The sequence below is a fragment of the Enhydra lutris genome, unplaced genomic scaffold, assembly GCF_002288905.1.
Source record: "Enhydra lutris kenyoni isolate GAN:26980312 unplaced genomic scaffold, ASM228890v2 scaffoldscaffold2, whole genome shotgun sequence".
Taxonomy (NCBI): Eukaryota; Metazoa; Chordata; class Mammalia; order Carnivora; family Mustelidae; genus Enhydra; species Enhydra lutris.
The window spans coordinates 89,449,046-89,714,985 of record NW_019154086.1 but is presented as its reverse complement, the minus strand read 5'-3'; the positions used below and the strand labels follow the sequence as shown (position 1 = coordinate 89,714,985).

The 265,940-nt window shown below is 36.1% G+C and overlaps 2 protein-coding genes across 2 annotated transcripts; one reads left to right on the top strand and one right to left on the bottom strand.

Annotated features, from left to right (window-relative positions):
• The first annotated feature begins 24,929 nt into the window (after positions 1 to 24,929).
• LOC111146811 (transmembrane protease, serine 15) lies at positions 24,930 to 140,233 on the top strand. The gene is made up of 26 exons (XM_022502508.1): positions 24,930 to 25,074; positions 27,909 to 28,039; positions 28,316 to 28,383; positions 36,095 to 36,246; positions 38,901 to 38,942; positions 40,645 to 40,683; positions 47,735 to 47,866; positions 54,616 to 54,724; positions 59,835 to 59,941; positions 62,668 to 62,808; positions 63,751 to 63,900; positions 72,267 to 72,372; positions 72,673 to 72,823; positions 75,776 to 75,911; positions 83,934 to 84,023; positions 85,571 to 85,696; positions 87,877 to 88,017; positions 99,157 to 99,267; positions 100,818 to 100,950; positions 115,133 to 115,228; positions 118,533 to 118,582; positions 118,744 to 118,918; positions 130,461 to 130,642; positions 131,885 to 131,980; positions 135,110 to 135,249; positions 140,078 to 140,233. The coding sequence occupies exons 1-26, from the start codon at positions 24,930 to 24,932 to the stop codon at positions 140,231 to 140,233; spliced, it is 3,105 nt and encodes a 1,034-aa protein (XP_022358216.1).
• A 2,420-nt stretch (positions 140,234 to 142,653) lies between these two features.
• LOC111150666 (chondrolectin) lies at positions 142,654 to 170,207 on the bottom strand. Its single transcript, XM_022508186.1, has 6 exons — positions 170,129 to 170,207; positions 160,249 to 160,558; positions 159,780 to 159,937; positions 149,311 to 149,397; positions 147,157 to 147,259; positions 142,654 to 144,052 (listed from the first exon to the last, which is right to left on the bottom strand). The coding sequence occupies exons 1-6, from the start codon at positions 170,205 to 170,207 to the stop codon at positions 143,968 to 143,970; spliced, it is 822 nt and encodes a 273-aa protein (XP_022363894.1). The 3' UTR covers positions 142,654 to 143,967.
• Between the last annotated feature and the right edge of the window lie 95,733 nt (positions 170,208 to 265,940).

Below are 265,940 nucleotides of genomic sequence, written 5' to 3'. Positions count from 1 at the left end.
AAAAAAAAAAAAAAAAAAAAAAAAGAATTTCCTTTTCTGTTTTATCTGGAACTAAATGTTTTGAACAAAGACCAACACCTTCTCTGAAAGAAACTATTTCAACAACTATCAATATCAGAATAATAATAACCTTTCAAGCAAATAGAAGAAAAGAGTCACTAATTGGGGCATATGATATTATTCACTAGCATGAATATATATCTAACAGGTGCCTTTACTTGTGACCCCAAATTTTCTTGCTTCTTTTTTCTTTTAATTTATTAAGCACTGCAGTTTTACAGTGACTAATACTAATGCTGTATGAAGTTGATAGGTGTTAAGACACATCAATCACTAACAGTAAACATAATGCAATGATGTCTATGCTGGAAATACATACCTCCATTCAGACATACTTTTAATTACTTGAATGCACACTCTGATGAACTAAAACCCCATCTAGGTCAATAAATGATTTGACCAAAAAATTCTCTTTAAAATTCTTAATGAATGTGAGAGATCTCAATGTGTTTAATGATAGTAAAGTATATTTGATTTTAGGAACAAAACTAGTGAAGCTATAAGTGCCATCCAAGTAACCTCAACTTATCAAAACTAGAGTTGGACACATGGTTCATCTAAGTAGGACTTTAAGTAGGACATCTAAGTTAAGGACTTTAACTACATGCCAGTTATTCAAAAGCAAACAGAAGACTGTTAGAGCTGAAGAATCAATACAAATTTCCCCACAAATACAAATTGCATGTTCACCTCTTGTATGCGATACAAGGAGAAAATATTCTCAATAGATTTAAAAAATGAAATGCCCACTCTCCTTGACTAGTGACAGTGGTCTTGGATTCATATTGACAAGACTCATGACACACAAGAAATGTCACCTGGTACCAAGTTGACTGACCTTTAAGAATGGATACAGGGCAGTCCACACGGCATGTACAGTGACAGTTAGGGGAGGTTGTGTGATTCCCAGGCACAGAGTAATATATCTCTAAATCACTCTGCATCCAGGACATGAGGACGCTAGTAAGAGAAAAGACTGACTGACTGGGCGCCAGAGCCTCACAAAGAGATTGTCAGCTCTGGAAACCCTTCAGTCTTTTTACCTAGTTACAGAGCTTCCTTGGGCTTTCTGGTACTACTCTCTAGCAGGGCTGTACCTCATCAACTGCCAGCTACTCATTGCTTATAAATATCTTAATGCGAATTTTGATAACACAGTACAGACACTGAATTGGCTAAAAGTATATTCTGCAGGGTTTTCCCCACAGTTTATTTTGATCCTGTAAACCTTCCCTTTCAATGTCGTAAGAGGAATTTGCCCAGAGAAAATATCACAGATCAAATGGTAATCTTTCTTTCCACAGAAATAGTTACATTTTTTCAGCTTTATTATATTATATTCAGCTGGATTAAATGAAAGAGAAAACTTTGAGACAATTAAAAATTGTTGTCAGATGGGTAATATGAGTCCTGAATTGGAAAATTCAAAGTTTATTGAACACTGAAGAAATATAAATCAAGGACGTAGTACAGCCAACAGAAGACATTGAGAATTCAGAGACAAATGCTTATGTGTGTGTGTGTGTGTGTGTGTGTGTGTGTGTGTGTACATATAAATACTTATGTATGCTTATGTATGAATACTTATTAAATATTGTGCATATGATAATACATTGAAATTTAAGAGGTATGGATAATAAATCCAGCAATCTCCCTACATGCAAATTGGGAATTCTAAAAGGAATTATATGGAAGAAAAAGGAATAATTAAATACATAATAGAAGAACATGCTCCTGATTTGAAGAAAGATTTGAGCAACCACATTAGACAAACTCATGATAAAATATAAATCCCTAACACATTTCAGTGAAACCTTTTTTTTTTTTTTTTTTTTAAATAAGCTCTGTGCCCAATGTGGGGCTTGAACTCATGACCCTGACATCAAGAGCTCCATGCTCTACCAACTGAGCCAGCCAGGCACCCCTTAGTGAAACTTTTTTGAATTTTAAGGATCTGGGAGAAAAGGATGTCACAAAAGAACAATAGTAAAAGAAAGGCAAATGTGCTATAAAGTGCTGTTATCTTGAATGTTGCCAAAATCTGCTCTTCTATAAGACAAAGCTGTTAAATCAAGAGCAGTTGAAACCCTACATCTATGACAGTGTTGAAGGAAACACACCAATGAGTGAAAACACCCTATCCTCGGGACAACCTATGGACAAATGGAGATTTCTTGAGCAGATCTGCCTCCAATGGTGAACAAGCAATAAATAATTTTAGATGCAACTACTGTCCTCTACCAGCTTAACTAAAAACAATAGCTTTTCATTCATTTTGCATAGTCCAAATGGAGGGTCTACCTGCATCAGAACAGCTCCTTAAATAGGTAAGGATTTTCTTTCCTCGTATTTAGTGAATTGACTTTATTCTCTGAAATATAGTAACATGTGAGGTGGGGAAAGTGGAAAATAAATAGGTCATGACTTGCTTAGAGGGTTAGACTAACCCTGATTCTTTGTCAGGGGCTGTGCACTTTGGCACCCTGATCAAAATCGGGGTTCTGTTAGCAAAGAAGGGGGACAGAATTTTGGCTCTGTAACTAACACTGTCAGCCACAGACAAACACAAATGAGTGAGCAGTGGGCAGAGAGTTGAATCTGTTCTCAGACGGCTGCTGCCCTGTACTACTCACCTGTTCATTTCATACTCTAAGCCAATCACTTCCTCCCTAAGAACCACTAACCAGCCAGCAAAGCATGTTACAATGAAAAGGTCTCCAATAACATTATATGCTCTATCACAAACATACTCCAAAAGGGATTAATCACTTTAAACCAGGGATGGTGGAGGGTGGGAATGTGGTGAGGATAATTTTCTTTTCTTTTCTTTTTAAACATTGTTTTGTTTCATAATTTTTAAAAATATTTTATTTATTTATTTGCCAGAAAGAGACACAATGAGAGAGGAAACACAAGCAGGGGGAGTGGGAGAGGAAGAAGGAGGCTTTCTGCCAAGCACGGAGCCTGATGTGGGATTCCATCCTAGGACCCTGGGATCATGACCTGAACTGAAGGCAGATGTTTAATGACTGAGCCACCCAGGTGCTTCTGTTTCATAACTTCCAATTTATTCTTTTTCCTTTTAATACCTGTGGTGAGAGATCTCATTATGACATGCAAGTAGGCTAGAAGGAACTGAAATATATAATCATTATGCTATTAATTGGTAATCCATTTGGCAACACATCTGCCTGCCTCTTTATTTTTCAAATTGTGATCAATGACAATGTCCAATTTTTTAATGACCGAAATCTTCGGTAAGCCAGAAAATAACATAAACCAAGTTAACGGAAACTAGTAATGGAGCAAATGCTTTTGAGATTGCCAATTTATCTGAAAGGAGGTTTTGATAAAACCTAGAATTAAGTTTTCTAATCAGAAAATGGAAGTCATTGAATTCAACCTTCCAGTGGGCTTCTCAGAGAAACCTCTTACTCTGCATGTCACCATGTTGTATGGGAGAAACGTGACCTGTGGCCAGACCCTCTTCCTGAGCTTGAATTCTGAATCTGCCACCCACTTCCCAAGTGACAATGGACAAGTTAACTTCTCTATTGCTCGGTATCCTTCTCCATAAAAGAGGGGGGAACAAGACTCATTCCTACCTCACAGAATACACAGGAGGAGGAAATGAGGTAATATCCATAAAGTGTAGCTACTTAATGGTACTTGTTACATACCCACATGTGTGCATGCATATATCCATATATCCATATTAAGTGTAGCTGCTCAATCAGAGTCTGTAAATTAAACTAGTTATCTGTTTTTGAGGCAGGAAAGGAAAACATAGACTTCATTACAGAAAAAGGTATGCAGAATAAAAAAGGTTTCATGCAGATTTTTAGAAAGGGGATAAATACATGAGTAAAAAGAGATACTGTGTTAATATTTGTTGTATTCATAACATAGAACATGTTAAGAGCCCAAAATAAATGTGAATGTCTTTCTCTTTCTCTTTTATCACCAAATGATGTATTCTTCTTATGTTTCATTCAGGTTATTAACAGCTTTTGACATGAAGCCTGCTTGAAGCTCACCATATTGATGCACCTGAATCCTCAAAATATCCAAGAGAAATGTTCAAGTATATTTCCAAGACATTTTTAAACATTTTTCTCTAAATGTGGAGTAAGGCTAAACATTTTCCTTAAAGGTAATATTGTTACAACATTTGAAACTTTGAGAACTTCTTATCTGTGCATATATTTAAAAGTTTTAAATTATTTATCTATGTTACTACATAAGTAATTTTAAAGATTAAGAAAAAACTTATGATTCACATATCATGGAAGCTATTGATAGAAATGGATACAACCCATGAGGAGCCAAAGAATGGTTGCTTCTTCAGCATAAGGAATGTTTTAGTTTAGTTTAGTTTAGTTTAGCTTTGCTCAATGAAATTTATATTGTGGGTTGTTTTATTTTGTTTTGTTTTTTTACTAACCTCTTGATTCTTTAACTTTAATTATTCTTTAGGGGTGTAAGAAATATTGCAATCTATGCAGTCTTTCTTTAAGCACTGAAACGCAAGATAACAGATAAGATTTGAAAACCTACTATCTATAATTTTAAATTCAGATTTGACTGCGGAGTCCTTCTACCAGGCAGATTTGCTGATTGCAACAAAACATGGATGGCCAATCAGTATGAATGAAAATTTCAGTAAGAATACTTTCCGGCTGGCATACAGCTAGTCTACTACAGTTTAAAAAGATTTAGTATTGACATTCCAAAGACATCTTCCATGAATTTTGGCTAATTTGTGAACAGATCCTGTTTGTGTAGTATCAGTCATCACTGATAGGGATTTCCTTTCCCTAAAAATCTCTGGCATCTTATTTTCTTTACATTCTATTAAGGTTCATTTGTTTAATTTCTTCACTGTTTCTACTGTTGCATTTTTATCAAGAACACATAAATGGCATGTAACTTAGTAGTGACGTGTTCTTTACTTCCTTTGTCTAGCTGTTGGATCAGCTCATAGTTCACAACTTTTCACAAAGCGTAACGCACTCGGTTGTATAGTCCTTTTTTCCCTCCCTGATCCTTTTGTCAGCTCTTCACACAAATCTGCAGAGCCGGCATTACTTAGCTCTGACTCTGAATTAAACCTATCAGGGACTTGCTTATTTTTTGCTTCTTATTTTAAGCAAAAAAAGCATCGCGGTTTTTATGAATCAAAAGACTAATGAGCCCATCTGTCATATTTTGCAAGAATGCCACAGTGAATCACTTTTCTGACTTTAACTGGCACTGGGAAATTACTACATGTAAATAGACTCACCGAAATGTCAAAACAAGAGTGCTGCATAAAGGACTTTCTCCACAATGTTTAGCTAGGCTTAGAGTTTATGAGACAATTGGGAGAAGTTTGAGCATCAGGGTTTAAGCAAGATGTCTTGGATTTGAAGGAGGTGAAGAGGAACATGAAATAGCCAGAAAAATAGGATCTTCTCTCAAGTTAGCAGAGGTTATGATGTTTGGAAATTATTGCTGAGGTAAATAGGAGCCTAAAGAATAAATGTAATACATACTGCCTGGGTGGCTCAGTTGGTTAGTCATCTGCCTTCTGCTCAGGTCATGATCCCAGGGTGCTGGGATCAAGCCCCACATTGGGCTCCTTGTTCAGCAGGGAACCTGCTTCTCCCTCTCCCTCTGCCCACCGTTCCACCTGCTTGTGCTCCCTCTCTCTGTGTCAAATAAATAAATAAAATCTTTAAAAAAAAGAATAAATCCAGGCCTCAGATAATACTAGAAACTTATTGTTAAGAACTTTTATTTTTTAAAGACTTTAAGAAACCTCTGCACCAAACGTGGATTTGAACTCATGGCCCGGTGATCAGGAGTAACATGGTCTACTTACTGAGCCAGCCAGGTGCCCTGGGGAAGAACTTTTAAAGTAGTTGCTTTAGAGGTAGAAAATTTAGTGGGATACCTGGGTGACTCAGTTGGTTAAGTGGTTGCCTTCAACTCAGGTCATGATCCCAAGGTCCTAGGATTGAGTTCTGCATCAGGCTTCTTGCTGAGCAGGGAGTCTGCTTCTCCCTCCGTTTGCCGCTTCTCCTGCTTGTTGTCTCTCTCTCTCTGGTAATAAAATAAGTAAAATCTTAAAAAAAAAAAAAAAAAAAAAAAAGAAAGAAAGAAAGAAAAAAAGAAAAGAAAATTTAGTGGCTTTCCATCTGAGAACTTGTGAAGGAATTCTCTTTCCACTAAAACATCTAGTCAAACTACTGACACTAGGCTGTAACTATTTTTACTTTAACTAAAGCACACTCGAACCTCTCCTTTTTGCTTTCCTATATGATGATACTTCACTGAATTTTTCAAGAGGGAAGAGGACGACGATGAAGATGAGGATGATAACCCAACATGACTAAGTGATCATAATGTCCTGGCATTACGCCAAACACCTTGAGCTCTAATCTGTCAATATCAAGGAAGACTTCCTTTTATAAAGAATCAGTATCTTTGTTTCATAAAGATATGTATCAGTGAGGGTCCTATCAGGGAAGGGCAACCACAACCAGTGAGCGTTATAGAATAAGGACTATATATTAGGGATTAGGCCCTCCACAATTATGAGAGAACCCATAGAAGGAAAGATCAAGAACGATCAGGAAAGATGGGGTTGGAAAATCAGAGAAAGGTCACAAACAAGGAATCCCAGACAAGAGCAGGTGAATTCTGTAGAGCATTGTTGCCTCTGCATTTGGGAATGGCCAGGCTGTAGATCAGCAGGGCAGGGATTGTTGTGAATAAAATCTGAACCTAAAATGAGAGAAAGAAAACCAAATAAGAACATGTGAGGGCAAACCCGAATGCAGGAGGATACACTGAAATCCACACCTGTCATTAACTCCTTTCTTATTGTTTCTAAACCTTCATGTGGTCTTGCGGGACCTGCCTTGGGTGACCCGCAGAGGAAGAAGGGGCTCTTCCCCCTTGGCACTGCATATAAGCCCGGCCCACAGTTTAAAGAACCTGAAAGAGCTCTAGGCTCGCTGTGGCCCCATACCAGTGACATGAGCCTGCACATCAGCAAATCAGGAGAGCTGCAGTGAGGCCTGGAGGCCTGGCACCAACCTCCTAGCTTGCTCGCTGGTATTTCGCATCTATCTTCCAACTCTCACAAATTTGGGGCATGCGGGTGGCTCAGTCAGTTAAGCACCTGACTCCTGATCTGGGCTCAGGTCATGATCTTAGAGTTGTGAGACTGAGCCACAACTGGGGCTCCATGCTGGACATGGAGCTTGCTTAAGATTCTCTCTCTCCCTCTCCCTCTGCCCTTGCCCCCTCCCTCTCTTATACCACACATGCAAGCTCTCTCTCTCTTTCTAAAAAAAAAAAAAAAAAAAAAATCTCACAAATTTTTCTTGTGGCCTGCCTAGCCTGGACCTATACAGAAAAAAAGAATTTGGAAAATAAAGTTTAGCTAAACTGACACATATGAAACCATTGAATTTATGGTTTAGATCCAGACTACTTGAATCTGCATCCTGAAACTGGTGCTTATTAGCTCTGAGACCTTAGGCTAGTTACTTTAATGTTCTGTGCCTCAGTTTCCACATCTCTAAAATGGAAACAATATTAATACTTAACCCGGAGGATTATTGTGAAAGTTAAATAAGTAGATACATGTAAAGTTCCTAGAATTACACATAACATAGTAAATGCCCTTATATGTAAATAATTATCTTAATATGTTTTGCCTCGTGTTACCCTATTTTCCAAATAATCTTATGAAGTAATGTCTTGGGAATCTGCTCCCAAATTACATGCTGCCTCTCTGAGTTGATCTTTTAAAAATCAAACACATGTATGATAAAACATCAAGATGTCAAGAGTATCACCTTCCCTTTATTATCTATTAAGGATAATACATTGCTTTCAGCCCTCTGCCTGAAGGCCAAAACACCAATAGTCTGAGAAGTCTTTTGCCCAAAGCTGGCATTGTAATTTTCGGTGGACATAACTGAAAGGATGTGTCAACAATAATTTCCTGAGGGCAATGAAGGTTAAAGTTAAAGCCTGTGATGAAATCTACTTACTGTCTCAACAGGACTTAATCCATTATCTTCCCTGGCAAAATGTTATGTCAGAAAAATCCTGCTCAGACCTTAAGCAAAGGAGCAAACCATTCTATAACTAGATTAAGGAGAAGTGCGTTCGATAGACTACAAGTAGAGTCCTTAAACAAAGGTATGAAAATTGCATATGTTGTCTATTTTTCTTTAATGAAATTGTGGAGTTATCTACAAAAAACCACTGACCTTTGGCATGCCTAAATTAAGAGCACTGGGTATGATTGTATCAGTGAATCCTAAGAAAGAGAAAAGGTGGTTATCTGACCAGGGATAAGAAAATCTTATCTCAAAGAAGAAATTTTTTGAGGATTTCCCGTAACGGTTAGGTAATTATTATCCCCCTGATGCTGATGAGGAAACTGATGTTCAGAGAAATGATGTAAGAAGTATCCACAGTTGCACCATTAGTAACAAGAGGCCAAGATCTGAACCAAAGAAGTAAGACTCAAAGCCAGTGTTTTCAACCTCTATGTAAACTGTTTTCCCTTTACCATCAGGATGGAGCACTGAAAACAGTGACAACGGTCTTGAAACATCAAATTCCAGATTCCTCTGTGCAAAGACCGAGTGCCCATTTAAAATGTTTAATATATTGCATGTTTTTATACCATGGCAGGTCACATTAATCCTATATTAGTGCTGTTTCAACACTAATATTTATTAGTATTAATGTTACTATTAATATCTTCAATATTAACATTTATTAGTATGTAGTGTTTCTCCATATTAGCAGTATAGTCTGTAGCCAGGTAGTGGCCCTGCATCAGATTTTTTTTTTTTTAAAGATTTTATTTATTTATTTGACAGAGATCACAAGTAGGCAGAGAGGCAGGCAGAGAGAGAGAGGAGGAAGCAGGCTCCCTGCTGAGCAGAGAGCCTGATTTCAATTTCGATTCCGGGCTGGATCTCAGGATCCTGGGATCATGACCTGAGCAGAAGACAAAGGCTTTAACCCACTGAACCACCCAGGTGCCCCCTGCATCAGATATTTAAAGTAACGGTCACAAAAAAAGAATTTCTGAGTTTCTTCCCAAGCCTACTCTTTGATAATTCTGTTCTTTTATAACTTTAATGTGCACATAAGTCTCTGGGTATCTTCATAAGATGAAGACTCTTGGTCAATAATTCTGGGAGTGATTCAGCGTTTCTAACAAGCTTCCAGATGATGTTTAGAGACTAAACTCTTAGTGCTGAAGATAGAAGCTCTCCAAATTCTTCCCATATACTTCTTGGGTGTGAGAGGGAGGAAGTACATGCACCAGAAAATGCTTTGGTTATATTGCCAGGACTCACTGCTGTGATGTCTCTAATGGGACTAAGTGTTATCTACATGGTGAAGCCTGCTGGCAGTATTCTCCTCGCTGCCCAAGCCTGGCCATGCTGTTTGTACTTAGGAAGTCGAAGATCAAAAGCTCATTTCATATCTAGCAAGATCAAACGTGCTTGTTTACGTTAGAAGTCTTGATATAGTAGGATATCATTAAGAATAACAATTATCACTAAATCAAATTGCAAATTGTTTTAGGTAATATATAGGTTTTTACCATGTGCAAAGTACTTACTTCTAGTGGTTAATTTGACCCCCACCAAAACCAGTAATTTTTTACTATATCTTCCAAATGTTGAAGATTTTTTTTTTTTTTTAAGATTTTATTTATTTGACAGACAGAGATCACAAGTAGACAGAGAGGCAGGCAGAGAGAGAGGGGGAAGCAGGCTCCCTGCTGAGCAGAGAGCCCAATGCGGGACTTGATCCCAGGACCCTGAGACCATGACCTGAGCCGAAGGCAGCGGCTTAACCCACTGAGCCACCCAGGCGCCCCGAAGATCTTTTTTTTAACCACATAGAAATAGCAAATTCAATTGAATTTCTATCCAAACGCAAAGTATTTCCCAGTGACCTAAGAAAGAAAATAAGGAAAAGAAAGAGATCCCAGTAAAGCTGGGTAGTGTTGTTAAGGACTGAATATTTACCTTCCTCCAAAATTCTTGTATTGAAATCCTAACTCGCAGTGTGATGGTATTTGGAAGTCGGGCCTTCGGGAGATGATTAGTCATTGATTTGGTAAAGCCCTCAGGAATAGGATTAGTGCTCTTAAAAAAGAGACTCCAGAGGGGTGCCTGGGTTCTGCAGCCCATTAAGCATGACTCTTGTTTTCAGCTCAGGTTGTGAACTCAGGGTCATGAAATGGAGCCCTATAGAGCCTGCTTGAGATTCTCCCTCCCGCTCATGCATCCTCTCTCTCTCTCTCAAACAAATAATAAATCTTTAAAAAAAAAAAAAATCAAAGAGACTGCAGAGACCTCTTCTTACTCTTCAGGCAAGTGAAGATACAATGAGAAAGTGGCTGTTTGCAACCTGAAAGAGCCCTAACCATTACCTAATCGTGCTGACACCCTGATCTCAGACTTCAGACTCCAGAACTGTGAGAAATAAATTTCTGTTGTTTATAAACCACCCACTCTCTGGGATTCTGTTGAAGTTGCCTGAAATTAGACAAATAATGACTTTAGAAATGCTCTTTAGTGTTAGTCTAATCATAACTCAGCAATGTAAAGCTGGCTCACATTGTCTTGTCCAAACCATTCATTGTATGCATGCAGAAGCTAACACTTGAAGAATTCAGTAAGTTATTTAAGGTAAAGATGGCAAAAGCAAGAAGAGAACATTGGATTTTTGACTTCTGGTGTTCAGAAAAGAGCATCCCTCCATTTGCATTTACATACCTTCAATAGTTACGGTATCAGTCAGGATAGGCTACTTTATGCTGCATTAGAAAATGACTCTCAGGCCTCAGTGGCACACAACAACAAACATCTATTTCTTTCCCATGTGGCATACCCACTGTTGCTCAGCTGTGATTCTGCTTCACCTTATCTTCATTTTGTGATCCCGGTTGGCAGAACAACCCTATCTGGGAGATTGCTGTTCCCATTGTAAAGGGAAGAAAAATAAATTACTTTTACTCACATGTCATTAATCATGAAAATCATGCAATATGTCAGAATATATTATTCACCTGCAGGGAGGAGCATGTTAAGGGTCAGGGACAACCTTGATGCCAATGGAGCAGAGAAGGTAGGTATAAATACTATTTTTAAATGATACAATCCTCTCCAAGTACAAATGGCAGAACTCTGGTGCTTTTGCATAGATCTAGCACTTATAGCATATGCTCTAAACAGCCCATATTCAGTCCATCTTCCGTCCCTGGTGGTTCCAACTGCAACAGGGTTTTCTAGCAGAGATTGGTCAAGGTTATTTTGAAGTATTTAAATGAGAACATCCCCCCCGTGACCTAAGAAAACAACTATAAGTAGCAGCTATACCATTTTATAGTTGATAGATTATGGAGCAAAATGATACATAAATCACATCAAAAAGATGAATGGGCAGGAGAGCAGGGATGACAGATGATTGGAGAGGCGCCATGTTCTCTGTGTCAACAAGACGTATGTAGGAACCCCCAAGTACTAGAAGATTGACTCAGATTAAGTTATAGCCCTGCCAGCTGATGGACACAGGTGGAAAATTCCACTCTTGCAAAGATGTGACCACTGTCACCTCTACGTATGTGACAATAAAATCATTAGGATTTTATAGCACTGGCTGCAGAATGATATTCTCATTTTAGGTCCCTACAGCTACAGCAGATAAAAATGATAAGAGACGCAGAAAAGGCCACAGGACACTTTTCAGAATAAGGTCCTTGCCTCCTTATGTGTAATCCATAGAAGCAGGGGATCCCTTAGATCCTCTGTTTTGGATATGGACTGCCAGCTAGTATCAAGTTAAATTAATGGATAAAATGAAACCAGATGGGTAGGTATGTTTGGGAGAGATGGAGAGTTCTATCATGTTGATTGGTCATGAGCAGGAGAACAAATAAGTAACACATTTAGTTACCCCAGCGCTGAAGAAGGAGACCAAGATGCAAAGTGGCTGTTTTACCAAAATTACTAGGTAAGCTCACCTTCTCTCAATTACTCTGCTAAGGACAAGCAGGTTCCTGAAATTTTTCTAACAAACTGCACGTGAAATTAATATAGCATTTTTGGCAGTTATATTCCGTGTGTGTGTGTGTGTGTGTGTGTGTGTGTGTAAATATATGTGTATTTGTTTTTGTATGAATGTGTATGTAATTGTGAAAATGCATATGTATGTGCATATGTATTTGTGTAGGCATGTGTGTATATGCCTATGTGTGTTCTTGTGCATGTGAATGTGTGTACATGTGTGTGTTTGTATGCACATAGACTGAAGTTCTGACATATAGAGCTGCTTATGATAACAGCACTGTCCTAATTATTTCCCTAATTTGGATCACTTCACATTGAGCAAGAATTGTTTCTGACAATCTATCTGGATCATTTCATTGAAGAGTTCATTTTATTTTCTGGATAAGAAACATCTAAAGGATACAGATGTCTGAAGGGTTTAAGCTCTATTTTTATTGCAGGGTTATTGAGTTTGAATGTAATCAAATTATGAACATACCAAACCTTGTTCAGCATAGATACTAGCTTATGTAGAAATAATCTTAAAATGTTTCAAAAAATAGCTTTTTTTATAATCTCCTTCTATTGAAAGGAAACACATTAGCTACTTTAATTGCATGCTTTAATTTCACATTTAAATTATATAACTATGTTTTGGGATCTCTCTATAATATCTCTGTTTATTCTTTATCTCCAGAGATCTCAGTTTGGCTTTCATTGAACCTGCTGTTTTTCTTTGGCAGAACATTTTTATATAAGGAGGACAAGAGCAGGATTACGCAAAATGCTGGAATGGTTTACTGTTGCCTTCTTACCTTCACAAAGCGGAGACTCTTGGGTTGAATTTTTAACAACATATTTTTGATGAAAAGGGGTAAAAAATTTAAACCAAAGTATCAAATAAATGGTGGTTAGGCTTACATGTCCAAAATCTTGAAATTGGTTTTTTTTTAAGTGTTTCTGTAAAATTTGGCTGAAATGTTACAATTGACATGACTTCTTTTTTATTACAGTTTGCTCTGTATTTGCTCTAAGTTAAAATTGCTACCTCACACATAAACATTTATTTTATAATTAATTAAAATGTAAACTGATATGGTCATTTTGCCATTATCTTCATAGAGAGTTGACTGACAACCTTCTTTCAAATCAACCTGGTATGAGTGGGTTTTGTCTTCAGAATGAATTTCTTTAAACCTCATTAAAACGACATAATGATTACAGAAAATGTGTTCACAATAGTAAGTTGTGCATTAACAGAGTATGTGTTAGAAGGTGGGCTCAGGGACAGTACAGTATACCCCAAACTGAGAAGGCACTTCAAGACCAAAGCAAGTGACTCCATACAGGTAACAGAGTTTTTTTATTGAGGGTAATTTACTGCGAAGAGGGATCAGGCAGGTGATGATCCCAGCAGCTCCCTAATTATTCACCGCAAAGTTTGGACCTCAGTCCACAGATTTCTTATAGAGCAGGGGAGGAGGAACACAGGCAGAAGGGCATCTTAGTGAGATCAAGGGATTCACATGCACCTTGAAGGGTTTGCATGCACTTAATTGACAGCTAACCTTTAATTAGATCTTATGGCACAAACTGTGTCAGGAAAGGGAAAGACTGTGTTATCTTTAACAGATTCCTGAGAGGCCAAAGCAAGCCTCCCCCTCTCCCAGCCTTGGCAGGCATTTCTGAGTATATGTATATGTTAATCTCCAAGGGGCTCAGAACACATAGCCCCAAGAGAGGTCATAGAGCCAACGTTGAATAAGATGGAGAACGAAGTTGGAGTCAGTACTGCCAGCACTTCTACAACATGAAAGGTATATATTCTTGAATGAATAAGCTTATCATGTTCAGTAGCAAGAGATAAAGAAAGTCAAAAGCTCCAGATATTTTAAAGCCAAAAGCAATAGAAAGACATGTTTTCAATGCTTTAGAATATGCTACAAGTAGTTTCTGACTTTATCAAAGGATTTCACATTTTGGCTAAATATTAGAACTTAGTGGACCAAACAGTATTATCTCTACTTTGTTAATGATACAGACAAATCACAGAGAGCCAGTGTCCTTAAGATACTATTGCAAACCAGGGAAGTGGCACACTGGCCTCTCAAAACGAATGTTTTTTTATTACCTGTAAATACACACATTTCCAGTGTCCAAAAGTTATTTAGGATGACTAAATTCTAACCTAGAATATTCTGAAAAATTAAAGGTTAAAAAGGACTGTAAATACTTTAAAATTATAAGAATTATGAAAATTTTAAAAGAAACTAACAAAAAAATTGACATTTAACATTGACAGCTTAACATTCTAGTGACAATCTACTAAGTTCAAAACTAATACATTCCTACACTAGAATGCTTACTCACGGAAAAGAAAAACATCAGTACACTATCATAATGAAAGGATTTCTACTTTCAAATTAATAAATACTTTCTTCTTTTATTCTTATTAACATATAATGTATTATTTGCCCCAGTGGTACAGGTCTGTGAATCATCAGGCTTACACAATTCACAGCACTCACCATAGCACATACCCTCCCCAATGTCCATAACCCAGCCACCCTATCCCTCCCCCCGCACCCCACAGCAACCCTCAGTTTGTTTCATTAGATTAAGAATCTCTTAGGTTTATCTCCTTCCATATCCCATTTGTTTCATTTTTTCCCTCCCCACCCCCAAATTATTTCTAATTTTTTTAAAAGTGCATCATGGATTCTGTTGGAATTCCTCATCAAAACCCATAGTTAGCGCTTACTGTAAAAACAAGGTAAGAAAGTAGTAAGTTGGTTAATTACAACAGATGTTTGTTTTCCTCTGACATATGAGCCCAGATACGAAGAGTCAGGACTGGTGGCTTGGTTGTGCCATTCACAAGAAAGAGAAACCAGTCTATGTGACTGGAGCAGAAGGTGGTTTTCTTTCCAAGTCGTGAAGCCTGAGCCCAGCTGGCAGCACACAGAGGTCAAAAGCGAAGCGCAGGGGCGCCTGGGTGGCTCAGTGGGTTAAGTGTCTGCCTTCAGCTCAGGTCATGATCTCAGGGTCGTGGGATGGAGCCCCATATCGGGCTCTTTGCTGGGGGGGCGGTGCTGCTTCCCCCTCTCCCTCTGCCTGCCTCTCAGCTTACTTGTGATCTCTCTCTCTCTCTCTGTGTCAAATAAATTTAAAAAAAAAAATCTTTTAAAAAAAACAACAAAGTGCAGAGATCCGCTTTCCTGGTTCTGTTCCGCATCGCTCGCTTATGATGTGAGATGACAGACCGCACAACCGTACTCAACAATGGGGTCCAAACGGGCAGAGGGGACACCCTACAGCAGACAATCAATCACTTAAGATGACGCTGAACTCAAGAGCCCTTACCCACTCTCTACTATTCTTTGATGAGAAAGGTGAGGGTATGGGAGAGGCAGTAAATCACCTTCTTCGTCCTTCAAATAAGGAAAGTCTATAGGATGGGGCAGATGGTCAATCAAGCACAGGATGAGAATGTAGGCTAGTTTTATATCTCTGTGCCTAAGGAAAAAAACAGCAATGATAAAGAAAGAGCTTCCAAGGCTTACCCCCATTTTATAGCCTTCAGGAGGGAAAAATAAAATTCCAGCAAGAGTCCTCAGGGAGAGGATGCAGATGTCACATATATCGCTTTCTCCCATAGCCCATCCTCCTGAACGTAATCACATGAATTGAAAGAAGAGTGAAAACCAGGGGCTGTTGCTGGTGGCCCAAGATAAAACTCAGTGAGTTTCATCACTAGGGAAGGGGAAAATGAAAACAGGGAAGGATCGTGTTTATATAAAACTCCTCTTAGTTTTACACAATCTCTCCAAGGATCTAATGTAAAAAAATTTAACTTACCATATACTTGGCCTGTGTAATTCCTTATGTCTAACCAACCTCAACTTCACCAAACTCATGCCTCTGTCATTGACTTTACCATCCTTAACTAATAACTTAACAATAAAGCTGTATTCCTGGTTACTGTGAGCTCTTTTATTTTTACTGTTAATAGTCCTAACTCTTTGCAGCAGCGGCAAGAAACATTCATCAAACACATAATTGTAGATACAGTGCATTACTTTAGCAAAAGCTCCCTATATACCTGGTTATTTTCATCTAGAAAATGACAGTCTTAATAATAAAGGAGAAGCAAATAATATTCATATGAAGAAGCTATGCATCTACTTAGTAAAAAAAATATTACCCAAAAGATTTATTTGGGTGATAGCTAAAAAGGCAGAGTCATAAAAATGAAATGCAAATTTTTACTTGAGAACTTTGAAGCCTAGATCAGGCCAGGAAACTTCAGTTTCCTGTACTCAGTGATGTCCTAATTGGATTTATCTTTATCCTTTCATTTAGGAAGGAAAGGGAGATGAGCTTCTGGAACTATTTTAACAACAAGACAGTGAAAACTGAGCCAGTTGATGTGGAAAACTTACTCTGTGAAAAAAGTAAAGCCTGATACAACACTTTGGTGATGACAGGGCAATTAGATTAAAAACCACTGAGAAAATTTGAGGCTGACTCTCTTTCAATATCAAAAAGTCTTTTGACCTCCAGGCACTAAGATGATTAAAGTTAAAAAGTAACACGGCGAGATTAATCCTGCTTCAGTTGCCACTGTAGCTGGCACAACAATGTAAAATCATGGGGCTGTGAACTGGTTAGGATCCTGGATGTATAGGGGGTTTCTTTGAAAATGACCTAAACTAGCGGCTGATAGGCAAGAGCCTGCTGATATTTTTTCAAAGCTCCCTACTAACCAACTAAGATGCTATAAAAAGTGTGGTAACCCCTACTAGGAAAAACCAATCTCTCACAGCCTAGTTCATTTTTCTTTCCTGAAATACAGGTCTATTTTTGAATACTGCCATCAATAGAGTTCTCTCCTTTGGAACAGTTAAGTGCTATGCAGTTCAGCTTGTTCTGCTATAATACCTTTTATTCAAAAGTTTCATAATCCACTTTACAGACAAAAGTAGATTAGGGAGATAGGCTTGGTAAGAGGGACTGTCCTATGACAAGGGAAGAAGCTGCCCGCCCGTCGAGCAGGAACAAAGACTGAAGAGCTGGGAAGCAGAATTTGCATCAGCAAAAAGGAAGTAAATAAGGTCTCCCTGTAGTGGGCTGAGAGAAGGATAAAAAGAAGCTGCAATGAAAATGGAAGGTCGATGGGAGATAAGAAAGAAAAGAGCTTAGGAAAATGTTTTAAAGGACGTTATCTCACAGAGCTGATTTTTAGGTGAATCTCAGAAAGAAATCTGGGAAAGGCTTTTTTAATGTGAAGACACATAAATCGTACTGGTTGGAAGGGATCATAAAAAATCATAAAGTCATGAAATTTTAGAAATGAAAGTGATTTTAAGATCAGCAATTTCATGCTCCAGGTTAGAAAACTGAAGCTCGGCAAGAAGTTTAGTAAATGCCCACGGTTGCATGGTAGGGGCCAATACCCATACGTAAAGGTGGGTCTACCATCTACCTGTCTAGTGCTTTTTCCACTTCACACCACCACCTTTGAATGGCAAACACATTTTTTCCAATTCAATGAGTAGAGTTTTGCAATTTTAGACGAACTGTTCGAGTGTGTGACGTTAAGAGTTTTCCTACTCTACAGCCGAAAGTAGTAGAGGATTCCGACTCCTAATTAACTCCTGTTAATTGATGCGAGAGATTCCTGTTAATTAAACAGATGTATAGTCTGTTTATGTTTGATTTTCATGTATCCTTCCATAAAACAGTATTCAGCTGAAAATACTATACGTATATGCAGTTATATCAGATTCTTCAGAGCCAGGAAGCTGTGATATGACATGTAAATGAATGTTTTAGGGACACCTGGGTGGCTCAGTTGGTTAAGCAGCTGCCTTTGGCTCAGGTCATGATTCCAGGGTCCTGGGATCAAGCCCCACATTAGGCTCCCTGCTCACTAGAGAGTCTGCGTCTCCCTCTCTCTCTGCCTGCCACTTTGCTCACTTGTGCTCTCTCTCTTTCTCTCTGTCAAATAAATAAGATCTTTAAAAAAAATAAATACATAAAAATAAATGAATGTTTTACGTATAGTGTTAGCTGACACAAAATCGATGTAGTCTTTAAACCAGAAATTACAGGGGCATCTGAGTGGCTCAGTGGGTTAAAGCCTTTGCCTTCAGCTCAGGTCATGATTCCAGGGTCCTGGGATCAAGCCCCGAATCGGGCTCTCTGCTCACCAGGGAGCCTGCTTCCACATCTCTCTCTGCCTGCCTCTCTGCCTACTTGTGATCTCTGCCTGTCAAATAAATGAATAAAATCTTTAAAAAAAAAAAACAAAGCAGAAATTACAGCGATGTGGGAATCACTATGTTGTAAACCTGAAACTGGTAACATATTGTGTGTCAATTCTGTGCCAATTTAAAAAAAAATTACATGAGATGGATTTTTGCATCAAGTCTGAATTAATACTGAAGCTTGAAATGTAAAAGTACATAGCATAAACTTTGTCCTATCACAAGAATATTAAGATGCTCAATATGGCTTTTTTTTTTTTTTACTATCATTCACCTACAAAGCCTCTCCTCCCCATCAGTATTGATAAAAAAGGAAAAGAAAAAGAAAACTCAAAAAGTTTCTAATTTTTATTAATACCTTGCAGTTTGTAGAAAAGCAGGTGAATCTGGTGAGTAGACAACTTGAGAGAAAGGAAGAGAAAATATCTCAAGAGTAGCAACTCTTAATGGCCAGTGATTGTCCGTGGATCTCAGTGGAGATGAAACCATAAGCACTTGTAATTTCTCAAAGCTATTCACCTCCTTGCAGAGAATAGTGTGCAGCACAGAGGCAACCCCCACACATTCACACACAAAATAAACCCCACATGACTACATAGGGACCTCGGTACAGAGTACTCAAAAAAATTTCAGGGAGAGAAAGGAATTTAGCTTGTATATAGCTGCCCTCCTCCCTCACCAACTTCCCCTGACCCCTTAGTTTTCAAAACAAGAGAAGGCATATAGTATGCATATCTCAGACTCTAGCTCATGTGAATATAAGCAGAATTTGCCCACTCTATGGGGAAACTATGGGAAAGAGCCTAAGCAGGGCTGTCTAAGTGAAGCGTGAACCTGATAAAAGGAAATCGCATAACAGCCGTGTGAATATAACTCAGAAAGAGGAAAGGGAGAAAGAGAGATGACAGTATTAAAATAGTGCCAAGAAACTAAACCTGGAAGCAAGTTCAACCAAAGGGAAGTTTCCTATAGCATGATTTATTCTAGAATAAGTTAATAAGAAAATGAGGTCAAGACAATAAGAACTCAATAATATGATAATAAAACACACCATTAGATTAAGAGAGAAAAAGATTATAATTAAGAAAACCAATAGCAATCTGAAATCAACAGCATTACACAAAAAAATTAGTAGCAGCAGAGAACAGAAAACACAGAGTTGAACATGGCATATAATTAAAACGTATAAGGGAGTTATAGACACTGTAACAATTAGGACAAAAGTATAGATATAAAGGAATGACAAGAGAATTCAATACAAAGAAAATTGGACTCCGACCCCAGTAAGACATCTGGTAAATTGAAGTTAAAAAAAAAAAATCAAAACTTCAATAAAGGAAAGTTAATTTTTAGGTGAAAGGGAAACTGGAAAAGGTTTGCCACATTCCAAGAAAACTCCATTCAGATTAATCATTGCCCATTTATTCTCTATTGAACATCAAATACGAAAAAAAAATAATTCTCTAAGTATTCAGGCAGATATAAAACACGTCACATACAGAGGTAAGATCCAGGGTTAGCTTTAGACATTTCCACCATTACGTCCTGTGTCAGAAAAACAGTATCGGTAAAATATCTTCAGAATTCCAAGACAAAAATAAACTTGTCATTTGCCCACACATACAATCCCTAGAAAAGGATACTTTCTTTTTCAAGTATGAAAGAGGAAGGTTTCTCACATGCAAACGAACTCAGGGAACATAGACTCCATCAGCCAGCCTTTCTAAAAGTAATTTGAAGACAAAAACAAGCAAACAGCTGGTTGATGATGATACACATGCAAGGATGAATGATGAATGACGAATGGAACAGTCAGAAAAGAGGACTAGTTCAGTCTCAGGCCAGAGAAGAGCAGATGAATAGCAACCAGCTTCTTAGGGAAAGACAAGATGGCACCGAATTTTTATACAGAGACTAATTTTTCTTCAAGGGTCAAAACAATAGAAAGCAATATCCAGTAGGCAAATCTCTGGGATTATAGTACCTAAGGATCCTCATTGAAAAGATATCGAATAATATTTAAAGGCCTACCCCCCCATCCTTTTTATTTTTTCTTTTTTAAAGATTTTATTTATTGATTTATTTGAAAGAGAGTGTTAGAGAGATGAGCACAAGCTGCAGAGGGAGAGGGAGAAGCAGGCTCCCCGCTCTAGATTAAAGCCATCAGCATTTATAGAAGCAGGGAGCAAAATGCAGGGCTCCATCGCAGGACTCAGATCATGACCTGGGCCGAAGACAGATGTTTAGCCAACTGAGCTACCCAGGTGCCCCCATCCTTTTTTTTAACCCAAGGTATTTACCAAATATTCCTCAGACTTTGTACAAAGAAAGATCACTCTCTTATTACAACGCCTAAAATATGAAAAGGCTTACCAACTAGATATTAGAATAATATGTTAAAATTATATGGGAAGTCAAGGAAAAGAAATATACCAGTCTTGGAGATAAGCAAATGTGAATTTCTTAATGCTCTGTCACCTTTGAACCATGAATCACTTAAGCGAGCTAAGTGTTAATTGACTTATTATACTGGGGATGTGGGCATATTTTCAGAAAGGGAAAAAAAAAAATCTGCAGAAACTCCAAAAGTATTCTTGCTGAACAATATAGATTTTTTTGTTTTATATTATTTTTTAGTTTAAACTTATTCAAGAAATGTGTTTGATAACAACCCAGTTATGGGAAATTATTTAACAGTGAAAGCTGCTGGAATTTATCACATTGTGCTGAGTAGTGAAAGAAATTTTTCTATAAATGCTGATAGCTTTAATCTAGAGCCCTCTGCAATTACTACTACTGACCCTTGGACAGTCAGAGTATAAAATCACATACTTGTTGGGGATTCTGAGTGGCACCGCTGGTTAAGCACTTAACTCTTGGTGATCTCAAGGTTCTGGAACCGAACCCCAAGTGGAGCACCACGCTCAGCATGGAGTCTGCTTGAGATTTTCTTTCTCCCTCTTACTCTGCCCCCTCCCCTTCCAGCTCTCTCTCTCAAATAAATAAATATTTTTAAAAAATCACCTAGTTATTGAGCAAATACATAGATTATGATAGACACCATGAAACTTAACCTCTGGTTCTTTTGCTTCTATAACATTAACAAGAACTTCATTTTCTTAGCTGTGCTATTTTTATCCTTTCATTCATTTCAGGCAAAGAAATTTATAACCCACGGGGCGCCTGGGTGGCTCAGTGGGTTAAAGCCTCTACCATCGGCTCAGGTCATGATCCCAGGATCCTGGGATCAAGCCCCGCATCAGGCTCTCTGCTCATCGGGGAGCCTGTTTCCTCCTCTCTCTCTGCCTGTTTCTCTGCCTACTTGTGATCTCTGTCAAATAAATAAATAAAATCTTAAAAAAAAAAAAAGATATTTATAACCCTTTCATAAGAGCCCCCAAAACTTTAGCATTGGCTCTACCTATTCCATCTCTCACTATCTTCAAGTCTCTTCCTCCTTCATTCTTCACCAAACCAGAAACTATTGTTCCCATCACTGAAATGGCCATAGTTATTTCCCCACTGAAAGCTTCATTATAACTATTAATGATGCTTACCTACCCAGAGCTACATATTCTCTTATTCACCATCCCAAACGTATTATACCTATACTCCTTCTAGATCATCTTAGCTTTTATGGTTAAATATTTTAAATGTATGTTTAAAATAAATGTTTTACTCTCCTGTAGATATTCAAAGACTTCTATTAAGATGGGGGGGGAGCTATTCTGTAATTTCTACATTTCTGAAGTAGGAAATTCTATGCATAAAGTTCCAAAAATTTAATAAGCATTTAATAAAGAAGAAAATATCACAAGAACTTCAATCACATGCTTTCCTTTTCTATATATGTAAAATGGCAAAATGCAGAATAGCATTAACTCATATGTCCTAATCATCTAGCTCTGTCATTAATGGTTCACTAATTTATTTCAAAATTTTAAGAGAACTAGCACAATACAAATACAGTTGAAGCCCCCTGGGTTGGTATACCATTCCAGCACTATCTTCCCCACTTCCTGCTTAAAAGTTACTTTTCCTTAGTTGGAATAACTTGGAGAATTTTCCTCACTGTCTCACACAATCCCCAGCAATATTATGTTCCTGAGCCCATGGGGGTAAATGGCTTGGTTATACATAAAAGCCTTTATTGGCTTTATTTTTCCCCCTTTTTACTTCCCAGGTCCTCTCATGGACTTTCCTCAGGTGCCCCAAATAAATTTAAGAAATCCATACAAAATCTTTCCCTCAATTCTGTTCTGTTGTAGCCAAAATAAAACAACCATAGTTGAAAGAAAGAAGGAAAAAAAAAAGAAAAAAGAAAACCTCTTCTAGTATGTGTCTTGATTCTTACTTTGTTTTTGATAACCTTTGTTTCAAAATAAAGGGTGTTGTTGGGGTGCCTGGGTGGCTCAGTCAGTTAAGCATCAGGTCATGATCTCAGGGTCCTGGGATTGAGCCCCAGGTCAGGCTCCTTGCTCAGTGGGGAGTCTGGCTTGTCCTTCTGTCCCTCCCCCCTACTCAGTCTCTCTCAAATAACTCTGTGATGAGCTTTATTATCTGGTAGAGCAAGTTCTATTTTATTTTACTAATTTTTTTAAAATTTTAAGACATGTGATTTGTTGTTTTTCACATTGACCTGTTTGTCTTATTTTAGTCTATCCTTCAGAAATTATTGTCTCTTTTAAAGAAAGCTATTTGCTCACTCATTTTAAGTATGATTACTGAAAGCATATAATTTGAGGAGAATGTATAATATGAATGCTGATTTCATTTCTGAACCAAAGTATATAATTTTTGGTTTTCAATCTTATACTTAATGTATTTTTACTCTGTGCTTAGAGTAGAGCGTGTGAACTCATTGTGCTCACTTCTCCTTCCCTTCTATAATAAAGTCCAAAGAAATATAACAAAGTTCTACTTCATTTTCTGAAAAGCAATTTCATCTGCATCAGCTGTAATGCAGAAAACAACAATTTTACTTCCAATTTCTTGGCTCCCCCAATTCACGGGTCACTCTTCAGTCTCCAACTTTAGTGAAGGGTCTGGCCTATTATTAGAATCATCTCCTAGAATATAAGTAAAATGAACCTGTCCCTACACCATCACTAGTATCTCTCACTCTATGCAGATTTTAAAGGGTGGAACAATATAAATGGTATTAATTCAGTTAAATAAAAAATATAAATGCATTCCATGAAATGCACTGAATTTTTATATCCTAGCTTTTATCAGCAAGGATTTCAGAGTACAACATACAATTCTCTTCTTTCAAGAAGAAAGAAAAGTAGAAATGGTTAATGCGTATTGCAGCCTATTATAAATGCCACAATTTCAGTGTATTAAAGCCCTCTGATCAAGGCCTTCCTTTCTCTGGCCAATTTCACTTACCCAGACAAGAGGCAAACTGGTTTATTTCAGAATAGGTTTGGTTTTACCTATTAATTTTCAATTCTAGAGTCATTGCTTACTCAAAACATGGAAGTTCCCATCCCATGATAAACTGTTCTTTAATTATTAGAAAACAGTCTTGATTTTCCCATAAAGTGTAGGTTTACCATTGACCTGTTCTCTAACCTGTTCTCTTATTACAATTAGCGTGTTTAAAAAGATAAAGTTCAGGACAAGTGAGCAATGTCTTCCCCACCAAGAATACTTTCTTAAAATAGAAACAAATTTTTTTTTCCCTCTCTCAGCAGCTACTCCCATTCACTGGTCACCATACAAGGCCATAAAGAGTAGACATGTGATGCCTTGTTAAAGTAGACTTTCCTTTAAGTTAAATCAATACTACCTTACATTGCATGACTTCACATGGGTGATATAATGAAGATTACAAAATCTGTAATTATTTCAGTAGGAGATACATATATGTGTATACAAATAAACATATATCCACACACATGCACACAGAGAGGAAGAGGGATGGAGGAAGGGAAGGAGGAGGAGGGCAGGGGAGAGGGAGAGCGAGATCTATTAATATATATGTTGGGCTTAATACATACCTGTACATAAAAGTTATTTTTAGAATGTCTACACCTACCTAGAACAGGAGAAATGCCTTAATAATGACCTGAGTCAGAGGGTAGAAGGTTGATCTGTTAGAGTCTCTTCAAATATCAAGTACATCTGCCTAATGACTAATTTGTTTGCCATGAATTTCACATTTTTCTTACCAGTTCTCGAAATGATAGTGTCATTTTTGTTTACAACATGAATTTAATTTCATTCACCTCAACAAATGGTTCAGGTGACTAACATTTATAACTCCGGACATATCTTTACTCATTAATATCTTCTTAAAGATTAACCACCCTTTTAAAACTATTTAACGTATAGAGACATAATGTTGCTAAAGAGACATACACAACTCATTTATGTTGATTAGTAACACTAAGGTAGACTCATGTGGTTGCTTTATAAATCCTAGACAACTTGAGAGGTTTCGAGCTCTGGTTGGCTGAAGGCTCTATATTCTTTTCCAGTTCTTAGATTAGCATACTTCCAAAAACCAAAAATGGTGTCAAAAAGAAATAAACCTTCAAGGCACCTTTCTCTCAGCACCTATGAAGTCCTGTTTGCAGCTCTCTTTGTCTTATTGGTGGTCGTCTGTGCTGGATTATTTGCAGTGTCCTGGCTGGCAATCAAGGAAACAGAAAGAGGTAAGTCCCTTGGCTTTGGTTGCTGAAGCAGTTCCCAGATGAATGTGCCCATTTTAATCTCAGTTCTCCCGCCAATATGTTTTATTCATTGCTATACTTTCATGACAGGATATCTATGTTCCATTCAGATACTTTCGGTAGTTCACTTCATAGAATATTAGAAAATTAGCTCATGTATAATTTGAAATTTAATTCGGAATTCAAGCATGAGACTAAGCTTTTAAAATGAAAAGTGTTAAGTTTTTGACTTGAACATATAACAAAGTAGATTTCACAGCCCCTGGATTCCTTCTGATATGATTTAAATCATAAACATATTAAAATATTGTTGACTGGTCAAGTCAATAAATAGGCAAGGTTAAAGAAAATACATTGCTTATTTCTAGAGAACAATACTTTCATGTTCTTATTAGTCCAATGATTTGAATTGCAACAATATAAGGGAGCCTGGATGTAATTGTAGACTTAGAAAGATCTCAAGATGCCTGAATAGCAATTTGTAATGAATAGAAATAGGGAAAAATGATTCTTATTTAGAGTTAAATTATCTATACTAGGAGATTTTCAATGATCTTCAAATGTATTCTTTTCTTACAACAAACTTATGAGTTAGTTGTTATAGTTACCCTCATTTTATTTATTTATCTACTTGTTTGTTTGTTTTTAAAGATTTATTTATATCAGAGAGAAAGAAAGAAGGATAAAGAGAGCACAAGTGGGAAGGGCAAAGGAAGAGGGAGAGAGAGAATCCCAAACAGACTCGCTTTCTGATGAGCCCTGAGCCCTACTTGGGGCTCAATCTCATGACCATGAGATCATGACATGAGCCAAAACCAAGAGTTGGACGCCTAACCAACTGTACCACTCAGGTGCCCCATAGTTACCATCGTCTTAGAGATGAAGAATCAGAGGCTAATTTAAGTAACTTCTTAAATGTGCATTGGTACTTAATAGTTTTATAAAATAATTCCAATACAATCTCATTTAAATGCTATAGCTATCTACAAGGGATGTATTTTAGGAGAAAGAAGATTTGGGGTATTTTATGCAGAGGTTCACTTAGACTTTTAGAACAGCGGCTGCTTTACTTAAATGCTGTAAATAACCAGAAGGGTATGTAATCATTTTAAAGTCCATTGGAATCTTTGATGCTCAATGAAGCTACAAAAGCTATTTTATAAGTAAAATTAAAATAAATATTTATAAATGTTAACATGATTTAATAATGAACAACTAAATACAAAAAGAATTGAGTTAAATCTGTAATAGAGCTCCGGAAGACATAAGACATGCTACCTTCCATACACTGTGTTACTTTTTATTGATAATCATTTTAGACTTACAAAAAAGTTGCGAAAATTGTAGAGTTCTTACATAACCTTTTCCCAGCTTCCCCTAATGTCAATATCTTATATATCCATAGTACAGTTGGCACAACCAAGAAATTAACATTGTTACAGTATTATTAACAGAATCACACATTTTAATCACGTTTTACCAGTTTTCCTACTAATGCTCTTTACCTGTTCGGGATCCAAAGCAGATTCCTATGCAGGATTTAGTTATCCTATTTCCTCAGCCTCCTCCAATGCAGGACAGTTCTTCAGTCTTTCCTTGTCTTTCACATTTAAACATGCAAATCTAAATGTAATTTTGAGTATTTAAAAACAAATAAAATGACATAAATTATAATAGTTAATCGATTTGCAATAATAGCTGTTCAGACTGAATGCCAGTTTATTACTTAAAATATTATTTCTAATGTTCCTTCTGCACTCAGAAGTTTGACATCAATATATGACAGATCCTGGGTTCTAAATCGTGTCAATCCTATATCCAGATTCCAAACCTGTCACTTACTAACTTTATCACCTTGGGAAATATTCATAGCGAATCTTGGTTCCAATGTCCCCACCTGGGAAAAGAAAAAAATAACATTTTCTTATATTACAATGTGAGAATTATGTATCACTATTAATACATTTGCAAAGGATTTCATCATTGTGCCTCAGTTGAAGAGTCTCATTTTAAATTTAAATATATATCAAAAAAGATATTCTGCTAAAGGGATTACATGAGACTTGATGGCACAACTTATCACCCACATTTATATTCAATTTGTTACCTTTCCCTTACATTTTCTTATATTGAGTTAATACACTTTCTGCGACATTCTCAGTAACTTCTCCAATAACAACGGTCACTATCTAAGGCAAAATGTCGTACATGCCAGCTTTATCATTATTAGAATAAAGGAAGTAATTTCAAGTCTATGTTTCAAAGTAACACAAACACTGAAACCTTCACAGCAATCCATTGTAGAAAACCAACAGTGTCCCTGGATGCTAGGTGTTCAAGAAGTATCTGAAAGCAACTACAGAACTTTTAAAACTTTTAATGGTCCATTTCTCATCATGAATCCCTGAATCATTTCCCAAAATTGGTGAATGTTTATCCCTTATCTTCCAACAGGAATCTTAGTAGTTAAACACACACACACACACACACACACACACACACACACACATACACACTTGGAAGCTTGGACTGTGGGGTAGATTTCAAAGAAAGAAAAACAAATTAGTAGGATAAAGAAGATTATTTTTAATTCTGTAAAACAACCACATAACCACACACACACACACACACATACACACACACACACACATACATGCACCTAATAATGGAACATGAAGTCTGTAAAGAAAAAACAGGAACTACCACATCAATACATGAAGCAAGAACATTACTTCTGAGTATTAGCTGGAATGTGCATATTCTCTCTTATTCATAACTCACATTTCTAGTGTTTTATTTCTTATTAATTCATGTAGATGCAGTGTTTGGAGAAAGTCACAAAACCAGAGGGACATTGAAAATAACATCTGGAGCAACATACAATCCTAATTTACAAGACAAACTCTCAGCGGATTTCAAAATTCTTGCTTTTGACCTTCAGCAAATGGTAGGAGACTGTCTTTTTTCAGCTTATTTAAAATTTCAAAACATAGTTTCACTAACTACTTGCCAGAAGATATGTAGATTCATTTTCTTACTTTGAGAAAATTAGTAAATAAATGTAATATGCCCAGGAAGCTTAAGTGTTTGAGTCCCATCCCCACAGAGAAGGAAAAATGTCTGTAATTCAATTCTAATCAGAACAGAAAGGTCAGTTTGTTTGAAGTGTTTAACAAAAGTTTGTCTTAAATATAATATGCTTTTTTAAAACTTATTTTTTTAGATGGATGAGATCTTTCAAACAAGTAATCTGAAAAATGAATATAAAAACTCAAGAATTTTACAATTTGAGTAAGTATAGCTCAAAAATTTTCTATTGATAAAAAGAACACAGAATCATAAAATAGGGACTTTTTGCTAATATTTACTAACATTTGCTAGAGAGTCCTACAGTTAGAAGAAAAGGGAACATTTAAAATTTTCAACATTTTCCTGAGGATTTTTTGAGAAAGATGGCACAGCATAAACTTTCATATTAGTGCAAATAATTACTCTGGGTAATTATCTTATGTTAACATGTTTCTCTCTCCTGAGTAAAATCTTGCAGAGACCCATGGAGGGGGCTGAGGTTGAATGTATGCAAATGACGATAGAGTTTGATGTGCTCTGAACATGTGGAAGACATTCACTCATTACATTCCATTTACACTGTAAGTCATAGGAGAGAGGAGATTTTAAATGATGTCATCTAGCCCTTGCTTCCCTGCTTCAGGCTGGAATGCCCACAGCCTTGGTTGGAAATTCATTGTCATCCAACAAAAGAAAGAGATGCATACAATTTAGAATGGATTCCCTCATACAAGGATATCTGATAAGAATTAGTAATCCATTTTCAACATTGCTGTGAGCATCACTGTTACTGATTTTTTTTTTATTTGTTTCTAACTTTAGTTGCTAGAAAATTATTTCTTATTTCCAACCATGTCTATTTCTTTGGCTCTCACCCACTGATCCTCTTTGTAGTTCTTCATTTTTTACAGAATAAATGAATTTCCACCTTTGTATGCTGCATCAGTTCTTCTTCCTGTACTAGAAATAGCATCCCTTTCTCCTCTCCGTAGGTAGTCTTGTCTCCTGCCTCTCAAACTGTGTCTTGGATCTTTCACAAAGCCTTCCACCACCCGCCTTTCCAACCTAAGGGACTCTTGAATTCATAACACTCCTATGCTTCCAGAGAGCTAGTTTAGTTTTTTTTTAATTAAAATTCTATTCTAACGAAAGTTAATGCCCTTATAAGAGTATACTTATTTTTATATCTGTAGGACAAGTTAAAGAAAACATGTAGCACCTAACATAGTACTCAATATGTCAACAACAGGTATCAAGGGGAAGGTTTATTTATTTTCTAGAACTTTATATAAAGAGCACATACACTGAGATAGACATTAACTAGGCTCTGGAAATACAGATATCAAAGATATATTCTTTACTCCAAGGGAGCTCATAGTCTAACAAGAGAGACAAATTGACAATTATATGATGGTATGACAATTGTTACTTTATATGTTGGTACAAGACACTGAGTGAGCAGACTGGGGACAAACCTTACTGGGGCTAGAGTGTCAGGTAAGACTCCCTGCAGGAGGTGACCTGGACTGGTGTTTCATGGCTTCTAAGGATGGGTTGTAAACATGCATGCAATGCATAGAAAGGGAGAAGCGTATTAATTATATTTCTAGCTGTCCATGAGTGTCCACCAAGATGTTGAGACATCAGGAGGGTGTGCAATGTAAAGTCCAGGAGCCTGACATTTAACCTTTTCTCAAATGGAAGCTATAAGGAACTCTAGGTCATTGGATAAATGCAAGGAGTCTAACTACACAGACTAATCTCCTACCTCAGATCACAGACGACTGAGTCAGACCGCCTGGCGACAAATATAGTGGATACCCATTCTTGACAAGAGTACAGACATTAATGAAAGAATCCTTCCTTCTTAGTGGCCAAATAGAGGAAGGAAGTTCAAGTCAAAGTCAGAGATCATGCTTAGAAAAACAGTAACAAGTCAAATGAGGATTATTTCATGAGCAGAAGAAAACTCAGGGCCTCACCATCACAAAACTAATTCTATCAATGGAGTCACAATGAAAACACCAAGAACAAAAAGATAATAAATCTCTCTCTCTCCTCTCTTTCTTTCTTTCCTTTTTTCTTCTTTCTCATCTATTTATCTACCTACAACTCATCATTCTTTAATCTCATTGCATATTCATGACATCTTGGTTCCCATGGCCAGAGAGCCCTACACCCCCCGACTGCCTTCATTCCTACCTATTGTACAGAGGCTTCTACTCTTGTTTTCCAGGGCTTATTATCTCTGAAAATCTCTTTCATAGGCTCAATATCAGGACTGGAAGGAGACATGTGGACTCTTAGGAAAGATTTTTGTCCATATACTTGCTTGTTTTTGTTTATTTTGTTGTTGTTTTTTGTCTTTCTCAAAGGGGTATTTTTAACATATTTATTCAATACTCCATGAGGATAAAAACGCGCATACAAGACTTTTTTTTTTTTTTTTTTGGCCACTTTAAGCAATTTGTCTATTTTGGAGTGTGTGGATCCAATTTCCCTTTTCCAGTTTTGTAGAGGATCGAGTGTGAAGCTCAGCATTAAATCATTAATTCAGATTTCTCAAAGGTTTTTGCATTTCTGAAGAAGAGGTATCCCAGGTACTTGCCTCTCCTTATATCAGGCTCTGCCCAGTGACATCCATACAAAGCCTGGAGTCTATTGCAGAATTTATTAAGATAGTTGTGCTAATGGAATTCTTCCTATCCACATGCTTACAACAATCTGGATAACTTTATTTTCACTAGATTGGGAAAAATTGCTGAATATAGAATTTTATACACAGTCTTGATGGGTTATCGAAACCCCAGCATTTTCTCTGATGTTTTATAAGTACTCTTTTATTTCTCTAGATGGTAAAAATCACTATATTGGAAACTATAAATTATTCGGGCTGAGAATTATTTCTTTGTCCTCCTTTATAGCTACCTAGAAAAGCAATGTAGTAGCTAAACCTTGGTATATATTTTATAATGATTTACAAATAATTCACTTTATCATTGAAGAGATACTCATACCCGGATGTAGCTAAACTATTTTTAAATCAGAAGTCAGTTTTTGAACTCTTTTGCATTGCATGCAAAGGAATTTGATGAAAATGTCTGTAAGATAAATTATAAGTCTCAGCTCTCTGGGAGACTGAGAAGAGAAGGATAGAAAAAAAATTCAGAAGCAAGAAAGAAAGCAACAAGCAAACAATTAGGTTTATTTAAATAATCATTTATAAAATGACATATTCAGAATAAAGTGGCAGACTCCTAATTAGCTTTACAAATTATTTTTTTAAGATTTTATTTATTTATTTGACAGACAGAGATCACAAGTAGGCAGAGAGGCAGGCAGAGAGAGAGGGGGAAGCAGGCTCCCTGCTGAGCAGAGAGCATGATGTAGGGCAAGATCCCACGACCCTGGGATCCTGACCTGAGCTGAAGGCAGAGGCTTTAATTCACTGAGCCACCCAGTGAATTATTTACAAATTATCTTAAACTCCAATTGATAAAATCAGGCAACAGAAATAAGTAAGTTCTCAACTAACTACCACGTCAACTATGAAAAGTATATCAAAAATCCTTTAAAATACCTATTTTCCTTTTGGTTACTGATTTCAATTCAACTCATCCTATATTCATGGGTATATGGTCAAATTAGAGTAGTCAGAAAACTAAACTGAGTCATCAAGGTATCCTTTCTTCCTTTTAAAAACATTACTGTATGGTGTCTAACATAAAATAATGAAAAAACACTCTAAAAAGTTAAAAATTAAAAATTAAAAAAATTAAAAATAAAATAAAAAAATAAAAATAAAAACATTACTTGATGTCAGTCCCCAGATTGTGTGTTAAATTGTGTGCGTGTGTGTGTGTGTGTGTGTGTGTGTGTGGCCACTCTGCGAGTTTGCTCTCTCCTCTGGGAACAATATGCTTTGCGGAAAGTGTTTTGGGCATTTAGCCCAAATGTTTGGGCAATTTAGCAGTTGATTCTTTTAATAAAATGCTGTTTACCCTTTGTGGCAATATATGACTTATTTTGCCCTTTGAGCACAGACAAGTCACAAAGTTAGGAAACGGGACTTTTGTTTACTCAGCAACCCTAGAGGTTATCAATATCATTAAGAAAATAAGAGATAAGAAACATTTTGATTTATTGCATACAGGCTTTCTGTGCAATGATAGAATTTATATGCTTTAAGAAAAAAGAAAACAGATATTCCGCTGAAATAAGTACTTTGAAATGAAAATAGCCATTCTTAGGTGGTTGTTGTTGTTTTCCTAAAGGAAGAATTCTCATTTACTTTAATAAATGAAATCAATCTCACAGCAGTGATCAGGATCAGTATCCAACTAATCAAATAACAGCTTTTGAGTTCTCATTAGGTAAAACACAAATATTTATTATGCTTTTCCTGATTTCTACATATATGTCTCTTATCTCAGCCTTTACAGTGAATGAGAAAAGAAATTCAAAAAAATAAAACTCTATGTGATATACATTAATTTACTGGAATTAAAATAAAAACAAAAAAACAAAAAGTTATTGTAAAAATAAAAAAACAAATAAAACTGTATGTGGATATAGAATATGAAACTCTTGTCCTTCCAAAGTGTACATAATTGACTGCAATGTATAATTTGCAACCAAGAAGATACATCTTTTATACAAAATGTTTTGTGCCTGAGAATGAACTAGTCTAGTTACTTTCAATTCAGGGAAGGAAAATTCCAGACTTGTACTTTCTCTATCAAAGATGCCTTACCTCTTTACTCCTTAACTCTAACAAAATAAAGGCAAGTGTTCAGTCAAATTAAACATGAGGAAATTACATAAAGAAATAACTGAGGGGCACCTGGGTGCCTCAGTCAGTTAAGTGGCCAACTCTATTGCAGCTCAGGTCATGATCCCACGATCTGGGATGGAGCCTCTGTAGGGCTGGGCACACAGTGGGGAATCTCTTAAAGATTTCTCTCTCTCTCCCACTGCGTCTATCCCTGCTTACATACTCATACTCTCTCTCAAATAAGTAAGTAAATCTTAAAAAAAAAGAGAGAGAGAGAGAGAAAGAACTGAGATTTTATCAGAATTTAAACTATCTGCTGTGTAACCAAGGGTAAAATTAAAATGTAGTTATGAAGATAGAGAAATGTATTTAATCTTGGTCCATAGTAGATTTAAATATTTGGGGGCAAAGGGTGGTTAAGGAGACATAATTAAAAGAAGAGGGAGGAGGAGAAAAGGGGAAAGGGTGAGAGGGAACTAGGAGAGGGGGAAGAATGTCAGAGAGGAGAAAGGAGAGAGGCACAGGGAGAAAGAGAGGAAAAGAAAAGAGAAGATTTTATCTCTCAAAATTATGGAAGGAAAAAATACCTATCCCTTTTCCCCCCAAAGCTCAACTAGCTGTTGTCCCTATCTATTTTGGATATAAAAATCTGGTACCATTGTAAGATTAAAAACCTGGACATGCATCTAAGTAAATGTGTTGTATTGTCTTTCCTCTTGACAAATAGTTCCCATGGTGTTGATAGTGGCAGTGTTGGTGGTATGGAAATAGGAACTATGTAGAAATGCATCTGGGGAAATGGAGTCTCTGTATTTCATTCCTATCACTAACAGTAATAAGCATATAACTCTGGGCAAAGTTACCTACATTAGTCTGAGTCTCAATCTCCTTATTGCTAAAATAACATTGTTGGCCAATATCAGGTGCAAAAAATAGAGTAATCTTCATTTCCTGGAGCTTCTCTTTAAATAAATATGAAATAAAGCCTGGAAGTTGTATGACACTTAGGATTTTTAAAACTGCAATTAACAGAACACATGACTAAAAATGCCACAGCTAGCAAATGCTTATCATCTGACATCACAAGAAAACTGAAGGTTTCAGCAGAGGTTAATTCAATGGTACAAGGACAATCATATAGTCAAGAATTTAGTTCCTTCTTTTACTATGCCATCTTTAGCTTGTCAATCATAGCTTGTCTCACGGTCCTAAGGTGGAAATGGCAGTTCCGGCAATCATATATAAATATGATAATGTTCAGCAAAGAAGAGTAGTCTGCTACGAGCCTTTCCCAGTTAGATATGGACAAACTTTCCTGAAGTTTCTCGTCGTTGTCACCTCAGATTCTATTCAAGTCTCAGTCATATACCCATGAATAAAACTGTTATTGACATAAGGAATTGTTGGAGAAATCACCTTTCCTGAGAAAATAGAGGGTTATTCTCAAATAAAATTAGGGATCAGCCAGCATGGAAAAATTAGTGAAAGTGGAAAAGTAGATTAAAAAATAGTGTGTGACAACATGTATCATTATCAAAGTAATGATACATACAAAGCAAGTGGTTCCATGTATGTATGGGTAAGTTTGGAGAACCCTGAACTAAACCATTACTAAGGAACCTTCTTATTTATAAGATTTGGTTACTATGATTTAAGCAAAGTTAAACATCCTAACTTTTTACCCTAATCTATTTAATAAAGGTGAAATGTGAAATTATTATATCAGAGTAAGCCAGTTCATTTCAGAAATGAAAAACCAGCTGTGTAGAAAGGAATCACTTCTGCTAAACTATGAACCTGGATAGTAGCATAGACTTAAAGGAGGACTATCACACCTATAGGCGATGCCATCTACTATGATATTCAAGGAATGTTCTGATCCTATATATAGTTCTGGCGAAAAAAAAATATATATATATATTCTACACTCTACCACTCTACTACACTCTACTCTCTCTCTCTCTCTCTCTCTCTCTCTATATATATATATATATATATATATATATTCTACACTCTAGTGGTATGGACAAATAGATAAAGAGGATTTTTAGAATTGATGAAGTCCTTGAAGACCCTCATTAACTTACAGACACCACAAGGATATGAGTGTAACTGGCAAATTTCAGAATCAGCAAACATACAATCCACAATTTCACTGTCCCTAGTCTTCCTCTTTAGGATCTGAGTGTGCTCTGAGTAGCCCCCAGCTTTCTGAAGGGCATACAATGAAGATCAGGATTAGAGTTTGTTTCCTAAGTGTTTTACCCTAAAAGAATACTGTAAGCCAAGCACATGTGTGGGCAGGAGAGCAAAAGTCTTTCAAGTAGCCCTTTTGGGCCAAAAATTTGTTCATTTTTATGTTTCTTTAAACTGTAAACAAATCCCGAAAGAAGAAAACTTTTTAAATGTATGTTTCAAAACAGGGAGCAAATAAAAAGGAATATGATTTGGGCCATATAACTGAATTCTAATGTTCTGGTCAGAAATAATGTAGGCAAAATAATCCCAGCTTTTGACCATGAGACTGACTGAATAGACCCCCAAATCCCAAGTGTATGTGTCTTCTTTCTTTTTATCCCTTGAAATATTTTGATATTTTATATTAAGAACAAAGAAGAAAGGGTAGATATAGATTTATTGCTCTAAGCTTGCTATCAGACCTTTATATATATATATATAATAGGAAACTTCTATCAGACCTTTATATATATATATATAATAGGAAACTTCTCTGAAATCAGTAAAACTCTCTTAGACTTCTCCTTACTTAAAAATCACCTGTGAAAAATTACAGATCTGCACTTTTCTTTCCTTAAAACAGTAAATTAAGAGTAAACATCATGATACCATGTGATTGTGTTTTATTTGACACAGATAACCCTGGGAATAACATGGCCTGAGGATTAGGGTTCTAATGCAGAAAACTCAAGATTCTAATTCTGGATATGTCTGTGTTATTAGAGAAACATTTAGTCTTTCAATTTCTTTTTCTTCCACCTATAAAATAAAGATAATATTTGATATAACCTATCAAGTTTTACTACACGGGTGTAATAAGGTGAGAACTATAGAGATTTTCAAAGACACCTTACACGAATTAAGCACAAATCATTTGATGAAGGCTGACTTTTCCCTCTTATATCATCTTTTGCTTTGCAGAAATGGCAGCATTATAGTTATATTTGACCTTTTCTTTGCCCAGTGGGTGTCAGATGAAAATGTAAAAGAAGAACTGATTCAAGGCATTGAAGCAAATAAATCCAGCCACCTGGTCACTTTCCATATTGATTTGAACAGCATAGATATCACAGGTATCTGTGAACATTATTTGATTTCTTTGAATCATTAAGCTATGAAATTAAAATTCTAGCTATATACTAGGGAAGCAGTGGGATCGTCCTTGACTTTAGGAACATGTCTTATTGCCTGAGGTAGCACATTTACATGAGAAATGTGAAATATGGAGAAACCATATTTGAAGGAAAATATCAGTCAGGAAAAGTTTGTAAAATATCAAAAAAGATCATGAAAATATTGGTATACATACATGTTCGTGGGTCTCATCACATTCTTGGTGTTTGTCAAGCACACCCTGACTTTGCAGGAACCATCCAACAGTAAGTGACTACTCATTACTTTCTGATAGAGTCATGGGCATTATTAAATTACAAAGTCAAATGTCAAGTCCACTCTCTAATTAGGAACTTAAGAGAAGGATAGGGAAAAATAGAGAGGTTAATGGGTTTGATTCATTCTGGATACTTATCAATAAAAAATAAAACTACATTTTTAAAATAAGTAATTTTAAAATAAGAATCAATCAAAGGGAAAGAGAGGCATCAAAAATAATAGCAGAACAATAACATCTATCAATGCTTAGGTTGTTCTAAATTTTCCATTCTAGTTGTCCTCCATTCAATTTAGTTCAACATTTACATTATGTCTTCATTTTGGTTGAGAACAATACTACTGATTTGCCAGGCCCATCATTCCTTATCTGTAAACCTTGGAGTCCAGTATGTTTTGGAATTTAGAAATTGTTGGGCTTTAGAAAATTAATCAATATATAGATATCCACATCAAATGGAATAAAGACAAACTTTTAAGCAGTTTTGTCTTTAAATATTTTATTTTATTATTATCATTTATTTATTTTTTTTTACTACAGAATGAGATCAGTCAGTATAGGTTTCTCTTTAAAGCAAATGTATAAAAACCATGCTGACGTTTTTTGATTTGTTTTTGATTTTGTGGTAGTAGATCTGAAGCTGCAGACCTCTGGTTGCTTTTCCTTACAGTATTGTTTCATCAAGCACAGTTTTCTCTTTCATTGAGCCTCCTGTTGTTTCCTGTTGCACCTGTGTAATGAGAAGGCAATCAATGCTTTTAAGAGCCTTCTCTAGTGATGACTTGGTTCCCTCTGGCACAACTGCTGAAGTGAAGACTGTTTGGGATCTTTGATTCAGATGAGCTAAAAGCTACTACTCTAAGTTAGAATAAGTGCTTTACTTCATGACACGTTTAACCCTTATGCTAATTGTATTACATGGTGTCTTTACTGCCACGCTCCCCCCCATTTTAGGGATGAGAAGACCAAAGCACAGATAACGTTGATAAATAGCCTTACATCATACAGTTATTTAGAGTTTGATCGAAGATTCTGGCCCAGGTAGTCTAACCCCAATGTCTGTGCTCTTATCCATTACACTCATTTGCTTACAGTGGTTTTATCTCTGAACGGTCTGGATCCATACTTTCTCAATAGTCATTTTCTTCCAGAAACTTGGTTTCTTACTATCTTTAGTTGAACATGCATCAGTTTCTAGAAGTCTTTAATGGCAAATGAATTAACAGATATGCTGAAACTTATTTTCATGACTGGTCTTGAAAAATATTTATCTACTCAATAAAAGCATATCCTCGAGTTAACTTAGAATAAATACCATGGGTGCAGTAAACCAGATCACAACATCGACTCAAGAATATGCTCCACACATTGAAGTCACATTTAATTTGTTGAACTATGTTAGGACATACTCATAAACATGATACCAAGCTTAATGTTAGATATATAAGTTTAATATTTACTTGTCACGTGTGGCTTTTTAAATTTATTACATTTAAAATTGGATGACATGTTTATGAATACCATAGATTTTTGTAGAGCTTACAGCAAATCAGAGTAAGAAAGTAAAATATGAAAATCTTTATGAAAAACTCTTATAAATGTTATTTTGTTATCTTTTTCATCAATAATCTACAATATATTATTTATGAAGCTTCTATAGGTCTTGTAAGAACAAGACAATGCAGAAATTAAGAAATACTGAAACAAACAACCTAGTTAGTAGAAGAGGCTATAACTCTTCACATACTTACCATAAATACAGTTTTGAATAAAAACAAACTGACTAGATGAGGGTTTTTCATAAGGTATGATTTGATTTCCTTTATATCTTTCATAGTTGTCATTATATCTTTAAACTATTAAACATTTTAAAGGAAAACAGCTAGTTTTTACCTTTTATGTGAAAAGCTGACTTCATGATTAAATAGGACTCTGTTCTCAGTAGCTATTATTATGTGCAATATTATTTTAATATCTTCCATATATTTCAGTGCAAAACCATTGATTCTAAGTTTAACATGATGTGGTGTGCAATGTTATAGTACATGTCTTAAATATAAATTATCCTATAAACTATGATGAATAGGTATCTTTCTTAAATGAGCAAAAGAAAGCAAATTTTTTGCATAGGTAAATTTTATTGAGAGAACATAGAGATTCTGGAAATCATCAAATGTATTGCAATCAAATAATTATAGAAACATCCAGCATGAGTTAGGATAAAATGGGAACTCTAAAAGAACAGATGCCCTTTAATTATATTAAAACTGCACTCACTGTTTCATAATATTTTTATATTATAATACCAAACTTGAAATCAACTTTACTTTATTCCAGTCTCTTTGGGGAATTTCTCTACAGTAAGTCCTGCAACAACTTCAGGTCAGAACTTATGGCATTTTAAAAAATATAACTTGGTGATCATCAAACTGCATGACATTATAAAAGGATTTTTTTAATAGCCCTAGCAGAGACAATTATTCTTCATATTAAAATAAAAATTTACATTTGGTTAAGAACAATGTAATTCATAATCTTGCAGATTTTATAATGCCTAGTTACACATGCCAAAGACATACATTTCCAATTTCAATGTTCCTTTCATATTTTAAACTCTATATACATTTGTATGCATGTATGGTGTGTGTAAGCCTATGTATGCGTGTATGTGTGAGTGTGTAGCATCCTAAAATGTGGCTCAAATCCTGAAGCTTTGGAGATGAATCCATAATATTTCTAAGGTCACTAGGAATGAAGAAAGAAAAAACATTTAAAAGATAATCAAATGATGGGGCGCCTGGGTGACTCAGTGGTTAAAGCCTCTGCCTTCGGCTTAGGTCATGATCCCAGGGTCCTGGGATCGAGCCTCCCATCGGGCTCTCTGCTCAGCAGGGAGCCTGCCTCCTCCTCTCTCTCTCTGCCTGACTCTCTGCCTACTTGTGATCTGTCAAATAAATAAAAATCTTTAAAAAAAAAAAAAGATAATCAAATGATGACTTCAGAATGTACTGTATTCTTGAGAAAGGACAATCCAAAGCTGAATGTTAACTTTGTTCTGTTCCAGCATTCCGTTATCCCATCTTTCTAACTACAATTGGTTATTATTGCTCATGAAACTTAGAACTTCACTTTGTCTCACCAAGATCACACCACTATCAAAAGAGTTTGCTTTGGGAAATTATCAAAAATTTTCAAATTATCCTAATCTATCTCCAAGTGTAAAATTATTATGTTGTAGAAAAATAATTTAAAGTCAGGAGCCCTAAATATCAATCCAGGCTTTCCAACTACCAGAAACACTGGGCACATCTTTTTATTCCTCTGAAAATCTGCTTCCCATAAAATGCAAATAATAAATTGTTTCCAAATATTTCAGACTCATTCTAAATATCAAACTTATACATAAATGCTTTCTAAAAGTATAGATTGTTCTAATACTATAAAGATATTACTTTTGGTATGATCTAGTATCATGAGCAATTTTATAATATTGGAAAGATCTACATTTTTTTAAAGTATCTACTTGGGCCAGGTACTACATTTTACCAGCATTGCCTCATTTAATTCTCAGAATGATGCTGTGGAGATGTAATATTTTTTCCACTTAAAAAGAAATAAGTAATAAGCAATGTGCCCTGAGTCACACAGCTATTAGGTGTCAAACTTGGGAATTAAAAGCAATTCCCCTGGAGTCCAAAGCCCATGGTCTAAGCATATCCCAACCTTCTATTTCGAATAACATCAGATTAACCTAGAACATTTAAGTCCAAAGCCATTAAGAAATTAATGAATCCTTGTGTTTAGTTATTCATAATTGAATAACATGATATTCTTTACTTAGAAAATGAAAGGTGACTTAAAATCTAAAAATCTCTGCTCTACAATTCTAAAAATCAATGAAAACATAAAAGATTTATTCTTAGATCCAGATACAAATGACATATCCTTAAGCTAATAGATAATCATAATTCACAGTAACTATAAAAACTCTCAGGTTAAGTATTAAACAGAGAAAATATACAATGAAGTTCTAATAATCAGTTTAAAAAGGTAATAATTGTCTTAATTCCATTTATTTTCACAAGCAAGCTAACAACCCACAGTCCTCTGTCAACTCCAGGTCAGTATTAATTTTATTTATACCTTTTAAAAAGTTTTTACTTATGTTTTATTTTAGGCTCTTAAGAATTCTCTGCTAACACAGCAGTTAATATTACTCCTATTTTATGGATAAGAAAATTGGAGCATAAAAGATTGCAGTTTAAGCCTAAGATTTCACCAAAAGTGAGCAGAAGTATTTAAGGCTAATGCCTGGATTAGCTGACCTCACTCCAGTCCGCTGTTAGAACCCTGGTTATTATCTGTTGCTAAGAATGCCACCAATAGGATCAAAATGTTTGCCAGAAGAGATATAGGTTTCATCAGATGTGAAGGTTTTTTTTTTCCTTTGATTATTCTGTCTGCATACAAGGTAGAAAAGCTTGCTGTCTCAACACAATATGCCTTGCTAACCCAGCACCAAAATAGCCTTGAATTCACTCAAGCAACAAGTTCTCATTAAGTGGCTACTTTGTGCTAACTTCCAGACATATCTTTGATGTGTCAGTTTCTCTGGATTCCTAGTAGTTGTTTACTGTGCTTTTGTCTATCTGCTTGTCAACTAAATTGCCTTTTCTGGTTCTAACTTAGTCTTCATGTTGAATGACCTGGGTGTGTTCCTTACTTCTTCAGATAAACTCCACAAAGTTAATATTGTATAGATCTTCAGCTCCTAAATTAACACTGCCATTTTTATGTTATTAGAATCATACGAAATGTTATATGTGTACAAGTTTTACATTTATAAAACTATAAATGCCCTTCTGTGTAAGACTTAATAATTCTTGAATAAATGGTTGGCCTGGTGTTTGAAAACCAAAGGGATATGTAAATCATTAATCAAAATCCTTTATGAACCAATCCATCACACCTCCAAATCCAGATACTGTTAAGGTAGGAAAAGGCTGCTTGGAGTTGTGTTTGGGTGTTAACTCATATAGTAATCCAGCACACTAAAAAATAAAACTGTTCTTGATCCCAGAGTCTCCTCTCCAATGTGGAAAATTACTTAACAGTATTTATTTATTTATTTATTTATTTATTTTTTAAAAGATTTTATTTATTTATTTGACAGACAGAGATCAGAAGTAGGCAGAGAGGCAGGCAGAGAGAGAAGGGTAAACAGGTTCCCTGCTGAGCAGAGAGCCTGATGCAGGGCTCGATCCCAGGACCCTGGCATCATGACCTGAGCCAAAGGCAGAGGTTTAACCCACTGAGCCACCCAGGCGCCCCTACTTAACAGTATTTAAAACCACCTTACAACATACTTCAAAAAAAAAAAAAAATGTTTTGAGGATTGATAATGGCTAATTCCCTCAGTCTAAAAATAAGCTGACAAAAATAATTGGAGCATATTTTGAGAAGTATCTTTCTCAAACTTTGAAAGTCAGCAACCAATATCCAAGTTAGTGTCTGTTTTCAATTGTCTATTGATTCATTGAGTGATTCACACGAACCACAATACTGAAGACATCTCAGGTGTATACAGTGTCCTAAGAGAAATACATGGAATGATTGGTTGGGGGTGGAGGTGGGGCGGGGAGGGACAGGAATCAGTGTTAAAGCAAGAAAGTCTTAGTTTCTTAAACACTTACTTAAAAAGTAAGTGTTCCTCCCTTACTATCCTGAGGACGAACTTGTCAAAAATGGAAGAAGTGGCTGAACTTTATGCCAGTTTCCTCTGGCCAAAGGAGATGTTGAATGGGGGTCAAAGAGTATGAGAGTGTTAGTTCACCCATACTTTGCTCTCATGGGAGGTAAAGCAAAAATCTCCTTTCTTACATGTGAGCTACAGGGATAGGATCAGTCCAGAGTCAGCCCTATTCACACTGTAAGCATTTGATATGTAAATTGAAAACCAAAACACAACATTCAGTTCTCTATCATTGAAAAGGCATAGGCAAATCCATCGTTAACTAATTCCACCGATTACTTTATATGTGGTGTTTGGCAAGCTATTTCCTCTTTTTTAACTTTAGATTAAATTATAGATCTTAGGGAATGATCATGAAAATTAAAAGAGAGATAATAGAGAGACAATAATAGAGAGAATTAAAAGAGAGATAATAGTATTGTCTGAATTCGTGACTGGCACAAAGTTAGATTCCTTCTTCCTTCTCCCTTCTGACTTAGGGGGGAAAAAAAAAGCATTTGGATGCTTTTTTTTTTTTTAAAGAAATATTTAAAGTCTATCAGAGAAAGACAATCATCATATGATCTCTCTGATATGAAGAATTTGAGAGGCAGGGCAAGAGGTCATGGGGGCTAGGAAGGGAAAAAATGAAACAAGATTGGATCAGGAGGAAGACAAAGCATAAGAGACTTTAATCTCACTAAACAAACTGAGAGTTGTTACGGGGTCAGGAGGAGGGATAGGGTGGCTGGGTTATGGACACTGGGGAGGGTATGTGCTACGGTGAGTGCTGTGAAATGTGTAAGCCTAATGACTCACAAACCTGTACCCCTGGGGCAAATAATATATGTTAATTTTAAAAAAAGAAATACTTAAAAAATAAGACTAGTGTTAAAACAAGATAATTGTATTTGGTAATGCTTATTTAAATCTGATCATTCCTTTGACCAAAAACACTCCATTTATTGGAGACTATTGAACCTTAATCAAACCTCAAAGAATTATAATAAGGTAAGGAAGTGGCAACATCTCGTACTTCCTCTTACTGGATCCATGAGTCCCCAGTCATCCTTCCCAGTTTTCCCTCTCCTACAGCGAGATACTATAGATTTACAGAGGGGAACAAGGCAATTAAACTTGAAAACCACAGTTTCCAAGCAGTAACTTATTATGAATATGCCTTTCAGGGATGTTAAGTTTATTTTCATCTATATGCCTGGAAGACAGAGTTTGAGAAAAATCAACAAATGCACGCATCATATACCTGGCATTAGTACTATTATAAATTCTGCCAAAGAGAATTTTTGTATGATAGCAGGTACAAAGTCCATGAGGATTATGTTCTTTTGTTCAACTGCCTTTGTTACCAATTACTGTAAAGTTTTATTAACCCGTTTGGAACACTAGAGGAGGGAGATGGGAACAAGGGTCGAATTACGCTGATTGATTTCTTGGCTGCTACAGAGTGCCAAGAGGGGCTGTTTTGGGCAATCATTCAAATGCTTGAAGGATTTCTAGAATATAGCTTGTTCCAGTCTTTTGTTGCTTCCTATGCAGGCAGTGATTGCAGAAAAACAAAAGTTTCACTATTGTGGGCTTTCTCGATTTCATACAAAATGCAATCTTGCTCCAATATTACTATGTGGGGGGGCTTGGGGATTGAAGAAAAAGAATCGGCTGATTGAGTGAAGAACGTGAGATTGGGTCAAGAGAAGCTAAGGTAGAATTATACTCTTCAGCTGAATTGCCCAAGGACTAAGACAATGTAACTTTATTTTTCTTTCTCTCCATTGGAGAGAACAGCATGTATATTGCCAAGCACACTCCTCTACTTGAAAACATCCCTATGCGCGTGGCTTCCGAACTGTTCAAGTATCTTTCCACTGTAATTGCATTTGGATTGGCCAGCCAACTAAAAAAAGATGAAATTAGTTATATCAAAATTGATAAGAATTTCTGTAAGGCTATATTTATTTTTCCAATACAGTGTAGAGAAGTTAACTTCATCTGTAAAGGCTGGTATTCGTGGGTTGAGACTCCACGTTCACTGCTAAGGGTTATAAGGATTTGTTGCTGAATGTATCTCAAACAGTTTTGTCCACCCAGCATTCTATTCCCCATTTGAATAATAGGAAAAATAAAAATGTAAGATTTCCAAAACGTGATTTGCAAATTATTATCTTGTAGGTAATGCTCTTTGTAACTGGTCTGGAAGAAAAACAATATGATAGATTTCTGTCTTTTTATCCTCTCCAATGCCACACACAGGGCAAACACAGGAGCTTCCTCACTGCAAATCACTGAAAATTGTTGTGACTTTGGGTCCTTCTGGAGCAATCACATTGCGTTTATACTGAATCATTTATGGTATAAATATAATTGGACAATTAAAACCTTGCATTTGCAGAATCCCAAATAATAGTAGTTTTCACAAAATGCCAAAGAATTAATTTCCCAAAGATAAAATACCAGATAGATAGAAAAATACATGCACAACTTTTCCCCACCACTCAAGATAATGTAATTAATATTCAGGCAATCTGTTCAGCTTCTGATAAACAAAATCAATTATTATGTTGTCTGTGTACATTGCTTTAAATACAATTACTTAACACCTTTCCTAGAAATTTTCTATTGTGAAGTACAGTACAGACTTCTTAGAGAAGGAGAAATACCAGAGTAAGAATTAAGGAATGAAATGGCAAAGAAAATAATATACAAGTTGAAGAACTCTAGCTTTAAGAATGGAAGGCCATTGTTAAAAACCAGCATCTGGCTAGTTTCTGTAACAAGTAATGTTTCAATGAATGGTTTTGTTGGAAATTGTCATCATATATTATGTAATGAGATGAAAGGAAGACAGAAGACAAGGTAAAAACACAACCTGATAAAATCCCCAGATGTACTGTGCTAATGTAACAATTATATTTTCCATATTGGTTTCAGTATGAAAAACTCCTCTTTCTTCATGGACTAAGGCAGCTGAAAACTGTTTAGGAAACAGAGTCTGGAAAAACAGAGTACAACCCAAAGTGGAGTACCTCATATTTCTATCTTTGTTTCAAAATACTTCCAATTAGAGTCATTTTCTAATCCCACCAGGGGTTCCTCTTACAATTACCATCATGACTAATTACCATGAAATAATTCAACTAGCCACTCCAAAAGTGTAGGTATCATTCTTAGCATCCCCCTTTCCACTGCCTTTAGTCAGGGACACATCTGGTCACTAAAACTCATCTATTCTACTCGTAAAATAGCAATTGAGTCCATGCCCCATCTCCTCTACTAGTGTGAAGTTCCAACTCTTATCCACTAATAAGAGCCAGTCAGAGTTCCAATTGTTACCACTTTCACTTTGACCATAAAAACAACTCCTTAGCTTGTCTCCTTATTCTACATGATTCACTGCTTGGTCCCAGAGTTGCCTTAACAAAACATGGACTGATCATACCACACACAAATAAAAACTTTCAATGCCATCACCTACAGAAAAAATATTTCTCACATTTTACAAAAATAAAAAAAAAGTCTCCTACACTTGAAACCAAACTCCCTTCCTGCCATGGTCTTCGCAAACATCCTACCATCCAGATAGGTTATACTCATCTGTTCTCTGTACATCGTTGTGGTCTTATCATATGCATTGCATACATCTCTCTTCCTGGTACATTTCTAACCATCCTTCAAAACCTAGTATGAAGACGTTTTCAATTTCTGCCTCAGAAGAAGACTCCTTGACTAATTTTTGGTGTTCCCATAGCACTTTTTTATACCTCTTTTAAAAAAATAGTTAATGAACCCGACTTTCACTAAACTCTAAGCTTCGTGAGAATAGAAGCTCTGTTATTCACCCTTTTATCTCCATTCCTCAAAAATGTTTGACACAAGTAAATGGATGATAAACACTTGTGGAGTGAATGAATGATCATTAATGAGATCAAAAGATCCCACTGGGTACCACGTGCAAGTGTGGTTTTGGAGGTTCAATCTGTAGAGTTCAGTAAACCACAGACAGACGGGTGACCATCTTGAAATTGAAGCACAGTTCCTGTGAGAATGGTAGGACAGACAAAATTATACATCTTCCTGGCTATAACCCCAAATCTCTTCTTTTAAATGCTGAATATGTAGAATTTTATTAACTGTTGTTAAAATGAGATATAGATTTTCTAGAATAATACTTTTTGTTATTTATTTAGCAAGCATTTATGGAATACTATCAACACTATGCCTTTAATAGATTAGGGACTCAATGATTAAGGACTCTCAATAAGTATCTCATCTATATCAACAGCTATAATATGCTTTAGGTTTATTCAATATCAGTTTTATCACTCTTTTTTATTATCTTAAAATGGGGGTAGTTTGTCCTTTGGGAATGGCTCTGATCTTTATCATGTCCTATTTTAGACATTAGGTGATCCATGAATTTCCCAGTGGTTTATATCCATTTTATTCAGAGCCAATTATAAAAATCTAATTTAGATGAATATATGCCCATCAACCCTGTCCATAAATGTTCCTAATTAGGTATTACCTTGGTAGATTAATTGACACAAGCACTTTTATCTTCCAAATTAATTTCATGGAACTCAAGGAGAAATTTCAGAATCAAATATGTTTTTAAAACCCAGCAGATGGCAGTGCAGTGCAGAATATGACATTTTTAAGACTCACAGTTAAATTTCCCAAGTTAATTTCTAGAAGTAAAATGTGTTTCTTTGTGCATCTCTGTATGTAGGCTTGTAGAAGAGCAGGTGACAAGACAGAATGAGAACAGCAAATTGATCAGATTCCGGTCAGAGTATGGCATAGAATTCTCCAGGGGAATGTCTGCATCTTTCCCACGAAGAATCTCTGACCCAAGAAGCAAAGAAATATTGACTGGAAATAGCGATTGGGTTTCTCCACTGCTCAATGTAGCCAGGCAGTGGGAATTTTAAGTGTTTTATTCTGTTATAAAATGCTTTTGCTGACAAATTTTGCTCTGCAGAATGCAAACTTTGACTTCAGCCCCCATATTTTCAAATAATAAGTTTATAAGTAAAGGCAGTGGTTACTAGATACTCCAGATAATATAAAAATCATTCCAATAAATTTCCCCACTAAACACGTATAAACAGTTCTAGGAGGTGTAAACATTAGTAGCTAAATGTCCAAACAGTAGTATTGATTTATGAAGGTTAAAACCAACACACTAAACATTTATATTTAACATCAATGAAGAAATACATATCTTCTTTTCAAAATTTAATATTCTAAACATTTACAAATGACTAAATGAAATAAACATTTACATTGGAAACTGAAATATATGCTTATGAGTAAAGATTTAAATGATGAAAAATACATAAGTATCCAAAATTATACATATGTTTGGAAATTAAATTTACTATGCAAAAAACCTATAAAATCAATCTTCTTTTTTATTTTAAAGGAAATGTCTCCATAGAATGTCCACCTGGTTCTAGTCCTTGTGCTGATGCTCTAAAGTGTATAGCAATTGATTTATTTTGTGATGGAGAATTAAACTGTCCAGATGGTTCTGATGAAGACAGTAACACTTGTGGTAAGTAAGGCCGTCCACATTTTCTCTCACCACTGCCTTTTCATCCTCCCTCCCTGTCTACACACACACACACACACACACACACACACACACACACTCAAACACACACACGCACATACACATCTCTGAGATAACAGAAACTACTGGAGAATGAGATATCCCGATACTCATGATTATAATTTAATATGGAACCTAATAAATAATTACATTAATGTTTTCTTAAACTATATTATGCAATATTAAATATTAATTAAGTGGAATTCTATTTGATGACTATGGAAAGAATGCTGTGATTAATGTCAGTCATAAGTGAGGGAAGAGAATGTCATTGTTTTTCATCCTTTATTAAACTACTCCAAACTATTATGAATTTGAATGCTCTTTCATGTTTTTTCACCATTATACCATATTATCAATCTTACTCTTTTTGGCCATTTCAATGGTCCCTCACTCAGTAATTGTCACTCCTTAATTTTGATTGTTCCTTTTGTTTGCCTTTTGACGTAGAAGCAACAAATAGACAAAAAAAAATGTGCTGGAGTTATAGTTCTGTGAATAATAGAAATCAGTTATGAATAAATTCCTGTCTTAGGAATAAAATATTCATGATTTGTAAATTTTGCCATCTGTTTAAGTGTTAATATTATTATTATCAACTATTGTTATTATTATTATTTCACACTTAAGTAGTACTTACTCTATGCCAAGCATGACTCAAAGTGATTTATATATATTCATTCTTTGACTTCATTTTATAGCTGGGTAACATATATGAAAGACTATCACATAACTGTAAAGATATATTGATAAGCAAGGTGAACTATTTGAATAACTCTAACTTATAATTAATTCTTAAAAAATTAAATAGAAGGCATGAATTGAACAATTTTTGGTGCTGTTTGTGATCATTATCAAAACAGACCATGAACACAATTATAGTTCCTGAAATGTATAAGGGTTGTAGTTACAATTTGCTACATTTTGCTCTTCTTGCTTGCGATTAATTGAAGATGAACGCTCCAATAACAACAAAGCTTGAAAAGTTACCTAACCACTTGGTACTTACTTTAAAAGGCAGTTGGCCTGTTTTCCAGGACCAAGTCAGAAAAAAGGCAACTTGACTAAAGAGGCTTCTACTAAGCAATCCCAATTCAAATGTTCTTTGATAAAATTCAAACCTTCAAAGTTTAACTACATACTTTGAGGTGCACTCAGTGCATATTGGAAGAAAGTGCAGGCTACAGAATATTTTTTAATCTATTTTATATAACTAAGTTACTCAAAGAAGAAGAAAGCAAAATTCTTTTTTGCTATGGCTTTCAGACAGTTTTCAAAACCTTTTCAGGGAGAATATGATACAAGTGTGCCATCATGAGGTAATAAGGGTGATTTTGCTTAATATTTCAAAAAGAATAATGAATGCCAAATTTAGGCACATAGCTTTATGCCTATTTAACGATGATCGATAAACTTTAGTGGGGAAGAATATGTAAGATGAGTTGAATAATCAGAAAATGTCTTTACTGTCATGGAGTTAATAATGTTCATGGTAAAATAACAGCAGTGCATTTCCAAAAATAACCATAGAAATATCATGTAAGTGTGACAAAGTTTGTCCTAAAATAAGTTATAAGGCCATGAATTCTTTTTCTGAGTCAATATGGATGATGCCTTAGTATTAGAGGCATGGCATGAGCCTCTGTATTAGAACTGATTTAATTCTTTAAATTTGCCTGAAAGACACAATCAAATTGCATATTTACTTTTCAATATCATGGAGGTTTGTGTTCATTGAACCTTAGTCTCAACTAATCTTCCATGTCACTAACTTTCTTAAGTCTCTAGATTCTCATTTTTCACTTTTCTTGGCTCTCTTCATTATTTGTAGTTTAAAATTGGCATTGCATCTAACTTGAAAAATAAATGTAAAGCCTTTGTGGAAAAATGTGGACAAAGCCATCACTTAATCTGTCCTTATCCATCTAGGATTCAGGCCTATAAGTAGTTCTAGTCATCACTCATCATTAGGGATGGTGAGCCCAAAAGCCCAGTGCACTTCACCTCAGCACCAACTTGAACTTTTAGTAGCATAATTTCTACATGAAAGCTTGTGTCCATTAATCTACATTCACAAAAAAATTAATTTAAGAGTATTCTTTCTATATGAAATGACCCTTGTGAGCACACACACACACTCTCTCTTTCTTCTCCAGCTGTGAGCTCTAATTCTAGTTTGTGTTATTAATAGAGTCACATTAATGTTGACTTCCTCACATAGATCCCTTTTTTAGCCTTTAGTTATTTAGGTTTTACACAACTTATAGCTGACTATAGCTGAACCAAGACTTCTTTAAATTGTTTTTCTCTTCTGATTAGAATGGTGTCAGCAGGAAAGTTCACTTTTTAGCTGACCTATGAAAAGGAAAGATGCTGACTCACAGACTTTAGACCGATGTTCAGACCTATTTGGAAGTTGTCAACTGTCTCTATAGATTGTTTGCATGCCTCTATGTATGTGCAAGATAGACCTTGGTGGGTGGGCATAGATCATGTTTATCTATCTATCTTGGAGAAGAATTTGAAGACCTAAGCAAGCATACAACTAGTAAATATTCAGCCAGCAGAGGGAGCTCTCATTAGGTTTTAGACGCATGACTTTTAGGAATCCCCTCCTGTTACAGGCAAAGGTTCAGAGAGCTCAGTAAATACCTGATATTATTTGACAGGCTTGTTTATCTCCCACTCAGGATTTTTTTCTCATGCTACACTATAAAGCACTATGCAGTCTAAAAAGTTATAATCCTGAACAGTCAGTAATCCTACTTATCCGTGGCTGGGTTAGATCTATCTGAAAGCCTAGCCCGCTTCATTGTCTTGTGTAAAATTCAGTCCTCCAGAAATATCCTGAAATTAAATGAAAGAATATATGAGAAAGCCCCTAGAACAAGCCTATCTCTTGAAATAATAATATTTTGGCATTCTGAATTTTGCTATTATAAGTAGTTCAATACTATTGTAATTTTATTTTAAATGCCTTCAGGAATATTCTTCTTCTTCTTCTTCTTTTTAAGATTTTATTTATTTACTTGACAGATAGACAGCTAGAGAGGGAACACAAAGGGGGGAGGGGAGCAAGAGAGAGAAGCAGGCTCTCTGCTGAGCAGGAAGCCCAATGGGGAGCTTGATCCCAGGACCCTGGGACCATGACCCCAGCCAAAGACAGATGCTTAATGACTGAGCCACCCAGGTGCCCCAGGAATATTCTTCTTAAGAATACTTTTATCCTCACATATAAGAATTCCCCAGAACTTGAAATGTAGATTATCCATTCCCACTGAAACTCAGCAACTTCATAGACAACTGGAAAAATTGATCATATTTTTTAGGATAGGCTAAATACTATGATAAGCAATCTGAGCAATTTAAGACAAAAACAGTTTGCTTATCATGTCACGGTCCAAGTTAGAGGGCAAGGGGCTGTACTCTGTGTAGGTATCTGGGATGTCAGCTCCTTCAGTATCCCATCTGTCCCCTGGATCCTTTGCAACCCACTGACAGACAAAGGAAGAATGTCCTAGAAGGCCTTTTTAGAAATCAAATCTGGAAATAAATACAATTACCTCCACAATAGTTTAATGGCCAGGATCAGTAACATGGCTCTATTTTTTCCCCCTAAGATTTTATTTATTTATTTGAGAGAGAGAGAGAGAGAGAGAGAGAATGAGAGAGCATGAGAGAAGAGAGGTCAGGGGAGAAGCAGACTCCCTGCTGAGCAGGGACTGATGCGAGACTTGATCCTGGGACTCTAAGATCACGACCTGAGCTGAAAGCAGTTGTTTAACCAACTGAGCCACCCAGACGCCACACGTGGCTCCATGTTTAAAAAAAGTGCAGTCTAGTGATGTGCCCTGAAGGGTCTGAAAAAGGGTATAGCAAACCTACAATAATCCTGCCACTGGGGACACAACTCACGTTTTCGGAAAACTATGAATCTTGTTGTATGACACAGACCTGTTGATAATTCCCCCCAAAGATGCAGTGAATGGGTGTGAAGAAGGGAGGAATCACTGAAATGTTATCAGATTTGCAAATTGGTTTTATAAATTCTTAAACTAGTCCTGTTTTGTGCCCTTTTCACTCTTTTTTGCTTCCTCCTACTTGTTGTAGAATGTTATTGCAAGTACAATGAAAATGATGGAATTCTTTAAAATTTCCCGTTCCTTCTTTTATTTATAATTCTGCACACACATACCCTCCTCCCTCCCCCACTTTTCAGTTCAAAGAGGAGATGATACCATCATGATAGCTCTGTATATTGAGGTATAAGGCAGGATAGCTTTCTATGCTCAGCAGTAAGACTGCCTGGTTTTGAATTGTCCCTAACAAGCTGGGAGAACGTTTGCTGGTTACCTAACCCCTCTGTGCCTCACTTTTGCCACCTGTAACTTTATCAGATGGTTGTGAACATTACACTAATACATCTGTAATAACTTCAGAACAGGAGCTGGCACACAGTAAACACCCCATCAGTGCTAGCAGTTATATTCAAATATACCTGGTGGATTGATTGCTCTACTTTATTACATACAAACTATTTACAAAAGCAGTGGACTTTCTTGAACTGCCTGTAATCTTGAAGTCCATATATATTTTTTTTCTGGCAAACAGATTAAAAGGCTTCACATATCACCTAAAATATAAGCAGACACCACAGTCATTGACAGGGAAGGACTGACTGTCCCATCTTCTCAGCATGGTCTGCAGTGGGCAGCGAATTGACTTTGAAAAAGATTTCCTTTTACAACTAGAAAATTACTTAATTTCCTTTTACATCTAGAAAATTACTTAATTTTATAACTAGAAAATTACTTAAATAACTTAACAACTAGAAAAAACTTAAATTACTTTAATTTGCATTAAAAATCGCATGTTTTACTGTTTATCTTAGAATTGTACCAATTCTCCTTAACCTTCCTCTTCAGCTCCGGGAAGTATTACACATAAGGAGATTCAGTTCTCTCAACAAGCTTGGATATTCTCTGCCCCCTCAACCAAATTTGTCATGGATTTTTCAGTGCTTAATCCTTTTATCTTAGAGTATCTTTTCTGTTCTCAGTTTGTGTTGTTGTTTATTTGTTGTTTTGCTTTTTGTCTTTTGTTGGGAGTCAGGCTACCAAGTCATAATCCAATGCAATGAATTCTTAGGCCATTATTTTTTAAATAGACTTTATGTCTTACAATTTACAATCTTACAGTCTTATAATCACAAAGTGAATTCTTATGCTTTTTTAAAAATACCGAAACTAGCAAAAAGCCAACCAAAAACTGTTCACTTTTCAGTTTTTTCTTTTGTCCATATAAAACATTTGATGTCATATAATAGCTTACATTTTATAACTTGATAGAAATATTGTATACTGTTACATGGGATTTTCCATCCATCCATTTTGGATTAACTTATTCTAGCTCCCAGATTCCAAGAGCACCAATTTAATTTTCATAAATTTCTTTAATCTCCCTACCCTCCATCAATGCTTCTGGCCTATGAGGAATTATCAACCTGCCAAGAGGAAAAGGACACACTCTAGGAGTAGTTATTTTAGAATAACTATTATTTTATTTTATTATTTTAGAATAATAACTAGAGGTGTCAACAGAATCAAGTAAGTGTATAGAAAATGATCTAAGAAAAATTAATGTTTGTGAAAATAAAATGTGTTTTATTATTTTTTTAAACACATAGTATACATAATAACTGTAAAGGGAACACAAAAAGTAGTGAGGCATGGCTCCTGGTTCATGCTCTCAGTACGATTCTAAACTAGTTGGAAATGACTCAGATATAAGTTAAAGACAACTGATAATACATGACATCCAAGAGAAGTATATGAAGTAAATTTGCTATAAGAATTAAAAGAGGAAAATGAGGGGGTCGCCTGGGTGGTTCAGTGGGTTAAGCCTCTGCCTTTGGCTCAGGGTCCTGGGATCGAGCCCCACATCGGACTCTCTGTTCAGCGGGGAGCCTGCTTCCCTCTCTCTCTCTGCCTGCCCCTCTGCCTACTATGATCTCTGTCTGTCAAATAAAAAGTCTTTAAAAGAAATAAACAATAAAAAAAAAAAAGAGGAAAATGAGGAATCATAAAAAGCAAGAGACATATTCAGGAATATGTGAAAATACTGAGCTAGCGAATTCATACAAAAGAAGCAAGAGGTTTAAAAGAAGGTGGAATAGAGTGGATGGATAGAATTCACTACAGGCCACCGGAAGCACACATATCATTTGCCTGGCCATATTCTGATCATTTTTAGGAGAACACAGTATGTAATGCACATACTTGAAATTCACTCTAGCTCCAATTTAATGGGGAAAGTAAGACTAAAACAGTTAGTAGCTATTTGTCTAAATTAGAAGTTTATAATTTAAATATATGTATTTATATTTAAAAATATAAATATGAAAAAAGAAGTACTGAAAATGAAGCTTAAGTATGAGTATTTAGAAATAGAATGCTTTTCTAAAAGAATCTATGGTGAGTTATGTACACGTATTTGAAAATGGGCAATAGATTTTAAACATGAGATCTCATCTACTCCCACTTGATCATTTCAGTTTTGTAAAATGGCCTCATACAGATTTCAGTTATCGATGTTCTAGGAGGTGTTCACTAGATGATTTGAATCCCATTTCATATGAGAAAACTTTCCAGGACTATTTTTTGTCTGACGTGAATTCCCACTTGTTTCCACAGCCACAGCTTGTGATGGAAGGTTTTTGTTGACTGGATCTTCTGGGTCCTTCCAGGCTGCTCGTTACCCGAAGCCTTCTAAATTGAGTGTTGTTTGCCGGTGGATTATACGGTAATAGATCATCTTCTATTCCCTGTTAAGCCATTAAGTCTTTCTCTGATACAGTAGGTCCTACCACCTTCAGTAGTCTATTTATTTTTGAACAATCATTTTCACTAGCTATGAAGCAAAGTCTTCCCAACTGATAACTTGTCCAAGTAGTTTCTCACTCATTCTTCACCTTCAAAAAGGTGTTCTGTGCTATGGATCATACTGTCTAATAAATAGGGCCATCACTGGACTCTGCAGTAAGTCCCCCCACCATGATTGGCACAGATCAAGGACTGCCAAGGTGAAGAGCGCACATGTATATCTGTATATTGCAATACATAATATTTCCCATCACATGCATCCTGGCCTCTGAAGAGTTCCTTTCTCATTATGCTAGCATCTGTTTGAAAATCTTCTCTGATGTGAGTTAGTCATGGCAGATTAAGAGCTGGAGACACCTTCTATACACATCCTGTTCGCTAGATCTTGAAAAACACTGGGATCAGTGACTATGTATTTGCCCTCCAAGCCACTTCAACCCACTAATCCAATCATTGTGATGATCCAAATAATCAGGCTGAAGGCTGATCCACCTCAATATTTATCTAAGCATTTTTCACACAGGACTAGTATCTGATTTTCTTTCCCAATATTCCAAAGGAAAATAATTTGTACCCAAATAAATAAAAGTAACACTGAATAAACTCATTGCAACTTTTTTTTTTTTTTTTAAAGTCCAGGACGTCTCACAGTTTCAAATAAGTTAACAAGTGGTAAATATCTCAAAAAAAAGAAAAAAATAGGGGTGCCTGAGTGGCTCAGTGGGTTAAGCCTCTGCCTTCGGCTCAGGTCATGATCTCAGGGTCCGGGATCGAGCCCCACATCAGGCTCTCTGCTCAGCAGGGTGCCTGCTTCCTCTCTCTCCCCACCTGCCTCTCTGCCTACTTGTGATCTCTGTCTGTCAAATAAACAAATAAAATCTTAAAAAAATAATAATCTTAAGCCACGAATCATTTTCCTCCACAGAGCATGCAGAATAAATGTTCTATGGGATATACTTTGATAAATGACATTCATTCGTTAGTTCATCTCTCTTAACAGCTGGATGGGATTATGGTTTCCCAATCCAACCTACTGTATAATAGCTTTTTTTTTAACTTTATTTTTTCAGTGTTCCAAGATTCATTGTTTATGCATCACACCCAGTGCTCCATGCAATATGTGCCCTCCTTAATACCCACCACCAGGTTCACCCAGTCCCTACCCCACGCCCCTCCAAAACCCTCAGTTTGTTTCTCAGAGTCCACAGTCTCTCATGGTTCATCTCCCTACTGTTTAATAGTTTTAATCATTGGGATGACGCACTAGAAAACCAGATGACTCACTAGAAAACATAATAGCTGATGAAAGGTTACAAGTCAGTACCAAACAAGTTCTTTCCAACCAAATCATAGAAATGGCCCCATAAAGATGCATAGTATTGTTTACTTGTGTATATATATCCCAGACATGAGATGTATATGAAGGGAAGATTGTCCTAAACACATTTACTTGGCATTATTCAGGGAAAGAAGAACATCCTATTCTCTTTAAATAATTTCTATTTTGGAGCTCAACCACATGTACGTTATGTTTTCTTGCTCCAGATAACAGGTTACTTGTGTGCCAAAGACAAGATTTTGTATTAAAAATGGCAGCTCACTTGTCAAGTGAAGAAATAACCAATTTGGAGGATAGTGTTTCCAATATAATCCCATCAAATTTTAAAAGAAACATTTATATGACTATTAACAATGTTCATAAGTAAAATGAAAAATATTCTATTCCTTATTTAAAATGTCAACAGAAAGCTATAGAAAAATCTTAAGTTACTTCCTTTGAAAATGGAAAGAACATGAATCCTTAATTACTTCTTCATGCAATCTTTGGAATTTTTTTAAACCAAATAAAAATAATTTAATTGTTACATCCACTGCTTAATAAAGCTCAGTCAAATTTATATGAGAGTTTATAAGCAGAACTTTTGCCATAATAATATACCATTTATGTAATAATCACACTATGTTAATTAAGGATTTGTATGGTTTGATTCTTTTTTCTTTCTTCTCTGTTACTTAATTTTTAAAACCATTTTTAAGAAATCCATCATTAGTTTTAGAGGCGAGAAGGGTGGGAGTTGGTTAGCCCAGTGATGGGTATTAAAGAGGACGCATATTGCATGGAGCACTGGGTGTTATATACAAACAATGAGTCATGGAACATTACATCAAAAACAATGATGTACCGTATAGTGACCAACATAACATAATAAAAAAAAAAAGAAAGAAAGAAAAAGAAATCCACCATTGGGGCACCTGGGTGGCTCAGTTGGTTAAGCGGCTTCTTTAGGCTTATGTCATGATCCCTGGGATTGAGCCCCACTGGGCTTCCTGCTCAACAGAGAGTCTGCTTTTCCCTTTCCCTCTGACTCCACCTTTGCCCATGCTGTCTTATGTACATGCTCTCTCTCAAATAAATAAAATCTTAAAAAAAAAAAGAAAGAAAGAAAGAAAGAAAAAAGAAAGAAATCCACCATTAGTGAAGCAATGATTTTGAAAACCCAAGGAATCCAAAATATTACTCTAAACACTGTACTTCAAGATGAGATTATGTTTTAATTAATCATAAACCTAAATATGTTTTCTTCTCAACTTGATTTCTGCAATAGTGATGCATTGTCCTTGATAGTTTGTTTCTCCTAATGGTGATCAAAGTGGGGTTAAAGACAATGATGTTTCCTACAGGATTTGAAGACTGTTTAAAGAGTGGAGAAATGCTTAAAATGCAATTAAACTATATTTGGGGCTATCCCATCCTTAGAATTATATTAAAACTACATTTAGCAGAGTGTCAGATATTAAGAATGTGAGCACTGCAGACAGTCTTTGTGAGTTCAAATCTGCCCTACAGATTCAAAATGTGTGATCTCAGGCAAATCATAAAATCTCTCTGACCCAAAATTTCTGCATTCATAGAGTTCACAATCTCTAAATTCAAAGGCCAAAGTCACTATTAAATGTAGTACTAAATGTAAAGGGCTTAGCCCCATATCAATATATCAAAAAAGTGGGCTCTAAAGAGATTAACTATTGATACAAAAATGCAAAATGCATAAATTATATTTAGAAAAAATCCATTCCCTTCAAAAAATCATAAGAATACCATGTCTAATATTATAAAAACATATTGTATTTTCTAATTAGTCTTATATTTATAAATGATCACATTTTTATTGCAGTTCAGCTAGCTTTTCTGAATCAGAATAAAAAAATAGAAAACAATATGCACCAGTTTCTCTCTTCTACTTTTGACGTTATATTTTAAAAAAGTAAAAGAATACTGAAAACAAAAGTTTTGAAGGCGATTGTCTTGTATCCTTTGGTTTCTTAGCTTAAAAATATCACATGAAGAAAAACTCACTATATTCCTGCTTAAAGACACCAAAACTTCAATTAAAAAACAGAAATCACCCCTGAAGGCTGCTTCATTTCTTCTTCCTCTGTCTTCATAAGCTTTGATGCTGGAGTCCCTTGAGTCTCACCAGAAAGCTCACTCAAGTGCCCATTCCTGAATAGTCCTAACAAAGGCAGAATTTTTATACATGGTCTGCCCACAGATGACAAGATCTTATATGTAGAAAATTATCAAAATGCACACACAAACACACCACTAATAAAAGAATTCAGCAAAGTTACAGAACACAAAATCCATGTAAAAAAAATCAGTTATGTTTCCTTACACTAATAATGAACACACACAAAAAAAGAAATTAAGGAAACAGTCCCTTCTCATATACACACACACTCACATAGCAATAGCACCACGTTCACCCCACACATTACAACACATACACAATTAACACACCACAAATCCACCATACCCACATCAAACATACACCACACAATCATACCACACATACAGAAAAAAAAAAAAATAGAAAGAAATCTTCACAACACTGTTCTTCAATGACATTAAAAGCATACGCAGCTAAAGCAAAAATAGACAAGAGGCATTACATCACATTAAAAAACCTTCTATAGAGCAAAGGAAACAATCAGTAGAGTGAAAAGGCAACCTATGAAATGGAATATAATATTTGCAAGCCATATATCTGATAAAGGGTTAATATCCAAAATACTTAAGTAACTTTTACAACTGCATAGCAAAAGAACAAATAATTCAATTAAAAAATGGACAAAAATCTCAAATAAGTATTTCTCCAAACAAGACATACAGATGGTGAACAGGCATTTGAAAAGTTGCTCAGCATCAACAATCATCAAGGATATGCAAATTAAAATCACAGTGGCTATTATTAAAAAAACAGAAAATGATAAATGTTGGTGAGGATGTGGAGAAAATGGAACCCTGTGCGCCACTGATGGAATGTAAAATGGTGTGGTCACTATGGAAAACAGTACGGGGATTCCTCAAACATTTTTAAAAGGAACTGCTATATAATCCAGCAATCTCATTTCTGGATATTTATCCAAGACTTGAAATCAGAATCTCTAAGAGATATTTACACTCCCATGCTCAGCTGCATCGCAACATTATTCACAAAAACAAAGAAGAGATGGAAACAACCTAAATGTCCATTCAATGAATGGATACAGAAAATATGGTACATACATACAATGGAATATTATTCAGCCATTAAAAGAAGGAAATCCTATCATGTGCAACAACATGGGTGAAATTTGAGGACATCATGCCAAGTGAAATAAGCTTTTCACAGAAGAGCAAATACTGCATGATTCCATTTACATGAAGCATCTAAAGTATTCAAACTCATAGAGACAGAAAGTAGAATGGTGGTTTCCAGGGACAAGGAGAAGGTGAAATGGGGAGTTACTGTTCAGTAGGAACAGTGTTTCAGTCATGTAAGTTGAAAAAGTTCTAGAGATCTGCTGTAGAACATTGTGCTTATAGTTAACAGTTCTGTATCAGATACTTAAAAATTTATTGAGTATCATTCTCATGTTATGTCTTTTTTTAATCACAACTAGAAAACACATTCAAATTCTAGAATGCATAAAGAGTTGTAACAGCCTGTTAAGAGTGTAGTAATCTATTTTTTGCTTTAATTTAGTGTAAATCAAGGACTCTTCATTAAACTGAGCTTCAATTATTTTAATACATGTTATACAGATGTATTAAATATTTATGAAGGTGTGGGTACAAGCAAGATTTTAAGAGGTAAGTTAAAACAAATATATAACCCATTATCAAAATGAAAATATGTGGTAAACTCCTTGAAGTAATGTGTTTTCTCTTTGATTTTTAAACTGAATGTAGACTTGAATTTCAAGTTACTGAAAGAAAAAGCAAAACTGGTTCTCATTATAAAAGTTAGTAATTTAGTGCCCTATGTCATCAATCTTCTTAGTAATAAAAAGGTTATGGTTTCCATTATTATCCTCTTCTACTTTCAGTTTTTAAAATCATGTGGAATTTTCCAAAGAAATGTAATTATGTCTTTGGTTACTATGCTTTCTTTAATTGTTACTCCCTATTAAGCAAAATTCAGACAAACCCTGAAAATCATTGTTCTTATTTTCTCTAGCATTGCAACTCACAGAATGTCTTCCTATTTTCAACAAGCACTCTACTTCTCAGTCTCTTGCTGTACTATTTTGAATAAAGTGGGTAAAACAATGACTAGCCCAGTACGTAAGATCAGTAAATGGTAGGTGTAGGTGGTATTGCTCTTATATAACCATTTGTCATTATGTACGTGGACACCCTTAGAAGCTGAAAAAAAGGCAGGAAATGAATGAATATATATATGTCCACTCCCCTTTATTCTGTTTGGTCTCAAAATGCATGGAACTACCTACTCATAATAGCCAACAAAAGTAGGGGTGAAATTCCAAGAAGAAATAAAATAAGGATGAAGAAGAAGATATAAGAATGGAGCCCAGCGAATCAGTAGTTTTCCTCACCCTTCGGATGGAATGTCAAGTGTAGAGCTGATATGAGGTTACAGGTGACACCTGTTTTTCAAGTTTATATAATAGCGACATTTATTTTAACCATTTTGGCTTTCAAATTGTACTTGTGGTAATGAAAAGTGAATGCTATCTAATAAGTGTTTTTGATTAATCAGTTTGAGAAATATTTAAGCATATGATATGTACTTTGAATTGGGTGCTATTAATGTAACATTCACCATACTGTGTGTTATGTATGGATATTCTTATTTAATATTTTCAATAAACCTGTGTAGTATGCATTACAGGAGAGGAAAATGGGCCCTAAGGGGTTAAACAACCACAAGTCCCTGGAGCTAGTGAGTGTTGGAGGCGAAATCAGACTTAAGACTCTCTAACTTCAAACACAATGCAATTACTCATTGTGTTTTAAAACCCCCTAGTACAAATATAATAGTGAATATACATAAAACAGATGAACTCCAGTAAGTCACATTTGACTAAAATAGATGGGCCAGCCATTTGATAATCTGCTTATTTCTGTGGTTGATAAATCTAGTTCCTTAAAATTATAATCAACATAAGTATTTACATTAACAAACAAATAAACCAAGTCATATAAATTTCTCCAAGGGCTAATGTGATATTAATAATTCATTTTAGCATACACTAATGACTTGTAATATGCAAAATGGTATTCTAAACATTTTAAGTTAACTCAATAAATGCTCACCAAAACCGTATTATGTAGGTGCTAGTATAATTTTGTTTACTTCTATAAATGATGAAAACAAAATTCATAGAGGCTAACTGCCCAAAAGTGATAGGTGTAAGTTACCCTCATGTTTCTTTACCCCTTGAATACCATGATTTGCCTAAATGCTATTCTCATTTCTTTTCATGTGCTTAGATTATCAGTGATTCATGAATAAATCACCAGGGATAGTGATTGAATAATGTACAAATAACTATCATAAAAAATCAGCAAAGAAATTAAATATCCAAATAGACAAAAATCTATGAGAGTGTATTTAAATTATAACAAATAGGTAGTTGTTTAAATTTTAAGGTCTTTTGAAATATAAATCCATTTTAAAGTTTTGAAAATTAAACATTATAATTTTCACTTGAAAAAATATGATAAATAAATTTGCCTATTAAAATTTAAAAATTAAAAATTTTAAAGTTAAAAATAATACTTTTTTTAAGAAGGCAATACCATCTTACCTTCAGCATCTAGCACAGTGCCTGATAAATTAAAAACTCAGTATTTGTTGATTTAAATTTAAAATAACAGATTTATATGTCATTGTATTATAACATGTAATACATGAAGATCAATATCATTCCTTAACTCTAAAGTTATTTTATTTTGTAATAACGCCAGTACTTTAATTCTTGACTCACACTCCCATCTTTTTCTAAATATTTTAGCAAGTTCCTTTAAGAGATACATAAAACATTTACTTTTAATGAGTTCCAATTCAGAATATATACCTCAAATACTGTTATTATTTTCTCACATTGAAAATATGTAGATATTTTAATTAAATTAGAAAAAACAAGATTATCTAGAGAAATTATAAAACAGTTTAAGTATCCAGCACCGTAAGATGATTATGTACTTGATTAGGGATAAGTGAATATAAACAAGTTCAAAGGCATTTTCAGTCATTTTTATGTACAGTGATGTAACAGTTCTCTAACTGGCAGAAGGTGTCAGAGACGGTGCTCATTACATAAAGAAAAATGATATAAATTGCAAGAGGATCTTCTCCAAATAATTATGGGAATTGAGGTAAATCAGAATAGAATAACCGGAGAGTTGTTCAATAGATCAATTGATAAAACAATAAATTGATAAATGGTTGGACAGAAGAATGGATCTATTGTTAGATGGATAAACAGATAGATATGTACATATAATAGTTATCCTTTATTTTATTATTTATTTATTTGTTTATTTATTTATTTATTTATTTATTTTGGTAGCTTCTCTCTGGGAAACCAATCCAGGCACAATTAGGATCTTTTCCAACCAAGTTACTGCCACTTTTCTTATAGGATCTGATGAAAATGATTATAGTGGATTTAATGCAACATACACCGCATTTAACAGCACAGAACTTAATAGTAAGTATTGTTCATTCTTCAGCCTTTGAATCTTCAGATCCTTCAATATTGTAATGGAATTTTAAAAGTAGCAGACAGGACCTGAAATTTTAGAAGGAGGTCATAATTTGTCTCATTATGCAAGTTCTTTAATGATTATCTCTTATATGTAGCTGTCTCTACTTGATAGCTGGAGAAATTGGGAAATTAGAAGATAGTTCATGTTCTTCAAAAGAATCAAATAACCAATTTGACAAAAATTACAAAGTTCCATATATATGTATATGCATAAAACTAATTCTGAGAATATTCCACATCAACTTGATTTTGACCCAAGTATTAAATTTAGTAAAAAGAGGAGAGAAAAATATGAGACAAAGTTTATGTGGGTAAACCAAAAAGAGGTAAGATGTAAAACTTAAAGAATAGTAAGAACAAGAAGCTCGTCTTTGGTAAAGTCCTACTGGGGTATAGGAAGCATATTAATTTAAGATAGTTGTCAACAAAAAGCTGGTTTTTTTTTTTAAACTAAATAGAATGAAACAGAATTATGATGAATAAAAAAAAAGATTGTGTGCCTGACAATTATAAGCGTATAGGGAGGGAGGGAAAAATAAAACAAGATGAAATAGGAGAGGGAAAAAAACCATAACAGACTCTTAACCATAGGAAACAAACTGAGGGATGTTGGAAGAGAGGCAGGTGGGAGAATGGGATGATAGGCATTATGGAAGGCACTTGATCAATGAGCACTGAGTGTTATATGAAACTGATGAATCACTAAATTCTACCTCTGAAACTAATAATACTATATGTTAATTAATTGAATCTAAATTAAATTTAATTTAATTTAAAAATAAGTGTGTAAGACTGTATAAGACTAGATTATTTTCAATGCAATTGATTAAATTAGTTACACTGTGGACTAAATTTAAAGTGTTTTCTTTTTTTTTTAATTCACAGATTATGAGAAAATTAACTGTAATTTTGAAGATGGCTTTTGTTTCTGGGTCCAGGATCTAAATGATGATAATGAATGGGAAAGGATTCAGGGAAACACCTTTCCTCCTTTTACTGGACCAAATTTTGACCATACTTTTGGCAATGAATCAGGTATAATTCATATTTAATTCAAAAGTCAAAAGGAAAGTGGTATGTATTTGTAGTTTAATGTGAATAGTATTAAATTTGAAATGTTTTTTTCAGATTTTCTTTTTAAAAAAATCATGGGTAATAAATACTTTTAAATGAAAATGGTAATCAAATAAGCTATAAAAGTGAGTATTTTAAAAATATATTCTTTTATCCTATATATTCATGAAACATTAAAAAGTACATGGAGCTGATTACACACAAGATGGATTATCGCCCTAGATTTGCCACTTACTATTGGCCAATTGGACTTGGAGAAAGCAATTAGCTTTTCTGAACTTTGGTCTACTTTGCCTTAATTTCATTTTCCAAATTATTTATTGCTGTTGTAGAGAAATACTTTTTTTTTTTTTTTGGTATATTGGTCTTGCACCCTACAACTTTGCTGAACTTGTTTATTAACTGGGATAGTTTTTAAAGTTTTAGAATTCTCAATATACAAGATCGTGCTAACTTGGAATAAAGATCTAGGGATAGATTTGCTTCTGAGGAGATATCTTTGTTTAAGCTGCTGTGGCAGGGTACCACAGCCTGCTTCATCTAAATAATAATTTAGTTCTCATAGTTCTGGAGAGGGGAAGTCTGTGGTTGGGGTGCCAGCATGGTCAAGTTCTGATGAGAGCTCTTCTGCTTCATGAATACAGGCTTTCTCACTGTATTCTCACACAACAGAGGGAGAGAGACAGAGAGACAGAGTCAGAGAGAGACAGAGAGACCGCACTCTCTCCTGTATTTTCTCATAAGGTCACTAATCACATCATGAGGGTTTCACTCTCTTGACCTAATTGTCTCCCAAAGGCCTTACCTCCAAACACCATCATCTGGAATTAGAGTTTCAACATAAAAATTGTGGAGACACAGCCATCTGTTCATACCAAAAGGACGATGAATAAGCTGATTCTAAAGCATGGTCCTGAGGGAAGGGCTGTAAGTTGTAAATAGCTTTTTGTGTGAATATCAGATTTAGATTTCAGGGAGAAAAATAGCATTGGAAACAATAATAGTTGATGGAAAAGACCAGAAATCACAGGGAATTATCAGGAGATAAGGAAGTCATAGTGGCAAGACCACCCATGAAAATCCCGAAAGCATGACTTACGATACCAAATTAATCACTGAACAGGGAGTTTCCAAATATAGAAGTAATATGATCTTAAAAATAAGGAAAATTACAAAAGGACAGAATAGAAATTTCTGCATTTAGATAATTTTCTTAGGCAAAATCCATCCTACAATATGACTTGTTGATAGGTTACTGGTGAAAATACGGTTCAATTAAAAAAAAAAAAAAAAAAAAAAAAAAGCATTACAACCTTTAACCAGACATGGCTATAGGCATTGAGCACACAGATCTCATATCACCACTTCCATAAAGTCTGTCTAGAACTTCCAAGTTGAAATTTTCCTTTCTGTTAAACAATTATAAACACTTCTTTTATCTCTCCTGCCACATGGTATTATATTTTCTTAGTTATTTGTTTATTTTCAGAAACAGGAAACTTGCCTTTTTCATCTTTGAATTCCTAGTACATTCTCATTATCTGAATCTAATAAACATGTAAAATTGTTTTTTAATTTATATGAATGAATATCTACAATTTTGACTCAATGAATAGTTTCTGATTGAGTGAGTTATTGACTTAGTGAAATTTCTTGTAATTTCACAAAATTGCTCAGGTTAAAAATACCCTGAGCACATATGCATTATAATTCATTATAATTTATTTTCAATGGCCATTTCTATCACAGAGATCAATACACTTATTTTTATGAACTGAAAAGTAGCTGATTGAATGTCAATTTTGAATAATATCTGGTAAGAGGACATTAAATAATTCATTTTTTCAGGCAAAAATGTATCTGACTAATCCTGTTCCTTTAGACAATGCTCTCCCTGGGATAACAAAATTTGGTTCATCATACTACTTCAACTCGATCAAAATATTGCTTAATAAAAAGTGACTATTTTTTACCCATTTTTAATCTATTTCTATAGTCATCAACAAAAGCCTCAGTTGATTAATTCTTCTATTCCTTTATTCAAGAAGTGTTTGGTTTTTTGTTTGGGTTTTTTGTGTGTTTTTTTGTTTTGTTTTGTTTTGTTTTGTTTTTTTGAGTCCTAGTCCCTACTCAAGGTACTCAAAATATTAACTTTGATCAAAAATAAAACAGATTTTCTGCAATCATGGGACACATATTCTGGGGGGGGGGAGAAACTGAAAATTACAAACTAAGCAATGGGTATGACAAATTGTGGGTATGCTAAATGTGAATCAGTGTTCTGAGAAAAATATATAGAGCTTTGTAAAGGCAGTGGTGAGGGCAAGTATGCTGAGGTGCTATTGCAGATTACAACAGGGTGATCAGGTGAGTCCCATTGAAAGATGACATTCAAATCAAAACTTTACAGAATTGAAGGAATCAGCCATATAGATTTTTCTACACAGAGGGAACAAGCAGAGCAAAGGCTTTAAAAGGACCATGCTTGACCTATTTAAAGAAAAGCCAGGAGGTCAAGATGGATGACATGGAATAAACAGGGTCAGTAGAGTGCAGGTAATAATGGATCTTCTACGGCTTTGGCTTTTTCCTCAGTGAAATGAAGAACTATTGGAGTTTCTTGAGCATAGAAGTGATAGGATTCACGCTGGCTGGTAGAAGAGTTTATGGAAAGGCAGGAGTGTTGTCAGGGAGACCGGTGGAGAGTTATCACCCAACTGAGAGAAGAGGCCATAGGACTTTCAGATCAGTGGGACCAGATGCAGTGAGAAGAGGCCAGATTCTGGAAATAATCTGAAAGGAAAGGCAATAGGATTCCGCTAAATTAGTTAGCAGTGTGGAGCTATGTACAAAAATGTGTTCTATGTAGATGGCCAATCCCATTAGACCAAACATGTTTAGTATTGAAAATAATGACATGCATACTATCATTTGTAGTTAATCTTCTTTGAACAAATTACTTTTCAGAGCCTGAATCTCTATGGATAAATTAGTAATCTGTACAGCTAAAGACTAACTCCAAAGCGATAATCACCCCAGCTCTCTGAAGAAGCCTGGCCTAAGAGTCAAATAATTTGACCACATCTTTGTCTTTACTGTAAAAAAAAAAAAAAAAAAAAAGTCTCTGCCACAGTTGGACAAGAGTAGTTAGAGGAAAGTACAGAAAGCGTTTATATCTACTGACTATGACAGATACCTTTTATGTAGTTGAAATCTTTGATGTTCAAATGATCATTTTTCTACTTTTATGTCATCATAATAAGAGATAAAATAATTCCACTGATATTTGAAGAATGTAAGTACATTACAGGAGAAAAAATGGTTTCAGCTTGCCAACATATTAAATAACTGAAGAAATAGGTTGAAAATGACCAAAGTGAAACAGGTTGAATGTCAAGTGGAGGTTTTAAATAGTTGGGTCGGAAATGGAGTCTCAGGAGAAAGTCGTGTAGCTGGAGTTATTTAAAATGAGACAAGTCAGAGCAGTTCAGAGCCCACCAGAGGCCGTGGTGTAATGAGAACAGATGATAGGATTTAATAGGTTCTCTCCAACTCTCATACCAGTGATTTCATAATCGACCAGACATTCCGCCCCCACACCCCCAGGGGCATTTTTCTTCCAACCTGCTTTTTTTTGTGTCAGAACATCCTACCTCTGAGATGGAAGAGAATTAAATCTCTCCTGCTGTTCCTCCTATCCATGCAGGGCTTTTTGTTCTTTGCCTTCACTTTAAATGACAGAAACATCTAAATGAAACAGATAAACTTTGAATTAACATTGCTTTAGGGAGGAACATCTAAGCCCCTTAACTTTTGGCTCCTTCTAAAGAACTGTCTCCTGGTAGAGCAGAGAGCTATGGCCTCCTAAATCTCTCCACTGTCAAGGCTCCGAGTTTCTCTGTACCTCTTAGAAGCAAAGGGAGTCAGTGGAGATGGTAGCAATGATACAGGGCAGCATCTTGGGGTGCTCAGAACTGGCTCATTTGTTCAGAACATTCAGAGAAAATGAGGTCAGTAACATGTGAAAACTTCAGAAATGGAGGGGTCACAAGAGGGTAGACAACCCAAAGAAAGCATTTCTTTGTTGGCCGTTCTGAATGAAATCATAATTGTTTCTAATGCGTAGGGGTTAGCATAGTGTAGTAGTAAAGATCATTAAAATAGAGACTCTGAAGTCAGCTAGATTTAAATCAGCGCTGCAAGTTATCTGTTCTCTCTCTCTGCCTTAGTTCCGTCATCTGGGAAATGGGTTGAAGATAATCAGACCTGACTTTAGAGGCACGTTTTGATCATTAAGTTGGTTACTATGCTTACCAAAAAAAAAAAAAAAAGAAAAGAAAAGAAAAAAAGGAAAAGAAAGAAAGAAAGATAAAAATGATAAAAAAAGATAAAAAAAAATGCCTGGCACATGACAAGTGCTATAGAAATGTTAGGTATTATAACTATTTTCTTGTTGTGATGCAAAATCATTCAACAGACACAAATTGGCTGTGGTACTGTTGTTTTAAGTGGTAGGCTTGGAGAAAAGTAGTTACATTGCTCAATTTTCAAAAGTATATTAAGCCTTTTAGATATTTGCATTTCATTTAGCATGGATTTTTTTTTTCTAAAATAAGTGTGATTTTTGTGTTTTCAAAGTAGTGTTGTCTTTATTCCCTTATCTTTCCTGTGACGTCGAATTTTAGAAAATGATGTTACTTTCTAATATAGGTTGACTTGAATTTGAACCATTCTATAATCTAAAACTTTCAATATTTATCTGCTAGGTTCCGTTAATTTTACATAGGCACGCATTACCCACAAAATGGTTTATAACAGCTAATTTTCTTCCTGAGAGGGATCTCCAACTTTCCATAAAGTTCTACTGCCTTTCCAGTTGCTGCCATCTCTATACCATATCAGCACATGTTCAACACTTTTTCTCCTTAATTGAAGTGTTGGATGTGAAAGCTTAGGTTTGTATCATGGAGAAATAAGCAGAAAAAGGGATAGAAATAAGTTGTAAGAAAAACCTAAGGCTCAAGAAAGGGATTCACTGTATGCTTAAATTAACAAAAGATATTCAATCTTCAGGGTTTTAGGCTGACTCTAAGGTTAATTCCGGGTGTTCTCAAAGACATTTCAAGAAATTTGTAGGACTTTAAAAGAAACTATCATTTGACCATAGCAATTCCTGTGTGGTTATAAAAAATATCTATTTAATCATTCATTTTGTATATTCCTTTATGAATTTAAAATAAAAAAGCAAGTCAAATTGGTATAATGAGAATAAATTAAGCAACATTCAGCTAATCCATATTGAGATTTTAAAAATGAACTGTCACTCTTTTCACAAAGTCTAACAGTTTTAAAAGTCACATGTGAACATAAATATAATAGAACATACATAATAGAACATATAAGTATGTTAGTGACTATAGAACAAATAGAACAAACTAAGTAACATCAGAGAAGTACACATGTAACTGAGAATTCACAAGGAGTGGTCCCATATAATTGGGAGCACCAAGAGGAGCTTTCTAAAGGAGATGGCAGTTTGATTTAATGACCTCAAAAAATTAGTAGGATTTTGACATGTGCAATTGTAAAGTGAAGTAGAGTAACATAAATACACAGGAAAAAAAAAAACATCAAACATCATAACATTTCTGGGTGTTGAGCAAATTAAAATAATCTAATATTGCAGAAGTGCTGTGTATAAATAGATGAATTATAAGAACTATGGCTAGAAAATAACATTGAAGTCATACATAGTACAGAAGCCTCAAACATTAGAGTAATATATGTTTGGTAGGAAATAAGGAGATGGTAAAAGATGTTGAATAAGGGACCAATTAGATTGCATAGAAGGAGGCATTATTGATTTGGAGATGAAGAATTCTCAGAGAGAGTTGGAGAACTATGAATAAGATACACTTGGAAGTAAATAGTGCCAATGATGTTGTAACTTAAATCATAATCCCAAGTGTTAGGATGTCCCTACTTGTACACCTGGTAAGATATTCCAACAGCTATGTTGTGTGAACTTCTGGTTTCCATACTCTGAGTGGAACCAACTGCATGTACAGCTAATTGAGAGTTTATCAAATGGAGAAGCAATTGAAATTTTGCCATATTAAATTATTGAAGGCAAAAAGAATGAATAATCTTGAGAAGTTTTAGAAAAGGCAAAATAGTAACCTTTAAATATTTGTAGAATTAACATAAATTCATTTATCCTTAATGGGCCTAGGAGCAAAATAAGAAAAAATAAGCACACAATAACTTACTTTTTAAAAAGAAAAGAGATTCTAATTGTGTTGAAATGGAATGCCCTGCCTTGAACACAATGATTCCTTCTATATCTGAGAGATATTAAACAGAAGTCAAGTGACCCCCACAGGCAAATGTTGGAGATGAAATTTAAGGACAATTAGGTAGACTAAGTAAGTTTTTATGTAAGCAATACTCTATTTTTAAAATTCATGATTTTATGAAGAATTTCCTTTATCTTCTAATTTTTTAAGAATTTAACAGGTATCACAGAAATTATTATTTATTATTTATTATTTTTATTATATTACTTACTATTATGTTATTTTATTTTATATTCCAAAATATGCAATTCTATGTGATATTTAATAGATTGTGCTCTTAAAAATTTATTTATGGAAAATTCTTAAGGTACTATAGTCCACATGAGTACATGTTATCTGAACAATGAAACAAAACTCATAGCATCATATCTTTATCAAAGCAAAAATTTCATATATATTACTGCTTAATGAGTAAACAATAGATTAAAAATATTTCTAAATGTAACTAATTGATTGAACATGGACAAACATAAATACAGGCACAATAGTTTTTATGTTGTATAATTGCTGCTAACTAGAAATATTTCTTAACAGGGTAGCCAGTTCATTATTTATTCAGGGAATTCAATGGCATTTTAATTATTCCCTCCCCAACTATATTCTAATCAACTAAAATTAAGGTCAACTCAAAAGGGATTTGGATTTCAGCATTTAAAGTGTAGATTCTGGCTCATCCCCTCTGTATCTATGCTACGGTTTTTGTTAGGTTGAGCGCTAACTATAGAGCTAAAATAAGTACTCATGAAATGCCATAGCATTATATAAAGTAATGTGTTGATATAAAATGTTAAACATGCATTCATTTCCATTTTACATTTTATAACTTAAATCCAGTAGATGTATATTTGTTAATATATTTGACCATGATTTCACCTTGATGAAATATTCATTCTGAGGGATTTTTTTTTGCCTTACCGATCTAAATATAAACTGATATACCTATTGGCAGTTTTACTAGTATTTTCTTCACATCTTATCCTTATGCTACATGTTGTAAATGACTAACTTTGAATTTTATACAGCATTGTCTATAAAAATTTCTGTTGGGAAACACAAGAGAGGAGATGCTTGATTTCAAATAAACATTAAATTTCAGCATTTCATAAAAAAACTACACTTATTAGAAATCAGATTTAGAAATTATAAATCAGATTTACCCAATATTGCCTTTTCTTCATAGCATATTTTGTTACATGTTTCCTGCTTTCTGTCATAATATATGAACAGCAAGCTAAGAATAAAAAAATTAAATTTCCCTAAGAAAATGTTCAAAATTTTCTCACTCTAGCAACTCTTCCCACACTTCAAATGACTCTAATCATTGGTTGGGATAATGAATTCCAGAACAAAAAGCACTTTATGCAGTGGCTTGAGCTATTATAGAAAGCTTTTATGTAGATTAGCATGATTCCTACTCTTCTGTGATCTGATTAGTTATCATTCAAAGGAATATGGGAGATGAAACCATTATAAAATCAGGTAACTTCTTATATAGAGAAATGCAGTATAGTCAATGGAATAAAAAACTGATGGTCTTTGAAACTCTTAACATCACCTTCAAATTTGTGCTTAAATACTTGCATATATCATGAGTTAGTCTACCGGCATATCTAAATACTCTCATGTGATCATTATCTCTAAAGAAGTGAATTGATAAAAACATCTAGTAAATGAGAATCAAAGTGGTATCTGGTGACAGTAATATGATGAAATAATCATGTGGACTCATAAAAAGTCAGAATGTGATATACCCTTAGAGATGCTCCAGTTCAAGCCTTTTGTTTTATAAATTGGGAGGTCCAGAGTTGTGAAGTGATTTTCCCAAATAATAATGTATCATGGCATCTACCTTCCTTCCCACTCCTTATATTTTCACCTTAAAGTTGTTTCTTTCTTCTTATAACATATGTCTCACATAATGAAATTACCGACAGTTAAATGAAGTAAAAACTTTTTTTGTTGTTTTTACAGGATTTTACATTTCCACCCCCACTGGACCAGGAGGGAGACGAGAAAGAGTAGGACTCTTAAGTCTCCCTTTAGACCCCACTTTAGAACCAGTCTGCCTCAGTTTCTGGTAGGTCCTAGACTCGTGTTACATACTCTTATTTAATGTGTACCATTGCCTTTGTCACATTGCCAGGTTTGTGATTTCACTAAGACATCCCAAGTTTTAATGGATTTGCATTATTCTTTCAATTGATAAAATAGCAAAATTCTGGAAGACCCCCCCCACACACACACACACTTTACTAACAACTCCTTCATTCAGGGAAAAAGGGAATATTCCAGAGAAAGTAAAGGATTTAGAAGAACCTAAACTGCACTTATTCTAATGTTGTAGAAATCTAATCATATGTGCTTGTTTCCAAATTAGGTATTATATGTATGGTGAAAATGTCTATAAATTAAGCATTAATATCAGCAGTGACCAAAATATGGAGAAGACAGTTTTCCAAAAGGAAGGAAATTATGGAGAAAATTGGAATTATGGACAAGTAACATTAAATGAAACAGTGGAATTTAAGGTTGGCAAAATACCTTGTTGTTTATAATTATGTGTTTGTGTTCTAAAAATGGTTATACAATTATAGTTTAAGATAATATGATGAAAAAAATTATTTTCTGAATACAGCCAAGTCATTTCTCTACTTTTTTAGTCTCTTTTTACAAAAATATCTGAGTTTGGAGGACCTGGGTGGCTCAGTTGGTTAAGCACCCAACTTTTGATTTCAGCTCAAGTCGTGATCTCAGAGTCATGAGATCAAGCCCCATGTTGAGTACTATGCTGGGTGTGGATTCTGCTTAAGATTCTCCCTTTCTGTGCTGGCTTTGGCAGCACATATACTTAAAAAAAAAAAAAAAAAAAAAGATTCTCCACCTCCTCTTGCCCCTTCTCATTCCCCATCCTCACGTGAGCATGTGTACTCTCTCTCTATAGAAGAAAAAAAATCTCTGAGTGCCCTTATTTTCATTTATTCACTAACTTATTTAAAAACAATTTATTGAGGGGCATCTGGGTGGCTCAGTCATTGAGTAGTCTGCTGTCAGCTGGGGGTGTGATCCTGGGGTCCTGGGATAGAGCCCCACATCAGGTTCTCTGCTTAGCAGGGAGCCTGCTTCTTCCATTCCCTGTACCCCTCCACCGCTCTTGTGTTCTCTGTTGTTATCTCCCATTCTCAAATAAATAAATAAAATCCTTAAAAAAAAAAAACCACTTATTGAGGAACAATTTACTACATGAAAGTACTACTTATAATGGTCCATAAGATCCATAGAAACATTGGGGGATATTACAGCTTTCTTCAGCAACTTTCTAGCAGATGCCAACCATGTCTTCCTACGTCCCCTGCTCACCTAGGACTTCCAGCTTTTCACAGATATCACCTAGATCAGCCCTGCACTTCTCTAGGGAACCATTTTTTTCTATTAGAACAGCCATGCCCATCGGTATCCATCTACCCTGCCCAAATTTGACTTAATCTATATATTTCCTTTAGAAATAAATTCTATGAGCTGTATCTTTGGGATGTCTCTGGTCATTTATTTCACATTAAGGTGAATTAATTTTTCAGATAACAGCTTAATGTGTTCTCTTCCTAAGGGTGTTTGCAATTAAAATACAGGATAATACAGGCTAGTAGTTTGACCAAATTAACATTGTTTTAATCAGGTCATTTCAGGCAAGAGAATATAACTTTCAGAAGGTGTATATTTGGACAGACATAGTCATAGTGAAGGCTTTGGTTTTTTCTCATGACTTTGCAGAAGGAGGCAGTAATCAAACACCTTCATCTGCATTCCTTCCATCTTTCTTTCCTTCCCTTTTTCTTTCTTTTCTTTCTTCCAAGTCTATCTAATTTTTTTTTTCTGTGAAGTTTTCTTCTCCAGCTTTGTTTTCTGATAATTCAGAGAAGAATAAAGGAAAACAGAACATCAGGGGAACAATGGAATGGCAGAGCATAGAAATAAGTATAGTAGTCTCCCTTGTCCATGGGGTATATGTTCCAAGACTCCCATGGATACCATAGATAATACTGAACCCTATATATGCTATGGGTTTTTTTCTATACATATATACCTATGGCAACATTTAACTTATCAATTAAATTCAGTAAAAGATTAACAACAATAATAAGAAAATAGGGCAATTAGAGTAATATACTGTAGCAAAAGTTATGTGAATCTGGTCTCTCTCCCAAAATTATCTTATTGTATTGTATTCATTCTTCTTATGATGATGTGAAATGACAAAATTCCTACATGATGAGATGAAGTGAGGTGAATGATATAGGCACTGTGACATGGCATTAGGCTATTACTGACCTTCTGATAATACCTGAACAAGGATCTTCTGATTCATAACCCAGCTGATCATGAGGCTCTGAAATCACAGAAAGTGAAACCTCAGATAGTGGGGGGCTACTATATTGCAGTGGCTAATCTGGCTCAACACACTGAGCTTTTTTTTTTTTTAATAATATAATTGGATCCACTTTTTCAAGGTTAGCTTATCAGGCAGAATGAGAGCATTGGGTTCTACAAATACTTGCACCTTGGCTTTGTCACTCTGTCATGAAATCTTAAGTTACTTTAGTCTCTTTGAAATTCAGTTTGCACGTACATGAAAGGGAGAAAATAATCCTTATTTGGAATTGTGTCTAGCATGAAGAAGGTGAAAAGAATGAACAAATGAGCGAATGGATGACTCTACAATAGTATTGAAAAAATTAAATGAGATAATGTATACAATGTGCCTAGGACAACAATTAATGTATTGTGGGTATTCTGTTTATGTGTTTCCTACACAAAAGAGGATCCAGGAAAGTTCAGCTAAAATACCCACTGTCTTTAAGAACCTAATAGTTTTCATCTGACTGCTGAAACTTTCTTCCAAGTCTGGGTCTGTGTCCTCTGGACATTACCCTCACAAAGTATCCCACACCAGTTTCCTGGGTGAACTATGACCAGTACTAATTGGCCCCAAATGGTCATATTACACTCGTATTTTCTCTTGTCCCTTTCTTTTCTCAATTAAATTATCTAGTTGGTGTGTCTTCTCTTTAGGGCTCATATGCTATAAGAAGGCAGACAGCTACCCAGATTTCTAAAATAGTTGCGGGGAGGAATCTGTGAGAAGATTGCTGTCCCTTGCCAGAAAATGTGGATCCATGTCAGAGTACAGTAGAATATGACAAATCACGAGAGAGACAGAGACGTAGAGAAACTGTGGCAATATTGCCTAAATCTGAAGAAAAACACTAGTGAAAATTTAGATTAGTATGAACCCACAAGAAGGGAAGTGGGCTCAGTGGAAGGATTATAAAAAGCAGAATCTATCAATATTTCACTATGTAGAAATTTGCCCTCATATATTTGGAGTTGGTAATACTGATTCTCCAGCAAATATTGGGCCACAAGAAGAATCAAGTCAGAAAAGATTAGAGTAGAATGATTTCATATCCCTCTCTGAATTGCAGGTTGCTTTTAATGCTTTTAAAAACCAGATCCTGAGTGATATAGCATTGGATGACATTAGCCTAACGTATGGGATTTGCAATGTGAGTCTTTATCCAGAACCAACTTTGGTCCCAACTCCTCCACCAGAACTTCCTAGTAAGTAACTATAACATGTATTTTACCAATGAAAGCATTTTATCTTCAAGTAGATATTCTTCTGGCTTTTCAAATTATCTCAACCTAATGTTATTTTTTCACTAAAAGTTGAAGACTCCAAAATATAAACAAAATGGAAGTTAGCAAAATAATGCTTCATACATACACTCACAAGGAAATCATTCAGTACTTTGTTATGCATCATATTTATAATAATTTTAGTATATTTTTATTTTTTAAAATAAAGAAGGTGCTGACTTCCATTTCGTTTTCAGTAGAATACAAAGTAGTTCTGTATTGGCCATGTGGCATGGTGGATCATTTTTTGGGAAGAAGCCTTAAGAGTCTCATGGTCATCTTAAGGAGTGACTTTAAGATCAAAGAGAAGTTTGGTTGAGCTTGAAACATACCCAGCCTATTTCCAGAATAATTTAATAATAATTGAATAATTTAATAATAATAATAATAATAAAGTCCATTTAATAATAATAATAATAATAAAGTCCATTGGGCCTGGACTTTAACTAGACCAACCAAGATCACACAATTTTTTTTATTTTTTATTTATTTATTTATTTATTTATTTACTTTATCCTGAAATGGTGCCTTTGTAAGGCCCTGCAATAGTCTCCCCTCATGGAACCACTAATGTGTTACAGTTGAGCAGTGTCCAGGATTTCCCGTTCCTATGGGGTCTTTTAACACAAAAGAACAAAATGGAGTCTGTTTCAAAACTCTTAATTAAAATTGGGAACTAACATTTCAGAGGAAATAGAGGCATATTACCCATCTTATAATATCAAAGGAGACAATACCTTCTTATCACTTTTCAACTATGGGATTTGACAGAGGAAAAAAAAAGCATATAATGATAAATTGTATCAAACATGTATTTTGCCTCTACTGGTATGTCTTCACTGCATTGTAGTATTGATGTAAAAAAAAAAAAAATCCTTTTTATCTTTGGATTATGGCAGTTGGAAACTGATCTAGTCCTACAGCTTTGCTTATGTCAAACCTCATGGATGTTTTTGTTTTGCCATGGATCTCAGCCCACAAACACAGCATTTTTTCCATTTTCATTTCCTTCCAAGTGCACTTGAAACTCTTCCCATAATAACATCAGCAAATCAACATGTAGAACATATCCAAATTTGACTTTACTTTGAAAACTATATATTTTTCTGCTCTCAATCTTCAAGTTAAAAAGAAAGAAGGCAGACTTTCAGATGAGGGTTTTTAACAATTCAGAAGCTCTAAAGATAAATGACTGATATTTGAGAATGGATATCGAGTAAGCTATCATTAAGATGAGGATAGTAATTACATTGCCCTACTAGTTCCATGCCACCATATTGAATGTGCACTTAGATTTTACCAAAAGGATAGTTTACACTTAACCATCTTTTGTATTAACATGTTTAGATGCTTGTATGGGCTATACATAAATTCTTCAATATTTCAAACATTTATTCGAATTTTATAAATATCTACTATGTACAAAGTACTGCACAAGAAATATAATATGTAGTAATAACCAATGTATGGAAAAATATAATCCACATAAAGAAATAATTAAGGCAATATATAATCATGTGCCCCTAAAAGTAGAAAAGTAAGTGATAGATTTTAAAGAAAGTGTGAACTGGAGAAAGTTTTAAGAATCATTAAGAGACAGTAGGACACTCATAAAATTGAAACAAAAGCAGAAAAGTAGCTTATCTTTTTATATATATATATATAGGGCACAAAACTGTGGCAAGAAGTGAGTTTCATGGGGTGCTTGGGTGGGTCAGTGTGTTAAGCCTCGGCCTTCAGCTCAGTCATGATCTCAGGGTCCTGGGATGAGTCCTGCATCAGGCTCTCTGCTCAGCAGGGAGCCTGCTTCCCCCCTCTCTCTGCTTGTTTCTCTGCCTACCTATGATCTCTGTCAAATAAATAAATAAAATCTTAAAAAAAAAAAGTGAGTTTCATGACACCAAACTCTGGGTCTCATTCATCTTTGCTTCACCAGTGTCTGCATTTTAACATCACAGAAATAGATGGTCAAAAAATATTAGTAGAGATGAACTAAGTTTCTCTCTCTCCTTTTTTGTGTTGGCTGTGTTTCTTTGGGTGACACAAATATTTTTGTCAAATGAAATTTTATTACCAGAGCTAAGTTTTGAAAATGAAGGAAGGGATGGGATGGAGCAAAACCCAACATAAATGCAATAATTTGAGCCATCTGGCATTGTTTAAAATTAATTGCTTCATTTCATTTTGTGTGGGTGCCCCATACCCTACCTGTCTATTATATAAAACATTCTCATGCAAAAAACCATTAGGAAATATTCTAATTACTAAAGTCATTAAATGGTTTGATAAAAAATTCCTATGGACACTAAATACTAGAAACATCTTGCTGTTTTGACATTTCAAACATTTAAAATAATTTTCATAATTTTTTCTGCCAGTGTGTTCTAGTACACATTAATAAGTGGCCAAGAAGCAAGATTTTCTAGTAGAAGTAATAGCTACATAGGCTTGACATTTTTAAAATAACAATTTCATCATTATCTGAAATAGAAGATGTGAGATAACTTCTGTACATAATATTATACATACAAATAAAACTTTAATATAATTTCACATATTAAAATTTTAACTATATAACCCACACAGTCCTCATATCTATTCTGGTCAGAAAGGGGGAAAAAATAACACTTCAAGGTCAAGGAAGCATGATATCTCTCATATTTTAACAATAGGGAAATTATAACACTAGAATAACCTACCTGATTTTAAAATATAAACTTTAGAATTTGCCCAAAGTATATTTGTTCCAATTTCCAAATGGCTCACTTCAGGGCAATATTTAGCACAGCAGAAAATGTTAATTACCATCAAATGCATTCTGAACAATTTCATTCTAATGCCATTTGCAATTGGTTCAGTGAAATTCTTATTTGAGCAGAGCTTTTCTGGTTCCAGATCACTGATTTGTTTAAGCAGAAATAAAAGAAGCCATGGTTGACTGGCTAATAGCCTTTCTTTGGCTCTTACAGAGCATTTGAATAAGAAAATAATCCCAGACCAGTAGCTGACTAGCAAAAGTCCTCCCTTGTTCCTAGGGATCTATGTTGTGCCTAGTTTGGGGAAATGTTAATTTCAGTTTTCATAACTACAGGGATTTTTCCATTCTGTGATTTTGATCTCTTGCTGCTGCATTAGCTCTACAGTTGTTGTCCTATGGCATCAACACAAATAATTTAAATGTGGGGATTGTATTGAGAACACTTTTAAAAAGTAAACATTCCATTACACAAATATTATGTCAATTTGCAACACAACTTGGGTGACTGATAACAAGATACCTACTAGATAAAACAGGTATATATAAAAAGGAATCCACATTTCAGGCTCTAACTTATTTCTGTGGCTGTTAAAACTAGTTAAGAAAAAAAAAATTACAAGATATAGTTCTAGATAGTTTAAGCCACTCTTTATTTCCACACTTTTGCTCTATTTGGCCATTATTTAGGCCATTTTCCATTTCCAAAGACAAAAATTAACATTAATTTGGAAAGTTTCACAGATAGGACATTATATTTTGAGCTAAATAATCTAATTTTAGCTCTTCATATAGAAAAGAATCAGTACTTATCTACTTGTCTTATAATTTTGTGATGGCCATTTTCTAGCAGAGCTACTTGTCTTTTTTTTTTTTTTAAGATTTTATTTTATTATTTATTTGACAGACAGAGATTACAAGTAGGCAGAGAGGCAGAGAGAGAGGAGGAAGCAGGCTCCCCGCTGAGCAGAGAGCCCAATGCGGGGCTCGATCCCAGGACCCTGAGATCATGACCTGAGCCGAAGGCAGAGGCTTTAGCCCACTGAGCCACCCAGGCACCCCAGAGCTGCTTGTCTTATATATCATTAGTGTGACTTGATATTTAAATCCCTAGCAAATTCCTATTAACTGCACTCATATGCTCCTATATCACTATGTTTTGTCTATTCTGTTTTGTTTTCACATTTTTACCTTTAAAACTAATAACCTGTTTGTTGACTAGATTGCTATTCATTACAAATAAAATGTAGACTATAAGAAATGACAATTTGAACACCATTGTCATAAATTTAAGGTAAATATTAGTATCATGGCTGGTCACTAGAACCTGTGAATGGAACATAAATTTTGATAAACTGAACACAAAATTTTCATGGGATAGTCCATGTTATACTACAACATAAATTTTTAAAATGTTATCTGTAATAGTGTAGGACTTATTATCTATTACTATGATAATGAAAAATAATACTGATTTTAATAATATTCAATTATCAGTGAAAGATTATTTCTCAAGGTACAGCTATTGTTTTGCCACAAATACCTTTCATTTGAACCCTCCTATTGTAAGTGGGAGCTGGCTTTTCTCTTTTTCACCTCTCATTGACACATATCTCATGAACATCAGAGGCTTAAGCATGGATTAAAATTGACATGCCTCAAAGAAAATATCTATCCTTGACAACCATTTTGCAAAATACTGCATGTTATTTACATTCTGTATGCAGTGAAAATCCCTGCTGGAATGGTAGGAATTAATCAGAATACAAATCTTTGAGAGAACAGCTTCAAAAAAAAAAAAAAAGGAAAATGAAGGAGTTTCACAACTCTAAGTAAGTAGAGTTCCTTGTACCAGAGAGACTGTTTAACTCTCATTCTCTGGGTGGAGAGAGTTTATCTAATGTTACAGTATGATTGTGGTACCCAGAAGTACATTTTATGAGTCTTTGGCCCCTCTATTAAGAAGCATATGTTATATTTCTACTATAGCAACACCACCATTAAATTAAACAGTGTGTTCATATTTAGAATGGATGAAAGTGCTTTTTCTAATTCCTTATTACTGTTATTATATACAGAGAGTAACTGATATATCTTAACAGCTAAGGATCAGAGATATCTTATTGGTCAGTTGTTTGATGTGACATTATATCTGAGATTCATTTCAAAAAAGTAATTCTTTTTAAATTATTTTTATTAACATACAATGTATTATTTGCCCCAGGGGTACAGGTCTGTGAATTTTCAGGCTTACACATTTCACAGCACTCACATATCACATACCCAACCCAGTGTCCATCAACCAACCACCCTATCCCTACCCCTCAACTCCCAGCAACTCTGTTTGTTTTATGAGATTAAGAGTGTCTTGTGGTTTGTCTCCTTCCCAATCCCATAAAAAAGTAATTCTTAAGTATTTCAAGAGAGAATGAATTTTCTAAGACTTGTGTTTAGTGGAGAAATGCTAAGTGAACTATCTTGACAGGCATAACAATTACACTTGACAACATTTTCATACTATATATGTATTTATTGAAGTCCTACCTACTCATCTACATGTAATATAATGTACTGTTGTGTTCAATTATGTGAAAATTCAATACATTCTCCAAAATGTCAGCTATTTACTTTATTAGGAGACTACAGTTTTGAGATTTTCCCATCCGTTGAGGAGAAAATAAGAATGATGGCTTAAAATCAGCGACAACAAAACAAAAAACAAATCCACTGGCCACACTGGCCGTGTCTAAACTAATGAAATCCAAGAACTGGCTTTCTCTAATCTGCAATCTGCAATGTCAGTTTTGCCCCTGCAGGATTTTTATACTTCCCCCTTCCCCATTAATTCCACAGAGAACTGAAGAGAGCATTTCATGGTACTAAGAATTATTAAAATTAAATGAGTTGTGTGTAAGTGGGAAAAGAGGGGTTGTAGTAGATATTTCTTCAGAACTCTTTGTGAGGTGATTAGTCACATAATCAAGCAGAGTATTGACCTCAGAGATCGGATGGTACAATTATCCGGCGGAGAACCTGCCCTTCTTCCCCCTTATCACTCTATCTTTGGTTCCAATACCTTCTTTAGCACCCTATGTACAGTGCCTTCTTCCTTCTAAATCTATCCATCATTGACCTTACTTGTTAGTACTTTCATTCATGTTCCCTTCTGCCCTCCTTCTCTTTGTCTGTACCTAACAAGTATATGTCACATACGATCCCGTGGCACTTCCTGAGACACAATCTAAACACTGCCTATGGCTTAGACCAGATGGTGGAAATGATGTAGAGCTTTATTAACCTAATAAGAAGACGTACTGAGGGATAAGCTAAGATAACTGGAGTCTTGACTTTGACACTAAATAAATGTACACAACATTAGCAAGTAACTGAATACCTCCAATGCTCATATTGCCCATTTAAAATGGAAATAATAAAAATAATTACTTAATCCACAAGTACGTATTGAAAATTAGTACAGAATATGCTAGGTAATGCATAGGCACTTTTCATAATTATGTCTGACTTTTATAACAACCCTGAAAATCTCTAATAATATATCTCTTTCACATATGAGAAAACCAACTCTCAAAAAGACGAAGAGCTAACTCAGAATGACAATTTTAATCCACCAGCTCAAACACATCTTCCTTTTATAGAACATGTTCTCTCCTCAGATGAGACAAAATTCATGGAAACAATTTGCAAATGATAAGATTTTGCAAGAGGTTTTGTTATTCTTGCTAAATGCATCTGGGTGTGGACCAGCCTGCTGGTGGGGGTGGGGGGCATTAGAGATAGACCAGACTCTACCACTGTACAGGACAGGATGGGATGGCAGCCTACTGTTGAACCACAACAAACACTTCTCTCTGTCCAGTTATATACATCATGAAACCCAAATTAAAGATGCTTCTTACATACAAACTTGGAAGAGGACATGAATTGAAAAGAGCTACATAAGTGAGGCAGAAGACATGTAAAGAGGGACTGAAGAAGAGGGTATGACTGAAGGCATTGCTACAGGTGTAAAGACATTCAATTCTCTCTCCTATAATCTGATTTCTATCTTACTGGGAGTAAATAACTTCAGCATCATCTGCCTTTAAATAGAAAAAAATATACACTTATCTCAGTTCCCTGTGTTCTTACAATTAGGTTACTTTTATTCTTTTGATTTTAAATGTAACATGTCAATACAAATAAGATAGAATTAGGATCCTTTAAGTAGTTGATTTTTTATACTACTTTAGAATTTTCGTTGAGTAAGCAGGGAGAAAAATATAAAGTAGGTTAAGAATTTCATAAAGTTAATCTGTCAACTTAAAATCTTAGTTTTAACTAGAATTTTGTCTAATAAATTTTTCCCTAACCTGACTTCTGGGCAATGTTAAGTAACAGACCAGTCTTGAGCAATTATTTAGCAAGAGGAGATTCTGTTTGTCTCCCTTTCTTAACAGTAAGACATCTTAGTATACAGGACAGTGAAGCTCCCTCTCCACTGGAAAAAAAAAAAAAAAAGTCTGGGGGAGGGGTGTGAGAAAAAAGTAGAAAAGCAAAAAGAAAGAGAAAACATAAGAAACGGCAGAATGCATTGGGGAGGGTATGTGGTATGGTGAGTGCTGTGAAATGTGTAAACCTGGCGATTCACAGACCTGTACCCCTGGGGATAAAAATACATTATATGTTTATAAAAAATTTAAAAATTAAAAAAAAAGAAAAAAAAAGAAATGGCAGAATGAGTGATTTACTCAACTTTCTCAAAGAGAATGTAAAATATAAGATTTTTTCCATTATCAAGATTCATTTTCTATATTTCTATATTTCTATTTTCTTTAGCAGGGAGTTGATATCTTATTTCATAAAGCCTATTTATAACAGATGTTCAGCAAAATTATTCCTTGCCGAAATAATTTTGGGAAATGCTCCACACGATTATGCCGCCTTAGAGATTCAAATAACTTAATGGTATTTAAGCTTTTGCAAAGTTCTTCTCAAGAGACCTGTTAACCTATAGTTTTCCCTTACTTAGGTTGCAAGGTTTTCTTTTAACAATCTATAAATTCTATCTGTCAAAACCAGATTGGATTTTGGGAATATCCAAATAATTGGGAATTTGCTGGCATTTATCTCCCTGAAATAAGCATTGTGTTACTAGTGATTTTTCATTGTTTCCCTTTTCTCCTTTTCAGCGGACTGTGGAGGACCTTTTGAACTGTGGGAGCCGAATACAACATTCACTTCCATGAACTTTCCAAACAACTACCCTAACCAGGCTTTCTGTGAGTCATTTTCTCCCCAGGCCATGAAAAACAGATGTATTTGTCAAGGCTAGATCCCCTCTTTGACACAGCAAAGTTGACTATAAATTTGCCGAACCTCAGTACACCTACCACGTCTAGAAGACTGCATAATATAGTAACAACAATAACAGTAATAATTACTAACTTATTTAGCATTTATTTTATGCTAGGCACTCTGTTAGTGATTAATATATTATTTCAGTTCAATTTTTACAATAATTCCTTGAAGCAGGTGCTATTATTATAATCTCAAACTTAAAAATTGAATAAAACCAGAGTGTGAAAGTATCTTACTCCAGGTACTACTGCCTTAATCACTCTTCTTGATTATGCATATAATGTCTATATTACATATAACAAGTCCATAATTCCATAAAGTCAGTGGAAGGTATAGTAAAGGGCCAGTTATAATATCCACACCTTTGTAAATATAATTAGTGTCAATAAAGCATGCAGCTAGAGTAATGTATAAAAGATGAGATGGGGTGCCTGGATGGCTCAGTTGGTTGAGCATCCAACTCCTGATTTCAGCTCAGGTCCTGATCACAGGGTCTTGAGACTGAACCCCACCCATGTCAGGTAGCACGCTCAGTGGGGACTCTGCTTGAGGATTCTCTCTGCCCCTCCTCTCACTTGCACACACACTCTCTCTCTATAAAACAAATAAGTAAATCTTTTTTTTTTTTTAAGATAAAATAATGAGGATTTACTAAAAATCTTAAGTCTGGGAGAATAGTTTGATAAAACTGCACAGAGCCTATCTCTTGGTCAATATTCCTAACTGGAGGAGCAGTACAGCCTACAAATTGTGTTAAAAATGCCAGTTCCCCAGCCCGGCCTACAAATATGCCACTTTAGTAGGTCTGGGAAACAGACACGTTCCTCTCATGGCCGTACCTAAGATAGCAACACCAATCTAAATGGGGAAATCTACCAGTGAAAGAAATCCCCTAATGACAGTGAAAAATGTGTTGTTTAGAAAATGTCGACTTTCCTTCCTTCAAATGACCCAGAGATAAGGAAGTATCACTTTCATAGGGGAATAGAGCCACAATTTCAGGGACTTATCTGATCCAAAAAAATAAATAGCCATGAATCTCATTTGACTTGTAGGGGGAACCAGAGATTATCATCTTTACTTCACATTGAAGACATCTTTTAAACATATCATTTGCACAACCTAACGATCTAAGCATTCTGAAAGTCAGTGGGATATTAAAAGAACAATTTAAAGAAATTTATTGAATTTATTGATTTATGAAATAAGTATTCATTGGACACTTTATTTGTTAGGCACTGAAATGAGAAAAGAAGAAACAAACATAACACAGTCTAGATAAAGATATAGATAAGTTGTCAGGCTTTACAAAATGCCCAAGCTATTGTAACAATAAGGGAAAAGGCAGGAGGGACTTGAGAGGATCATGAAAAATTCAGAGAAATTTGAAATTCTCACGAGAGAGAAGCTTTTGAGGGAAGTCAAAAGAAGCGTGTTCTAACTTGTGTTGTCATGTTTTATTTTTAAGGTGTTTGGAATTTAAATGCACAGAAGGGAAAAAATATACAACTTCATTTTCAAGAATTCGACTTGGAAAATATTGCAGATGTAGTGGAAATCAGAGATGGTAGAGAAGATGATTCTTTGCTCTTAGGTAAGTCTGTGATTTAAATACTATGAAAGTTGTATGGCTCAAGACATTGGATTGATGGAGAGAGCATTTCCCAATAACTGTAATCATTTTTACAACTAGCAAAATGAAATTACAACAGCAGAATAACATGTCAAATTTTATGTGGAGCTTCCAAAAGGAGAGTGTTTACAATTATGACAGAGTAATATTCTTCTTGAGCATCCTTGGCAAACCAGAATTAATATTTTTGCATGAGCGGTTTCAACCAGCTATATTAATATACTACAGTAAGCATTACCCATTGGAGAGTAAAAGCTAAAAGACATATATTACTCAATTTAATATGCATTATGTGTACATCATATTTCCAAAAATAGCTATTAAATCCAGTTTTGTTTCACTTCAAAACTAAAAGAACAAATTGTGTTTTACGCAAATTTTTTATGATTTTTATTTACATTTCATTATTGCTCTGATTGCCTGTTTCTCTAGGACCAGCGGCTCCTATATAAGTACCTGAGAATGATTCAAATATTGACCAAAGTTGATTTTTCCCTATCTTCTACTGATTACTACTAATTTTTTCAAAATACAGATGGGGGAAAAGTGTACTATTCTAGAGGAAATTCTTGTATGTAGTTCATAAAATACACAGTAACACAATAAAAACTATCAATCAAATGTAATAGCTAATATTCTATTTAACTACTACCAGTTTTTAAGAAAGTGTCTCCTGATAAGTAATACATTAAACTATGAAAATGCTTATAGGGTCAACTGGAGTGCATGAAACAACATACTTCACAAGTAAAAGTGTTTTATCAAAACATGTGTTTGGGACTCATATTAATCATTTCCTACAAAACCTGGCCAGCTAGCTATGCAATGAGAATGCAATCTCATGAACATGGCAACCAATGGAGGAAGACCAGAAGGAACTTTCCATAGCTGTACAGGGGCAAGGTGGTAGAGAGGGTTCCCAGTGATACTAACTGATTACTGCTTACACGGTGTTCTTCCGCAAAATCCCACAAAGTTCTAAAATTCAGGCTTCCTAGAAGAGGATTTTGAGAGCCACACCCAGAAGACATCAACAATGAAAATCTCAGTGGGGCTGGGAACCTAAGAGTAATAAGAACTGATGAAATTCAAATTTTATTTTGAGATACATAGTTATGAACATATTTTGAGTTGTTTTCCCATTTTTACTTTATATTGTCCTTCTAATGAAAATTCAGCTTCTCATGATCTAAGAATTCATTTTCATCATTTCACCTCTTAATATTACATTAATTATTGAAAAATAAACAAGAATTCCAGAGGACCTCAAAATTATATTTTTCAAAATTTTAGGCAAGAAGTCCTTTTGAAACATAATTACTTTCTGGGATTGTAATATATAAAATATCTAATAATATGAGGGGTGCCTAGGTGGTTCAGTCAGTTAAGCATCAAACTCTTGATTTGAGCTCAGGTCATGATCTCAAGGTTATGAGATGGAGCCCTGCATGGGGCTTTGCACTGGATGGGGAGCAGGCTTACAAATCTCTCCCTCGGCCCCTCTCCTGGTCCCTCCCTAAATATGTGTGTGTGTGTGTGTGTGTGTGTGTGTGAACACATTTTTTTAATTAGCCTAAGCTTTATTGTGTAGTAGAGAATATTTTTCATTATTTATGAAACCCCCAAAGCCCAGGACTTAGTGGAAAACATTTGAAAACCACCACTTAGGTTTATATTATCTGTCTCTAATTAACCTAATCCTTCAGCTTAGGTTAATGATTCAACTCACAAGAAATATCAAATACATTTGGACAAAAATTTACTAAGGGAAGTTATAATCTGCACTGTTTTATAAAGGTCCTTAAAAGCAGTCATATATATATATTTTTTTTTTTCTGGGAATCACATGAGTTTGAAGAGTAGTGGCGCTAAGCCAGTAAATATTAGGAGGAATTTATCATTAAAGCATAGAGCCACAGAAACTTCAGACAATCCTGGAAAAGATCAATAGAGAAGTTGACTTTCCTAGAAGCAGTGTCCAAAATCTAAAAGGAAGTACACAGTTATGCACATGTGGTCACTTCCTGACCAGCCATGTTGCACATTGCATATCTCTAGAAGATGGAACTGAAAGAACAGGTATGCTTTCTTCTAGATGCAAAGGACTATTTCAGTGATTTTCTTGTTTTCCATTGGAACAGCTGTGTATACAGGGCCTGGCCCAGTAATGGACGTGTTCTCAACCACCAACAGAATGACGGTTCTTTTCATCACTGACAAGCTGTTGGCAAAAGGGGGATTTAAAGCAAACTTCACTACTGGCTACTACTTGGGGATTCCAGGTATGTGCACTTCGGATTACATGTTGTATTGTAACTTTCGGAGCAAAACGATAAAAGCATGTAGTGTTTCAAAGCCTAAATGTGACTTCAGCGTCTGCCTTTGGATATACTCATTCTCTGTCATCACATCAGAGATTTTCTTTCCTCCTTTACATCTGCATAACCACTGCCTAGGTCAGATCAAAGCAGGAATGCATATCATTTTCAGCAGGTTTACTTGCTCTTCGGTGGGGTGTCAAGTTGTGAATTTTGTTCACTTAAGAGGGCCATTTTAAATGTTAAAAAGCGGGTTACTTGGCACTATGAAGAAGGAGGATGATCTGTCAAGTTCCCTTTGCCAAAATCATTTTCAGAGAACAGCAGGGAGTCAGGCAAGTGAGCTGTTTGGATTCCAACAACATCCCGTTAAAAAATTAACATCATTAACTTCTTAAAGACAACCACTATAAAGCTGCTGCCATGAAGGATACAGGAATTTGGTTCTGATACCACTGGTATGCACAACCTTCTTATTCTATATTTTTTATCATACCATAATATAATCAGCAGGAAAAAACAAAATTGCCTGCCTGCTCATCATGGATATATCTGTATCTCTATACCTGTAGATAGAGGATATGATGTAACTCTCTGCTTCCGACAATCTAGAGAGAATTTGTGATTACTTTCTGCTCCCCTTGGACTATGATTTTTCTTATACTACTGTCCCTCCACTTTGGTTCTCTCCTGGTACAAATATGTCAGGAAGACAGAATACATGTCACTTCCTTTATCTATCTTCCCTTTCCATAGGAGACTATGATCAGTTTGTCTTTGACTAGACTATCTAGAAAAGTGGTAGGGTCAAAGCATTTATCTTCATCTGGCCTGTTATCTAATCTCAGATCCAGCGGTACAAGTATCTGCTCCTCCCCTCACAACTAGCCCAGAATTTTGACTTCATCTCTGAAAGTTGTATGCTTTCTGCTTAACTGCAAAGTTGGTCTTATCTTGTCCACCCTCTGGCCATGGAAATAAGCCACAACAAGTATTATCCAATCTACTTAGGTAGAAGTGAGTGATAGCCCAATCAACTAATCTGCCCTTCTGGGTTTCGTGATCAGTTTTAGAAACAGCTACTTGTGACTTATAAGCAATAGTGACATATATCAGTCAAAATATTCAACTAGTGAAATAAGCAAACAAAATATTAAAAACTATGACAAATAAATAGTGTAAAAATAGGAATAAAGACTGAGATTTACAGAAAATTAGATTTTTATCTTAAAATAGCATACATAAAAAGGAGAAAATGTAGAAAATGACTTAATTTAAAATTATTTTTACTTTACAAATTAAAACTGTTTCTTTTAAAAATCATATTTATAATTATTTTTCAAAGGAATAAAAAATATAGTGACATGAAAGTAGCAGTAGATGTTATACATTTATATAACTATGTTTATAAATATATAAATATATGACAATATATAATATGTATATGGAGAGAGACTATATATATAGTCAGGAACTAACTTAGGAAAGAACCATATCATTGTTTTGAAATTTATTAATCAAGATAATTTTGAGACTATCATTTTGTTTTGCTTTTGTTTGTTTTTAATTTCAAGTTTTCATTTAAACTCCAGTTAACATACAGTGTAATATTAGTTTCAGGTGTACAATTCATTGATTCATCACTTACATATTATACCCAGTGCTCATCACAAGTGCCTCCCTTAGCCCGTCCCCCACCCATGGCCCTTCATCACCCCTCAGTTTGTTCTCTATGGTTTGCTTCCCTGTCTCCTTTTGTTCCCCCTTCCCATACTGTTTTGTTTCTTAAATTCCACGTATGAGTGAAATCATATGGTATTTGTCTTTGTCTGACTTATTTCACTTCACCTAGTATTCTCTAGCTCCATACACATCACTGCACATGGCAAGATTTCACTCTTCTTTATGGCTGAGTAATAGTGTGTGTGTGTGTGTGTGTGTGTGTATGCGTGTGTGCCCGCGCATGCGCCACAACTTCTTTATCCATTTACCAGTGAACATTTGTGCCTGATATTTATAGCAGCATTTCAACAATAGTCAAATTATGGAAAGAGACTGTCGTTTTTGAATCAAGCTACTGATTCTGCTCCTTGAAAATTTTGTTGCTACTGACGGCACTATGACAGCCATGTTTTGTCTGCCTATATTTTATTCCAGTTTTTCTCTTTGGGGTGTACCTATTATTTTAATTTCAATTTCACTCAACATTTGATTTAACTTGTTAATCATTTGGTTTTCTGATGATACTTTTAAAGTGTAGATCAGTATTGGACATGGATGAGAAAAATTTGATATGTAATATTTAGTTCTTCTAAGATAAAAAAGACTTTGGATGTGTATTATTGATAAATCTAATTCATTCTTATTGTTACATAGAAAGTAAATGACATAATAAAGAATTTTAGTCAATAATAGAAGACACAAGATGGTTTCAGCATTATTTTTATACCTAAAATTATAGCTTCTAATTTTTTGTAAAAAATTAATATTTAAATTTAGCTTCTAGTATCTTGCTGAACACCTGTCCCCCAAAAATGATATTACAAATCAGTTGCCCCTTAAGATATTGAGAATACCATGGCCATTTTCAGGCAGAGGAATTTCCAGCTGAAACTCTATCACAACCTAATTATTCTTTCTGATTTGATTAGAGGTCTTTCTTAATTCATTAACAGTGCAGATTTTTGGTTGATAGTATACCTATTCAAACACTTTTGCACCAAAATATCCACATTTCCACAAAAATTGCTGCACAGGGGTACCTGGGTGGCTCAGTCATTGAGCATCTGCCTTTGGCTTAGGTCATGATCCCAGGGTCCTGGGATGTAACCCTGCACAGGGCTCCCTGCTTAGCAGGAAGCTTACCTCTCACTCTCCCGCTCCCCCTGCTTATGTTCCCCCCTCACTCTGTCTCTCTCTGTCAAATAAATAAATAAAAGCTTTAAAAAAAATTGCTGCACATAAGCATGATTAAGAATGTAAAAACAATAGATAAAGAGGTGGGAAAATGTGAGAATCTGCAATGGGCATGCAGGAAAAAAAAACACCAAGCCGCAATTTGAAAATAATAAGCATTTCCAAAAGAAAAGAACCAGTCAAAACTGACAATGAAAAGTATAAAGGGAGAAGAATTATATATTTTCTGGATTTGAATTAACGCCTAAAAATCACAAAGTCTTACTGCTGTCTGTAAAAAATTAATAAGCAATAATCAGCGTTATAAAATTTCTTATTGAAATTTTTAAATTTTAACAGAAAAATCATTTGACAAATTCCTAAACAGAATAAATATGTTAAAAATCAGATCAGCTTTGGGGCACCTGGGTGGCTCAGGAGGTTAAACACCTGACTGTTGATTTCTGATCAGGTCATGATCTCAGGGTCATGGGAGTCTGCTGGAGATTCTCTCCCTCTCCCTCTGCCTCTCTCACCTCTCTCTCTCAAATAAATAAATGAATCTTTAAAAAATAAAATCAGCTTTATATATTACCCATTTAATGATTAATACTTATAGACAATATGGTGATATTTCTGAGATTTTGTGGAGAATTTAATGTATGGGCATCAATATCATCTATTTGGCGTCTATCATCTATTATTTGAATACAAAAGAATTAATTCTTCCAAGTATCTTAAAGTAGTGTAAGAAAATACCTAATACCTACTCTGCTGGAGAAGAAGGCTTCCCAAACTTTTTCAAAGAGTGATGTCATGGAAATAACTTTTTTAAAAAAGTATTATATTTTTAAACATTGTATTATACACCTGAAACTAATACAACAAAGTATGTTAACTATACAGGAATTAAAATAAAAAGCTTAATTAAAAAACAATCTGAATTTTTAAAAAAAGAGGAGAAGAACTGAATATTTTCTTCCAAAAAAGATATAGAAACAACCAAAAAGTACATGAAAAGATGCTCAACATCACTCATCATTAGGGCAATGCAAATCCAAACCACAATGAGATATCAACTCACACCTATTAAAATGACTATTGTTGAAAAGACAAGTAATCAATAATAAGTGTTGGTGAGGATGTGAGGATGGGATTGCAGACTGGTACTGCCACTATGGAAAACATTATGAAGGTTCCACAAAATTTAATATTTGGCCTACCGTATAATCCAGCAATCCCACTTCTGGATATGAATCCAAAAGACATGAAATCAGAATCTCGAAGAGATACCTGTACTTCCATGTTCATTGACGTGTTATTTACAATAGCCAAGATATAGAAACAACCTGAGTGTCAATCTATAGATAAATGGATAAAGGTGATGTGGTATATTATATTCAGTGGAACACTATTCATCCATGAGAAAGAAGGAAATCCTGTCATTTGTGACAATGTGCATAAAACTTGAGGGCATTATGCTAAGTGAAATAAGTCAGAGGAAGACAAATACTACATAATATCACATAGGTGGAATCTAAAAAAGTCAAATTCTTAGCAATGGAAAGAAAATAAATAAATAAGGAAAGAAGTTTATTTTTTAAAGAAATGAAGATGCACTATAAAACCAATCAAACTAATGAGATAAAAAAAAAAAAAAACCTAACTCTAACCAAAAGTGATTTTTTTCATAAATCTGAACAATTGGAATAATTATTGGGCATCCCACCATCTGCAAAAAAGAAATCACTTTGATTCAAAACTTTAGAGAAAGGTAGGTCTTAAAAAAAAAACAACAACAACAAAACAAAACTTAGATGAGGACAGAGGAAAAAAGTGGAAAGAATAGATCACAAAAAGGAATACAACAATAAATTTCTTCCAACAAAAATATTACAGTTTCTGGTTTTTAGTAGATTTTTATGAGATAAGTACAACCCCAAGGATTTTGAAAAATATCACAAGCAATTCTCTTCACAGTAAAAAGCCTAAAGAGCACAATCTACTACTTCTAATATGAAATAAATCCCAAGTTTTTGGTGTAGGGGGTTGTTCATATTTGTTTACCCATTTGCTAGATTGCAATTACTATGATTATGTTATTCAAGAAATAAAATATTTAGAGAGAATTTCTGATTGAAGCTTGAATGGAGGATTCCATGACCAACACTGTGTGGTGAATATTCTGAGAATGTGGTTTCCCAACACTCCTGAACACAGGACAGTTGCTGCTGCAGAGTAGAAAATGGAGTGAATGAATCGTCATCAGCACAATCTTCTCCCAGCGGGATTTTTACACCAAAAGACTGAAAAGCAATTATAGAAACAGGGAGTTGGCAGTGGAAGATAATCAAGCTGGTAATGGAAAGAGAGGTTGAGCACACTTATCAGTTTATATGGTTCCCTGCTTTGATGATCATTTTAGAAAGAAGTATAAAAGGGATATCAGAAATTTTCAGCATTTATGCACTTCGTTTATCTTCTGAGATATTTTAAGGGCACCTTCAAATGCATTCAACTGAAATATAAAACAATTGTATAGCATATTTTTGTATCTCCTTTCCTTGTCCTATTTTTAGCATTTCCTTGTAAATTAAACTAGAGTATATGAAATATAGATTTATTAAGATCTGTCTCCCATAAACGTCCCCTCAATGCTCTTTTCTGATACTCAGGGTCTTAATTTGGAATTCAATCGTGCTTATCAGGCAACTGTGGAAGTGGTAGCTGATTACATTGAGGGGTTTAGAGCCCTCCCCAGATTGTGTGGCATGTGCCTTAGAGATCAATTCAGTTCCATTTAAAGCCAAGCATATGTTGACTAAATGAGGCAGGGCTACCGGAGACTTCATAAAAAGAAGATGGGAAAATTCAATTCTTAGCAATATTTCTTCTTCCCTCTCTCACTATGGGCATAAAATGATTGGAAGTAAGATTTCAGAGGCCACAGAGAGTTACACTTTGGATTAAAGACTTCTTAATGAAGCTGAACTGCTATATGTCGCAAAGAATCAGAATCCAGTTCATGCATGTAAGGAAAATTTTGAAAGAGTTTATTCACACTTTCTCCACATTTTATAATTTCTACTCAGTGCAGGAACAATAGATCATTTTGCCCCATTCAGCATTTTTTTCATTGTATGCATCCATTTTATGGAAGCAAGTTATTATTATTATTTTTTTTTTCTAGACTCGTAGAGTATAACCTCAACAGCTTCAGGCCACAGTGCAAAAATAAATCACAATTTTCAGATCTTTATACATGTATTCATTCATATTTTTATTCAGAAATTTAAATTTCCATTCAGCAAATATGTGCTTTACTAAATAAATATAGCCTGATGACACTAGTAAAAGAGTAAAATTATCAATAAACTTATCTATGATTAAATTGTTGGCATTGAGAACTCATTTTTACATAATGATTTTAACAAGCTATGAAAACAAAGTAATGAGATAATTTAAAAATAACTCATGGTAAGTAATATTCTCTAGTAAGACATTTAATCATGGATATGTAATTAGGCTGTCAACTTTTTAAATAAACATAATATATATCGAAGTATAGATTTAAAATAGAATATATAAATACAAACACATGTATATCTAATTTTGAGCCTTCTTGCTTTTTAAAGGAAAATTAATAGTGGAGAAATAAAATATAAAATCAGTAAAATATTAAGTTTGCATGTAGAATGTGCAATTGTCTTTACCCATTTATCATATCACTAATCTGGTTAAAAAGTATGTGTTTGTGAAACAAATCGATAATTACATTTACAAGAACATCCCTAATAGTATTATAGTTGACATATGTAACCTACTTCTCTCATTGAGGTAGAGATTTGTAGAAACAACCAGGCCAGTCATGTCTCCCTTAAAATATATTTTTTTTATTAATGGGACTTAAATTTGGGTTGCAAAGCTTCAAAGTTTAAAATAAAGTATAAACAACTCCAATTATTGTTTTAAGAGACCCAGAGGAAAAGATTAAGGATGCTTTCTTGTTTATACTGTTATACGGAGGAAAGTAGCACAACTGGACATGGAAATGAGAATGTAAATTTAAAATATCAATGAAGGGCACCTGGGTGGCTCAGTGGGTTAAAGCCTCTGCCTTCGGCTCAGGTCATGATCTCCGGGTCCTGGGATCGAGCCCTGCCTCGGGCTCTCTGCTTAAGCCTGCTTCCTCCTCTCTCGCTGCCTGTCTCTCTGCCTACTTGTGATCTCTGTCTGTCAAACAAATAAAATATTTTTTAAAAAATCAATGAAAGGGATGCCTTCAAAGTGTTACACTTTTTCCTGTTCAGAATATTATTCATTGAACATTCAATATGTCCATACTGGTATACCAAATACCTTTCTTTTTTTTTTCTTAAGATTTTATTTATTTATTTGAGAGAGAGAGGAGGAGCCAGGAGCAGAGGGAGAAACAGGATCCCCACTGAGCAGTGAGCCTGAAGTGGGGCTTGATCCCAGGACCCTGGGATCATGACCTGAGCCAAAGGCAGATGCTTAACCAACCTAGTCACCCAGGTGCCTCCCAAATACATTTCTTTTTTTATTTTAAACTGACTCTCAGTATACACTAAGACATAATAGCCTTTATTCCCATTAGACAGTCAAAGAAACTAAGGCTCAGAAAGAGTAATTTAGTTGCTTGAGGTTGAAAATTAGCGTAAAGAAAATGGCTAAATTCCAGATCAAACCAAGGTCATAAGATTCCAGAGCTTATGTTTAAGCCACCATTCAAACATAAACAAGCATATTTTATCTTCATAATTTGTAGAATCAGTTTCTGTTTTGCAAATCAATAGAGTCACCATTAGCGAATCAATTGCCCAATTTAAAAAATAAAGTATTTCTTTGAAATCATACTTTTAGAGATTGCTTTATATTATGTCAACTCTGTTACTAGGGTTCATTCTGATCTTTGAAGTATATTGCTCATTTAACATAAGTTTATTCACTTAATGTTTAGCAGGTACTACTGATTTCCCACTTTATGCCAAACATGTAAAGAAGGTGTATGGATATTTCAGTAGGTAAACTGTATATTCATTTTTTTTCAAGATTTTATTTATCTATTTGACAAAGAGAGATCACAAGCAGGCAGAGATGCAGGCAGAGAAAGAGGGAGAGGGGGAATCAGGCTCCCTGATGAGCAGAGAGCCCGATCTGGGCTCGATCACAGGACCCTGAGATCATGACCTGAGTCGAAGGCAGAGGCTTAACCCACTGAGCCACCCAGGCACCCCTGTATATTCATTTTAAAGAATGGACTCGACAAGAGTGTAAATAGAAGAAGCTTTCTTTTTCTCCACCTACTTCATTTCAAATCTCCCTTTAGCCCCTGGATATTTCAGGCAGATCTCTTCACTCTCCCAATTACATTAGGTATTAATTTTTTTTAAAGATTTTTATTTATTTATTTGACATAGAGAGAGATCACAAGTAGGCAGAGAGGCAGGCGGAGAGAGAGGAGGAAGCAGGCTCCCTGCTGAGCAGACAGCCCGATGTGGAGCTGGATCCCAGGACCCTGGGATCATGACCTGAGCTGAAGACAGAGGCTTTTACCCATGGAGCCACCCAGGCGCTCCTAGGTATTAAATTTTCTTAACTGGGTAATTAAGACTCACTTCTAGATATTAAGATGTAATGTCAAACACAGCATCAAAACTTCAATATAGTCTAGTTCAAAGTTTCTTTTATCTCCCAGTTCTGGTACAAAACTTAGCCTAACAGCTTAAGGTAGAGGAGAGTAGAAATGTTGCCTTTGACTCATTTTCTACCCATTTCCCTTCTATCTTGCTGTAACTATAGTGTCCAAGGAGAGGCAAACAGGAAAATTCTATCACTGCTGTATTTTTCTTTTGGCTAGCAGTGGCTCCTGGCCAAATGCTAGCCCTTTTGTAGAACAAAACTGCGGTTTCTTTGGAACATTCCTCTCCTATTCCCTTCCCCAGGACCACTGCACTGTTGGCATGACTAGTAGTACTCTTCCTAGACTATCTCCTCTAGCCTTACTCAGCAGATAATCCAACCCCACCCCAGCTTCTATCTCACTTTGTGTTGGAGGCTGCTTGTCCTATACGGCAGTTGTCACTCAATTTTCCAGTGTCCGTTGGTCAAAAGGAAGGCCATGCACTTTTACCACATGGAGAAAATGCAGGTTATTTCTACTGCCATCCTCTCTTCTGGCCCCTAACTACCATCAAAGGAAGTTCTAGACTAACTTCTGACTTTAAATCTATTATACCGGATGTGAACATAAATCTTTATTTGTACAGCTATATGCCCACAAACATTAAGAAACTAAAGTCACCACCTCCTTTGAAGTTATTCACTATATTTCAGTTTTGTCTGATATTTTTAAAAAAGCTGATCATGAAATCAAGTTATCTGGTTTTGACCAGCATTTCTTAATATAAAATGGAATAAAATAGAATAGATAAAAATTCATAGTTGACTAGAATAGAAAAGAACAGAACCAAATAAGGGTATTTAATTTAGTTACACACACATGAGTTGAAAGAAAATCTGAAAGCTCTTGCATTAATCCCATGGAAGCACTACCCCTTGTGATTCTTTAGTGTAAAAGAATTTCAGGTGAGGAGTGAATGGTGGCCTTCCTCCTTTAAGGCAACTCATATGAATTATTGTATTGGAGCTTCCCTCACTTGGTGTGCTGGATGGCACCGTCGTCCCCTCTCCCACTTGAAATCCTCGGAAAATCCTCTTCCTCAGGGACATTATGCATTTTTTTAAGAAAAAAACTAATCCTCTTTACATATATATATATATATATGCACATATATACATATATATATATGCATATATGTGCATATATATATATATGTATATTGCTGGAAATAGGTGATGGGTATTGGTAATTACTGCACCAATTTTGATACTTTTTTTAGTAAGTGTTGTATGTCTACATGTGGTATCTCTTTTTAGAGTGTAATGGTACTTATCAATACTTTCAGATTCAGGGCTACAACCTATTTTTAAAACTACAAGAATAATTCCTTTCAAGTGACCTTACATTTGATCATTATAAATTGAGAAAGTCCATATGGAGATTAATACAGTTCAGTTCTGAAACAACTTCAACATGAATTGTATCTCCTTGAAAACATATAATAGTTTATGATTAATACCCATAAAAGCTTTCAAAATACAGGTTTCCTTATTTTTATCAAGTGCTTTTGCTTCCCCATTATAATCATCCTTGTACAACGTAGGGGAAGAAACACCAAGCTTCTCCATACCCAACCACTATCTCCCTTCTCAGGGAAGCCAAATTCCACGTGGCCTTCAGCGGAGATCCTAGTACTGGCATGTAGCTATCCCTCCCAAGTCATAGTTGGAAATCATGTTGAGGGAGCAAACCCCACTTGCCCTGAGCAAAAAACCCTGTAAGATCAAACAGTTCAAGGAAAGAGCAGCATCCACTTTCCTCCAACAATGAGTATTTCCTGTAGGCCTATTTTTGCACCACTCAAATTCTGGAAACCACCAACTGCCTCTAGATCCATTCAGTTCCTTCCTTGTCCAGCCCCTTCATCTGCCTTCTGATTCTTCACTTGCCAATCACATGCTTGACTCCAACCCTGATTTACTTGTTTGGAGCTCCATCTTTAAGCTCCTCACAAATTACTGCTGATGCAGAGTTTCCTTTTCTTTGTGACTACTTTTCCCCACCCAACCCATGAGCTCACTGTTTCCAGCCTGGTCCAGCTTTGGTCCTGCCCAGAGGCAACTTCCACATTTCTCCATAGTATAGGTTTGGATGTATCATTTGGATGGTGAAATCAATAAATGTTTTTATGCTTCTGTAACATTCCAATGTATGTTTGTATGTTCATTTGGGGTGGACAAGTTTATTGAAGAGACTAACAGAGATGTTGAGGGAGAGGTGTATCCTAAACCTCTCGGCCATCTCTTGGAACTGCTCTGTGCTCTGCTACAAAGATGCCTAAGGTTTTCTCCACACTTTTCTCAAGCGATGTCTCTGGCTTTGACACTGCTTTTGCAGAGGTATTCTGAGCAACTAAGTGTATATAGTCTTACCTGATATTAAATCTAGCTCAACCATGCACTGCTGTAGAAGGCTGATGTGTAAAGAGGTAGAAAAGGGATGGATATTATAGGTTTATTTATGTGTCTCTATTCACCCTATAGATAAATATTTTCTCTCCATAGAGCCCTGCAAGGAAGACTATTTTCAGTGTAAGAATGGAGAGTGTGTTCCACTGGTGAATCTCTGTGATGGTCTTCTACACTGTAAGGATGGTTCAGATGAAGCCCATTGCGGTATGTTCTATTTTGAGAACACTTTTGTCACTTTAGCCTTTACATTTGGAGTCTACAAATGTAAAAAGAAAGATTAGGAATGTGTTTATCAGGATGTGTTTTGGTGCTTTTGGGTATGATCATTCCCCAGTGATTTCAGCTCCTCCAATGCCATTCTGGTTAGGAGAAAGGTTAACGTGAAGACCCTTGTTTTTGTTTATTTGTCTACTAACATTTGACTACATTTAGTAATTTTAAGTCTAGGACAACCCACATTTACATAGAAAGCATAAAACACCACAGAGTGTCAGTGGCCTGCACCAGGCCCTCTAGCACTGCCCTTAGTGACTATGATGCCCTGCCCACTGCCAGCATATGGAGACACCCTCATGTTTACTTGGAACTATGTTAGACTTGCTCTTTTGCATTCTTGGTTCTTCCGTACCTGCTTCCTGCTTTGTTGAGTCTGTAATCTAGCCCACTTCTAGATCTGTATAACGGGATGAGCAATGGCTACTTTTACTATGTCTTGCTTTTATTTCTAAGCAAATGTTTAATGCTACTTATTATGTGTCCCACGCTATAACTGAGCACTGTAAAGCAATCTTAACATAATAAGAATTAGCTCTTTTTAGCCATGAGAAACCTGAGGCTTGGAGAAGTTAAGTGGCTGCCAAAGATCACATACCTAGTAAAGGCTAGAGTTGCCTTTTCGACTTAAGTCTATCTGATTCTAAAGTCAATGCTTTTATTTTGCTCAGAATAGGAAAAAAAAAAAACTGTAAACAATAACATTAATTACAGAATTACAGTATGTTGTTTGTGGTGAAGCTATCATTGCTCATATTTCACCTGTTTGATAAACTCACTCAACTTGGCCCAGTCTCTACCTGGCCACTCATAGCCTTTATACTTTATCCAACATGCTTATAAGATGGCGGGGAAGAAGATGGAAACCAATCAACAAAAGAACAAAGCCAAAGAAAATAGTTTCTAGGGAAGGAGGTAGAGAAAAAAAAATGCCTGAAGTTGTTTCTGAACTTGAATTTTCCTTCTTTTAGAAATTAAGCTTGTAAGACATGCTCCTCACCAATAACTTTATTTTCTGTTTATTTGCTGTATTGATATGCAATAAACTTCCATATCTCTGCCTTTCCCATTTTTATAGTTATATGAAAGAGCAATGTTAAGTCTATTAAATTTGTATTTTTCGATTTAGGCCTTCTAACATACTCTTAAGAAAAATTATGATCAATCTCTAAACTCTAAATGTTAAGAACATTACACATGTACTTTACTATTTTTTTTTTTCTTTTGAGAGAGAGCGCAGCAAGGAAGGAGGAGGGGCAAGGGGAGGGAGAGAGAGAGAAACTTAAGCAGGCTCCACCCCCAGTGCAGAGCCTGGCAGGTTCCATCCCAGGACCGTGAGGTCATGACCTGAGTTGAAATCAAGAGTCAGATGCTTAAACAACTGTGCCACCCAGGCGTCCCAACACATGTTGTTTAGAGCCCATGATTTACTTTTAACAACTTAGGTCAAAATGACCTTCTGTGTGATCAAATCTCTTTAGTGCGTCTTTTCAACGGCACACTGAACAATAATGGTTTGGTGCAGTTCAGAATCCTGAGTACATGGCATGTAGCTTGTGCTGACAACTGGACACCCCAGATTTCAAATGATGTCTGTCAGCTGCTGGGACTAGGGTAAGTAATTCTACTCAGCTCTGTTTTAAGAGATTCTCAAACTTTTTTATCGGTATTGAATTGGGCTTATTAAGACATTTTAAAATTTATGGCAGTTATGAATTTAGAAAATACATGTGAGCAAAAGGAAGAAAATAAAAATCTTGAGTAACACCATTTTCAAGAAACATTTCAAAAACAACCACTGTTAATAACCTTTTTATAAATATGATATAAATGTAAGTATATAAAAATAATGTCTTATAAAATCATACAAAATGTTATATTATGCTGTTTTATAGCTGACTTACACAGCATTTCTCATGCCATTACATATTTTCTATAGATTATCAAAGAAAATGAAATATTCTATGTTATACTATATCACCAGATATATACCATATACATGTATATTATATATCACTAACCACACAGGTCCTTAGAGAACATGCAATTGCTATATCTTTGCAACATTTCCACAATAATTTCTTTGGAAAATCTGTAGCAGTATAATTACTGTGAGAAAAGGTATACAAAATTTCAAGATTTTTTGAAGTTGCATAATGAAAGTGATAATTCCATATTAATGATGCACCTAAAATTTATTATAGTTCCAGTCTGTCATAATATATTACATCAAAAATACAAGTTCACCATTTTCATTTTTTTTACTTTCCCACCAATCTCAAAAGTAATGAGCTTTAAAATAGAAGGAAATCGTAGTGATAATCTTCTTTTAAGTTTTATAATCAACTCTAATTTAGCATTCTGGTCCTTTGGTATTCATGATTTGGGAGATTTAACCGTATTAGATCATGGATGGTTATTTTATCACTTATAGTACTATATTATTTGCTAGTCTGTCCTGTCATATTAAACAATAAAATCTATAAATAAACACTGACTATTTTATCCATTACTGAATGCTAATATACAGACTTATGATTGTCTCAATATATAGATATTAAAAAACATATTTAAAGCAATAAATTATTCATTACATATAAATATATGTGCATATAAAATAGAAATATCTAGCTATTTAAATGGCCAAGGTTGTTCAACTATAAATCATTATCATTTTCCTTCTGTCCTGATGGGGAGTGATTTTCTAATCCATCCTAAAAATTTTGTATAAAGTGAAAAATTCAACATCCACACATACCCTCAGCATTTGACAATTATCTCAACTGTTCCTAGTTCATCAAAATCAAAGGTAATTGATTGCTTTCTTTATAAGGGGCCCTTCTTTCTAGCTAATAATCATATAGTCTTCATGCTATAAATAGATTTTCAAAATTTATTTCAAAATGTTTATTTTTTAACCCAAGACATATTTCCCACTAGAAATAACCATAGGTCTTGATGTAATCTATAATGGCTATTTAATTTCTAGTAGACAGGGAGAGGTACATTGTATATTAACACCAATCTAGTGCCTAACCACCACATATAGGTATTTTACCATAGGAAAATATGCTGAGTTCCCATTCAGAGTGTCAGAAATGCCCCATAATTTCTTGCAATTTAAAATGAGAGTTCTCAACTTCCTTTACTTCCTAAAATGCTGTTCATTCAGAATGTGAACTCTCCTGCTTTAAGCCTCATTCAAGTGATGTCAATCTCATCAGGAAATCAAATTCCTTAAAGAGCAAAGGGAGGATGTGAGCTTTATCACCCTTTATGTAAATAATCCTCAATTTGATTTATATGCATTAAATGGAGACTTCCTGTACTTTATATATATTAGTTTCTATAATACTTTATAGCTTGCATTCTAACAAAAATTCTTTCAGCATGGGAAACTTTGAGACATAAAGAGGCTTGGAGGAAGGTAAGCTGTAGAGGGAATAATGTTTTTTTGATGAAGGGTCAACAAACGTTGAAACTGAAAGTTGTTTATTTATCCTCACTTCAAGAAAAGCACAGGATAAGTGGCATTGATTCCAGATTCCTACTTTAATGTTGATTTTAGTTCAAAAGTAAGTTCACACAAGTGAGCCCCTAGGAATCATTTGCTTTCACTACTGAATTTGTCAATAATTCTTAGGAATTGTTTTATAGACTCAGGAATTTAGTAAAGATTAAGCTAAGGCGATTGGTAACTTGATCTTATTTCCACAAGTGATGAATCCACATACTCCGGATGATGGAGCTTGTGTTCCAATTCACCGTCTACTAGGCATCATTGTAAGGTATAGACACAGGAGGTTCTTTTTTTCATTCTGGTTGTGAATCTTAACTGAAGAGTTTCCTGGAGGACATATGGGGTCAAGATGAATCATTTATAGAGACCAAAATATCAATATCTTCACCGATAGAAGTTTTTAAAATTTGAATAAAATACGTTGGCAATTCCTACAATTGCATGAGAGAGTGTATTAAAAAGGAAAACATCTTTATTACTTTTTAACAGTTGCTAATAAAAATGTATTATTTTGATGACTTCTGGATCAGAAATTTAAGCATTAGCAAAGATATTGTGTCTGTCCCATGGATGGGTAAAACATGGTTTTGCTCTAAATATGGTGGGAACAGACACGTAAAAGGATAATGACAATGTAACATGATAAACACAATGTCCTAAGGGAGACCCACTCACTATGGGCATGTCAGGGAAGGCATTCTAGAAAACAGGTTGAGCTGAGCGAATGACAGGCAATCCCACACAACCGTGTACTATCTATTTACATGTTTCTCCCAGCCAGATTTTATACTCTCTAGTTCACTGACCTCATTTCCTATGAATCACAGTCCTTCCAGCAGGAGACAGGGACAAAGAACTAGATTTTTTAGTGTGTATCAAGCAAATCCCACTGCCTTAGATACAATATTTTTGATGAAGGTCAAGCACTTGCTTTCTTCAGAAATGAGTCAGGTAATCTCTGCAAAGACTTTAATCTTTGGGCCTACACTTATTAAATAGTCTCTGTAGTGCTCTAGTAATTGAAAGAAAGTTATAGCCTTAATGAGAATGTGTCTAGACTGGCGCATGGTAACCGAAAGAAAACTTAGTGAGTTTAAAATGATGTGTTTGGTACAGTGGAAAGTAATTTAGGAGTCAATTTATTAAAAAGGCACTGTAGTCTCTCAAGATTATTTATGCAGATAGGGTACAAAATGCAATTCCCCAAAGACTCTAGTAAATCATGTGAGACAGATTTCATCAGCCTTCCCTCTTTTAAATGAAACATTTTCATTCTCTGCCATTTATAGCATGCATAAGTAAAAAAGTACTTTAAATAACACTTTCATGTCCCTGATCAAAGTATGAAAGAAAACATTTTACAGCAGTGCAAGAATAAATGTTAAAGAAATTTAGGGTAGTGATTTTTAAAACATTTCCTAGGAAAGCACCCTACCTCGTTACTAACCCAATAAATGAACTATGTGGTTGACTTGCCTTGCTAAGCCATTTAAAAACTACAAGTCATCAAGTGTGTACAGCTTCACAGAATTGGGGAAATACTAACGTCTTAAAGATAGAGTTGAGTATACATGCCCCTATTAGGCTGCTTATGAGGAGCTGCTGTTAATTTTTAAATCCTATAATAGTACTATGCAAGATACCTTCAGTTCAAACGTGAAAAGCCTCAGGTTGAGTCTCTCATTCCCAATCCAAAATAAGAAATGGAATTACTTCTTCCATTTCAGAGGTGTTTTGAAACTGCAGGGGAGTTGAGGGTAAAATGTTGTTTTTATTAGCCTTCCAAATAATCAGAGCATTAATGATGTAATATCCTCTATAGGCACCACCACAGATTTGTATCCACAATTAAACACTGGGTCCTGGAAAACTGAAAATAGAACCTGTGTTCCATAGTAGTTTTAAAAATCGGTAGACAAGAAGTTTTCCTGCTCTTGTCCATACTTCCTGTCACTGTCCCCAGATTTTCAACTATGTAGGAAAAGCTTTAACACAAAACAACAACAAAGATAAGGTACAGGAATTAGTAGAAAAATTTTAACTACTAACTTCTACTTTAAATAATTTGTTTTGGTATTTGCTAACTTCACAAAGAAATAATTAAATACTATTTTCTATTATTTTTAATTTCTAACTTGAAAGTGTAGCACCAAAGGAAAATTTTTATCATATTTTTAGCTACTTTCCTAGGGTGAGATGGGGTGGGGGCAGGTTGTGGGCAAGGTGGTGGAAAAATTGTATTTTGCTTGGTTTAATTGACCAAGCAAAAATGTTCATCATTTACCCGATATACAAACTATAACTCTGATATTTTTCCTATTTTAAAATTAGAAATGAATTAACTAAAAATAAGTAAGGAGAAAACAATTACAGCAAAGCATAGTAATTTTATAACTTTCTAAGATTCGTATTTAGTAACTTTATTATTCACCATATTATGAAAAGTGCAGTAGCTAGAACATTCTGTCTGCTACGGGCAGAGAGTGAAAGCAAGTGTACCACTGACTAGTAATTAAAGAGTTTGGTCAGCAGCCCCTAAACCTGGTTATAGTTAGAATCACCTGGTCTTTTACCCAGACATTTGGATTCAGTGTGGTCCATGGTTTTTGACGCTGGATTCTTAGGACCAAACTAGCAGCATCTGCAAGCCTGGAATGCTTGTACAGAAATGCAAATTCTGGAGTTCCACTGGAGACCTATTCTTGGGCAAGTCTAGGGTAGAGTTGGCAAACTGTGTTTGTGAAAGAGCCTTTCCCGTGATTCTGATGCTAAAGCGTGAGAACCGCCATCTAAGGTAGGCTTTCTTAACCTACTTTTGCATGCCATGGAAGCTTTTGGCAGTCTGCTGAAACTTACCAACCTCTTCTTAGATTTGTATATTTAAGAGTAAAAAATAAAATATGCATAATTACAAAGGAAATTAACTTCCTTAAAAAATAACTATTAACGGGCACCTAATAGCCCAATTGGTTAAGCATCGAACTCTTGATTTCAGCTGAGGGTCATGAGATCAAGTCCTGCAAGGGACTCCCCATGTCGAGCATGGAGCCTGCTTGAGATTTTCTCTCTCTACCTCTGCCCCCAACCCCGGCAACTCACGGACAACCTCTCTTTCAAAAAAAAAAAAAATTTATTAAAAAAGTAACTAGCAAAATATTATAATATCATATAGTGATATGTATTTATTTAGGTCTTGGATAAGATACGTTAGTGGTTCTAATGATTAATATAAGACAAAAATCAGCATCAATTATATTTTTAGATGTATGCACCAACTGCAGTGTTTGCTTTGGCGACAAAATTATAGGTGTTACTATCAGTGTGACTGATCATAGTGACTATCAGCCACCTACATTTGTATAAGAAAGGAAGATACATTTTAATTAAAAGTTAGCAAAAGTTAATATGTAACTATTTCTTATCTAATTACAAACCCCTTACTTATTATCACAGACAAATAGCTTCACAGACCCCAGACCTAGGCTAGTGTGAGGCCCAGAGATATTGGGTCTTTGCAGTCCCAGGTGATTTTGGTGGGATAATCTTGTCATCTCAATGGAACCCATGAACTTTTGTATACTTGTTTCAGTAAAAAACAGAGAACTTGTATAAAGCATCTGTAAAGTCTGGCAGTTTGATTTCATCTGGTATCAAAAGCAAAATAAAGTGAAATGAAACAGAAAATCAAACTTTTCTTTTTTTTTTAAATTTTTAAAAGATTTTATTTATTTGACAGAGCTCACAAGCAGGCGGAGAGGCAGGCAGAGAGAGGAGGAAGCAGGCTCCCCACTTAGCAGAAAGTCAGATACAGGGGCTCCATCCATTTGGGGCTTGATCCCAGAGTCTCAATCCCAGGGTCCTGGGATCATTACCTGAGCCGAAGGCAGAGGCTTTAACCCACTGAGCCACCCAGGCACCCCTCTTTTTTCTTTTTTAATTGAAACCAGCTTGAGGACCATCTCTGACTTAATCCAGGGGACTCCTTAATTTGTCTTTCTGACACCAGTCTATTTTGGCTTCTCTAAAAAAAAAACTTTCTTGTCCAGTAGATTAAAACAAATGTGGAGAGCTTAAAGAAATCTCTATAGGAAGGATGTCATTAAAAAGGAAAAAAAAAAAAATCTGTTGCTTGGTTTTCACCAACCACACCCTGGTATTATTGCTTTCTCTGAAAAATGCATTCCTGATTTCTCTCACTAAGAATTTGAAAACAAATTATTGGGAATTAAGAGACTCTTTTATATGAAATATCATATTCATATTGATACAATTAAGGGAGAATTCTCACTGTCTTTAATTCTTATTTTGACTTCTCATCTAATGGATATTTTGTAACCCCAGAGAGATTTATGTGGCAAGGAAACTGTTGAGACTATAATCATACATATAAAGGAGTAAGAAAATATCTTTTATGTTTGGCACTACTGTGAATCATCTACCAATAAATTTTCTACAACATATAGCTATTTGGTCTATAAAAGTCTGGTACAGACCTTTTTTTTTTAACTCAAAAACTTTTTTTTACTCAATCCATTACATACAAGCCAATATCCTTTATCATTTCCTAGGATCCTGGTTTTTGAGGAGTTTTTTTGTTTGTTTGTTTGTTTTATTTAAATTCAAGTTAATTAACAAAAAGTGCAGACAGCCAAATGCAGAAGAATGAAACTGGACTACTTTCTCACACCATGCACAAAAATAAAGTCAAAATAGATGAACGACCTAAATGTGAGACAGGAATCCATCAAAATCCTAGAGGAGAACTTCTTCGACCTCAGCCGCAGCAAATTCTTGCTAGATGCGCCTCCAAAGGCAAGGGAAACAAAGGCAAAAATGAACTACTGGGACTTCATCAAGATAAAATCTTTTGCACAGCAAAGGAGACAATCAATGAAACTGAAAGGGAACCTATGGAATGGGAGAAGATATTTGTCAATGACATAGCAGATAAAGGACTAGAATCCTTAGATCATGTTATTTGTGAGGAATTTTCTATATTCTAAAACAGAACTAGTTGAGAACAGGAGAAAACTTTTGCCCTATGAAATGAATAACTAAAGTTTTCTTGTTCATTTTATTTCCTGTCTAAAAATTATTTCCAATCCCTCAAGCTGCAAATAATGCTGTATATTCTATGAGACCAGGAGCCATTTTGAATAAAATTGATAAGAGCAAATAGAATATACTCTCTGTCCCTTTCTTTAATTTTTCCTTCTTCCTCTTTCCCTTATTCTTATTCTTCCTGATTTTTTGCTTCCTTCTTCCCTTTCCTATTCCCTTTCTTCTTTTCTCATTTCCTTTCATTTTCTTCCTTTCTTTATAACCTTACCTTTTCAAAAAGAAATTGAGGTGAATAACGAAGGGTTTGTGCAATAATATAAATAGAATAGTTGCTGAAAATAAGGTCTGAAGAAATAAAGAGGCAAATCTATAAGACATACAGGAACAAAACAATTACTAGTATTTGTGCCTGAGGTTCCTGGAAACCTGTGCAAAAAGGAAAATGTTAAAAATTGCGTCACTTTAATAATGAGATAGGGTAAGTGCTCCCAGTTCCATAGGAGAGACAGACACTAAATTCTTTTTTTTTTTCTTTTAAGATTTTATTTATTTATTTCAGAGAGATTGAGTTCATGAGCAGGAGGAAAACAGAGTGAGAAGGAGAAGTAAACTCCCCACTGAGTGGGGAGCCTGAAGTGGGGTTTAATCCCAGGACCCTGGGATCATGACCTGAGCTGAAGGCAGATGCTTAATTGACTGAGCCTCCCGGGTGCCCCGGAGACACTAAATTCTAAAGGAAATTTTCCATGCATGTCCTTATAAAGTAGTAATGCATCGAACAAATATGTGCACTGATGCATCCCAATGTTTATAACAGCATTATCGACAATAGCCAAATTATGGAAAGAGCCCAAATGTCCATCAACTGATGAATGGATAAAGAAGAAGTAGCATATATATATACAATGGAACATTACCCAGCCATAAAAAAGTAAAATCCTGCTATTTGCAATGACGTGGATGGAGCTAGAGAGTACTATGCTAAGCAAAATAAGTCAATTAGAGAAAGACAAATACCATATGATTTCACTTATGTGTGGAATTTAAGGAACAAAACAAATGAATGCAGGCCAGGGAAAAGACAGGCAAACCAAGAAACAGACTCTTAACTATAGAGAACAAACTGAGGGGGGCTGGGAGGGATGTAGGTGGGAGAGATGGGTTAAATGGGGGATGGGGATTAAGGAGGGCACTTATTCTGATGAGTACTGGGTGTTATATATAAGTGATGAATCACTAAATTCTACACCTGAAACTAATATTACACTGTATGTTAACTAACTGGAATTTATTTATTTATTATTTTATTTATTTTTTTGACAGAGAGAGAGATCACAAGTAGGCAGAGTGGCAGGTAGAGGGAGAGGAGAAGGAGTTTCTCTATGGAGCAGGGATCCTGATGTGGGGCTCAATCCCAGGATCCTGAGACCATAACTTAAACCGAAGGCCCACGCCTAAGCACTGAGCCACCCAGGCGTCCCAACTAACTGGAATTTAAATAAAAACTTGGAAAAAAAGAAATATATGCACTGAAAAAACCTCAGAGTAAATGTAGAGGTATATGTCATATGCCTCTTATCTAAAAATAAATAAACTCCAACGGCAGCTAAGAAAATATAATTGCAAATGAGTCCAGGATATATTACAAGGGATTAAGACCACATTCTCCAAGATGTTCACCATAAGGATCCTGTTTCTGACAATCTTCCCTAAGTATTATTTCTCTCAGCCACATTTGAGGTAGGAAATGACAGGAATTTGTTTCCTTCCTAATACCGTTCCATCTGTGGGATAACACAGAACAGCTACCAGACTGACCCATTAATTTCTCTCTTCTTCTTAATACAGTAGCTTGCACAAACGAGGAGAATTGATTAGGTGAAAATAATTTTTTTCTATTAGCATTTTTTCCCTTCTGTGTATCACAAGATCTTAGGAGTTGAGGTCAGAAAATCTAAAAATAATTCAGCTTACCTATTTGCTAAGCTATGGTAGTGTTGGTACTGCTAGGTGTGTTGTGATAAATGTGGTCAAGGAATAAGCAATTTTAGCTGAAATGTGTCCAATACAGTCATGCCGTTTACCCAGCTGCCCACATGCCCTGACTCTGAGTAGGACGTTTTGCCCTCCTTTGCCTCAAATCCCTTTCATTCTCCTTTCCCCTGCCTATTCAAACGCTCTCCCCACCTTCTGCCCTGTCTCTTGATTTCCCACCAATCTGTAAAAGAAGGTCCAGCCTTCTCTAAAACCCTTTTCAGACTAATCCCACCTGGCCCCATTCATGATTTAAACCTTGTGGGGTGTGAAATGAGCCGCAGGGCCTGACTGCAGTATTTGCAACATTTGTTATTATTCTGTTCAGCTTTAGTGTGTCCAACAGCTTAACAGGTCCCTACCTAAGCTCTTGCTTCCGGGGGAATTCTTATCAGGGCAAATACAGTCTGAGGAGCAAGACAAAAATAGGAAACCCAAGCAGGCCTGAGAAAAGACACAGATTTAATACTCTACAAGACCCTCCAGGATAGCCTTCTTATGCTCCCTAGAATCCATCTCTGCGTGTGTTTTTATATTCCATGTAGGACCTTAAAAATAATGATTGATGGTGGGTTGCATTTATAGGCTTCTTTTCTCACATAGAATAAGGTTTTCCTGAAGCCAGGGGAGCCCTCTGAGGAGGCATAACCTATACAAATGGTAATAAAGGTTTAGAAAGAGGTAGTTGGGAGGCATTAGTGTGTCACAAGGTAATGCCATACGGGCATGTTTCTATGTGATACCATATTTCTACAGATTCCAAACAGCTGTGCTAATGTGTGGTAGAGCTATCTAAATCTGCAGAGCTAAATTTTTTAAGCTTTAAAAAATGCAAACTCTCAGCCAGAATCTTGACAGAGTGCCTCTATAAACATTAAAAATGAATTTGTTGCAAGAAAAGGAAACTGAGGCAGGGAGCAATTCAGTGACACATTTTAACTGCAGAACTTAATATAGCTTATTCTTTCTCAATTCAATTTTTCAGTCATTCTGAGATTTTGTTTTTCAAAAATAAATGGTGATAATAAAAGGTTGCTAACCTTTCATGTTGCCAAGAACATCTTAAATACATTTTATTGTCTCCATCATTTCTTCAAAATAAGAAATAGTTGATTGTAAACTTTCTCTGCGGCTTATGTTCTATTTACTGTGACTACAAACTGGAATAAATTGTGTTCAGTCAGGAAAAGGATGTGTTGAATTTGGCAGGACTTTAAATGCAAGTAGTTGGTCCCAAATTAAATTCCAAATTCTAGCATCCAGCACAGACACTTGGAAATGTTGTATGACCTGATGGCTCTAGACATCATTCTTGGGCTACTGACATCAGTATGTACAACACAAAATTAATTTCATGAATACTTAATAATTTTCTTTCCAAAAGAACGTTTCAGTTACTCTGTTCTGTATTCTATATTACAAAGAATAAATCTGTAGTATTAACTGCAGTCTGTTTCCTCATGTGAATTTGAGACTTAACACGAGGAAATGTAAAGAAGACAATCTCAGAATACAAACTTCATGTCCTTTTTTTTTTCCATGTGCATGTATGATCTTTATTTTTTTCCTCTGCCAGATAATGAGAACATCACAATGGAACAGCATTGGACAATTCAAGGGTAGAAGTATTAACATTTACTAAACATTTTTTATCTTTAAAGCTTTGCCTCTAGTCTTTTTTTTTTTTCTCCTAGAATAGGCTTATGTTAAAAACTTACCTGCCAATCCCATCATAGTATGCCAGTGGTAAGTGTGTAATAAACAGATACTAGATTCTTAAAAATGTATTTATAAATAACATTTCAATATTTTTCAATTTAATTTTGTCCAAATTTTGTTTTGAATTTCCAGAGATATTAACACAACTTCTCATGACTTGTATTAAAAGAGCTAGTGGGACTGCCTGGCTGGCTCAGTCAATAGAGCATACAACTCTTGATCTCGGGGTCATGATTTAAAACGGGGGTGTGGGGAACCTGGGTGCCTCAGTCAGGTAAGTGGGTGAGCTGCCTTCTGCTCTCTCAGGGGGGTCTCTGCTTCTCCCTCTCCCTCCCCCCACTCTCTCTCTCAAATATAATCTTAAAAAGAAGTGGGGGGAGAGAGATAGTCAAGGGATAGAATATAAAACAGGTAGAGATAATGGAAAAGTGTTAAATCCACATCTCTGTATGAGATATATATAAATGCATTTTAGATTAAGATTTTACTTATTGGGATGCCTGGGTGGCTCAGTGGGTTAAAAGTTTCTGCCTTCAGCTCGGGTCATGATCTCAGGGTCCTGGGATCGAGCCCCACATCGGGCTCTCTGCTTGCCGGGGAACCTGCCTCCCCCTCTCTCTCTGCCTGCCTCTCTGCCTACTTGTGATCTCTGTCTGTCAAATAAATAAATAAAACCTTAAAAGAATTTTTTTTTTTTACTTATTTATTTGAGAAAGTGCAGGTATGACCCAGCAGTGGGATAGCAGAGCGGAAAGATCAGGGGGAGAAAAAAGGAGGAGGGGCAGAGGCAGAGGGAGAGAGAGAATCTCAAGCATTTTCCCTGCTGTGTGTGGAGCCCAACAGGGAGATCATGACCTGAGCCAAAACCCAGAGACTGAAGCTTAACCAACTGAGCCACCCAGGCACCCCTCTGAGATATATTTTTAATGAATTACCCTTGATGTCCCCTTATGTCGCTATGAATATTGTCAAATGACCAAACTAAAACAATTTAGTATTGAGTTTGATGACCTTTATTCAAGGGAAAACAATCTACTCATCAGAGGAGTGCCTCACAAGTCTCAGAGTAGCCTTTCTGAATGATTTCTGGCAATGGGGAGGGTTTTTGTTTTGTTTTTAAGGAGAAAAATGATTTTTATTATTGTTCCTTACTTGTTTCAAGGGGGAATTTTACAGACTGTTAGAAAAGGTGACGGGGCCTGATTAGCTAGGAGGTCGGGCATTTCCTTGTAAGTTTAGCAGGTCCTATTTTCCAGGGTAAAGTAAGCTAGCCAAAGCTATTAAGATTTCTTGACAGGGAGGCCTTTCCTGTGTGGGCTGACAGGTTTAGATCTGTGAAGTGAGCTGGGCTAATGCTGTGGTCTCCATTTTGTGGGTCCTGAAATATGAATTCACTTTATCAGTGCTTTAAACCAAATTCCCTATCAAATAACTACAAGTCATGCTGGAAGCCAAAAAGCAGACCCCTGAATGAGGGAAAAATAGACATTATATTTGGCTTTGACAGGGGTTGCCAGACTGGGCAACCATCAAAATCACCTGAATGTGTTAACAGACAGATGGCTGGCCCCAGCCCCAGGACTTTTGATGTGGGGGTGAGAGAGATGGGGAGGGGGTTTGGAGTGCAGCTTGGCAATTTGCATTTCTAATATATTCTCTGGAGGCTCATGCTGCTTGCCTGAAGAACATACTGTGGAAATCCTTGAGTCAGGAACATAGAAAATTACCAAGAAGAATATCCAACAGAGGTAGGAATTCGGCAGAATAATGATACTGAGATTTTTTTTTTTTTTTTTTTTTTTTTTTTTGTATACTGAGAATATTGTTGCAGGAATTTTCTGCCTTTAGTGCCCATCGTTCTTGGTCACACCACTTGGAAGAATTGAGAGGTAGACCAGCCCAAGAGTGGTAGCAGGCAGCAAAGCAGAGTCTGTTGAGCAATAATACAAAGTCTGTTGCGGGGGCAGAGGGTTGCCCTGACCCAGAGCATTCCTTGTTTCTACACTCTCCACTGCTTTTTGGGTTTTATGTCTATTTTGTTTTCTGAACTATAACAAATATATTTTAGATAAATACTTAAATAAGATGATGCTTCTGCTTACCTGGAGGGAATGCCTTAATCATTAAAAATAACAGGAACAGCACTCATTCTCCCTTTGGCAAATTCATTTCAGGTGTTATTAAATGAATAGTCAATGATTTGTGTGCTAGATTTACTTTTATCTGTTTATAAAGTTAAAATGCAAGATGCTGAATTCTGGGGCATTAAATATAGGGTCCATTGTTCCAGTTCTCTGTTCAGTGGATAAAAGTTATCAGAGAAACCCTTCCAGTGTTTTTAGGATATTGTCTCATCTGAAAGAGACTGGAAATACTCTCAACTTAGTTCTTTTCTTCTTATTGATCATAATAGCTATAAATGTTCCTTGGAAATTCCCTATACACAGATGGAAAAGGGTCAGTGTTGGGTATAGTGTGGGGAAGACACTGGAGCTTCTTTTGAATAGGCAATGGGTAGACCCTTTCTGTTATTGCAAAAGATAAAATATCATCTCCCTGCTAAACAGTAGAAGTTTGCAGCAATCAGGATGTTTCCAACCTAAAAGCATAGTTTTATATGTGAGGATTAAAATCTGAAATAAATGATAGGCAGGAAACAAGATCAGGAACTGAGACACTAAAAGTTTCCAGCTAAGCCTAGGGAAGAGAGTCAAGATAACAGAGAAAAATCTTTAATTATGGTTCACAGTTGAGAGCATGGGTGTAACATGTTTTCAGGGATAAGAAAGATCAGTAACTTAATAATGTCTTTGTCACATGGAGATTGTCTGTTTCTCTATCCCACCCTGGCCCTTGTGTTGCCCCTTGGAGGTCCAGGCTACATAATCTCTTTTTAGAGTAATCCCAAAGCTTCTGGCTTTACATTAGGGCTAGTTAGACCTTGAATTGAATGAAATATCAAGAACAAAGAAACATTTGGAAAAGCAAACACTGAAGATATTATTTTTCTAGCTTGTTCTTAGGCTACATGCATTTTTAAAAAGATGATTACACTCGACAGGAAAAAGGTTTAATAAATTATGGTGCAGAAATTCTGTGAGGTTGTCATTAAAATTGATCATTATGGAAATTATTGAATAACATAGAAGAGTCAAATGAAAAAAATCAGATACCCAAGTAATATATATGCACTGATTTTAACTTTGTTAAGTAATATATGAGTGTGCAAACAACCAGAGATTTACACAAAAATTAAAATTACATTTCATGTCATTATGGACAATTCCACTGATTTGTACCATCTTTTAGATAGCAAAACAGTTGAAGTTTTATATTAAAATGTTAATCTTTTTGTATGGAATCCCATAATTTTTTTCAATGTCTACAACATTAAAGAACTAGAAATTTATGTTTTGGGTCTTTGTTTGTGCTTTTGTTTTGTCTCTACGTGTCTTTCCCTAGGAGTGGAAACTCATCAATGGCAGTCTTCTCTTCTGGAAGTGGACCATTTGTAAAATTAAGCACAGCACCTAATGGCAGCTTACTACTAACACCAAGGTAAGTCCCAAAATCTGGTCTTGGACTAATCGTACATGGGCTGGAAAGAAGATGGATTTTGAAACTTGTCAGATTTTAATGTCACCACATATTAGCCATATAAGCTTGAAAGTTATTTATATATTTATTTTATTATTCAGGTAATCTCAAATAGAACCTAATCGATCATATCCAATAACATTGACTAACCCTCATGTATATTGTAATACAGTCAAACGAAATATTGCATATATATAATTGGGCAGCTCACTGACAGAGAGTCAATAAATTTTACTTCTATGTCTTTTCTATCCTTACCTTCAGATTCATAAACAAGTAAACCCCCAAAGAAAATAATTGTAAGAGTTGAGATAAGTAAGTCCACTGTTGGTCTGACTAAAGAGGGTGACACAAATTAACTATCAACAGAAGAGAAGAGAAAGGAGGGAAAAGTCATAGTATTTAGCAAATAATACATGAACATAAAGTGAAGGAGACCAGGCTTCTAGTTGCGCCTGCGTATTCTCTTTTGCTCTTTCAAATTAGGTTCATATTTATAGCGTTTACTAATGTTTAAAAAGAACATTCTTCCTGTATTCAAAGATGGGTTTTAACTTACATTATGTCATTTCTCCTGTTTGGCCATTAACAATATTTTTTGCTGAAATGGGCTTTTGAATTTTACAGTTCTATTAAAGGCCAGCTGTGGTGGCAGGGGGGCACGGGGGAAACAGTAACTTCAAGAAGCCGCTGTGACTACTGACAAAAGATTTAAGACGTCATTGCTGGTGCATTAGCTTGCAGTTCTTTGAAAAACATACTTAATGATGAAAATGAAATTATGTAATTATTCAACTATTCATGAAAAGTTATCATATCTGTGAACTCAACCAGTAAAAAGAATTGATAAAGGAGTATTTTTAGTGCCAAGGACTTTGCAATTGAATGTTTCATATGAATGTTTGCTGGGCCTTGACTGATATTATTAGTCTCATAGGGGGTGAAGCAGAACATTTTCAAGTGACAAAGCAGATTTCTAGATTTTCTTCTATAAGCATGTCTAAACTTCCATTAACATTATAGATCTTGAGCAGTTTGCACACTGAAAATTTATTTGTACCTTGTAGACATTTAAGAATAAGAAAAATAACAAAAGAAAAAAATTTTTTAATATTATCTCGGTTACGGGCATGTTTCAGAGCAGAACTTCGTTATGCCATGCTTATCAACAAAATGCCAGTATCACTGATGTCCCTATTGTCTGTATGCTTATGTTACTCAAAAGAGTTCTATGACTGAGTATTGCTCTACTCTGAGGCAGAGGGAACAGAAGCGTGCTGTCCGTAAGCGACTTGGACAAGTTTTCAAAGCCTGGGCAGCCCCCCATCCCTCTGCTTTTCCACTCTACCTCACAATCTTCTAAATTCCCCAAGGCAACAGCTCAGGTTAAATAGCACTTCTGGAAAGGAGAAAGAAAGAAAGAGCATAGCCTTTTCAACAACAAAAAAAAGGCCATGTTGTTGGGCATGTATTCGGAGAAAAAATAGTTCATTTTGTCAATACTGTGGCTATAAACCCATCCATTTATATCACAATAGTGCCCCACAGGGCTGAGAGAAAGACACAGGATTGTGGCATTGTCTTTCTTCATGTCCAGAGGGCTAAGTTAGCTCAGATTCCAGGGCCAAAGGTCAGGACCGGACTTCTATTTCCGTCCAAACTCTCTAAATATACCTGGACAAAGTGTGGATTCACTGCTCTTTCTGACCAGAGACTAAGCAATTTAGTTCTCTACACTGAGACAATGCATTTGTGTTTGTGCGTGAAAAGTCCAACTAACGGAAATGCGTGGAGAATGAATGCGAAGTTCAGTTCTGTTTTTCAGTTAACTTAATTGTTACTTTAATTTTAAAAGTTTATTGAACTTTTTATTTATTATTTATTAAACTTTTAAACTATGCTTGCTAAAAACAATTTCATCAGTTTTGCACACACCACAGAGTATTAGGTATCATTTACTGTCTAAGAACACTGAGCCATTTGAATATGGATTTTCATTGATGAGTAGTATAGATATAGAAGGAGTTTGGATGAACTTGAAAGTATGTTGGAAAGCATCCTAGAAACTCCTTTTCTCCCAACTGTGAGTTTAAACAGAAGGGGAGTCTACTGAGGCTTCTTCTTTAGGGAATTATGAATATATAACGATACACCCGTATCGAGGTAGGTATACATGCATTCACATTGCTTATTAATAAGACATAAATATATTTTCTTATATTTCAATTGAAATTACTTCTATTTTAAAGGGTATGTCAGTTGGACAATATGAATGCAAGTGTTTTCACGTAAACTTGTCATGTATGTTCCAGAAACACTGAATTGTTTTGATAGTACTTGATCTCATATGGATTTGGGGTCTTGTTTCGTATTTTTTGTTTTGTTTTTCCCTAAAATTTCAAACACCTAAATAATATGCACAACAGATGCAGTTAAATTTAAAAATAGAAATCATTACAATTACGAGTTTGTTTCGACGTGACCAGTATCTGCTCTAGCCACGTCAGGAGAGTGCGGGCAAATACTTTAATTCCTTGTATTCTACTGATCTCTAGTGGTCAGAAAGTAGAACACATTTTTAAACTGTTTTCCTTTGTTTAAAATAGAATTCTTAGCTCTGAAAAAGAGTTGGTATCCCAATATTTGAACAGGTAGTGAGTTTTTAAATTATGTATGCCTACACTTTATATTTTCATGTTTATATGTTTATTTTCCTTGAAGGCAGGGCCTGGGATCGATTGTTGAATTTTCTGAGTGGAGTACACAGCGTCACACACAGTGCAGGGCACTGAATTCTTGTCTGATTAGCCATACTGAGACATATTCTGTATTATTCAGTGATGCAATCTAAGGTTGGTCCAAGCAAGCTAATAATAACTATCACCTATTGAATGTTCCTTGGGCATATGGTACAATAATAACTCCAGTGCAAACATTTCTTTTACTTCTCACAAATTCCAGTAAAGTAAGTACTATTGCCCCCATTTTATGGATGACAAAACTGAATCTCAGGGACACTGAACAACTTATCCAAAAATCACTTGAAATGTAAATGGTAGAGATTAGGTTCAAATTCAGTTCTACTGGATCTTAAACTCCAGGATGATATTCCTGCTGTGCCTATCAGCCTCCCCACGTTTCATTTATGATACTTACATTTGAAGGTTAATTCTACTTAAAAAAAAAAAAAAGATATTGTACACTATGTTCTGTTTTAAGATGCCAGGTGCACAATTTCTGAAATATAATTGCTCTTCTATTACAGTAAACAGTGTTTCCAGGATTCATTGATCCTGTTACAGTGTAACAGTAAATGTAAGTCACCATTTTGTCATGTTTTCTTTCCTTTAAGCCTTCCCTTTAAAATTCTGAATAACCCGAAGTTGTTTTGTAGCAATGCACTCAGTTTTCATGATCCGTGGACATCCACCTCCACCCAAATAAAACAGATGCTCTTTCTTCAATTATTTTAATAGTATGTGGAAACAAACTGGTGGCCCAAGAAGTCAACCCGAAGATTGTTGGAGGAAATAACGCCAAAGAAGGAGCCTGGCCCTGGGTGGTTGCCCTTTACTATAATGGCCAACTGCTCTGTGGCGCTTCTCTCCTCAGCAACGACTGGCTAGTGTCTGCGGCCCACTGTGTGTATGGGTAAGTGTGACCTCACAGTGTCCCCTCCCAAGTGAGAGGACAGCAGCAGACACCGTGCGTCCTGTTTCATGCCACCTCACGAAATCATCCTTTTGGGGAAATGTTCCTGCTCTTTTTGACACCATAGAGTATCAATAATTTTCCCATTAAAATCATACATAAAAACTGAGAAAGTTAAATGAAAAATCATTCCTCATGAGATACGTGCGTCAAGTATAGTGTTTCCTACATACATAAAAATTGAAATTCTTACCTACTCAAAGTGAGCATTTTTATAGGTGTAAAATTCATATTTAACATATAAGTTGCACTGGTTATATCAATCAGGCCAATATTTAGTGTCAGAAATTGTCCATATCAAAAAAGCGTGTTTAAGTAGCCCTCAAGTTATAAATAAACCGTGCTCCAGAAGTTCATGTGTGAGGACTTTATTACTAATTAGGATAAAAATGCTTCCTTCTCAAGTCAGATCTACTTTGATGCTACCCATAAGTAAAATTTAGAAGTGATATCAGACCATATCTGACTATTTTTTCATTACATAATATGAGAAAACACAGGCTGAATTCTAAGATTTATCTTCTCCTTCTAGAAGCAGACATACCCAAAGCAGTGACACAGGAGAAAATAGAGCGGGTGAGGGACAGGGAGAAAAGGCTAGGGGGGAATAAATATTCTTTGGCCCAAGAACATGTCAATTTTCTGCTTTTGCCTAAAAGAAGGCATCTTTCTAATCCCATCCTAACACTTCTAAATTGGGCCAGAAAAAAAGGAGCTTCCTTACAGAAGATTTGTAAGCCCTGACCTAGAGCAGTTTCCTACCCTATGAAGCGTCCAGAGAATGATCTGAGCTATAAGGATTAGAATGAACCTTTCCGTGGCCGGCACCCAGAATCTCGGAGGAAAGACCCACGCATGCTCAGGAATGGAAGACATATCTGTAGTTTATCCGATCAAAAAGTTAACTCCCCACCAACACAGACATTGAAAGTTTTTGGTTGGATGGGGACCAACTGTCAGATGCAGAAGGTTAACTGTTGTCTGGGAGGTGGGGATGAGGGGCAGAAGGAATGAGCATTGAAGCATTGATCCCATCGCGCCAGAGTGAGGGCAGACCCAAAGTCAGAACCTGAAGAATCTGAAATGAGGACCCATAGCCAGATCCCAGCTATCACCTGGACTCCACAAGGGCTACCCACGATACTGCCTGTCCAAACCCAAAGCTCTCTGACTCTATGCATCATACCCTCTATCTGGGTGAGTAAACTACAGCCTCTCCCGTACTTAAACTGCTTCTTGGTGACTTTTCTACCTCTTGATAATTACATTTTGATCTGTTTTCAACCACACCACAACCAGTGTCTATCGCAGTCAATTTTCTCATCCCCTGCTAAACATGACTTAATTTCGCCTATTCATGCTCTATGTCTTGGTATGCCACTGGTGGTTAACTTAAACCCCATTTTACAAGTAAAAGGTAGCTTTAGCTACAGATTCATTGTGTTTCTATTGTGCGAAGGTAGAGCTTAGTAAGTTAGTGACCTCCTATATTAACCTTGGATTTGGTAAATTAGTCCATTTGATGTTCTTGCAGAACATACACTTTCTAAATGTCAGCCAGGCTTACAGTAATATTAATGGTATCTTTCATTTATCTGCCTTACAGATGTACTTAGTGTAGGTCAATGTTACCAATATACTATCTTTTTAAGCTACAAATATACAAAGGAAATAGAAAAGCTGTTTCAGGGGCGTCTGGGTGGTGCCCCGTGGGTTAAAGCTTCTGCCTTCAGGTCAGGTCATGATCCCAGGGTCCTGGGAATGAGTCCCACATCGGGCTCTCTGCTCGGTGGGGAGCCTGCTTCCCTTCCTCTCTCTCTGCCTGCCTCTCTGCCTGCTTGTGATCTCTGTCTGTCAAATAAATAAATAATTAATTAAAAAAAAAAAAAGAAAAGCTGTTTCATCTAATATACACACACGTGTTCAGTCATATAAGACATAAAATGTATTTTCACAGTTTCAGTTTGAACACAAGCAAACAAGTGTAAGCTGTAATAGAATGGAATTGTGATGAATTCAAACTCATCCTCACCAACCTTGCATTTTGCTCTCGTTAGCCACTCAGTGATATTATTTCTTCTTCCCCAAGAAACATGTATCTGGTCGAGGTGCTTTAACCTGCAGGTGACTAAATGGTTTAATTGGGCAGCTCTTCTCTGTCTACATTCTTACTGTCCACACTCTCATTCCCATCCCTCAGCCATTATGGATGTCACTAAATTTCCCTCTGCCTATTCTTTTTCTCGGTCACTGATTTGTCTTCTTTTTGAACCTTAAAAGAGAGATTGGGAGTGTATGGACCAACTTTACTGTAGCTTTAAGGCAAGGCTGACTGTAAACCTGAGGATAGAATTTTGATTCTCCTTGTGCTATTGACCCCATGTGACTTGGTGTCTCTGTTTCAATATCCTCCTCCACAGGGTGTTCATAAGGAGATCTGCCTCCTAGAGTGATTATCAGGACAAAAGTAAGAGGATGCAGTGCTTTTGGATACTGTGAATTACATAGATGTACAATAAAATTTTCATTGTGCTGCTGTTCCTGTGCAGGAAAGAAGATTCTAATTCTTGCCCAGGAGACGTTCAGTGTATTTATTTTCTAAACTTTTTATATTGCTACAATTTCAAACATATTGCACACAAATTTCAAATAGTAGTACAGAGAACTCTTGTATACCTTCACTGAGTTTCACCAATTGTTTGCATCTTATGCTATGAAAACCTTTTCATTCTTTCATTCTCTCTGGTGTGGAGAAATACTTATTTTCCATATCACTTGATAGTGGATTAGACATTGTGTCCTTTACCCTATATTTTTTACTAAGGACAGCAAGTCATTTTATAGAAAGCCCTTCTATTTGGTGAAACTCTTCAAGCGTGTCCCCTTGTTGGTCTTGATATATCTCCATTCTTTGAGAACTCCTTTACTTTCTGCAAAATAAGATGTTCATGTTCATCTTCTGCTTTGTCCACTCTAGTCCCCAAATCAAGTTTTCTATAAGAAACACCAACTCCATTTAGCTCATTTTAGTTTCTCCTACATTTTAAAAAACAAAATCTTGCATGCTCCTTGCTAGTGCTGATATGTCCTACTCCTAGACCCTCTCAATAGATTTAGCTACATCCCCACAAATATGAACTCAAAATAACAGCTCTAATTAAAATAGATTACCATAGGCACATTCTAGTCTTTTCTCCTTCCATATTTGCAACACTTATCTCCAATAATCAGAAACCTGTTCCTACAATCCACAAAACATGTATGGATTCACAAAACAAGTAGTTTGAGAACTGCTAAGCCTACCACAGTAAAGCAAACTCACCACATAGAGTTTAATATTTGTTTTTCTCTTTTTCCCACTAACATAGAACAAATGAATAAGCTTAAGTGCATGATTTGATAGGTTTTGAAAATGCCTGCACCTGTGTAACCCACACTCCTATCAGGACATGAAATATTCACATCACATATAAAACTCTCTTAATCCCCTTTTCCTGTCAGTCACCATCCCCACTTCTAGAAGCAACCACTATTCAGCCTCTTCCGTGGGCAGGTATATATAGATTTAAGTCTGGATCACAACTATTTTGTTAATTGAATTTTAGATTTATTTATTTATTTGAGAGAGAGAAAGAAATAGTGAGATAGAGCAGAAGCAGAGAGGAGAGGGAGAAGCAGATTCCCTGCTAAGCAGGGAGCCCGATGTGGGACTCAATCCCAGGCTCCATACCAGGACCCTGGGATCATGACCTGAGCCAAAGGCAGACACCTAACTGACTGAGCCACCCAGGTGCCCCTGGGTCACATCTACTATACAGACATATATTGGTGATGAAATTTTCCACAGAGAGGCCTCTTGCCCATCTTCCATTCTTTGATTTAGCCCTTTAGAGAAGACCAAATACATGTGTCTCATTCTTTATTGAAATAATTCCTTGAAACTGGTGTTAATATTCCTGAAATAGACTATTTCCTATATAAGGTGCTTGGGGGTATGGCAAAAAATCCATACTACTATTTACACTTCAGCGTTAAATTAATTAAACTGATGTAGCTAATAAAGCTTTGAAGCAAACTTTTTAAATAGTTAAGTATTGACTATAAAACAACATAACTTAATTGATACCTCTATTACAACTTAAAATCTGGATTCTTTTGAATACCTTAAGCACCTTATATAGGACTAGAATATAGAACATATACAAATATAGTACCTAGAAAATTATTTCATTTCTACTTAAACTTATCCTAGCATATAAACATCATAGACTTAATTAATTTCTCTATTTATCTACCTATTCAATGATGACTTTAGGAGGTTTAATATATTATCTCCTTCAGGTTGCAGAAATACTTTAATACCTTTTCAAGATAATAGTAACTTGCAAATCTAAAAGAAGTGCATTTTCTTAGGCCAGTAAAGATTTCAAGAGTAAGTTAGTGACTTATTGCTTTTTTTGTCATAGGGTAGGCCTTGGGTACTTTTTTTAAGACATTTCAAGTTTGAGCTGCTAGTCATCTTTTTGATAGTTAAAATTCTCTTATTCCATCATTAGGACTTTTTAGACTGATGCCTTTCTCATAGGCTTTATCAATTTCCAATGTGAAGTCTTTTCCTTAAAATTATGTATTTGTAAAAATCCCTTCGTCCCATATTGTGTAACCTGTTTGCTTGATGCTACTCTTATAGCACTATTTTTAATAATGTACTTTCCCCCTTTTTTTCCATTTGTTTTTTTAGGTTTTATTTTAGTTTTTACTCCCTTCAACAATTCCACACACATACCATCCCTGCCTCTGGCAAAGCACTTTAATAACATATTTTTTATTAAAAGGTATCTCATTATAGTTGTAATTCCACCCAGAAGTTCCTGTATTTCCTAGAAGCTTGGTGCCAGATCCCAGAAGTTATCTCTACTTTGAGAACTAGGTCATTACCTTGAATCAAGAGATTAGAACAAGTGTTCTAAGTTTTGGAGAAGATGATGCTCTACAGACAAAGTCCTTGCCCTAGAAAAATATTCAAATAAATATTTTATTTTAGGGAATGATTAAGTGCAAAAAAGGAAGATAAAAGTGGTATAAGCAGAAAGCAAATGATGGAAGCAGGGGACTTTATTTGGATACAGTATATGGAGAAACTTGCACAACAAATGAAAATTGAAGGAAGATCTAAAGAGATGAGGAAGGAACTTAACACAAGTTTCTGGAGAGGTAACACCAACTCAAATGCCCTGGGGTAGGAATGAGATTAGCCTGTTCTAGAAACCTCAAGAAGCCTGCCATTGCTGCTGGCCAGGAAGTGATTGACAGACAGGAAGGAACAAGATTGGAGATGTAGGCAGGACCAGACTCTAGGTCCTAGTGAGGACTAAGGAGGCCATGACAAATGGGATGAGAGACCATCTAGAAGGCAAAGAGTGACATGAGCTGGAGAAGAATCTGCTGGGAGGACCAATATTGAACCCAGGGAGACCAATTAGAAAGAAACAATAGTCATCCTAGGATTGTGGCTGAGGAAGCTGGACAAAAGGCAGGATCTCATTCATGAGTAAGTTCAGGTGGATAGAGTTATAAACAGATAAAGAGAAAGGGCAAGGGCAGAGTCAAGGGTTAGGCCTCTAGTAAACAGGGTGTGTGTTGTGTGTTGATACGATATCATTTACTGAAGTGAGGATAATGAGAAGAAACAGTACTGCAAAGAGAACAAGAGTTCTGAGTTTTTTATATCGAATTTAGGACTTTCTGATAAAATCCAAATGGTACTGCCTAATTGGCATGTGGCATGTGAGTCTAGAGTTCAGAGAAGAAGTCAATTATTGAAATACAGATTTGGAAAATTTGCATACATTGCTGATATTTGAAGTCATGACATTGGATATGATTATCTAGGGGGCTAATGGAAAAGAGAAGAAAGCAAAAAACAGAACTCAGGAGTACTCTAGTATTTGAATTTTGAGAGGAACAAAAGAGCTGGGGGGAAAAGCCAGGAAAAGCAGAGAATGAGATGAAAGGAAGATCACAAGTATGAGGAGAGTCCTGGAAGTCAAGTGAAGATAGGCATTCAAAAACTATTCCTAAAATTTGTAGACATAACCCACCAGATCAAATGGTGTTGAGGATTATTTCACTTACTCCGTGTTCCCTGTACTTCCTTTTCTAACACCTAAACAAATAAAGGCATACCTCTAGTTTAAAGACAGGTTTCTACTTAGTAGTTGAACTAAAAGTACCCTTATGTGTGACACTCTTGACCTTATTCATAAAAAAGAACAATAATTAAACATATCCTCACTATTCATCCTTTTTCTTTTACAATACATCTGCCTTTTATACACTTTAATTTTTCTCCTTTGAGTTTCACTATGGGTTCATGACCCTTCATTAGCAATTTATTTTATTAACTAGGATAATTATTATGATTACCATATGATATTATATTGTTAAAACTGGCCACTATAATCCCATTTAATCTATCTCCTTTGTTCTTTTAAAATTGCCTCTAATATTCTGGAAAACTTTCCTTTTTCTTTCGAGTTTTTATCTAAATTCTAGTTAATTAACATTGAGTGTAACTTAGTTTCAGGTGTAGGATTTAGTGATTCATCACTTACATACAACAAACACCCCGTGCTTATCACAAGTGCTCCCCTTAATCCTCATTACCCATTAATTCATCCCTCCTGCCCACATTCTCTCCAGGAATTTTCAGTTTGTTCTCTATAGTTGAGTCTGTTTCCTGGTTTGCCTCTCTCCTTCCCCCACCCATATTCATCTGTTTTGTTTCTAAAATTCCACAAATGAGTGAAGTCATATGGTATTTGTCTTTCTCTGACTTACTTACTTCACTCAGCATTATCCCTTCTAGATCCATCTATGTCATTGAAACTGGTAAGAATTCATTCACTTTCTTTAATGGCTGAGTTATATTCCATTGTGTGTGTGTGTGTGTGTGTGTGTGTGTGTGTGTGTGTGTGTGCATCACATCTCTATCCATTCATCAGTCAATGGACATTTGGGCTCTAGTCTTGAAAAATTTCTTATTCTCTAACACCACCATATTTCAGAGGCATCCTAATTTTTATATGCCTTAAAAAATGGAATTGGTTGTCCTCGTAGGAATCCTTATTCTAATGGTGGAGAATAATAATAGAGACCTGAAATGTGTTTGGGGCAAACATTGGGGTTGGCAGTGGGCAGACTTGGCTAAGGTACCATCTTTGTTAATGGTAGAACAGAAAAATTTTTCAGTGTAGAATTATGGATTCCCACTGATTTTTCTTCCTTTCAGCACAGTGTGCCACTTTATCATAAATATCTTACCATATTTACTTTATTTCCATTTTATTTTATTTCTTTTCAGTGTTCCAAAATTCATTGTTTATGCACCACACCCAGTGCTCCATGCAATATGTGCCCTCCTTAATACCCACCACCACTAGGCTCCCCCATCCCCCCAACCCACTCCCCTCAACCCTCAGTTTGTTTCTCAGAGTCCACAGTCTCTCATGGTTTGTCTCCCTCTCCGATTTCCCCCATCTCACTACTCCTCTCCATCTCCCAATGACTTCCGTGTTATTCCTTCTGTTTCACAAGTAAGTGAAACCATATGATAATTGACTCTCTCTGCTTGACTTACTTCATTCAGCATCATTTCTTCCAGTCCCGTCCATGTTGATACAAAAGCTGGGTATTCATCCTTTCTGATGGAGGCATAATACTCCATTGTATATATGGGCCATATCTTCTTTATCAAATTTATTTTTTACCACAATGAAAATCCTATTTAAAAATGGACATCCCCATACTCTGAGTAGAGAATTTCTTTACATGACAGCACATAGCAACCTAGAGTGGCCTACCACTAGTTCCTCCCATTTGGTGCACCTCTTGTGCACCAAGAATTGTGCTAGTCTCTGAGGTTACAGAATTCAGGAATACATGTCTTTCTGTTGCCTCCCAACTTATGACTTTTCTTTATTCTACTACTAGGAAAAACATTTTGTTTGAACAGGTGAAATGCAGCAGAAATTCGGCCAACCTCTCCTACCTCAAGGTACCCTACTTCTGCATCTTTAGCCTGTGTCAGACTGGGGCTCACCTACCCAGTGGGCCTATCTCCTGTTCCCATCTCTATAGTTTTTCCTTGTTTTACTAGAGTGTAGATGCTTTGAGACAAATATATTTTTAAAAATTATCCCCTCCTCAGCTGCACTGATTTTTCTGAAGGCTTTCTTCTTCCTCTTGGCTTTGAATGAATGGAAAAGCCAGGGAGGATTCTGTATTACTCAATATCTCAATAGTAATTACAAAGTGCAGATTCTTGTGTCCCACTCGAACATTCCAAATTAGAATCTCTGGAGATGGAAATTAGGAATCCAGATTTTTAGCAAATTCTTCAGGTGATTCATGAAATTGAGTACAACTGGCCAGGGGTTCTCAACTCTTTCTTCTGAGAGAAGGCACTAAGATTGCAATAGGATGTAGTTGTTCTAGTGGTGCTTGTGCTATTATGAGCTTGTGGTGGAGAAGCTAAGCACATAGACAGGAAAAGTTATGTGGTGCAGAACCTGAGAGAGAAATGCAATTGACACATGTTGGAGGAGTATCTCCTTCTTAATGTACGACTTACAGATAGATGCAGGAGGAAAAAAAAAATGAGAAGAGGCTATTTCTCCGTGTAGACTATAACAACTTTGGAACTCATTAAGAATGTGTCAGATTAATACTGCCATAACTTGTATTTAATTAGACCAGTAGCTTGAAGCATGTATGCTTAATTTTCACAGTCCATGGTTCATGGATTGGTTTTCTACTCCAAACCTTGAAATAACAAGACAAAATGGTGATTACTAAACTTTGTGCTGCCTGTAAGCTCTCTCATATCAGTACCTAATATTTATTGTTCTCACAGGTGTACAGTACTTACAAAAGAATTTGGGAGATTAGCTACTAAACTGCATTATTTTTTCTTAACTGCAATTTTTTTGAAGATTTTATTTACTGATTTAGATAGTGCGTGAGCAGAGGGAGGGGCAGAGAGAATGGAGGAGAGAGAAAGAATCTCAAGCAGACTCCCTGCTGAGCACAGAGTTCTGATGGGGCTCCCTCCCAGGACCCTGAGGTCAAGACCTGGGCCAAAACCAAGAGTTAGACACTCAACTGACTGAGCCACTGAGGTGCCCCTGAACTTCATTATTTTGTCATTGAGTTAAATCCCCAACAAATAGCTGCATATATCTCTCTGAATTTTTAATGTATAAAACATACATTATCCTAAAGATAAAATATGTAGAAAGTATTTAAGAAGACAATCCTATCATTTTTTTAAAGAAATGCACTCTATTAACTTCAAAAGAGAACCTCTATAATGGGCTCATATTCCTTTTGAGCAAATTTTATACCATTAATATAATTACTATTATTTATAATATGAATATTAATATAATGCCTTGGTTACATATAATTATAATACAAAATATAGTGTGTATAAACATAATTAAATGCAAAATAAGAAACATGGTGTAATACTTGTAGAATTCATTTTTTGCAAATATTGAGTTACTATATATTAAACGTTTAAGAAAAAATACAATTCTTTAAAAAAGAGTAACTCCCTATTACCTGTCAGCCGTAAGAGGTATTCTTACTAATCAATTGAAAACCATGACCAGCTGAGCTTTAGGAAACATACGTAAATGTGTGATGTGGAAAGAAATTCAGATATAGGACACTAGGAAAGAGATTTCATTATATCCCCTCACTTTGAGGAAGCCAATGCGGGCAGGGGAGTCCCAGGGTACAGTGGGAGAGGATATAGTCAGAATGTCCGAAATTATCAGTGAGTCCAGTTTGGCTGAAGTACTGATTCCTCTGACCTGGAAAGGGGGAAGTGAAAAGGTCTCTTGACAAGCAAACAGAACCTTCACAGCAACATAATGGCCTCCTGGCCCACCAACCACTAGGAGCAGGGACATTCTCCCCTTTCAGAGCCCAGATAATCCAGCAACCTAGCATGTCTCTCCTCCCAACCCTCACTTCATGCTCTCAACCCTGCCCACAGAACCCTGCCCAGAGCCACTGGAGGCACCCCACTATGCTGGTGTGAGTATAGTCTCTGAAGTCAAATGGTCCTAGTTCAAGTCTCTGCCCCACCACTTAAACTACCAGCATCCAGGTTGTTCTCAATATAAAATCCATAGCACGGTGGCAAAAATGAAGAGTTGATGCAAAGTACTGCCCTTGCCACAAAATAGGTTCTCCATAAATGGGTCTTACTCTCTTCTATAAAGCATGTCAATAAGTTTCCTCTGATTTTAATGCAGTGTGGTGTTCGGTGGATGTCTCCTGGATGCTTAGGCATTCCCTGGCTTTATTGATGCCAGCGACTTGATCAAACACGATCCTTTGTTTAATTTCAACAAAGTAATGGATAGGTAAAAAGATAAACAAATGGACTTGAAATGACTTCATGCCCTTTGTGTATTTGTAGGTGACTTGGATTCTAACAAGTTGAAAGACCCCATTAAATGAGGCGTTTGTAATGATTAAGAATTAGATCACTAGCTCTTTTAAAATAGCAGTTATTGAATTTTGACTGCATTGTGAATATGGCTTAATTGGCTTAATTCCAGCTGTCCACTAGTAGTTTCTTGGTGTGATGTTGTTTCAGGCCAAAAGCACAGCTGAAAGTGCCTGCATACTTTCAAATTGTCATTTAATCTTCCTAGAACACAAATGTTATCCTTTACCAATTCTTTATCAAGGACCAACATTATGTGTGGAAAATTATTCAAGTTCATTGGATATGAAAATTACTCGAGTTGGTATGTTAGATTGTAAATATCATAATAGGTTTTATTGCTTGTCTTAACTTTGTGTGAATTCAATAACCCCCTGAACAGGAGAGCTCCTGAATCTCCTTACTGCTGGCTGGGGCTTTCTGCAGAAACCCTGGACCAATATACAGTCTCCACAGTGGAAAGGGATCTCAGGCAGTGGTTCTCTAACTAGGCCGTACAGTAGGATAAACTTGGAGATTTAATTTAAAAATGGAGATTTAATTTAAAAATGGAGATTTAATTTAAAAATTTAAAAAACCTATGTTTTTGAAGTCCCCTCTCTCCATTCCAGACTCATTAAATCAGAGATAGAGAAGGGGAAGCAGGTTACAGTGTTATTTACAAGAACTCCAGGTGATTCTAATGTGAAACTGAAGTTTTGAACCTCAATCTAGAACTAGAGATCAAGAGATGATCTAAGGGAAGTGATAGAAATGAGCACTAGTTAAGGTTCTTTCTGTGATCTAACCAGAAGAATAAAAAAATAAAGGAAATGTTTTTAAAGAAGAATCATTCAGAGAAATTCAAGAATATTTTAGGATGGGCACACATAGTTCTGAAATATCTACTATGAGCAGCATCTTTAGAAAGTAACAATGGTGGGTGGAGGCTTTCTTACACGTCTTTTTCTTTATCTTCAGGAGAAATTTAAAGCCATCCAAGTGGGAAGCAGTCCTAGGCCTGCATATGACATCAAATCTGACTTCTCCTCAAATAGTAACTCGGTTTATAGATCAAATCGTCATAAACCCTCATTACAATAAACGGAAAAAGGACAGTGACCTCGCCATGATGCACCTTGACTTTAAAGTGAATTACACAGGTAAAAGACATCAGTTTTAGTCATCTTATCTAGTGAAATCAATTCAAAATTAGATTTGAAATATTATCAGTACCAATGAATTAATAATCCATAAAGGTTGGATAATTTGTTATAGAAATCATTATAATTTAAGTGGAATTGGGGAATGGAGCAAAACATACTCAATTATCTTCATCAAGTGTTTGAATACAACATTCTAGAAAGTTGGAGCAGAATAAAATATTCTGAGACCCCTGTAAATAGTGAACTCAAAGGAGCAGCATAGAGAAAATAGGTCATGTTCCAATGCATGCCTTCTGTATTTCTCATGTGGGAGAAAGGCAGGTCCATCTACCACAAAGGGCAGAATAGGACAAACTGAGAGAAGAGCATATACTCTAGAATGAAGTTTTTAAAGGCGATTCAATAATATTAATAGAATGGCAGCTGGAAGACTTCCTCCAAATACCTAGATGATGTGCAAGAAATCTCCTGATGGAGTGAACTTTATCCTGAAGGGCTCTGCCCAACTCCATCCTTTACTCTGAAGACTTTTCCAACCCCTAGTGAGGATAAAATGCTGCCATTTCTGGGTTCTCATGGAATTTGGTGTACACATGTCTTAGAGCACTTATCAAAGGCAGACTATTACTGGATTAATTAGGTAGCCCTGTCCTTGAGGGTAAGCACCATATCTTACTCATTTTTGTGTCTGCCCTGGGTCTTAAGTGTAGTGGGCGCTTAATAAATGGCAGGCAGCTTGTAAATTGTTGGAGAAAGGCTTTAAAAGTCAGTGACCAATGCTGATGCTTCCATAAGTGCACTGTAAAACAATCACCTAAAAGCTTTTTTAATGTGGAGATAATTGAGGAAAATCAAAAAAGCTTCAGAACATTTGTCTGAGTGTCTTTTAATTGGCCCTGAAGAAAAGCCTTCCCAAGATTTTCACACAGCTGACACAGTAAATAGCATGATTACTTAAAATCAAATAAAAATGATCAACTCTAGAACTAAGACATTGTTTACATTCTTAAAGTGTAATTAGGAGACAATGTAGAAAAGGATCCCAAAAGACCACTGGGGATACCTAGTACATTGTCAAAAAGTACCCTGAGATGCTTCTTTCCTCTGAGACTGATGTCTAAAAAATGTTCAAGCAGCATAAAACAAAAATACAAGTGTTTTAGATAAAATGTTGACAATAATTGATTTTTAAAACTTGTTAGAAATGCGTGTTTGTCTGTTTGTGTTTTGTTTTTCCAGATTATATACAACCTATTTGTTTACCAGAAGAAAATCAAGTTTTTCCTCCAGGAAGAATTTGTTCCATTGCTGGCTGGGGGAGGATTATACATCAAGGTAAATCATTAGACTCAATAAAAGGAAAATGCCTACTAATAAAAAGGATGCTATTGCACTATCATGTGAATATTTTCAACATCTTTTGCAATAGCTCTTAAAAGCACTGTCTGACTTAAATTCATATGCTATACTCCTTATAGGAGGAGAGTTCAAGCATCCCCCAAACTTAGCACCTAATTTTGGTATTATGAAAATTACTATGATAAAGAGAAAAGATAGGTCTGTTTAAGTGAATATTACAAACATTACAAAATTTATTTTTGTAAAGCACCTGGGTAAAGTCTGATCAAAAGCCAAATTATTACCTGTTACATTTTTCAAATCAACAAAACTATCTTTATTTATCACATGAAGTCCTTACACTCCCATTCCCTAAAAAATGAGAAGGGAATCCCCTTTAACTTCACCATGCTGAGTCAGCCTACTCAGATGTGGCACAAATCTTACAGTAAAGACTATAAACTCACTGGTTAGCATTATTTAACAGGATGTTTTCCAAACACATAAAAGATGCATATTAAAACTAACCAAATGTAATTTTTTTACAAAATTCTAGTACTCTGTTCTCTCTTAATGTAACTAAAAGGCACATTGGCTTCAGAATTCCTGATAGAAGTTATTCCATCTAGGGCAGAATTTTGACTACCCATTAAAAATTAAGCAAAAAGGAAAGGCACTATATAGTCTGGTGGGAGAACCCAGCCTCTAGAGTCGCAATAGATCATGGCCAAGATATTTTAAAAATCCTTATTACATAAGATGAAAAGCCACAGAATTTTGTGGAAAGGTCAGCTACCAGAAGCAAAGCATTCACAATTAAAACACCCTTCTTACTAATTGAACATAATAAAATTTAAAAAAATATGTAAATATTAAAAATAAGTTAAAAATACTAAAATATTTTAAAATATTAAGTTAAAATACATAAATATTTAAAATATTCTTAAAAATCAATCAATCAATATTTTTTTAAAAACCAACAAGAATAATACCCTTCTCCCTTGTAAAAGAAAGGGTGACGTTCTAAGTCTAGTCTTTGCCTGATGATTTTAACAGGGTTTCTCCATGGCAATTGCATTATGTCACTGAAATACCTCGTCTGCTGTCCATTAAATGCATTGAAGTCAAAGGCAGTATTTTCTTTTATTTCCTCTGCTTGAAAGATGCCATGATTTATTAAATTTGAAATCTAAAGAGTAAAAATGATTCCTAGATAGATATTTTCTCTATCTGACTTCAACTAAAAGACATTTATGGCCACAATGTAGACTCTTCAAAAACAAATTATCCCCTAACAAAATTTAAGGCTCTTTATTCCATAGGAAATGGGTATTTCTTTTGGAGCTCAGTAAACTTGGCTTACATTACTTATTGGTACTAAAGATATGCATTCAATTGACTTAAGAAGGGTCTTTAAGAGTGGCATGGAGCCAAGGAAAATCGGTATCAGATCAATTTCATTTAGGAATAAATGGTCATATCATGTTTACATACTTCCTGGGTGATGGAAATTTTAACAAATTTTATGAACTTTGTCTTATGATTTCTAGCTACTTAACTGTGTAAAACCCAGATTCCCCCCGCCCCCACTGTTGAGTATATTATCGTAATTAACTAGGAAAACCATGAACCCATCGTTTACTAGGAAGAAGTGAAGTGATATTAGTCCATTAAATTAAGGCAATTAGGAAACTTAAAAGAACTTTATTGATATTTTTATGTATTTTTAATGTGTGTATTCTCAATTATCCTTATGGCAATTGTGGACAAATAAATATTAAATATAAGAACACTGCTCAAATTTTTCTTTACCAAAGAGTTGTATCATATACCCATCCAATCTTTTTTATTCCTTGACGAGCAGTAAAATGAGCTTTGATTTTATAATAGCTTATAACAAAAACTAGAGTCTACCAGCCCATCATTGGTCTTCATAGAATGAGTAACAGTGAGATGCTGAATTCCCTCCTCCATCTTCACGTCTTAAAGTCCAATGTCAAACTTTCAAAGTCATCCAGTGATTAACGGCTGGAGGCACCAGCCAGAAGTTGCCACTTGTGCACACCTCCCAACTCCTGTTCACTGTCATGCTGGTACCTTGAGTGTTTACATCATGCAAATGATATGTATTAGGGATTTTTTCCTTGAAAACCTATGTTAAACATTGACCAACACAGCACTGAATCTTACATATATTGCTTTGCACCTTATATACACACACACATGTCCATGTACACACACACACACACACACACACGCACACACACGCACACACACACACACACACTTTTCCTGTTTAGTGTGTGGATTAAACTTGGGTGGAAATGAAGTCACTACATTTTTGCAATAACACTGGCTGTCATATGCACTAAGTTATCATCAACTTTCTGCCTCTCTTGTGGAATTACATAGAATTGCTAATTATTAGAAAGTGCTTCTTAGGTGCCTTTTCTGAGGCACTAGACACCTGCGGGCTTCACATCCCCCTTGGAATTAGTATTTCAGTAAACAGAGAGTCATGCTTGCAATAGATGAGTCATTTTGTGAAAAGCGTGGGAGTACACTCTGTTACAGAATGCCTCCTTTCTCTTCACCTGGGTGTGGATGACAAGCTGATTGCCCTTAGACCAGGGCACAGTTCAGCTGAGCTTTGTCTTCTGTTCCGTGTGCACCTGCTCATTCACGGAACCTCACAAAGTTGCTGAATGCCATTATCAGGGAGCACCTCTTCAGGTGTCAAATGAAAAGCCTCCTGGATTTCAGAGTCATTGCTAATTTCCCTAAATGAAACTCTTCGTGTTGGTGGGCTATCTTTCCCCCCATGAGCAAAACCGTAACCATTTAAAATTACTGCAAATTCCTAAAGCCTGTCTAGTCCAATCCCCCATTCCTGTTAGCCCTTGGAAACAAAAGGAGTGCTTTACTGTTATCCACTTGGCAAAATTCACAGATGGGCTTTATTATGTGCTTTAAAAATACTAAGGTTTAGCATTTAGTTTCACTATCTATACACACAGTACTCGATAATGAGAGTGAACTGTTGAAATAAATAAGACCGATGGCGGCTCATTCAGGGACGCACGTTGATCCCCTCTGACTGGTGGGCCGTATTTCCATTTTGAACAGGCCCTACTGCAAACATATTGCAAGAAGCCAATGTCCCTCTTCTATCAAATGAGAAATGCCAACAACAGATGCCAGAATATAACATTACAGAAAACATGGTCTGTGCAGGTTATGAAGAAGGAGGAATAGATTCTTGTCAGGTAAGTATGTAAAACTGTTCACTCTACATCTCCAGAAAGCATTGCTCTGTAATGATTTTATGGCTTCGCAATGATTAGGGAGTAAAAAAATCATCAGGCTTTTAACTTCATTTCTTCTTTTACCAAACTGTGACTTTTTAAAAAATTTGTGGCCTACTTGCATAGTATTCCTAGGGTGGATGTGAGCATTAGAAAGAAAACTCATTTTTAAGGAGAAATACTAAGATCGGATAGCTTTAGAGCTGAGGCATAAAATATGACTGTGTGAGAGAGTCAGGTAAGTTATGTAGTGCCGACCCACTGCTGACCTTAGCTAAATCTAATTCTAATTCTTTAAAACCCTATACAGACTTCAAACAAAACACAAAAAGGGAGTCAGAAGGCCAATTTCACCTATTGGCTTCCAATTTTCAACCCTGGTTTTGAGTCTGGGGCACAGGTCCAGGGACAAGAAATAATTTTCTGCATAAAACCAACCTGGATACCTTGGTTAGAACCAGTTTGCAACTAACCACTTGTAGGAAGGTTAAAAACTAGAACTTACTCAACAGCCTGGCATAAATCTGGACCTGGAACTCCTACACTAGAATTTTCATCTTATCATTTATATTTCATTTTAGAGATGTAATCACATGATCTCACTGAATGTCAACATGGCAATATATCTGATGTATCAGGAGCTTTTGGCTTACATGATCACCAGAGAAAACTCCTACTCACAAATTACCCTCACTGAAGACAAGAACATGTTATCACTTGAAATAATGTAGCCATCTATTAGTGCCATGAAATCCACATGCACTCAACAAATAAAAAATAAATTCTGCCCAATTTTAGAATTATTGTTCATTTTTAGGTGCAGTGTGGAGTAGTCACGAAAGCATAGACTCTGGGCTCAGACTAGTCTTATTTATTTATTATTTCTTAAGATTTTATTTATTTGACAGAGAGAGCCAGCGAGAGCAGGAACACAAGTAGGGGGAGTGGGGAAGGGAAAAGCAGACATCCCGCCAACCAGAGATCCCGATGCAGGGCTCCATACCAGGACCCTGAGATGGTGACCTGAGCCTAAGGCAGATGCTTAACAACTGAGCCACCTAGGTGCCGCTCTCAGACTACTCTTAATGTTACCCTTGCCTAAATACTTATGGGTGAGACTTTGGGCAAGTCACTTAAGTTTTATTTAGAGGTTTAAAAATCAGGTAATACGTAGAAGGCATTTAAATAAGCACTGAAAATATTAACAGTTTTCCCTATGAGACTTTAGAAATAAATCTTCTAGCATGTTTTCTGTATTTGAAAATTAATAAGATGTTGATGCCTTAACATCTGCTGGATTAGATTAAACCTGATAGCAGTAATGAACAAAGTAATAATTTACAAATGTGGACACAGACATTTGTACCATGGGAAAATCTTTCACTGTTAAAATGCAAATAACTTGTGGGGCGCCTGGGTGGCTCAGTGGGTTAAGCCGCTGCCTTGGGCTCAGGTCATGATCTCAGGTCCTGGGTTCAAGCCCCACATCGGGCTTTCTGCTCAGCGGGGAGCCTGCTTCCTCCTCTCTCTCTGCCTGCCTCTCTGCCTACTTGTGATTTCTCTCTGTCAAATAAATAAATAAAATCTTTTAAAAAAATGCAAATAACTTGTTATATATACTAACATCTATGTCAACATAATTCGACTTCATACAAGAATTTTTTTAACAGACACTTAAGCAGATGAATCTTTATATGTATGCTCTAGTTAAATCAGTGTCTCAAATCATGTTAAACTTTCAGCCTAGTTTTACATTTATTCTGCATTGTTGAACACTTTCAAATTCAAGACAGATAAGACAGCTTTCTTCTTGCTTAAAATTTATCTCTGGATCTTAAACATTCCTTTTAAAATGAAAAGCATGCTAAAGGTAAGATATATTGCCACTTAGAGGGAGATTTATAGAATTATTGTTCAGGAGGGAAATCAGCTGTACAACTTCAGTTACAGTTAATGGGGGGTGTGTGGCAGGTGCCTCATGCACGAGGTAGAAAATATGACCATGAATGCTACTGATATTAGAGTTACATTAAGCCAGTCACTCGTACCAGATCTCTCAAATCTTATGTTTGGGTCTAATTTCTAGAGAGACTAAGTATGTTATTCATTCGCAAGTGGGAACATCTCCACACAGGGCAGGATCTTATGTAATATGTTATCGTGATTGAGTAATCCATAGTATAGAGGGTCACATGATCTTTGTTCAACTTTAATACTATTTTATACAAAAGGATTAACTGATTAAATAAGAATATCTTTAAAATTATGGATATGCTACAACTGATACATCAGTTGAATGAGCTCTTTTGAAACATTATTTCCCCTCTACAGTGGCAAAGGATTGGTCTTATTAGTCATTCATACATTCTTTTTTTTTTTTAAGATTTTATTTATTTATTTGACAGAGATCACAAGTAGGCAGAGAGGCAGGCAGAGAGGGAGGGGAAGCAGGATCCCTGCTGAGCAGAGAGCCCGATGCAGGGCTCCATCCCAGGACCCTGGGATCATGACCTGAGCCGAAGGCAGAGGCTTAACACACTGAGCCACCCAGGCGCCCCAGCATTCATACATTCTTAAATATCTTCTGGCTTGCCAAAAGCTTGCATGTGTGGGGTGGTTGTCTAGATTTCGAGGCCTCACAAGTGACTGTAGAGGTCCCCTCTATATAGGACAAAGTGAACTACACAAAAAGCAAACTCATTTTGCTAGCTATGTAGACCTTTGTTCTATTCCAGTGGTGTTCCAAGATGGCCTCCAGCCCAGCAGCTCAGCAGCACCTGAGAACCTATTCGAGGAACAAATTCTCAGGCCCTAGCACAGACCTGATGAGTCAGCACCTCTAATCCTGGGACCCAGTAATGTGTGTTTTAGGATACTAAAACCACTGGTATGACAACATAAATTTTAGGTTGATACTTCGTGGTCTGGACATTCACTTATATTTTTGAAGTCCACACTTCCACCATCTCTGAGATGGTGGAAGAAGAGAATGGCTTCCTTGAACAAATCAGCAAATTAAGGCATGAAGTTATGTAACAGAACTGAAATGGTAGAGTTAGATGAGTGAAGTGACAGTCCCATGCGCAATAGGTCTCCAGCCATACAGACAACCCAACTGTTGGGCATCAAGCCTCCCTGTGGATTGTTTGAATATCTGCAAATGATCCAGCACATGTTGGGTAACTTAACAACCTGTTCATGGAGTCAATGTCTAAATTCTATTGGTTTTTTTTTTGTTTTGTTTTGTTTTGTTTTGTTTTAAACCAAAGGACTTCTTTTCAAAATACCCAAACAGTTGAGGTTTATTTTTTAATAATCTCTGAGTCTGTATTAAGGATATTAAGGATGTTATCCTTAACTATCCCATAAATAGTTCTGGACCCAAATTATAAATAAAGGGTTTAGGATATAGAAATAAAAATCACAGTCCCTGCCTTCAAACACATTTGTTACATTTAGAAAAGAGGTAACCTATGTTGCCAGTGCAATTTATGTTCCTCTGTACCCAAGCAAGAAAAGGTACTTTTATACACCACATTTTTTCCCCTTAAACATGGTCCCAAAGATAATAAAGAATCAAGACAAAAAGTCTCTCAGGATATTTTTTAACACAAACTCGGGTTGAAATATTCTATTGTACCAGGGATTGCAACCAAAGTACACAAGACTTTAAATTCCTTCATAAATATAAAAAAAAAGGTTAAAAATTTTGCACAATAAATGTAAGAGAAATATCTGTCAATGCCATCATTAAGTAATGGTATAAGTTTGCATTATGTTCTTTTGCATTACATAAAAATACTCATGTGCAAATGAAATATATGAAATTAACTCCAGCAGAAGCTGTTATAATTAATACCTTCAAAAATTAAATAATTATTCATCAGTTAAAATTTATGAAAATATGTGTGCTTACCATAAATTATATCATTGACATACCTATTCCCATTGAAATGTTAAGATTTTTTCAAATCTGATTATCTAATGACAAAAAGTTAATGCTACCTGAAAGAACTAAAATCAACTTTCTGTGGGAGTTTTTAATTTCTCTAACACACAACGTGGAATAAGTGTCTTTTCTGCAAAGCCTCTCCCAGTTCTTAGAACATACTTCTTTTTGTTCCATTTTTTGTTTCAAGTTTTTATTTAAACTCCATTTGGTAAACATATAGTGTGATATTAGTTCAGGATTAGAATCTAGTGATTCATCACTTCCATACAACACCCAGTGCTCATCACAACAAATGCCCTCCTTAATCCCCATCCCCCTTAATCCCCATGCCCCCACTCAGCTCCCCTCCAGCAACCCTCAGTTCTCTGTAGTTAAGAGTCTGTTTTACGGTTTGCCTCTCTTTTTTTCTCCCCTATGTTCATCTCTTGTTTATTAAATTCCACATAAGAGTGAAACCATATCATACCACTTTTAATAAAATGATCAGCTTTTTGTATATATTTTGGTTGGGATTCTTCTCTTAGTTGTGCCTTAGAGAATTTCTTAGTGCCTATCAAAATGCCATAATGAAAGTTAAGGAAAATTTTGCTATAAAAGTGCTTTACGAAGAGTTACATGCAAATTATGTTTTAGTTGTCAAGAATTTCTCCGTGTCCTTTCTGAGCAGCCAAAAGTTCTCATTCTTAATGGAGAGTGTTGGTGAAGAGATATACAGATGACTTGCAATTAAATCATATTTTGCTCTTTAGTTTTGAATTGATTTGCTAAAAAATAACCTTAGATGTTTATGCCAATTGACAACACATCTACAATTTTCTTTTGCAATTTTCTCTTTAGGGGGATTCCGGAGGACCATTAATGTGCCAAGAAAACAACAGGTGGTTCCTGGCTGGTGTGACATCATTTGGATACCAGTGTGGACTGCCTAATCGTCCAGGGGTGTATGCCCGGGTCCTGAGGTTCACAGAATGGATACAAAGTTTTCTACAGTGAAGTGCTTCCTAAACCAACATGAAAATCATGCTATTTTCCCATTTCACTCTAAGGAGCATGGAAGTTGAGACTTTTATCAAAATGACTTCTAAGAGACTTTATTCTTACCTAAGTCACTGCATGCTAAAGGGTGAGGGTGAACACAAAAAAATAATACCATACAAAATAACTTTAAACTAATACACTTTGATTTCATTGTGATCAGCTAATCTCTCACAGAGGTCATTTTCCTTGTTTTTGATCATTTTTATCAAATTCTCTCATTCAAAGGAATGCTATTGTAAAACATATACCATATACTTAAACTTTGGCAAAATTAGGAAGAGAGGGGAAGTAAACTGTTTTGCACAGTGTGTTGTTATTTGAAGTAAACTGCTATAAATTATCTAGTTTCAGAATCTCAGTATTCTTTCCACTTTTCTGTCATTTGCATTTTCATCTTGAGAATATCCTTAATATTTTTCCCACTCATTAAAAATACGTATTTTAAGTTCATGTCACAGACGTGAACTAAATTGATTGCACAGTGCTCTCAAGCTAATTAAATAGCAAAAAGCACAAGTCTCTGTATCAACCCTGTATCAAAATGAAGAGTAAATTAACTGTTATTGTCATTCTGTTATTTGATCATTTTTTATCTGCATTAATAATACCATCCATTTATTTCGAATTAATATTTTTTAACTTTCCAAAAAGTAATCAGACGTATCAAAAAAATGCAACTATCTCAAATGGGTTTTTTTTAATCTATGTTTTACAGTGAATGTTTTTAACATGTGCAAAAGTTACTTAGACACAGCTGAATCACCCATTAGAAGGCCAAAAATGTGGAATAAATGAATTTGCCTCACTGCTTTAATCTCTTGGATCATTTCCAGAGTAAGTGCAAACTTCAGTTTAGCTTACCGCACAAAAATCTATTGATTTATTTGGGAAGACAAAACTTACACCTACTTAATACACACACACACACACACATACACACACACACACACACACACACACACACACATAATTGTATGGGTCTATATGGTCCAAAGTAATATAAGAAAGAGTAAGGTTTAAAGGAGTATAGACTGGGCCTATGGAAGAAGCCACTTAATTTGGGTTACATCTGAAAGGAATGGCTATGATTGATGTATTGAAGAGGCATTAGGACCAGGAGTAGGGGTTCAGAGAAGTTCAGGGATTGAGGATAGTAGATAATCACATGCTGCTGTACCAAAAGTCTCTCTCTCTGGGGAACAGAGAAAGGGAAAACAATATCATATAAGAAAGTATGGCCAGATAATCGGGCACTACAAAATCATGGTAAACATTTGTGGTATTTAGTCTTAGACAAAAATTAGGAATCCTCAAACGCACTACTCTTTTTAAGACCTTTCCAATGATTTGATCTTAGGAGCAGTTAGAAAGGATGAACGAGGGGCGCGTGGGTGGCTCAGTGGGTTAAAGCCTCTGCCTTTGGCTCGGGTCATGATCTCAGGGTCCTGGGATCGAGCCCCGCATCGGGCTCTCTGCTCCGCGGGGAGCCTGCTTCCTCCTCTCTCTCTGCCTGCCTCTCTGCCTACTTGTGATTTCTCTCTGTCAAATAAATAAAATCTTTAAAAAAAAAAAAAAAAAAGAAAGGATGAACGAACAGGGGTAGGGTGTGTTGTTTGATTTTACTACCTGGATATTGTCCACAACTCACCTGCATTTCAAGACACACATATGTGAAAATACAAACACACCAGATACACAAGGTACCAAGTACTTCTTTTCATTTTTCAGAGTTCAGCAAAAAGTTTAAGAAACCCTAAGGACAGTCTCACTGTCACCGTCTCATAAAAGGGAAGTTGACTGTATGGGTTTAGAAACTGATACCAGAAGAGTTTTGCAGGCGTGGATCAAGACAACAGGCAAAACCACGGCCCTCCCCCATCGCCTTGCCTCTCCCGCCATGCAGTTGTTGTGGTATAGTCATGGGTGGCCAGACTATGGGGAAAGCACTGTCTCCTGTCCCTCAAGACCCAACTGAAGGAAGAAACACATGGTAGGACCTTGGAGGGAAGATGTAGATCCCAGCAAAGATGGGAAACCAAGTAGGGAAAGGAAGTGCGAAATGTGTCAGATTGGAGCTTAGAATGCAGCTGCTGCCTCTCTCAGTCTCTAAGCAGGTGAAAGGGTGCCAGCACCCACTCATTTCTATTTGTCTCTAAGTTTTGCCAACCAACTTTAGTTGTGAATTGCCTTAATAAAAGCTCTTTATTTTCCAGTTTAAATGATTAACCAGGGAAAAGTTGAGGTTTAAAACGCTCTATAACCCCAACTTCCATTCATACCCTTCTTCAATAGTCGTTTGTCTCCCTCTTCATGTACGGATGCAAAACCTGTATTTTGTTCACTTAAAAGATTTAGACAATATCCATGGTCATTCTTCAGAAACAAGAACTTTTTATTTACTTAAAAGGAACACAGGAACATTTGAAGACCCGAGAGTTACAAGTCTCTTGAAAAGAAGCCACAAGCGTTGAAGAAACTAGAGAAGATAAGACAAGAGGAACCACAGTTCACTCTCTCAGGCAAATCCTCAACACGAACCCAGGATCACCAATGCCCTCAACCCATGTTCACAGTAATTCATAGTTTCTCTCCTTGGTGAAATATCTGTGTGCTGTGCTTACCTCCACACTGACGGTGACGATGCACCTGGTTGAGACTATTTTACGGCTGATAGAGGCTGAGCAGAGCTATGGGAAAACCTTAAGCATACTCCACAGCCATCTGCTTCCGGTGTTGATCCCCACCCTCCAACAACCATCTTTGTTTTGTCGGCAAGGGAGGCACCAAACTGATTCCAGAACCCTCAGAGAGCTACTTGTGGTTATATAGGCAACATGTGAAGACATGATTTATATTGTGTATGCCACTTTTGTTTTGCTCTAGACTGAGTGTAATATTGTTGATACAGCTATTAACAAAGTTATTACAAAATCTGTTGAATTTAAACTAAAAACAACTGTAAGGCACATGTCTTGCACAATTGAAATTAGACAATTCTTGCCTCTAAGTAAAATATTTGAGTAAATTTACACCACAGTTACTGAAATAGCTTCTTATTTCTGAAGAGATTTCCTAAACATTGTCAGACCCCAGAACAGAGAAACTGAAAGAAGATGAACCACTTCTATAAAAGAAACTTTTTCTATGGTAATAGATCTATGTGTGTGTGGAGTCAGTTGAAAACAGTGATACATTTCTTTGATCAAAACAGCACGTATTGAAAAATGAAACACCATAAAAATAAATACTAGAACAGTTCATTTTTATCAAACACTTATGTAAAGGTAAAATATTTTTGCACACTGTAAATTTTAGTACAATTTACATTAACTAGGTTATAACTTATGAAAAGTGACAGAAACAAAAATACTTGCTTCCAACACATACACTTCTCTGATGTGTTGACAGCAATTTTATCTGCACGGTCCATTCCATTTACTTGACGTTTGGGTGCATCCTTTAGCGAAATAAGCATGTCTCACTCCATTATTAGCACAGCGTATTTTGTAAATGAAATAATAGACATATAAAAATTATTTTAATATTTGCCTCAAGAGGGAGCTTACAGTTCATCTTGCAGGTCCTTTGAGATTTCAAGCCATTCCAAGCTAATGTTCTGATGCCATTCCTGATGCAGATCCAGAATTAGACAATTTTATTTTCTCTTTTGGAGCCAAGTCAATGAATTATTATACTTCCATGCCACTTTCTTTTCTGGTGCTTTTTGAAATCCACAGTGTGGACTGAGTTGGGCTAGTTTTTGTTCTTCCTTTACTGAAAAACATAAGAAGACGTAAGTTCAATGTCTGGGACTTTTTATTGAAATAGGCATGTTTTGGTCCAAATGGAGATATTTCAGACCCTTATAAAATGGTCTTTCTTCTCTCACCAGCATATCTACAAAAGATTCTAGATTATTCCAGTATTTGAAGATGGTAAACAGGTCATGTGAAATGATGAAAAAAACAAAATTGATCTCTGTTTGACCCTTCTTAGTTTAGAATTCAGACACATTCAAACACACACACACACACACACACACACACACACACACACACAAATGTGTCTGACATAATACCAAAAAGTTTCATTATAATCACTCATAAATCTTTAATTTATTTGATCACTATTTTTGAAATTTTGCTTTTTGGATATTCTTCTGTTCACATAGGCTGTATCTGATGCCAAATCATCAAAATAGTGTTTTTGTCCTAAGTGTAAGTACCTTCCTAAACCACGCTTCCCCTCTGTTTTCCTGTTTTATAGTTAAGTCACTTAATCCCCGAAAGTTTGGCTTTGCTTCAGTGTCTGCAACCAATGCAGTTCAAAGTAGATTCAGGCCTTAATAACTTACTTCCTCGAGATCTGAGACTGAACTTCCCTCCTGTCAGATATAGAATCCAAGCCCACACTTCCATCCCCTCATAGAGAGCTGGCTATCTTCTCACTCTCTTTTTCATAAAATGGCCACTTCTCAGTTTCCTGCGTAATTGCCTGTTCCTGAGTTTAGCTCTGAAAATCGTCCTCTACCAGGCTACTTACCAAAATCTAGGTTCCTGGCTCTCATTTCCTGAGAAAGAACCCTCACCTGGATCACTTAACGACTTCTGGTTCCTGTAACTTGGGTCCTGCCCTTCCTGCTTCCCACAGACAATCCCTTCACAGACATCTGCTCCACAGCCCACAGGTAACCCATTCCATCTACTCTCAGTCTGCCAGACATGGCAGAACTCCATCCAGAAAAGAATTCTTCCTCACAAGCCTGATCAATACAATTCTATAATACTACTTGATTGACTTCAATGTAACTGAATTTGTTACTAATAAAATACTGTGACCAAATTATACGTGTTGGAGATTTGCTTCCAAAAAAGTACAAACAGCACATCTTTTATCTATGAAGTCATCTAACATGAATGAAAAATAAACCAAGCAAAGTTTATGAAAAACAAGAAATTTTTTCAAATAGTAAATAAAAGATGGTTAAGTTATTAATGTCTTAAATTTTTGTGTAGCATTAGTATTTCATTTAAGAGTTACTACCAGTTAAGGAAACGAGTTATTGCTTTGAATATGACATGGAATGATATAAACCATTATGTGTACCAGATTGGAATTTAAACTTTCTGCAAGGCACTCAGATGATAATGGAGTTGAGTCTTTGGTGAAGTTTCTCCTTGCTTTCCTGGAAGAAAGGAAAAGGGGAGGATCTAAGAACGAATGAAATAAGCACTACAGCTAATTCCAGCATCTGGAGGTACTCAATTTTGGTTTATTTTCTCACTCCGAGAATTTGAAACAAGTGAAAACTCCTCAGATCTTCAAAGGTATAAAAACGTGGAAGACTTTTATATGAATAGAATCTCCACAATAATATACTATTTGGAAGAAGAAAAACAAACTTTAGAGACATCTCAGTTACTGGCACTTGAGTAATTTTTATTTTAGAAATAACAATGTCTGTATAATATTTTAAAAATTTGTTTTTCAATCTTATTTGGTTATTTACAGCTCTTCCTTAACAGTTTGCTGGATTAAGGGGAAATTTATGTCATATCCTATCTCTACTTCTCTGGTTTTCAAAATGACTAATCATCTTTCCATCTATAGCCTTAGGTATTAAGGGAATAAATGAGATATTTACTACTGTCTTTTTTCTGTACAAAATATTACCCAAAAATTTTAACTGTGTTTCCCAAATATGTTGGAAAACCCAAAGGCACAATATAGTATTAATTTGCCAGGATTTACTTATCATTATTCAAAATATCTTATTTAAGGAACCCGTACATCACACTTTGTGTCCTTTAAAACAATTTACGTGAACCATTTAGAGTTTACATCTATTTAACATTTTTGTTTTGTTTTTCTGGGGTTTTTTTTTTTTTAACTTAGTGGATCTTTATGGCTTATTTCAGAAACAGATGAAGATGAACTCAAATCAAAAGAAAAATAATGATTTCATTTGCAGGTCCTTCTCTGATGAAGGCACTCAGTTTTTGTTTAAAATACTGATAAAGGTTAGTTTTAAGGAAACAAAAAGTAAAATAAAAAAAATTAAACTAAATTAAAGTAAAATAAAATAAAATAAAATACTGACAAAGATGGCAAGTATATTCTAGCAAATATGCTCTCATTTAAACGCAACACCTTTTCCTTTTTCTTTTAACATGTATCTATATTTCATATATTAATTTTTTAACTGATAAATTGACACATATGAAAAAATTTCATCTTTAACTCAAGGGTATGATTAAATAGATATAAAAGAATACCTCCAAGAATGTTGCTGTTAAGACATATCATTTTGATGGAAACTGCCTCCTAAAAGTGACCTATTTTTACCATTGTACTTTATTTCCTATATTCAAAAAATCCTTTGGAAGTAAACAACAACCTATGACTTAAAATTTTAAAAAAGGTACTACAGAATGTACCCTAAAACCAAGTCTTACATACAACTTGGGGTCAAGATGGAAAGGTTTAGCATTAATGCTTATATGTAATCAACAAGAGACAGTATAGTATAGTTGTGTATGTCGTCAGCTTGCAAGGATTCAAATTTCAAATCTGCCACACACACTAGCTAAGAGACCCAAGGCAAACTGTATAATTCATGTAAGCCACCATATCCTCAACCAAAAAACAGAAACAAAAGAGTACCTACTTCCTATGACTTGTGAATATTAAGTGAAATAATTCATGGATCCTATAATCAAGGCCTATCTTAATTAGATTGTATATACTGGATTTGTACTGACAGCAAATTCAGAACTTTCTTAAGGCAAATTAAAAATATAATTCTATACTTTTTAAATGAGTTCTGGAAAACCTATAGAAAACTTTTCAAGTTGTCTCTACATATATGAATTATTTACCTTTTATGCAGCATCTGGAAACAGCAGGTTCCAAAAGCGACCAGTATCAATAAAAGCAGTGGGATTGTTGGTATAACAACATAAATTAAATTGGGAATTATGCCTACAAAAGCAAAACAGTCTTAGTATAAAAAGATGGCTGAGGCAGAATTCTAACACTAAAACTATATAAACATTTTCCAAAACTTTAAGATAAAATAGATTTATTATAAATAAATGAATTCTGAAAAAGTTTCTTCTCCAATATTGAATAATCTAGTTAAATATATTTGTTTGGTTGCCATTCTCCAGTTCAATGTCCATATTTCTAAAACTATTATTAAATCTGCCATTTAGATAAGGACTAGTTTTCATGACATACTAATAATCTTAGCTATCTCACTTCATTAATCCTTCTCTGTTATTACTTTGAGAAACAAGCACTGATTATTAAAATAATTGTTGATTTATTGGTTATATAATCATCTTAACCAGTAAGGTCAATGCCACGATGATATGCAAGACTCTCTGGGATTAAATCAAAATACTAGATATTAGTAAATATTAACTAATGACACAGGCATAACCCAGAGATGCAAGATTCCAGATGCATAAGGACTTGATCTTAATTAAATTCTAAAATGAATCATTTTTTAATCCTGTTCCATCACACTTGATAATGTTAGGTATCCTTGGTAAAATAAAACACTGCCACACTTAAGCCCCATATAAATTAAAATCACTTCATTAAACATTTCTTCAAGGATATAAGAGGGAAAATATTCCTCATGTAATTATTTATTAGCATTTTTAATTAGGTCTAGATGTTCTGACTGGCTTTAAAATCAGGCACCTGAAAAATAAAAAGCACTAAGGTTTAATATCATGTCCATGTAAGAAAAGAAAATTGAAAAACTATGCATTTTGCTAGTAAATCGAAAGCTGTCAGCATTAGCAATCTAAATAATTCTAGTCAAAGTAAACCAGACTTAGATCAAACTATCCACATAACTGTACATCATGTCCTTTGTTAACAAAAGATGTATTAACTGAGGTCTAGTGATGGGGTATTTTGGGGATAACTTGCTATGCTTTCCCTTAATCTTGAGCTCCCAACACACGACTTCAAGGACTTTAAGGATTCAGGAAACATTTTTGTTCTTTTTCCAAATACCATCATGAACCCTTATCTGTAACAGTCAAGAAGAGAAACTATTTCCTACTCTTTCATGGATTTTGGGTCACCTGGGGAAAGACGCTGAGACTTTGGGTCTTTGGCTCAATCTTCACAAAGCAACTAGGATAAATCAAGATTTCTGTCCGGTCGTCACAGGCCCATGCTAAAAGAGCGCCTAACTAACTAATCCTAGGAGAAGTTTCTGATTGGGATTTATAATTCCAATCGGGGAATGTACAATTTGCACTGGGATTTCATTGTTTCTTTGGCAGAGAAGGTTGTACCAGGGGCTTCTGGGTTGAGAGCTCTTTATACGCATTCTGTCCACCCTGTTCACCAGTGATATCCCCTCCATATCCTGAAACCAGCCAAGGTAGGAGTACACTTACCACGGGAATCTGCAAAGGATACAAATCAGGCTTTTGCTTTTATACCCACTCCCACATCAACCACTCACTAAACATTTACCAGCACACCATGGTTTGTAATCTGCTGAATGTGCCTATTTACATCATAATGCCTATGTGTTATGTGAAAGGTTGTGAGTCCAGGTTTCCATGTGGATTACTTAGTTTATTACTAGATACGTTGACTTGAAGTGAAAAAATAGGAAGGAAACAAATAGATTCTTCTGTTCAAAACCTAGCTCAGCATTATTAGTTCAAAAGTAAACTCCCAGGGGTGCCTGGGTGGCTCAGTGGGTTAAAGCCTCTGCCTTCAGCTCAGGTCATGATCCCAGGGTCCTGGGATTGAGCCCCACATCAGGCTCTCTGCTCAGCAGGGAGCCTGCTTCCCTTCCTCTCTCTCTGCCTACTTGTGAACTCTGTCTGTCAAATAAATAAATAAAATCTTAAAAAAAAAAAAGTAAACTCCCATAGGCCAAATTCAGTGAACCATATCACCAAGCAACAAGAAAATTTAGGGCCAGCATGAAGCAGAGTTTAAAATTATAGTTTCTGCTCTTGTTAGGGGGGGTTAAAAACAGGTGAATTCATTACCTGCTTCAGTAACGACCACATTTTGATGGGTGTCTCCTGGTTGATTTGTAAAATAAGTCTTTTCTACAGGAGAAGTTGGATTAATCTCTGTAAATAATTGGTACAGGCATCATATATAATGATAAAGAAGAGAAATACAAACACAGATGAAAATAAAACTTTATAATACAACAATGTAAACACCAGAGTTTCGATTTCTGAATACTTTACGGATAAAATTATATCTTGAATTTAAATTTACATGAAATTATTCAATTGTGAAGTCATCATTTCATTACCTTTGAATAAAGTAACCAGTTGATAAATCTTTGTGACTCCGATCGACTTGGTCCTTGCAACCCCCAAACTGCCTTTCGCAGTCAATACCGTGTCTATATGACAACAGGCTGCTACAGCCAATCATGACCCAGCAGGTAGAAAGAAAGGCAAAGAGAAGCAGGAATTGGGAGTCTAAGAATGTGAGACACTAAGTGCCATTCCAAGACAAGCCTAGATGGCTTCTTCATTAATATCAGTGCAGTATCTAGGTTTCTCCTTGCAATAAAATCAGCAGACGACTGTACATGGATGCATTTGGAATAGGTGATTCAAATAACGATGTTCTAAAGCACATTTCTGTCCTAGAAAAACAATGCCATACTTAGATGTGCTTTCAGTAGCATCTATTTCTTTAAAAAATATTAATAATAATAAATTAAGGCTTGCAAGTTATTTCTTTCCCTGTTTTTATAAGATAAGATCTCTTTAATGGTTATACAATTTAAAAATGTCAAAATTTCTTACATGGTCTGGTATTGTTCTGCTATTTTTTTTTATGTAAGGCACTATTTGGTAAATTAATAGTTCAGTGAAAGTAAGTTGAATTAATGAGAACAAAAAAACCTGTAACTTGTCTTCATTTGTTTCAAAAATATAATTCTGTTTATGTTTGATAACTGGTGGAAAAGAAAAAAATAAAACACAGGCAGCATTCTCTATTAGTTCAGCATGTTAAATCATTTTTAATATTAGATTGGCTACTCTAATTTGGCCACATAGTCTTTCTTTATTGGACATTTATCATACACTGTCCTATAATAACATTTATTATTCTTCCACACATATTTCACCCTAACACTTCAATATCCTCCTATAGGTTTTAGATACAGTTCTACCCTACACTCATTTTTCTACAGAACTTGGGCCCTCTATGCCAGTTGCTGCTCAACTGGGGTTTGCTGCACAAATATACAGATGTAATACAATTTATCAATCTAGAACTGGTTATTTTTAAAAAATAATCTTAATAATCTTTAAATCAATATAATTTCTGATTAACAACATTTTAGAAACTTAACCTATAAACACTACTTTTAATGTCTAAGAAAAAGAGGGCATAATGCAATTTTAATAAGTATAAACATTAGATTCAGAAGGATCCCCATGAAAATGTCTTAAGATAACACTGATAGACACAGAAAATAGATATGTAACTCACAAGGCAATAACAAAAAATGGAGAAGAGAGTAAGAGAATCAATTAGTGATTTATTCCATGTCTTCATAACTAGGTTAATTATTTACTACTTCAGATATCATTAGTCATATTTTAGATGGTGTGTAGGGGGCAGAAAGAGGAGACTAAGTTCAAACCACACAGTGCTTCTGGTAGCTGGAGAATAAAGTTCAAAATAATTGGTGTCCTAATCTATGAATTTTAATAAATCCCACTGCTTACTCCTCCAACCCCCTCACCATTAAAAACTAATCATTCTCCACTAAAAGAGCATTGACTATAGAAGCAAGAAATTTAATCAAATTAGCCTCCTCCATAAATAAAACACTCAGCCTAAGGAAGGTTAACAAATAGAAGACAAATATTTAAAATAAAATAAAGAAATACATATTTAGACTATTAGAATAAAGAAAAAATAAAGAAAATAAATATTTAATTTAAATAAAGAATAAAAATTCTAACTATATTAATAAGACTGTAAATATAGCTATACATTTATAACAATAAAACTGCACATGTGTACCAAAAACAAAAAAATACATAAAGCAATCTTATTCACAAAGTATAGACTATTTGAAGATTTAGGTAGAATATAGAAGATAGAGAAAAAAAATATATATATATATTTTATCTTAAGTGCTCTTCCATGAGTAATATGAACCTAGATTACCTACACAAAACAAGTAAAGAAGATTCTGGGCTTGGCAGTGTCCTCAATAATTTGGTAAGTAGGAATGCAAAATAAAAATAAAATAAATGTATGAAGGGTCAAATAGTTTACCTAAAAGCCCAAAGAAAGGAGAAAGAAATAGTAAAGATACTGTATAACATACTTTGTTTCATTCAATAGTACACAGTATCGCCAATGGAAAATATCAGAGAATTTTAACTTTATATTTTTCTAAGAAAAAAAAATAAAGACAAAGAACATAAGTGCATAACAGATTTGGCTTTGCAAAGGCTTCTAAGAGGGTAATGATGGATTTAGGGCTTTAAAGAATAAACTCACCGGGGATAAAGAAAGCTGGCTAATACACTGAAGAGCAGGATAAATATAAAGAAAAGGGTGAATCTAATCCAAATAATCTCTGGTGCTTTAAGGTCTTATTGGAAAGGAATCATGTAATTTCAAGAGAATAATAGAAATAGCAGTACTTGATTCTAATTGCCTTCCATGAACACATTTTGAGGTCAAGTAGACAGCCCCTCAGGAGACTTGAAATGGCACTTCCCAGCACTGAGAAGGAGAAAAACATCAAAAAACTCTCAAAGCCTAGGTGTCTAGTTTGACTTTCTCAGGTGATTAAAAAAATTAGTTTATGTAATTTTGGTTAGTCTCTACTTTTGGTCAAATATTAATTTAGTGGAACTGCCCTCTTCAAAGTAATTTAAATTTACTATGTCCACAGGAAACCCCACCACTGTAGCTCAGGACAAGACAATCTTCCCATGCTGCCCATGACAAGAAGTTGGAGACTTCAAACCAAAGCTATCAAAGGGGCAGATTCCAAAGAATGACAAAAAGGAAGACCATGGCACAAGCCCCTACTCAGAATCAGTCTGACTTCCAATGAAGAGCACATGTGAAGTGGCAATGTCAACAAAAGAGATGCTAATGTTCCAAGAGGAAAGTCATTTTGTTCCCTTAAATGCATTGGATAATCATCCAATGATCTGTCACTCACATGTGTAAATCCCTAGGTGCTTTGATTGCATTGATGACTTATACCGACTTCAAAAACTTTACACTACATATTTAAAATATTTTAAAATAGACATTTATTCTTCATAAAGATCTGTTTACAAAAACACAATTTGACCTGGACATTGGAAATGTTATTATCCCGGCCTTGAGTCAAGATGGCAGAGAAGTAGCAGGCTGAGATGACATCAGGTAGCAGGAGATCAGCTAGATAGCTTATCAAACCATTCTGAACACCTACAAATCCAACAGGAGATCGAAGAGAAGAAGAGCAGCAATTCTAGAAACAGGAAATGACCACTTTCTGAAAGGTAGGACCGGCGATAAGTGAATCCAAAGCAATGGGATGATAGACTGTGGGGGGAGAGGCTGGCTCCCGGCAAGCGGCGGAGCAACGGAGCACAAAATCAGAACTTTTAAAAGTCTGCTCCACTGAGGGACATCACTCCAGAGGCTAAACCGGGGTGAAACCCACGTGGGGACAGTGTGGTCTCAGGTCCCATGGGGTCACAGAAGGATCGAGGGTGTCTGAGTGTCACAGAGCTCACAGGTATTAAAGCAGGGAAGCTGGCTACAGAGACAGAGCCAAGGAGTGAGCTCTCAACTCAGGGTTACCTTAAATTGTGATCCATGGCACAGACCACTGGTCTGTGAGCAGGGACCCCACAAGATCCGGGAGATCCCCCCTGGAAGAGCTCAGGAATGTGCAGGGTTCAGAGACTCCAGGCAGGGCTGTGTGCAGAGACAGAGAAGCTTGGTCACAGGCTGGGTGAGCTCGGAGCGCTGCTGGAGGCCAGGGAGATGGGAGTGATTGAGCGCTTTTCTCTGAGGGCGCACTGAGGAATGGGGACCCGAGCTCTAGGCTCCTCCAGGCCAGAGATTGGGAGGCCGCCATTTTCATTCCTGTCCTCCAGAACTCTGCGGAAAGTGTTCAGGGAACAAAAGTTCCTGAAAGCAAACCCGAGCGGATTACTTAGCCTGGCCCCTGGTAAGGGCTGTGCAATTCTGCCTGGGGCAAAGACACTTGAGAATCACTACAACAGGCCCCTCCCCAAGGAGATCAGCAAGAAATCCATCCATGACCAAGTTCACTTACCAAGAAGAACAGCTGAATTCCAGAGGAGGAGAAAGCAAAGCATGGAATTCATGGCTTTCTCCCCAGGATGCTTCAGTCTTGCAAAGTTAATTTTTTTTAATTTTATGTTTTTCTTCTGCTATTTTTTTTAACTTTTACCCTTTCCTCTTTTAGCATTCCTTAACTAGTTTATCTAAACAATACCTTTCAAAAAATCATTATTATAGTCATTATTATAGTCATATTTTATCCTTCATTATATCTAACTTTATTTTTTGTATACACATAGGGTTTTTTCTTCTAAAAAAATTTGGGATACAACTTCTTCTAATAGATCAAAATATACCCTAAATCTAGCACAGGGGTTTGTTCTAGTCTCCAGCCTGAGGAATACTCTCCACTTTCTTTTTCTTTATTCTCCCAACCAACTTATCTTATCAACTCCTTTTTTAGAATTAAAAAAAAAAATTCATCTTTATACTCACATTCCATCCCTTCATCATGTTTACCCTTATATATGTTTTTCATTCTTTAAAATATTGGGAGGTAGTTTCTTCTAAAAGACCAAAATACTCCAAAATAAAGTAGGTGATCCTGTTCTATTCACCAGTCTAATATATATATATTTTCTTTTTTTTATATTTTTTTCTTTATTTATTTTTTCTTCTTTTATTTATTTTTCCTGAACTTCTTTTTACCCTCTTTCTTTCCCCCCACAATTTGGGGTGTCTTCTGATTTGGTTAAAGCACATTTTCCTGGGGTCTTTGCAACCTTTTTAGTATTTTATTTGCTCCTTCATATATTCTTATCTGAATAAAATGACAAGGCAGAAAAACTCACCACACACACACACACAAAAAGAAAAAGAGACAGTACCGAAGACCAGGACCTTATCAATATGGACATTGATAATATGTCAGAGCTAGAGTTCAGAATGACGATTCTCAAGGTGCTAGCTGGGCTCAAAAAAAGGCATGGAAGATATTAGAGAAACACTGTCTGGAGAAATTAAAAAATTTTATTTCTGGAGAAGTAAAATAACTAAAGTCTAACCAAGTTGAAATCAAAAAGCTATCAATGAAGTGCAATAAAAAATGGAGGCTCTTACTGCTAGGATAAATGAGGCAGAAGAGAGAATTAGTGATATAGAAGACCAAATGACAGATAATAAAGAAGCGGAGCAAAAGAGAAACAAACAACCACTGGACCATGAGGGGAGATTTCAAGAGATAAGTGATACCATAAGACAAAACAACATTAGAATAATTGGGATTCCAGAAGAAAAAGAAAGAGAGAGGGGAGCAGAAGGTATATTGGAAAGAATTATTGTAGAGAATTTCCCTAATATGGCAAAGGGAACAAGCATCAAAATCCAGGAGGTGCAGAGAATCCCCCTTAAAATCAATAAGAATAGGTCCACACCCTGTCACCTAATAGTAAAATTTACAAGTCTTAGCGACAAAGAGAAAATCCTGAAAGCAGCCTGGGACAAGAAGTCTGTAACATACAATGGTAAAAGTATTAGATTGGCAACAGACTTATCCACAGACACCTGGCAGGCCAGAAAGAACTGGCATGATATATTCAGAGCACTAAACAAGAAAAAACATGCAGCCAAGAATACTATACCCAGCTAGGCTATCATTGAAAATAGGAGGAGAGATAAAAAGCTTCCAGGACAAACAAAAACTGAAAGAATTTGCAAACACTAAACCAGCTCTACAGGAAATATTGAAAGGGGTCCTCTAAGCAAAGAAAGACCCTAAAAATAGTAGATTAGAAAGGAACAGAGACAATATACAGTAACAGTCACCTTATAGGCAATACAATGGCACTAAATTCATATCTCTCAATAGTTACCCTGAATGTAAATGGGCTAAATGCCCCAATCAAAAGACACAGGGTATCAGAATGGATAAAAAAATAAAACCCATCAATATGCTGCCTACAAGAAAGTTATTTTAGACCCAAAGACACCTCCAGATTTAAAGTGAGGGGGTAGGAAACAATTTACCATGATAATGGACATCAAAAGAAAGCTGGGGTGGCAATCCTTATATCAGATCAATTAGACTTTAAGCCAAAGACTATAATAAGAGATGAGGAAGGACACTATATCATACTCAAAGGGTCTGTCCAACAAGAAGATCTAACAATTTTAAATATGCCCCTAACATGGGAGCAGCCAACTATATAAACCAATTAATAATAAAATCAAAGAAACACATCGACAGTAATACAATAATAGTAGGGGACTTTAACACTCCCCTCACTGAAATGGACAGATTATCTAAGCAAAAATCATCAAGGAAATAAAGGCCTTAAATGGCACACTGGACCAGATGGGCATCACAAATATATTCAGAACATTCCATCCCAAAGCAACAGAATATATATTTTTCCCTAGTGTACATGGAACATTCTCCAGAATAGATCACATCCTCGGTCCTAAATCAGGACTCAACTGGTATCAAAAGACTGGGATCATTCCCTGCATATTTTCAGACCACAATGTGCTGAAGTTAGAACTCAATCACAAGATAAAATTTGGAAAGAATCCAAATACATGAAGACTAAAGAGCATCCTTCTAATGAATGAATGGGTCAACCAAGAAATTATAGAAGAATTGAAAAAATTCATGGAAACAAATGATAATGAAAACACAACAGTTCAAAATCTGTGGGACACAGCAAAGGCAGTCCTGAGAGGAAAATATATAGTGGTACAAGCCTTTCTCAAGAAACAAGAAAGTTCTCAAGCACACAACCTAACCCTACACCTAAAGGAGCTGGAGAAAGAACAAGAAAGAAAGCCTAAACCCAGCAGGAGAAGAGAAATCATAAAGATCAGAGCAGAAATCAATGAAATAGAAACCAAAAAAAAAAAAAAAAAAAAAAATAGAACAAATCAACGAAACTAGGAGCTGGTTCTTTGAAAGAATTAATAAAAGTGATAAACCCCTGGCCAGACTTATCAAAAAGAAATGAGAAAGGACCCAAATTAATAAAATCATGAATGAAAGAGGAGAGATCACAACCAACACCAAAGAAATACAAACAATTATAAGAACATATTATGAGCAACTATATGTCAGCAAATTTGACAATCTGGAAGAAATAGATGCATTCCTAGAGACATATAAACTACCACAACTGAACCAGGAAGAAATAGAAAACCTGAACAGACCCATAACCAGTAAGGAGATTGAAGCAGTCATCAAAAATCTCCCAACAAACAAGAGCCTAGGGCCAGACGGCTTCCCAGGGGAATTCTATCAAACTTTTAAAGAAAAAAAATTAATTCCTATTCTTCTGAAACTGTCCAAAAAATAGATATGGAAGGAAAACTTCCAAACTCATTTTATGAGGTCAGCATTACCTTGATCCCAAAACCAGACACAGATCCCATCAAAAAAGAGAATTACAGACAAATATCCTTGATGAACACAGATGCAAAAATTCTCACCAAAATATTAGCCAATAGAATCCAACAGTACATTAAAAGGATTATTCACCACGACCAAGTGGAATTTATTCCAGGGCTGCAAGATTGGTTCAACATCTGCACATCAATCAATGTGATACAATACATTAAAAAAAGAAAGAACAAGAACCATATGATACTCTCAATAGATGCTGAAAAAGCATTTGACAAAGTATAGCATCCTTTCCTGATCCAAACTCTGCAGAGTGTAGGGATGGAGGGCACATACCTCAATATCATCAAAGCCATCTATGAAACACCCACTACAAATATAATTCTCAATGGAGAAAAACTGAGAGCTTTTCCACTAAGGTCAGGAACACGGCAGGATTGTCCATGATCACCACTGCTATTCAGCATAGTACTAGAAGTCCTAGCCTCAGCAATCAGAAAACAAAAAGAAATTAAAGGCATCCAAATTGGCAAAGAAGAAGTGAAACTCTCAGTCTCTGCAGATGATATGATACTATATGTGGAAAACCCAAAAGACTCCACTCCAAATCTGCTAGAACTTATACAGGAATTCAGTAAAGTGTCAGGATATAAAATCAATACACAGAAATCAGTTACATTTCTTTACACCAACAAGACAAAAGAAAGAGAAATTAAGGAGTCAATCCCATTTACAATTGCACCCAAAACCATAAGATACCTAGGAATAAACCTAACCAAAGAGGCAAAGAATCTATACTCAGAAAACTATAAAGTACTCATGAAAGAAATTGAGGAAGACACAAAGAAAAGGAAAAATGTTCCATGCTCATGGATTGGAAGAACAAATATTGTGAAAATGTCTATGCTACCTAAAGCAATCTACATGTTTAATGCTATCCCTATCAAAATCCCATCAATTTATTTCAAAGAAATGGAACAAATAATCCTAAAATTTATATGGAACCAGAAAAGAACTCGAATAGCCAGAGGAATATTGAAAAAGAAAACCAAAGTTGGTGGCCTCACAATTCCAGACTTCAAGCTCTATTACTAAAGCTGTCATCATCAAGACAGTATGGTACTGCCACAAAAACAGACACATAGATCAATGGAATAGAATAGAGAGCCCAGAAATAGACCCTCAACTCTATGGTCAACTAATCTTCAACAAAGCAGGAGAGAATGTCCAATGGAATAAAGATAGTCTCTTCAACAAATGGTGTTGGGAAAATTGGACAGCCACATGCAGAAGAATGAAACTGGACCATTTCCTTACACCATACACGAAAATAGACTCAAAATGGATGAAGGACCTCAATGTGAGAAAGGAATCCATCAAAATCCTTGAGGAGAACACAGGCAGCAACCTCTTTGACCTCAGCCACAGCAACTTCTTCCTAGGAACATGCCAAAGGCAAGGGAAGCAAGGGCAAAAATGAACTATTGGGACTTCATCAAGATCAAAAGCTTTTGCACAGCAAAGGAAAGAGTTAACAAAACCAAAAGACAACTGACAGAATGGGAGAAGATATTTGCGAATGACATATCAGATGAAGGGTTAGTATCCAAAATCCACAAAGGGCTCAGCAAACTCAACACCCAAAGAACAAATAATCCAATCAAGAAATGGGCAGAGGACATGAACAGACATTTCTGCAAAGAAGACACCCAGATGGCCAACAGACACATGAAAAAGTGCGGCACATCACTTGGCATCAGGGAAAGACAAATCAAAACCACAATGAGATATCACCTCACACCAGTCAGAATGGCTAAAATTAACAAGTCAGGAAATGACAGATGCTGGCGAGGATGCGGAGAAAGGGGAACCCTCCTACACTGTTGGTGGGAATGCAAGCTGGTGCAACCACTCTGGAAAACAGCATGGAGGTTCCTCAAAAAGTTGAAAATAGAGCTACCCTATGACCCAGCAATTGCACTACTGGCTATTTACCCTAAAGATACAAATGTAGTGATCTGAAAGGGCATGTACACCCAAATGTTTATAGCAGCAATGTCCACAGTAGCCAAACTATAGAAAGAACCTAGATGTCCATCAACAGATGAATGGATAAAGAAGATGTGGTATATATACACAATGGAATACTATGCAGCCATCCAAAGAAATGAAATCTTGCCATTTGTGATGACGTGGATGGAATTAGAGGGTATTATGCTTAGCAAAATAAGTCAATCGGAGAAAGACAACTATCATATGATCTCCCTGATATAAGGAAGTGGAGATGCAACGTTGGGGGGCCTTGGGGGGTAGGAAAAGAATAAATGAAACAAGATGGGATCAGGAGGGAGACAAACCATAAGAGACTCTTAATCTCACAAAACAAACTGAGGGTTGCCAGGGGGAGGGGGGTAGGGAGAGGGTGGTGGGCTTATGGACATTGGGGAGGGTATGTGTTATGGTGAGTGCTGTGAAGTGTGTAAACCTGGCAATTCACAGACCTGTACCCCTGGGGCTAATACGTTATATGTTAATAAAGAAAAAAAAAGAAAAAAGAAAAAGAAATGTTATTTTCCCTTAAATACAGGTCTCCAAATGTGTCCAGTTACCCCTTCTGCTTAACTGACTGGGCAATTTGTTCTATAGCATAAAGTATTTTTCAGGACACTGAGCTCTATGACAAGCTGCAGAGAAAGTCTGGGTTTCAGAGCAGAGAAACACAAAGAGTCAAAGGCAGTGAAGCCTAAATATAAATAGTGAAGATCAAAATATAACCAAATACGCACAAAATCCATTATCCCTATTTATGGTATTTCCTACCTGGTTCATACTTGCAGATGTAATTGTGCTTCATGTTGCACCTGTCATCGTTCCACTGGTAAAGGTAGGGACCCCCAAGGCCTGGATTGGCCGTTGGTTGATGATACATCACAACACATTTCTCACTTCCACAGGAAGGTTCATCAGTATACCAGTTTCTGTAAACAGAGCAACAGGAACACCTCGAAGTGATTTCACCCATTCTATTCTTTTTGTTTTGCTTTTTGTTTTGAGTTTTTATTTAAATTCCAGTTAGTGAACATTGAGTGAAATATTAGTTTCAGAAGTAGAATTTAGTGATTCATCACTTACATACAACACCCAGTACTCATCACAACAAGTGTCCTCCTTAATACCCAACACCCACTTGGCCTCTTCCATTCTGACATCCTCTACAGTTGAACAGAAATCTCCCTTCTCCCTTTTGAGTCCCCCAGAGAACATCCAACTTTTCAGCACCCCTACTCACCGGTACTGGGAAGCACTTCCATCAGACCACTGGTAGAGATCTGGGCAGGCACCAGATGTCTGCCCCTCTCCATTTCGCCAAAGCCCTATCCAGAAATCACCATCAGAAATTCCCGTTCCTGGTTTTGTCAGGTTTTGCAACATACTTTCTATTAACTTCTGTTCTGCCTCATTCTCCAGGCTGAGAAGGACTCCCCCCTCACTCTCACAAGCCAGGCGTGCCTCCTGGAAGCTCACTCGGCTCGACAGTTCATGGAAGTAGGCTATTTTGTAGCAGGGATGCTTGAGGTCAGCAAAACACACCTTCTGGCCTGAAAAAAAGATGCTATGTATTGATTACCCGAGCTATATTCATAAGCTATTATGAATTAAGGTTAAAGAGCCAATCAACACAGGATGCACTCTCCCAAGAATGATTATTCCATTGAATCATTTTATAAGGTTTATTTTTTAAATTATTACTTTCAATTTATAAAAGCAAATTGATTCCCTAGGTAAACTTCTAACACAAACTTCAAAACACTTTACTTAAAGAAAATTTCTGTAAAGGGAACTCATGATTCTTCTGGCTTAGATATAAACTAATTATCACAGCATATGAAAGTAGCTAAAGAAATTTCAGGTATATGGAGAGCTAAAAGGCCAAAACTATGAAAGAAAAACAATTCATAAAATAATTTTGTTTAAAAAAACAAATAAAATTTTAAAAAGCAATGTTTAGAAGGTATCATGAAAAACCTTTAAGGTGGGAAATTTGAGGCATAAATATTTGCTTTTATTGTATATACATTAAATACATTACATTGAAAGTTAATAGAGGTCAAAATTAAAGTAATTCTAGTAATAATTTATTAATAAAATACAGCATTAAAAGTGACAGGATAGATTTCTAGAGTACTATAGAGTAATCTTTGAGAAAATTCTCCTTCTCAATTCTCTGAATATTTTCTGGTTTCATAGGTGATCTCCATGTGTGATCTCCAATCGCTCAGCCAATGACTTCTCTGTTTCTACACAGACATCTCAAATGAGTTATAAACTCCAAATAGAATTTCCCAAATTTGAACTTAGAGAATCAAGATTTTATCTATTTCAGAGAGAGAGAGAGAGAGAGAGAGAATGGAAGAAAGCGAGTGCACATGAGGGGTGTGAGGGTGGGTAGTAGAGGGCAAGGGGAAGGGAGGAGGGGAAAGAATCTCAAGCAGACTCCAGAAACCATGTGCAGAGATCACACTGGATCTCACAACACCGAGATCACAATCCCAGCTGAAACCAAGAGTTGGACGTTCAACAGACTGAGCCATTCAGGCTTCCCTGAACTCAGAGAATCAAATACTAAAAACGAACAAATAAACAAAAAAGAAAGGCATTTTAAATATGAAACAAACACATCACGTAATAAAGGTGCTTTTAAAATCTCATCTATTGCTGATTATTGTCAATCTCTGATAACTCGGATAGAGATCTGGGTAAACTGAAATTTGGCCAAACGTGTCTTTCAAAGACTGTTAAATTAAAAACAGCTTAGGTGATGTATGTGAGAACAAATTGTTTTTCAGCATTAGAATCTCTATTTATGTATTAAATGGAGACATATTAAATAAAATGACTTCTTCAAATTTAACCTAAAAGATGCCCTATTAGACTAGTTGCAATTACTTCCTTTGTGAGTTTGAAAGTGGTAACACTGCCTTTCTTTTCAACTTTCCCTTAGTTAAGGCCACCTGGGTGGTTCAACGCATAGACTCTTGATTTACTTCTGCTCCCTTGTACCACCAGGCAAGTATGCCAAATTATAGAGATAATCTCCAGATTAGCTTCTTTGTTTCACTTCTGTTCTCTTCTGTCAACATTAAAAATCATGCATCCCTCTCTGTCACTATTTCTTTTTCCCGATCTGCTGCCCAGAACCTCTATTAGTTTCTTCACCTTCTTCCAATTTCAGCTTAGGTTTGGCCTCGGAAAACAGACTACCAAGTATTTTATGTAAAATTAAGTCAAATTACTTTATGCGAAGAAATTAAGGCAGAGCTCTACAGCTTTCTTAAGTTTTGTCTACATGAACATTATTCTTGTTGGGATTGAAGGGTTTTCTCAGCAGGTATTTAATTTTGGAGTTGATCAAGAAAAGTTGTCAGTAGTGGAGAGAGTGGAGTGTTACTGTACTTAAACACTGGCTAAAAAATACTGCATTCAAGATTTGTACTCTTAATTACAGTATATCACACTGAGTCAACATCGGTATCACATCCATTCTCCCCCAGAATCAGCAATTAATGACCTATGATGACACTCAGAGTCGGGAGGGTGCCGAAATCAGGAGGCCATTAACCTCACCACGGTGTTTGAGTGATAAGCATTCAATATCATGGCCCAAGCTGAGTATTGCCATCTAATAAAGTAGATGTAGCAATGCAAGCCAGCCAGCCAGTTGTCCTCTCTGTCGCATTAACTGTGATCTGGACCCAGGAGCACCACACTGAATAACATAAACAAATGAATGGACAGCCCCAACTAATTGTTAATGAAAAATAAAACATTAGTATGAATGACTGCAGGAAAATGGGATTAAAGAGATTTCAAGAGGACAAATCAGTCTGAAATAAATCATCCTTGAGAAATAATCATGAAAGTCCCAGGGGCTGATTCTAATACAATTATTTATTTTAATTTCTCCTAATTTATTATTAGATATTGTGATGACTTCATTGTTTAAAATGGTTGCTCCTGATAATATTCTAAAAATGCCATTAAGCCCAGTGAGTTCTGTGCCTGTATTTTTAAAGCAAGCTATTTCCACTTTCTTCTACAGTCTTTACATATTTCTGTCTCGAAATATATCTCAACTGCATTCCCCTGAGTCTTCAATGGGCTCAGTTTTTCACTCCAAGAACTCTCAGACTTGGATTTGCCTCCAACACTTCTGAAATATTAAACTTGTCCAACAAGATTGTTTTACAAGATGTCAAAAAGGAGCCCATTTAAAAAATAAATTAACCAGAAACTTGAATGAGTAAAAATTATTTATATACCAAGGCCAACACTCATTCAGAGGGTGCCTACATATAATTTAAATGCTAAAAGTCTCCGCTCATTCTCTTTGATAAGTTAAAAAATAAACACTACACAGATTTCTTTACAGTGAGGACACTGAAATAGTTACACTGAAATTACAGTTTAATTTATAAAATTAAGGGTAGCATTTTGAATGAAATGTTTAAGAGAATTTTAATGCAATGTGGAAATTCCTAACACTGTTATGTGAGTCTACAGAGACATAATATTAATAAGAGGAAAACCTAAGGCAGGGATTCTATTTAAAGTAGTTAAAAAGTGTGCGTGAGTCCTAGATGCTAGCTGACCATGGCACTGTCTGTGACAGGCATTCTCACCTTGGCTGTGGGTGATGGAGTGGTCCAGGGTCATGGGGGAGGGGGTAGAGACTGCAGTGGCTGCAAAGCAGAGGTACAGTCAGGGGATCCAAATAGGGGCCAACTACCACTAGAACAGGTAGATATTAACTCCAAAGTATCTGCTGAATATCAGTTGTGTCCTCAGATTCTGAACTGAAAGGTCACTAGCAGTTCAGATCTAGCAAGGTTGTTTGAAAATTACAGATACCTGGCCCAGTTTTATTACCATTCATATACAATCAGTTAAAGCTGACACTGTGGATTTCTGGACATCCATTTCTATTTCACTCCCAACTACCGCCTTATTGTGCAAATGTAGTCCAAGCAGTAGCAAAACCAAGCAAAAGGAGCTGCTGAACGCTCCCCACCATTTCAGCTGATGGAAATTTGGCCGTCATGGCAGGGGAACTCCAACAGCTGGGAAACAAATGTTGCCCTAATTCCCAGAAAAGTTCCATTAATACAGATCTTCTGGAAGCCACTTTTCCCACTTCTGTAAAGGCTAATCTTCCTAGAGAACCATTACAACTATCTCTCTTCTCCTTCTGTGAGATCACATGGGGAACTCCCTTTTCTCTGATCTTTAAATGTTTCATTCAGATAGAATGTTCCATTGACTATTTTGAATGATAGGAATTCTAAACTTCACCTACTATATCTACTTCCATCCACCCTCTGCTAACCATAACATATTTAGATAAATATTCAGATAACCATGCAACAGTGTTTATTACACTAAGGCAAACTTCATACTAACAATTTACTAAATGTCACCTAGGATTTCCACCTAGGATTCTATACCTATTAATATTATACACATATGCATACAGCATAAACATTCCTATCACTGTCACTGCTAAGATTCTGCTACTCTACTATTCCCATGAATAGATGGTTTTGTCTGTTAGAACTAAATATTGGCAGTAAATGCTTTTGGCATTGATATAAAAGTGGGGCCGAACTCATAGTATTATGGCAGTTTACTTTTTTCTTCCCGAATAGAAAGGATCTATGATTCAGTTTTATTTTGCTTGTATTTATTAACTTTCTGACAGCTGAGTCCTCTGTGAGCAAAGTAATAACATTTTTCTTATACCTTATGCTCTAAGCATATATTATTAATATTGAGTATTGAATTTATATCATAATTTTCAATAAAAGCATAGAAGATATGAATTTCTATGGTTCAATCATGATCCACTTTTAGTTACAAAAAGGAAAAAAAAAATTGTACAAAAGAGAATCTACATGATAAGTCCTCCCCAAACCTGACTGACTGAACTTTGGATATTTTACCAAAATCCCACAAAATAATTGGTTTTTCATCATTCTTTCTTACTCTCTCCCAAATCACATAACTAAATAGGTTGGATCCAACATTATACACTGTGCCATGATCTCTGATACAATGCCAGCACTTCTAAACTAAAATGAAATGCTTTCAAACAGTGTGCTCCTTAAAGTGTTCAATAGTACACCAACTTAAGGATGATTTTTTATTTAAAAAAATAAAAAAGTTTTGTTATAAGTTTTAATTTTTGTAACAGAGATTTTATAGTGCAATTAAATGTATAACGTGCTAGTACAAGGGTGTTAGAATATATTTTCTTGCATTGATAAACTCAAAACTGTAGTCCTGGGTCATTTTGTGGATGGTGGTGGCAGTTGCAAGTCCTACCTCTCCCACTGAGAAATACCACAAGCTTTGAGAAGGGAATGGAACTCATATTTTTAAATTTGCATATTTAAAAATTGGGATCTAAATAGCAAATGGTAAACCAAGTGACTGTGTGACTCAAAAGTTAAAACATTCAATCAAAAAGAGCTGCTGAGAATTCCAGAGCTATACTTGAATTGTGGGTATGCTTGGGGGCATTACTTAAAACTTTCCTGGTTTTCTCACCTAAAATGGAGTTTTCTCACCTAAAAAGGAGTTTTAAAGAAGTATTGTAATAATAATAGTCAGACATTTATGAATAGTTAAGCATGGAGGGTCTCACTGCTAGCACCAGCCACACCTTTGGGTAAATTAGGAAAAGATGTGTTCTCCTGGCGATATAGGCTGCTCAGCTAGAAAAAGTTGTTTTCTTCTAGGTGGCCTTAGCTCCAGGCACAGGACCTGCACGCCGAGCTCCCTCTCAGCTTCTTGGCACAAACTCCCTGTGCACGACCCAGTCTGCACAAATCTGTTCAAACCCCTTCACCCTCCAACAGTCCTGTGCTGTAGGTCACATCATGTAGCTCCCATCCTATTTTAAACAGTTAGATATTTTGCAGATTCACACAACACAGTAGTCAGGGTTTAGAACCAGACTGTCTCTCTGGCCTCATAGTCCACACCTTCACCCAGATGTCTATGCTGCCTCCCTAGACAAATGTAATATTTTTTCGAAAGCGAAATATTTCATGAAATAAAGAGATTGATGAACATATACCTTATTCATGTTTTCTATCTTAAATTATTAGCATTGATCTGTTATTGATTACCATTGCTGATATGTGCAAGGGCTTATGCATTGAGAGTTTGTTTTTCTAAGCAGATTTTGGTTTTTCTATTACTGAACATTTAGACACAGGATTAATATTGCAACATCTATATCAGATTTTCAAACCATATCTAGTCTTAAGTACTTTTTTTTTCATCCAGCCCTTACATCTTCTACATAAAGCAAACCCCAAATGAATTTTTCCCAATTACAAGGAGTGCAACAGGATTCAAGTCATCGGATCTTTTCTATTACCTGTAATATGTTACAAGAGCGCCTGCCAATTGTGTACATTCATCCACCTGTACACCAAGTGCCCAGCACAGAATGCTGTTATAAAAAGTAAAAATTATTAGTGTGAACATCAGCTGGATTTCCACTCGGACCCCTTTACACAATACCACCTCATTTTTAACATTATTGAAATAGTTATTGCCATCCTCGGGAAGAAGAGTTCTCAAAACAAATCTATAAAATGATGAAAAATAGCAGTTAAGGAGTAATGGCTATGATAGATGTGTAATTTATTAAATGACTAGTAATAAGATTAATTTGTTCCTTTCCTGCCCAAGAGATACTTAAAGTAATTGCATCTTTGAAAATTGCACTGTCATCACTTTATGCTTTTGATGATGTCATGGAATAGTACCACAGAATGGGATATGCTCAGCAGATTTTTTTCTATCTCGTTTGCTATTACAATAACCTACAGCTACTGGTCACGACCCATAGATTTGCATAATTCTGTGGCAGCTACACAACAGAAGAGATGTGTCTAAATCCCCCAGGATCCTAAAGAACATGCAGGTCAATTCCAATGAGTTCAAATTAATACATATTAACATTTTCTGCAGAAATATGGAGGTACCATGCAAAACACTTAGTGCCCTTTACTGTGTAACAGGTTGGGGATCACTGCTGCGCCCACTAAAAAGAAAAAGCAAGAGTAAAAAACATACACACACATTACTTCAAAAACACCTCAAATATTTAAAAATACCCACATGTTCTTCAGACATATCTTTCTACCTTAAAAACCTGAATTTTGAACAGATCTCTTTTGTTTCTTTGTTGTTGTTTTTTTTTAAAGATTTACTTATTTATTAAGAGAGAGAGGGAGAGAGGTGGCAGGGCAGGGGGCGAGGGAACAGAGGGAGAGAATCTCAAGTCAGCTTCATGCCTAGCATGGACGCCATGACTCTGAGAAACCTGAGCCTATACCAAGTTGGAAACCTACCTGGCGCTCCTGAACACTTCTTTCTCATATGTATCCATGTTCCCATCAGTAAAATCCTCTTATCTTTGTCCTAAATCTCTCATAATCTACCAGTCAAGTCATGGAATTAAATGATTTTACTCCCCACAAATATTCTCTACATATCTGTGGTCAGTAACAAATCAGTACAAATCTGAGATCCTAAAAGTAATTCCAAAATTAACTCATAAATTCATTAAATACTCTTTCATTAAATACTCTAATACATTAAATTACTCTCATGGTTATTTATTTTACTATGTATTTATGCATCAAAATAAACATGACTGCTAATCTATAAAAATACTTTCCTATTTCTTGTGAAAATACTTTTATTTTGTTTCTCAACTTTTAAAATAGTGATGTATTTAAAAGTATGGGAAATATCTCATGTTTTAAAGTACTAAAATAAAGAAAATTTCTTAAAGAATTATTTTGTGGGTTCCTGTCTTTTTTCTGGAGAAAGTAATTATTTTGGTACACTAAATATAAATTACAAATAGCTATACTGATATGTTCCATATGTTACAAGTATGTTCCTAATAACAGCCCCAAAGAGCTGATTTCATTTGACAGATACTTGAGTAGAATTTTGGTCCCCAGTGGCAGGAAAAAGCTGATGCACCACATAGAACTTAACATTGATGCATCAGACATTAGACCTACTACTTCCAACATGTCATGTTTTAGACTCTCTATATTCATGCTATTGTGGCTAAAATATTTTTTAATTGTCTTCAAAGGATAAAATCACAAACTTATAATGGTTAAATTTTAATGCAAATTTTTATGGCCAAGGGTAATTAAATTATCCATAAGAAAAACATAACTAAGTAATTGTTTTGATATCAAGTAAACATCATCATTTATGCTAAATCAAATAGATCATGTTCAGTTAATTAGAAATTTTCCAGATGTCATCTACAAGATGCCTATAAATACTTCACAGGAAAACAAACAAAAGGTTTGCAACAATTTATGCAATAATAGAATACAGAAAAAAAAAACTTTTCATTGATAATTTTTTAAGTTCTGTTTTTATTTTACATATTTTTCTTCTCTTTTGCAAAGTTTATGGCATACAAACAAGAATATACCAAAAGGATACTACTCAAGGCAATGAAGTGTTTCTAAAAACACACCATATGCTAAAAGCTTGGTCTCTGCTGCTCAATCATTTGTAAGAGTAATTCTCATAAACACAAAAGCAGTCAAATATGTAATTCAAATACTCAGGTCTATATAGTGAGCTTTTTCTTCAAAGCTATATTAAGGGGAAAGGGTTCTAATATATGGTTCCTGTAACACCCTAACTTGGTACTGTAAAGTTTTCAATTTATCAATATAATGAGCCTGATTTTCTTCCCTGCTCCCCAAATGTAAGCAGCATGCATGTCCAAACGACAGTTCACCATGTATTTAATTCCAGTGTCTCCAGAGGGCCAAAAAGTCAGCGGTGAGTGATTGATAACTAGACACTGAAGAATTATAGTCTCAAGATGTAGAACATCACATATTGCTGAGGGGAAGATCAGCAACAATTAAGCTTAATATGCCAGTTTCTAAAGGTCTGGCTTCACTATGGATTAAGTTGATGTCATCTCTCATCTATCCTTACCTCTAGTGACACCTGTTATATTGATGAACGGAATGTGAAAAGGAATTTGTGCTTTTTACATTAAAAAAAAAAAAGTCCACACTTAAAACACTTTCCCACATACATTCAACAAATATTCATTGAAACACTTTAATTAACATTGCAAGAAATTTCAGTAGGGATTGTTATACTCAGTTTTCATGTAAGGCACAATTCATTCATCCTAAGCTTTTGAGAATCTTTTTTTTTTTTCTTTTTTTTTTTTTAAAGAGACCTTCCCCCAAAGTAAGGGATGGTGAATGAGACATAAATTGCTTAACAATAGAACAATGAAAGTCGAAGAAAAAGAAAAATCAGAGCAAATGCTTGGAAGCTTGCCAATTCTGATCCACTTCCTTGGCACAGACTCGGCCCACCTAATTGGGCACCTACTGTGTGCACGAACCTGTGGCCATTACCATGTACACTTCAGCCCAACTCGACCGGACTTCCTTTTCAGAAAAGTCTCCAACTTGGAATAAGGTGTGCAAAGGAAAGGCCTCTACATACAATGACCAGTAAGTCCCCTGTTCTTTGTCAGCCCTCCCTGAGAACAAAGGCCGCATGTATGCCCAGGAGTCTGAGAGCCACCCACAAAGAGTAGGTCTGGTCTCAGAAACCATCCGACTGAACACAGTGCGCAGACCGAAGTCAAGACAAGCCAACAGGGGTTGGCATTTCTGCAGCGGTTCTTGAAGCTCTGGGTTTCTTTCCTCTTCCTGCTCCATGGTACCCCACCCCTTTTGCAGGTGCCAAGCCCTGCCCCGTGGCCTACTCTCTTAAAAAGAGAGTGAAAATTAGTCTTGGAAAACGCTGTAGCAGAGCTCACTTTGCAGTTACTGAACCAGGCACTCCCCCCAAATTTAAACTTTTCTCTGCGTGTGTTTTTGCGGGGCCGGGAAGAAAGCTGACCACAATCTAGTCCCTTCCCTGCCACGTCTCCCGCTCCTCCCGACCCCCTACTCCTCACAGGTTTCCAAGCTCCTGGAGAGCCTTGACCCCAGAACAGACGGCCACGCACCGCCCTTGTCCCCGCACCCCGCGGTCCCCTCTCCCTGCTTGTCCGCTCGGCGGGCAGCCCCCTGACTCACCGCTGACCACCCGGCGGCAGAGAACTCCGTGGCCGCAGAGCAGCGCAGCGCCCAGCAGCAGTGAGACCACGCGGCTCATCGCGGCGCGGCGACAGCAGCAGGTGTGCGTGGAGCGAAGACGACCACTGCCCGCCGCGCAGCGGGAGCTCTAACCTCTGAGCCTCCCTGCCTCCCCGCCGGACCCTACTCCCGCCGCTGGAGCCCAGCTGGCCAGGGCCCGGCACTCATCGCCTTCTGCAGGGCCTGGAGCCGGGCGCGCCCTTGCCGCGCGCTTGTGTGCTGAGCTAGAGCGCACCACCCCGCCGGTGCGCGTTTAAGGAGAGGAAACAGAAGTTAGAGGGTCCGTGTCTGCCCCAGAGGTGAAGCAGGAAACCCAGGTTGGACCCCACCCGACCCCTTTGCTCCTTTCCCCGGCCTCTGGCTAGTGAGGGGCTAAGCCCGTGTGGCTAGTCCTGGCTCTCACAGCGGCGGCAGCAGCAACAGCTCTGCCCGGAGGCGCGGTCTTATATACCCACATCCCGAGGTTCCGGCCCCTTGCTAGCAATAATTTTTAACTACTTCTTCTCTCCTGCCATGGGACGCATCCCGGCCCCTCCCCTAAAAACTGGAGCCGCGTTGAAAAGACTGCAGTCAGCAGCCCCACCTCCTCCGTTCCGATTCTCCTGGTCCTCTCTTTCCATTTGCTAACAGACCTGATGCTCATTTGTGTAAAATGTGACAGCTTTGCTATTAAACTCTGGCAAAAGTTGGATCCATTTGGTTTTCTCAAAGATTAATGTCCACGGGGATGCCAAGTTGTGGGGCCTTTCTCTTTTTGCGCTAAATTGCTTGATCATATGTATTGCTAGATGCAGGGCACTAGCCACTATTCAAGATGGATTGGCAAAGTGGGAGCCAAAACCTGCTCAGTGAATTATAGGATGTGGCAGGTTTTTCCCCACCTAGGTTCTGCAAATAGATTACTTCCAAGCAGGTTGTTTGACTAAATTGCCACAGAAGCAAATTGAAGAGAATATTTGAGGCACGGTTTTCCCAACTGATTTCAATCTCAGAATGCAGCTCAGAGAAAAGCATCAACACAAATATTCTGAATACTTGGGAATTTCCTGGATGTAAATATATGTATTTCTTTGCAATCATCTATGTGTGATCTATAGTTTCTATTAGAAATAAAGCACTCTAAAACCTACAAAGATGCTTTTCCATAACTTGACTTGGTTTTAATGGGTGGTACATTTTCCTAGAACACCTCCCTGTCTTTGGTTTTCACAAGCCACAAGTTAGCACTGAACATTTATTGGGCTGTTTTCTTGGGGAAAAAGAAGGTAAATCCTGCTACAGTAAGAACAAGTCTTGCAGAATAAGAATTCTAGTACTTAGACTTGAAGGATTACGGAGTCCAGCCTACTCAGGGAAGTAAAATTCCACAATAATTATGATGTCTATCACTTTATTTTTCCTTGTATTACCATTAAATTACTAATTTATTTCAGGGCAATGAGCAATTAATACACTTTATAGAGGGTATGGATCCTGTGAGTTTCATCACTAGCTCGACGTCCTACAGAAACAGTCACGGCTGGGTTTTTGAATGGAAGGAAAATATAAATCCTCAAAGCAATGAAGGTATCTACAGCTAGCCCTGAAAATCATGTCCAGGGTCAGTGGGTGTGGCTGTCGTCAGAGAGTTGTTCCAGGAGCTCATAGTCCACTATAAAGAAAAAAAAAAAAATGTAAAAGAAAAAACAAATATAATACTTATTGTGTGTCAATACTGAATGTCTGAATGTTACAGGGCAAGTCTGCATGCACTGTCATGGTTAGCGTAGAGGAATGGGCAATTATGTATTTTTGCAGGAAGTCTCTAGCTTTAATCCAGGTTGAGGATGATAATCCTCAACGGTTGATTACCTAAGTGCTCAGATGCCTGCAGAACTGGGATTCTTAATGGGAGCTCCTCTCTCTTTTGTGGCCATCTTATTTCCAGATACACATGGGTCCATAGCTGTCATGACAAGTTCCCTATTGGGGAAGGAATACCAGTGGATTATAATCTAAGCACTGGATATAATTTCCTACGTATTAGTATACCCCAATATCCCAAATGGCTCAGATACCTAAAAAGCCAGCCAGTCCTCGAAGCCACTATCGGCAAGGGGGAGCTCCATGGTTTTATTACTCCAGAAAATCCAAATAACAGTAATCAATATGGTTGCACAGACTTCTAAAATATGGTTTCTTCTCTTCAGGCTAGGATTACATCAGTTCAGGGTGGCTGCTCCCATTAATTAAGGCAATTTAACAGTTAATCTAGTAGTTGTCTGACTTACCAACACAACAAATTATTAAGGGTTCTTTTTTTTTTTTTCCTAAGATTTTATTTATTTATTTGACAGACAGAGATCACAAGTAGGCAGAGAGGCAGGCAGAGAGAGAATGGGAAGCAGGTTCCCCGCTGAGCAGAGAGCCCGACGTGGGGCTCGATCCCAGGACCCTGGGATCATGACCTGAGCCGAAGGCAGAGGCTTTTAACCCACTGAGCCACCCAGGCGCCCCAAGGGTGCTTTTTACATGTGACGTTTTTAAAAGGGATTGGCTAACAAGACCCACTTTTTTTTTCTTTTTTTGTTTCTCCATCACCCCAAAACATCAGGATGGATCATCGTTAAATTCAGAGAGCACATTTTGGGTAGTCATAAATATAAAATTTTAGTGGTATTTGATAATCTCTTTGGAGAGCCTGGGGGAGGGAGGTAGATCTCCCTTCAATAATTTTTTTTATATGGCAAAATGGGAGTTACAAATTAAAAGTTTTTAACAAAATTCCATTTTAAAAAATATTATGAAGTTACTGGAATTTAGGGGAAAGCAACAAATACTCATTTTTTTTTTTTAAAGAAATGACTTCGTTTTTCCTTGTCAGTATGCATAAGGTATCATAAAAGACAAGGGACCTTCTTATAGCAAACGTATTTCCATCCCAGATTTTAAGAACTGCTTTCAAATCAATCAGGAGATAAGAGTTCCCTGAAGGGAAACCTAGAGAACTGAAGGTTATGTGAGGAATGTTTGCACATGTATAGAGTCTGGCCTCCAGATTCCCTGAAACCAAGTTGTGATAAAACCACATGACTGGCCATCAGGAGAGGGCTGTTGCAAGTTGATTCTTTTCCCAGTTTAAAAAAAAAATCAAACAAGAACTTTCAGACTGATTAAGCTAAAAAGTTCAACACAGACTCAACAACCCCAAAATGTAGCTCTTCTCTACCCAAAATAGAAAGGTAATCTCAGAGTGGTCCCAAAGAAATCTCAAGCATGATTCAACCACCGAGTCTCCTGAAACATCACAATATTTGGAATCCAAAGTTTTGAAAAGTGACATCAGCCCCCTTAATAGGGGGCTATGGAATCTGTCTGTCCCAAATATACAACTTACTCCTTCATTGTCTCTACTCCCTTGAAAATGTCTGCAGTCCCCCATAAGCACCTGTTTCTTGTGTCCATTAATAAGCCTCAAGGACAGACAGTCTGAATTCCAGTGACTCCTCTCTGGGGCAGCTCTCTACAGTGGCTCTAGCCTCTAGCTGGGTTCATTCAGATGAGTTCCAGAGCAAAAAAATGACAAATAGGGTTGTCTTAGTGCAGGCTCCTATAATAAAATATCATACACCAGGTGACTTACCAACAACAGTACTTTATTTCTTAAAGTTCTTGAGGCTGGAAATCAGAGATTGGGGTGCCAGTGCAGTAGGGCTCCAGGGATGGCCCTCTTCTGGGTTGCAACTGCCAACTTCTGCTTAGATTCTTACATGATGAAAAGGGAAATACAGAGCTCTCTGGGGGCACAGTCCCATTTACTAGGGCTCCACTCTCAGGACGTAATGCCTCCCAATGACACCATCTCCCAATACTATCACATATTGGGTGTTAGGATTTCAACATATGAATTTGGGGGAGGAGAGACACAAACATTCAGTGCATTGCAATGGTCTACAAAGGGAATTTGTTACAATGTTTAAAATTATTATAATTAATATATTTGAAATATTATTGAAGTCCAATATTAACCCATTTATTCATTCTACTACACTTTATTTAGTGATGGTTGATAAGTCTCCTGCACACTACCAACAATATTGCCATGATGTCATAAAACAAATATTTGAAAATGAACTAATGAAACCTTTACAATGTAACCATTTTAGCATTAGGCAAAAACAGTTTATTTTTTCTAAATTAACAGTTAGTTGTCATTTCCAGGAAAAGAGCATTGAATCCAAGGTTTATCCTCCCTATTCTTCAGAAATGACACCTTGACATCTGTGCACACATGTAATTGGCTCAAAGGCAAGAATGAGCAGTTGGACAAACTCCCCCGTGATTTATTTGTTCTTTTCAAAACACGTCTGTGCTATAGAGTGCATGACCTACCTCATTTAGGAGCCCGTTCGACTCTTCTTTATAATTCCAGTAGAAGTCTTAGCCTTGACAGGGCTATCTAAGAAAGTGTCAATGTTCACAGTGCTCTTAGAAATATAATAAAGAATTACAAACGCTACAAAAACATGCTTTCCTGTCATTTGAAGTTTAAATTTAAGAACCACTGAGTCTGTTACATGCTCTGACCATTCAGGTGAGGAGTTAAAATATTTGTAAAATTAAGTTACTAGAAGTATATCTTAACAGATCTGAAAAATCATATGAATTTATGTGAATGTCTAGCTAAGTACCAACTCCATAAGTTAAAATATCCTTTTAATGCTTCTGTATTAATTTAAAGCAATGCAATTGGGTACCACGGCTGTCATTCGAGCATGAACCGATACTTCTTAATCTTGGCTCAATTACTGAATCTTGTCTTAATATATATTAACACAACTTATATAAATAATATATATTATTTTGTTTATATATAATAAAACTATTTTTATATTTTATTTATTTTGTTTATATATAATAAAACTATTTTGTTTATATATAAACAAAAGTGAGATAATTAAACCAAAAGGAAAAAAAAGAATATACTAAAGTCATCTTTACTTCAAGGGTCTGGCCTGAATTATCTAGGTACTTAGTAGTCAAAGTCCTCATTGAGTATTGTGATACAGAAAAATGGTTTAGCTGGCAGAATCATAAACTTAAATTTTCAATTAATCTAATTTTGAGCAAGTTTCTTCATTTTTTTAGTTTTCACTTTCAAAATATAAAAAGAATGAGCTGGAGAAGTTTGTGCTTCCTGATCGGATGACATTCTGCTCCAGAAATGCTCTTATTTCACAAATTTTTCAAATCTTAATCTTCATGTGTACTAAATTATCTCCAGCCAGAATAAGACTTATCTGCATATATGCACTAATTTTTCAAATGTATATAGATGAAAACTGAATTTTTAAATGTCACTAAATTCATAAAACTTTTGTTCACATATTTATTAACATTTTGTTGAAAGAATAATTGTTTTTATGTGGGTTCCTGGAAAAATACGTATGTTAAAAATAGGGCTTTATACTCAAAGAAGTTGGGAATCACTAAACTATATTTTTTCTAAAGTCCTTTTCAGTTTTATATAAAGTCCTATTTCTTTAAAGTTGAGAAAGACTAACAATTTTCTACCTCTTTTTCCCTCTTACTCTTTCCTCCTTCCTTCTTTCCCTCCTTCTTTTCTTTCTTCTTTCCCTTTCCCACCTCCCTCCTTCCCACCCTTCCTTCCTTCCTTTTTATAAAAAAGACTATAGGGGTGTCTGGGTGGCTCAGTTGGTTGAGCATCAGACTCTTGATTTCAGCTCAGATCATGATCTCAGGGTCCTGGGATGGAGCCCAGTGTTGGGCTCCACGCTCCACAGGGAGTCTGCTTGAGATTCTCTCTCCCTCTCTCTCTGCTCCTTCCCTCACTTGCATTCTCTCTCTCTAAAATAAAAATAAATAAATAAAATCTTTTTTTAAAAAAAGACTATGTCAATTTATAATAAATGGGGACACTCTCTTATTTGATTTCCAAATAGATCAGAAATTAGGAGTCCTGGAAAATCTGCTTTAGTCCTCTGAGTAACAGACCAACATATCACAAATGTCACATAAATGGAAAATTCAAACAAAGCAAAATAAACCTGAGTGTCGAGTGAAAGAAAATCCAACTAAGAGTCCATAAAACCATGAATGAATATTTGATGAACCAAGATTTTTTTTCCATAAAAGTGTTTATTTTATTAAAAAGGAAAGGGTGTCAGAAAGAGGAATCACTAAAGACCTAGAAAACATAAACTATGTCCTTACTCATTCACAAATATTCAGTGTTTCTCCACAAATATCAAACGACTGAAAAACAGTGGTGTCAAAGCAACCATAATAGCAATAAAGTGGAGTGTGTGGAATGACATACCAAGTTAGAGGGAATTTGGGGAAGAAAACAAAGGTATTAGGACAAAAATCAATTTAAATATCCTTCTGGAGGTACATCTATTACTATGCTATTTATTCATACACTGTTTCTCAGGGTAAATGACTTTCATGCCAAATGTATGTGTATACTGCGGCACAGCAAAATGTAAATTTGGGGAATAACAAGGAACACACTATCAGATAACTGCTAGATATCAGCATCCATAAAAGTCTCTTTATCCTCTGGGCTTACTTTTTTTATATAGAAAATTTATCATTTGTTTGTAATAAAGGCTACATATTCTGCATTCCAAAGAAACTCTTTTCAAATAAATCTGAACAGAAAGGGGGAAAAAAATAAAAGTAAGTACATTTCTATTATCAAATCCCTTATACCAACAATAAATAAACTAACCATGCTCCATAAAACAATGATGCTTTACGATTGCTCTCTAGAGAATGGCCACAAAGATTCATAAGGCAGCTTTAATTTTCAAGAGCTTTCAAGATAAGAGACAAGAATCATCATGAATGTATTAGCTAAGTACTTCCTATCTTCTCTAACAGGTAGGAGTCATTTAATCCGAAATGAAAAAAAATGAAGAATGGATTAGATTTTCAAATATTTATGAAGTCAAATAATATAACAGTTACAAAATGACAGAAAGTTCTTCAAACGAGGTTGGGAGAATCATTGTGAATTAAGGTTCATCTCCACTGGGGCTCAGCATGTAATTCTAATGACTTTTGAAAAAATCCTAGAAATAAAATGGAACCCTCAATATCTCAATCCCTTTTTCAACCCCCCCCCACGCATAGATATCAACCTCTCCCTAAACATGTTACTCCACATGGCTTATTCTAACCTATTGAGGGCCACTAGGACCCTAGAATCTTCTCCCAGACTCTGCATTGTTTTCCCTAACTCAAGTTAATAATTCAGGTGGATGATCAGAATGGAAGAGAGGGCACCATCCTTCGGCCTTTGCCTAGATCTGCAGAATGGCCTTCCCTGACTACATAATTCAAATCCTCCCCTGCTTATCCCACTCCCCATTTATATTTATGATAGCATCTGTTACTCATTCAACAAGCATTTAGTGAGCACATATCACACTTAATGCTGCAACTGGTTGTACACTTGTTTACTTGTTTAATGTTTGTCTTTTCCCACTATACCATGAGTTTTGGGCTGGTTTTATTCCCCACCAGTAGGTTCCTGATAAATATTTACCAAATAAATAAATGAAAGAATGAATGTATCTCTGAATTAAGTTTTTAATCTTCACCTGAAGCCAGGTTTTGGAATGTCTCCCTTTTCTTTTCCGGCTTACATGAATGAGGGTGGCGGGTGGGGAGGGACCTTGGATAACTTCATCCAGCACAGAAGGACAGAAGGACAGTCTCCTCTCCTCCATAGTTTCTTACTCCTGTGGCAGAGATAAAAGAAGGCTTCCTACCCTCCAAACCTCCCTTTCCTTTATTAATACTAAAGACTTGGAAGGGAGATTTTTAAGTGTAATCCATGTCAATTGTATTTAAGAATCTTAGTTTAGTTTAAATGTATCTTCCTACTCTGCAGAAATATGGAACCATCTTCACAATAGCTTCATTTTTTTATGAGAAGACGTGCACGAGCCCAAAATTCAGATGTACATTCATAGATGATAATGTTAGAGATTCTAAATTTCGTTTTTTTTACTTCCACACAGCTATATACTTCTGTCAATAGCATCTTCTGTGAATACAGCAAACACTTCCTGATGTTCAGGAAAAAGTTTCAATTTGCTCAAAACAGTGCCCATCCACATCTTGATATTTTCCACATGGTCGACTATCACCTCCTTAATGAAATTTATTTAGTGACCAGAATTTTTTTTTATTTTTTTCATGCTTTATTTTTTTATGAAGCTAAAATTTTTTTTAATTTTAAAAATTTTTAATTTTTCAAAATATTACATTATACTTCTCCTCCACTAGTTAGGTATTTTATGTCTCTTTACATACACACATTAATCTCCTTTAGGGCAGATACCATGTTACCATGATATCGTATCCCAGGACCTAATATTAGGAATTCAACTAATGCTGATATCAATTAAGATCTTTCAAAAGTCTACAAATAGTAATTACAGAATAAGTGCCTGGGTGGCTCCATTGGTTAAGAAGCCAAATTTTGATTTCAGCTCAGGTCGTGATCTCAGGGTCCTGGGATCGAGTCCTCAGCAGGCCCCCTGCACAGTGTGGAGTCTGCTTGAGGATTCTCTCTCTCCCTCTGCCCCTCCCCTGCTCATATGCACTTTCTCTCTCTCTCTCTCTATCAAATAAATGAAACTTTAAAAAGAAAATCTTGTAATTTTTATGTCAAATTGCTGCAAACCTTCTGAAATATGAAGCTACCTGCTCCTTTCCTGAGCTCTACAATTGCCGTGTTGAGGTGAAACCTTAAAGAAATAGAAAATACCCAAATCAAGTGGCCATAACGATCATATTTCTTTCCAAAAGAAACGCTAGAGATATTTTATGAAACCCTTAGGATTCATAAAATACACTTTGAAAATCAGAATTTCAGTCAATAAGTAGTTGTATGTCCTAGCAAAGGGTGGAAACATACAGAATCTACTAAAATTAATCAATCATAGCTCAAATAGATGAAGGCTTTTGAGATTCAGAAGAAATGAAGGAGAGTTGACTCATTTCATTTAATAACCAACATATGATGCAAATATAACTGGACATTCTAAATCTACATGATTTTAAGGAGAAATACTATTCATTTTTGAACATTTGAGAATTTCAAATTCTTCTCTGGATTTACAAAAACTCAAAAGGAATACCACCTAGCTGAGTATGAACTATTTATCTGTCTTTTCTGTCTCACCTTTAATGTTCTAGTTTTCAATTGCTGTTCTCAGTTGTCATAGCAACAAAATGCTATTTTCAATAAGTTTGGTAGAAAACCTGTTTAGAACACCTAATTTATTATAAGTGGAATACAGTCAGTTGGTTGCATGTATGACAGATTGTTCAATTTTTTAAAAATTATGTGATCATATTATTTCTGATGACTACTGCTTCTTAACCCTTTTATAACATGAAATAACTCTTAAGGTTCACAGGCAATAACAAGAATATGCAGACACGCCTGTAGTTAATCCAAAGAATTGACTGGGATTTAGGCTTTACTTTCCCCGGTGTCAGTATATCCAATTATCCCATATACCATCACCACTCTGTTTTGCCTAAAATATAGCTTTCTCATGTTTATTATTTTCTTAATTTGCTTCCACTGTTTACATACACACACTTCTAGAAAATATAATACAAAAATTAGAAGAAAAATTTGTGCATGCCACCCTCAAAAACTTCTATTCAGAAAAAACAAAAGTTTTGTGAGTTTTTTTTACATATTCTTCTACTCAAAAGCTATCAATTACATTTTGACCATAGAATAAAGTTTGAACTTCTTTGTTGAGCATTCTAGACCCTCCAAAATTGCTCCTCTTTATCTTTCTAGCTTCATTTCCACTTCTGTTTTCATCACTCAGCCAGCACAACCAACCAACCAGGTGACTGACAGCCTCTACGCTTTCTCACCTTCCTATACACTTCCACAGTTTTCTCCACCTTTCAATGCCTCTTTCACTATATCTGTCATGAACATTGGCTCGCCTTTCCTCAAAAACAAAACAAACAAACAAAAAAAGACAAAAAAAAAAATCTTGAACCACTCTTTTTCCTTTCCCAAATGGATAAAACTTACTCATTTGGCCCTTGAATAAAATCTAACTTATAAAATGTCTCATACTATCAATTTCCCCAAATTACTTAGCTGTTTACATGCATGTATTTTACCTTCTCAGGTGGAAGGTAAGTTCACTCATGAACAGTACATCTGGTATATCTTTTTTTACCCAACATTAATGTTATGGATTTCATTTAATTAAAAAAAGCCTTCAGAGCAGAAGTCATGTTCTGGACCCTTCCCGCCTTCCAGTGACACGTTGACAATTCATTTTATATCCATATAACATAAATGCAAATACTTTTGAGAATCAAGGATGAAGAAGTGTATTGTTCCCTACCTTTTCTTTTAATTGTATTATCATCTCTAATTGCATAATTTTGCATATCACATCAATGTTGCATAATGTTGTATAAATGTTATTGCATAAATACTACAAAAACCAGTTACTTCATGAATTGCCCATCAAAGGAGACTTTAGCATACACTCACAATGTGCACATAAGGATAGCTGTGCAAAGGGGGTAAAAAATCAGGAAGCAACACCAGAAACAGGTGTTTCTTCCCTGTTTAACCAAGAGCTACTCTGTCTTGAAGTTTCATGACCAGGCAAAGAAAAGAAAATACTCTACACTCCATTTTTTACCCCCCTACACACCTAAGGAAATCACCTGATATCCTTCCAGGAACAGGAGTACCTAAGCAGGTAACCTGCTGTGGAGAAGAGTCTGCATTTATCTGGCCGACATCTACTCTCCCCTCACAATTCTGAAACAATCACGAAGTAAAGTAGAGCATTTCAGTAAGGATATACATCAGTTTTCACACAAAGTGGCTTATTCATTGCCTTTAAAGTTTAAAAAACTAAGTTGTGATTTGCTCTCCTGCCCTTATATTAAAGTGCACAATTAACCAAGAGCTTTGAGCATAGTAAATTTCTTTCTTCATTCCAACATTTAAAAAAATTAAGCTCTTTGGTTCATTGTATGAATAATATAATTTGGAATATCGTTCTTCAATATATCGCCAAAGAATTAAAATTTCATGCTTTTGGCATAACAAGTTATTTAAAAGTTGTGGTTGGAATATAGACAGCATTTTATTGACTTGAACTTTTAAACCTTGAAAGATTGTTTTAAGTCATAATATATATAATAAATAACACAATTTTGAATATGAAATCTTTACACTGGCACATTAAGGAGGAGAAAAGGGAATGCATGAAATCTTACCAGAAGCAGCCTAACCATTATGAATTAACACCAAATTATTACTGAAAAAAGAAAAGATCTAAAATATTTGGTCTGGTGCTTGGGTAAAATATTAGTTGGGTTGTTAGAAGGTAAACTCAAGTCTTCCCACTAGATGTTATTGGAAATTCTGAGATTGATTTGCTCTTCTCTTTCCTAGTACAATAATAGTATTAGTTTATAGTTACTACATACAACTACCTTCTGAAAGGTTTATATACGTAACTCCTTTCATTCTCACAAAAGTCTTATGACACTCTTGTTATCCCCTTTCTTAAAGATAAGGAAACTACAGCACAGAGATGCTAAGTGACTTGCCATGGTCATACATGGCTAGAAGAGAACAGCTGGAATTTGAAGTCAAGCTCTAGACTCTGTACTCTTAAACACAGTATCAAGCCACTTTAGTATGCTCTCCTGTGCTATTCAAGTAGAAAACACAGAGCCTCGACTAACTAGTATTTCCTAAAAAAGTAGATTTTTTTCCTCCTGCTTCACATACCTACTTCTTCATCCATCACTCCCACCCATTGGCCAACTCCATGCAAAACTAAGCCAATGTTTCCCAAGGCCCTTTGGGAGGATGTTAAGTGAAATATAGATTTTAGTAGTTACATATTTACTTGTATGTGTATTAAGAAATTAACATAGGGACACTTATACACTGTTGATGGGAACAGAAATTAGTGCAGCCACTATGGAAAATACTATGGAAGTTTGTCAAAATATTAAAAACAGAACTACCATATAATCTAGGAATTCTACTTCTGGGTATATATTAGAATAAAATGAAAACAGTAGCTTGAAAAGATATCTGCATCTCCATCTTCACTGCAGCATTATTTACAATAGCTAAGATACACAAACAACCTGAGTGTCCATTGATGGATGAATGGATGAAGAAATTGTGTACATACATCTGTATGTATATATGTATGTGTATATATGTATATATGTGTGTGTGTGTGTGCCTATATATATATATGAATATTCACCATAAAAAGAATGTAACTTTTTAAAAATTTTTTTTCTAAAAACAATGAACTCTTGCCATTGCTAAAACATAGATAATATACATCAAGAGCATAATGCCAAGTGAAATGAGTGAGAGAAGGACAAATACCACATGATCTCAATTATATGTAGAATCTAAAAAAAAAAATTGGAAGAAAATGTTCATACATGTAGAGAACAGATTGATGGTTGCCAGACATGGGTGGGGGAATGAGTGAAGGGGGAATCAAAAGGTTAAACGTAATTACCACATCAAAAACAAAACAGATAGCACTGCTTGAATAAGACTGAATAAAAGAGTGAAAATTTAGGTCATTTTAAAGTGAAAAAATTATAAGACTGATGGTAAACAAATGGGGCAAAAACTGAAGACAGCAGGTGACCAATGGAAATTTGCTGAAATTAACCTAAGTAGTACTCATCTCAGAGAGTTAAATATCCCAGTAGACCAGCCCTGGAATGTCTCAGCAAAACTAAGGCAGAGTTAGTTGAGCCGTGCCAGGGTAGCTAGACTTCCCCACCATTTTCTTATATAAAATCTCAGCTTTTCTTCCATCACAACAATGCAGAAGCACCAAGGCAGTCATACCCATTGTTCCGCTGTGGCCTTTCCAATCAAAAGCCCATGTGGAGCCCAGTGGGTCTCACGTCTCTTCAATCCTCACCACCCCTAGCCAGGTTCTTTCATAAAGACCCCAGAAGCAAACAGGTAAATGTGCATACAGATGGAAAGGAACAGGAAACTGCACCCCTTGGGAATTAGACAGGGAAAGTCCCTGCTCTGTGCGAAGCAGCATCTTAAGCACTGCAATGGTTTTAGCTTGTTCACTTTTCCTAATAACTAAGATGAGTATCATTGTTTCTTTTTAATAGAGAAGAAAACCAAAACCCCAAAGTATGCAGAGTGTGTGGCCAGACTTCCTTCATTCTGAAGCTGGAGGACTTGTGTACTGTGCAGAAGAGACTGAAGAGGGAAGCAAAATGCAGAGGAGAAATAACGTTGAAAGAGACCTTGAAAAGATATAGATCAAATCTATAGATTGTAATAGATTAAACAGTAAAGTAGAGTCACATGGTCACGCACCTGGGGCTACAGCAGGGCTATTCAAATGGTCAGTTTGATGCACTTTCTAGCACCCTTTTCAGAAAGGTGCGGGCATTCACTGGAAGGTATAGCTGGAAAAGATGCTTAAATTAAGTCAAATGGAAGGAAGCACCTCTGTGCCAAGTCGCAGAGTTAGTACACGCCCAATGGCTGGCTACCATGGAAATAATTTCTGCTGAATAGGTTATAAAATAAGCAGGGAACTCTCCAAGCACCATCATCTGATGATGTTGGAACCAAAAATATTGAGCACTTTCAGAGGCAGGCAGGGAAAGCAGCTGACAGTTACCTTGTCAGAATTTCTATTAGAAGCACTGCTACTTAATGGTAACACTGATTAGCACTTTTTTAAGTGTTAGAAGCTGGGTGAAGTTGTTTCTTCAGAAACAAACTGCAACAGGCATATTCTCCCCAATGAATATTAATATCACCAATTAAAAGGTCATTTTTGTCTTTATATTTCCATGATGTCTTGCCCATGGGTAAGACTATATAGATGTTTGTTGAATTGAATTAAACTCATTATAAAGGTTGAAACACCTGGGTAGGAGTAAATGCGACTCTTCTTAGGATACCTGAAAGAAAAATCATAAAATAAAAGGGCATTTGTATTTCTAGCAATTTGTATGTATCTTCTTTTGAGAAAGTTATTTTCATAAAAATAAGTTTGGTCAATAATGACAACAATTGCACCAAAATTATAACCCTGCTTATTCAATGATTCATATACTTTACCTTCTTGAACAGTATTTTAATGTATAATGATGCTATTGAGAGGCATATTAACCCACATTTAAACTCCAGACAATTCTCTTTAACCAAGCTTTTTATATATGAAATGATATTAGACAAACTTTGTCAATTTCTTTGGACTTGAGTATTTCCCCTGCTTTGTCTTTTAATAATTCATAATAAATCATAAAGCCGTATTATGTGGATTCAATGAAATCATAAGCCTAAATACTTGAGATTTTATTTTTTGTTTCCTTTCCCTTTTCTAGTAATCACAGAAATATAAAGCTATTTAAAAGGTCACAATCTCCCAAGGAACTAATAATGCTTATTTTATAATCCCAAAATGCATGATTGCCTCATTGAAAATAATCTTTTCAAAGTCGTAAAAGAATAACTACCTGTGGCCTACAATTTCAGTGATTTACATTGTTCTACTTCTTCCTAGCTCTTTTCTCTACAAAGAATGTTCTAGCAAAGCAAATTTTGTGTGCAACCAGAACTGTGAGGACCCTGAATGGCATGGAGAAAATTATTCAAGGAAACAAAGAAGGATTATTTTAAAGGTTATTAAGACTTTCCTCTTAGATAAGTTCTGAAACTTTTTCCCCCTGAAATCCACAACTACATTTTATTTGGTTACAACCTTCTTAACTATTTGAGGTAGATTGTACTACTTTCACAAATATTTACTCTCCCTTTACATCTTCTTGGGGAAGAGTAAAATTCCCCACTTCGTGGATAATGATTTTGTCCATGTGACTTACTTTGACCAACAGAATGGGCGAGAATGGGACATCAGCCACATACCAAGGAAAAACTTAAAATGCTCATGTGTTACTTGTTTTGGTCTCTCTTACTTTAGCTCTTTCCACAAGGAAAGATCTCTTCCATTTGGCAATACTTCTTTGGCCTTGTTCATAAGATAACAGACATATGGCACCAATGCAATCTTCATCAACAGTCTGGAGCAGAGCTCCCACAGCTAACCTATAGGACCATTTGTGGAAATTGTGTGTTGTTACAAATTACTGTCGTGCTGGATCCCTTGTTATACATCATCAATACAGCAAAAGCAATGTAATACAGAAACTGATACCAGCAATAAGCCTGAAGAAAAACATTAAATTCATGCCATTGTCTTTGGAGCCAGATGTGGGTGGCCAAGACACATTTTTGGAGATTATTCTACTCCAACTCCACCACTGAGGGGTGGTTGAGGGGAGGGGCAGGTATGATGTAAAGATTATCGCAAGATTTTGAACTTCAAATCTGACGCCATAAAAGCATAAAATTTTGAGGGGAGGAAGGAATCCTCACAGGCATCATGGTGGATACATTCTGTGAGTGAAATTTAATATTTGAGATCCAAATTATAAATTATGTGTAGATTGTATAATTACACCACAAATATAATATGTTTTTACTCTATCGATGTTGGGATTCCTAAATTGTTTTCCCTTGATCACTAAAATATGATGGGGTATGACACACAAGCTATTGAGACAGAGGCTTTAAACATACTTTTGTGTTTTGGTTTGGCCTCTTACCTATACCTTTCTGCCATAAGAAGAACATGCCCTCATAAGCTAATGTTCCTCAGCCTACATCTCTGAATGACAGCTAAAATGAACACATTTATTTCTTTTTTCAAAAATATTTATTTATTTTTAGAGAGAGAAGGAGAGAGAGAGCATGAGCAGGAGGGGCAGAGGGAGAGGGAGAAAGAATCCCAAACAGACTCCATGCTCAGCATGGAGCACGACGTAGGCTCTATCTCATGACCCTGAGATCATAACCCTGAGATCACGATCTGAGTTGAAACCAAGAGTTGGATGCCCAACTGACTGTGCCACACAGGTGCCCTTATAATGAAAATATTTAAATGCACCCAGAGCCTGGAAAAGAGATCCCTCAGCTATCTTGTAGACCTGTGGGTAGGGAGAAAATGCTTTCTAATGGAAGCCATTGAAGTATTATCACCAAAAACCCAATATAAAATTTCCTAACAATGTGGGTCAAACCAGCAATCTATATTCCTGAGAAAGCAAAAGTGATATTTCACCTGTTTGCCCTCCCCCTTTCTCCCATTTTTATATATTTTATATGTGTAATTTATATTATTTAATTACAGTTCTGCTCCATCATATTACAAAGACACTTTTTCATTGATGTCTGTTTTTTAGCCATACTTTTCTAGGACATTCAAGAAGCTTCAGGAGATTCATAAATAAACTGTTGAGCTCATGAATTCAACCTTGTTATTTTCCTAAATATATTTTATAGACATTTAATTTGAGAGGGTTGGTTTTTGTATGGTAAATTAGAAAGGCACTGCTAAAAACTGCATTAACCATTACTTTTATTTGGCGAGCTAAACACAAAATAACAAGACCTTTGTAATTTATCTAGTGGTGGCCTCATTGTTTAATTGCCCTATATGTTTATTTCATTATATCAATGTTTTTTGTTGAAATGAAATACCTGTTTTGCAATAATCCTGATCTCATTAATCAAAGCTAAAGGAAAAAATTAAAAAAAAAAAAAACTTTGACAAATCAACCATTTTTAATGAAGGAAGTCAGGATAGCTATTAGGGGTTTAGGATTTAAGAGCTCTCCTTTAGCTGCTCACAGAATTAACAAGGGGATTAGTTTGGCTCATGAACACCTTTTCATGCCAGACTAAACACCAGGGAGCTGAAAACACAGCTGGGATGCTTGGGTTATGTGTGTGTGACAACCCCCGTAGGAACTGCCAGCCAGATGCCCACAGTAAAGCCAGCATTCCTAGTGTAGCACAGACATGAAACTAATGATGCATCCCATGATGCAGCCATTGAGATAAACCATCTGTTGGCTTATCCATCCACCATTTTGTACTATAGATGTGCATTAAGAAAAAAACATGGCACAGAAATAAATTTACATGAGGGTGTTTTTGATGAGCAGACACACCCTAATGAGTACACTTCCATAAATTTGAAACTATCATAATGTTATCTTATGTTGCAACATCCACACATTCTGTATGTGACCCCAACAGTTTGAGAAATTAAACTATTGGGAGCAGGAAGCCATCAAATTAACTTACTAGTGTGAAATGTTGATCTGAGGTGTAAGAAGGCTTGAAGAAGGATTAATAGCAATAGTTTTCAAAAATCAGGAACAAATGGTACTACCATACAGAATGGCTAAATTTGTTTCTAGCAAATGAAAAGATACACAACTAAAAAATAGTGCAAACCAGCCACAGCCAATTTATCATTCTGAGTGTTTCTATAATAGCAATACTTATAATAATGACTTCAACAGAAAAGTTCTAGAAAGTTAGAACTTGGAGAAAATATCTGCTTTTATAACAAAGCAATATTATCATATGGTGTTGTTACCATCTTTTGCTTTTTAGATCTATCTCTGCAGTGATGCATTGTGGACATTTATAAATTTTCCAGTTACTCTGTAAGTGTAGAGACACCTGGGTGGTTCAGATGGTTAATAGTCTGCACTCAGCTCCAGGAGTCCCAGGATAGAGCCTGACATCAGGCTCCCTGCTCAACGGAGAGTCTGCTTCTTCCTCTGACCCTCCCCAACCTCATTCTCTCTCTTTTGCTCTCTCTCGAATAAGTGAATTAACAATGTTTTATAGGTCACCAAAATTTAGAAAATATTTTTATACAATTTCAGATTTGATTCTATTTGCCACCCAATGTATCATATACTACCATCTGCATTTAACCATGAGACACTTAAGACATGGAATGAAGTATGTCCTGCCTTCATAGCTGATAATCAGAAGAGTCTAGACTTGAAACTAGATTTTCTCAATCCAAATCAAATTGACTTTGCCATAAAAAGTGATTTTATATACTAGTTAAATTATTGTTTTCCCTCTTTGTGTAATCATTCCACATTGACAGGACAAAAGCTTACAAATATGCTATATGATTTTATTTTTTTAAAGATTTATTTATTTTAGAGAGAGAGAATGAGTCAGCACAAGTGGGAGGGCCAGAGGGAGAGGAAGAGAGAATCTCATGAAGACTCCAAAGCAGGACTTGATCTCACAATGCCTGAGATCATGACCTAAGTCAAAATCAAGAGTTGGACACTTAACCAACTCTGCCACCTAGGTGCCCTTGTATAATTTTTAACAATATTTTTAAAAGTAAATATCAGACACTGAAAATCCTGACAATTTTCATTTGAAGAATCTTGATTTCATAGCAAAATTATTTTGACATTTATCACAACTTGAAAATTTTATATTTAGGTCTATGCTACCCAGAGCAATCCCTATTAAAACACCATTGAGGTAAATGACCAGTAGCGTAATTGCAGGGTCATAGGGTAGCTCTACTTTTAATTTCTTAAGGAATCTCCACACTATTTTCCAAAGTGGCTGCACCAACTTGCATTCCCACCAACAGTGTACAGATTTAGTGAAAAAAAGGGCCACTTTTTTTATACCCCACTGTTCATAGCAGCAATGGCCACAATTGCCAAACTGTGGAAAGAGCCAAGATGCCCTTCAGCAGATGAATAGATAAAGAAGATATGGTCCATATATACAATGAAATATTATACCTCCATCAGAAAGGATGAATACCCAACTCTTGTATCAACATGGGTGGGACTGTAAGAGATTATGCTGAGTGAAATAAATCAAGCAGAGAGAGTCAATTATCATATGGTTTCACTTACTTGTAGAGCATAAGGAATAACACAGAGGACATTGGGAGTGGGAGAAAAGTGAGTTGGGGGAGGACAGAGGGGGAGACGAACCATGAGAGACTGTGGTCTCTGAGAAACAAACTGAGGGTTTTGGAGAGGAGGGGGTAGGAGTTGGGTGAGCCTGGTGGTGGGTACTAAGGAGAGCATGTATTGCATGGAGCACTGGGTGTGGTGCATAAACAATGAACTTGGAACACTGAAAAATAAAATTAAATTAAATTAAAAGAAAATACCATTGGCATTTTTCACAGAGTTATAACAAATAATCTTAAAATTTTTATGCCAGAAAAGACCCTGAATAGCAAGAGGAATGTTGAAAAAGAAAACCAAACTGGTGGCATCACAATGCCAGACTTCAAGTTCTATTACAAAACTGTAATCATCAAGACAGTATGGTACTGACACAAAAACAGACACATAGATCAGTGATGATCAGTGGAATAGAACAGTGAACCCAGAAACTGACCCTCAACTCTATGGTCAACTAATCTTTGACAAAGCAGGAAACAATACCCAATAGAAAAAAAGACAATTTGGGGTGCCTGGTTGGCTCAGTGGGTTAAAGCCTCTTCAGCTTTAGGTCATGATCCCAGCTCAGGTCATGACGGCAGGGTCCTGGGATCAAGCACCACATTGAGCCCCGCATCGGGCTCTCTGCTCGGCAGGGAGCCTGCTTCCCCTCTCTATCTGCCTGCCTCTCTGCCTACTTGTGATCTCTGTCTGTCAAATAAAATAAATAAAATCTTAAAAAAAATAATGTCTTCCAACAAATGGTGTTGGGAAAATTGGACAGCCACATGTACAACAACGAAACTGGAACATTTTCTTATGCCATACACAAAGATAACTCACAAATGATGAAAGACCTAAATGTGAGACAAGAATCCATCAAAATCCTAGAGGAGAACACAAGGAGAAACCTCTGTGACCTCAGCTGTAGTAACTTCTTGCTAGACACATCTAGTGTGTCTAGTAAGGGAAACACTTTTGTTTCCCTTGAACAGTACCATACTGTTCAAGGGAAACAAAAGCAAAAATGAACTATCATCAAGATAAAAAGCTTTCACAAAGCAAAGGAAACAGTCAACAAAACCAATATACAAATGACAGAATGGAAGAAGATATCTGCAAATGTCTTATCAAATAAAGGTCTAATATTCAAGATCTATTAAGAACTTATCAAACTCAACACCCAAAGAACAAATAATCCAGTCAAGAAATGGGAAGAAGATGTGAATAGATATTTCTCCAAAGAAAACATACAAATGGCTAACAGACACATGAAAAAATCCTCAAGATCACTTGGCATCAGGGAAATACAAATCAAAACCACCAGGAGATACGACCTCACATGGGTCAGAATGGCTAAAATTAAAAGTCAGGAAACAACAAATGTTGGTGAGGATGCAGAGAAAGGGAAACCCTCTTACACTGTTGGTGGGAATCCAAGCTGGTGCATCCACTCTGGAAAACAGTATGGAGGTTCCTCAAGAAGTTAAAAATAGAGTTACCTGACAGCCTAACAATTACATTACTAGGTATTTACCCAAAGGATACAAATGTTGTGATCCACGGGGGCACTGGACCCCAGTTTTTATAGCAGCAATGTCCACAATAGCCAAACTATAGAAAGAACTCAGTTGTCGATCAGCAGATGAATGGAAAAGGAAGACATGATGTGTGTGCGTGTGTGTGTGTGCATGTGTGTGTGTGTGTGTATTTAAAATGGAATATTACTAAACCATCAAAACAGATGAAATCTTACTATTTGTAATGACATGGTTGGAACTGGAGTGTATTTTGCTAAGGGAAATAAGTCAATCAGAGAAATACAGTTACCATATGGTTCCACTCATATGAGGAATTTAGAAACAAAACAGGATCATAGGGGAAGGGAGGGAAAAATAGAATAAGACAAAATTAGAGAGGGAGACAAACCACAAGGAACTCTTAACTATAAGAAACAAACTAAGGGTTGTTGGAGGGGAGGTGGGTGGCAGATGGGGTAACTGGGTGATGGGCATTAAGGAAGGCACATGATATAATGAGAACTGGGTGTTATATGCAACGAATGAATAATTGAACTCTACATCTGAAAGTAATGATACACCATTATGTTAACTAATTGAATTTAAATACTTAAAAAAAAACACATTATTTAGATCAATTATTTTTCATGAAATCTGTTTGTCAGGAAGATGAAGATAAGCAAAACTGACTAACCCAAGAATTTTTTTTTTAACCCAAGAATTTTTAAAAGGTTTTAGGTATAAAAGGTTTGAACTTTTTTCATGGAGTCAGTAACCATAATTTCTTTTTCTCTCACCTACTTTCTCTCCCTCTCTCTCCAGCAAGAAAAGTTTTACTGCTTTAAAATAAACTTTGAACAATGACTTTAAATATGTGAATCCATGTATGTGTTTCATTATAAATGGCAGGAAACATAAGACATTCAAGAAGACTGTAATAAAAAAATCAACTTATATTAAAAAAAGATATTATAGCAATACTTCAATGAGTATTGCTAAGAGATAGGAACAGTGTCATCTATTTAGTATATAAAATGCAGAACATTTTCTTTCAATCTCTACTCATTTCAACTTAAAATAATGAATTCATCTAATGAAAGTCTGGGAGTAACAAGCAATTTAACTTTCCAAGCATGAAGGGGAAGAATCTTTGTGAAAATGATGTACTTCAATTTTCCCTGAAAGTTGGCAGCCCTCCTAGTCATTAAAAAGACCTACCTTACAAGGCAGCAAACTTTACCTTTGGCTCCTGTCCCACATCTCAAGACTCTTCCTACCTCTCCTCTCTTCCTGCCTCTTTTACAGAATGTGCTAGAATCTCTTGGTAAGAGTATCATCCCTCCAGATGGAGTGTATTGCCTGTGTATGTCTGTGTGCTTTATATGGGTCTTGAGGATAAATGCCCTAAAACTTAAATAATTACTATCTTAGGAAAGTTGTATGCTTGTATATCATTTATTTAATTTTGAGTAGGCAATCTATATATTTCATTAACTTAAAATCATAAAGGTATTTACTATGAAGTGTCTTCTCATTTCCATTTTTTTTTTTTTTTTGCAGATTTTCCTGGTTGCCCCATATCTTACCAAAAATGTCACTTTTATTAGTCTCCTGTGTTCTTTCAGGTATATTTTAAGCATATATAAGAAAAATAATTACACAGTCTCTCTTCTTCCTCATTGTTTTCTACTCAGATAGTAAAATGACAAACACATACTTTTTATGTTGCCTATTTTTAAAGTTCACAATGTATTTTGACAATTTTGCATTCATTCAACTACACAGGAAATTCATCTTTTAAATTGTTAAAATATGATTTATACTAATATAAGAATGTATGGTTCTAAGTGTAACTTAATTAGAGAGAATCATAATACATAATCAAGTTATATAATCAGTCGCCAGATTTTTTTCCACTGGTGGGCAACTATGAGTCTATAAGGTAACATATAAAGGGTAATAAGCAATTATCCTTCAATACAAGATAAAACACATTAGATACACATTTAGAAGTAAACAAAAGAGCCATTTTCTAAAGAATAATATGTTTTTAGTGAACATATGTGTTTGACTCAAATGAAATATATCATTTCTTAATAACTGTGTGTTTAGGATTATTATGGAATTAACTATTTTATGCAATGCCACAAATCATAAAATGAGCATGTGTGTAAGAATTTTCCATCTAACAGAATGTAAAGAACACTAGACTGCACTTCTAATCAAGAATTTTTAAATGTAAAATTTAAGACATGCACAGATCATAAATGTCCAGTCTCTGTATTTTCACAAAGTGAACACCCCTAAATAACCAGTATCCTAATAAAGAAATGGAATATTTACCAGAATCCTTGAAGCCACCCTCCATGAAAAGAGCATAGAGACTTATTATCCAGACTGAAAACAGAAGAACAGATACCTCTTATGGGAAGCTGAAGAAAAGGGCACCTGGGTGGCCCGTTTGGTTGTGACTGACTCTTGGTTTCAGCTCAGGTCATAAACTCAGGGTCGTGAGATGGAACCCCAAGTCAGGCTCCACCCTACATGTGGAGCCTGCTTAAGGTTCTCTCTCTTCCTCTGCCCCTTCTTCCTCTTTAAAAAAAAAAAAAAAAAAAAAAGAAAGAAAGAAAGAAAAAAGAAAAAAAAGAAAGAAAAAAAGAAGAAGAAGAAGTTGAAGAAAAATTATTAAGCTTCTGAAAATAATAACTCCATCATTGTCCATACCCTCTTACCGTCCCAGGTTTCTTACCAAATGCTATAAAAATAATTCATGTTAGAAATCACAGAAACATGCAGGTTTAAAGAGTGCTTCATACTGAAAAAGTTACAAAAGTCCAAGTTCCCAATCCCAAGAGAATATAATAAACTCTATATGAATTTTTGTCTAAAATTGAAATCTCAAAGATTAAATCCAAAATGGAGGGTTTCTAGTACATACCAGCTTTCAGCATCTTTTAGTCATCCAAGCAGTGATAATAACAATGTGGAAAGATAACCATTACTGAGTGTTTCAGTGTGATATAAACTATTCTAAACACCTTACATGAATATCTCACTGAATCTTCATAACAACTCAAGAGGTAAATATAACTGTCCCCATTTTAAAGTTGGGCAAACTAGAGAGGAGCTAGTGTGATCACAATAATTTAGAGTGGGTCATCCAGCTTGGAAGTATCAGAGACAGGGTCAAAGCCAGTCAGTCTATGTCTAGCATCACAATGACTCAGAATGAGTCTCTGAAAGAGTCTAGGAATCAGCTTGTCAAGAAGTAATGGAGCATATGAGGGACTGCAGCCAATTAGGCAGCAGGTTATAGTAGGACTCCAGACACAATCACTCAGGGACCTGGAGTCCAGTCATCATTCAAAGTCCAAGGAGATTTAGCATGCTAGTGTTTGGTCTTTCCTCAGCTCCTTGACTGTGATCCCCTCTAACATAGTAACATGGACAGTTTAGAGAATCTCCAAATTTGAGGCCATTTTCTTCCAGCAATGAGTATTCTCTCAGTCAATCTCTAACGCTGGCCTCTTGGTAATGATAGGCTTCTTTTAGTTCCACTGGCCTTGCCAGTGAGGTATTATTCCCACAAGTCTCAGAAATATATTGTCTCCCATCTGAGAAAAGAGTTCCTTGACTTCTTGTATCACTATATTAATAATAATGTACAAATATATTAATATGTATATTTAATGGCTTTAGACAATAAGTTTATTTTATGATCATAAACTCTAATGTGGGTAGACTTTAATGTCTAGTTATGTCATCTGACATTGGTGGTTACCATGGAATACTGACAGAGAAATGGAAGAAGCACATCTACTGAGAACTGCTTAAGCCTAGGAGCTAGGCTGACTTAGGCTGAACTTCAACTGCTGAAATCCTAATTGCAAAGGAAGCTGAGAACTATAATGCTACACATGGATATTTGTTGAATCATATTTGCTCACCACATGCAGCTTACTTTTCAGAAATTATTGAAATTCCTGTTACCTTTCCTTGTTCTGGAGTATTGTTCTTCACGTTCTGTTGTTCAACTCTGAGTCTCAAATTTCATTGGCTATTTCTCCTGGGAAGTGTCTAAGCCCTTTTACAAGTTGTATTTCTGGTGGGGAATGTTGTTGATATCCCGGTGTGGACATAACCCTCTGTTCTAAAACAAAACAAAATGAAACAAACACCATGTTTTAATTTTTTCAAAAAACATTCTAAAAAAATTAACATACTTCACTTTGAATTAATTTCATAATGCAAGAAAAAAAATTTCCTATGATTTTCTTCTGGTGACAGTGATAGAACTTTATAGGTGCTGGAGATAGAACAGTCCAGAAAATATACTGATTGAGCTCTTCTAACCAACAACTTTGATTCTAAATTTCCATGTTATTACTGATTAATATTCTGTCTTTTCTGATCATTTTCTCCCTCTTATGTGGTTTATATACCTTCTAGTCACTGTTATTTTTTCCTTTTTAATATTTTTTCTTTTTAATTCCTCTTCAAATAAAATATTATAATAGTTCTGAACCACTAATACAGAATTTTAATGGCACTGAGTCTCCTTATGTCCCTGTATTTATTGTGTCCCCAAAAGTTTCATCTTACCTGGTTGCATTCAAAACTCATTATTTAACTGTATTTCCAAAGCTGAATAATCCTAAAAATATCTCATTGTTAGTTACTTAAGTGGAATTTAATAATAATTTCCCCAGATGAGAATATTACTCTTACCTCCTTGTGCAGAGACTACTTTAGTTGAGACTCCAAGAGATGTTTGAGGGTATATACATGTAGACTAGAAATAGTGAGTTTTTTAGATGTATTCTTTGTCAGGATTTTTCTCTTTCAGACATTCCACAGGGTACCTTATTGTGCTCTGTTTCAGTGTTGATCCAGAGGATTCCTGATAAACAAGTGTTTGACAATAGTAGGGGGTCCATGGGGCACCTGGGTGGCTCATTCACTAAGCTTCTGCCTTTGGCTCAGGTCATGATCCCAGGGTACTGGGATTGAGCCTCAGTGATTGATATCCTTGCACAGTGGGGAGGCTGCTTCTCACTCTCCCTCTACCCCTGCCCCTCCCCTACTTGTATGCACATGCATACACTCTCTCTTTCTCAAATAAATAAAATCTTAAAAAAAAAAAATAGTAAGGACTCCAAGATTCCAGAACCAATCAAATCCTGTAGGAAGAAACCCAAACCAGGTGGCAAATTCAAGAATTAAATTGGCCTCTGAATTGCAGGTGACTTGGGGCTAAACCAAATATCCTAAATATTACACTAAAAAGAATATATTAAACTGGATTATTTCAGCTGTAAATAAAATACACATATATACTTATACATTGTATACACATATATATCAACTCAGACTAGCTTAAGGCAAGAGACAATATAACTGACAAGTCAAGGAATTGAACTAACTCAGAGCACAGCTGGATGAAGGGATTCAAAGTGTATCAAGACCATGCCACTCTATATACCTCTCTTCTCATCCTCATTCTCAGACATTTCTCTTCACATGCAACAAGTGCTTGAAATCCTGATTATTACTGCAAACAAGCTGGTGAAGACCAATTGCCCCAAGGTGGAGGTTGGTAGGTAGGAGGGTTAGCCCTACCTAAACTGAGCAAAATTATTGTAGAATGACTGAACACAGCACCTTCTTTGTCAAAATTATGTTTAATTTTTCTTGGGCTTATTGTGGTTGTTTAATCATGACTATCTTTGCTTATATGTTCCTATTTAATATGATTTTTTAAAAAGATTTTATTTATTTATTTGAGAGAGATAGACAGAGTGAGAAAGCATGAGAGGGGAGGTCAGAGGGAAAAGCATATTCCCCATGGAGCTGGGATGTGGGACTCGATCCTAGGACTCTGGGATCATGACCTGAGCCGAAGGCAGTCGCTTAACCAACTGAGCCACCCAGGTGCCCAAATATGATTTTTTTTTTTTTTTTTGAGAGAGAGAGAGAAAGAAAGAGAGAGAAAAAGAAAGTGTGAGGGGCTGCGGGGGGAGGTTACAGAGAGAGAGGCAGAGAGAGAAACTTTAGCATGCTCACGCCCAGCACAGAGCCCAATGCAGGGCTTGATCTCACAGCCCTAAGATCATGACCTGAACTGAAACCAAGAGTCAGATGCTTAAAAAAACTGGCACTCCTATTTAATATAATTTCAGTTTACCTTCTTTATCCTTTTGGATTCTACTTTTTACCTCTTATGTTACATAGGTTGATAATTTTACATTTTGGCTATTTCCATGTTTTTATATGCAAACAATGAATCACGGAACACTACATTAAAAATTAATGATGTACTGTATGGTGACTAACATAACAAAATAAAAAAATAAAAACACTTTACAGCAAAGTAAAATAAAAAATAAAGTAAAATAAAAAATAAAAAAATAAAAAATAAAAAAAATAAAATATCTGTCAAACTAAACAGTGAGGTTGGTCTATTCTGTAAAAGGTGAAAGATTTATGAGATCTGAAGAGAAACTAGAGTATTATTCTGTAAATCAGAGATAGTACATGTTTCAGGTGTGATACAGGACAAAGTTCAAATGCTGTCTGCACTGCATTGGCCCTACAGAGATTCCTCTAGAGATTAATGATGCCTAGAAGAGTGCAAGGCAAACTTAGATATTCAGCAAATATGTATTGAGTCAGTGATGGTCTTTCCTGATTCTTATAGGAATTCCTTCACTATAAAACTAATTTACAAATTCAGTGAGCAGATTGTCCCCCTCCATTTACAAATGAAAGAACAAAGAGCATGACAGGCTAAGTAACTTACTGGAGAATAATAGTTGATTCATTAGGTCAGGCTTAGAGTTTGAATTAATATCATGTAACTTGATTGAATATACATTTATAGAAGCTTACTATTTGCAAACCATTCTTCTAGAACCCATGGAGATAGATAATACACTGTTCCTATTCACCCTAGGCATTCAACCTAATTGGAAAAGTGTGGAAACAAACTGAAACAGAGTATGAAGTAAAGTACTACTCAGAGGTAAAGTAACAGGAAGTTCAGAAGAAGATGTGATTCATTATGATAAACACACCTCAAAAATCCTTTAAAAATGAGATGATTTTTAATATCCCCTTAATGGATAAATATGACTTTCAGAGACAAAGAAGGGAGAATGCTGGGCTAATGTAATAATACAACTCATAATTCAAACCAGTGAAAGTTTTAAGAAATTGGATATGCAGAGAAAATAAGTGATGAAAAAGTTGGCATCACAAATTTATTAGATTCCAGAGACAGAAAAAATATTTCAGTAATAGTAGTCTCTTTGACCTTTTTGAGGAGATACTTGCCATAGCTCTCCATAAAATTGAGAATTTCTAGCTTGAAACCTTCCCAGTGGAGAAGGAATTGACTCAGTTATGGTGGGCCTCTCTATCCTCCCAACTTTCTCAGTCCAGTGAACCATTTACAGGGTGGGAATACTGCCCTGCCTGAACCCTGCCAAGATGAATATGTTCATTTTGACCTGACCCATTTCCCACTGCCTGGGCTCAGTTCTTGTTCCAGTGTCTTCATTTTACAAAGATCCCAGATGAGAAACACTTGGGTGGCTCAGTGCGGTAAGTATCCAACTCTTGGTTTTGGCTCATGTCATGATCTCACAGTTGTGGGATGGAGCCCTGCATAGGGCTCTCCATTCAACATAGAGTCTGCTTTGGATTCTCTCCCTCTTCCTCCTTGTTCACTTGCTCTCTCTCAAACCAGGGTCTGAGTCACGCCCCACACGCCCCCTTGAGAGAGGTGTGTGCAGGTGCCATCAGGCAGAACCACAGCCTTTTGCACTCTCCTTGCGCCATGTTACCAGAGTCTGAGTCCCGCCCCTCATCCCTCCCTGAGAGAGATGCGTTCAGGCACCAGCCATGCTCCCTCAGACCCGAGAGTCTGAGCACTCCCAGCCTGGGCCAGAGGGAAAATCTCAGTGTGCTATCAATGCTTGGAAACTCTCTGACAGTCTGGAGCTGCCCAGACAGCCAGGGCTATCGTGGTTTGGGTCCAAGCAGAAGTTCCTTGTGTCCCCAGAAACCCTGACTGGGAACATGCTCTGTCAGCAGCTGAGGGGGAATTTATGTGCTCTGGAACACCCAGAGGGGAAGAGACTGAGGCTTCTCTCTGAGAAGGAGGTCTGGGGGCAGTTTGCTTTCCTCTAAACCTCCAAAAACCGTCAAAAGCTGCCAAGGCAAGAGAAAACAAATGAACAAACAAATAAAAAACCCTCCAGAGAACAAAAGCCTGAAAAACTGGTTTCCTCAGAGCCCAACCCCTTGATGGGGGCAGGAGGACTTAACTCAGGAAACAGTGCCTGAAAAACCACATGGCAGGCCCTTCCCACAGAAAACCATCACCACAAACAACAACAACAACAACAACAACAAGACAAGAGAACAACCACCACTACTTCATAGATAAAACTTTTATTTTTAATTCGTTCCCACTATTCTGGTTCATTATTTTTATAGATCATTTTTTAATCTATTTACCATCACAGTGAGATGTCCAGTACATCAAATTCCATAATAACATTTTAACCTGAACTTTTTGATACATATACCTGTGTTTTTCTTTTGCTTTTCTATTTTTTTAATTTAATTTAATTTTAGTTGAGTTTATTCTTTTTTTATTTTTATTTTTTAATATTCATATAGAGTTAAACTTCAAGGTAATCCCCTTTCCCCAATCTATGCTACCCCTATAGGTAAACCAATTTTTAATCCCCCTTTATCTTAGGAAAGTTGAGTCCTTTAAAAAGATATCAAGATACATCCAGGAAGAATCAAAATAACCTTCCTTACCCACACTGAGAATTTATAACCACTCTCCCATCTTTTTCTCCCACCAGTGTTTCTGTGTATTTGTTTTTGTCCTGGTAGGATATAAATCTTATATCTGGGGTTCTTTTTGACAAGGTTCTTTTTTGTTGTTGTTGTTGTTTTGTTTTGTTTTTATCTATTTATTTTCTCTTGTCATCTACTTTTATCAATCTTTTTGTTTGTCTGTTTTTCTTTGTATACATCATAAATCTTACCTTGGGGCCTGTTTGGGCTGGCCTTCACTTTTATTTTATCTTTCTTTTTATTCCTATCTCTCTCTCTCTCTCTTTTTATTTTATTTATTTATTACTTTCTTTTTTCTTTCATTTGGGAGGGGACTCTTGGTTGCCCAGAAGCATTCCAGGGTGCACCTTGCCTGCACCACGGTCAATACATCCAGCTGCATCCATTCAGCCATCTCTCACCAAAATGACTAGGAGGAGGAATGCCCAACAGAAGAAAAATTCAGAGTCTGGGCCTTCTGCAACAGAGCTAATGGCCATGGACATAGACAATATGTTGGAAAGGGAATTCAGGCTAACAATTATCCAGGCAATAGCTAGATTGGAGAAAGCCATGGATGACAAAATGGAATTGATTAGGGCAAAAGTGAAAGCCACCAGGGATGATGTTCACAGGGTTCTCAATGGGTTCCAATCTAATCTAAATTCTCTAAAAGCTAGGGTAACTGAGACAGAAGAGAGAATTAGTGATCTGGAGGACAAACAGATAGAGAGAAAGGATGAGGAGGAAGCCTGGAACAAACAGCTTAGAAGCCACAAAAACAAAATTAGGGAAATAAATGACGCCATGAAACATTCCAATGTCAGAATTATTGGAATACTTAAGGGGGAGGAGAAACAAAGAAGACTAGAAGATATAGTTGAAAAAATTCTCCATGAAAATTTTCCCAATCTCGCGAATGGAACCAGCATTCATGTACTAGAGGCAGAATGGTCTCCCCCCAAGATTATAGAATCTAGAAAGACCGCAAGAAACCTGATAGTGAGAATGATGAATCATAATTGTAGACAGGACCTCTTGAAAGCAGCTAAGACAAAGAAGTTCCTTACGTACAGAAGAAAGCCCATCAGAATAACTTCAGACATGTCCACAGAAACATGGCAAGCCAGAAAGGGCTGGCAAGATGTATTCAGGGCACTAAATGAGAAGAACATGCAGCCAAGAATACTTTATCCAGCAAGACTGACATTCAAAATGGATGGAGAGATAAAGAGTTTCCAAGACCAGCAAGGTTTAAAAGAGTATGCGACCACCAAGCCAACACTGCAGGAAATATTAAGGGGGGTTCTATAAAAGAGGAAAAATCCTAAGAATATCATTGAACAGAAATATATGGAGACAATCTACAGAAAGAAAGACTTCAAAGGTAACATGATGTCAATAAAAACGTATCTCTCAATAATCACTCTCAATGTGAATGGCCTAAATGCACCCATAAGATGACACAGGGTTGCAGATTGGATAAAACGACAGGACCCATCCATATGTTGTCTACAAGAGACCCATTTCGAACCTAAGGATACACCCAAACTGAAAATGGAGGGATGGAAAAGCATCTTTCATGACAATGAGCCTCAAAAGAAGGCCAGGGTAGTGATTCTCATATCAGATAAATTAGATTTTAAATGAAAGACTGTAGTCAGAGATACAGAAGGACACTACATAATTCTTAAAGGGACTATCCACCAAGAAGATCTAACAATTGTAAATATTTATGCCCTCAATATGGGAGCAGCCAATTATATAAGAAAACTGTTAATCAAGATAAAGAGTCATATTGATATGAATACCTTAATAGTAGGAGATCTTAACATGCCACTCTCTTTAATAGACAGATCATCCAAGGAGAATATCAATAAAGAAACAAGAGCATTGAATGACACATTGGACCAGATGGACCTCATAGGTATATACAGAACATTCCACCCTAAAGCAACAGAATACTCATTCTTCTCAAGTGCACATGGAACCTTCTCCAGAATAGACAACATACTGGGTCACAAATCAGGGCTAAACTGATACCAAAAGACTGAGATTATTCCCTGCATATTCTCAGATCACAATGCTTTGAAACTGGAACTCAGCCACAAGGAAAAGTTCGGAAGGAACTCAAACACCTGGAAGCTAAAGTCCACCTTGCTAAAGAATGCTTGGATCAACCAGGGGAAGAAAGAAGAACTAAAACAATTCATGGAAACCAATGAGAATGAAGACACTTCAGCCCAAAACTTATGGGATACAGCAAAGGCAGTCCTAAGGGGGAAATACATGGCCATCCAAGCCTCCCTCAAAAAAACTGAAAAATCCAGAACACACCAGCTGTCTCTACACCTTAAAGATCAAGAATCAACAACAAATTAAGCCAACTCCACACACAAGAAGGGAAATAATCAAGATTAGAGCAGAGATCAATGAGATAGAAGCTACAGATACAGCAGAGCAGCACATCAATGAAACTAGAAGCTGGTTTTTTGAAAGAATCAATAAGATCCATAAACCATTGGCCACACTAATCCAAAAGAAAAGAGAGAAGGCCCAAATTATTAAAATTAGAATGAAAAGGGAGAGATCACAACTAACACCAAGGAAATAGAAACAATCATCACAAGTTATTATCAACAGTTATTTGCCAACAAGTTAAGCAACCTAGATGAAATGGATGCATTCTTGGAAAACTAAACTCCCAATATTGAACCAGGAAGAAACTGACAACCCGAATAGACCAATATCTAGTAACGAGATTGAAGCAGTGATCAAAAACCTCCCAAAAAAACAGAGCCCGGACCTGATGGACTCCCTGGAGAATTATACCAAACTTTCAAAGAAGAAATAACACCTATTCTCCTGAAGCCGTTTCAAAAAATTGAAGCAGAAGGAAAACTTCCAGACTCTTTTTATGAAGCTAGCATTACCCTGATCCCCAAACCAGGCAAGACCACACTATAAAGGAGAATTTCAGACCAATATCACTGATGAATATGGATGCTAAGATTCTCAACAAGATCCTAGCAAATAGGATCCAATAGCACATTAAAAAGATTATCCACCATGACCAGGTGGGATTCATTCCTGGGTTGCAAGAATGGTTCAACATTCGCAAATCAATCAATGTGATAGAACAAATCAATAAGAAAAGAGAGAAGAACCACATGGTCCTCTCAATTGATGCAGAAAAAGCATTTGACAAAACCCAGCATCCGTTCCTGATTAAAAGCCTTCAAAGTATAGGGATAGAGGGAACATTTCTGAACTTCATAAAATCTATCTATGAAAGACCCACAGCAAATATCAACCTCAATGGGAAAAAGCTCACAGCCTTCCCACTGAGATCAGGAACATGACAAGGACGCCCACTCTCACCACTCTTGTTCAACATAGTATTAGAAGTCCTAGCAACAGCAATCAGACAACAAAGAGAAATAAAGTGTATCCAAATTGGCAATGAAGAAGTCGAACTCTCTCTCTTCACAGATGACATGATACTTTATATGGAAAACCCAAAAGACTCCATCCCCAAACTACTAGAACTCATACAGCAATTCAGTAACATGGCAGGATACAAAGTCAATGTACAGAAATCAGTTGTTTTCTTAAACACTAACAATGAAAACACAGAAAGGGAAATTAGAGAATCGATTCCATTTACTATAGCACCAAGAACCATAAGATACCTGGGAATAAACCTAACCAAAGAGGTAAAGGATCTGTACTTGAGGAACTGCAGAACACTCATGAAAGAAATCGAAGAAGATACAAAAAGATGGAAGAGCATTCTATGCTCATGGATCAGAAGAATAAACATTGTTAAAGTGTCTATACTGCCTAGAGCAATCTATACGTTTAATGCTATTCCGATCAAAATTCCACTGGTATTTTTCAAAGAGCTAGAGCAAATAATCCTAAAATTTGTATGGAATCAGAAGAGACCCCGAATTGCTAAGGAAATGCTGAAAAAGAAAAACAAAACTGGCAGCATCGCATTACCTGATTTCAAGCTTTACTACAAAGCTGTGATCACCAAGACAGCATGGTACTGGCATAAAAACAGACACATAGACCAGTGGAACAGAGTAGAGAGCCCAGATGTGGACCCTCAACTCTATGGGCAAATAATCTTCGACAAAGCAGGAAAAAATATACAGTGGTAAAAAAACAGTTTCTTCAATAAATGGTGCTCGGAAAATTGGACAGCTATATGTAGAAGAATGAAACTCAACCATTCTTTTACACTTGTACACAAAGATAAACTCAAAATGGATAAAATACCTCAATGTGAGACAGGAATCCATCAGAATCATAGAGGACAACTTGGGCAATAACCTCTTTGATATCAGCCACAGCAACTTCTTTCAAGATATGTCTCCAAAGACAAAGGAAACAAAAGGAAAAATGAACTTTTGGGATATCATCAAGATCAAAATCTTCCGCACAGCAAAGGAAACAGTCAACAATACAAAGAGGCAACCCACGGAATGGGTTACGATATTTGCAAATGACAGTACAGACCAAAGGCTGATATCCAGGATCTATAAAGAACTTCTCAAACTCAACACACACAAAACAGATACTCATGTCAATAAATGGGCAGAAGACATGAACAGACACTTCTCCAATGAAGACATACAAATGGCTATCAGACACATGAAAAAATGTTCATCATCACCAGCCATCAGGAAGATTCAAATCAAAAACACATTGAGATACCACCTTATTCCAGTTAGAATGGCCAAAATTAACAAGACAGGAAACAATGTGTGTTGGAGAGGATGTGGAGAAAGAAGAACCCTCTAACACTGTTGGTGGGAATACAAGTTGGTGCAGACAATTTGGAGAACAGTGTGGAGATTCCTTAAGAAATTAAAAATAGAGCTTCCCTCTGACCCTGCAATTGCACTACTGGGTATTTACCCCAATGATACAGATGTAGTGAAAAAAAAAAAAAGGGCCATCTGTACCCCAATGTTCAAAGCAGCAATGGCCACTGTTGCCAAACTGTGGAAAGAACCAAGATGCCCTTCAATGGGTGAATGGATAAAGAAAATGTGGTCCATATACACTATGAACGCCTCCATCAGAAAGGATGAATACCCAACTTTTGTATCAACATGATTGGGACTGTTGGAGATTATGCTGAGTGAAATAAATCAAGCAGAGTCAATTATCATATGGTTTCACTTACTTGTGGAGCATAACAAATAACACAGAGGACATGGTGAGATGGAGAGGAGAAGGGAGTTGAGGGAAATTGGAAGGGGAGATGAACCATGACAGACTATGGACTCTGAAAAATGATCTGAGGGTTTTGAAGGGGCGGGGTGGAAGGTTTGGGGAGCCAGGTGGTGGGTTTTATGGAGGGCGTATTGCATGGAGCACTGGGTGTGGTGCATAAACAATGAATTCTGTTACACTGAAAAGAAATTAAATAATTTTTTAAAAATCCCAGTGATATCTCCATGACTTATGCCAGATGGCTTTTAAGATGGATATCCATATTAGATCAGATGTCCCAGGGTCCTTAGCCTCTGATCTTACTTATCCCACCCCTCTTCAAATTTATACTTAATCTCTGTTGGGCTCCCTTCCCATCCAAAATACCCCATCAGTTTTATTTCTTTTATCTTCTTACTATTTTCCTCTAAGTTCAGCCCACCAAATGACTGGTACCACACTAAGACAGCCAATCCCTGTTGGCTGCATAACAGAGAAATGTTCTTTGTGTCCCAACACATACTAAAAGGAGAACTGGGCAATAATAGCATTCTGTTGTTTTGTTGGTATATACTAAATAAAACAAAATGATCAGTCCCTTTGGGACATTTTGTTTGGACACTAAATCAGAAAAGATTGTTTTCTGCTTCCTTTGATACTATAGGCATTTTGATCATGCTAATAACCATTTAGTAAACAATAAATTGTCTGTACTGGTAAAAGCCTTACAGATACCAAAGCCTGAAAATGTCCAAATAGCAATCTAAAGCAGCGAGGTTAGCTAAATTGTGAGAGTGTCTCAAAAGATGTACCTTCAATGAGGACATTACAATTCAAGCAACACAAGCCCAAAGTAAAAATTTTCATGTATTAGAGATTGGATCCAAATAATTTGCTTGACATCACCTAACAACTTAGAAAACAAACAAACCTTTGCATCCCTGTTAGTGTTTCCTGAATGCTGAATGCAATCAATATAAATAATTGCTTTTTAAATGATAATGCCAGCACTTCTTCCAAATAACACAATGGTCTTCGGCTTTCTGCTTTCATCTTAGTTTGTATATCTAGCTAAAATAAGCGTGGTGTTTGCACAGTTTTCACTGCAGGATCACTAGCAATGTCCCTTCAGAGACAAATATTCTAAAATGTGGTTTCATCATAGAAGAATCTTCAATATATAACTTATATGTAAAGAATAAAGAATTAAATAAAAACTATCCCCATTTCAAGAGAATATTTAAAGAAACCTATGAATTGGTTTCATGATCAAATTTCTTACTAAAGTTCAAAATATCTTGGTAGACTTTGACAATTTACTATTTTAACTATAATTTATTTAAGTTTTAAATTTATTTAGATAACTTCTTTAGCTGTGGCTTTATTATTTTTTTTAATATTTCCAGTGAAAACATGTGAAGTCTCATTAAATTTAAATAGTATGTAACAAAAGTGTAAATGGATGTTTTTATTGTTTTAAATCTAAAGTTACAGACTTTAAAAATAAGAATTCTCTTATTTCTATTTAGTTTTGAAACTAATTTTGAATTTGTCTGGGCTGCCATGATCAAAAGTAACCTTTTCAAAATGTGATGTACGGTTCAATACGTTTCTAAAACCAAAAAGAGTCTCTTATTGATCCATTGATTTTTGAGGGCAATTACAGTGGTTTCAGACGTTAAAATTGCTATTAACTACGATATTGTTTGGGCAGTGGCAAAGCCATGCTATTAGTTAATGTTCAAGCTGATATTGATTGGTTTTTTCAACAATAAATAGAAGCTTACTAGACCCAGTGTTCACCTGTTTCTTTTCTGACAGTTATAGTAGTAGCAAAAAGAGAGATTCAAACCATGTGTTGTACAACCTACTCATATCTAAAGCAAAATTAATTATTGCTTTATTTATGTCCAAAGAGTACTCTATATATGCCTCTAATGTAACTCTTACTACCTAATATTATGATTTATTTTTGTACATGAATATTCTATGTTCTTTAAATGCCAGTGGCATACTTAACAGAAAAGCTCTCAAATATTCATCATGGAACAAATAATTTCAAATTAATAAATTTAGGATGGAAAAATTTAACCAGCAAAAACAAGTCTAGAGAGCCATGTACAATAAAACTTTGTGGACATTGAATTGTTCTAGATCAATGCTGTCCAATGTAGGAACAACTAATCTTATGTGATTATTACACATTTGATGGGTGGTCACTGCCACTGAATTTTAACTTTTATTTAGTTTTTAAAAAGTTAAATTGAAATATAAAGTTATATCTAGTTAGTGACTACTGTATTGAACAGGATATTTCTAGAGATTAAGAAGTACATTTTGGCAATCTTTCAAAAGTGCAGATGTTATAAGTCAGAAGTATAAAGTGGGACTTCAACCAAAGTCACTTTACAGCTATGAAACACATGTCATAATCAAGTTTTTATTGATGAAGACCAAAAAACACCAAACTTCTAAATAAAGAGAAGATATTTAATAACCATATCTAAAGACCCTGTAGTTGAGGCTTTTACCTCTCACAATTACCTCTCACAATTACTGAGCTAAAGAGCAAAAATCACCTGAAGTAGAAGCAAAAATTACTGAACCCCAGAGCAAAACTCAAATTAAGCAGACAGATGTGATCCCCTTCAAAAAAAGAAAATTAAATGCCAAAGAGAGATGGCCAACAGAACTAACCATTAGAAAGAGATAACTAACATCAGCAGCCAATCATCTTGAACCCTGCAGGTTTCGAGCATGAATTTCCAGAACGTAACTCACAATGCTCCAAGATCATCTACCATGCCACCAAACCTCCCCCTGACCTGTTTAAACTCTGATACTAACTTTTTCCGTTTAGACTCATTGTTTGGCCACTGACTGCCTTAATTTGACTTACTCTCCTCTAGCTTAAGTAATCCATTCAATAGTCACTAAGTATCATGTACATGCTGTTCAGTGTTCTATGTACTGAGATATAGGTCTCAGCAAGACAGACCAAAATCTCTGTTCCCAAAACTTAAAGGGAGGGAAATGCAGAAAATGAACAACCTACATAATTGAAATGCATCATACGCCAGTGAATGTCAAGTGCTAAGGAACAAAATAAAGAATAGGGCGGGGGGTGGGGGGACGTGCGTGCGCGTGCGCACACACGCACACGCTTAGAATGCAAAGGAACATCATAAGGGCATCAATAGGAAGATGTGGGGGAGGAACATATCAGGCAGGGGTTAGAAAAGGGGTGGGAGGCATTCCTGGGTGGCTCTGTCAGTTCAGCATCTGATTTGATCTTGGCTCAGGTCTTACTCACAGTGATGTGTTTAAGCCCCACATCGGGCTGGGCGTGAGAGATGCAATTCTCTGAGGCAGAAGCATACCTTATTTTTAGGCAAAGCAAAAAAAAAAAAAAAAAAAAAAAAAAATTTTTTTTTGAAAAAAAAAAAAAAAAAAAAAAAAAAAAAAAAACTGTGTAGTTGGAACAAGAGTGCAAGAGGAGCAGAGTCTCCTAGCACATCAGAGACACAATAGGGGCCAAATAGTGTAGACTTTGAAGGCTATTTCAAAGCCTAACTTTTATTCTGAATAATATGGGAAAACGTGAAGTAACACGACCTTTGATAGTCACTCTACCACTCAGACTACCGTGTTGACCTGAGATTACATGATGTCGAGAGCAAAAAACAAAGAGATCCAGTTTAGGAGGATTATGAGACTTTACAGTAGCCCAAGTAAGAAACGATGGTAGCTTGAACCAAGTGGCATCTGTGGAGGTGGAGAGAACTGATCAATTTCTAGACATGATTTTTAAAGGAACAATTAAGGCACTGGATGGACTGGATAGCTCTATAATAGATACAAGGAAAAGAAGTCAAGTTTTCAATCTGAACAACTGAATGAACAGAGTATATTTACTAATATGGAGGCAACTGGAAAATAGTGCTTTTGGGAGGGAAAACAGTGCTTTTGGGAGGGAAAATTAGCTAAATTTTGAATTTGCTTGATTTGAGATGTTTCTTAGATAACAGTGTGTTATCATTGATTATAAAAATTGTAAAGTTCAGGGGCGCCTGGGTGGCTCAGTGGGCTAAAGCCTCTGCCTTCGGCTCAGGTCATGATCCCAGGGTCCTGGGATCGAGCCCCGCATTGGGCTTTCTGCTCAAACGGGGAGCCTGCTTCCCCCGCTCTCTTTCTGCCTGCCTCTCTGTCTGCTTGTGATCTCTGTCTGTCAAATAAATAAACAAAATATTAAAAAAAAATTGTAAAGTTCAAAAAGAAGTTGGAACTACAGATATGAATTTGGGAGTCATCAACATCTAAACTCTACATGAAACCCAGATATTAGGGAAGACTACCAGAGACAGAGGGGCACAAATGGGCATAACAGGTGCAGAGGTACCTATGATGAAGGTGAGGTGAAAAGTATTGTCTAGAAAAGCTATGTTTCTAGGGTCAGACAAAAGAAATTATTGTTGTTTAATGACACCTGAGAGTATGACCCTACAATATCCCAAGTATAACACTGAATTCCTCAAAGAAGAAAAACACTGTGTAATGCTCAAAATATAGGCTCATCAAACAGAAAATTCTGAATTACATTTTAGAAAGTGTTTACTGTAAAAGTGTGCATGTAAACATTTTATTAATGAAAAGTTTAACTTTCAGTAACTTTAAAGATCTATTCTGGGACATATTCCTTGCCATTCCCAAAACAGATATAACTACTATATTTACCTGAAATACGTAGGATAATTGAATGATACCGCATTATAGATTTGTAAATTGCTAAAAGACTAGATCTTAAAAGTTCTGATCACAAGAAAAAATTTGTAACTATGTGACACCTCATTTTAACTAAACTTATTGTGGTAATATTAACTAAATAATTATGGTAATCATTTTGCTATATATGCATAAATTAAATCATGTGTGTATACCTCAAATTAACAAAATGTTATATCTCAATAAAACTGGGGTTTGGGTCTGGACAAACTCTTAGAGAGTACAGAAACTTGTTCCTTGTCCTTTATTATGCTCCATTCCCCATATGCTTACTAAACTTCTGAAAAGTTCAGAATTATATAAAAGTAATAGACCCTACATCTACTATTTGATCCTATCATCTGTAGCCTGAAGAAATTATTTTTTTGGAAGTTTATTTTAAAAAGAAAAAATCCAAGTGACACCCACTAAGTAAACTAAATCTTTTCTTGAAAATATAAGTCTCACTCGAACAAAGCAATGTGATTTTCTCCACAGAGATCTTACCCAGCGGTCTTTTGTGAAAACATAAACAGGGGTGACCAGGTTGTTTTCTTTCTAGAAGTTAATCTCCTTGAATCTGAAGAAAAATAGTTTCCAGGAGTTGCTTTCTTTGTTGGTACCGTTAAGAAAGGAGGGGGAAGGAAAAAAATAGTTCTATATATTTTATTAAAAGGGAATGCTATCTGTGCTATTATATAAAGCAGTTCAAACTCCAGTGTTCATGTTTTGAAATTCAATCAGGGGTGCTGAATATTTTTCCAGGTACAGTGTCTTAGTGGAAATAAGAAACTGTAATGGGAAAAATGCCTTGTTTTCTATTATAGATAAGCTAAATATCTTAATGGTGACTATGACATTTAATATAGTTGCAATATGTTTGTGAACATATGAGTATTACCATCATTTATTTAGCTATTCTCCAGATAATTGTAATACTCATTTTAAAACAATCTTATAGGACTATGGTAAGATTTCCAGTCAAACATCCATAGTGATGTCTCAATAATTTCTGGTAAGATGCCAGATTTTATGAATTTCTTCTCCATTTCAATAGTTACGACATATTTTTGAAGTATACAGAATCTGATAAACTACAGAGATGCCTTGAGATTTTTATTTTTTAAAGTTTTAAAAATTAATTTCTTACAAAACACACAAAAAAGATGCCAAGTTTCATTTTTTTCAGTGAGCTGACATATTGTTAAGATTTTTTTTTTTTTTAGTCACTGACTGCTCCCTAAGCTATTGCTTTTCAGAGTATTAAAGACATGTAATTGTAGACTTTAATTAGTTACTTTTAATTGCAATGTGTTTTCTGGGTCCATTTCTCCAATACCGTCACAGCTTTTGAGTAAAAATGAGATGTTAAAAAACATCATGATGTCAGGTTTTTTGACATGCAAACAGAATCTAAGATTTGTATCACGTGTCTTCAAAATACTATTTTTCCATGAAAGCCTCTATGAAGAATGGAGTACACAATAAATATTTCACAGTGTCAGTCAAAGTCATTCATTTACTTACCTCTGCTATGGATCAAGCTACCCAGATTGTCTAAGATACTAGATGGCCTTCCTTTTAACTAAAATTACATCAACGTGGCTAAGCAAAGTAATACATGCTTTCAATTAATATAAAATTTATTATATGTTATTTTCTAAAATACTATTGAGTTGGTGATCAAAACCTTCCAAAATATGTGGTCGATGAGAGAAAGTGATTTAAAAAGGCCCTTAAATGAAAAACTTGGGAATGACAACATTTTAAGGAGCCAAATTAAAGACCTTTAAGTATAACTGATGAATTCTAAATCCATAATGATGTTTTTCATGGCAATTTAAGTGCAGCTTAAGAAAAGTATTTGAAATTTTAAGCAAACAGTATGTTTACTTTTTATGCACGTGTACACTTTTACTTGTACACTTTTTGGCAATCACTTAATACTATTGCAGAACTTCATCCAAAATTTGATTGAAAAGAAAGATAATTCAGCTCTCTCAGCTGACTTTTCCCTCATGTGTCAAAAGCCACTAGATATTCAAATGGCTCTCAAAGAATTTGCTTCCATCCCAGCTTCCCCTCTTGATCACAGAAATTACATCTGACCCAGGATTCTCTCAGATTTAATCAAAACAAACTTCTTCCAAATCAAAGGATCACTAAATAATATAAATGAATAATTTTGGTAGTTTCAAAATTAATTTCAATTACAAAGCTAAAACCCACTGAACTTAAAACTAAGACTTTCATTTAATGACTGGATTAATGCTTACCATTTAAAGTATTATTTTTGATTTATATCAGATGCCAGTCTCTAACAATGATTTTTCAAGATGAACTTTCCTTTTAAATTATTCAAGTTAATCACTGACATTGAATGATAACCTAGTTTTGGAAGATGTAGACACATGCAGAATATTTACCACCCATGTTAAATTGTATAGGATGTGATACTTTTAAGGACCAGGAGGGATAAAGATGAAAATCTGCTTCTGCTTTGTTGAAAACCAAGTATCTTTTCTATCAGCATCATTCAGTTAAAAGTTAGATTTTAATAAAACTACTAAGAAACATAGAACATTCTATTAAGGACCAATTTTGTGGTTGCATATTTTCTATTTTTTATCTACATTATCAGTGAATCAACTTAAAATGTATTAAATAATTTCAGACTTTTGCTAACCTTCCATTTTCTCAGAAATTATTAGAATAAAAATAGAACTCTTTAACAAAAGTTGTCATAACAGCTTTATGAACTTTAATAAAAATTGTTTAAAAAATGTAAACTTAGTCAAAACGTGCTTTTGCCTTCTTTTGATATATAAGCAAAGAGTCACAACATATAATTAAGGAAAGTTAAAAAAAAAAAAAAAAGAACACCCTTAAGTGAAAAATTTGGGAATGGGCACAATCTCTAAAATTCAAATGATTCTCTACATTTAAAGGATGGAATTTTAGAATACATATGAGTTAAGTCAATTTATGTCAGTTGTTAACTGTCAGATTAGAAATGGTTCCTGTCCCCATTTAATATGCCAAGGAAAGAAAATACTTTTCAAAAAGTATCAGCAAAATGCTTGGTTGTTCATTTCCTTGGCCAAGGAAGTTGACTAAATCAGTATACCTTCTGGCCTTCAAACTAGAAGACTTTTCTGTTATCAAATTAGCACCAAATTAATAAGCAAATTACCCTTCTGGAAGTTGAGTTCAAATGCAATATGGCTACATTTTTATTACCTTTCCCAAATCAAAGACTTTGTACCCTAAGAGTTTATTAAAATTTATATGAACATTTTAACATTTTCCTGTTTATTAAAATCCAAGTGTTGTAATGTTTAAGCAATAACATGCTTACAGTAGTGAAATAAGGAATAATTATCAATAACAGAAAGATCAGTAACCTTATTTTAAGATATAACAGCTTCATTGAACTCATAGCCTGGTTCTTTACATCATTGTGTTATTAGGAGTGAAATATTAACCAGATATTATTCAGATATTAAAAATGCTCTGTATCTGCTTTTAGTGTTCCAATAACAAATTACTACATACTTAGTAACTAAAACAATAGAAATTTATTCTCTTGCTATTCTGGAAACAAAGTCTGAAATCAAAGTGTTGACAGGGCCACATTCCTTCTGAAGGCTCTAGAGAATTCTTTCTTGCTTCTTCCTAAGCTTCTGGTGGCTCCTGGTTTCATTACTGCACACTTTGTCTTTGGCTTCACACAACCTTCTCCTCTTCCCTGTGTGTCTCTTTTCCTCTTCTTATAAAAACTAATTAAATCCTTGCCTAATCAAATCTACAAATTTATACAAATGTACAAATCTATGCTATCTTCAAATGAGATCATGTTCACAGATACTGTGAGAGTTAGGATTTGAACATATGGGATTGGAAGGAGATACACAATTCAATGGACTACAGGCTCTAAATTGGACTGATTCAATCCCTATTCTAAGAAATGTAAAGATTTTGCTAAATGTATCAAATGTCCAAAATATGTGAGAAATGAGATGGATGGGACTATAAAGAGGAAAACTAGTTATCTTTGTTTATAATTACTTTTATGTTCATTTTATTCTTTCTGAAATTATATTTTTAATAGGATAAGGAGAAGGAAAAATATCTAAGTGCACTCTTTGTGAAAGAAACAAAAAGAACAAGTGGAAATATTCTGTGCTAAGGTTATGATCTTGAGGCAAACAGCTTACTTGGAAGTTCAATTTGTGAGATTATTGGATTCAAATACATTCTTTTTTTATTCTTAATTTTATACATTTTGTCAGTGTAATTCTTTAAATATAATTATATATACCATTTGTGTTACTTGAGTCAATAGATTTTCTTATTGTTTTAATGGTATTATGACTATGCAAATGGAAAAGTTGTTTTTTTTTTTTTTAAATAGTCTGAGAATCAACACAAAGCCACACTCTCTAATGGTTAAAATTCAAAATGCTGGCAATGCTATATACTAGCAAGGGTGCACAACAACAGGAATTGTTCATTCTTTCTTGTGGAAATGCAAAATGATACAGAGGCTTTGCAAGACAGTTTGGCAGTTTCTTACAAAAGTAAACAGAGTTGTACCATAAGATTCAGCAATTCCACTCCTACATATTTATCCAAAGGAGTTGAGGATTTGCCTCTACTTTCACACAAAAATCTGTACATGCATATCCAAAATTGCTCTTAAAATTAAAGTCTATTAATAAAGCTGTACTTCTTCTTATCCTAAATCAAGTTTGACTGAAACAATGCAGCCCTCGAGAGTCATCTGGGATTACCCTCCTGACCCATGATGCCTGATTTATGAGCTTTCATTCCATTTTCCTCTTTTCCATATTTTCTGGAGCTCTGTTACAATGATTTCTGAAAGCCAGCAAATAAATCAAATCTGTTATTTGAGAACTAAATCTCTGAATATAAGCTTATTAACATTTTAAGTTTTCTATCCTACAGGAAATTACTTAATTTAATTCCTTGGCCTGTGAGATCTCTCTCAGTATCTTGAAAATGATATTAGACAAGAGGCTGAAATTTAAAAAAAATGCCATTCCACTAGTTTTTAATATTTTATCTTCAAGAACAATTGTACATGTTAAGTGACAGTATCGGTACTCTCACATGTGCTCAATTGTTTATTTCCTATCTTTTGGGGACAGAGCTGTCCAATTCCATAGAATGTACCTTTTCCCTTTTGGTGACATTATTACCGCAATTTTTTGTTGAAGTTTTCTATATTTGTGTAGTAACACATGATATCAATATTGAGAGCACATCTTGGATTCACACAAAAAGTAAATACAATTAGTTTTCTTTTTTTTTTTTTAAGGATTTTGTCAGAAAGAGAGAGAGAGAGAGCACATAGGGAGGGATTTAAGTGATTAGAATAAAAAATTGGACTGATTCAATCCCTATTCTAAGAAATGTAAAGATTTTGCTAAGTGTATCAAATGTCCAAAATATGTGAGAAATGAGATGGATGGGAATATAAAGAGGGAAGGAGAACTACAGGCAGAAGTAGAAGTAGACTCCCCACTGAACAGGGAGCCCAGTGTGGGACTCAATCCCAGGACCCTGGGATCATGACCTGAGCTGAAGGCAAAGGCTCAACCGACTGAGCCACCCAGGTGCCCCAATACAATTAGTTTTCTCTCCTCAAGATTGTTTTTTACCCCTTGATGCTACCACAAACAACAAAATTTTCAAAATGTGAGATATTGAGAAATCCTTCTCTTTGGGAGTTTGGAGATTTACTTTTATATGAGGATATATTCTGCCAAATAATGTCAAATCATATGGCCTAAATCTATTATGGTTTCACATGAAACTATATTATTTCTTTTAAATAACTATAGTACTGTTTTAAGCATTTTATAGCACCAAAGGTTTATAGATTATGTTAGCATTTGAGATGTAAAGCAGGGAATAGGCTATTTAGTCAACTATTTGTACTATTTTAACATTGTTGCAACATTTACATGATCTTCTATGAAACGAAGCATATCTCACTGAGTTCCCATTACCCTAAGATTAATAGAATGTAAAACCTCTATAACCTATTATATCTACCTAGGGAATATGGGAGTTCTTTGTATAATGTACTGCATTGCATCTAACTGAAAAATCTAATTAAATAGAACTGGAGATGCTAAAGAAACCTATGTGCTTTCAATTGTCTGTGTTATTTGCTGACCTATAGATAACTTTCAGCTTGCTATTTTGAAATAAATAATAAAGTCCACTAATAACAATGTCTTTTCATTACCTAAATGCCCTGTGATCATCAACTCAGTTGTAGGTTTCTCTCCTTAATGGTGACCCAAAGTGCTTAGGTAAGTTTAAACTATCATGAAATATTTATTTGGTTGCATTTGCAAATTATATGCTCATGTGAATAACCATGAGACAAAGCTTCCCTTTCAGCACTTGCATTTGCTTTCCTCCCTCCACTCCCATCTCCCCACCTACTGATGATCCTCTGACTACTGGCTCTGTTACTCCCTTATGTTGTCTTGAACCATCTGTCTTAAGGCCAAGGAATGAACTTTGGGAAAGCTAAATTTGGATTCCGTTTGCTTGTCCACAGGCTCAAAGATCACTCCATCACAAGATGTCACTTTGTCTCTAAGTACTTTCAGGAGATATGAGAAAGTAAGCTTCCCAAGGATGTAGCTTTGCCAACCTTACGTGACTCCTTGGAAACAGGTAGCAGAAACAGCTAGTGTGTCCCAGGACTAAAAATGTCTGCTCATGAGACATGATCAAAGTTTTATTAGATACAACCTATATTCAGTTCAGTCCTGGCGTGCCAGAAACAAGGGTTTAAGCAGAATTTTAAGTTAAAAGATTTTTTTTAAATATGCTTAACGGAAAACAAAGAAACTGCAAGTAAGACCTGTGATAGGGGTTTCCAACACTGCATATTTTAAACTTCTCAAGAGGACACCATCGTTTCCAAATGTTCTTCTCAGAGGAGATGGTATGCACAGGCAGGCCATCATCCAGATGTGGTAGGTTCACTGTGTCAAAATCGAACTCTTACAGTAAAGTTCTGGTTTATTTTCAAGCTCTGGATTATGGACAGTTGATAGCAATTTGCATCCTGGCTGAAATAACACTAAGAAGGCACCCTCAGATACCAAGGAGTCCCTCTTATGATCCTTGGCAAAAGAAACTGTGTTCTGAAAGCATAAATTGGCCTGAGGTAACTGCTCAAGAAGATGGTAATTTGTATGGTTACCAGAGGGGAGGGGAGTTTGGGTAGGCAAGGGTTAAACAGGTGATGGGGAATAAGGAGTGCCCTTGCTGTGAGGAGCACCAGGTGTTGTATGGAAGTGTGGAACTGCTAAATTGTATGCCTGAAACTGATACTATACTGGATGTTAACTGGAATTTAAATAAAAGATGGTTTTTTGTTTGTTTGTTTTTTGTTTTTGTTTTTTTTTTAAGATGATAATTTGTTTTCTAAACCTAGTGTGATTGAAGCAAGTGCTGTGATAATTGTGGGTCTTATTAACTCTGGTCTCTTTAAGAAGTATGCCAAAGTTGGTTTTTGGGAATGTGGGAGACGGTGAGGAACCAAACCCATTCCAGGCAGACACAGCTACCACGATGACTGTTGAAGAAACCCAGCTCTCTCTGTATCAGCAACATCTCTAGTTGAGACTCAACAGAGAAAGACTGGAGAAGACTCTGGACTTTTCACTCATAAAAGAGAATTCAATTTTAGATTTCAACCTTTTGGCCACTGGATTTTAATTTGCAGAGGGAATTAATTGGTTGTTAATTTTGTCCATTAAATTAACGAATAGATTTATATTCAAATTTGTTATATTTCTGAGTTGTTAGCATCACCGAATGAGAAGCATTTTTCTTGAAACCTCTTTATGCAATAATTTCATTTCAATAAAGAACATTTGATGTAACTGAAGTTTTGGATGACAAACAAAAGATGAGTGTTCAGTGTCAGTGGCATGAGACAATGGAGTGAATCTCATTACTGTCCTATTCTGACCCATTTCAGAGTCCTTTATTCCCAGAAAGATACCCAAAGGAGCCATGGCTGGAAGCAGGGGAATGGCTTCATGAAGGCAGCCGCTGGAGATGAAGATTCAGCAATCTCCTCTACTGAGGGGTAAAGCCACACAGGATGGACAAGATAATTCTCGCCTAGCAGCTCTACCATCTCTGGATAATAACCAACCTGTGAATACAATCTCCTTCAAGAGAAGGCCATTTAGAGAAACACGATGCTGTCTTTTTGGAAAGTTTAACAGAATAAAATTTTGGAAACTATTAAAAGAAAATTGCTGTTTCCTCCCACATAGAAGTTGATCAGAGAGTTTAATATTCCTAGTCTCTCTCCATATCCTTTACTTACTCTGACCACAAGGAGATGCAGTGACTTTTCTAATTGGTAAATTAGAAATGAGAATTATAATCTCCCTTTTTTCTCTTAGAAGCTGCCTTACCTGTAGGCTGGAAGAGGCTTTCTCCTCTGCTCTTAGATAACAAGATTTGGCTTTCATGGTGGGAACCTTCTTCTGGCCCTGTTTTACCATAATTTAACAGGTGCTTCTGTATAATTCTAAATTTTATTTTCCATGTCCACTTAACTCTCACATTAAGCTATATAATATATCTCAGACTTTAGTAACAATAAACCTGATTTTTCTGTTTTACGTTTTCCTTACTCTTCTGTTGTGTTTATTAATTTTTAAGAACCTAGTGAGGTAGAAAAAGACACAAATTGTTTGGTGCCCTCAAAGACCCTAAGGAACATTGTGCCCAGTCTAACATCTTGAAACATATTTAGTAATAGTTTTAATCGCAGTCATAAATTTATTTACACAAAATGTAGGACTAATACTGACCAACACCATCAAGCAGCACAGCAATGAGGCACACTTCACAGATCACCCCCCTCAGTAAAGTTTTCCTGATGATTGTCTTTTAGACTTTAACATCCAAATTCACAGGAGGTACATTTTTTTTCCCCTAATACAGTGTTGATCAGCTAGTGTTCATATAGAAGTGATCTCAATCTCAACAAAGTGGTGGGTGGGAAAATTCTTTAATTACAATCTGGGTATAATTAAGATGACCTAAGAATTATATATAGACATTTTTGAAAGAATTCCAACTATCATCCCAGGGCAAGTATGTCTGAGATATCGCTGGAGCTGAAGGAGGCATTGATGCCAATGGATGTGAGGTAGACATCCTTGGAAGTGACTGGGACATAATGAAGATCTACTCCTAAAAGAAGAGCCTCTTGTTTTATGAAACAGAATTGCCAGGAAAGGGGAGAACCAATCCTGCAAGGTTTTCATTTTGAATCACTGACCACCTGCTCTAAAGTGCTTTACAAAGCAGTAAATTTCTATCAGTTCTCCTGCTTTTGATAGTTTGCTTAGTCATGTCCCTTTTTATCCCCAGTCATCCACATCATCACGTTCTTCTACCATAAAAATGACAATGACATCCTCAGCCCCCTCCTTAACTTGCTTCTTAACTTCATTCAAGCTTCAAGTTTCAACTTCACTCGGTAGACTTTCATTATAGAAAACCTCACAGATGTTTTATGATATATTTTTGTCTGCTTTGAAAAATAAGTTTGCTTTACACTTAATTTACTTAATTATAAATGTGTTTTTGACTTCATATACAAACTGTGCATAAGTTAATATACACAAAGCAATTTTTAAAATATTAGGTATCTGATAAACAGGAATTGGTGCTCTAAGCATTTCACATCTGCATACATAAGCGACCATACCATCTTTATAAAGTTATGTTCTAAGAAATTTGTTTGGATTTTTGGGTTGATATAGGTTTGCCCATTTAAAATAATGGGAACCAGGAATAAGCGCTTAGGATCTTCATCCAAAGAATCAGATTTTCAGAAACAGATTGCTGATTGATAATTAAGATGCTTTACCTTTTAGGAACTACTTCCCAAATTGTACAATATTAAAATATATGCATATGCTGTATATACATTATATATATACACATATTCACATAAGAAACTCGTTTCTCATTTTAAGAAAGGTAGCATTGTATCTGTGTGTGTATATATGTGTGTGTATATGTATATGTATATACACACACAAACACCTATATATATGTCTAATTGACTTGCATTCATAAATTCTCACTTCCTTTCAGTTTCTAATAAAATTGCTTTAGAACAGATTATAGGATTTAAACAAAAAAATCTTTATGATTATTGGTAAAATCAAATTATTGGTAAAATTGAATTATTAGTAGGAGATGCAAGCAAGTTGCAGACTTTAATGATGATAGGAAAACCTATCAGGGATTTAATTATAAAATTCCATTTAGGAAAAAAAAGTGTTATCATTACCTTCATCTCAGCATTAGAAAAATGACATTTACCAAACATATACACTATAATATCAAGATTTTGTTCTGTTTTGGGGCACCTGGGTGGCTCAGTTAAGCCTCCAACTCTTGGTTTTGGCTCAGGTCATGATCTTAGGGTGGTGAGATCCAGCTCTGCATTGAGCTCTGCACTCAGCATAGAGTCTGCTTGGGATTCTCTTTCCCTCCCTCTTTCTCACACTCTGGTCCTCCCCCCACTCACACTTTCCTTAAAATCAAATCTTTTAAAAAATTATCTTGTTTCTAAATTTTAAAGGAAATTAACAAGTTTATGATAGGATTTAAATATTAAAAATACAAAGAAATACATATGCCAAGAACTGTGAAAATAAAAATTAAAATTAAGTATTGGGAAAGTGGATCATATGTTATACCATATACAAAGGAATTTTAGTGAAGAAAATGAGCTATCTTGAGAATTTCTGAAGCACTCGCTTTCTCTGATCTTCATGATGCTACTATGCTTTATGGTTTTCCTCCTACTTTTCTAGACCCTTTAATCAGTCACTCTTAAATCTCCTTCTGCTCATTCCCTAAGCTCAGTATTCTCATTAAGCCACTTTTCTTCTCATTTTATGCATCCTTCCTGGTTACCTCCCCCACGTGAGGTCCTTAACTACCTTAAATATTCTGATTACTCCAAATCTAAAATCTGTAGCCATTATCATTTCTGGATATCAACCTACATATTCTACTTCTGATGAACGTTTCCACTTAAATGTTCAGTATGTCCAACAAGTCAGTGTTTTCTAAGAAGCCTCCAAGCATTCTCTAGCTCACAGAATGTGCTGTTGTCCCTCACAATACCCAACAAGAATTTTACTCATATCTCATCAAAACTCACATCTATTAGATCACCAAATTGTGTTGACATCAGATCCATAACAGCAATTAATAAAATCCACTCAATCCTCTTTCTGCTATTCCTAGTCTTGGGAAGGTTGTCATTATCTTCCTCTATACTACCACCATATAAATGGCCTACCTGCCTCATTTCTTGCTGATCTTAAATGTGCTATTCACAATTCATTGAGAATATTTCTACAATATAAATCTACTCAGGCCAATCCCCTTAGAATTATTCAATACATAAAAAACCTTTCCAGATACACCTTCCACCACATGTCCTCTCATTCTGTTCAACCATACTAAATGTTAGTTTCCTACATATGCGAGTGTTTGCATCTAAACTTTGCACAAGAATATGCAAGCTGGAATATCACTTCTGCACCCCCACCTCTTCCTTCACCTGCTTACTCCTACTAATCTTTTACAGCTCCACTTAGATACATTTTCTTCATGAAGCCTTCTCTAACATCTAAACACCAGGCTTACTGTTTCTTCTCATGTGGTCCATAACATCTGACTCTTAGGCTTCTTTTCCTACTATTACTCTAAACTGTAATGTGCTAACATTGGTGCAAAGCCTCCTAAACTATGATCATCATCACTACAGGGATTTTGTCTGTTACTCCCAGTGTTTGGTACAGGTCCTAAGACACTGTAAGTGTTCAAACTGTATTTCCTAAAAATATTCATGAAGACTAGGATATCTCGATCAATAATACTGACAATGGAAACTGACCTGGGTATTGAGAAGGATTATTTCAGTTCAGAAATGTATTGAGATTGAAATAGTACTAGAATTTCCAAGGGAATATTTTGTAGAGCTCTGAAAATATGGGATTGAACTTTTGATTACTGGCATAGGTTTTAGCTACATGAATGTTGGTGATAAAGTGGCAAAAGCAAACTGGGTCTTTAACATAAGAAAAAAACAAGGACACAAATCTTTGAAAGAAATAATGAAGGTGTTTCTTAGCATACAATGATCAGTATTTCCGGTCTTGAAAAAAACTGACATTTGATTTGGCTTTCTGCTAATATGGTGAGAGCTTCATTTTTTTTTTTAAGATTTTATTTATTTATCTGACAGAGAGACACAGAAATAGAGGGAACACAAGCAGGGGGAGCAGCAGAGGGAGAGGGAGAAGCAGGCTCCCTGCTGAGCAGAGAGACCAATGTGGGGCTGGATCCCAAGACCCTGGGATCATGACCTGAGCCGAAGGCAGATGCTTAATGACTGAGCCAACCAGGCATCCTGAGAGTTTGCTTTATTGACTAGCTTCATAAATCAGTTGTTACAAAGAATTATTGTTTATTATTCCAAGGAAAATACTGTTTATATTCCAAGGAAAATGGCTGATATTAAAGTACAAAAAAAAAAACCCCAAAGATATTCTGATTGATAAAAAATTTAATATCTATTTTGATACAAAGGAACAGGTAATAGTATATTTAACACATCAAAATAATATCTAAAGATTCTAGACAATTCCCTTTAAGGAATCCTTGCTAACCCTGATGTAATTAGCCACCAAGGAATGAGGAAATTACCGAATAGGAAGAAAATAGTTGTGATAATAGACATTAAACCATGTTTTAATGTGGTGAAATATTTAATGTGAAGATATGTAGAAGAACATTGCTTGTTCAATTTCAAACTGCTTTCAGTAAATGGACAAAAACTGAATGAAGATATTTATATTTCTCCAAACAATTCCACTTTCCCAAATGGATTCATATTGATTTTATGAATGCTTCTCCCCTCCCAAAAATGTGTTCCTGTCAATTATACCCAACAGTCACCACTCAGTTCATTGTAACATAGGAATGCTGTAGGAAATAGAAATAAACATTTCCAGTTGAGATAAAATACCTTTTTGAAAAGACTCCCACAAATAAAGGAGAAAAAATTTCCTAAGATTTAAAAATGTCATTATTCTTTTTACTTCATCTTAATAGAAGTTTCATGTTGAAAATTTCACAATAGCAATAGCTGATTGAGATATAGTTTGTAAGAAACCATATAAGGAAATATAATTGGAGCTGATTAAAAAATCTCTGACACCAAGGATTAATATTAGTAATGGGATACTCGTGCTGTTACCACACAATTTTTTTAACACCAAGTTTAAAGTTGAAATTGATGTAGATATTTAGTAATTAAAGCTACTGGCAGCCTAAAATAGCGTTAACCATTTAATTATAAGGTGTATATTTGCAGAAAGGTGCCAGGGTGGTTCAGTCAGTTAAGCATCTTCTTTCAGCTCAGGTCATGATCCCAGAGTCCCAGGATCAAACCCCACATCAGGCTTCCAGCTCAGCAGGAAGTCTGCTTCTCCCTCTGCCCCTCACCCCACTAATGTTCTCTCTCTCTGTGTCTCTCAAATAAAACCTCAAAAAAAAAAAGGCCAAAAAATGTGTATTTGCTGAGCTGATAAAGGCCTGGAATATCATTCCGATCCAACTCCCTCATATTCATATCACACACAAGAAAATAGGTGATAAAGATATACTTATAAGTGGTACAGGTCACATAACATTGGCCATGTCAAAAGGATCACATGCACTTCTAACCTCAGAATCTACTTGGAGGAGAGAGGATATGCCAATCAGTGCTATCAGCTTTTTTTGTGTGGCCATTAATAAAAAAGTTTATTTATTCTTTAAGTACATTTCTGTTCAAGGCACTACAGTAGTGAACACAGATAACTGACAAAATCTCTATCTTCATTAAGTTTGTGTTCTCTTAGGGAGAAACCAAAACTAAATAATCCATATGTAAATCAGAACCCTATAATATATGTTATATGTTATATGTGTTGGATATAATTAAATAATGTATAATATAATAATAAACTATGAATGTCAGTGCCATGCAGAGAATTGAAATAGATATAACAAAAAGTAGCTCAGTGACTACTTTAAATTAGGATTCAGGGAAAGCCTCTCTTGAGAGAAAAGAAGCAGCCAGCCATAAGAATATCAGGAAAGAGATATTTCCAAGAAAATGGTGCAAAGATCCTAAGCTAGGGATGAACTTAGCTTTTTCAGGGAAGATAAAGAAGGCCAAGGTTGGGGTGCCCAGGTGGCTCAGTAGGTTGAGCATCTGACTCTTGGTTTTGGCTCAGGTCATGATTGTGGATCATGGGTTCAAGCCCCATCCAGCTCTGTACTCAGCTCAGAGTCGGCTTGATTCTCTCTCTGCCTCTCCCTCTGTCCCTCTTTCTGCTCACATGTGCATGTGTGCACATGCTATAAATAAATAAATAAATAAAATCTTAAAAAAAAAAACGGAGGTTTGCTGAAGACTGGAGACAAGGGTCTGGGGAACTATGGGGAATGAAATCATAGATGGGGGTAGGAGATGGATCATACAGGACTTGCAGATAAGAAATCTATTTTATTTTAAATATGAGGGGAAACCACTGAATAATCTTAATTTAGGGAAGAGATTAGAGAAACCAAAAGTGTAATCTGATTTGAGATTTTGACACTTTCTGGTTTCTTTAGTGAGAAGAATGGACAGGCAGAGGGCAACCGTGAAAGCAGAGACTAGTTCAGCAGCTATTTGGATAATTGCAGGAAGAGAGTTGTGGTTTGCACAGGGTGGTAGTGGTGGAGAGGAAGAGAAGGATGTGTGGATGCAGGATATCCTTTTGAATCAGATGGATTAGATCTGCTTTGCTGAACAGCAGTGAGAGTTGAAAGAAAAGAGATTTCCACTTGGAAATTGGGTAGCCTGGATGAAATTTGGATGGATGGAGATTTACCAAAAGCGGAAATATAAGAAAAAGCTTTTCTTTGTTACTCTAGAAAGCTGCATCAGTAGGTCTGAACATCAAATTCCTCTCTCATAAAACTGAAGAAATTTAGGACCGTTGTAAATTTTGACCACAAATTTACTCGATGGAAGATAAATAAGAGTCTTATCAAATTTGCCAGGAACTGATTACTACAACATGTGTTCAGCAGGATAAATCTGCTCTGTCTAGATCAGCCTTTCTTAAGATTCTTATCCTGGAGCAACCTGAAAAGAAAAATTCATATCTCAGGGAATGCTTGCATAAATACTATCATGTCAGTATCTCATGTATTAACATAATCAGTAAATAGAAGATCTAATAATCCAATAATAATTGAATGTGTTGGGTCTGGTCAATTTTTTATGTGATTTCTCCTCTGCAAGGATATCAGTTATAATACAAATCAGTACTTGGATTTTTCTTCAGCTTTTCTTTAACTCATACTTAATTTTTTTTAGCTCTTTATTCAAGTAGGCCTAAAAGTCTTACTACAAATTTCTACTATACAAAATGTTACTGAGCTATAGCATTCCCTACAGGAGTAATGTTCTCTCTAATTTCAGATTAAAATTACTTTAACATTAACCTCTATTAAAACTAGAGTTGAGGGGCGCCTGGGTGGCTCAGTTGGTTAAGTGTCTGACTCTTGATTTTGGTTCAGGTCATGATCTCAGGGTCTTGAGATCAAGCCCAAAATCATTCTCCACTGAGTGTGGAGCCTACTAGAGATTCTCTCTCCCTCTGCCTCTCCCCCCATTCTCTTTCTCTCTCTAAACAAATTTTTCAATCATAAAAAAAAAAAGTAAATAATTGAATACATTTTATGATTTTTGAAATTAATCTTTTCATACATTTTTAAAACTCGTAAGGACAACATAATAAATGTCTAAATGGAAACAGGATTAACTTTTCTGAATGTAGGCTTGGTAGCTATAATAAAGGTAGCAGATGGATTTTAAATAATTTTATTTACGTATATAAAATCTTACCACATAAAAAAAAGAAAGGAAAACTTTTGAAAGTAGCAAAAAACTACTGATACCATAAGCTCAAGTAATACAAACAAAAATAGACCTAATTTCTCTTTTCATATAAGATTGAAAAAATTTGGTAAAGGGTACTTTCAGGTTCAAATATAAGACTAGCAAAATTATACAAAATTTACTCATTTCTGATGTTTTCAAAATTAGGCTATAAAACCATGAGGGGTAGGCTTTAAACCAAAAACAAAAATAAAAATTTACATTTTTAATATGAAATTTATGGGAGGTTTTTGACCCAAAATTAGTTTATAGCAAACATCAGATAAGTACACACATTTTTTTCTAACTGAAGTGAGATTATTTTCTTCCTTGTTCATGAAACTTATAAAATATGAAAACTCTTGCTCACATACACAACAAGTTAGAAACTGTAGCAAGATGTTCCTTGCTGCTCTGTAAATGGCTGGATACCTCTCAAAGAAAAACGTAACTTGTCTGGAGGCAGATCAGCAAATCTCATATTGAATGTATGATCAAATTGCAGTTCTTCCTCTGCTTTCAAAGTCAAGTTTCCAAGCTAAGCCGATGAGTCAGAGAAAGGATCCTCCCCTTTCATACACTTCTGCTGAAAGGTAGTGATAAGTTCAATATCATCAGTTCTCCCAGATGGTTTCAATAAGTCCTGACACTTGACACTTACTTTTTTTCAATTTTTGCCTTCCTCTCGCACCTAAGTTGCAATGGAAATAAGATTTTCATTTGCAATATGATTTTTAGTTTCAATTTCTTTTTTTTTAACTCTCTTAAACAAATTTGTAAGTGTGCAATACAATATTGTTAACTATAAGGCCAGTGTTATACAGCACATCTCTAGAATTTACTCATCTTGCACAATTGAGATATTATGACAGCTAATTATCACCTCCCCCATTTCCCTCTCCCTCCAGCCCTTCCCAACCATAATTCTACTCCCTAATTCTGTAAATTTAACCATTTTAGAAATCTCATAAGCAGAATCATGCAGTATTTGTTCTGTTGTGACTGATTTATTTCACTTAGGAACTCTTAGAATTCAATAGCAAAAAAAAAAAAAAAAAAATCTAGTAACCCAATTTAAAAATGAACTAAAGCCTGGAGTCACAGTATAAGTCAGAACTGTGTGTATTTATGAACAAGAGGATAAATGAAATATAGGGAAAAGGCCAAGTCCAAGAATTAAGCCATGATACTATGGTATTTTAAGGATGAAATGAGAACAAGAAACAATCAAAGTAGGCTTAGATGGGGTGGCCAGTGAGAAAGACAATTAGGGTATTTTCATAAAATCCAAGAGAAAATTATGTTCCAAAATGAGATAGTGGTCAATTTTAACTAAAGTTACTAACCATCAGGAAAGAGAAGGAGAGGGGTGTGTGGGATTTAGGAGGATAGGCAATCTTAACAAGAGCAAATCTGTTAGTGTTGGGGTCATTTCCTGATTTGAGTTTTATATTAAATAAAGAAAATTATATTTCAAGTCAAAGAGGTGTCAAAGATATAGAACAGTAAGGAATGTTTATAGGCTGGTGGAAATTAGGCAAAACAGATAAGAAACCAATGGTGTAAAGACAGCAGAGAGGAGTTCATGATCAGGTTATTTAATAAATCATGGAAGAATGAGATTTAAAACAGAGCAGAAATAACTTCACATCAAGTATAGAAGAAAAGGTAGAGAGTAGAGAAAGTTATTTTGTGCTGAGAATAAATGGGAACTGCCATCGACTTCTATTTCCTCAATAAAAATTAGGACAAGCTTGTAAGCTAAGAGAAGGATTCCTGCAGGAGATCTGAATGGGTAGGAGAGGAAGAGAGGAAGTGGTAAACTATAATCATACAACAATTCTCACACAAAATAACCTGACAAATGCTTCTCTAACATCAAATGCTACAGTGTTATCCAAGAGAAAGTTCAAATCCAAAAAAAGTAAAGTGGAAGACTTTGAAAGAGGAGAGAGCATTTGAGATGAGTATTAGAGGAAGTAGGACCATCAGAGGCAGGCATAACCTGGGAAGGGTGGTCCAGGCTGAAAGGACAAAATGAAAAGAAATGAAGGCGGGAGCAGGCAACAGGGATGGCAGGCCAGCAGCGATTTACTCCATCTGGATGGAGTACTGGGCACCTAGCAAGGAGGATCTGGCTTGAAGGAAGACTACAACACTAAGTCTCCAAATGTCACTTAAAAAGTTTTGACTTTATTGCACTGAAAATTAGAAACCAGTAATCCTCACTCCATTTCACCTGAACTTTGCATTTATGCCTTGGTTACAGCACTTGCCACTTTCTCTGTCAGTTGTCTGATCATAAATCTGTTATTTTTCAACAGATTGAAAGCTCAGCAAAAGCACTGTGTAGTATCCCTGTAGCCTTAGAACCTTGTTTGCCTTCTGGAAAATAAATGTATGAATTTCACTTTATAAATAATCAAAAACTGGACATTGAGGGCTTATCTAGCAGCAATCTGTTAAAAGTATTTGAAAGAGTGACTAGGGGAAAAGCCATTGGTTAGAAGGGGATTTCCTGAATCCCAGGAAGATTTGAGGTATAATCTAACCAAATATATTGTGTGTATTTAATATGACTAAGCAAAATGCTAACAAATAGAATGCTTTTAATGTTTTGTATTGAGACTCTTAAAATACGCAATTGACTTAAAAATATAATAGGCTAACCAACTGAGATATAAATATGTATTTTGATTTTACTACTGAGATAAGAATGGAGGCATTTTGCCCTTCTGTATCCTAAGTACGTTGGCAAACATTTGTGTTCTGAGTTTAAGGCCCTTGACAAGGCAAGGAAAAATAGATTTCTTATATCAGGGTCCTACTAAAGAGAGTCCTATAGTGAACATGGTTCCTTCCTACCTCCACACTCTACTGTTACTCTCTAAGGATTCACGTTCTTTCTCATTCCTACAATTGAGATAGAATTTATCATACTCCCTGTCTCCTGGCCTGACCAATTCAAATATTATTTTCCCTGGCCACAATGATCATTTCAGTTCATTTCTGAGCCTATACTCAGCATTCTGAGACTTTTGCAAAATCAAATAATTATCAGTTATTAGGACCCAAGTCTTTCTAGAGGTGATCTACCAGTAGAGATAAAAGCTTTAAAAACCAACAAGAAGATCAGAACAAGGAACAGAGAAGAAAGGATAGGGTTTTAATCTTCAGGTCAGCCACATTTGAAGTCAGTGGTATCTAGGGAGTTCCCATTTCTTTAAGCCAATAAACTCCTTTTAGTTGCTTAATGAATTTGATTTCTATATCTTGCAACTGAATGAGCCTGACTGATAACAAGCTACCATCCAAGAATATTTGGAGGTTGGGGATTCACTGGGAAAAGAGAGAAGCAATTGCTGGCAGTTTCTGGAAAAAGGAAAAAGTAACTGAGACAAGGAGAGCTCTTGTATTTATTAGCAAGTCAGGGTGTGTGTGGAGGGCAGGAGCACATGGAGGTTTCACTGTTTTCATAAGTAACAAAGATTTGTCCACAGCTCTCTAGATAGGAAGGTATACCTAGGAAGTAGGTATAGGAAGTAGCTTGAAAGGTATACCTAGGAAGTCTGGATACTAGACACTGGGCTCTAAAATTTTTGGTAAGAGCCCTTGTCCCCAGTTGGCTCAGAAAGAAGGTGGCTCACCCTATCCCCATTATAATGGAAAATCAGAGTCCTTCAAACGCAAGAGACTTCATCAAAAATAAAAACCTCTGCTCAGCGAAGAAATCAACAGAACTAAAAGGCAACCTACTGAATGGGAGAAGATATTTGCAAATGACATATCAGATAAAGGGTTAGTATGCAAAATATATGAAGAACTTATCAAACTTACCCAAAAATAATCCAATTTGAAAATGGGCAGAAAATATGGATAGACATTTTTCCAAAGACAATGTATAGATGACCAACAGACACATGAGAAGATACTCAACATTACTCATTGTTAGGGAAATACAAATCAAAACCACAATGAGACATCACCTCATATCTGCCAGAATGTCTAAACTTAACACAAGAAACAACAGGTATTGGTGAGAATACATAGAAAAAGGAACTTTCTTGCACTATTGGTGGGAATGCAAACTGGTGCAGCCTCTCTGGAAAACAATAGGGAGGTTCCTCAAAAAGTTAAAAGTAGAGCCACCCTATGATCCAGCAATTACACTACTAGGTATTTACCCAAAGAATACAAAAATACTAATTAGAAAGGATACATGCACCCTGATGTTTAGAGCAGCATTATCTGCAATAGCCAAATTATCGAAAGAGCCCAGATGTCCATTGGCTGATGAATTGATAAAGATGTGATATATATCTACAATGGAATATTACTCAACCATAAGGAGAATGAAATCTTGCCATTTGTAACAACAGGGATAGATCTAGAGAATATTATGCAAAGTGAAATAAGTCAGAGAAAGAAAAATACCATATGATTTCACTCATCTGTGGAATTTAAGAAAGAAAACAAGAAGAAAAAGACAAACCAAAAAATGGACTCTTAAATACAGAGAATAAACTGATGATTACCAGAGGGGAGATGAGTGGGGGGTGGGTTAAATGGCCAATAGGGAATGGGGAATGCACTTGTGATTAGCACTGGATGTTGTATGGAAGTGTTGAATCACTAAGTTGTACACCCGAAACTAATATCACACTGTGTGTTAACTGGAATTTAAATAAAAATTAAAACAATAATAACTTTTCAAACGTTTCTCCCTTCCCACAGTATTTGATATGGGGCAGTGCACAAACTTGAAGTCAGAGTCAGTTCAACTTAAATAGTTTTCTTAGTTTATACACTTGGTATTAAGGAAAATTTTTAAGCCAATGTTTGCTTGAGAATCTGTAATAAAAATGGTGAATGTGTTTATTCCTAATATCTTCATTTTGTTCTTCAAAAATGCACTTCTAATAATAAGTATCCCAGCTTGATTTTTTCCGAGTTAAATATCTTAGTCTGAATTTCACTTAGTATACTAACAGTCTTTACATATATTCTGTGTTTCGTAAATAAGAGGCAAATCATTCAAATTTCAATGTTACCAGATATATATTTATTTAAAGAACTTTCAATCACTGAAATTATGTCTGGAGAAATCTCTCTTCCAGTTGCTTTTTAACTCTAAACCCTTTTTCTTGAAATCAAATTAAAGCTGAGATTTCATTTCGTGGTAATTTTGACAAAAAATTTAGAAAATCATGTAGAATATAGAGTACCTTAGTAGAAAGTATAAATTCCAAATGTGAATAATTCATGTACCTAAATCTCATGAATCCAAAGAGAAAAAAAAATGGCTTTGGAAAAGTAAACCTTTACTATTATGCTTTTAATAAGACTTTCTTAAGACACAGGAAATATGTTTCTGTCAAGAAAAAAAAAGTAACAGACTTTCAAAAGCTAGGACTCCATTACAAAAGAAAATTCACTTTCAGATGACAAATCATCACAACATCCAAATTATTTTTTTTTAATTTCTAATATTGAATACAGGGTCCCTTGTTTATTCTGTAACCACTTCCCTTCATCGGAATAAATAAGCTGTCAAAGATGTATCCTGACTGAAGGTTTTCTCTTGGTTCCATTAGTGTGCACAGAATTATGACATCTCAAGTATATAAATATTACTATCAGCAAATGCAGGGAAGAAGGGAAAAAGTACTGCTTCCTTCTTTTTGTAGTTCTAAGGACCTTGAATCATCACTGCTTTTTGACCGCAAGTAATAAAACTCAAACTAGCTTATGGGGTGGAAACAGGGAGGAAATGAAGAAAAATTAGAAATGTCTCATGAACAAAGGCAGGTATAAGAGTTGGCTTCTCAAGAAGGACTAGAATCTGAATCTCCCTCCCTTCTACCTTCCCAGTCTTTTATGTATCTTTTTATTATTTTCTTTCTGCACTTAGACAATGTGGCAAAGGTGTTTATGCCACAATTTCTAATTGTTACAACATATCACAAATTACAGCTGGGATCCCTTGGGTCTAATTTTAAATTCCTGAGAAGGGGCATGATTTGGCACAGCCTGGGCCAACCCCTGATCCAATGTCTAATCTCTTATTACCACAAGGTATTAGGACAACATAGATATAATTTGAATACTTATCTTAGGAGGCACTCCCCCCGCCAAAAAAATCTTATGGACAGGTGTGGAGAAGGGCAGAGTGCATTCTTTTAGAAAGGGACACCAGGAGTGCCTGGGTGGCTCAGTCAGTTAAGCATCCAAGTCTTGGATTCAGCTCAGTCCTGATCTCATGGCTCACAAGCCTGAGCCCCATGTCAGTCTCTGCTCTTAGCAGAGTCTGCTTGGATACTCTCTCCACACTGCTCCTATTCACCACTCATGATCTCTCACTCTCAAATAAATAAATCTTAAATCAAAGGGGCCCCATTATTTATCTACTCCATTATCTTAAATGTACTTAAAAAGATGAGACATTTTAATGGCTCTTTTCAAAAGCTTTTGGAGACTGATTTTTGTGTTTAATCAATATGACATAATTTTATCTTTTCTGTACTAGAGACTATGTATGATAGAGGTTTTGTGGCCTCAGAATTACAGTATCAGGAAGTTACGCTCTTGGCCTACCTCCATATACCTTGGCTAAAACAAAGTCTTTTAATACAAATGCAGAGAGAGTGGGTAGGAAGCAGAGCAGTGCCCAGAGTACTTCCTCAGATATAAGTCCTTAGAAGAAAATGACAAGAGTGTGACCAGGAAATTATGCTTTGCATTTAAAAGGGAAGGGAGAGAAAGAAAAAAGGAAAAGAAAAGAAAAGAAATGATGCAGCACTAGGAAAGACTAATACACTTGCTTTTACTTTGGAAGCAGTTTATGTAAAATGACTGAAAGGGTGTGAATTTTCTTTTTCCACTTAGATGCAAAATTGAAATAAGATTTTAGGTCTTCCCATAAGTATATTTTTCATTAGGTTCCATTAGGATGTGGAATATAAATCATGAAAAACAAGATGTATTTGAAATAGAATACTCGGGACCAACAAATTTGTAATGAAACTCAACCACTCCAAATGTCCCTGGAGCACGTGCTATAGCCGTAAAAAACACAATCCTTGGACCCAGCTAGATCTGGGCTCCTGACCTCTGCATTCACTTTATCCTTTGAGATAGGCAGTTTTAAGGGTATCACCCATGGCTAAGTGTCACGTTCTTTATTCATTAGAAATTTCAGAAGTAGGGGTACCTGGGTGGCTCAGTGGGTTAAAGCCTTTGGCTCAGGTCATGATCTCAGGGTCTTGGGATTGAGCCCAGCGTCGGGCTCTCTGCTTAGCAGAGAGTCTGCTTCCTCATCCCCCTCTCTCTCTGCCTGCCTCTCTCCTACTTGTGATCTGTCAAATAAATAAATGAAATTAAAAAAAAAAGAAATTTCAGAAGTAGTGTTCAAAGTAGTGTTCATGTGAACACTTATACTGATACCTTATATTGCTAACAGGAACATAAAATGGTATAGCTGCTTTGGAAAAATAGGCTGGTACTTCCTCAAAAGAGTTAAACAGAGTTGACATTGCACTTAAGCAATTCCACTCCTAGGGATATATCCAAGAGAACAGAAAGCATACTTCCACACTTCCACACAAAAACATATGCATGAATATTCATCACAGTACTATTAATGATAGCCAGAAAGTGAAAACTCCTATCCACCAGCTGATGAATGGATAAACAAGAGGTGATAGTCAAACAGTGGAATAGTATTCATCAATAAAAAGGCATGAAATACTGAGACTTGGCTGAGCCTTGAAGAGACTATCCTCAGTGAAAGAAAACAGTCACAAAAGACCGTATGCTGTATGACTGTATTGAAATGAAATGTCTACATGGGAAAATCTATAGAAACAGAATGTAGATTAGTGGTTGCACAGGGCTTAGGGAGAATGGGAAGTGACAGTTAATAGGTACAAGATTTCTTTCTGATGTGGATGAAATATCCTAAAATTACACTGTGGTCATAGTTGTACAACTCTATGCTAAAAAACATTAAATTGTATATTTTAAATGAGGTTTGGGGCGCCGGGGTGGCTCAGTGGGTTAAGCCTCTGCCTTCGGCTCAGGTCATGATCTCAGAGTCATGGGATCGAGCCCCGCATCGAGCCCCGCATCGGGCTCGCTGCTCAGCAGGGAGCCTGCTTCCCCCCCCCCCGCCTGCCTCTCTGCCTACTTGTGATCTCTGTCAAATAAATAAATAAAATCTTTTAAAAATTTAAAAAAATAAAATAAATGAGGTTTTATGGCATGTAAATTTCAGTAAAAAAATTTTTTTTCAAGAGACACTATGAGCAAGTGTGGGAAGGTGATGGGGCAGACACAGAGGGATAGAGAGAATCTTAAGCAGGCTCCATGCCCAGTGTAGAACCTGATATGGGGCTAGATCTCATGACCCTGACATAATGACTGGAGCTGAAACCAAGAACATGACATTTAACCAACTGAGGCACCCAGGTGCCCCTCAGTAAAATTTTTTTTATTTAAATATATTTTTTTTAATTTATGTGTGTGAGAGAGAGAGAGAGCACACAAGAGCAAGTGTGCACACAAGCAGGGGAAGCAGCAGGCAGAGGGAGAAACAGGCTCCCCATTGAGAAAGGAGCCTAATGTGAGGCTTGATCCCAGGACCCTGGGATCATGATCTGAGCTGAAGGCAGATGCTTTACAGGCTAAACCACCCAGGCATCCCAGTAAAATTCTTTTAAAAGTGAATGTATGAACATACATATAATAATTCATAACTCATTTGCAGCAGGCTTAGTTTTATACATAAACCTTCCTTTTATGTTTTACTTATATCACTTCACCTTGCATAGAATAAACAGGAATAGGAATAAAATGAATAGTGTAAGGGCTATTTACATATTCTAAATATTAATAGTGACTAGTAGTGATACTAATATAACTGTATTGCCATTAATTATGACTTCTTTAACATTTACTTTGCACCAGGCACCCTGCTAAACATTCTGTTTTCATTAATATTCCTAATACTCCTAAGAGGTAAGTGCTATCAATCCATTTTACATATGAAGAAGTAGGAGCTCAACTAGCTTTGATTAACCATCCTAATTAATAAGATCTGATAAATTACAGAACAGATAAACCGAATTCTAGCTGGTTCCATAGGCCAAACGCAAACGATATACAGTCTCCCTTGCCTTAGCTTGACGGGTGTGTGCACCTGGTTTTAGGACACTTTACTTGATCTCATCTTAACTTTCTCCGATATTTTAGGTGAATTCATCATGTAACAATACCATTTCTTTTGATTTTTCAGTCCCCTGGAGATAAATTGAGACCACATTGAAATGTCTTTTGAGTTATATACAAATATTGAGTTACATAAATCAAAACTACAATTAACTATCACCTCACACCTGTCAGAATGGCTAAAAATCAACACATGAAAGAGGTGTTGGTGAGAAAGTGGAGAAAAAGAAACACTCTTTTACACTGTTGGTGGAAATGTGAATCGGTGCAGCCACTGGTGGACAATGGTACAGAAGTTCCTCAAAAAGTAAAAAATAGAACTACCCTACATCACACTACTGGGTATTTACCCAAAGAATACAAAAACACTAAATCAAAGTATTACATGTACACCTATGTTTATATAACAGCATTATTTTCAATAGCCAAACTATGGAAGCAGCCCAAGTGTCCATTGACTGATGAAAGGGTAAAGATGTGGTTCTTATACACATGGAAATTTAACTCAGCCATAAAAAAGAATGAAATCTTACCAATTGCAATAACATGGATGGTGCTAGAGAATATAATGCTAAACAAAGTAAGTCAGAGAAAAACAAATACCATATGATTTCACTCTTGTGTGGTATTTAGGAAACAAACCAAATGAGCAAAGGGAATAAAAAGAGAGACAGAGAGAGAAAGAGAGAGAGAGGGAGGCAAACCAAGAAAGACACTTAACTAGAGGGGCGCCTGGGTGGCTCAGTGGGTTAAAGCCTCTGCCTTCAGCTCAGGTCATGATCCCGGGGTCCTGGGATTGAGCCCCACGTCGGGCTCTCTCCTCGGCGGGGAGTCTGCTTCCCTTCTCTCTGCCTGCCTCTCTGCCTACTTGTGATCTCTCTCTCTCTGTCAAATGAATGAATAAAATCTTTAAAAAAAAAAAAAAAAGATACTTAACTAGAGAGAACACACTGATGGTTACCAGAGGAGAGGTGGGTGAGGGGGTGGTTGAAATAGGTGATGGGGATTAAGAAGGGCACTTGCTGTGATGAGCATTGGGTATTGTATGGATGTACTGAATCACTTATATTGTACACCTGAAACATTAAATTGTATGTTAACTGGAATTTCAATTAAAACTCTTAAAATGTGGCCAATAACAATAGAAGTTAACATTCATCAAAATGTTAACTACAACCTAGGAATTTTTGCTTTACATGTATTATCGCACTAAATGCTATACAAATGATAGTATAAACTATGTACTATTATTACCTCTTTTTATAGATATGGACTATGGAGCAGAGGGAAGTAGCAGAGCCAACATATCAGACAATTTAGCTGACAGCCCATACTCAAACACTATTCTACAGTGACTGCAAATGCTTTAATTAATAAAAATCATTAAACGTTAATAAAAATCATTAAAAATTATAAAAATCCCTGTATAAGAAGGTCTATAATAAATAAGAAAACAAAAATTTCAGTGTTGAGACAGACATTCCTAAAAATAGATGGAATTTTTAGATATCTTGATTCATTTGCAAAATGTATATCTAAAATTTTTAAAAGGTTTTATTTTTTTCAAGAGAGAGAGAAAGAGCCGATGAGTAGAGGGGATGGATTGGGGAAGGTAATGGACATAAAGACAAGCAGACTTCCCACAGAGCAGGGAGTCCTGATGTGAGGCTCAATCCAGGGACTCCAGGATCATGACCTGAGCTGAAGGCAGATGCTTAACTGACTGAGCCACCCAGGCACCCTATACCTAAATATTTTCTGAAAGAGCTTGCTTTTAGGAATCTCATATGTCTTTTGTGAACTAAAAAAGGAAATTAGAGAGAAAAGAAATGCTATTATCACACCTAATCGATTCCTCCCACAGTAATAAGAACAGAAGAATCAAGGTAAAATGAAAGCCCATCAATTTATTAATCCCAAAAATCTATTCCTAGGTTAAACTTAAGGATAAAATTGCCCCAACTTTAAACTGGTAAGTTTAAGGGAGCAAAGACAAGTTTCTAGAAGTCTGGGGTATGCTGCTGAGAAATTTTGAAGAGTCAAAAAAACCTGAAACCATTATTAACGGCAAAACTAATCAATTCAGAATGGTGAGTATAATGGCAGCAATAATTTCAAGGTCATAGTTTGAAAACCAAACAAAGACAAGAATCAATGAATGAGGAAAAATCCAAGAGTTGGGATTAAAGGTAGAAATGGGCCAGAAATGGGTGAAAGGGCAAGTAGAACAAATAAAAGGCAAAGCAGAAACCTGGCTGAGATTTTTCCATCACCTCAAAACTCCACAAATGGAGATTTTCAACTTGAGACCTTGAGTTTTTTGAGGTTTCAATTACTCATAAAAGGTTTCTAAGGATGGATCTTTGTGTTTGGTGGTGATAAGCTTTCTTTTTAACAATATCAAATTCTTATCCACAGAACACAGGATTTGGGAAGATTGGCAAGAAATGAGAAACTTTCAGAAGATATTACTTTATTGTCCCCCACATGGTATAACTTCTCAGTAAACCAATACACTTTTCTGAAAAAAGGTTTGTTTATTTATTTATTTGAGAGAGAAAGAGAGAGAGAGTCCGAGTGCAGGGAGGAGCAAAGGAAGAGAATCTCAGACTCCCCACTGCATGCAGAGCCCAACACAAGGTGGATCCCAGGGTTCTGGGATCATGACCTGAGCTGAAACCAAGAGTCAGATGCTCAACTGACTGAGCCACCCTGGTGGCCCTAATATACTCTGTATCTTAAAGATGAAACTCAACAGTAACAAAATTAAGATAATTACAATACTTCTTCAACATGTCTTTATGAAACTATAGTTTTATGAGTGTGATATGAATTGGTGATAATCTGAAATTAAAGCTCATGCAAGTTATTTTTGGACATGAAAGGGGAAAAAGATTAAAAAGGTAAAAAAAAAATAAAAACACTGCAAAGCATAACATAGTATCTGTATTTACTATCACCACCTTCTCATGTTAAAACACACAGATAATCTTAAAGGTATCCTGTAAAATATAAATTATCCAGTAGCCTTGTGAATATAACTACATCCAGTGTACATAATTATGAAACATATCACAAAGTATAATTTTAAGTATATTATACAAAATGTAGCTTTGAGTAAACTATTAGCTAGAAGATCTCTAAGAAAATTACTACCAATCATAAGCTTGATGGCAGAGATTTATTCCTAGCCAAATTCTCAAAGTTCATATGTATTCTGGAAATTGAATAGAGGACCTAAGTGTTAAAAAAAAAAAATTGCAGTGTTCTTGTTGAAAAATAAATATTTTCATTTGGACCAAGTCAGTAGCTTTTTCAAAGATTAGCAAATTTTTCAAAGCAAATAAATTAAAAGTTTATTCATGAATTATTATAAATAATTTACTGTTGATGGAGCACTCTAAATCAGTTGAATAAACACAATTTTAAAACTAATATTGTAAGATAGATAATTGATTTAATTTTATATGTTTAAAATCAGCAAAATTTTGGTAATTAGTTAACTAGAAAGTCAACTTATTGACTATACTGGCATCATTTTGTTATGAATGTTCCACAGTTTCTGGCATTTTGAGGTATCTGAGCATTTCAGTTTTGAGTAAAAAAAATTAAAATTCCCTTTGTAAAGTAAAAATAAAAGTACCAAATAATAAATATCTTTATGGTAGAAAGAACTAGACTGAGAGGTAAGAAGATAGAGATTTAAATCTCAGCTCTTCAACATTTTTGCTGCTTCAGAATTTTAACAATTTACATAATTTTATATAAACTGAAATTCAGTTTATTCAACTGAAAAATAGGTTTAATAATGCCTGCTTTGCAGAGTTGTTAGAAGGATTGACAATAATTTATGTAAATCCCTTAGCAAGTCACTTAAGCACACAATGAAATCTATAGAAATTTCTCCTCTTGCTAATATTTGCACCATTATTATCTCGCTGTGGACTCTTGATATATCAGAAATTATGTTGTACTTGTCATTTGAATTTTCTTAATCTAAAATTTAATAATATTGTATGTTATTAACATCTAAATCTTTCATTCTCTATGGAAAGCAGGTAGTGAATCTTTTTCCAATTCCAACTCTTTCTTCTGAGCTTTCATTAAAGAAGCCCTTTTTTACACTACATACAATATCCTTTTGTCATAAGTATCTAGTAATAGTACCATAAGCACATTTTAGTATCAAATACTTTCATATTTATTAATGAGTAAAATGTCATTTTCCCTCATTAACTAGAATATAAGCTTGGTAGTGTGGCCCAAACATTGTATTGGGCTCAGTGCAGACAAAGGAAACATCTATACTTTTGGGTTTGTAGCCCAGTGTGGGACACCAATGTTCAATTGATGTGCTGTGGAGAAACTCAGGATGCCAAGAAACTATATAAAAGCTAATACTAAGCATGTGACAAATGAAAACGAAATTACTGGGAACAGAAAAAGGATTGTTCTGGTAACTAATTAGGCAGATAAAGCTGAAATCATAATAGATTCCATAAAGAATGGCAAAATTCTACAGTCTGTTCATTGTGAAAGAATAAGCTCAAAAGAATAAACCAAAAACAATGAAGAGGTGGTGATTCAACATGCACTTGATGGGTGCCACTCCATGGCTTATTCACAGATATTAGGGTGGTAAGGACAGAGTCTGGCTTTCTGCTGGGAACTCAATGCCCCTTCTGTTAATAGTCGCCAGCACCTACAATGAACACAAATCTTACCTGACAGAACTTCTAACTCCACTCTTGGAACCTATTTCCCACACTGTGTTTGTGGGTTATTACCCATCTCCTAGCTCAAGACTCTGGAAATAATGGATTCCTTTTAATCCTTTACCCCCTCACAACCTATAACTAAAGAGGTTTTATTTTCTTTCTGCAACAAATGCCGCATCTATTTCCCTCCTTTTGCGTGCCTCTAATCTCCCTTCTCCTTTCCCTCCTTTGTCCTGTCCCAAGTGTAATTTTCTCCCATCACAACTCTTATAATATTCTTCTGTTTCAGTAAATCCTTTCAGGCTCCTAATTGCCAATGAAGTTTAATCTATTTAGTCTTTAAAAACACATTTGTTTCAAGCACACTTTTCTACAATACTTATTAATCTTTAGAACAAATAATTTTGCTTGATCTTAAGGACCACAGATAGCATCAGATAAAGAAACCTTAAACACAAACTTGCTAAAGTCACACTGATAGAATTATATTTGCCAATGCAAAGGAGGCAATGGTCCATTCTATTATGCATGCCTTGGATACGTATTAAGGGCAAAGGGTATGCTGACATTCATAAGAATAATTGAAAATGGAAGTTCATATGTTCATATTTTTTCTCTCCTGTTGCTAGTAACTATTGTAGTTTTGAACCATCATCTACAAGCAAACAATGACAATGAAATTCCACTATACTCCCTTAAGAGCTCTAGTATTTGATTTTGTGAGGACAGAACTGATAGACTGTACAATGGTCTGAGCATTACCCCTAAGAATGGGCCTAGAGTAGCTGACCTCACAACCTCCAGGTTTTCTTCATTTCACCAGCTTCTTTTTATATTCCTTTGCCAGCTCTTCCTCTTGTGACTGATCTCTAAAGTTTTCTGTCCCTCCTGTTTCAGTCCTTCAACCTTTTCTTACCTAAGCTCTTCTTAGGTGATCTCATTCATTCATACAGGCTTACATATAACTTACATACTGTTATTTCCCAATTCTCTCTATGCTCAGACTCTACCAAGTTCCAGATATATGTATTCAACTACCTACTAGACATCCCTCTATGGAGGTCTTTAATTTCACAAAAATTGAATTGTCCAAAACCATACTTTTTATTTCCTTCTCCACCACCAAAAAGTATGTTCTCCTCACTACCATTATAATATCTTTAGTCTTTTTTTTTTTCTTTAATCAGCCGAGGCCTTCTATGCCTTAATAAATATTTCACATGTTTAGAAATGCTCTGCCAGTCACTCCAGTTTTTTAAAATTCAAGTTTGGTTTGAATGTGATCTCCTCAAAGAGGCCATTTATGATTTCTCCCTAAAACCAAAAAGCTTCTTCTGATATTCTCTCTTGGTATTCTAGCTCATAGAATTTGTGACATTTTAAATATGTCATTTAATTTTTCCTTCTGTCTCTTTTATCTGATTATAAATTCCATGAGGACAAGGTCCATCTTTCCTGTTCAGTAATACAGACCTAATATCTTGCACAGTACCTGGTATGGAGTATATCCTGAAAACATCTGCTAAATGAATATCTAGATGCAAAAGAAAATAAAGCACTGAATGACTATGTAAGTTATCACTCACTGTAAATGAGAATTCCCTTACTAGCTGCTTTTCAACTACATCTGTATTATAAATTTAGAAAACCTCAATATATAAAAATAGTTACATTCTAAAATAATTGTTTTAATGAAAGATGACAATTATTTCACACAGTACTCCTTTGGTTTAAGTGCTTTACAGATATCACCACTTATTCCACTCTGCAAACTTATGGGTAGCAGTATGATGGTCATTTTATAAATACACTGACAGGTAAATTCGGGTCTTACCCAAAGTAACACCGTTAAAATGGGAAAATCCAGGATTTGAGCACCACCTGGCTTCAGAGTCTGCATGCTAAAGCAATAATCGTACCAAAATGTCTCTATATCCAGGCATCTCTTTGGGTATTTTAAGTGTAGTTTGACTTGGAGCTGTGGGCGAGGGGTGGATAGTGTAACGTGCAGGTAAGCCCTCAGGATAACATCTGTGGTATAAAACAAAATAGGATCATATCTTTGTCCAGGCCTGACTAGCAAGTTCTGCCAGGCTAGATATAGGCATACTTTTTCCCTCACTGACTTAAGTGGAACCTGTTTGGTCAATCCTTTCTAATTAGAAAAAGCCATTTCATCATTTTCAACATTTTTTTATGTGTGGAATCATATATGCAGCCATTAGTTATCTCCAAAAGCTCTGTCAGCAAAAATTGTATCTTCAAAAAAAAAAAAAAAACTAAGAAAAGCTTATAAACTTGGTCTTAAATATGAAAGTTAATGGCTAAGAGCAACTGTGTTTCATAATCCAATGTGGTCCTTAAGGAATTTTAAAATTATTGATGCCATAAAAATTTAACTTAATTAGAACTTTAGCATTAAGATTCAAGGAAAACTAGTAGATATTGAATCCAATTCTTGGAATAGCACTTTACCTAGTATTAAAAGAAAAAAAAAACTTAATTGCAAGAAATAATTCCTTTGTGGGTTAACTATGATTTTCAAATATAATCTCCGTATCTAGTGTTGCATTATATTAAAAAAAAAAAAGATTCCCTGATAAATGTGAATAAAAAACTAAGCATCACTATTTTGAAAGGCTTGGTACATACAGTCGGGTTTTTAAAAAGATGCCTAGGAACACTACTGATGGTTATTTCAATTTTTCTGTGTAAAGTTATTTGGGTATTCAATTTTATAGGTTACTGTTTGTTTCCTTTTAAATTTTTAGTCTGGGACATATACCAATATTATAAGTACCTTATAATCAAGTCAAAGTGGGAGGCCAAGCGTGGACATTTCGATTTTCATTTAGCTCTATAAATTTAAATCAAAGCCTTTACTAGGTCTAAAAAGGATACCATCCTGCTGTGGAATTCAGTGTTATTCCCTACATAATACATCCAGAGAAAGTTTCCCACTCATGAGAAGCCTGATGTTAGGTATGCTTGCATTTTCCCATCTTCTCTTACAAAGCAAAGCATATCCACTGGGAGAATGCCAGTATAAGCAGTATAGAATGAGGAGTATAGACTAGGGTGTTGAGGGTAGAATAAGAGTGGCAGCACATATCTATGAGTTAAAGCTAGTCCCCAGCATAAACAAGCTTTGTAAGAAGAGTACAAGAACTTGCTCTTGTCACACTGGGTCTTAGACTTTCACTGTGTTGGCAGTTGGAATCCCCTCAGCTCACTACTACTTTATAATAATGCTTGACATCATTGTTACATTATAAAGATAAAATTATGAACTAAAAATAACCAAATCAATTAGTAGAATGAGAACTTTTTAGGATTCATCATATGTGGTAACAGATTTTTAGGATGATCCTTGAATAATATCCCCTTGTGAGTGTGGACAAGACCTGTAACTTGCCTCTAAAGAGTAGAATATGGCAAATGTGATGGGATATCATTCCTGCAATTTTGGTTTCTTATATGGCAAAGATGAAGGGATTTGGTAGATTAATTAAGGCCTCTAATCAATTTTATCAAAGGGGAAGTTATCCTGGATGGGACTGTACAAGCAATTCAATTCTTTAATATTGGGTCTATATGTCAGAGTCATAAGTAATCAGAGATCTACTCTCTTGCTGATGTCAAAGCAGCAAACTGCCATGTTGTGAACTACATAGGAGCTCAGAACCTCCATCTTAGAAGTATAAGGAGCCGAATTTTGTGGATAGTCTGAATGAGCTTGGGAGAGGACCACAAGCTGTAAATGAGAAGCTGGCCAAAGATGTCTGGATTGCAGTCCTGTGAGACCAAGCAGAGGATCTTGTTGAATAGTGCTCAGACCTACAAAACAGTGACATTATAAATAGGTATCTTTTAAGTCATGAAATTTGTAGTTGCTAATCATATAGGATATTAATACATTTCAGCCCCATCTTCTAGGTAGGACTTCTGTAATGGGGGAGTTAGGACATCGAAAAACCCACTCTTCCATAAAAGTAGTAAGAATGCTAACAAATTCTCAAAATTAACTTTCAGAACTCTGGAAGAAAACAAAGACATCGGTTGCCAGGCTGAGAAGTGTTTATTTAAGTAAAACAGCTGAATCTTGGTAAGAAAAGCTGGCCTTGTTGTATGTTAACTTGCATTATCCCATCCTATCCCGTCACCTTCTCCCCAGCTTTGCAGTAGCCTTCAAAAATCAACAGCCTTAAAACCAAGATAGCTATAAACTGTGTAGCAACCACTGAATGGGACAAAACAGGTTTAGCACCAGTTTTGAACCAAAAGCCCCACTATTCCAGAGAACTAGTGTTATTTGATTATCTGGTTACTTCCTAGAAAACTATACTCATAGGACTTGTCTTAATTTGACCTGATTCAGAGCTCATTCAGTGCAAAAAGCTTTTGTCTTCGTTTTTTTGTCAAAAACAACAACAAAAACAGTTTCAGTTGTCTAACACACCTGCATAAGGCAGAAATAACAATACAAAAAGCACACGAGGGGTGGGGATCTTAAAACGAAATGAGAGGAAAATTTTAAAGGAAAAGTTATGGGGTGAGAAGACTATAGGGGAATTTCAAAAACTGACATTCCTGGGAATTAGAAGGTCATGAAAATGTGATCATACCTAGTAAAGGCCTGAGAAGCCCCTAATCTCTCATCTATAGCTAATCTCAAGAATCTGCCCAAGTAGGAAGTGAAGGCTAAAGTAGAGTTGTGAACTGTTGGGACAGTTGAAAGTGTGGCTTAATACTCACACAGAGTACCACTTAGAAAAAGACGGGGGGTGGGGTAGCCATTATTTTAAAGGAATTTAAGAAAAACTGTCTAATATTGGCTGACCACTAAGCTAACTATGAGGTGAAATCAATGGCCGTACATGCCAAAGAATACAGACCAGCAGCAACAATCACCAGCAAAACCAAGAAAACAATGGGGAGATCACAAGGAGACATGCCTGGTTTTCAGGGAGATCACATTCAAAATTCCCAATTTCTTAAAAAAAAAAAATCAAAACATGCAAAGAAATAGGTGTATGGCTATCCATTGGTGGGGAGCTGGGGTAGAAAAATCAGTAGAAATCATCCTGAAGGAACCCAGACATTTGAGTTACTAAAAGGTTTTATAACAGCTTTTATTATTATTATTTTGAGATAGAGACAGAGGGAGAGAACACAAGTGAGGGACAGAGGGAGGCAGAGAATCCCAATCAGTCTCCATGCATGGAGCCTGATGATAGGCTTGATCCCACAACCCAGAGAGAATGAACCCAGACAAAAGCAAGAGTAGGACACACAACTAACTAAGCCACCCAGGTGTTCCTAAAATAGCTATTATAAATATGTCAAAAGAACTAAAGGAAACCATGTCTACAGAACAAGTAGAGAATGATGTCCCATGAAATAGAGAATACCAATAAGTAGAAATTCTAAAAAGTGAACCAAATAGGAGTTCTACAAATTTTTAAAAAAGAGATAAAACCAAAAGTAAGCAACAGTATGAAAATAACAGAAATAAAGAAAAGAAAAATAGAGGGAAAAAATCAACAAACCTGAAGTTGTCCTTGAACACACATGGCTCCAAGGACTCACACTTACTGACTTGAAAAGTTACTATAAAACTAGAGTAATCAAGACAGTGTGGTCCCAGCATAAGGGTATATATATATCTCCATATATATCCATATATATCACTGTAAGAGAAAGATTAAGAAAGGGGAAAAATTTAGCTAAACTAATGAGGAAAGTGAGAAGACTCAAATTACTAAAATGAGAGAGAAAGGAGAGGATACTTCCACCTACCTTACAGAAATAAAGTTTAAGGGAATATTATTCACAGTCATACCAACAAAGTACATAACTGGAAAGATTTCTAGGAAGGCACAAAGAACCAAAACCGAGTAAAGAAAACATCTGTATCTACCTATAACAAAGAGATTAAATTAGTAATCAAGACACTCACAAAGATACTGAGAAAGCTCTCAGGAAAGAGGGGTCCCAACAGGGTTGCCATTGGGGGCTTTGAGGGTTGATCTTTTATTGAAAGCTAACCAGGGAACTTAAATCCTTTTAATATCTCTATTGATAACAACATTGAGCAAGGATTAATGATACCGCCTTTAATGGCTTACTTCCTTTTCAAGGTCTGATAATTTTTTGTTGGTCACAAGTAGCTCTTATAACAAGAACCCACCTCTGACACCTAGGACAGGATCGTCTGATTTGTTTCCATATATCTGGTTTCCTTTCACCATACATTCTTGGAATTCTTATGAAACTGATCCTGTAGCCCCCTACCTCTCTCTCCTTACCTAGTCCTGCCTGTCCCTCACTCATATATGCAACAGAATATTACTTGGCCATTTAAAAAAAAAAATCTTACCATTTACAATGACATGGATGGAACTAGAGGGTATTATGCTAAGCGAAATAAGTCAATCAAAGAAAGACAATTATCATATGATCTCACTGATAAATGGAAATTAAACAAAACAGAGGATCGTAGGGGAAGGGAGGAAAAATAAAATAAGAAAATCAGAGAAGGAGACAAAACTATAAGAGACTCTTAACTATGGGAAGCAAACCGAGGGTTGCCAGAGAGAAGTTGGGTGGAGGATGGGGTAACTGGTTGATGGGCAGTAAGGAGGACACTTGATGTAATGAGCACTGGGTGTTATATGCAACTGATGAATCACTGAACTCTACTTGTGAAACTAATAATATACTATATGCTAATTAGCTGAATTTAAATAAAATTTCTAAGAATTAGTATGCAGATGGGGTGCCTGGGTGGCTCAGCGGGTTAAGCTTCTGACTTTGGCTCAGGTCATGATCTCAGAGTCCTGGGATCGAGCCCCACATTGGGCTCTCTGTTCAGCAGGGAGCCTGCTGCCCCCTTTCTCTCTGCTTGTCTCTCTGCCTACTTGTGATCTCTCTCTCTGTCAAATAAATAAATAAAACCTTTAAAAAAAAAAAAAAAGGAACTGGCATTCAGAATACATCAAGAACTCTTACAATTCAGCGCGCCTGGGTGGCTCAGTCGGTTAAGTGGCTGCCTTCAGCTCAGGTCACTGTTGAGGCCGATTCCATGTTAAAACCTGTTAAACCCCTAGGGTCTGCCTGGACCTGCTTAGCCAAAGTGACTCCAAGTTGCCTAGGTAGCCATTTTGTTGCCTAGGTAGTCATTTTGTTGTTGCCATGTTGCCTAGGTAGCCATTTTGTCGTTTAATTAACACCTCAGCAGTTAGTGATATCGGTTCTGAGTACTGTTGCTAAAACACACACCTAAAATAAGGCCAGGTAGGTAAAAGACATCCAATCAGCCAAAGCCACATACGTAGAGGTCTGAGGTTGTGCCCTATAAAAACTAGCCTGTAAGACCAAGGGGGGTCGCTCTCTTCAGAGGCGGCCCTGGCCGGTCAGTCTGACTTCTAATGCTTGGCATAGAATAAAGCTTTACATAACTTTCACTTTGTCTCAGTCTCGTTCCCCTGGCTGGTCAGTCTAACTTCTAATGCTTGGCATAGAATAAGACTGCGTAACTTTCACTTTGTCTCAGTCTCATCCCTTTGATAACGGACCCAACAGTCAGGATCCCAGGATCCCAAGAGCCTGCCCCTCCCAGAGGAACTTACTTGTAAACCCCGGATATAGGGGTGGGCCAGGCCGGATGGAGACATCCAATCAGTGGGGCACGCATATATTTACTGAGGTGAGTTGAAATCCCATTAGCCACTTGTGTGTGGGCCAGGCTCAACCACCTCTATAAAGGTTAGTCTGTGAGGCTGGGCGGGGAGAGTAGTAGGAGTAGTAGGAGGAGTTAGAGCCGTTAGGGAGAGCCGTTAGAGCCGTTGGTTGGGAGAGCCCTTAGGATAGCCGTCAGGATAGCCGTGGTAGTGATAGTTGTTGGGAACCACACTGCCCCAGCTGGGGAGCGGCCTCGCCACCACTGAGCCGCGGCCCCGCCGCGAACGGCCTCACTGCCCCCAGCAGCCTCACTGCCCCGAGCCGCAGCCCCGCCGCAAGCAGCCTCACCACCCGGAACCGCGGCCCCGCCATGAGGGGCCTCACTGACCCGAGCTGCGGCCCCTTGGGGACTGGCCTCACTGGAGCAGCGTCATTCTGGGGAGCAGCCTCATCAGCATGCGGCCTCGTAGTCGAGTGGCCTCATCGTGGAGGGGCCTCATCCAGAGCGGCCTAGTCTTGGGATCGTCGTCGAGGGGCCTCGTCCGGAGCGGTGGCCTCCTCTGGGGAGCGGCCTTGTCAGAGTGGCATCATGGGGAGCAGAGTCTGTGTCATCGGGGTTGTCGTCCTCGTTGTCATCGTCGCTGTCGTCGCCTATTTGTCCTCGGGAGCCGCCTCACCCGGGGAGCGGCCTCGCTGGGGAGCAGCCTCGCTGGAGGGGCATTATCATCCTCGTCATCATCATCTCTTCGATGTTGGGAGTGGCATCCTCATTGTCGTCGCCTCTTCGTAAGAGATGGCCCCGACTGGTCAGTTTGATTTTCGATGCTTGGCATGAAATAAAGCTTTTTTGATTTTTGCTTTGAGTCAGTCTCGTTCCTTTGATCACGGACCCTAACAGATAATGGACCCAACAGTCATGATCCCAGCATCCTGGGATGGAGTCCCACATCCAGTACCCTGGTCAGTGGAGAGCCTGTTCTCCCTCTCCCTCTGCCTGCCTCTCTGCCTACTTGTGTTCTATCTGTCTGTCAAACAAATAAATAAAATCTTTAAAAAAAAAAAAAAAAAGAACTCTTAATATTCAACAATCAAAAGACAGCCAAAGTTTAAAATGGGCAAATAATTTGAATAGACGTTTCTCCAAAGAAGGTATACGAACAGCCAATAAGCATATGAAAAGATGTTTAATATTATCACCATTAGGGAAACACAAATCACAAATACAAATTCACACACCCACTGGAATAGCTAAAAGACAGATAATTACTAGTGTAGGCAACTCAAACTCTTGAGCCAGAATGCTTGAATTCAATGCTAGCATTGCCATCCTACTAGGACCACAGACTAGTCAGTTAGTTTACCTGGGCCTCAATGTTTTTCACTGGCAAAATGGTTCCAATAATGTACTTACCTCAGAGGCTAGTTTAAGAATAATTTAAACAAGTACAAAAAGAATAAGCAGAGATAATCAAAAAAGTAGTGAGTTTTAAAATGGCAGAACTTAAAGGGCCAATTCTTTAAAAATCTTAGCATACCTCACACACACAAAAAATCTTCAGCAACCCCTGCCCAAAAAAAACCATAAAAGCATGGAATCGGAAATGAGAATGGTGGGCGCCTAGGTGGCTCAGTTGGTTGAGTGACTACCTTTGGCTCAGGTCATGATCCCTGGAGTCCTGGGTTGGAGTCCCATATTGGGCTCCAAACTCCATGGGGAATCTGTTTCTCCCTCTGACTTTATCCCCTCTCATGCTCTCTCTCACTTTCTCTCTCCCTCACATAAATTAAAAAAAAAAAAAATCTTTTAAAAAAAGAGGGAGAGAAATGAGAATGGTAAAGTAACTCCATTAAAAAAATAAGTTAATTCTAATATTTCTAATATTGATCTTTTCCCACCTGTATACAGCTACACTTGAAAACCTGATAAATTATTTTTAAAAATATGACCAAAGTGACCCCAGAACAGAAAAACTAAGCAAGTTGTTTTACTAAAGAAGAAACTGAAGGAAAAAAAATCTATCCCAACTCCCCACCACCATCACACACACAAAACACAAGAATTTTAAAAATTACTAGACTGAAATATTTGCATAGGAACACATTAGCAAATCTTCATGGATGAGAAAACTCCATTGCTATTTAAACCACTCAGAATGTAAGATGGGAAATTCCTTACAGTACCAGCATAAAATTGACCCTAACTCTAACAGCACAATAAAAAGATTCCATAAGATCAAGCTAATAATGATGCAAAAAAAACCCTCCTACATAAAAATGTAAACAAGATTCAGTAACACCAAGGAAGTTCATTGTGATGAAGGAGCAGAAGGCAAGCTGAGGACAAATCACAAACTGACACCCCTCAAACACTCCGGCATACACACACCCCCTAAACGCCCCCCTTCCCCCCAGGTGGGATCTAGGTGACATTCCTCAGACACTCCTGGCTGCCCCAAAGCTAAGGGAAGGGAAAACAAATGGTTAATTTATAGAGATCACAGTCCTGTGAGACAGGAGTCTCCCTCAGTTCACAAATGTCTTAGTGAATTACAAGAAAAGAACATTCTTATCAATAACCTAACTTCCAGAAGGAAATGTAGATAAAATGAAATGTCCTTATAACCGGCAGTTATTGACCACTACCTGAGGCAGGCAGAGTATAAAATTCTTCCAGGAAGCTCCCAACTGTCTTAATATTAATGCTTTACTAGAGGGAAAAACAACCTTAACTTAACAATGGCAAGGCCTTGGGTATCTTGTAGGTCCTTTTTAGCATATGAAAGTTCTTTTGAAAACTTCCCTTTTCCCTTACCTCACCAAACTCCACATATGTAATGAATTGCTCCTCACAATGCCAGTGCAGATCTTTTTGCCCACAGGTCCTGTCCTTGTGCTTTAATAGAATCACCTGTTTGCACCAAAGATGCTTCAAGAATTCTTTCTTGGCTGTCAGCTCTGGACCTCACCTACATTCAAAACTATATCAATTTCAGGAAGAGCAGGATGATAGTGCTTGAAAATCTATTACTATAATTTAGCATAATAATTCAAGTAAAATGTCTATTATGCAACAGAAATAGATCTAGATTTCCATTAAACAGACATATACACATATATCTCAAAACCAGAATCAGTATCATGTTTCATGGAAAAATATTATAAACATTCTGTGGTGAGTAGAATTCTATGACAGACCTTAAGATTTCTGTTCCCACCAAGAACTGATTTCCAGCAACAATCACGTGAGCTTAAAAGAGCAATTCAAGCTCCAGAAAAAATGCAGTCTGATATTTAAGCTTTGTGAAACTGAGCAGAGAATCCAGATAAACTGAGCCAAGATCACTCATCTACAGAAACATAAAATGAGTTTTTGCTGTTTTTAAGCGCCAAATCTGTGATAACTTGTAGTACAGAACAGAAAACCAACATACATTCTCATCAAAGAACAAAACCTTTTAACTTAGCTCCCAACTTAATATTCATCTTGAAGTAGTGCGGCAGGTAGTAATCTTGCTCCACACACACCAAAAAAAAAAAAAAAAAAAAAAAAAAAAAGTGCCACCATAGTAATTTTAATCCCCACACACTCTACTAGGACTTTGCCTTTCCTTCATCAAGAGGTAGAGATTATTGTTTCTCCCCTTGAAACTTGGTAGATTTCTGGGACTCTCTCGATGAATAAAATACTACAGAAGTGACACTATAAGAATTCTAAGCTTAGGTCTTAAGAGGCAATTTGGCTTTCACCTAGTTTTTTCCTCTTGCAATACTCATTCTTGGAAGCCAGCCACCATGTTGCAAAAAAACACGTTGTCCAAACTTCCAGACACTTCTGTTGCCATGTGTAGAGCAGAGATGAGCTGTCTTCGCCAACTACTGCCCAACTGCAGATTTGTAAGCAAAATAAATGTTATTGTCCTTTTAAGCCATTAAGTTTTATGGTTTCTTAAAAAAACACACATACAGCAATAACTACAAGGATAAAATGAAGATAAAGATTGGAAGGCGGCAAAATTATCTTTATTTGAAATGATGAATTACAGTATTATATAACAAAACTCTAAATAGATTTAAAAAAATTAAACACAGAATATTTCAAGTGGTGGTTGTGGTAGTTAATTTTAGGTGTCAAGAGGTAATAATGAGTTGTACAAGTGCAGCCGTTCTCAACAGAGATTGACTTTCTCACTCCAGAGGACATTTGTCGATGTCTAGAGACATTTTGTGTTCACAATTGGGGGAATACTACTGGCATCTAGTAGGTAAGAGCCAGGAATATGGCTAAACATCTTACAATGTTAAGGATATCTTGCAATGTTACAGGACAACATACTACAGTAAGGAACTACCCAGCCCCAAAAATCAATAGCCACGAGCTTGAGAAACACCAGACTAGTCATGGCAATGGAAAGAAGTGGGCATGCCCAAGATACAGATCAGAGGGAGAGTTAACAGAATTGCCTGTAGGAGATGATGGGATTAGGGGAACAATGATTCACTCCTGGCTCTTTGGCTTGAGTAGTCAAATGGATGGTGGAACCAGAGCTGAGGAGGGGAGAACTGGGGGACAGACAGATTCCTGTGCTTACGATAACCAACCATTTTGTTTAAGCCAATGTAAGCTCAAAATACCTATTATAAATTTGAGTAGAGATGGCAATTAAGCAGTTGTAGGGACAAGTGGGGAGCTATAGAAAGACCAGGACTAACGACCGACCCTCAGAATCATTAGAATGTTTTTCTTTATTCAATCCCATAATATTACAAGGTGGATGTTACTTTCCTCCAACGGTTGAAGAACCGGCAGCTCAGGGAGAAATTAAATCATAAAGTTAATATTGCCAAGTCTAGCTTCTGAAACCAGATGTGTCTAATAACAAAGCCTTTGTTTTTAACCAACAAAAAAACCTGTAATTTTGTTCACTACACTGACCACAACAAAGAGGTTTCTAATTTGTCTAAATAGCAAAAAATACAGAATGAGAAGTGTTACTGGGTACCCGATCCCAGACTTTTGATGACTGTGGTCTAGATGCTACTTATATGGCAGTGATTTTTAAGTCCCACAGCGTGTGTGTGTGTGTGTGTGTGTGTGTGTGTGTGTGTACGCTTGAGATTGTATTGCTGGCTTTGTGCTTGCCATCAAAGTATCTTAATTAAATCCCTCTGTAAATTTGAATTTACTTGCCATCTGGAATGCAAGAGCATCTCAGAGACTTTTAACTTAATTGGGGTGCAAGCCCTTTTGTTTGGACATAGTGCTGTTTGGCAGTGCTGGTCCTGCTGCCTCTGTCTGGGACAAGCTTCCCTTCAGACTGCAGTCAGCAAAATGAGACATCAGGAAAAATGCTGATGCCCCAGGCACACTGCATCCCGAAACCACTTAATTAATATAGGGTTTAATGCATTTGGTAATTAAAATTTAATTCTTTTAAGATGTACAATAGAAACAACTTCTTTTGCAAGCATTTAATCCATTGTGCTGCTAAGAATAAAGTTGTAAAGGGAATTGTAATGGGGTTGTTCCTCCTTTTTAGGCATTAATCACACCCAGATCAGTAAAACGATAGCATGTGCTTAGCCCTGGCTGATTGATCACTATTCTTGCTGAATTTTGAGGCTTCTGTTTTAAGAGACAGCTCTTTGGTCACAGAAACACTGTGTATGCAGAGAAGCCCTTACAGAAATAATGGTTTATCTTTGTAATACAAACATTACTTCAAGAAATCTGTTAGCCTTCAAACATGAAAACAAAAACAAAAACAAAAACTTCAGCGTCAGGATTTAAGTTAATAGATAGACTATGTTGCAAACCATATTTTCATCCTCCTGAGAGTCTTAGGTTTAAGTAATTTATCAAATGAGCTCATATCACATTTGAAAAACATAAAATAAAATCCAGTATCTGTTCAGTAACTATAGAGCCTAACAGAATTTTGTTTCCTAGCTATAATTGCCCAAAAAACACAAAAGAAAAGGAAAAAAAAACAAAAAACAAAAAACTTCCCTGTCAAACAAATTTGAGAAATACTGGTTTTCATAGTCACTCTCTAGGAGAAACACAATTCACATTAGCATTTTAGAGCTCTGAAAAAAAGTCTTGAAATAAAACTAAAAAGAACAGACAGAAAAATCTGACTTTGTTAAATCTAATATTTTCTAACTTTAACAGCTTAAACAAACTCAAATTTTTTTATCTTGCACTTCTCTCGATAAAAAGGTCTGATGAAGGACTCAGGGGGCTGAAGGCAGGGTATTATCAGGGCTGTGTACCTATCTGGAGACTCTAGGAAAGAATCTGACCTCTTCCAGCTTCTAGAAGCTGTCTGTATTGCTTGGCTCAAGGCCTCTGTCCTCCATCTTCAAAGCCAGCCTCAACAATTGAATTCCTCTCACATCACCATCCATCTGACCCTCTGACTACAACTGGGAACACATGTTCCACCTGTAGGTATTCATGTGATTAGAGTGGGCCCACCTGAATAACCCCCAGCTCAAAGTCCTTAATCTCCATCACATGGGCAAAACGCCTTTTACAATTTAATGCAACAGATTCACAGGTTCTGGGAATTAGGTCATCGATGTTGGGGCAAGGGTGGTGGTGGTATTATTCCACCTACCACAATACTAAAAACAATGCCCATATATAGGAACTCTGAAAAATGTTCATTTTATTTTTAAAGTATTTTCTAAATTTTCTCTCCAGCTTTATGGAGATATAGCTGACATACAATACTGTGTAAGCTTTTTTTTGTTTTTGTTTTTGTTTTTGTTTTTTTTTAAACAATCAAGTTGAGGTTAACAAACAAGTCACTGGCATGGAAAATTCACTCAAGTGATATTTGAAATTAGCCTATAAATCTAAGGTTTTCGATACCTAATAAGGTCTTTTTTTGAGAAAAAAATCTCAAAGCCTCAGACAACTTTAAATAGTGGTGGAGGGAAACAAAACAATTCTCCTATTAAATCACCACATTGCCAACCTTATATGCTAATCCTACAAGAGACAGGAAAGCTGCCCCCATCCCCAATAAAAAATTATCCAACACAAAATGTCAGTATTGCCAAGGTTGAAAAACCCTGGTACAGGGAGGAATACTTATGGAGAATATTCAAAGATAAGTGCTTGGCCAAGAATTAACTGGTATATATGAGTAGGATAGAAGCCTTCATTATTCCAACAAAATAGATGCCCACCCCCCAGCTGTGACAACAAAAATATCTCCATATACTGCCAAATGTCCACTGGGGGCTCAAAACTGCTTGCCATCAAGAACCACTCCTCTGAACTGATATATATAAACTCTCTGGTTAACGGAGTCCCATTTAAGAAACAGCACAGAAAACAAAAGCCAGAGCACACCGCCAAAACGTTTGTTAAAAATGAACCTACTTGGGACGCCTGGGTGGCTCAGTGGGTTAAGCCGCTGCCTTCGGCTCGGGTCATGATCCCAGCGTCCTGGGATCGAGTCCCACATCGGGCTCCTTGCTCAGCGGGGAGCCTGCTTCTCCCTCTGCCTCTGCCTGCCACTCTATCTGCTTGTGCTCACTCTCGCTCTCTCTCTCTCTCTCTCTGATAAGTAAATAAAATTAAAAAAAAAAATGAACCTACTTGTGATACAGGCTACATTCCATGAGTCTAGATGCAGAATACACTAATAAAATTCAAGAGTAAATACATATTCTGATGCTTCCTTTTCGTAAAATGTCATTTTTCTCAACAATATTGCCTGAGCATGTAGGTGAAGTGAATAGAAAAATGTAAATGGAGATGCAGGTGCAAAGTAATGTTAGTCTGTCTTCTAATTCAGTCTTTTGAAGAAGCTGTACTTCAGTCTTACATCTAGCAAAGCAACATCAATAAGGACTTTTTATGTGCAGCACCTTCTGTTGCCCCTTTTAAAGTTTCAGACAGATGCTGATGTTGGATAAAGAAAGTACAAGTGATTGAATAGTATTCGAGAATGAAAGAAAGAAAATGATCTACACAAAATCTATTGTACGTCAGTCTCAGCATGTTTTCCTCTTTCAGGAAATGGAGTAATTGTCTTCCATTTTCATTCCCACCACTCAAAATGGCTTACTTCTTTCTAGTATCTCCAGAAGTTCCCCTAATGATAAACACCTGAATTAAAAAACAAAACAAAAACAAAAACAAAAAACTACCAAAAAAAACCCAAAAACCAAAAAAAACCTCGTGAAGTCTTATATGATTGAAGAAGTGAATCCTCAAATAAAACACATGATAAAACCATCTTACTGTTTGTTCTAGTGATTTCCCAATAATCATTGGCTTTTCTTTTTCTTTTTCCACTCCTTTTCTGGAATAGACTTATTTTCAGTTTTCTAATCTATCATCATCATCATACAATAATTATATGCCTTTATTTTCAATATAAGTTTTTAAAATGGTAATACCAAAATGTTAGAATTAATGAAATAATGTTATTAAACTGATGCCTAAATTCTATATACATAAAAGTATATAGGGTTATGACCATTTAGTAAATATCAAATTGAATAGTACAAAATAATCTATTCTGAAACTTAGCAAAATAATGTTACTATACACCAAGCTTCCAGTACTACCCCTGGCCAATATAGCACACAGTTATAAAAGACCTGTGTAAACATTGGACTTTATCCAGTAATTACTGCAGATGATGAGATAGCTTGCAATATGACATTTTTTTATTCACATATTACGGCCCAAATGAGAACATCTGCCCAAAGGCATTATGGGCAAGCCATCTGCTCTTTGGCTGACACAACCTGCTTGAATAAAGAGAAATAAAGTTTTCATGGATATATGTACAAACGGATTTTTAATGAAATATATCTCTAATGTTACTAGTAAACTGAATAATAAAAATATCATTGCATTTTTCAATTTAACATTCGTTCTTATCACAACTATTAGAATATGTAATTTCATTTATTTTATGACCACAAATAAAGATTTTTCTGTATAGTTCCCAAATGCATAGTGGCAGGTAAGCAAGACAGACTGTAGCTACAAAGATACTCTTGACTGAATAATAAATATGCATAACATAAACATTGTGACAGATTGCACTTTCAAAAATAGCAAAAACAGATCTTCCAACCCACATACCCTTGCTTCTACAATATGACCTTGGTACTCTTCCAACTGAGCTATGGTGCCTATCTCCACTCCCCTTGAATGAGAGCAGGTGTGTGACTCTCTTGTAACCAACAGCAGTGGTGGCAGTGAAGGGACTGGCACCATGTGATTTCCAAGGCAGCTTCTATCTTGTTCTTTGGAATAGTTGCACTTGAAACCTTGAACTTTCATGTAAGCTGCCGTGGCTTGAGGAAGTCAAACCACTCAGAGAGGCCAAAGATAGGCACACCTAGACTTATGGTCCTCCTGTCCAGGAGCAACAGGTGACTTGAACAAGCCATCGAAGAGCTGGCCTCACCATCAACTTAAACCCTCCCTCCCAGCTCGTTAGTCTTCCAGCTGAGGCCCCAGAACTTGTGGATTAAGACAGGTCCTCCCCACAGGGGTGCCTGGGTGGCTCAGTGGGTTAAGCCTCTGCCTTCAGCTCAGGTCATGATCTCAGGATTCTGGGATAGAGCCCCACATGGGGCTCCCTGCTCAGCAGGGAGCCTGCTTCCCCCCCCCACCCCCCCGCCTGCTTCTCGGCCTGCTTGTGATCTCTCTCTCTCTGTGTGTGTCAAATAGATAAATAAATAAAATCTGAAAAAAAAAAAAGACAGGTCCTCCCCACTACGTCCTTTAGAGTTTCATGACCCACAGAAGCCATGAGCACAATAAAGCTTGTTTTATGCCAAATTACCAAGTTTGAGCTGTTTGTTTCAGCAATAGCAACTAGAACAAATGGGCCAACCATAAGAAAACATTTTAATATGATGCTCACATAAAAATTTCACAAGAACAACAACAAATCCACGGGTGGTACTAAACTTCATTGATTCTACATTGACGCAGGAAGTAAACATTAAAATCAGATCTCTACAAATTTTGCTTAACCAATTATGTGAGTGGTGATTTTTATTTTTCTTTAAATTATTTTTAATACATGATAAACATTTTAAAGCCTGAATTTGGAAATCATGCCAATTTTTAATTGCAGCTATTTTTTCCTCTTAAAGATAAATTAATTGAAAATAAGTTGCCTTTCAGATTGTCTTTTTACCCATACAAAGTTTTCATCAGATCTCTAGGTAAAGTGAGTCACTTTGGTTTCCCTCCCAGAGTCCAAAGTCAAAAGAAATAAATTAGGCCATATTTCAGCAGAGAATCTCCCAGTCACTCTCTGAGTATCTAACACTACAGACAGTTCATCAACAGTAGCACTTGGCCTCTGTAAAAATACCCCGTGTTCATAATGCCTTTAAATTACTTAGTTCCAGGATTTCCTTTTAGTGGACTGATGACCCTGAGACTCCAAAGCTATTTAGTATGTGTCCTGAGTCTGACATTCTTTAGCAATTTGAGCTAGGCTCAGAAGGACTAGAATGAACCAGTAGCCTCCTGCCAACACTGAAATGCTGAAGCCTAAAGGCTTTGTTTGGAAGAGCAATTCTAGTCCAGATCACTGTTTCCATGGCTGCCTTCCTATTGCCCATAACCTGAAGAGATTCAACTCCAGAACATGGCTTAATAACTAACTTCCTGACTCTGGGGTTCCATGAGGAACCCGATTTAGCAAAACTCAGTGGCCTTATATGTATACCACCATGTTTCTCTAAACACTCCAAAGTGCATCCCTTGTGTTTTATCATGTTTAAATTTAAATTATTCCTGGAGAATATGTTGAGAGCAGTTAGGATAACCTCCCATTGAGGGAAAGAACCTCCTCTCCCCTGGTTCATGTTTCACAATAGAGGAATAAGACTCCTGGCTTCTTGCCCCATCTTGTCATACACCCTTCTCTCTGGAGGGGAATATGTAGGAAACATTATTGGGCAGGGTAAGGAGGTAGCAGCTCAGTGTATCCACAAGATACATAAATTCTAGGTTCCTCCTTATCATTTGTTTTATAAGCACAAATTCTCCCAAGGGAAGACAAAGACTTTGGAAACTTGGGGACTTTGACTGGATAAGTCCAACACATTAATTTGTTCTCGTGTATCTGATTTATCATTCTGTTAAGGACATTTTGATCTTTTCAACTGACTTTTATCCTGTCTCTCATTTCGTTCTAAATTCTGATGGAGAATAGGCACATTACAAATAGTCTCTCTATGGTCAACAGGATGACCGTAGATGTCAGACTAATTCTCTATTACAGGATAATTCACGGTACAGATTTACTAGATGCTCCCCTTGATGCTCTCATTCCCCAGCATTAATTTGAGGTTGGCCTTTAGATTATAACCAGACCCTACTGATATACTGATGTCCATGTGCCCGCCCACCATGATCATCCCAGTCTGCTTCTCACATCCTTCCCAAATCCAGTGTCTGCATATCTTCATCTCTGCATATCTTCATCACACCATCTCTTATATAGATTTGACTTTTCTACCATCAACTCCAACCTCATAGAGGACAGCAAATATATCATTCTCATTTTTTGTCTCCTATATTTAATGCAGAATATTAAATGTAAAAGGCACACCATAAACATTTGTCAATTAATTTTAGGTATGAAGGATAAATTCTCAAGATATCCCCCAAGTTCCCTGTCCCCTGGTTATTCAGTCAAACGCTGTTCTAACTACCGTTATGAAGGGACTTTGTAGATGGAATTAAGGTTACTAATCAGCTAATTTTAAAATAGGGAAATTATCTTGGATTTACCTAGATGGACCCAGTATAGTCATGTGAGTCCCTAAAAGCGACACACACACACACACACACACACACACACACACACACACAAGCAGAAGAGGCGATCAGAGATATAATACAGAGATACGGGGACAGAGGAGATTGGAGGCAGGAAGGGACATCAAAGAGAATTAAAGCATGAAAATGATTCAATACTCATTGTGAATTGAAGATGGAGGAAGGTGGCCAGGCGCCAAGGAATTTGGCAATTATTAGAAACTGAAAATGACCCCCAGCAAAGAGCCAACGAGGAAACTGGGACCTCAGTCCTGAAGTTATGCAGAACAGAGTTTTGCCAATATTCTAAATGAGTCCAGAAGTGGATTTATCCCCACAGCCTCCAGAAAAGAAATCAGCCCCGCCAGCACCTTGATTTTAGCCTTATGAATCTCAGAGTGGAGAATCAGTTAAGCCAAGCTGGACCTGGACTTTCAGCCTACTGAACTGTTAGATAATAAATGGGTGGGTTTTTTGTTTTGTTTTGTTTTGTTTTGTTTAACTCCTAAATCTGTGGTAATTTGTTATGGCAGTGACAGAATACTTGTACAGAGGATATTAGCCAGACTAACAGTCATAACATGGGTAGGCTGCTATATTCAAGGGGACACTTAATAAAATAAATACAGAAATCACCAATGATGCCAAGGCCATGATATAGTCCCAAATCAGGGCTTATCATTCTTGCTGAGGGAGGTGACAATTCCCCATCTTAACTTTCTGTCTGAAGACTTATTAGGAGTCTCATGATTCTTGTAGCAACTTGAATATCAGTCTGGTTATATGTGAGGCTGAATTCTAAGATGGTCTCTAAGAGCCCTGCTCTCTGGTGTACATGCCCTTCCTCTGGAATGTTGGTGAAAACTATGAATATGATGGGACAGATGGTCTTGATTATGTTACATTATGGAAGATTCTTCATAGCAGGCTGGAGTGGGGTTTTCCTGCTGGCTTTGAAGAAATAAGCTGTCATGTTTTGAGAAGGCAGTGTGGCTAGCATCTGAAGGAGACCTCTAGGAACTGACAGCAACCCTTCCCTGTTCTATGGCCAACAATTAAATAGGGACTTCTGTTCTACAACTGCAAGGAACAGAATCTTGCTAACCGTCTTGATGAGCTTGGGAAGAGACCCTGACCTCCAGATGAGAAACTTGCCCTGGCCTACACACTGATTTCAGTCTAGTAAGACCCTGAGGAGAGGACTCAGTTGAGCAGTGCTCACACTCTAGAACTCAGTCCTGTGTGATAATAGGTAGATGGGTTTTAAGTCACGAAGTTTATGGTGGTACTCTGTTATCCAATAGCAAAAATCTCATATGGATTTGTTCATGTAGTCCAATGCTATCATTTTATAGATGATGATACAGAGAGTAAACACCCTTCAGAGGCAAAACCACTGTTAAGTTGTAGCATTGTAACTAAAAGCCAGGTTTTGGTTCTGTGCTTCCATGTTTTACACAGCTGTTATCTGCTGAATGGATTATTAATCTATTCCAAACCACCCTAGAATCTATTTTATCAAACTCCATAAAACTATTTACTATGATACTAATGAGTTATACACACACATTTACATACACACAGACAGACTCCATCTTCAAGACACTATTACATACGTATCATCTCATCCCAGGTAGCCGGTCATCCCAGCTCACTACCACAGAATAGCCTAATTTATTGAAGAGTCACGTAGGATCCTTGGAAGTGTTAAGTTTCACAAATAGTGCAGTTCTACTCAAGGAACTTCGAATTTTTGAAAATGTGTAACTGAGTTGATATTTTCATGGAGATGTATTCATAGAAGCTTAGACTCCCCTTGGCCTATTTGAACTTCATAGCATTAAAACGGCTCTGAATAGTTGAAAGACTAGACCTTATGTGTGGTTTGTAAGCTAAAGGAGAATCTTTAGGTAGAGAAGTCCATGAGATTCTTTCCTTAAAAAAAAAAGCCAAAAAAACGTTTCAATTTCCTGTAAATGTTTAATGCATATGGTATGGTATGGTATGCACAAGAGTAACTGTGCATACATCCCAAACCTAGTCTTCTTCCATCAGAACTTTGGTGTCAGGAGTATATGTATAAGATGGTCCATTCAGTGTAAGACCCTTTTTCCTGAGACTGACCATGACTGCCAATTTTGTTGCCAGATGGAATAACAATAAAAGAAGGCAAGAGAACAATTCATCTGAAAAGCAGCTTTCCTTTTCTTGTTTTTCTCTTCAAATCTCATTAAAGCTGAATCCAAAATCTGACTCTCATGGTTATGTTTTACTTTTACAAACCAGTAAGAAATTAAATAGGACAGGGAAACAAATTCAAACAGAATGTTCAGCAAGGAGCAAATAAATCCTCTAATTAGAAAGCAGGAAAGCCAGTTATTAAGAGCACAACTACTCATTCCCAGCAAAGGAGACTGCTTTTAAAATTAATTGATGACTTTATCCCATGGTTAACAAGTGGGCAAGGGGGCTCCTTCTGACCTTTTCCCCTTTGACAGCCAAGATTTTGAAGTAAGATTTAAACCTGGGGTACATGTGAAATAAATTCCTATTTCAACATTGATAATGAATATAAAAACAAAGATTTTGGGGGGTTTGTAGAAAGTTTTGTTCTGTCAGCAACTAAACTGCTTAACTGTATGGAGTTTTAAGATAAAATGACATGTGTACATTGTAAATGTAAGTAATACCTCTTGGACAAAGAGGGAATCATCAGAGAAGGAAATTTACATAAATATGAATATTTGGAAGCTAGCTTATATGGCCTCACACCTCATAAATGACTCAATATGAGTTGTACTGTATCCATTTTCCAATTAAAGAATATCATATGCATGTGCATACATACAAGAAACTTCTGTAAAACCTATAAATTCTCGCAAAATTCCCCAACTTTTTAATTAAATTTTATTCTATCATTTCTCTTAAATCTTAGGAAAGTATTCTTCTACATGTATAAAATAAGAGACACTGCTACATTCTCTAAGGGATCTTGAAAGAAGTACTTCATTATTTTGCAATGCCATTTTTTAAAAAGATAGCTCTTTAAGGTACTTACGCTTTTCATGCAATTTTTAATTAGGTTTCTGGAGACAAAAATTTATCTTTGCCATGAGTTTGGTTGCTTATGAAGCAAATTAAAATATCCATTCTTAAATATTTTTCAAAAATCTACCCAAAAAAGCAGCACCAATGTGTATCACAGATTTAGGGACAAAATGGTGAGTTACTTGAAGTTAGCACAAATCATCACTATCCTCACCATTGATGGTAAATATGATCTTCATAATGTAGCTAAGGAACTTGCTTTCCTTTTCTTTTTTTTTTAATTTACCTAATTTTAAGTTAAATTCCAGTGCTCATTACACCACATACCCTCCCCAATGTCCATCACCCAGTTATCCCATCCCTACCTCCTTCCCCTCCAACAAGCCTGCTTGTTTCCTGAGATTAGGGGAGTCTCTTATGGTTTGTCTCCCTCTCTGGTTTCATCTTGTTTCATTTTTTCCCCTCTCTTCCCCTATGCTCCTCTGCCTTGTTTCTCAAATTTTCCATATCAGTGAGATCATACGATAACTGCCTTTCTCTGATTGACTAATTTCGCTTAGCATAATACCCTCTAGTTCCATCCACATCATTGCAAATGGCAAGATTTCAGTTTTTGATGGTTGCAGAATATTTCATTGTGTATATATACCACATCTCCTTTATCCATTCATCTGTCAGTGGACACCTGGACTCCTTCCATAGCTTGGCTATTGTGTACATTACTGCTATGAACATTGGGGTGCGGGTGCCCCTTTGGATCACTAGAGAACCCACTTTTCTTATGTGGCCTTCTCCTACAAAATAGTTAGCAGAAGTCCCCCAACAGATTTCCTTTTTGGTGGGATATACACCTACCCATAAACCAATCTTTGGCCAAAGAATATCCCTACTGGATTAAATCGATTATGATACATCATTTGAAGCTGAGAGAGGAGCCTAATTTCCTGAACGTGTGCTCACCAACTTAATACTGTTAAACACACACACACCACACACACACACACACACACACACACACACAGGCACACACAAAACTGGGTTTCGGAAAGAAAGAATGAAGGGAGAAGCCATCAGCTAGGACAGGCGTTAGCTACACTCAATTATTTACACATCACTTTTACATTTGCTCAATCTAAGTGTCCTTCATGTTACAACAGTACAGTTGAGTGGATGTGACAGAGACTGTATGTTCTACAAAAGTTATTATATCTACTCTCTGGCCCTTTGCAGAAAAAGGCTACCACCCCTGGCATGAAACAATCAACAAGTGTCTTCCATGATTTACATGGCAAAGACCAAAATGTTCTAGAACTCCCTACTAAAATTATGAGAAGATAGTAATTGAGATTATGTCTACAAGCCACCCATATGAATACTTACTACTTTAGAATCTTATATTTTTATCTAACAGATTTAGCCAGTTGTTAATTATTTAACAGAAAATTAGAATGCATTTGGAATAAGGAAGAGCAAGAAGAGGAATGAAGACAGACAACTAATATTTGGAAAGGAGAAGGGTGTGGAAGACTTTTATTTCCAAAATGATCATGAGCCTTCCAGAGAAAATAGCTTGTTGACCCTGCAGAGTAGATCACGCCTGTTCTCTGTGCCCCCGTAATCAAACCAAAACGTTACTCTAATGAAGTTACTGTTCCAAGAGATTTTTTTAAGCTCAAATGCAGGAGTAGAACTCAAACAAACATTAAAACCTGTCAAGCAAGACAGCCTCAGAGGACAGTACATATTTAAAACATATTATGACTGTTTTCCAATGGTCAGAACATGAAGCCTCCTTCTCTTGGCCAAGGAGAGTACATAAAGCCAAGAAGGTGAAGCTGAAAGGATTGGAAAATATGATGGATCACTTTTCTCCCTCTTCCAAGATCCCCAAACACTAGCAATTTGAGAGGAAGAAGGTAGACATTTTGGGTCTGATCAAAATAATATTAGTCAGGATGCTAAAAAAGCCAACAAGCTGCAAATCATTTTGATGGAAACAATAAAACAAGTGGATTCCAAAACATTCTTCTTTACAATATTTGAGAGAAGAGGATAAGAAGAAAAAGACTTTCATGGTACAAAAGAGATCAGAGACATAAGCAAATTACGCATAGGTACAGCACACTAATGTAACTTCATTCCTATTTTAAAACTCGTCCTGATGGGCACAGGATTCTTTCTCCACAGGCACGGGCACTTTGACTCATTCAGACACAACTCTGAGCAATGGGTTAGAGGCACACAAGAGTTAGTGTACGTGTGTCTGTCTGCATGTGCATGCCTGGAAAAATCTTTCTCAAGCCATGGAACCATCACAAAGTGAAAGGAAAATTAGCCATCATCTGGTCTCTTTAAACACACTTGCACCAGACTCTCAGGCTCCAAACTGGGAGCTTCTGAGATTCTTTATGAAGTCTTAGAAACACAATGATATATTTCATAAAGCTTGGCAAAATCCCAGGCTTTCTTTCTTGAATACAACGACTCCGAATGAAATAGTTTATTGCCTCCTGCTAGGAGGCACTCTCTATTCTGCACTACAGAAACAAACTTCAAGAAAAAACACTTTTTGAACGTCTGTCGCTCAATCTTTCCATGTACAGACTTAAGATGAATTCAACATCATACTGTCTTCTGCTTTTATTTTTTAAAAGATTTTTCTTTATTTATTTGTCAGAAAGAGAGCACAAGCAGGGGGAGCAGCCCGCAGATCAGGCAGAGGAAGAAGCAGGCTCCCTGCTGAGCAAGGAATCCAATGCAGGACTCGATCCCAGGACCCTGGGATCATGACCTGAACCGAAGGCAGACTCTTAACTGGCTAAGCCAAACTGGTGTCCCTGTCCTCTACTTTTAAATAAAGCATTATACAAGTGTTCTCCTTTACCAAACTAAAAAATTTCGCTTAGTGCACAAAATGTATTGCAGTAAATTAAAAAAAAAAAAAGAGTTCCAACAAGATAAAGATTTTGTTTTTGTAAACAATAACTTAATTTAAAGTCATTAATAATATGTTATTATATCATTTATAATTGACTTGCAAATGATTATTTTCAAAGGTTCAAAGTTATACTTTTTCATCTATTTTTATTTTTTTAAAGATCTTATTTATTTATTTGACAGGCAGAGATCACAAGTAGGCAGAGAGGCAGGCAGAGAGAGAGAGGAGGAAGCAAGCTCACCGCGGGGCAGAGAGCCCGATGTGGGGGCTTGATTCCAGGACTCTGGGATCATGACCTGGAGCCAAAGGCAGAGGCTTAACCCACTGAGCCACCCAGGTGCCTCATTTAAAAACAAAACTATTTTCAGGATGCCTGGGTGGCTCATTGGGTTAAGCATCTGCCTTCAACTCAGGACATCGGGCTCCCTGCTTGGTGGAAAGCCTGCTTCTTCCTCTCCCTCTGAGCCCCTGCCCCCACTCCAGTGCTTTCTCTGTCTCTCTCACTTTTTCTCAAATAAATAAATAAAATATTGGGTGGGGGGGGAGAACCAACAAAAGTGTTTTCAACTCTTACTTAGTTAATGTGATTCAGAATATAATTTGCTTTCTTTAAGGTTTTTTATCTTTTCTATTACAGAATTTCTCAAAATTCTTCCTAAACTTGCTTTCCCTGCCCCATCCCCCACCGAATTCAATAATACCATAAAAAGAAAAATAGAAACGTCTTCATACAGTGGGGGAAGGCGACACTGTCTTGCTAATCTCCAGAGAAGGAAGAGGTGAGAAGAAAATTAAACATTTTCCAAAATATGACCTGAGGCAGATATCTTAAACGTACTTTCCAGAGAAATACTTAATGAAAGCTTATTGTGTGATGGAATGTTTAAGTAGGATCCCTGTGGTCTCTGGGTGAATGTAAATCACTGTAAGGCAGGCACTTACTGAAATTGCTGTATGTGA

Bases quoted from the DNA above. Each gene is read 5' to 3' on its own strand.
- LOC111146811 (XM_022502508.1), top strand. From the start codon at position 24,930: ATGGTGTCAAAAAGAAATAAACCTTCAAGGCACCTTTCTCTCAGCACC. The intron at 25,075-27,908 runs GTAAGTCCCTTG...TAATTCATGTAG, and splicing joins AATCAAGGAAACAGAAAGAG to ATGCAGTGTTTGGAGAAAGT. The intron at 135,250-140,077 runs GTAAGTATGTAA...TTTTCTCTTTAG, and splicing joins GAGGAATAGATTCTTGTCAG to GGGGATTCCGGAGGACCATT.
- LOC111150666 (XM_022508186.1), bottom strand. From the start codon at position 170,207: ATGAGCCGCGTGGTCTCACTGCTGCTGGGCGCTGCGCTGCTCTGCGGC. The intron at 160,559-170,128 runs GTGAGTCAGGGG...TCTTTTTTTCAG, and splicing joins CTGCCGCCGGGTGGTCAGCG to GCCAGAAGGTGTGTTTTGCT. The intron at 149,398-159,779 runs GTAGGAAATACC...AATTATTTACAG, and splicing joins CATCTGCAAGTATGAACCAG to AGATTAATCCAACTTCTCCT.